The sequence below is a fragment of the Rhinatrema bivittatum genome, chromosome 6, assembly GCF_901001135.1.
Source record: "Rhinatrema bivittatum chromosome 6, aRhiBiv1.1, whole genome shotgun sequence".
In the NCBI taxonomy this organism is placed as follows: Eukaryota; Metazoa; Chordata; class Amphibia; order Gymnophiona; family Rhinatrematidae; genus Rhinatrema; species Rhinatrema bivittatum.
The window spans coordinates 84,898,279-85,142,071 of record NC_042620.1 but is presented as its reverse complement, the minus strand read 5'-3'; the positions used below and the strand labels follow the sequence as shown (position 1 = coordinate 85,142,071).

The following is a 243,793-nucleotide window of genomic DNA, read 5'->3' as shown; positions in this document are numbered from 1 at the left end:
ACTATCACAGAAGTGCGCTGAGTCACTGACAGCAGGAACAAATTTTGCGAGGGCTGCCGTGAAGGTTTCGCTCTGAAACTGAGTCGCTTCGCAAACTTCCAGTTCGTTTAACTGGCAGCGAGGCGGCCAACAAGCCGCGTAGGCGGCTCCGAACTTTTTAATTTCACGAATAAGAAGCATAAAATCGGGCAGAGCGGCCCTGGCCGCGTGCAGAGGAGCGCCTGGCACCTGCCGCCACGTCCCGGGTCCAGCCGGCAGCGGGAGGGGGCGGGGCCCTGGGCGATGTGCGCGCGCGCGCGCTGACCAGTGGTGGGACAGCGGCGCCCAGCTGGCCGTCCGCGTGCAGGCACAGCGCAGCAACCGGAGCGTGCACAAGCCCGAAGCTTTCCCCCCTCCCTTCCCCCATTCCCCTCCCCTGCAGCTTGCTCCCCTCCGGCGGGCAACCCTCTCCCTGCCTCGGGCGCCAAGCTGATGTTATCGCCATGACTCCGCGGCTCCTTCCTCTCTACTGGAGCAGCGCCTTGCTGCTGCTCTCCCGCGCTTCCTTCTCGGCAGGTACGGGCGCCGCCGCCGCCGCTAGGTTTGGGGGAGCGGGCTCCGGCCGGGGGGCTGGGCATTCCGCAGCTGGAAGAGCCCACGAGCGGCCCTCTTTGAATGCGGGTGAGGGCTGGGGGATCCTGCTCTGTGGATAGGGGGGGTCAGCGGTGGGGCGCTCACACGGTCTCCAGTCCCGGATTAAGTTCGCTCGGTGCCCTGCTGCTCTCCAGCCTTAAGCCTCTTAAGTGCGAGCTGCTAATAAAGAGGTTAGACGAGAAGCGTGGACGGGAAGGTGACATGCCTGCTCCCGGAGGATCTCCGGAGTTGGCAGTACTTCAGTTAGTTGGTTGTTTTTTTTTTCTCATACCGATACAGTACATGGAAGCCTCAACTTGCTTTAGACGCGAGGTGGATCACACCGAGTACTGAAAGCGGTTGCGGCACCAGTTGCTACATAATTTTCTTAGACAGGATTTAGGACATGAAACCTATAACCTGTTTGTTTAGGGTTTAGGCAGATTATTACAAACTGCTTTATAAAGATAGCGGTGGAGGAATCGTGCGATACAGCAAATCAGTTCAAAGCCTTCGTGATATTAAACTTTGTTGAGAAAAGTATTATTATAGACAGGGGAAGTTATTCGCCCGGATAGGCTCCGTCTCCTTTCTTGTATTTTGGTTTTCCTATCTTGCTGGTCAGTTTGGGATCCGGTGCGCTCCGGTCCTGTGTGGACGTGTTAAAGATGAGTGGGTTTCCTAGGCTGCCCCAGGGCATGGCCATTCTGAAGAGTCCCTTTCCTGGATGTTGTTACACTGTCAGATCTTAGGCTTGTCTTTCGCTTCCTGCTTTTCAGACCTGAACCACTGATAGATAAGAATGAATGTAATTTGTGGCCGGAATTATTAAAGTGTTGTGGTTGCTTTACAACCTTAGAGCTGCCAATGTCGGTTCTGTAGTCTGACATTATAGTTATGGGGATCCAGACATCGGCATCAGTCTTGTGCACTTTCAGGGAATCTCAGTAGTAGTGCAAAAGATGGATCGCAGAAGATGTCAAATATTTAACAAATGTAAAAATAAAAAAAGGATTGGGGAAGAAAAAAAGATGCTTGGCACTCTAAGCAGTTTCCTAGGAGGCAGGGATAAAGTAGTGTGGTTGCTAGAAAGGGTGAGAACGAGTTACTGTGTAGGATTTGGAAGTGCCGGTAGTACGTCTGTTTACTTTTATATATATCACAATTACTGTGTATGTTTTTATATAACCCACCCTGCACTTTGGCGGGAGCGGGCTATAAATAATTTTAAATAGACAAATAAGTGAAACAAGGATGTATAGTACAGAAATGCTAAAAAAAAAAAAAAATTCTGAGGGAAGACCTGGCCAACAGAAACATTTGATTTTTTTTGGGTCATGTATTTAGAGGTTCTGGTTTAATATATTAATTAAAGGATTGCATTACTGTATTTTCTTGAAACAGGCTTTGGGTGTCTTGGTAGTAAAGCATGAAATAAGTAGTAAATGATTATTTTTTCACATTTGTTATGTTTATGGGGAAAATGCTTTTAGTAGGGAAAGGCATGCTAGAGAGCGAGAGAGAGGGGAAATTAAAGCAAAGCCTAATCTCGGGCACCGCCATTAAAGTATGGTCATCAGGATATGGAGAGATGGGCAAAGTAAAGAGGAAAGCTCAGTGCTGAGAGAACTGGTGCACCAGAGTTGCCAACTTTCATCTTGATGACAAAACATGATGATAGTTATGGTGATGAAAAGTAGAAGGTGAGCAACCAAATGATCAGTGGGATGGTTGAAGTACTTATAATTTTAGTTATATAATTTTATATATAATTTTAGTTATATAATATAACTTTAATTTATATAACTATATATATTATATATATTTATATAACTATATTTATATTATATATTATATATTTATATTTATAACTATATTTATATTATATATATTTATATAACTATAATATAATTTTAGTTATATAATTTTAGTTATATAATTTTAGATATATTTATCTCTCTCTAATTGTTGCTCAGTTTAAACTCTGCACTGTCTTCCATTGCCCAGGTTTTATGCTCCCTGTTTAATGTAACTTTACTTTCTACCTTGATGTTAATTGGTTTCCCCTCAGTTACATTGTAAACCGGTACGATAAGACCTAGTCTTGAGCATCGGTATAGGAAAAGAAATTAAATAAATAAAATAAATAAATAGTTCAGAATCAGGTTAGCCTGATGTTTGCAATAAAGTGATATCTGTGCTAATCGGATGTGGCCATTCTCCAAGTTAAAGTTTTTTTTTTATATGTTTGCAACTGAGCTTCAGGTTTGGCGGGGGTTACATGTTAATCAAAAGATGTATATCTTTGATAGTTATGCTGTTGAAAGGAGTTGTCTTCCATGCTTACTGTTATTTAAAAGCAAAAATCCCCAGCTTTCTAGGGACAGCAATCATGAGGGCAAGAAACTGCAGAAATACAAGATTGTCATTCTTTGTGAGGCAACATGTAGTAGCCATTAACTTTGATAGGTCTTGCAAAATGTAGTGGCTATTAACTTTGATAAGTCTTGCTGCTACAATCGTACATTACAAAGTAAAAAAAAAAATGTCCTAAGCATTTTATTTTATGTTGTAAATATATTATCAGATTAACCATACTCAAAAATGGAAGAAATTTTATTGTAAAATATTTGAGGAATGAAAAAATGTTAATATAACTTTTCATAGATTTCCATTGCATTTTTAAAATAGTCTACAAAGCTGAAACACATTGTATATATACCACAGTTTTGTAGTTTATTTATTTCACACTAGCAGTGAGTATAGAACTGCAAAATTAGAGCAAGGTCTCAATCTGAAAAAAATAGTTTTGAGTACCTTTAAACTACCTGCTTGCTTCTCAGGCTCTAAATATGTGCTTTGGAGGAAGAAGAGGTAACATGTTCCTTCTAAGAAGTGTTCCAACACTTGAGAATCTACTTTGTTCTTGTTTTAACCTTGACTGGTACTAATTAACTTTACCTCTGTGCAATAATCCCGCATTGGAAATTTACGAGTTTCTTATACACAAAATTTTGATTTCTCCTGCATGGCTGTGAAGCTTATAGAAATCTTAAGCATAACAAGACATGCAAAAAAAAAATTTTTTTTTACTCTTTTAATCCTAGTGAATAGACATTTGAGCTTACATGAAAAGTCAATTTATTTACTTTTGACACATGCCTTGTCTCTTTTCAGTATAATAATAACAGTATTTGTTTTTACCATAGTGCATGAATGACACATCTATGGTCCCAAAGAATCAACTCAGTTAAATCATGAAAAGTAAAACTGTTTTGTGTCAGTACACCTAAACTGAAGTTACTAAACTGCGTTAATGCTAACAAAGGCATTATTAAGCTTTAAAACCTGTGTTACTGCTTGATGCAATTTGCAGCGGCACTACTGCACATTAATAGTTTTGCATTTTTTCTCAATACAGTTTTTGTATTACAATTTAAATGATTAAAATGCAAATTATGTTAATTAGGTCATTAAAATGTATTGTAGATCTCATTAATGGAAAAGTTTATGCTGATACTACCATAACACAAAACTTTATACCTCTAAGGGCCTTATTTTCCAATATCGCATTGGTAACGCATTAGGGGGCGTTACCAATGCAAATGAGGCTTCTTTTGTGCAGTGGGGAAACATCGTGTGCGGTGATGTTTTCGCCATTCGCGAAAACATTAGCACCGCACGCGATGTTTTCCCACTGCACGATGATTCTTTCAGTCTTTTATCGCGGTGCACGATAATTGGAGAGAGAGAGAGAGAGAGCGAGAGAGAGAGAGCGCCTTACTATAGTGCCTATGCCCTACATAGGTATTTTAACCCCTATAGGAGGGCCACCTACTAACTCGGGGTGGGGATTAGGTATGAGCGTCGGGGGTTGGGGGCCACTTTCGCATTCCACATGAGACCTACGGACAGAACAGTGGTCTCTAGTGCAGATTTGCTGGCTGTCGGAGTGAGGACGCTCACTCCAAGAAGTGGTTTGGGCAACGTTCTCTCTACCTAGCTTGATGGACACTCTACCTGGGCAACAACATGCTAGGTGGAGAGAATGTTGGCCAAATCTCCGCTTGGAGTGAGCGTCCTCACTCCGACGGCCAGCAAATCTGCACTAGAGACCACTGTTCAGTCCGTAGGTCTCATGTGGAATGCGAAAGTGGCCCCAACCCCCGATGCTCATACCCAATCCCCACCCCGAGTTAGTAGGTGGCCCTCCTATAGGGGTTAAAATACCTATGTAGGGCATAGGCACTATAGTAAGGTGCTCTCTCTCTCTCTCGCTCTCTCTCTCTGGTAATCCTTTTCAGGCCTGTAACGCGAGGTTGGAGTTGTAGTTAGCAGCCGCGCACGATACACAGGTTCCCGCTTTACATATGCTCCGCCCCTAAATACCAAATGGCGAATTTATCGCACGCGGTAAAGTGCTTGGAAAATGAGGCACTTTAACGTGTTTAAATGAGTGCACAATAACGTGTTTTTAACGTATATTATTTCAGCTTTTTAACAAGCTATTCACTAACAGACCTAAATGGCTTTTAGTTTTAAACTATTTCGAAAGACAGTGAAAGCAGCTTTATTTAGAGAAGCATTTCTGTAAATTATTTTTAACTATTTAAAGTTTGTCTATTGTGATTTGTCCATTTTATGTTTTTATTGTTTACTTTTGTAATCTGCCTAGCATGACAATTATTATAGGCAGAATTGAAGTATTTTAAATAAAAAAAAAAATACTGTAAGTAATTACAATGCCCAGCAGTAATCTGATTGAAAGTTATTTGATCTAGTGATCTGAGAAGTGGTTAAGTGAAGAAAATGTTCTTTACTTGTACTGTGTTAATGTCATTTTGCATCTAAGTCTCTGTGCTTGTTGTGTAGGTATATATGCTTTCAGTTCTTTATGGAACAGTTTCTAGTAAGTTCACAGGTAGTCTGGTACCAAAATTGTAATTACCAGAGCAAGATGGGAATTAAAATTTGATGGGAAGATGGAGCTACAGTTAGCAGAGAAGTCTTGTCTGAATGTGAAAATACACACACACATAAAAGCATAGTGATCTCATAATCCTTTTTTTCTTTAAAAAAGTAGATAAAATGGTGAATTTGTAATCATGGTGTTTCATGTTTAATAAAAGCTATGTGTGCTTCCATGCCTACACTTATGGTACGGTGACTAATTAAATCTATATAATAATAATGACACTAATCTTGATGGGAAAGAGGATTTGAGGATAATACTGCATGCCAGGATTATGGTTTGTTTTTTTTTTTTTTAATCTCCCAGGTCACTGGAAAAGTGGATTTCAAGAGGAGATATTACAAACAAAAAAAACAACAACATTGGCATTGTTTTGTATTGTAATTCATTTAATGCAAAAAATGTCTTATAATGATGAACATAGGTATATGTATTTGCTGATAAATTTCAAATATATATTTTGTAAAAGTTATTTCTTGCCTGTACATTATTATACTCCAAATTACATAAGCAGCATATATCATTTAATAAAATACATGGAAAAACATTCACTGACAATTTATTATTTTATTTATTTATAACTTTTATATACCGGCATTCGTAAAAACATCATGTCGGTTTACATTTAACTGAGAAAGGAAATTACAATGATAGGTGGAGGAAAGATGGATAGTTAAAAGGTAAGTTAACTTTACTGTGAAGCCAACGTGTGTCACAGTTAAAACGAGATCACATATAATAAACCATATTAGACAAGATTAGACAATATTAGACACAATTAGACAAAATTAATTATGTACAAGGGGAGGTAGTGTGAGGGATAGGGGGTAGGGGGTAAAGCGCAGGGGGAGGTGGAGGAGGAGGGGATGAGGGAAGCGATAGGCGGCAGGGGGGCAATAATAGGGAAAGGGGGATGAAGGGTAAGGTGGTGTAGGGTGGGAGGGGTGCTGTACATGGAATATGGCGATCATTATAAATAATTGTACAAAAAGGCAGAGAGAAAGGGTATAGTAAGGGGGAGGGGGTGGAACTGTACAAGGGAGTTGTGGGTGGCGGTGGGAATGGTGAGTTGGTAACTGTAAAGGAAGCTACTTATTGGATGGAGGGGTGGTGAGGGTGGGTAGGTGGAGGTGTGTGGGGGGGGGGGGGGGGGCAGGGGGAAACTGACAACTAACTGACAACTAACAAAGACAACTGACAACTAACAAAGACAACTTTACCATTAGTATCCTGATACACCAAATCAGTCCCTCCTGGTCTGGGGTCATATCCCTGAAAATAACTTTAAATTCATCAGTCTTAAACTCTGTTGTTTTTACCAAAGGCTTTCCTCAATAGCAGGGTCTTCAATCCTTTGCTGAGCGAAAGTAAAGCATCAGTCGTGCGGAGGTCCACTGGGAGCTTGTTGCACAACTGTGGGATCAAACAACTAAAGGCCCTTTGCCTAGTACTGTGCAACCAAACCTCCTTTAAAAAAGGCATTCAAGAATAGGATAGAAATCAGTATCTGTTGATCTCTAGCAACCCACATTCAGGTCGATCCAGTAAAGTCCGTGGGAGAGCGGACGAACGCCCGCTCTCCCAGCGCACGCACCGGCCCTTCGCCGGTGCGAGCGATCCAGTATTTAAATGAGGTGACGCGGTGCAAACGAGGAAAAGGAGGCGCTAGGGACACTAGCGCGTCCTTAGCGCCTCCTTTTTGTCAGGAGCGGCGGCTGTCAGCGGGTTTGACAGCCGACGCTCAATTTTGCCGGTGTCGGTTCTCGAGCCCGCTGACAGCCACGGGCTCGGAAACCGGACGCCGGCAAAATTGAGCGTCCGGTTTTCGGCCCGACAGCCGTGGGCCGAATTCAAAATTTTTTTTTTTTTTTTTTTACTTTTTTTTACTTTTGGGGACCTCCGACTTAATATCGCTATGATATTAAGTCGGAGGGTGCACAGAAAAGCAGTTTTTACTGCTTTTCTGTGCACTTCCCTGGCGCCGGAAGAAATTAGCGCCGACCTTTGGGCGGCGCTAATTTCTTAGAGTAAAATGTGCGGCTTGGCTGCACATTTTACTTACTGGATCGCTCGGGCATACCTAATAGGGCCATCAACATGCATTTGCATGTTGAGGGCGCTATTAGGTGCCGCGGGTGGGCCGTGTGTTTTCCTCCCCTTACTGAATAAGGGGTAAGGGAAAACACGCGTCCAGAGCAGGGTGACAGTGCACTCCGACGGAGCACACTTTACTGGATCGACCTGATTGTTAGTTACTTGTTTAGTGGAAAATGCAATCAGCTCCATGAGTTTCACAGACAGACAATATGAATTGGGTGAGAAAGCTATAAATAACATCTTTGTAGGGAATAAGATGCTGATAAAAATCTTGTTGTTGCAAATGAAGTCAGATCTTTAATTTGATCAAAACATGACAGCAAATATGTAGAACATAGATTTGTGGCATTAAGAACAAGATTTAAGGACTGGACAAGAGAAAAGAATGCACAGAGTCTGCAATGCAGTTTACTTTCACAGTATGGAAATAACAAAACTTTTGCCCATGGGCATAATTTCTTGTAACTTGAGGAGGGGATTAAAAAAAACAAAACATTGTGTGCAAAGAGGGCTGTCAGATATTTGTACCAAATTTAATAATCTGGCAAAATCCTCACTGAATTTTGCCTACAATTTTGCTTGTACCATTTGATGTGGAATTTTTCCTTTTTATGAAGATGAAGGAGATTAAATCTTTGGGCAACAGATGTGCCATGTTACAACTGTACAAGCAAACTGGTTTATGGTTTTATTTGCACCTTTTATTTTATTTTTTTTGCTTGCTTGCTTGATCCTTCAGGCTGCCCTAAAGTTGCAGTGCTAGCAAAATGACTCAATATATAAACTTGTCTGTTTTGTTTTAAGGTTTCCTTTCCTTTCTATTATTAGATTGTTTCTTATAGTATAACACTTTTGTTTAAAGAAAGGTAGCTGACTTTTATTATGGTTTCATGTCTGGTTTTTAACAAACTTTTTCTCCAAGTTCTTGCTTTAACTGTTTCTGTTGTAGTCCAAAGTATTCATGTGATGACTGCAGGGGATTTGAATGCGAATCAGATGATCAAACACGTTTAGCATGCATCCCTGGTTTTCTGCAGTAGCATTAGGGTAGATTCTGTGGCAAGAGTTGGGAAATTCTACTGCACATTTTCATACAGTTTAAATGACCAAATGGGCTAAATTGTCAAAAGCTTAGTCAGACTCTACATGCATAAAACAAGGAGTTATGGAAGTAAATTGTCTGAATGCACTTGAGTGGATTTTCAGTTGCGTAAAATTATGCACACAAGTTCATAATGGGGGCAACTGTCAAAGTTCCCAGGCAGCTTGTAGATTTATAGATAAGTTGCACCCACAGACCTAACTACAAGCTTGTTTTCAAAAGGAAATTTCTTGCAGAATTTCCCTTTGAAAATTTGTGGGCAGTGGGGAATACAGGACTTTTGTACCTGCTTTAAATCAATCTATTTATTTATTTATTTAACATTTTTATATACCGAAATTCATGTAGCAAAAGTTACATATCAATAACATTAAACAGGCAAGACAGAGTGCAATTACATCAAACAGGAGGATAAACTTGGATCAAGTAACTGGGGATTAAAGAACAAGAAGATACAATAAATAATGTAGTACTCGAAAGGACCTGGCTAAAAATCAAGTTAAATCAAGTTAAAGTTCACAGGATTTAAAAATTAAATCCTCCCCATGTACTTTTCTTTCCCAAACTCATTTTGCCACAACTAAAATTACACACAGGGGCAGATTTTTAAAGGGGTACGTGCATAAGATACGCGCATAACCCCTGAAAAGCTGCCCCTTCTACCCCCTGCACGCACCGAGCAAGCCCCAGGACGCGCGTAAGTCCCGGGGCTTTCCTGGGGGGGCGTGTTGCAGCCGGCGCGTCATCGGGGTCGTTCCAGGGGGCGTGGCCTCCGGACCAGCCCCTGGACCGGAACGGCGCGCCGGCAGCTGGCCCGCGCGCGCAAGTTACGCCTGCCTTGGGCGTATCTTTTAAAATCAGCGTATCTTTTAAAATCCGGCGTACTCTTGTTTGCGCGCGCGTACTTTTTTTAAAACCTGCCCCACACTGTCTTAGAGCATGCATACTTTTAGTCACATGTGTGGTGGGAGTGGGTGAATTTTCAAAACACTTTTTTGTATGTGTGTAAACACAAGTTAATCTGTTTAAAATCCTTTGAAAATTGCCCTCAATGAGGGTAGGTTCGGCGGGTTGGACGCGCATTTTCCGCCCCTTACTGAATAAGGGGTAAGGGAAAACGCGCATACAATGGCAGGTTAACAGTGCTCTCCGTCGGAGCGCACTGTACTGTATCGGCCTGATAGTTCTTCACCCTGAACTCCCCCCCAGTTCACCCAGACTTCCCACCCAACAATAGCAGATGAGTCTGATATCAAGTGCGCTAGTTAATTAACTGCTGTAATATTGTGCAAATAAGTTACCAAATGTACTCGTGCAAGTGACTTATAAAATAGCAATTTATGCATGTAACTCTTGGCTCCCTTCAGTAACGCTCCTAGATTGCCTCTTATTTGCATGTTTAAATGTGCGCCTGAAAGTGAAAGTACGGGCCTACATTTGATGTATCTAAAATATAGAAGCTACTTATGGGGCGGATTTTAAAAGGCGCGCGAATAGCCTACTTTTGTTTGCGCTCCAGGCGCAAACAAAAGTACGCTGGATTTTAGTAGATACGCGCGGAGCCGCGCGTATCTGCTAAAAACCTGGATCGGCACGCGCAAGGCTATGGATTTTGTATAGCCGGCGCGCGCCGAGCCGCGCAGCCTACCCCCATTCCCTCCGAGGCCGCTCCGAAATCGGAGCGGCCTCGGAGGGAACTTTCCTTTGCCCTCCCCTCACCTTCCCCTCCCTTCCCCTACCTAACCCACCCGCCCGGCCCTGTCTAAACCCCCTCTTACCTTTGTCGGGGGATTTACGCCTCCCGGAGGGAGGCGTAAATCCCCGCGCGCCAGCGGGCCTCCTGCGCGCCGGGCCGCGACCTGGGGGCGGGTACGGAGGGCGCGGCCACGCCCCCGGACCGCCCCGGGCCGTAGCCACGCCCCCGTACCCGCCCCCAAAACGCTGCCAACACGCCCCCGAAACGCCGCGACGACTGGGCCCGCCCCCGACACGCCCCCCTCGGAGAACCCCGGGGCTCTGCGCGCGCCGGGAGGCCTATGTAAAATAGGCTTCCCGGCGCGCAGGGCCCTGCTCGTGTAAATCCGCCCGGTTTTGGGCGGATTTACGCGAGCAGGGCTCTGAAAATCCGCCCCTATGTGTGTATATGCTAATTTTACGTGCATAACTGCTTGGAAAATTGACTCAAATGTGTATAAATTTGTCCACATAAAGAGATGTTCCATGGGAAAGAGGGGTGTGTTTTTAGGACGATATGAATATACGCATGTAATCTATACAGTTTTGAAACAGTTAAAGTTGTGCGGATACATTTAGCTGTGTAACAGTTCAATATTCAAACACAATTTATGTGTTTGAAAAGAGGATTGTTGCATGTGTGCTGAAAGATACATGCAAAGTTTGCAGCTAGGTACCCTATTTCAAATTTATCTCAGTATATATAAACATGATAAATTGTATTTCAAGCTTTAAATATCTTCCTTAAACAAAAATTATTTTTCCAACTTATATAAACCTAGATTTATTTGGTTCTTTTTCTATAATTGTATTCCTGTTTTTCTGTTTTAGGTTTTTATTTTTTATTTTTCATTCCTTTATTTCTTTCACTTACTGCCTTCTTTCTGTACATAGAAATAGAAGATGTCAATAGAAAAGGAGCATTTGGTTCACTCAGACTGCCCATTTGTACCTGCCTTCTATGCTGTCACAAGCCTTACTTGGTGGTCTTCTCCGTCCACCACAAAAGCCCCTTTTTTCCTATCCCATGCATGCTGGAATTCTGCTACTGTTTTGGGTTCCTATCAGCCCTGATAGAAGTTTGTTTCAGGTGGTCAGCACCATCTCAGTGAAAAATAATTTTCTCACTTGTGTTTGAGCTTCCCTCTCTTCAGCTTCATATGGTTTGGCTAATAGTGCAAGTCATGTACCATTTTGGTGCCTTTGAGTTGCCTTTGCCATATTAATGTCCTTTTGTAGATGTGCTCTCCAGAACTGAACACGGCTCTCAAGATGAGGTCTCTATGGAGACCTGTAGAGCAGAGCTTTCCAAACTTTTCATGTTGGTGACACACTTTTTAGACAAACATAATTCCGGGACACAGTAATTCAGTCTACTAGCAAACCAGAGGTTAAAGGTTAAACGAACAAAATGTATTTCGACAATTTATGTATGTTTCCTTAAATATATACATAATAAAATGTTTCACGACACAACCTATCTTGTGAAAATCTTTCATTTATATTAAAAATATATAATATTCCAAGATTAATGTTATTGTTATAATTTATGAGTAACAATAATAAAACAAAGTTATTGTGTTATTCAATTTACCTCTTTAATGAGATATATGAGCTTGATGGGATGAGCACAGCTTTTGAATATTTGGTGTTAATAAGAAAGTCCAAAGGGTCTTCTGCGTAATTTTAAAAAGCTGGCCAGTTTCACACTATAAAATTATTTGATAGCCTCATTCAACTAATTCTATATGGCTATGAGAGTGAAGACTGGAATTTATAGGAAGGGACAGAATGTCAATATAAATCCTGCACCTCCAGTTCTGTAACTCTGTGCATCCATTGAAATTCCCCCAAACAATGGAGCTTGAATGTTTCCCTTACAGCTCATCATACTAAAGATGTTTTCAAATTCTGGTGTCACCTCACAGTAACAGCAGCACAAACACCTTCCACTGCCAGGCACATTGTGAACGAAAATAAAACCTCGCAAAAAAAAAAAAAGACACTCAAAATCTATACTGCAATCCCATCATAACATAACAGTAATAACACCAAGGACTCAAACAACAATAACCCTACCTGTGAAAAAGCAAGGGTAAATATTATACTGGGTCCTAGAATACCAATACACCACCTACTGAGGAAACAAAACAAACCCGATTGCTATAGATCCCTATGCTAGTGAATTTCTCATCATGGTCACACACACAGAGCAGAGACAGACCCTCACCAAATACAGAATACAAAATAAAGGAGCACAAATTAGACAAAACCTGAAATGGAAACCCCAAGAAGCCAGACTCTGTGTATTAATAATGGAAAAACAGAACCACCATTCCTCATAAAACAAATAAAATCAAGAAACATAAAGCATCAGTTATAATAGTAAACCATACTAATAAAAGAATATTTTAAAACTACTGATAAATAGAATTTCTATTCATTAAAATCATATACATTTTTTACAATTTCCTAAACACCAATAAAATATTTCAAAAGCACATATATCAAATAACACCCAATAATTAAAACTAATAAGGAATTTAAAAAGCCCCTGCTGTCCATACGTGGGAGCTCTTGATTTCCAGTCACCCTGATATTGTCAAGGATTAGGAGGTTATCCTCTCTCTCTCACACATACTCACATTTCCATTCTCTCTCACACATATACTGTCACATACATACACATTCATGCTCTTATACCCACCATAACCTCTTGCTCTCACAGACACTGACACACTCTCAAGCTCTAAGACACTCTCTCTCCCTCCACACACACCCCCCACACAAACTCTTACTCCCCTGGATTTTCTCATACATACTCTGTCTGGCTCCCTCACATACACACAAACACACACACCCAGGCAAGCTCCCAGTCATTCTCACACACTGAAACTGACCCCCAGGCAGGCTTCCATTCAATTTCACACCACTCCCTCAGGCATGCACACATTCATTCTCACACACACAGACCCCAGGCAGGCACCAATTCATTCTCACACACACATACACCACACACAGGCTGGCACCTATTCTCACACATACAAACCCCAGGAAGACACCCATACATTCTCATACACAGACACACCCTCAGGCAGGCACACACTAAAGGCAAACCCCCTCTCTTTCTTTTGCCAGCAACCTCGGAGCCTCTCTCATTCCTCTGCTGCCACTGTCACTGCTGCCGCATGGCTATTGGGGAGGCGCTGATTGCTGCTATTGGCACTGAAGCCCATTCTGCTGCCTCCTCTGTGCAGGCCCCGTGGGTTTCCACTTCCTCCATGTTGATCTCCTACATTGTGAAATCAGCATAGAGAAAGTGCTACTCTTGCACATTACCAAAGGTTACATGTGCCAATCAGTAAAAAGTAATTTATTTCTTTTTTTTTACCTTTGCTGTCTGATCTTAGTTTTCTAATCGGTTGCTCACAGGCTTTTTTGTTCCACCTCCCCTTTCTTATTTTTTTGCCAATTTCTTTCATATTGTCTTTTTTTCTATTTCTTTTCTCTCCATCTATCTTCTTCCCTCAAACGTTCAGTCAGGTTCTCATTCTCACATGCTTTCTCTCTCTCACACACTCACAGGCTCTCTCTCATACAATCATTCATACAGTCTCTCTCTTGCACATGCTGTCTGACTCTCACACACCCAGGCTCTCTCTCACACCCACATGTTGTCTTGCTCAAGCACAGGCTCTCACTGTCACATGCTCTCTCTCATACAATCATTCATACACAGTCTCTCTCTTGCACATGCTGTCTGACTCTCACACACCCAGGCTCTCTCTCACTCCCACATGCTGTCTTGCTCAAGCACAGACTCTCACTGTCACATGCTGTCTCTCACACACACACACACACACACACACACACACACACAGGCTCTCTCACATGCTGTCTCTGCAAACATTCAGGTCCTCACTCCCACACACAATCTCTCAACTCACCTCATACACACACACACACACACAATCGCTCAACTCACCTCATTCACGCACACAATCTCTCAACTCAGCTCACAGACGCACACAATCGCTCAACTCAGCTCACAGATGCACACAATCTCTCAACACAGCTCACAGACGCACACAATCGCTCAACTCACCTCACACACGCACTCTACGGGCCCTCAGCCTCTCTCTTACCTCTGGGCCTCCTCTTCACGGGTCGCTGCAGGATGGGCTCTGCAGCGGCCCTGATCTTCTCAGGCCGATTCGCGGTGGGGACCCTGCATCCGGCCTCCTCCTCTTCTTACCCGCTGCAACAATGCTGCTGCTCCTCTTCTGCACGCGGCTGACGCTCCTCCCCCTTTCTGCCCGTGTGGCTCCGGCAACATTTTTCTTCCGGGGCTGCATGGGCAGGAAGGAGGCGGAGCACCTGCACGTTTAGACGTGCCCTTTTTCTTCGGGCCGTGGTGACGTGAACTCACCACGGCCATGCCGATCTTCCTGCTGTGTGTCCGCGGCACACAGCACAGCGATTCTTTACTGCTCAGCCGCCAGTGGGATGAGCTCCACCGGCGGCTGCATTGGCTCCTACTTGCCGGTGTGTCACGTGCACCGGGCTTGCGCGACACACCGGCACACCTCAGGCGACACACCAAAGTGTCATGACACACACTTTGGAAAGCTCTGCTGTAGAGAGTAATATTACGTCCCTCTTTCTATTAGTGATATCTCTATGTACACCCAAGTATACTACTCTCCTGTGAAACATTTTTTTTTCTTGCAGCGTGGTTCTATGGGACTGGTGAGTCAGATGTTGCTCTTCTTTATCAAACTTTGAGTAGGCAGAAGGCTGGAAATTACAAGCTGGTTAGTCTGGCTTTGGTCATGGAAAGATTAATAGACTCTTCTGAATGAAAGGATAATGAAGCATCTTGAATTCAGTGGGTTGCAGGATTTGATGAAGCATGGTTTTACCAGAGGAAGATTATGTCATATGAATCTGATTGATTTTTTTTCAGTCGACTGACCAGAAAACTAGTTTGGGGACAGGCACTAATGTAGTATAATTGGATTTCAGCAAACCTTTTGATACTGGTCTACACAGGAATCTCATAAATAAACTGAGCAGTCTAGGGGTTAGATCTAAATTGGTGGACTGGATTAGAAACTGATCGAGGGAAGTGAAGACAGAAGCAAGACCTAGTAAAGTGGCCAACACAAACAGTTCAATAATGAATGTTAGGGCTTCTAGAAAGATGGGCAATATGGGTAGTATGAAATGTTACATGTCCTAATGGAAATGCAGGCAACAACGCATGGGTCTATCTGGCAGGCTGTAATGGTAGAATAAATAGCAACTGATTCTGTCTGGCAGGCTACAAGTACAATAATAACTAGAAGTCTTAGGAGAAACAGAGGCACTGATGCTTGGCATGCTATGCATGAAATCTAAGGGCCTAGATGTTTAGATAACAACCATGCTTGTATTATTACAAAGCTTTGAATTTAGAAATGGGAAAGGAGCTGCTAGGTGTGAACTAAGCGAGGGATCTAGTATGTTCACCTGCCTGACATGGCAAAGGAGGAAGACAATAAAAGCTGTCCCGGATAAGGAGAGATATCTTACAAGTGGTCATACTCTATGGCTTGCAATGAAGATCTTAGCATTTAGTACAGGAATAACTGTGCAGATTGGATGGGACAGTTAATCTTTTTATGACATTATCTATTTTGCTACTATGTTAGCATTAGCTTTCTCATGTGCTTTGTGACACTCACTGGCTACTTTGACCTCATTTGAGATGATCCCAGGTCTCTTTCCTTTTTGGCGACTGCTAGTTCTTCACCTCCAAAAATAAAATATCTGGTTAATGGATTTCTTCATCCAAAATGAATTATTTGCATTTTTTTTTAATAAAGCAAATTGTCAATGTATAACAAAACACACAATAGCTGCACTTTCAGTTGATGTTCTTTAATGCAGAAAACAAAAGGAAGAAATATAATGTGTTTCCAGACATGCAGTATCCACTTACTGGGTAAAATGAAGTGCAGTCTAGTTAGGACCTAGCAATGGAAGCTCGGGAGAACTCCCTGCTGGCTAGCTCTTAAGAACAGCTGGGTGAATAGGGTGGGTTACCCTATAGCCCAGCGATGGCCAACTCCAGTCCTTGAGAGCCATAAACAGGCCAGTTTTTCAGGATATCCACAATGAATATCCATAAGGTAGATTTTAATTCACTGCCTCCATTGTATGCAAATATATCTCATGCATATTCACTGTGGATATCCTGTTCATGGCTCTCAAGGACTGGAGTTAGCCACCTCTGCTATAGTCAATGAGAGCCTGGCAGGCATAGCTCAGCATACAGTACCTGGGAAGGTAACAATACTACAACTTCCCCAATTCCCCACAGGTAAAATAGTTCTGACAGGACAAGCAGGATGATAGTCCTCACATATGGGTGACATCACAGGATGGAGCCCAATCACAGAACACTTTTGTCAAAGTTTCTAGAACTTTGACTGCACCTACTGGGCATGCCCAGCATGTCACTAAACCTGCAGCCAGCAGGGGTCCCCCTTCAGTTTTCTTTTTTCCGCGCAGCAGTAGCCACATGGGTTAAGGAGCTCTTAGAGATTCCTGACATGAATTTTCCTCACGGAAGTACTGCAAACTTTCATACCCCACAGGGGGTACGCAGGTAAGTTTTTTACCCGATTCCGGTCAATTCCCGTTGAGTTTGGCCCTCGCAGCCTACTGGCCATCGATCGCACCGCGGCTCAATTTTTCAAAGGCCATGGCGTCGGGGTTCTGTCGGTGCCCTGACTGTGCTCACACCATGTCCATAACAGACCCCCATAAAGTCTGTGTAATGTGCCTCGGGTGTGAGCATGATGTCCTGACTTGCACCAAATGTGCCTTAATGACACCAAAAGGTTGCAAAGCCAGAATGGAGAAAATGGAACTTCTCTTCCGTTCTCAAACTCAGTCGCCATCTATTGCTTCGACGTTGTCAGAACCAGTGCCATCCACTTCGCACCAGCATCGGGCACCGGCCAGTGACTGTCTGGCGTCGACAACCTCCTGGCCATCGACTACCTCTACTCCCCCTTAGGACTGAGGGGATCGTAGAGAGAAGCATCGACACCAAAACCCTTGGACCATCGATGAAGGAAAATCATCGACCTTGCCATCATCCGAGCCGCCATCGAAGAAAACCCCGTCCAGAAAAGGCATCGACCCTTTCTGAGACCGGGTCACTGAGGCAACCCTCACCTGGACGGGTATTGGGAGCCGTGACTCCGCCTTTAACAGTGGTCCCTCAGGCTACGCCTCTGCCTCCTTCTTCCCTTCTGGAGCCGGGGCTGGTTGCTCCACGTCTCTGTGAAGAGCTGGACCGGATGGTTAAGGAGGCCATTGACAAGGTGATGCAAAGGTTCCAGGTTCCTCCGATGCTGACCCCCGGCACCGATTGCGGATCAGATCACTGATCCCATTCCGCCAGCGCTAGCACTGCTGCTCTCGAGAATGGAAGCGCTTATAGCCGCTTTTCCACCGATGGACCCCGGGTCACCGATGGCTCTGGTGCCTTCTCCACTTGCTCTGTCATTGGGAGGAGAAACACCATTCCGTCTTCCTCCCTCGGGAGTCCTGCCAATGCCTCAACCATCGATGCCAGTGCGGCCATCGGTAACACGATCCATCCATCGATGCCTGTATCGGTGCCCTCGATACCTTTATCGGTGCCTCCAGTAGCTCCCTTGATACCTTCAGAGCCTAGACTGGGACTTTCTGGAATACCTTCGTCCCCGTCCCTCTCAGGTTCCTAGAGGGACAGGTGCTGATCTGAATGACACCTGGACCGACGATTCGTCTCCAGACACCAATGACTTACCATCACCACCCTATCCTACTGAAAGCAGGAAGCGTTCTCCTCCAGAGGACTTATCCTTCATCAATTTTGTGAAGGAAATATCTGAGTTGGTTCCCTTCCAATTACAGACTGAGCAAGATGATAGACATCAAATGATGGAGCTGTTACAATTTCTGGATGCTCCCAAAGAAATCACCTCCATCCCTGTCCATCAAGTACTTTTGGATCTTCTCAAGAAGAATTGGGAACACCCTGGTTCGGTAGCACCAGTCATCTGGAAAGCAGATACTACATACTTGGTCCAGTCAGCTCCAGGGTTCCAAAAACCTCAACTGGATCACCAATCTGTGGTAGTGGAATCTGCCCAAAAGAGGGCATGACTCTCAAAGCCCCATTCTTCCTTCCCTCCAGGCAAGGAGCAGAAATTCCTGGATGCCATTGGTCGGCGTGTCTTCCAGGGATCAATGCTTATCGCTTGGATTGCATCTTACCAGCTTTATATGACCCAGTACAACAGGGTCCTATTCAAGCAAATACAGGACTTTGCGGCGTCTCTCCCTCAGCAATTCCAGGAACAGCTGCAAGTCCTAGTTCACAAAGGTTTTGAAGCGGGGAAACTTGAAATAAGGTCCTCTTATGACATCTTCGACACCGCTTCCAGGGTTTCTGAAGCTGTTATTTCTGCAAGATGGGCCTGGCTTAAGTCTTCGGACTTGCGCCCCGAAGTCCAGGACAGATTGTCCGATCTGCCTTGCATCAGAGACAATCTGTTTGGTGAACAGATCCAGCAAACGGTGGCACAACTCAAGGAGCATCATGAGACCCTTCGCCAACTCTCTCTGATGCCTTCTGAATATTCGACCAAACAACCATTTAGGAAGGGCTCCAAAAAGTCATTCTATCATCTAAAGAAGTCCTATCCACCACCGTCTAGAGCTCGCTCTACGAGGCCTTTCCAAAAGGCCCAGTTCAGACAACCTCATAAGCAAAAACCACAAGCAGCTCCTCAGCTGGGCCCTGCTTCCGGTTTTTGACTCCTGCATAGAGAGCAGCAGCCAGTTTCCACTGCCGCATATACCAGTGGGAGGTCGATTGTGTCATTTCAACAACATATGGCTCACAATCACCTTAGACCAGTGGGTCCTAGCCATAATCTCTCAAGGGTATCACATGAACTTTCTCTCCGTCCCACCGGATTCCCCACCTTGGCTGACGTGGGGAACATCAGACCGTTCATTACTCCTGGATCAGGAAGTCTCCCTCCTCCTTCAATCCAGAGCAATCGAACCAGTGCCCTACTCCCAACAGGGCCTCGGGTTCTATTCCCGGTACTTTCTAATCCCTAAAAAGTCGGACGGCGTTTGTCCAATTCTGGACCTGCGTGCCCTTAACAAGTACCTCCAATGAGAAAAGTTCAAGATGGTAACCTTGGGTTCCCTCCTTCCTTTTCTGCAAAGAGAAGACTGGCTCTGCTCTCTAGATCTCCAGAACGCTTACACACATCGCAATAACTCCGTCTCATCGCAAATTTCTGCAATTCCTGGTAGGCCTACAGCACTATCAATACAGAGTGCTTCCATTCGGCCTGGCATCTGCTCCACGAGTCTTCACCAAGTGCCTCGTAGTAGTAGCAGCAGCAGCATTCCTCAGGACTCAAGGTGTCCACTTCTACCCCTATCTCAATGATTGGTTGATCAGGGCTCCCACTCAGCAAGCTGCTCTGTCGTCCCTCCGTCTTAATTTACACACTCTGATTTTGCTAGGATTTTTCGTCCACTACACGAAATCCTGGTTAGTCTCATCTCAAACTATCATTCATTGGGGTAGACTTGGACATCTTGCAAGCAAAGGCATTTCTGCCTCGACAATGAGCTCTCGCTCTCATTTCTCTTGCACACCAGCTACAGTCTCAACATCACTTAACTGCATGCCATTTCCTCATTCTGCTAGGACGCATGGCGTCCTTGGTACATGTTACCCCAATGGCCTGCTTGGCCATGAGAGTCATGCAGTGGACTCTAAGGTCACAATGGACTCAGTCCATTCAACCACTATCAACCATTGTCCACATTACCGACCCACTTCATCAGTCTCTAGCTTGGTGGAAAAATCAGATCAATCTCCTCCAAGGCCTGCCCTTCCAGGCCCCAAATCCTCAAATAACTCTTACCACCAATGCTTACAACCTTGGTTGGGGAGCACAAGTTGCCAATTTGCAAACCCAAGGAGCTTAGTCTCCAGAGGAAGCCAAACACCAAATAAATTTCCTGGAGCTACGAGCAATCAGATATGCTCTCAGGGTGTTTTGGGATTGCCTGTCCAACCAGGTCATCCTGATACAGACAGACAACCAGGTGGCCATGTGGTACATCAACAAGCAGGGAGGAACGGGCTCCTACCTACTGTGTCAGGAAGTGGCACAGATATGGGCGGAGGCCCTTTCCCAATCGATGTACCTCAGGGCCACCTACTTGCTGGGAGTGGACAATGTGTTGGCAGACAAGCTGAGTCGCACCTTTCAGCCGCACGAGTGGTCTCTCAACCCCACAGTAGCAAACTCAATATTACAACTTTGGGGTTATCCTCACGTAGACCTCTTTGCGTCACCTCACACTGCAAAGTAGAGATCTTTTGCTCTCTCTCTCACAGCCAACACTCACAAGCAAGAGACGCATTCTTCCTCTCATGGGCCACCGGTCTCCTATATGCATTCCCTCCACTTCCACTTCTCTTGAAGACTCTTGTGAAGTTACGTCAGGACAAGAGTACCATGTTCCTCATAGCTCCTCACTGGCCATGCCAAGTGTGGTTTCTGATTCTTCAGGACCTCTCCATTCGCAGGCACATTCCCCTGGGGAAGGACCCGCTTCTGATCACCCAGAACGACAGGTGCCTTCGACACCCCAAGCTTCAGGCCTTGTCCCTGACTGCCTAGATGTTGAAAGGCTAATTCTTATCAGAGTCAGGTCTAAAAATGTCTTCCATCAGGATGCATGTCAGTGCAGTAGCCGCCTTCCATAAAGTTGTTGGGGATGTACCCATTTCTGTACAACCCCTTGTGACACACTTTTTGAAGGGCTCGCTCCACCTCAAACCTCCACTGCGCCCTCCAGCCCCTTCTTGGGACCTCAACCTGGTTTTGGGTCGGCTCATGAAACCACCATTCGAGCCTCTTCAATCCAAACACAGGTTTCCCCAATCTCTGTGCCCAAGAGACTCAGATGTCTCTCAAGGCTCCTACCATGAAAAATCTCAAATGCCTGAAAACAATCCAGAGGTATATCCCAACCAGCTAGTGAGTAGACATGAAACCCTACCGACCTTGGTCAGTATCCCCAGGCTGGGTTAGCCCGATTCCACTGACTGAGTCTGAAAAAATAACAAAGGCAAAAGCTCCTCTACAGCTCCTAACTCTTAGTAAACCTAAAGTGATTGCTTCCTGAGCTCTTTGTGGAGAACTGCTAAATAGACTCTAAGGGGGATGGCCATTCCAGACCCCACAAAGGGAGAGACTGAATTTAAATGGTACCTCCCCCTCACACTAATCTGCACTCTTACTGACTAAACTAAAAGGTCACCCAGGTCTTACTGGTGAGACAACCGTAGGATCTGTCACACTACACATACTGAAGAAATATCAGCTTTTTAAAAACCTTCCAGGATGATATACCCACAAATGCTATCCTATTTGTCTCTCTGGTGTTGCAGTCCCGGGTCGGCCCCGGGAGCGCCGCCTACCTCGTCGGGCTTCCGGGCCCTGTCTGCCCTCCCCGGGCCTCCGGGGACTCTTGCCGCCGCTCTCCCGACGCGTGCACACCTCGCCTGGGCCTGCACCCTCTCCTGCCGCCACGCTCCCGCTCCGTCGGAGCAGCCGGCGTCTCGCCACGGCTGGCTCCGCCCCCTAGGCGCACGCGCGCGTCCCGGCTCCAAATTTAAAGGGCCAGCGCGGGAAAACCTGGTTCCTCCCTCGGGTGACGTCAGACGCTGCAGGGCTACTTAAGCCCTGCAGTTACTGTTCCCAGGGCCTTGCAACGAGGTTCCCAGGTTGTTCCTGTTCCAGTTGCGGAGTTCCTGTTTGTTCGTGTGATTCTCTGGTTCCTGACTCGGTTTGGCTGACGTTGATTCTCTGGTTCCTGACTCGGATTGGCTGACGGTGATTCCCTGGTTCCTGACTCGGTTTGGCTGACGTTGATTCTCTGGTTCCTGACTCGGTTTGGCTGACGTTGATTCTCTGGTTCCTGACTCGGATTGGCTGACGGTGACTCTCTTGCACTCGACCCTGGACTGGTGAGCGATGACCTGCTAGGATCCCTTCAAGACTCCATCTCCGAGGACTCTCCTAAGTCCCAGCGGCCGGGTCCCTACGGGCTCCTCCTGGGGGGACACCGGCTTCCAGGGTGAATCTCCTAAGTCCCAGCGGCCGGACTCTTACGAGCTCCTCTCGGGGGAGTACCGGCTTCCAGTGCGAAGACCTTCTACTACCAGGCCAGTCTCACCTTCTCTTCATTCCCCTCCTGAGCCCTTGGTCGCATAGGGCCCTCCGTGGTTCTTTCTCCGGCCATCCTCGAGTCTGCCTCTGCCGCCTCCCGGTCGGGACCACTGCTGCGAACCCTCACAGCAGCTCATCCATCGGTTCCAATCGGCCCAAGGGTCCACGAAGCCAACATCTGGGATCTGAGATGGACAAGAATTTGAAGGTCCATATTCAGCAGTGCAGTGAACAGGAATTTACTCAGGTAATTTTAGGAGAGAAATTTGGTGAGAAAGGCTGCCCCTGAATACATTCCTCTAAAGTTACTGGAGTAAAGATATCCTGGTAACTTTATGCTAGTGTTTTCTGAAATCAGACTTACCCAGCTAAGTTTAGCTAGGTGGTGCTCAAGATTGTTGCTAGCTGGCTAAGCTTAAGTCCTGCCCCCTGTAAAGTTATGGGAGTAGCCCATGGTTTGAGGGAAATATTCCAGAGGACAGAGGAGTCTGGACTTGCTTGCTGGGCAGACTGGATGGGCCATTTGGTCTTCTTCTGCCATCATTTCTATGTTTCTATGTTTCAGTCATTTTTCACAAGCTTTTCATTTACATAAAATGAAACAAGCAGAAAAGATCTTACCTCAGCAGTCTTTAAAGAAAAGTTACAGCAATCAAACAGGCAATTTTAGCATATTATATGCTTCCTTCTTCTCTCTGGGGCCTCCCTGTTCCCACCTGGCTTGGCTTTCTTATTCCCTTTCAGGGAAGTGCACTGGGATCAGGATTCCCTTCTGTGGTATGCCTTAAGGTAGATCATGCTAGACACTTGGAGCTGGTCCCCTAAGGAGTTCTGAGGGTCTTTTTTGTGTACTCCTTCACATATCCTCCCCCTCAGTTAACCTTCCTTGGTTGAATACTTGCTCATACTAGGGACACTTCTCTAGATAGGAAGTTGGCATTGGCATTCTCTTTCGCCTTTCCAGTTCTATGATGTATCTTACAGTTGAAGAGCTGGAGGACCAAGAACCACTCCATGACCCTTCCATTGGACTCCTTGTTTCATGGAATCCACTTGAGGGGTTGATGGTCTGTTACAAGTATAAATTGGTAGCCCATAGGTAATACTGGAAGGCCTCTAAGGTTTACTTGACACTAAAGCTTTTTTTTCAATTGTGGAATAATATTTCTCCCTTCACATTAGCTTCCAGCTTATGAAGGCCATTGGATGTTTTTCTATTGTACCAGGATTGCTCCTAATCCCATCCCCAAGGCATCTGTCTAGACTGTGTGAGGCCTGATGAACTCACAGTAAAAACTTTTTTAAATATATCCGAAGCAGAAAGCCTGTGAGGGAGTCAGTTGGACCGTTAGATGATCGAGGGGTTAAAGGGGCACTCAGAGAAGATAAGGCCATCGCGGAAAGATTAAATGATTTCTTTGCTTCGGTGTTTACTGAAGAGGATGTTGGGGAAGTACCCGTAATGGAGAAGGTTTTCATGGGTAATGATTCAGATGGACTGAATCAAATCACGGTGAACCTAGAAGATGTGATAGGCCTGATTGACAAACTGAAGAGTAGTAAATCACCTGGACCGGATGGTATACACCCCAGAGTACTGAAGGAACTAAAAAATGAAATTTCAGACCTATTAGTAAAAATTTGTAACTTATCATTAAAATCATCCATTGTACCTGAAGACTGGAGGATAGCAAATGTAACCCCAATATTTAAAAAGGGCTCCAGGGGCGATCCGGGAAACTATAGACCGGTTAGCCTGACTTCAGTGCCAGGAAAAATAGTGGAAAGTGTTCTAAACATCAAAATCACAGAACATATAGAAAGACATGGTTTAATGGAACAAAGTCAGCATGGCTTTACCCAGGGCAAGTCTTGCCTCACAAATCTGCTTCACTTTTTTGAAGGAGTTAATAAACATGTGGATAAAGGTGAACCGGTAGATATAGTATACTTGGATTTTCAGAAGGCGTTTGACAAAGTTCCTCATGAGAGGCTTCTAGGAAAAGTAAAAAGTCATGGGATAGGTGGCGATGTCCTTTCGTGGATTGCAAACTGGCTAAAAGATAGGAAACAGAGAGTAGGATTAAATGGGCAATTTTCTCAGTGGAAGGGAGTGGACAGTGGAGTGCCTCAGGGATCTGTATTGGGACCCTTACTGTTCAATATATTTATAAATGATCTGGAAAGAAATACGACGAGTGAGATAATCAAATTTGCAGATGACACAAAATTGTTCAGAGTAGTTAAATCACAAGCAGATTGTGATAAATTGCAGGAAGACCTTGTGAGACTGGAAAATTGGGCATCCAAATGGCAGATGAAATTTAATGTGGAAAAGTGCAAGGTGATGCATATAGGGAAAAATAACCCATGCTATAATTACACAATGTTGGGTTCCATATTAGGTGCTACAACCCAAGAAAGAGATCTAGGTGTCATAGTGGATAACACATTGAAATCGTGATAAGGGGAATGGAACAACTCCCCTATGAGGAAAGACTAAAGAGGTTAGGACTTTTCAGCTTGGAGAAGAGACGACTGAGGGGGGATATGATAGAGGTGTTTAAAATCATGAGAGGTCTAGAACGGGTAGATGTGAATCGGTTATTTACTCTTTCGGATAGTAGAAAGACTAGGGGGCACTCCATGAAGTTAGCATGGGGCACATTTAAAACTAATCGGAGAAAGTTCTTTTTTACTCAACGCACTATTAAACTCTGGAATTTGTTGCCAGAGAATGTGGTTCGTGCAGTTAGTATAGCTGTGTTTAAAAAAGGATTGGATAAGTTCTTGGAGGAGAAGTCCATTACCTGCTATTAAGTTCACTTAGAGAATAGCCACTGCCATTAACAATGGTTACATGGAATAGACTTAGTTTTTGGGTACTTGCCAGGTTCTTATGGCCTGGATTGGCCACTGTTGGAAACAGGATGCATTCTTGATATCATACATCCAGACTAAATGGGCTTCATGAAGGGCAGACAGCCCACTACCAATACAAGGCAGCTCTTTTTTTTTTTTTTTTTTTAATTTTTTATTTATGCTGATTTTGACAATCTTACATAGAAGAAAATAAACCAATAATTACAGATTTTCCATATTATTATATCAATTATGACTTAGGGCAGCTCTTTATTTATAATTTTTCATTTATAAATTTTCCAATACACTTCAAGAAGAACACTTGAATTGGCAAGCAGAAGTGAAAGATACAGACATTCAAATAGGAATAAACAATTTTGTTGCACGTCCTGTCTGCGCTTGGCCCACGTCCAGGCCTACTCACCTCACCAAGACTCCCACGGATCCTGGGTCGTCCTCCCCTGCTTCAGCAGTGAGCTCAGCCAGGCCTTGGCATCCCGCGGCGGCGGTCGCCGGGCTTTCCACCTCCACCCAGGCCCCATGGTGGGGCTCGGCATCCTCCATGGCGTTGAACCTGCCCCTAGGTGAGCGTGCGCGCGCGGACCACCCAGCTCCATAAAGGGCCAGGGGTGGATCCCAGCTCTGTGGCGCACTCTGATTGAACACTGCTTAAAAGGAAGTGCCTGCCTGCCTGCACTTCCTTGCCTTGGCATTGGGTCCTTACCTGGTGTCATGTGTTGTTCTACAGCTCCCTGTTCAGGTGTTCATTGGGACCCTTCTCCAGTCGACCGCTCCTTGGGACATACATTCTGTCCAGCGTCCGGTTCTGCGGTGGCTGGGATCCAGGTCCGGCAGGCACCTTGCTGGGGTCGATCATGCTGTGATTTCTAGTTTGCCTCTGCGTTTCCAGTGTCTGTTCCAGTCTCGTTCCAGCCTTGTTCCAGTCTCGTTCCAGCCTTGTTCCAGTCTCGTTCCAGTCCTGTTCCAGTGTCCACCTGTTCCAGCATCCTTCTGTTCCTTCGTCTCCCCAGGTAGTACCTTCGGACTGTCTTCTTGGTACTGACTTCTGCCTGTTCTGGATGGACCGCATGGACTGCCTCAGGTGTCCGGAAGCACCGCAGTATAAGCACCTGGATTTGACCTTTGCCTGTTTCATTGACCACGTCTGGTTGACTATCCTTGGACTGACCACTGGTATTGACCCCTGCTTTGACTGACTACGCTACCTTGGCTCTGGCCTTGATCCTTGCCATATATTCAGAGACTCTATTCTGGCCTTCTCTGGCACCCCAGACTTCTAGCCTGAACATCGACCGCACACCCTTGATTGTGGTGGGCACACCTCTGAACTTTCTCTCAAGGAGATCCTGTGAGGCCCACCTAAGACCAGGCAGCCTGGGTAACCAAGGGCTCAACCTGAGGGAACCCCGTGTTGCTATTGGTGAAACTCCAGCTAGCCTCTGTCTCCTCTTGTGCTCCGCCTCCTGGTGGCAGGCGCTCTCTGGGTCTGACCAGGGAGCCTACCAATCCTGCACTAGACCAAGGGTCCACCTCCCGGCACATCAGGTTGCCAAGGCCATGGAATCAGCGGAGTATCCCACCATACGGACCATCCCGGGTCTGTCCGCAACTATCCAAGAGCAACAACAAGCTCTAGAGACTCTAGCATCTTCAGTGGAAGAGCTCCACTGTCAATTACAGGATGCAGTAATGGCAAACCCCGTGGGCCAGCATTCTACCCTGCTATTGAGGGCATCACTGGCCCTGCCAGCTCCTCCTCGTTTCAATGGGGATCCACGCCTCTGCCGATGCTTCCTCAACCAGTGCTTCATGCAATTTTCCCTTCAGTCGTCATTGTTCCTGAAGGAATCCAAAAAGATCACTTTCATCCTCTCACACCTTGAGTGGAAGACCCTGGCATGGGCTTCTCCACTTTGGGAGTGCTCTGACCCTATCCTCACTCAACTGTCCCAGTTCGTCACCACCTTCAAGCGGACCTTTGAAGATCCTGGCCATCAGGTGGTTGTGGGCCATCACCTTCTCCATCTTCGTCAAGGCTCAAGATCCCTCTCTGAATTTATGGTGGAGTTCCGGACACTGGCCACAGAACAGGGATGGCAAGAAGACTGCCTCCGGGCACTCTCTCTAGAGGGCCTGGAGGCCCTCTAGAGAGAGTGCCCGGAGGCAGTCTCTCTAGAGGGCCCGCTCTCAAAGGCGAGCTCGCTGTCCGTGAGATTCCCATGTCTTTAGAGGACCGGATTTCCTGCACTGGGAAAATTGACTATTGCGTCTGGCAACGGCACCACGAAGTGAAAGCACCCTGGCCTCCTGCTCATTGCCCAGCATGTGCCCCAAGCTCTCAGTTGAAGGCTCTACCTGCACCACCTCCATCTATAGAACCAATGGAAGTCAACTGTGGGCGGTTGTCTCCCAAAGAGCGTCTTCTCGGTGCAAGAAGTAGGGCCTCTGCTTATACTACGGTGCTTCCGAACACCTGAGGCAGTCCATGCGGTCCATCCAGAAAACTTCAAAGCCTGAGCCCGGTGGGGGTCCCGAGCTTGGGCGCTACAGTCACTGGCCCCCAACTGTTACTTTCTGTTTCCCTCTCCATGGAATCCCGTTCCTTTGTCACCACTGCTCCTTTTGACACTGTAGCAAGTGGCAGCTTCATCATGGACGACATTGTGAACCTCCTGAAAATCCCCGTGCATCTCCTAGAGGTGCCTCTCCGTATCGCATCTATCCAAGGGGAACATCTCCCCGGACGCATCATGCATCGCACGGTGGCCTTCCGCCTCACCGTGGGAACCCTCCACGAGGAAGAAATATCCTTGTATGTCTTAAAACACTCCATGCACCCAGTCATACTAGGCCTTTCTTGGCTCCAAACACATGGACCCCAATTTGACTGGAAATCCCTCCAACTGGTTCAGTGGGGCCCGCAATGCCAGAAAAACTGCTTAAAACAAGTGTCCCCAGCAGTTACTGTCCTGAAGACCACAATCCTCGCCGGCCTACCGGCTCAGTACTCCCACTCCGAAGACGTCTTCTCTAAGCAAAAGGCAAACACATTGCTCCCACTCCGAAAGTTTAATTGTCCTATCGAACTTGCCTGGCACTACATCTCCCAAAGGTAGAACCTATCCACTCTCACTTCCTGAGATCCAGGCGATGCCCGAGTATATCAAAGAGAATCTCGAGAAAGAGTTCATCAGACCCTCTGACTCTCCGGCAGGAGCGGGCTGCTTCTTCATCAAGAAGAAAGATGGAGGACTACGTCCTTGTATCGATTATTGGGGGCTGAATGCCATCACCTGCAAGGATTGCTATCCGTTACCCCTCATCAGTGAATTGTTTGACTGCCTGCAAGGGGCCCAGATCTTCACGAAACATGATCTATGAGGGGCGTACAACCTCGTACGCATCCAGCCTGAGGACATATGGAAGACCGCATTCAACACCAGGGATGGCCACTATGAGTACATAGTGATGCCTTTCGGCCTCTGCAATGCCCCGGCGGTGTTTCAACGCCTGATGAATGAAATCATCTGAGATCTACTTTATTCATTCGTAGTTGTATACCTAGATGACATCTTGATCTTCTCAAAGGACCTGAAATCCCATCGCTGCCACGTCAGAACTGTTCTTCAACGCCTCAGAGAGAATCACCTGTGCTCAAAACTAGAGAAATGCATCTTTGAACAAAATCGTCTGCCCTTCCTGGGATATATCATTTCCGATCAAGGATTCACAATGGATTCTGAAAAGCTTCAAGGGATTCGCGACTGGCTCCAGCCAGTAGGCTTTCGTGCCTTACAAAGATTCCTAGGATTCACGAATTACTATAGGAGCTTTATCGCCAACTATTCCACGTTAGCTGCTCCACTCACTGCAATGACCAAGAAAGGAACCAATCTCCGGGTTTGGAGTCCCAAGGCTCAAGCTGCATTCCATGCATTAAAGGAAGCTTTTTATTCTGGTCCCTGCCTATGACATCCCGACACAAAACCGCCCATTTGTCGTTGAAGTCATCGCATCCGCCATTGGAGCCAGGGTGGTGTTGAGTCAGTACTCCTCCAAAGGTACATTGGTACTGTGCTCTTTCTATTCCCACAAATTTTCACCTGCGGAGCAAAATTACACAATTGGAGACCGTGAACTCCTAGCCATCAAACTAGCACTCCAGGAGTGGTGTCCATGGCTAGAAGGTGCACAACACAAATTTACCATATTCACAGATCACAAGAATCTGGAGCACCTAAAAGAGGCACAATTGTTAAATCCGAGACAAGCCTGATGGGCACTATTCTTCCAGTGTTTCAATTTTGAGCTGCGCTACCGGCCAGCATCAAAGAACCTCCGTGCAGATGCACTCTCGCGCTCCCTCGAACCAGAGGACACACTGGACACCCCAAGACACATCATTGATCCGGCCTGTGTGTCGCTTGCGGTTACCACTACAGTACCCGCTGGGCCCATGACTCAAAGCTAGCCAGACATCCTGGTCGAGCCAGAACCCTGGAAATGTTAAGACAGTTCTACTGGTGGCCCAGCATGGTAACAGATTCCGGTAATTATGTTGATTCATGTCCTGTATGTGCACAACAAAAGCCTCCTACGGGTCAGCCATGGAGACTTCTTCAACCTCTTCCAGTGCCCACCGAACCCTGGTCTAGTATATCGACCGATTTTATCACCGACCTGCCTCTATCTCAAGAAAACACCGTCATCTGGGTCGTCATATTTTTTTATTTGGTGCTTTTCTATACCGGCATTCATGATACAATCATATCATGTTGGTTTACATGGAACGGGGGTACAATAACCTTAGATATTAATAAAGCGAAGAGAAGCAGAAGTTACAATAAAACAGGGGTGCTGGAACTGGGGGAAGAGGAAGAACAAAGCATAAGTAACTCAACGGCAAGAAGAGCAATTATTTACATTGTGCTGAATGTACAGTAATGATTGCTATGTTGAATCAGTGAGTTTCTGGAAAGGCTTGTTTAAATAACCAAGTCTTAAGCCTATTTCTAAAAGTCACCAGGCAGGGTTCTTGTCTGAGTTCGGGGGACTAGCATTCCATATGGTTGGTCCCGCTGTAAAGAAAGCCCGTTCTCTGGATGCTAGATGGTGTGTGGATTTGGTTGAGGGGGCGTGCAGGGATCCTCTATAGGCTTCTCTGATAGATCTGGATGAAGCGTGTAGTCTGAGTGGGAATTGAAGGTTGAAAGGGGCTTGGTTGTGGATGGTTTTGTGGATGATGGTGAGGGACTTGTGTAGAATTCTGAAACGTATTGGTAGCCAGTGAAGATTTTTGAGAATGGGAGAGATGTGGTCTCTTCTGCAGGAGTTTGTCAGGATTCTGGCTGCCGCGTTTTGAAGCATCTGAAGAGGTTTGATGGAGGAGGTGGGGAGACCTAGCAAAATGGAGTTGCTTCCATAAACTGCAGGAGTACCTGCAGTTTATAGAAGCAGTCCTTGGTTGTGTGGTTGACGAATGTTTTTAAATTCAGACGGTTGTCGATTAATACTCCCAGGTCTCTTGCTTGGGTGACAAAGGTATTGGTGAGTGCCCTTTGAGGAGTATCACTGTCGTCTGGGGAAATGAGGAGGAATTCAGTCTTAGCTGAATTGAGTATCAGGTTTAGGTTAGAGAGGAGGAGGTTGATCTCTCGGAGACATTTTTCCCAGTGCTTGAGTGTTTTTGTTATGGATTCTGTAATGGGGATCAAGATTTGCACGTCGTCAGCATATAGGAAGTGTTTTAGTTTAAGGTTAGTTAGCAGCTGGCACAGGGGAAGGAGGTATATATTGAAGAGAGTGGGGGACAGGGAGGAACCCTGAGGAACTCCTAGTGATGAATTGAAGCGAGGGGACTCTTTATTGTTGATTCTGACTTTATAGCCTCTGTTACTGAGGAAAGATTTGAACCAAGTAAAGGCAGTTCCTATAATTCCGATGTCAGATAGTAGGTTGAGGAGGATGGAGTGGTTTACGGTGTCGAAAGCCGCCAAGAGATCAAGGAGAATTAGTAAAAAGGATTGTCCTTTGTCCAAACCCATGATGAGGTGATCAGTCAGAGAGATGAGTAGGGTTTCGGTGCTTAGTGCCTTACGGAACCCGTATTGGGTTGGGTGCTTCTCTAAGATGGGACATTATTCCTCTGCGGCATCTTCCATCAGCCCCTGAACTCACCAAATTGTTCCTGAGGTACATCTTCCGCCTACATGGCCTACCCCAGGAAATAGTTTTGGATCGAGGACCACAGTTTGCTGCGAAATACTGGCGATCCTTATGCCAGAAATTCAATAATACCCTGAGCCTCACATTGGCCTTCCATCTTCAGGCTAATGGCCAGGCAGAAAGAGCTAATCAGACTCTGAGGACCTTCCTAAGGTCTTATGTAAATGACTAACAGGACAATTGGGCCAACTTACTAACATGGGCCAAGTTGTCACACAACACGCATGTTGCTGCAGCCACTGATGACTCTCCATTTTCAGTGGTGTTTGGCCATCAACCACGACTACCCTTGCCAGTACCCCTCTCCGTGCCTTCACCAGCAGCTCAGTTCACAGCACAGACCATCCGCAACATGTGGAACCAAGTCAAGGAGATATGACCCAAGCTGCTGAATGTTCCAAAAGGATTGCTGACGCTCATCGGCGGTCTCCGGGCCTTCCACCTCCTGCCAGGCCCCACCCCTAGGCATGCGCGCGCAGACCACCCGGATCCTTAAAGGGCCAGGGGTGGATCCCAGCTCCGCGGCGCGCCCTGATTGAACGCTGCTTAAAAGGAAGTGCCTCCGGCTGCAGCCTCATCCCGGGGAGAAAAATCCACTGAGAGACCAGGTAAGGAGTATAACCTGCCTCTTTTGGAAGATCAACCATCATTGAGCCCGGGCGCGCCTGAAACTCCCTCACCTCCATTCCATACCAACCCCCAGGAACCTGCCCGGGATATCCTGCCAAAGGTTGGAGAAAAGCCGGACTCAGAGGAGGGACTTAAGGGATAGGTAGGGGTTAAAAAATTACCTATTGAAAGTGTAATAAATGTGAATGATCAAGTGAGGGAGGGAGATCCAGCAGCAGAGATCAGTATGATCTCAGAAGTCTGCTGGGAGGGGGGGATGAGCATTGGCTTCAAGTTGAAAAAATTAGTTAAACTAGATATAATCACTTTGGATGTTATATGGAATGCGATAGTAGCATTGGAAGGTTCTATTTCATTATTAACAAACGTGGTAAATAATTCACAGAAAATGGCACAGGATACTCAATCTGGGGTTAATAAATGTGAAGGTAAAATTAAAGAAGTATCAGATCAGTTGAAATCTGTACAAGAAATCCAAACTAATTTGATCTGTTCAGACAAATTGATGAGAAGGAAAGTGGAAAATATTGAAAATAAAATGCGTTACTTAAATTTGAGAATACTGAACGTTCCTTGTATAAAAGTAATATCTCCCAAAGAACAATTTAAGAAATACCTAATGGAAGTGTTACTAATATCTGCTGATAAAATACCTTTCAGTAGAAAATGTAATAAGACTCAATAATAGCCAAAAATCAGAAACAATCAAAATAATAAAAATTTGACTATGAAAATAGGACTCAGTATGTAATGGAGTCTAGCAACCATCATACATTGCCACAGTGTATTCTGTGGCTTGTATCGTCAAGCCACAGAATCAGACCAATCCAAACCTCAAATTTAGCATTGTGTATAACCAAAATCAGCTCTCCTTTTTGGACATCCTAATCACGAAGAATCAGTCGGGCATTAGTACAACATTGTCCAGGAAACCCACAGATCAGAATAATTACCTCCGTTTTGAGAGCCATCACCCCAGAAAATTTAAAGAAGGGTTACCTGTGGGCCAATTTTTTCGACTTCGTAGACTCTGTTCAGACATCAGTGAATTTCATGTACAAGCAGATCTATTACATAATAGATTTCTAGAAAGAGGTTATCCGTCCCATGTCATTCGCAGAGCACACAAAAGAGCAACTTTCTCAGATAGAACACAATTGCTACAATATAAACAGCGAAATGAGACTCCGAGTTTAATTTGTGTTCTTCAATACACAGAACTCACGTCATACATTAAACAAGCCATCATGAAGAATTGGCACGTACTCAGTCCTCATTCATTTTTTCGTGAACCACCTTTATTTGCATACATCCGTGGATCCAATTTCAAACAAAGAGTAGTTAAAGCTGCACCTCAAACTAGTTCTGAATTCACCACAAGGAGGACAAACGATTTGTGGCAAATGCTCATTTTGTGTTTCAGCTATCATAGGCACTCAATGGAAAGATCCTCAAACCGGTTATTTAATCACAAATAGACACGCAGTAAACTGCAATACGGACTATGTGATTTATGCGCTACATGCAACAAAATTTATGTAGGACGCACACGGCGCAAAATTCGCATCCGATTAATTGAGCACCGCAGCAGAATCAACAACAGAGACATTAAAGCCCCGGTGGTACAACACAGTATCACACACGCACACTCTTTTAATGATTACAAATGGATCATTTTGGAACACATTCCCCCTCATTGGAGAGGAGGAGACAGATCGTCGCAGTTAAATTTTAAGGAAAATCGTTGGATTTTTCGTTTATGTTCCACAGAACCACGGGGACTTAATGAAAAAGTAGAATGGTTCTCTTTAATCTAACTGCATTTGGTTGTCGGCGCATTTTGTATCATATCCTCCTTTCAGGATTTCCCCTTTTTTCAAATTCTCTTTCACTCATATATATGGCCGCAGTCATGACGTCAATGCCCTTTTTAGGCATGTCAATCAGCTCGAACCTTTGTTATCCGCTGTTTTCTAAAATGGCCGCCATTGCAACGTCATTGCCCGTTTAAGGTGTTTCAATTAGTGCAATGTAATCCCCAGAAACGTCATCAACCATATATGGTCATCACCATATTTGGGGCAGCCAACGTCATTTCCTGGCTTCCCTCACTTTGGTCGGAGGATTTACCTTTAAAACCGGCGTTTTTGCCCGCATTTCTCCTGTCATTCAGCGGCACATACCGCTGCGAGGCTGCACTCTTATCGTGCACGTAAGTACTTTTAATCTACACCTGGATCCACGTTGACACTATGCCGATATTTTCAAGAAAGTTGGGTATTTACTGTTAAAAACTTTTTGTTTCATAGCGATTTCATACAAGCGGTCCTGTAGCTTCTTAAAACGACCGCACCAACAGACTTTGTAAGTTTTTACTCCTCAGTCTGATAATGCACCCTTGTTATATTAGCCTCTCAGGCATTGTTAAGGACTTTTTTGTTTCCACACAGAACTATCACTTCAGTATATTATCACCTGGAGGATCCCTGAGGAAGGAGTCAAATTCTCTGAAACACTACAGTGTCGGAGCATCACTTCAGGACTGCATATACTATCAATGGTGGAACAAGATAAGTGCTTGCATAGTAGTTTTCACCTGGTGTCTTACAGCAACCTATGATTAGATAAACCCAGTGTTTCACGGGCTTGACGATACAAGCCACAGAATACACTGTGGCAATGTATGACGGTTGCTAGACTCCATTACATACTGAGTCCTATTTTCATAGTCAAATTTTTATTATTTTGATAAAATACCTTTAACATCCAAGGTGTACTATGCTCCGATACCTAAAAATACTACTGATTTAGCTATAAAGGGTTTAAATGTAAATATAGAAACAGATTTTACTGCTTTCCTAGAAGCATCAACTGACGAGCAAATTGATTATCGGGGAACTTTACTGGTATCCTTTATTAACCCAACTGACAGAGATTTAGTTTTAAGGTTGTTTTTACGCAACTGAAATAAATTATATTTTGGACAAAAGGTTTGGATTTATCCAGACATTATGAAAGAAACTCAAAGTCGTAGAAAACTATTTGTAGGAATGTGTCAGGAAGCAAGATCATTAGGTGCACAGATAAATATAAGGTATCCTTGTAAATGTGTTTTGCAGTATGAGAAAAATAGTTACATCTTTTATGAGCCATCCCAGTTGAGAGACTTTTTGGTTAAATGTAAAGGTGAAGCCAATGCTACCTAAACTCTTCAGGAGTTAGAAATAAGATAAAGGCTGTTTTTCCTCCTTATTTTTCTTTGTAATTAGTAATGCAAGGTAATATATATGCTCCATTAATACTTGGTACCCTTTTATCTTTCTTTATACTAATTAACAGGAATATGGGCTTATACTGAACCTCTGTTATCATATTGTGTTTATGGATCTTGTTTAAAAATACTTTGAATCTGCAAAAAGAAAAAATTAAGTTTTTCTGTAATATTAATTGAAAAATTGATAAATAAACAATTAAAAAAAAAAAAAGGAAGTGCCTGCCTGCACTTCCTTGCCTTGGTCGTTACCTGGTGTCGTGTCGTTTTATAGCTCCCTGTTCAGCTGTTCATTGGGACCCTTCTCCAGTCAACCGCTCCTTGGGACATCCATTCTGTCTGGCGTCTGGTTCCGCAGTGGCTGGGATCCGGGTTTGCCTCTGCGTTTCTAGTGTCTGTTCCAGTGTCGTTCCAGTCCTGTTCCAGTCCTGTTCCAGCCTTGTTCCAGTCTTGTTCCAGTCCTTTTCCAGCATCCTTCTGTTCCTGCATCCTCCTGTTCCTTCATCTCCCCAGGTGGTACCTTTGGACTTTCTTCTCGGTGCTGACCTCTGCCTGTTCTTGACTACGTTGATCGCCACCTGGATTTGACCTTTACCTGTTTCATTGACCACGTCTGGCTGACTATCCTAGGACTGACCACTGGTATTGACCCCTGCTTTGGATGACTATACTACCTTGGCTCTGGCCTTGATCCTTGCCATACATTCAGAGACTCTATTCTGGCCTTCTCTGGCACCCCGGACTTCTAGCCTGAACATCGACTGCACACCCTTGATCGTGGTGGGCACACCCCTGAACTTTCTCTTAAGGAGATCCTGCACGGCCCGGGTAACCAAGGGCTCAACCTGAGGGAACCCCATGTTGCTATTGGTGAAGCTCCAGCTAGCCTCTGTCTCCTCTTGTGCTCCGCCTCCTGGTGGCAGGCACTCTCTGGGTCTGACCAGGGAGCCTACAAATCCTGCACTAGGCCAAGGGTCCACCTCCCGGCGCAACAAATTTAAACCATAAAATATTCTGCATATTAAGTTCTCATTTGAGGGGATCCAAACACACTCAGAGGAATTTAAATCATCATAAAAGAAATAAGGATCTGAATACAGGAAGCTATTACATTATGATCGGAACTATCTGTAGACATATATGTACTAGAGATGTGCATTCGTTTTTGCCGAATTGGAAAATTGCAACGAAATTGTCCAATTCGGCATGTTTCAGGGAGCCCGAAAAAAATCAGGATTTTCCTGTTTTTTTCGCAAAAATTCGTTTTTCCGGTTAGTGCGCACTAACGGGAGTTAGTGCGCGCTAACTCCCCGTTAGTGCGTGCTAAGTCCTGTTAGCGCGCACTAACAAAAACTAACAAAAAGTAACAAAAACTAACAAAATCTAACGGTTTTTGTTAGTGCGCGCTAACTCCTGTTAGCGCGCACTAACGGGGAGTTAGCGCGCACTAACTGGGAGTTAGCGCGCACTAACTAAAAATCGATTTTTCGCGAAAAAAAAGTCCCGAACTGAAAAATAACTACATTTTCCATGGCGGCCGAAAAACGAAGAATGACACGAACACAAAAAACGATGCACATCTCTAATATGTACTCACTCAGAGACTAAAGGGGAGGAAGTAGAAACCGCTGGCACTTTCTGTTTCAAAAAATCAGTTAACTGTATAGGAGAGAAGAAAATGTATGTATTATTTTGATATTTGATTACACATTTACAGGGATATTTCAATAGAAATAAGGCACCCAAGAGTAATACTTGGTGCCTTAATTGGAGGAATTGTTTCCTTCTCAATTGAGTAGACCTTGCTAGGTCAGGAAAAGCGCCAACTTTCAAACCCAAAAACATCTCAGAATGGTGATGGAAGAACATAAGAACATAAGAAATTGCCATGCTGGGTCAGACCAAGGGTCCATCAAGCCCAGCATCCCATCTCCAACAGAGGCCAAATTAGGCCACAAGAACCTGGCAGTTACCCAAACACTAAGAAGATCCCATGCTACTGATGCAATTAATAGCAGTGGAAATATACTATATATCATTCCTTAGGACAGGACTCAATCTAGATGTTACAGGATTGGAACTAGGTTAATACATCAAACCTTACAATGAGCTTCTGAACTTAATAAATTTATCACATTTCTCAAAAAAGACGTCTCTCTTGAGAAAAATAAACGTGCTTGTTGCACGGAGGGGACATTTAATAAACTCAATTGAGATGATCTAAGCCCTCTAGAAGAGCATTCGACCAATGAGGAGTATCTCCATTGAGAAGTTTAAAGACAGTCATAATGATTTTGAATTTGATACATTCAGACACTGGTAACCAATTCATCCTACAGAGGATTGGTGAAATGTGTTCAGTTCGTTTTGTATGAGAAACAAGTCGAGCAGTGGCATTAAGTAAAAGTTGAATTGGCTGTAAAGTAGTCTTAGGTAAACCTACAAGAAGGGTATTGCAGTAGTCTATATGAGGAAATATTATTGACCGAACAACAGTAAGGAAATCATGATCATACAGTAAAGGTCTTAACCCAGCAATCAATCAAAGTTTAAAAAAGCTGACTTAATTATCGATCTAACCTGTGGTTTGAAAGAGAAAGTCTCATCCAATAGAACACCTAAGCTCTTAAGGGGCTTGGTGATGAGAAATGAAACATTGTCAATGACAATAGTTTCTTGACAGGTTTTTGAGTATGGAGAATGAATTAATAATATTTCTGTTTTTTGAGTATTTAAAGATAATTTATTTTGTTTTAACCAACGTTTAATGGAGACAATGCAGAGTTGCAATAAATCTGTGGTTTCCTGTCAGGACTTTTGCACTTTAAGGTAGAACTGTATATCATCGGCATAAAGTTTATAACCATCGGTGATGATGGCTAGAAGCTTTGTAATCGGAGCGAGATATACATTAAATAACATCGCCAACAGGGCAGAGCCTTGTGGAACCCCAGCTTTTAATGACTGGGGAACCGATGACTGTTGATTGAGCCTAAAAACTTGATGATGATCAGTAAGATAACTCTTAAACCAAGAGAGAACTACACCTGATATGCCGCATTCTTGCAATCGAAATAATAGCACTTCGTGGTCAATTGAATCAAAAGCAGATGAGATAGCCAAAGATACCAAAAGGAATTGTTGTCCCTGATCTAAATTACGTTTTAAAGAATCAGTCAATGAAATGAGAAGGAGCTCTGTACTCAATTCACGTTGAAAACCAAATTGATGTGGATTTAAAACTTCATTTTCTTCAAGGAAATCTGTGAATTGTTTTAAGACAGCACCTTCCATAATTTTCACAATCAAAAGAAGTGAAGAAATTGGTCTGTAATTTGCCGGGTTGTTAGCATCTAACTTCGGCTTTTTTAACACAGGTTTAACCACCGCAACTTTTTTTTTTTTTTTTTTAATTTTATTTTTCTAATTTTCAAAATTACAGCAAGTGTTAACTTACTACAGAAAATAAATGCAATATGTACATTCTCTGCAATAATTTTTACAGGAAATTTCTCTTACACCATTAATTTTACATATTGCATTAAACAACAAAAGAAATATATCAGTGGGGACAGAAATCACAGGAAGTATAAGAAAAAAACAACATATTTTTGCATGTAATCAGCCTAACGTAGTAGAAGATTACCATATAATTTAAGTCCTCGTCTGTGGCACTATTACGGAAGGAGATATAACCTTCCTAGCGTTGATAAATGATTTCAACTGCTCAGGGTATTGGAAAGCAAATATGTCTTTAGCAGACCTAACAACACATTTACATGGGTATTTTAAAACATAGGAAAAACCAAGTGCAATTACTTGCGGTCGCATTGCAAGAAACTCGCGTCTCCTGCTTTGAGTAATGGGAGCATAATCTGGGAACACTCGTATTGGGGTTCCCCTAAATTGAACCAAAATATTTTTAAAGTAACGTTTCATTATTTCATTTATATCTTTTTCCGCTATAAAAGATACCATTAAAGTAGCTGTTTCATAAAATTCCAAAGCAGAATCCTCCAGGAATCTAGTTAGATTCCCTTCATTCACATTGACATTTGATTGCAAAACTTCTTTATTTTTATTCGATTTTGGTAAATAATACAATTTATTTATCAGAGGAATTTCTCCCTCTTGAAATTTTAAATTCTCTGCGAAGTATTTTTTCAATGTGGTATATGGCAGTTCACCAACAATTTTCGGAAAGTTCAGAAATCTCAAGTTTAAATGTCTGGAATAGTTCTCCATAAATTCCAGCCTCCTTGAGACCATAGTGATATCCTTTATAATCTTCACATTACAATTCTGTGTTCTCTTTACATCAGCCTCCACTACTTGTAATTTTGGTTTTATTTCCTCAATCTGTTTTTCACATATCTCCACTTTATGTTCTATAATTTCCATATTATCCTGGTAGTTTCCGATCGAATTGACCAACGCCGCCATTATGTCCCAAATTGCTTCTAGTGTTATTTTATCTGGTTTAGGCGGCATCAAAAAACGGGGTTTCAAAAATGACTCACCCGCTTTTAATACCGGCGATATTCCGGCCAGTTGATTTCCCCTTTGTGTTGTCACAAACGCACTCCTCAAACTTTCTGCGTCCTCTGTGCGAATCGGAGTTGATACGGGGGGCTCCTCGATATCCTCCGCCCCTGATGTACCGGGGATCGCTGAAAGTTGTTTCGGCGTTTCAGCTGCCGACGCCCTCTGACCTCCCTGCGCTGCTTCCAACAGAACCACTTCCTGTGTCTGTGGTTCAGCGGCCTCCGGGCGGGGGGAGGGGGGAAGAGCAATTTCGGGCCTCCGAGGATCTGGGGGGCTGAGAGTCACCTCTCCTGGAAAGGCCATCGCTTCCTCGGTAGCACTTTCAGCGGAGATCGCTCCCCCACTTTCCTGGTCCTTCACAGTCGCGTAAGTTGTTATAAGACGCTGGGCAGCCATAAGCTCAGTATCCGAGGGAAAGATTCGGAGCTTGCCTTTCCGTTTAGCAGGCATTTTTGGCAGAAACAAGTTGCAAGTAATGGAGCTCAGCGTTAATACGTCTGCCTACGCCGCCATCTTGCCCCCTACCACCGCAACTTTTAAAGAATTAGGCATTACCCCAGTTGATAGAGAAGAATTCACTATATGAGAAATTGAGGTCTTAATGACTTCAAAAATGGCTCTAAACATAGTGGTGGCAATGCTTAAAAGAGGGCAAATGGTGCTATTTAGTTTAGAGACAATGGGCCTTATTTTCTAAACGTATCGCATGCGGTAACGGATGTTTTACACGCGAAATGTCCCTTTTCGCGTGTGATACCAAAATGGGGGCGGAGTCGGCCCTGGAAGAGGAGGAGTCGGGGTGTCACCGGGGCCGACTCCGCGAAGACGCCGCGGACGACGAAAAGGTAAGGCCCTTTTTGCGTCCGAGTTCGCTCCCAATAGCTACACCTCCTATGGTGGCGCTATTGGGTGTGAAACCGGCAGTGATGGTGCGATCGCTGCCGGCTAGCGCAGGCCCGCCCCCCCTTTCGGCCCCCCACCCCTCATTCCCTAAAGTATCGCAGGCCTGCAATACTTTAGAAAATGAGGCCCAATATTTGAAATCTCTAACAATGAGACTGTCTCAAAATTTGACCATATTGGCAAGGTCAAGGTGTCTTCTGAGAAGCAAGGTGTGACATTGTCAAATGACAAAGATAAATTTTTTAACTTCATAGTAGAATAATGAATGAAAGTGTCAAGAGATAATTGATTATGTACCACTGCTTTAGGTTTCTGTTCTTTTGTAAGATTGTGAACTAAGTGGAACAAAGCTTTAGGGCTATTTTCTAGCTCCTTTATCTTTTTTGAATAGTATTCTTTTTTAGCAGACAAGGTCTCAGTTTGATATTTTATCAATAAAGATCTATATATGGATACATTTTCTCGAAGGATATTTCATCCATTTGCGTTCTGATTTCCTTAATGATTGTTTGGTTGAAATTAGAGATGATGTTAACCAAGGTCTACATATTCTTTTTCTTGAAGGTAAAAAATATTTCAATGGAGCAAAATTGTCAAGAGAAGTAGTTAAATGTGATGACTAATTTTTAAAGTAACTATTGACATCGGTAGCTTGTGGTGGAACTGGAAATGGTGTAAATACTTCCTTAAATTTGGCTGCATCTGTTAACGGTCTTTTGGAAACACCACAGCGAGTACCAGGATCATTTGTCTTCAGAAAAACTGATCAAAGAATGATCAGAGCAGGGGACGTTAGAGATGGAAGGTGTCTCTGCTATCTGAATATTAGCACAATCATTTACATATATTAAGTCAAGTATATTGCCCAAACGATGAGTTGGAGTATGTATCAACTGCACCCAACCTAAGAAGCTTAAGTATCATTAAATACCTGTACTTGATTTTCTTCTAACAAGTGATTGAAGGGAAGATTAAAATCCCCTAATAGTATCATATTATTCAAATTAATTGGAGCAAGCAATAATTGTTCGAAGAACAAAGACAGATTCGAATGCAGTAATCTTGGAGGACAATAAACAAGACACATTAAAAAATTAGCAGAATGAACCAATAAGAGTTCCTGCGATAATGCCCAACTGAGATTTTGAAGTTTCAAGTTCAACAATTCTTTGAAAATAATGAGCAACCCCCCTCTCCATCCCTTAATGTGTGATTGAGAAAAACATGAATAACTAGTAGGACATAACTGGTTAAGAATAACACTATCAGAGTCTTGAAGCCAACTCACCACAATGCAAAAAATATCAGGTTTTTCAAAGACTATTAAGTCATATACAATTTGAAATTTCTTTCTGACAGATTGGGCATTTATCAAAAAGATTTTCAAATTTACAGACTTCAAAGCAGAAGCTGATGAAGTAGTTGGAATACTCACTAAGCAGGAAGATCTTGGAGCAGATTTAGTACGAATAGAGTTGGCAAGATTGCTGTAAATCCCTCTTCCATAAATAACAGGGATAGAATGAATAACAGCCTGAGAAACATCATTATCAAAAAATTGCAGCTCATCTACACTCATCGCACACGAAGGAGCGTACAAAGGAGCTCCTTTGTTGCACGACGCTCCAGCGCAATGCGCCTCCAGCATCCCCCGCTGGTATTTCACCCCCCCCGCGCAGGTGACATCATTGGGGGGTGTGGTTTCCGGCCCGATAAGATGGCAACGGGGCCGGAAACAGCGGGAACAGCAGGTTTAAAGATCCAAGCTCTCCTCTCTCATCTTTTAGGCTGAAAGATGGTAACAGTCCTGTTGGTCCGGAGAGAGGAGGCAGAGCTCCATGCAGGCTGTATGGTTGAGTTCCTCCAGTGTCCCCCGCTGGTATTTTACCCCCCTGCGCAGGTGACATCATCGGGGGGGGTTCCGGCCCAATAAGATGGCAACGGGGCCGGAAACAGCGGGAACGGCAGGTTTAAAGATCCAAGCTTTCCTCTCTCACCTTTTAGGCTGAAAGATGGTAACAGTCCTGTTGGTCCGGAGAGAGGAGGCAGAGCCCCAAGCGGGCTGTATAGTTGAGTTCCTCCGGCGTCCCCTGCCGGTATTTCACTCCCGGTTGATGGTACATTGGGGATTTTCCCTGAGTAGGGAGGTGTCCTTAATTCAGACCTCTGGGTAGAGCCCATGGGTGATTTTAACTATGTAAACTCTCCCAGTGGCTGCGTGGGAATCCTAATGGAGGTATCCCCAGATTTACTGCAAAAATCCTACCTTTAGACATATTCTCCATGCACGCCCAACCTGTCTTGGTTCCTTAGGAGGAAATCCGGATGGGATGTCCTGATTCTTCCTTTCTGTAATTTATTTGTACCTTTCATCCTTGATTGTTCTTTTTCTCATAGGGAAAGGTCAATGGGATTAGGCACGCTCTCCGCTCCAAAATCCCAGTGGGGAAGGGAGATCTAAAAACCTCCCCATTTAACTCAAAAGTCGAAAAAATTCTTTAAAGCTTAACTGAATATCTTCTCTGCCTTCAATATCTCTCACAGCAGGAACCATCACTGGTGCTTGCCCACGTAGGGTTTAGAGTAGGCTTACAAGTCTTTGTCCCATGGTGAGAGCCCTTTGCTCCGAAAGAGTATCAGGCTTACATATCTATCTCTCTGTAAATTATAAGAAGGAGCCTCAGGCTGGGAGTGAACTGGGAGGTGTCTCTTTTAACATAAACTCCTTTGGGTGAAGCTGGGAGGCCCCACCAGAATGAGGAAAAAATACATCTTTACACCTTGACTGCTGCCATAAACTGAACCCACAGTGTATTAACATAGCTGGGCTAATAGCAGAGAAGCATCCAATTCAGAGCCTCTAGGTGGGAGGGACTGAGGGGTATGGATGGCTTACAAAGTGTGTTCTGGGACAGTGACATCTGGTGGCCAAACCCAGTCGGGGTGCCACACATATGTGGTGATCTTCTCTCTATATGCTGGTATTCTGGAAGGAGGTGCAGGCAGAAATCTCTAAGGTCCTGGCGACTAAGATCCAGTTCACTGCCTCTGTCTGTTTGCTGGGGGAACCAAATGACCTACCTCTCAAAAAGGAACAGCAAAAGCTTAATGCGCATATGATTCATGCAGCTCGCTTCACTATAGCAACTGTGTGGAAATTGATTCCTTTGTTAATTCATTGGCATAAACAGCTCGAAAAAATTGCGTTAATTGAGCAACACACTTATGCACTACAGCACAAAACTTCACTATATGACAGAATATGGAGTCCATATTGGGCTGCCAATTTATCATGGGGAGAGTTCCTTTGGAAAAGGATTATCTGCTGCTCCTAGCTCTGACTTCTGTACCTAGGGGTACTGTGTAATGTTCATTTTTATCTTCATATGCAAAGTGTATTTATTGCACTTGTTACTGTGTTTGCTCTTTGAAAAAATAAAAAATAAAAATAAAAAAAATCGGGGGCTGAGAATTGTCCTCCCCTCTGTGGGTAAAAGAACCTATTTATCTTCACAGCGTGGCTACATTTACCCATACTACAAAGGAATAGAGGAGGGTGGCGCTAGCAGACCCTTTGTAGGGATTGCATTTGAAAACCCTATGCAATATTTATGGTGTGAACTTTGCACCAACTGCAAAAGAGGTGCAAAGCCTGCAGGTACTGAAGCACCCACTATGTCAATCAGCTGCTGGGAGTTTCCCTTTGAAATTGTGCTTGTGATTATGTGGGTACAATGTACCCACAGGCCCTCAAGTTCCCTATAGGGTTGAAAATTACCCCTTTAATTTCTTTACTTATCTGGTTTGCAAATAAATAAATAAATAAATAAATAAATGTTTCCAGTTTACTAAATCTGAATTTGAGAGCAATCTTTTTTTGTTTGAGTATTTGTACTGTTTGTGCCAGGCAAATGGGTGAGGCAGACAATTTCTAAGAATGGTGTCTCTTCCAACTGACACTGTCTGACATCTGGGGAGAGTCTTTCCAGCGAACTGTGACCCAGTAGAATAGTTAAGAACAAACAGTATTTCAGAGAAGACATAAGCACTTCCAGTATATAATAAGTTCCCATGGCAGTAAACCAAGCAATATTTTTATTCTATGCTTTTTAAAATGTATGGCCTGACTCACTAAGGTTTTTCTCTCATTCTGTGTCTGTGGGGAAAAAAGATTAGTAAGTCAGGTCCTTGGATAGGTTTAAAGCATGCCAGTGATCCTGATGCACATGACTGTTCAAATGAGAGCTGGTAATACAATATAACAGCAGATTAACTTAGTTGTAAAAGTTATAAATGGGTGGAAAATCCCTGGTGCCTAAAATTTGGCACTTGCCACCTGATGACATAGTCCAGGGCAGCCCCATGCCACCTGCTGCCACAACTCAGGGCAGCCTTCTGCTGCCAAGCTCCATTAAGTCTCCTACTCCCTCTCCTATGACCTCCTGGCACATCTGATCTCGCTCCCTTGCTGCTTGTCCTCTCCCCCCCCTCCTATGATTTGCATTGCCTTTCCTTCCTCTCTACTGTCTGTAAATGTTTTGTACTGTACCCAGCTCTGAAACGTAGGAAGGGCGGGTAATAAATGCTTTTAAATAAATAAATAAAATAATAAGAAGAGACTGCCAGGGGAAATGCTTCAAGGAAGGAAAAAGGGTAGGAAGAGAAGATGCACTTATGCATGGGGAGGAAGAAGAGAGGAAAGAAAAGCAAAAGAAGCAAGGGAAAAAAACAAAGAGAAAATTTCCCAAAATATAACCAAAACTAAAATGAAAGAACAAGTACATAAAAATAAAAGATATTTTCTTTGGTTCCTAATAATGCTGGCAGGTGCCCTAAGTTTTCTAGATATTTTTCCTGCCCTGTCAACCAACAGATAGTAAAGAAAATACAAAAGTCCCGGAATAGCAGGGTTTAATGGAGGATGAACTCATTTGCTATATGTGAGCGTTTTCCACAAAAAGAGGCTTATTAATGAGAAACTACAGGCTCTCAGGTCAAATAATTTTACTATTAAAGTGCCATGTGACTACATGAACTATTATTTGTTTATCTGTGCAAAAGAATATAATTACATAGTCAAATATGTTACTGTGTATATGTGTTGTATTATTGTGGCTGTTCAGTAATACAGTAGTATTTCAGTTAATGTCTTGTACTTAATAACCTTGTTGACATGGTGGACTTTAAATGTTATCTTAAGAGTTTAAAAAATATATACCTTAAGTTTTTGGGTGGGCAATGTAATATGTATAGCTAGCAAACACATATTCTTAGTTTCTCTTTGTCTTAAATGTTTAAATTAATCAGACCTATTGAATAAGTAATTGATTGTAATGTTGTGCTATATGCATGAATATATGTGAGATTATGGGGGGGGGGGGGATTCCATATGCATAAAAAGATAATGTGAGATTCGTGAGAGATTCCAAGCTTTGCACTCGTTAATGGCAAGATATATGTGTGTGTATATATATATGTACATGAGACAAATTCAACATGAGCATGAACAAGGACAGTGTATTCCGGAAGGCAGGGGGGGGGGGTTTGGGAGGTGGGAGGTGGGAGATGGATCGGTTGGGGGGGGGAAATAACAAAAGGTCTGAGCGCATGTAACAGCTATGTGTTCATGTTACTGTGCTCATTTTTCAATAATTAAAGAATACAGTACACGTAATGGGATAGGGATTAACGTCAATGGCCTTTATTGAGAGAATGTATTACAAACACACAAACTTGTGAAACCTGTTATTTTTTGTTTTTCTGTTATTCTACTCTTTTCCATTCTATTCACATGTTATAGATACATTGTTCATTGCACAGACTGCTTATTGTAAATATTATGTATGTGCACTAAGGATCAATAAAACGATATTAAAAAACCCCCCAAAAACTAATATAAATATAATGATTTCAGAGTTAATTTATTTTCACCCAATTACCTGAAGAATTGTTTTAGACTGAGTCTAAAAGAACATAAATAAATTAAACGGAATTAAACAGCCATACAGAAAAACAAACTGAAACACAAAAAACAATATTCTATGACACCCCAAAGGCTTCCTGAACAAGAGGCCTTAACTTGCTTTCAAAATAGTTTATAGTCCTCTATCTGTTGGACCTCAACTGGGAGACTATTCCAGAAAGTAGGGCCAACCCAAGAGAAATCCCGATTTCTAGTCTCTTGCAACACAACCAGCAAAGAGGCTCCTACCGACCTCAAAGTTCGGGCCGGGCAGTACCAAGATACCCGATCTTTCAAATAAGCTGACCCACTCTCAGACATAGCCCAAAAAATCAGGGAAAAAACCTTGAATTTAATCCTCTGTAAAATCAGGAGCCAATGGAGGGATTTCAGTGGGCTCCCTGTTAGTAAGTACACTGCCTCATTCAACACCAACTGTAAATCCCATAACACCCTGGTAACCCAATATAAAGGGCATTACAGTAATCTAGGGTGGAAAACACAAAAACTTGAATCACAATTCTAAAATCCCCTTTGTCTTAAGTAAATTTAAGATGATGCAGTTTAAGGAGTATGTGAATCATGGTTCCAGTTCCCTGAGATGTACTAATTTAAGAAGTTGAAGAGAGAGAAAATGAGTGTAAAGAGTGTGAACTAGATGAAAGCGTACAGAATTGCATTTGACAAAGTCCCTCATGAGAGACTCCCCAGGAAATTGGGAGTTCATGGGATAGGAGGCAGTGACCTATTATAGATTGGTAACTGGACAAAAGACAGGAAACAAAGGATAGGAATAAATGGCCAGTTTTCAAATGAAGAAAGGTCATTAGTGGAGTGCCCCAAGGGTCTGTACTGTGAACTGTGCTACTTAGCATATTCATAAATGATCTGGAAAAAGGAACAGCCAGTGAGGTGACAAACAGTCCAAATTATTCTTAATCACCTACAAGAGCCTTAGCTCTGCAGCTCCCCATTCTCTCTCCTTTCTTATCTCTCCCTACACCCTTCCTTGTGAACTAAACTCATCAGGCAAATCATTCTTATCTATGCCCTTTTCCTCTACCACTAATTCCTGACTCCATGCCTTCCAGCTGGCTGCATATATGCTTGAAATAGGCTTCCTAAGTTGTGTTATGCTTCCTCTCTTACTTTATTCAAATTCAGTCTGATAATCCACCTTTTTGAAGCTGCTTTTAAATCTTAACCCCTGATTATCCCACTTACAGCCTTATTGATTTGAATCACTTTCTTAATAAATGAAATTCCCCAAAATCTCTTTTGCCCAGTATATTGGTCTTGATTAGATTGTAAACTCTGTCGAGCAGGGACTACCTGATATGTGTTTTTGAACAACGTATGTCGAGTAATGCTATAGAAGTGATAACTATTAGTAGTAGTAGTGGTAGTAGTAGTAATAGTAGTAGTAGACTATTCATTGTGGATAGCCTGAAGTGTGTTATCTATTATCCATCGTCTCTCAGTGCTATATGAATAGTGGAGCTGGACCTTCTATGTATCCATTGCAAATATTTCAGATACTGTGAAATCCCATGATATTGTAACTCCATTAGACTTCAAAAGTACTTTTTGTATCCCAGATGAAGTGATATGGATAGCCCCTGGAGAAGGCATGTATCCTAAATTGGTGGATCACCCCTGCAACCAAACTGTGAAAGCCATTGAATAGGTTTAGTACATATCTAGCCCTCTTTTTGGAAAAACTAGCAAAAAGTACTTGGCATTGCTTGGGTAGTCTGGTCTACAATAGCCTGTGTGTGTGCATGCTTATGTATGTGGATGCCTCTGCCTGTGTGTGCATGTGTTTGGGGGAGTCTGTGTGTGTACGTGCCTGTGTGTGTGTTGGTACCTATGCATGTTAGTTTGTCTGCCTGTTTGTGCTTGTGTGTGTGTGTTTGGGGTGTCTTGTGTGTGTTGTCTCTTCCTGTGTATATCTGTGTGTGAGCTGCACATGTGTCTGAGTGTGTGTGAGCATATGTGTGTGCAAGCCTGTGAACATGTGCGAGGTTGTGAGAGCTTGTATGTGCTTGTGTGCACTTGTGGAAGCTTATGTGTGCCTATGTGTGGGAGTGTGAGAGTTAGGGCGTCAGAGACAGAGTATATTAGCTTTGCTCATAATGGCATTGCTAAACTTGTCTGGTCAATAACAGCCTGTGTGGGTCTGTGCCTGTAGCTGTGGGTGTGGGGTCTGTTCCTGTGTGTGGGTGGGGGTGCCTCTGCTTGTGTATGTGTGTGGGGGCATGTGCCTGTGTGTTTGGGTGCCTGTGTTTTTGTGTATTTGGTGAACCTGTGTGTGTGTGTGTGGGTGCCTTTGTGAGAGTATGTTTGCCTGTGTGTGTGTGTGTGCTTGTCTGACTGTGTGTATGTCTGTGTGTATATGTGCCTCTGCCTGTATATGTGTGAGGGGGCATGTGCCTGTGTGTATCTACCTGTTTGTGTGTGTCTGTGTGTGTTTGTCTGCCTGCCTGCATGTGTCTGTGTGCCTGTATGTATGTGTGTACCCATATGTGCATGTGTATATCTCTGCTTGTACATGTCTGTATGGATGCCTGTGCTTGTGTGTCTGTATGTGCCTGTGCATACGTGTCTGTGTGTGTGTGTACTTGTTCCTGTATATGTACCTATATGTGTGTGTTTATGTCCATGTAAGTGTGTTTTTGCCTGCCTATGTGCATGCATGTGTGCACACAACAGGGATTTGCAAACAAAGCTTATTGTCTTTGCACAGTGCACCTTCCATTGTTCTGTGTGCCATCTGGTGGACACAGATAGACACGACGATGTCATCGACAGATCGACCAACCAACTGATACAAGCCTTTTATATAGAGATATTTTGCCAATGAAAAAGATGAACTTGCTAAACATATCAACCTTTATAATTCGGAATGTATTTATCTAATACAGCAGAATGCCACTCCCAACTCCCATTGATGGGACCATTCTGTTTCAGCAGCCAGAGGGGAGGTTTTTTTTTTTTTCTCAAAAACTTTACTGAGAAAGCAGCAATAGTAATAATAGCACAAAATCACAGTCTAGTTCAAAATTTAGACACAAAAGAAGTCACACAAAATACAACAAGTAACCTCACATCTTATAAGAGGGAGAGCATAAGAAATAATCAAATGAACTTCTGGCAGGCACAAAGAATAATGATAAAATCTATAAGTAGTTACAGATGACCAATATGAAGTACAATATACAGATTTTAGTGACACTCATATTTAAACTTATTTCCATTGTTTCATATTCATTATCTCTCCCTTTTCGACTCATAAATACAAAATCAGCCGAGGTCCCCTCTCCCCCCTGCCAAGTTTATAAGCAATTGAGCAATTCATAGATTCAAATAAGGCATCCACTTTTGAGTGCAGAGGCTCCCATATTTTAGGGACATCACAACAGACTTCTCTAATTTGAAAAGTAATATATTCTATAGTGTAAAATTGCCATAAAAGTGGCCACCATTCAGATACTGAATGGAGGCCTCTCTCCAGGGTAGGCTATGTTACGACTAGATGCAACCAACATGTGAATAACCCGACTAATCCCTTTCCATTTTGCAAGAAAAGAAAGTATAGACAGCAGATGCAACAGAACAATCAGAGGGTCAAAAGGCAGTTCAGTACCTGAAAAATGATGAATCCATGAAGGGATTTTGGCCCAATATACTTTAATTCTAGGGTAGTCCCACCAAATGTGGAAAAATATTGCCTTTCCCCCACAAACTCTCCAGCATTTTTCCTGGTGTAGGATACCCATCTTCTTCAATCTATCAGGAATGTAATACCAGTGGTATTTATTATTTTATTAATTTATTAATTTATATATTTTTATATACCGACATTCGATCGAGATATCACATCGGTTTACAATTGACCAATAACCAATAAGGCAGAATCTGCTTATTTTTACATTGTAACATGTTTACATGGAATAAACATGGAAGAAGAGTTAAGGTGATACATTTAAGCATAGGATATTTATAACATAGGATATTTAATCATTTATAACATAGGATTATTACAAAGGATTATAATATAGGAATTATAATATAGGAAAATAGCATTCTAACATTATAAAAGGAATAAAAATAGGGAAACGATCTGCAAGGAGCATTATGGTACAATGTGATATTTTAGGAGGAGAGGGGAAGGATATCAATAATAATCTACAAAGGGGCATGAAATGGAACAAAGGAAGGGAGACAATTGTGGTTAGAAAATTAGCCAGAAGTCTGGGGGGGGAGGAGTGAGGGGGGGGGGAAGGCGGGAGGAGGCAAGTGGTGGGGGAGGGCCCGGGCAGAGGGCAGGGTTATGTGTCTGGCGGGAAGACTTTTATGAAGAGCCAGGCTTTGAGTTGTTTCTTGAAGATTTGCGTGGAAGGTTCATTTCTGAGGAGGGGTGGGAGGGAGTTCCATAAGGTGGGGCCGGCTACAGAAATGGCTCGCTTTCTGGTTGAGGAGAGGTGCGCTGCTTTGGAGTTGGGAACAGTGAGGAGACCGCTGTCAGAGGATCTGAGGGATCTTTGTGGACTGTAGGGTCGAATGGCGTCATTTAGCCAGTTCATCTCAATGTTATTTATTTTTTTGTGGATGAGGGTGAGGGTTTTATATTGGATTCTTTGGTTGATGGGAAGCCAGTGTAGTGCTTTGAGTGTGGGTGTGATGTGGTTGCATTTCTTTATATTCATGATGGATCTGGCGACAGCATTTTGCAGTACCTGCAGGGGTTTGATGGAGGATTCGGGGAGGCCCAGGAGTACTGAGTTACAGTAATCAAGCTTGGAGAATATTATTGTTTGTAGGACAGTTCTATAATCCTGGGTATGGAGAAGGGGTTTAAGCTTTTTGAGTGTTTGTAGTTTGAAGAAGCCGTCTTTCACTAAGTTCGAGATGTGGTTTTTTAGGGAGAGTTCATTGTCAATAGTCACTCCTAGATTTTTCATTTTTTCAGTAAATTGTGGTTCTCTATTTTTGATGGATTCGTTGTTGTGGAGGGTTGCAGGGTGATCGTTTGAAATATGTAGGATTTCGGTTTTGTCTTGGTTGAGGCAGAGGAATAATTGTGATAATAGAAGAGTAATTTTCATGCTGAGTTGGTTCCAAATGTTTAAAGCGTGTTTGATATTTTTATTTATCGGGCGTAATATTTGTATGTCGTCGGCGTATACAAAGTGGGTGATGTTTGCTTCAGAGAGGAATTTGCATAGTGGGAGAAGGTAAATGTTGAAAAGGGTGGAAGAGAGGGATGATCCTTGTGGGACACCATGCGTAAGTGGTATTTGGGATGATTCTGATGTATTTGTCTTTATGGTGAAGGATCTGCCAGTGAGGTATGATTCAAACCATTTGATTGTGGTGTCTCGTAGTCCGATTTCTTTGAGTCTGATCAGAAGTGTATTGTGGTTGATGGTATCGAAAGCGGCAGAGATGTTGAGGAGCATCAGGAGGTAGGCTTGGCCTCGGTCAAGTCCTCTGATGATGGTGTCAGTTAGGATGATGAGGAGGGTTTCCGTGCTGAAAATTTTTCTGAAGCAGTGCTGAGCAGGTCGCAGGATGTTATGCTTTTCTAGGTGATCTGTGAGTTGGTTGTTTACTGTTTTTTTGAGGATCTTGGCTAGGAATGGGAGGTTGGATACTGGTCTGTAGTTTGTTGGGTCGGATTTGTCGAGTTAAGGTTTTTTGAGGATGGGTTTGACAGAGCGTTTTTGAGTTTGTCGGGGAATATTCCTTGTTCAAGTGATAGGTTGATAATGTCAGTTATGGGTTTGGAAATGATCTTGCTGATGAGTTTTAAGGTTTTGATGGGGATGGGGTCTAGTGGGTGGGAGGCGGGTTTAGTTTTATTAATGATGTTTTCTATTTCTCTTGTTGCAACAGTGTCGAATTAAGTCCAAGCGAAGTTATTTGATGGTTGTTCGTTAGTGATTTGGCGTACTGGTGGAATCTTGGTTATGATATTGTTGACCTTGTTTCTGAAGAATTGCACTAGGCTTTCGCTGGTGATGGCAGGGGTGTTGGTGAAAGAGTCATTTTGGATTGGGTTGGTTAGATTTGAGACGTATGAGAAGAGGGTTCTAGGGTTGAACTGATATTCATGTATCTTTGTTGAGTAGAAGTTACGCTTTGCAGTGTTGAGTTCTGTGGTGTACATGTGGAGTAGAGTTCTGTATTTATTTATGAATTTATGAATTTATTTATTTTTGGTTTTTTATATACTGATCTTCTTGCATTGGATACAAATCAAACCGGTTTACAGTGAAACAATTAAACTTGCCTAAGAGCATTACATAGAACGAAGAACATAAAACAAATTAAAATTGCTTGAGAGCATTACATAGAACGAAGAACATATATAAAAACTTTTGGTAACATGGTATTAAAAGTAAACCTCTTATACAAGATGTCTTGCAAAAAAGCCATCAACGTTAAAAGCAATCAAGCAGTTGATTGCCTCGAGTGAATTTAGTCTAGAGTGCAGGGAGGAGGAAGTCAGAGGGCGGACGCAGGGATGGGGGATAAGAGGAACAGTGGGTCCAGAAATGGTGGAATATAGGGGAGGTCAGAATATAGGGGAGGTCAGAATATAGGGGAGGTCCAGAATTGGTGGAATATAGGGGAGGGTTTAAGGGTGGATTAATAACATATAGAACAAATCATGGTTGCCAAGGGAAGTAAACTGTGAGCCATCAAGGAAACGCTAGGCTGAATAGCCATGTTTTCAGTTTTTTCTTGAAGGAAAGCTGGCAGGGGTCTTGTCTGAGGTCTGGTGGGAGTGTGTTCCAGTGGGTAGGACCTGCAGTGGATAGAGCCCTATTCCTTAGCGAGGTTTTGGCTTGAGGGACAAAAAGGGTGCCTTGGTAAGCTTTTCTAATCGGTCTCGTGGATTTGTTGGTGCGCAGCTGATATGTAAGATCCATTGGGGCTAAGTTGTATAAGGATTTGTGCATGATGGTCAGAACTTTGTAGAGAATTCTGTATTTGATCGGAAGCCAGTGGAGGTTGTAGAGGGTGGGTGTGATGTGGTCTCTCTTATTAGAGTTAGTCAAGATCCTGGCCGCGGAGTTCTGTAACATCTGTAGAGGCTTAATGGTGGTAGCTGGTAGACCGAGTAGCAGAGAGTTACAGTAGTCAATTTTGGTAAGGATGATTGATTGTAGAACCAGGCGGAAATCTTGTGAGTGCAGAAGAGGTTTTAGCTTTTTCAGAACTTGTAATTTGAAGAAGCACTCTTTTGTCGTGTTGTTTACAAATCTTTTAAGGTTCAGCTGATTGTCAAGGAGCACACCTAGATCTCTTACGAAGGACGGGTTTTTGAGGTTGTCCAGGATAGCTGAAGGGAGGTTGAAGTCATTTTGTGGTTGACCAGTTATAGGTGAGGCTGCCTCTCTAGACATGGGGTTGTCTTCCTGGGAGATGATGAGGTATTCAGTCTTGTCTTTGTTGATGACTAAATTGAGTTTAGTGAGGAGAGAGCTGATTTCATGAAAGCAATTCTCCCAGAAGATTAAAGAATTTTGTAGGGACTTCTTAATCGGGATGAGAATTTGGACGTCATCCGCGTATACGAGATGTTTGATTTTCAGCTTAGAAAGGAGGAGGCAGAGAGGTAGCAGATAAATGTTGAAAAGGGTTGGGGAGGGAAGAACCTTGTGGGACTCCTAGGTTTGAACTGATTGGCTGTGATTCTTTGTTATTGATTTTGACCTTGAATGATCTGTTGCTGAGAAATGAACGGAACCAGTCGAGGGCAGTGCCTGAGATACCAATGTCAGCTAGTTGGTCGAGAAGGATTGAGTGGTTGACCATATCAAAAGCCGCAGAGAGGTCGAGGAGAATGAGTAGGTGAGGTTGTCTTTTTTTCTGAGCTCAAGAGTATGGAGTCCATGAGAGATATCAGAAGGGATTCTGTGTTTCGGGATTTACAAAATCCATATTGTGATGGAGCCAGAATCTTGTGTTCTTCCAGGTAGTCTGTGAGTTGTTTATTTACTATTTTTTCAATGATCTTCGCAATGAAGGGTAAGTTGTCTATGGGACGGAAGTTGGATGGTTCAGCTGTTGACATATTAGGTTTTTTTAGAAGAGGTTTCAGGATGGCTTGCTTGAGAGAGTCGGGAACTTGACCTTGGGTTAATGAACAGATGATTTCTGCGATGGGTTTCGCTATGGTATTTGGTATTGATATGAGAAGGTTTGATGGGATGGTGTCTAGCGGATGGGAAGAGGGTTTGAGTTTCTTTAGGATATTCATAACTTCGAGTGATGAGGTAGTCTTGAAGGATTCTAGCCTAGAGTTCTGATGTGATCTTGTGGTCTGCGAGATGGGGGTAAGTGGATTGGGGGTGGAGAACTGTTTGGTGAGATAATTTTTTTCTCGAAGAAGGAGGCAAGTTCTGTGGCTTTGGAGAGAGCTTGATCGTCTGGAATGGATGGAGGGGAGGGTTTGGTGAGGGTGGAGACGTACGAAAAAAGAGCTTTAGAGTCAAAGATGAAATGGTGAATTTTTTTAGCGAAGAAGTCTTTCTTTGTTTTGAAGATGGTGTTCCTGTATTTGTTGAGTGTGGATTTGTAGATTGCTTGAGTTGTGGTAGAGGGATTTCTGCGCCAGATATGTTCTTTGTTTCTGAGATCTGATTTGATGGCCTTCAGTTCAGGAGTGAACCAAGGTTTTCTGTTGTCCTGGGCCTTGTGAAGCACCTTGGTGGTTAGTGGGCAGGTTTGGTCTGCGACTTTGTTGGTGATAGCATGCTGAGACGTGACGGCTGAGTTCACATCGGAGAGGTCGAGCTGTGGCAGTTCCTTTTCAAGATGATTGATTATGACTTCAGAGGAGCAGGGTTTCCTGAAGTGAATTGTGGTTTTGGGGAATGGAGGGGGAAGTGTGTCTGCTGTCTTAAGGACCGTTGTGATGATTAGGTGGTCCGACCAGGGTATGGGTGTACAGGTTGGAGGGGATGAGAGAGAGATGCCTTCATTCACGAAGATCAGATCCCACGTATGGCCTGCTTTGTGAGTTGGATTGTCAATGATCTATTTGAAGCCCATGTGCTTAAGTGAGGATAGGATAGATTCGCAGTTAGTGGAGCGTTTGTTCGAGTCTACCTGCAAATTAAAGTCTCCCATTATCTTTCAGATATGGTGTTGGGTTTCTTTTCCATTGTTTTTCGGCTTGTCTTAGGGACTATTTTGGTTTTTTAGTTCGGGGGTGTACCAGGGGGATTTGTGCTTTGTAGAGGTTTTGATTTCTTTTCTTATGGTGAGGCATAATGATTTGGCAATATCAGCATTGATGGATATCCAGGAGTTCGTGGCGTAGTTGGCATTGATTTTGCTGAGGGTCTTTAGGGCTTCCGGAAGAAAATCGGTGAGGTCTTCACTGGAGCATGGTTTGGTGAATTCAATGACGTGCTTGTTTGGTTTTGTTGAGGGGAGTTGGAGTTGGAGCTTGGCTTGAATGAGGCTGTGGTTGGATCAAGGAATTGGGGTGGTTGCGGGTAGATCAATAGTGTGGATTTTGTTGGTGAAGATTAAGTCAAGAGTATGGCCGGATTTGTGGGTGGGGGAGTTGATGATTTGAGTGAATCCAAAGGCTGACATGGTGGAGCAATTTGTAACCATTCTCTTGAGTAGTGACACATATGGAGTTTCCTTTTTCGATTCTATGAAAAATGTTCTCCATGATTTCCCTCCCATTGAGCTTCTCCCAATTGAGTTTCACTTTTTGCAATGACTCATCTAAAAGTGAGGCAATTTGCTTAAAAGTTTTTTAATTAATCTTTTGTCCAAATTGTAATCCAGAGCCAGCAATGCAAAACTAGTGGGTTCCCTACTAAATAAATCCTTTAGCAAAGTATTAGTAAGCAACTCCTTTAATCTGCAAGTTTTGAAATACTGGGTAGCAGGCAGATTCATCACTCTTTTTTTCTTGCTGAATAGACAGAAACCAACCATCTTCAAACAATTGGCCCACCTTGACATAGAATTTTCCCATTTGGTATAGAAAAGCTTTCTTCCAAAGTGTCCTGAAAAATCTGGATTCCACCATAAAGTTGTCAGTGGGGACTTGGACAGATGAGAACCCTTATTCCAAGTACCTAAAATGGGCCCCATATAGGATGCTGAGACTAGTCAATCATATGCAACTTTGCAGATATCCCTAGCCCACTCCTTTTCTAAATGTATTCATTGTTTGTCCTCAGGACATCTGTACCAGTAAATATGACTCTTCAAATGTATCGCTTCCTGGTAAAACTTAAAATTAGGGAAACCCAGTCCCTCTAAATCCCTATGGTAAGAGAGCACTGGGCTTTTTACCTAACCATATAAATTTAGACAGCGATGAGTTCAACCCCCTCAAAAAAAGGATTTTGGAACCTAAGTAGGTAACACATCAAGAAGAAATAGGATCTGAGATATAAAATACCTGTTCTGTCTAGGGCCTAGATGCATTCAGCTGTGATGTTTTTTCATAGGAGTCGTCCCACTATTGTGGGACTGGGGGGGGGGGGTGGTCACTACGATAGTGGGGCTCCTTCGCAGAAAAAACATCGCCGCTCTATGGCTCGTTCTTTTGTCTCACAGCCAAACACTGTGGGACAAAAGAACATGGTGAGTGGCCCTTTAAAGCAATGGCAGCCTCAACCTCAAGGGACTGCCATCGCCTTAAAGGGCTGCTACCAAAAAAGAAAAGTCCCGCAGTTCAACCTTTTCTTGAGCTGTGGGACTTTTTTTTTTTGCTGGCACTTTGTGTGAGGTGGGTCCCTCCGGACCTCATTAGGGTCTCGGGGCTCCCGCCTCATATTTAATGTGTTTCAGAAAGGTGTTATTTTATCATAGCTGACCACTTTCAGTCAGTCACAATAAAATATTAATATTAAATTGCCTATTCATGACCTTCATTGCATGCACTTGCATTATTCATGCATGCAAATTGCATACAAAGAAGGTCATTGTAATAGAGGAGGGTGCCAGGGCGGGGACATGCAGATATCATTATTATCACGTATATCATGTGATATTACCATGATAGTGCTGTATTGCACAATATACAGTGTTTGACGCGATATATGCTGTTTAACGTGTGATAGAACACTACCCTAGCTTGATATATTTCCCAATAAATTTGGGTTTAAAGTCATGTTATAATCTAATCTCCTTCCAGAACTATGCAATCCTCTCTGAAAACTCAGTGAGCAGAGTGGACACAAAGCTCGTTTGATCCACATTAGGTTCATAGACTAAGCCCAATGTCATTTTCTGGTTCCAAGCTTGACTGTTCAGAGGCAGATTTTTAATTTGTTAATATTTTGATATTTATTTTCTTTATACAAAGTTATACATGGTTTTGTACTCTTTCAGTTATAATGTTATACTGTAAAGCACTATGCTGAATTAATGTTTGAATGTAAACCGAGGTGATGTTACTTACGTGCCCCGGTATATAAAAAAAAATCCGTAAATAAATAAATAAATAAAATTGTGTACTGCAGATGGAAGACTTCAGAATACTGGCTTGGCTGACATGCCTCAGCCCATTCTTTAGTGTGACGTTGCTCTATATTGTTAGGTGGGGTTGGACTGTTCCCTTGTGCTGGGGAGGAATAACTTATCAATACAACACTGTGAAGAGTATCTAAAGTTTTGTGAATCACCTACAGCTATGAAAGTTAAATTAGTGTGCCTTGTGTTGGATATTTCTTACTGTGTAACACTGTTACTGTTCTGATTGCTAAATGTGTTTACATTGACACTTGCACCTGGCACAGGGAAAATTAATGTACGTTCTGGTCTGAGCTAGAATGGCTCGGCTTGTTTTTGCTGTGTTATTCCCTTGAATCTGAATGAGTCACAGGACATCTTATAACTCAATTACATGGAAGGGCAAAGAGATTTTGTGGTAAGATAATAAGATATATTTTTAGAATTTATGCAGTCTTTCACCCAGATATGAACACAATATACATAGTAAATGAATGCATGTTTTATAAACTCACCTCCAAAATTGTATATTCAGTTACTAGTGGTATCAGAGTCACATGAATTCTATCAATGTGCTTCCTTTGTATGGATGTTGTAAATAAAACAAATATAAATTTACATTTAGGTAGCTAAGCCAATTGCATCAGGATTTTTAGCTTATCACTATGATATCTCCTTCATATTTGTGAATGAACTATTGAGTAATAAAGGGCTTGATTTCCAAAGTACTTTATGTGCATAATACCCTATTTTGAAAATCAACCTGCAAGAAACCCACCTTGCATGTTCTTTTACCCACAGCAGGAAGAGGTGTTCTGGGGGGCGGAGCTGAGGTGAGGAAAGGATTTATGCACATATTTTAAATTTTCAAAAGAATGCATGTAAATGTCCATGAACAAAGTAACACCTGCTTGGAAGCAGGTGTAAGTTGTGCACGTATATTGGAGACAACCTTTAAATTTTCAGAGCAGACTTAGGCACATAAATCCGCTTTGAAAATTCAGGTGAAAGTCCATGGGTAGATAATACCGGCAGACTTTAGCCTTATGCAAGCTGTTATAAAACCATCCTCTTTATATTCCATAGGCATGGCTTCACAAACTCTGGGTTGGGATCCCAAATTAAGTCACAAAACTTTCAGCCGGGGGTCACAGTGCCTCAAATGGCAGTGCTCTTCAGGCACCAGAAGCAGCAGCATTAATAGTGAAAGAAAGCGTGAGGCCTGCGAGCTAGTGTGCACTCACAGGCCCTGCTGTGGTCCTGCCCTCACATCAGTTTCTCTGGTAACAGGAAGCCAAGCATGAGGAGGGATTGGGGCTGCTGCAGGACTTGTGAGCTTGCACTGGCTTACAGGAACCATGTTGACTTTCATTACTAATGTTATAACTTGCATATCACAGACTGGGTAACATCAAGCTAGGTTGAGAGAACATTGTACAAATCTCATCGTTGGGTGAGTTTCCTCACTCTGAAGGACATCAAATCTTCACAAGAGTGTACCATTCTGTTCATACGTCTCACTCTGCATGTCAAAGTGGCCCCTAACCGCTACACTACTACCTAAACCTCACCTCGAGTTACTAGGTGGGCCTCCTATAGTAGCATAAATAGCTGCTAACTACTACAGGGCCATTATAGATAGTCAGTCTCTCTCTCTCTCTCTCTCTCTCTCTCTCTCTCTCTCTCTCTCTCTCTCTCACATGCAATGTACATTGTGATAAATAGGCTATTACCATAAAACACACCCCTCTTCTTATCACATACAATATTTTGATGAATCTAGCCTTAAGTGCAAAACAAACAAATGATGTATTTCACCTTAAAGCTCAGGTAGTGTGCACATCAAGCTAACAGCCCAGGACTGGAGGTAAAAGCGGAACATAACATTTTGCTTTTAGTATAGGCTGGCTTCCTGCCTGCTATCCAGGGCCCGTTTAAACCTTCCAAGCCCTGAGTTCTTAAACTCTGGTTAGGGCCTTTTCCCTTCATCCAGGATTCCCTGTGGGTTTTGATTTTTAGGAAGACCGGACGAGACAGGTGTGCCTGCTCCTTTAAGGTATTTTGAGGGAGTTTTCTATATATTCCTTCACAAAAATACATTCACAGATGTTAGTTATGTGCACAACATGTTTGTGTGCAAGTAAACTCATATGTTGTATGTGTGTTTTCATAAAATTACAAACATATGCATGTTATGTTTTTCCACACACACACACAAACGTCTGGTTCTTCTGAGTGGACTCATTCCTAGATGGTCACCTTCCCAGCATGTCTGCCTAATTTCACTACCAGGGACATGTCATGACTTGCGTCACTGGTGGTGAGGAATGAGCCTTTGCTATTTCCTATTCAGGGGGACAGGAGGAATAATGCACATTTGAGAAAGGCCTAGAGGGGTCTCCAGTCAGAGTTTAACAGAGGAGCTTCCTATCCCTGGGGGTAAGTACATTGTGGGAACTAGGAAGAGAGTGGGGTTGTGGGTAGATTGTGTTTGGGGTGGGAATGTTATGGGCTAATTGGTAAAAGCAATTATGTGTTGTGGACATTTCTTGAGGTCACTGATTCAGCTACATTGAAATAATTGCTTTTTATCGCTATTTGTCTGTTTGGATTGAAGACCTCATGGAGAAGGCCCAGGAGCTGAGAAAAAAGTAAGGGGGAGTGGCTGAACCAGTTATATGCCTGGCAGGAGGGGCATGGAGATAAGTTCATAACTTGACCATCAAAGAGATGTCAACAAGGTCTGTCTATTTCTTGCTTCCATCACTGGCCTCAATATTGCCCTCCCACTCTACATGACCCTATTTTTGCCTGTAGCTTCCAAAAGCCATTCATGCCCTGTAACTTTATCCTTGCCTATTCCCTGGACATGGTCATAAAGCACTAGCTGTAGTGCACTCATAGGTCTGGTGTAGTACTAGAAAGGGTGTTAGATCCTACCCCTAAAACTCTTACCAGGGAATGTCTGTTCCTTACATCTAACAAAGACCCATAGAATTGGGGCTGCATCCTGGCCCTTGATGACTTGTAATCAAGGACATACCCCAATATAAACTACTGAGACACTCAGCCTACCTCCGATTCCCTATCATTAGCTAGGCAGCATATTGTAAAACACAGCTGTACAACAGTTTCTATATCTTAGGGGACCTATCTATTGCCTTGCCACCTCCTACAGATCGGGTGTCCCACCACTAGGAACATTTACCATGGCCTCCATCTCTCCCAGAAATACAATATCCTTTAACTATTTGTATGATGTTGTACATAACATCCAGGCACATACCAATTGATGGCTTGATGCACAGTTTTTGCTCTGCTCACAGATAACACCAGCTCTTTGTCAGAGGAGGAAGAGAATAAAGAAGTGGAAGGGCTCCCGGTTCCTTCTGCTGATGCAGATGCTGTGTCCACTGTAGGGGATCAGCAACCACCAGCAGTGGGGCATGCAGCAGCACAGCAGATGCTCCTCCTCACCCCTCACAGGAAGCCCCCAAGCCTATAGCTGCAATAATCCTTCCCTCTTTCCCAGCCTTCTCTTTCTTTGGCCCTGGGACCTCAGGATGCAGACCTGATACAGCCCAAGCTATTGCTGGGCAAAATCAGTGAGCAAGTTTGTGGGTGCCTTCCCCCTGATTCTCTGCAGTGCCCCTTGGCAGCAAAGTCCACATCTGGTGCAGGAGCACCCACTTCTGTCCCAGAGGACAGAACTGTCAATGACATTTGGGTTGCTGTGGAGACAATGGGGAAGGAACTCTATGGCCTGCAGGTTAATTTTGGGAAGTCCTGGAGTAACTTTCCCATGCTCAAGAGGGCCACACAGCAGTTCTTGAACTGATGACAATGAGGCAATCACCACAACCACCAGCCTCCTAGGTCTCTCAGGACCGAGCCTCCTGCTGTTCCTGGGACTTTTGGGGGGATTTGTAAATAGTTTATGCCCTAGTTTGTACCACTTCTTTTCCAATTATGATTTATCATTGAAAATTGTTGTAAATATTTCTATAAAAGTTTAATATTTTTATTTATGTGTGTCTTTAATTTGATGCATGCTTTGATCCATTTCCACCCCAGCAGAGTCCCTTTCAGGACAGCGTATTGCAGTCACTCTCTCACCCACACACTGCCATGCATGTAACTAGTCATGCAGGTCTATGAAGTAATCTCTGTCCTCCTCTCATCTACCCTTACAACTGCCTTCATGTAACTTCTGTTTATTAGGGTGTGCAGAGTATCTCCCTTGAATAACCTTTCTGTAATGGACACTACACTTCAGTGTTTGTAGTCACAGTTTTTGTCTTAACTCATGGTATTAGACCCCCATCTCGGGTCACTAAGCCTTCATGGGGGGGGGGAGATGTCACAAGTCACTCAAATGACAGCACTCTTTAGGCTACTACAAATAATGAACCAAAGAGTGAAAGAATAAAAAGTATAACCCACAGAAAAGATCTCACTCAAAAAATATCTTATATCTTGGAACATAACTTCGTGATTAAAAAGTTATAAGTGACCTTCATATAGCACAGAACAGGCACGAAAACTTTCGAATTCCTGGTAAATAAATGTGCTGAAGTATAATCATCGGTCACTGTATGAATTCCCACTCTTATTATCGTGAACCAACAAAAATACATTTTTATATATATTTTTCTCTTTTGCAAGTAAAAACTTTAAGAAAATAGACTTATCTTGTATGTGCTGGATTTAAAGGCAGTAAATTTTGAGCACTGGTGCACATAGACCAACTCAGTAAGAAATTGCCATACTGGGTCAGACTAAGGGTCCATCAAGCCCAGCATCCTGTTTCCAACAGTGGCCAATTCAGGCTACAAGTACCTGGCAAATACCCAAAAACTAAGGGGTAGATTTTTTAAAAAAGCGCGTTCGCGTACTTTTGTTTGCACACCAGGCGCAAACAAAAGTACGCTGGATTTTATAAGATACGCGCGTAGCCGCGCGTATCTTATCTTCTAAAATCCTGGATCGGCGCGCGCAAGGCTGCCGATTTTGGGCAGCCGGCGCGCGCCGAGCCACACAGCCTGTCACCGTTCCCTCCGAGGCCGCTCCGAAATCGGAGCGGCCTCGGAGGGAGCTCTCTTTCGCCCTTCCCTCACCTTCCCCTCCCTTCCTCTACCTAACCCACCCCTCCCTTACCTTTGTCCGTAGATTTACGTCTGCGAGAAGCAGACGTAAATCTACGCGCGCCAGCGGACTGCTGGCGCACCGTGCTCTGACCCAGGGGCTGGTCCGAAGGCCTGGACCACGCCCCCGGGCCGGCACCACGCCCCCGGTCCTGCCCCCGAAACGCCGCGCCCCGCCTCCAAAACGCCGCGTTGTTCGGCCCCGCCCCGACACACCCCCTTCCAAAAACCCCGGGACCTACGCTCGTCCCGGGGTTCCGTGCGCGCCGGCGGCCTATGGAAAATAGGCGCGCCAGCGCGCAAGGCCCTGCTCGCGTAAATCCGGGCGGATTTACGCGAGCAGGGCTTTTAAAATCCGCCCGTAAGTATATCCCATGCTAGTAATAGCAGTGGCTATTTTCTAAGTCAACTTGATTAATAGCAGGTAATGGACTTCTTCTCCAAGAACTCATCCAAACTTTTTTTTAAACCCAGCTACACTAACAGCACTGTGAGCGTTCAGTGACTCATGAACTGGTGCTGATTTTAATTACTTATGCTGAAGCCAGTTGCAGATCTCTGTCAAGTTTAGAATCAGCAATAAGGGGTGTGCATGGGCTGGTGGAGATTGCCATAGCTCCTCTCTCCTTAGCCACTACTGAACCTACTAATAGAAATATGTTGCTCCTACCATCTCTTTTCACTAGTTGTTATACATCTTTGGCCTGGAGCCCAAAAAAAAAAAATGATGCCAGTGGCCCTGGAGAGGGGATATTTTAAGATAGATTGTTTGAGATGGAGAGGGATTGGATGTAGAGGGTGAAAGAAGGGGAATGAAATATTGACTGGAAATGTGAGTGGAGCTAGGAGGTTGAGTGAGGACTAACTGGGGGGATGTGTGAGAGAGGTTGGAGGAAAAAAGGAGATGAGAGGGAATGGTGAGGAGAGTGCGAGTGAGGATGGAAAGAGGAGGAGTGAGATAGTTGAGATGACAGAGGATAAGTTGTGGGTTATAAGAAGGACTTGGGGTTGAAAGTATCAGATGGAGATGTGAAAAGGATTGAAGGAGTTGAGAGAGTGAGATAAACTGGGGTGAGCTGTGGAGTGAGATAAACTGGGGTATAGTAGGGGATATAAACTGGAGAGACAGAGGTTGACAGAGCAGATTTGCTGGAGGGGAGGAGATTGAGATGAGGTTCTGTGGAGGAGATAGACCAACTAGAAAGGGGTAGGGATGAGAGGTGATCAGCTGGATTGTGGTCAGGTTGAGAGCGGAGTGATTATTGGGAAAGGATTGCATCTCTATAAGTTAGTTTTTGTTGTCCTGTGGGATCATGTGAATTTTGAAATACTACATGTTTGGGAAGACCTATCTTAGCTCTTCAAAGGGCCAAAGAAATGAGTGCAGCCTAATCACAAGCACAGGTATACTCTATAGAGGGAAAAATTATGTATGCTTTCCTATTACTAAACAAAACACAAAACTGAAAAATTGTGTGGTATAAATGGTAATCAAAAATAAAGAAAAAAACCACACAAATTCGGAAACTTTTTCAAATATTATTTAAAAAGTGGGAAGAACCTCATAAACAAATAACAGGTGCTATTTTTATATGCTGTCTGTGAACCAGAAACAGCATTCACTTATTTAAGGTGAAATCATATATTGATATATCACCAAAGTGAAATGCACCCTTGAAATGTAATCATTGGGTTCCACACTTTTTGTTTAAAAATGGCACGCTTATTTTATATGCCAAAATACAACCACTTAGTGCGCTTGAAAAATGAAACATTACGCTTATCTTTTATGCGCTCAATCATTTGGTGCATAGAACGTCTGGTTTAAAAAGCCGCTTATTTCATGTGCTCAGTTTTATATAACAAAATGTAACCACTTAATGCGCTCTAAAGAAACAAATAGCGTTCTTATCTTATAACGCCGTGATGCTTAATCCATTCTGGATGGGACACTTGTACATTTGTACATATTATGTGGTTAATATTTTAACACACGGCCCGACATGGCTCGTGTTTTGAAAACCTTCCTCAGGTGCCTCAGGCATATATTAATCAATTTCTAAAGAATGAGACAAAATATAAAGTTAGAATTACCTTACACATCCTAAATGAATACTTAAATTGTAAAGTTACCTACGTGTCTTAACTCCAGGTACTACACCTGCATTTCATCGTGGCCATGGCGTTTCCAAAAAGGATCCACCCTTTAAACATCCTCCATTTTGTAACCCTCCTTGAACTAACTCTCAACCAATAAGTGACAGACTTCTAAAAGAAACCAATTAAGTGTCGGGCCATGTGTTAAGAAATTAACTGCATAATATGTACAAGTGTCCCATCCAGAGTGGATTAAGCATCACGGCGTTATAAGATAAGAACACTTTTTTGATTCACTTTAGAGCGCATTAAATGGTTACATTTTGTTATATAAAACTGAGCGCATGAAAGAAGCAACTTTTTAAACCAGGCGTTCTATGCACCAAATGATTGAGCGCATAAAAGATAAGCGTACTGTTCCATTTTTCAAGCACACTAAGTGGTTGTATTTTGGCATATAAAATAAGCATGCCATTTTGAAACAAAAAGTGTGGAACCCAATGATTACATTTCAAGGGTGCATTTCACTTTGGTGATATATAAAAAATGATTTCACCTTAAATAAGTTTCTGGTTCACAGACAGCATATAAAAATAACACCTGTTATTTGTATATGAGGTTTTCCCCACTTTTTAAATAATATTTGAAAAAGTTTCCGAATTTGTGCGGTTTTTTCTTTATTTTTGATTCCTATTACTAAAAGCACAGCACAGGGAGACAAGGAGTACACATGAAGAGGCCCTTTCTATATAGCACAACTTACTGCAGAGAAAAGATGTCAGTAAGGATCCTCACAATAGAACTAGAAGCCTTTAGACCTTGGCTATCACTTGAAGCAGGGTCAGTACAGTAATTTACCTCAGCTGCTGCCCGTCCAAACAATAATTAAACAATGAATTTGTAGGATAGATGAAACTACAGAACTCAGTATAATCTGTTCTATTCTATTTATTTATTTATTCATTCATTTATTTATTTATTGATTTTATATACCGACATTCATTGGTGTACATCACATTGGTTCATATCAAAACATCTGGAATAGTATGACTAGGGGGTCATACTATTTTACATTAAAACATTGTAAATAAAAGAGGAGGCGGATTATTATTAATCATTGAAAAAATATTTAAAACTAAATTACTCTCAATCAAAACACCAATGAATCATGAAATTGCCCTTTTTGATACTAATCATTTTCAAATCTGCCTGGTATACTGCCCTCCCAGTCTCCTCGAGCTAAATATCTCCCCACTAATAGAATTTTTCACAACTCATCTAAATCCCTCTAAACCCACCATAATATTAGGTGACTTTAATCTACACATGGATGCCCTCCCCCTATCTAATACCTGCCAAACACAATTAGACATAATGACTGCACTAGGTTTTAAATTGATCACAGACAAACCAACACATAAAGCAGGCCATTCATTAGATCTAACCTTTATTAACAGTAGCCTCCTTGAAAACATAAAAACTGAATACACACAAATCCCATGGTCAGACCACTTCCTCAATAACTCCCGGATAAAGCACAAATGACCCATAAAAAAACAGAACATGGAACCAGCCGAATTCTCATACCGCCCCCCTTATAACACTGAAAATCTTAAAGACAAACTATCCAAAGAATTAACACATATCAACTACGTAGATAGCCACAACGCTACAACTGACTGGCTAAACAGAATAACTTCTTTAGCTAACAAACTAAGGGCCTCATTTTCCAAGCACTTTACCGCGTGCGATAAATTCGCAAATCGCGTTAACAGCTGTTAACGCGATTTGCGAATTAGTCATTTGGTATTCAGGGGGCGGAGTAGGGGCGGAGCATATGTAAAGCGGGAACCTGTGTATCGTGTGCGGCGAAACAGCCGCAGTGTTAGCGCGGCTGCTATCTACAACTCCAACCTCGCGTTATGGACTGCGTTACGGGCCTGAAAAGGATTACCGCCATCCACGATAGTCCCAGACAGCCTGTTTCAGGCTCCAGAGAGAGAGAGAGAGAGAGAGAGAGATAGTGCCTATGCCCTACATAGGTATTTTAACCCCTATGGGAGGGCCACCTACTAACTCGGGGTGGGGATTAGGTATGAGCGTCGGGGGTTGGGGGCCACTTTTGCATTCCACATGAGACCTACGGACAGAACAGTGGTCTCTAGTGCAGATTTGCTGGCTGTCGGAGTGAGGACGCTCACTCCAAGAGGAGATTTGGCCAACATTCTCTCCACCTAGCATGTTGTTGCCCAGGTAGAGTGTCCATCAAGCTAGGTAGAGAGAACGTTGCCCAAACCACTTCTTCTCTCTCTCGCTCTCTCTCTCTCTCTCTCTCTCTCTCTCTCTTTCTCTCCCCCCCCCCCCCCCCCCCCCCCGGAGCAGGCTGTCTGGGACTATCGTGCACCACGATAAAATTCTGAAAGAATCATCGTGCACTGGGAAACCATTGAGTGCGGCGCTAATGTTTTCGTGAATGGCGAAAACATCGCCGCACATGATGTTTCCCCACTGCACGAAAGAAGCCTCATTTGCATTGGTAACGCCCCCTAATGCGTTACCAATGCGATATTGGAAAATAAGGCTCTAAATCCTCTACAAATGGCCCGCATTAAAGAACCAAAGTCAAACAATCCATGGTACAGTGAACAAATCAAAGAAGTAAAACGGATACTTAGAAAAAAAGAAAAACAATGGAAAAACAACAAATCAACCGAGAATCTAAGTAAGTACAGAAAACAACTAGCATACAACAAAAAAACAATCTTAGACACCAAAAAAAATATTACAGCTCAAAAATAGAAAAATTTGCAAACAATGCCAGAACCCTATTTAATATAGTAAACAACTTAACATGCGACAACACTATCAATCATCTAACCCTACAAGAAAATCAATGCAATGATGTAGTCCAATTCTTTAAAGACAAAATTGAGAATCTAAGGAAAAAAATCCCCGTAACTACAAAACAAGAGATTAGGATGCCCACTAGAGACGTCAGTATCTGGTCTGAATTTGAGGAGGTATCACACCCTGAAGTAGAAAAAATGATTAGGCAATTAAACCCTGCTACCCACAAAAGCGACACCATACCCATTACAGAACTTAAAAAAATAGCCGACACAATAACCCCAACCTTAACTAAAATCATCAACCTCTCACTAGATGAAGGAGTAATGCCTGATACCTTGAAAGGAGCCATAATCAAGCCAATTATTAAGAAAAAGAACCTTGACCCCTTAAATCTTAGCAACTACAGACCAGTCTCTGACTTACCCCTAATAGCCAAACTAATCGAAAAATCAGTTCAAAAACAACTATCGAACCACCTTGAAAATAACATACTATATCCAGCACAACATGGATTCCGCAAACACTACAGTACAGAAACGTTGCTATTAGCTCTATCAGATAATATCTTAAGAGGATTCGATACAGGAACACACTACATTCCGGTTCTATTAGATCTCTCTGCAGCATTTGACACTGTAAATCACAAAATACTAATCAATAGACTGAAAAAAATAGGACTCACTAACAAAACACTAAAATGGTTCGAGTCATACTTAAACAATAGATGTTTTCAGGTACAAATCAAAAATGCACTTTCAGACAAAGTCAAACTGCTAACTGGTGTCCCACAGGGATCAGCCCTATCTGCAACACTCTTTAACATCTACCTCCTCCCAGTATGTCACTTACTAGCAGGACTGGGAATCATACATTACATTTACACAGATGATATACAATTACTGTTACCCATTCCAAACACCATTGAAGAAACAATGAAACTAGCCAATATGTACCTAGAAATAATCAAACAGCTCCTAAACCAGATGGAATTGGTAATAAACTTTGACAAAACTGAATTCTTACACCTTGAACGTAAAAACACTCACCACACACAACCAACATTCACAATCAGAAATATTCAAACCACCGAGTTAGCAACAAAAGTTAGGGATCTAGGAGTAATAACTGACCCTGAGCTAAAAATGAAACAACACATCTCACAGAAAATAAAAGAAGATTATGCAAAACTAATGATCCTAAGAAGACTAAAACCTCTATTAACGATTAACAATTTTTGCACAGTTCTACAAGCAATGATATTCGCTAGCACAGATTATTGTAACTCCCTGCTTTTAGGTCTACCTCAATCTACAATTCGGCCTCTGCAAAAAAAAGAGTGACCATATTACAGGAACACTTGCTGAACTCCACTGGCTTCCAATTGAACAAAGAATACAATATAAAGCACTTTGTATAATCCATAAACTAATCCATGATGATAAAGCCGACTGGCTTAACACAGCACTGCGCATGCACGTACCACAAAGAAACCTGAGATCTGCAAATAAAGCTCTACTAACTGTCCCCTCTGTCAAATCAGCACATCTCATGCAAGTAAAGGAAAGAGCACTGTCACTGGCTGGTCCTGTACTCTGCAGTCTGCAATACCATGCCACTCGAAATAAGACTACAGACAAATCTGAAATTATTCAAAACTAATCTGAAAACCTGGCTTTTTAAACAAGCATTTTATAAAGATAAAGAAAAGGAGAAAGATAGTTGAGCGATAAGGATGCACCAAGCTAGAAGTTTTTAGTAACCTACATAAGCATATTAATGTTAAAATCAAACTGCCTAATTTGTTCCTAACAATCAGGTTTAACTTACACACCTAGTTTATTATTTTAAATTGTTACCATACTATGATGGCACACGAGTAATTTGTAATCTATACCACCCATATTTCTCTTTATCGTGCCCTTCTGTAAACCGTTGTGATGGTATTTAATTTAACGACAGTATAGACAATTTTTTAAATAAATAAAATAAATAACTTATTTTCGTATTAACCATAGAGGGAGAACATCTAACAAGTATAACATTTAACAAGAATAACGATAGATGTTAAAGGAAGGTTATTGTAGTGGAGGGTCTCAATGATGGAGGCCGGATGTAAAATGTTTGCAAAAAGAGAGATTAAGGAGTAACTCTGCTGAGAGGGAAGTTCATGGTTTAGGTGTCAGCTATAAGGATATGGAGGGGGTGCAGGGGGGGGCGGGGGGAGGGGTGGGGTTTAGGTTGAGTGTTGGTAGGCTTTGAGGTGGGGGAGGGGTAGGGTTTAGGTTGAGTGTTGGTATGCTTTGAGGCGGGGGGGAGGGGCGGGGTTTAGGTTGTGTGTTGGTAGGCTTTGAGGAATAGCCATGTTTTCAGTTTCTTTTTGAATGAGTGGATGGAGGGTTCCAGTCTGAGTTGGGGGGGAAGTTTGTTCCAAAGGGTGGGGCCCGCTACAGAGAAACTGCGTTGTCTGGTGGAGGAGAGGCGTGCTAGTTTAGTGTGGGGTATTATGAGTAGGCCCGTGTTTTGAGATTGCAGGTTCTTGTGGCTGTGTTGTAGTTGGGGAGGGTCATTGGCCCACTTGATGTTTTGGTTGTTGATGGTTTTGTGAAGTATGGTGAGAATTTTGTATTGTGATCTGTGTGATATGGGGAGCCAGTGGAGTTCTTTTAGTATTGGGGTGATGTGTTCGGAACGGTTGATGTTTGTGAGAGATCTGGCTGCTGCATTTTGGAGCAGCTGGAGGGGTTTTAAGGTGGAGGCGGGCAGTCCGTGGAGGAGGGAGTTACAGTAATCCAACTTGGATAGAAGAGGGATTGAAGTACTGTGCAGTAATCATTGTGGAAAAGTAGTGGCTTGAGTTTTTTGAGGACTTGTAGTTTGTAGAAGCCCTCTTTGATTGTCATGCTGATGTGTTTTTTCATGTTGAGCTCGGAGTCCAGGGTGATGCCGAGATCTCTGACCTCATTGGTGAGGGGGTATCTGGTTGGCTGGAGGAGAAGTCTTTGTTGGTTTTGGTGGGGGGTTTGTTTGATATGTGTAGAATTTCAGTTTTCTTGTGGTTGAGGGTGAGGGATATCTGCGAGAGGAGGTTCTTTATTTGTGTGGCGAGGGTGTCCCAGAGTGCAATGGTGTTGGTTAAGCTTTCTTTGATGGGGAGCAAAATCTAGACGTCATCTGCGTAGATGTAGAAGACTAGGTTCATGCTGGAGAGGAATTTACAGAGCGGGAGCATGTATATATTGAACAGGGTTGATGAGAGGGATGATCCTTGTGGAACTCCGTGGGGGAGTGGGAGTTGTTCTGATTCGCAGTGTTGAGGTGAACTTTGTAGGATCTGTTGGATAGATATGAATGGAACCAATTGAGGGTGTTTTCACTTAGGCCGATCTCCACCAGTCGTGTCAAGAGTATGTCATGGGTGTCGAAGGCGGCGGAGATGTCCAGTAGGATGAGAAGGTAGGAGTGACTGGTGTCGATGCCTCTTAGTGCTGTGTCTGTGAGTGATAAGAGGAGAGTCTCGGTGCTTAGGGATTTTCTGAAGCCATGTTGGTTGGGGAAAAGGATGTTATGATTTTCTAGGTGCTCAGATAGTTGGAGATTCACGTGTTTCTCGATGATCTTGGATATGAAGGAGAGATTTGAGATAGGTCTGTAGTTGGATAGGTCGGATGGGTTGAGGTGTGGTTTTTTTAGGATGGGTTTAATTATGGCACATTTAAGTACTTCCGGGAAGATGCCTTGTTCAAGTGAGGTGTTTATTATGTCTGCGATGGGTTTGGCGATGATGTCAGGGATGAGTTTTGAGGGTCTTGACTGGGATTGTATTGATGGGGTGTGAGGCTGGGTTGATTTTCTGGTTGATCTTCTTTACTTCGGTTGATGCGATGGGCTCAAAGTTGGTCCAGATGGTTGGTGGTTCATTGGATGGGGTTGGTGGATCTTCGTTTATGTGGAGTTTGGGAGCTATGAGTTTGGTGATTTTCTCAGAGAAGAAACGGGCAAGTTCATCGCAGATCTTTGCGTTGCCGTCTGAGGATGGAGTAATGTGGTTGGGTTGAGTTAGTTTGGCGACGAAATCAAATAGTGCTCTGGGGTTGTGTTGATATTGATGAATTTTTTTCCCATAGAATTCATGCTTGGCTTTGTCGGTGTCAGTTCTGTAAACGTAGAGGAGTGTTCGGTATCTGTCGAGGTGATGAGGAGTGGGAGTTCTTCTCCAGGTTTTTTCAGCTTGACGAAGGAGTCTTTTGGTATTTTTTAGTTCAGGGGTGTACCGTGGAGTTTTGTGGGTGTTGCTGTTGGGGATAGTTTTGGATATGATGGGGCAGTGAGTTTTGGCGATTTCTGTGTTGATGTCCATCCAGGAGTTGATGGCGGTGTTAGGATCTTTGAGGTCTAGGGTGGCTAGGGCGCTGGGGAGGTATTCAGCAATTAAATCGCTGGAGCATGGTTTAGGGAAGTGGATGTATTTTTTGCCTTATATATAGTAATACACAGGACATATAAAAAATCAGAAGAGATAAGACTGTTGCAGAATTAAGGTTCTGTTCTTTATGGAGAAAAAACAAGATTTAAGGAATAAAAGCCAAGGCCAAAATACAAAAATCCAGGCTTCTGATAATGAGGTCATCATCAACTCATGCTTTGATTTCCTAACATCCAAGCTTTACCTTCTGGAGGTGGGATACCAGCATGCTCCATGTCATCAGGGATAAGCAGAGCTGGTCTAGGTTTTATTCCTAAATAGATAGATCTTGCTTCTTTTTCATTTATAGACCAACTCTGTACATTCCCAAGTAGAGAAATTACAAGTACACTATGGCATTACAGTGGCCATATGCCACTATACCAATATATGTGAAATATAACAATTGTATATTTGTTATCAATCAATGCCCTTGTGTAATTATTACTTGCGTAAATCCTGCCCCATTAAGTGTGCAAATATGTGCCATTTACATGTGCATGCAACTGTAAAACGCTTGCTCCCTGTGCTTATCTTCCTATTTGCACCATGTCTGCTTTAAAGTTCAACTTCCAGTCAATAGAGGTGGACACTCTTGTTCATGAGGTCATGAAGGTCCAGAATATCCTGTATGGGCTAGAGTTCAGGGCAGTGGGCTCATATAGGAAAGAGAGGACATGGGAGAAGATTTGACACAGGTTCAATGTGATCTCACACAATAACTGTAACGTTAAAGACATATCTCAAATGGTGAGACCTCTGATGGCTGGTGAAGCAGAAGCAGGCCAGGATGAGAGCTGAGGGGCCTGTAAGCCAGATCACCTTCTCTGCAGCAGAAAGGAAGGTACTCGGCACCATTTTGGAGGCAGCTGTGAGAGGTGTGAGAGACCTGAACATCTTGTGTAAGGTCATTAAGATGAGCAGGTTATACAAGGAAAGGTATATAAAGTGTTTGCATGTAATGACTATAATAATGTAAAGTACAATACATTTATATAAGTATCCTCTATCCAGTTAAGTTCTCGGGCTTGTGGGCACACAGGGAGGGCATGCATCACTCAAGGCTTCGTGATCTCTCGGCTTACCTGCAAAAAGGGGAAAGCAGAGTTTTTTTAATGGCCGTAATGCTTTTTTACTCACTAAGACTATTCCTGCTCACTAATCAGTCTCTCCAAAAAGACACTCTGCATATCTGTGTTGTTTTAGAAAATAAAATGTTTTACTGACTGATGGTTGGGAAATTGAACATCCAAACATGAACATTTCTCTATGGTGTTCCCACAGTATCTATATCCACAAAGAAACTACAGAAAAAACCATTTCATGTTACCTTCAGACCCACTACATCGGGCAGATCTTAAGGACAGGTACCACTTCCACCCTGTGCCCCCCCCCCACCCCAGTAGATTTCAGCTAGCTGAATTATTTACCTAAGTTATGTTCACTTTCATTATAGTCTTGGGCTGCTTGTAGTTGAATTTGACTCAGACTGTGGTGACCGTTTCCTGGCAGGATGCCCTATCTCTAGCACCTTCCTGTATACTAGTCCTCATCTTGTTGTAACCTTTTTCTCTCATTACTCTTCTATATTTCCCAGAAGTCCTTACCCAGAATCCTTCTTCTCAACGGTCCACTGAGCCTTTTTCTGTGGAGATACTGGATCTATGCTACCACTCAGTGATGACAGCCCACCCACTGGGGAGTGTTGCACCTCCATTGAATACTGATATTATGTTGACATCAGACAGGCTAGGTCTAGTGAAACCTCAGTCATACTGAGTGCACTCAGTCTAGCTAAATCCATAAATAGGATGTTAAGGGGTGGGATATATTCCAAGGTGCAGAAAATGGCCACATCCTTACAAATAGATATGTTATTTATTAGAAATAGGAAATGGTGCACGATTGATAGGACCAGAAGTTGAGAGCCACAACAATTTGTGAGTCCTCTCTGTCCATGCCTGTTTGTGCTTTACAAGTGCTTCAAGGGTAGATTTCACAACCATGTGAATATTTTCTATACAGTTATTGGAGTAGCAGGAGGTGATAGGCTGGGCCCATGGAGCTGTTATGTTAACTTGAACCATCTCCAGCTGAGAACATAACCTTTCTCATACTTTTTATTACCCCACTCCTCTTTACCTTACCTGCTATACCTTCATCTGACTGTACATTGACCTTATTTTTATCCTGATGATAATCTCTGTACTACTTATTTATTTCTCCCTTTTTGTTATTTGTAAACTTTCATATCCCTTGTTTAAATATGTAAACCGTTGTGATGGCATTACCGAATGACAGTATATAAAACTTGATAAATAAAAATAAATCAGAAAGGAAGGCGCAGTGAGTGTGAAGAGAGAAACTCATATAGCATGTATATGAAAGTATACATGCTATATGAGCATGTATACTTTCATATACATGAAATATGAGTTTCATGTATATGTATATGAACAGCCCTCCAGATGTTTACATTTTGTAGGGGAGGAGCCAGGCAAGGACTCACATGCTCCTGGACCCAGTGGCCGACAATGGGCAAGGTGGTATTGACAGGAGCTGCCCACAATGCCAGAAGAGAGTATTGAGGAGGAGGAGTGACCAGCTAAGCAGCACCCATTGCCTGTGCATTGCCACCCTGTCAAAGAGGAGGAGAATGAGATGGAAACCAGACCTTTGGAAGCATGCAGTTGGTGAAGGGGAGGGCAACTCAGCTGAGGAGGTCCTCATCTCAGAAAAAGAAGAGGAGGTGCAGTCCATTCCAGCTGAGAGGCACATGCTGGAACTAAATGCTGTTGTGGTGGAGGAGGTAGAAGGCCTCAGGAATGACAACTAGGGCCTAAGGAATGTCATCCAGGAGAAAATGTAGGGCATGTAGCAGAAGCTGGTTCTATCTCCTTGCATGCCAGCACCGCCCACACTGATGCTGCCTCCAGCAACACTGCCACACAATAGTGAGGCTTACCCCTCTCTGAGGGCACAGGTGGGATCCTCTCCCTCTGCTGTGGTGTAGATGGCTTTACCTAGTGTAATGGCTGAAGAGAAGCCCACCACTGCTTCTCAGCCATCTCCTCTGCAGCCTCACATTCTCTCCACGGAGTAACACAACCCTCCAGATACCTCCAGCAGCTATCACCCTGTGCCACTGCCCCCGAGTTTCCAGGCCCTTTAAGACCAGCTTCCACTGTGATAGAGCACTGCTGGGGAGAAGCACTAGATTGGGACAGAGAAAGGCAGCATAGCTTCTCCACAGAAAAAGAGGGTGGCCAAGGAAGCATTGATTTTTCACTATGTCAAGCATTCATGTAAATAAATGCACCTTTACCTTCTTAAATGTCTTTGTATCAGAATGTTCCTTTCCTGTACATCCTACTGTTGATTCTAGCAATGTATCTTCAGCAGTTTCTCCTGACTCAGGTCATGTGTATCCTCCATTCTCAGGCCCGGTGCGACCAGGTGTGCATACCATGCATTTGCATGGGGCGGCACACCTGGGGGGTGCCGGGCCATTTCTGATGTGCTCGTGGGGCTCCCCAACCATGTGAACAGAAAGAAAACAATGGCAGTGGGCATATTTATCTCATACCCGCAGAGATCCCCAGCCCTGCGGGTAGGAAGAAGATGGCAGCAGCAAGAATTTCAGATATGCTCACTGGGCTCCCAGTCCCAGTGAGCAGGAAGAAAACAGCAGTAGTGGCAGTGAAAATTTAGAACCTGCATTTGGCGCTCCCAGGCCCACAAGGAGAAAGACAGAGGCAGCGGCGGCACGGGTTTATGATGTACTCATGGGGGGGGGGGGGGGCCCAGGCCCTGCAGAAAGAAGATGACAGTGGCAGCAACTGAAATTATGATGTGTTGGCAGGGATTCCACACCCCACTGGCAGAAAGACAACCCTTGGGCCAGTGCTGGAGTATGACATGCCCACAGAGTTCCCACAACTTGCAGACAGAAAAAAGAAGAGACCTGGTGGGTGGAGTGTAAGGGAAGGGAAGAGAAAGTGGAGGTGTGAGTGAGAGGGAATGACATAAGTGAGAGAGGGGATGGAATGCAAAGGGGGTGAGTGAGAAGGAGGAGAGGGAAAATGGGGAGGTGGTAAGTGAGTGTGTGAGAAGGGAGAGAAGAAAAACAAAGGGAGCTGAGAAGGAAGGAAAAAGAAGGGGTGAGTGAAAGAAAGAGAAGCCAGAGGGATTGGGTGAGTGTGCATTTGTGTGTGAGAGCATGTGAGTATGTGAGCATGTGAGAACATAAGAAAATGCCATACTGGGTAGGACCAAGGGTCCATCAAGCCCAGCATTCTGTTTCCAACAGTGGCCAATCCAGGCCATAAGAACCTGGCAAGTACCCAAAAACTAAGTCTATTCCATGTTACCATTGCTAATGGCAGTGGCTATTCTCTAAGTGAACTTAATAGCAGGTAATGGGCTTGTCCTCCAAGAACTTATCCAATCCTTTTTTAAACACCGCTACACTATCTGCACTAACCACATCCTCTGGCAACAAATTCCAGAGTTTAATTGTGCGTTGAGTAAAAAATAACTTTCTCTGATTAGTTTTAAATGTGCCCCATGCTAACTTCATGGAGTGCCCCCTAGTCTTTCTACTATCCAAAAGAGTAAATAACCGATTCACATCTACCCGTTCTAGACCTCTCATAATTTTAAACATCTCTATCATATCCCCCCTCAGCTGTCTCTTTCTCCAAGCTGAAAAGTCCTAACCTCATTAGTCTTTCCTTATAGGGGAGCTGTTCCATTCCCCTTATCATTTTGGTAGCCCTTCTCTGTACCTTCTCCATCGCAATTATATCTTTTTTGAGATGCGGTGACCAGAGTCGTACACAGTATTCAAGGTGCGGTCTCACCATGGAGCGATACAGAGGCATTATGACATTTTCCGTTTTATTCACCATTCCCTTTCTAATAATTCCCAACATTCTGTTTGCTTTTTTGACTGCCGCAGCACACTGAACCGATGATTTCAATGTGTTATCCACTATGACGCCTAGATCTCTTTCTTGGGTTGTAGCACCTAATATGGAACCCAACATTGTGTAATTATAGCATGGGTTATTTTTCCCTATATGCATCACCTTGCACTTATCCACATTAAATTTCATGAGAATGAGCATGAGTGTGAGCATTTATGTGAGTGATCGTGTGTGTGTGCGAGAGTATGTGAGATGAACATGTATGTGGGAGAGAGCATGTGAGTGAGTGATTTTGTGTGTGTGAGAGCATGTGAGAGTTTGTGAGTATGTGTGGGTGAGAGAGAGAACATGTGAGAGTATGAGCAAGCTTGTGTGTGTGACAGCATATGACAGAGTGTGAGAGAATGAACATATACGTGCCAAAACATATGAGAGAGTGGACAGAGTTTGTCTGTAGCCCCCCTATTCCCCCACTATTCCAGTCCAATTTCAGAATGACTGGAAACCAAAAGTTCCCTGGTATGAAAAGCTGTAAATTTTTTTCTTATTAGTTTTAATTATTATTGATGTTATTTGATGTATCTGCTATGTTTACATATTTTATTGGTTTTTGAGAACTTTGAACATTTTTATATGGCCCACGCCATTTTTAAAGATGGCGCCGGCCATCCAGTGCTCCTACCATGTGACAGGGGCCGACCAATGGCACGGATACCCTGTCACATGGTAAGGGCAAAGGGCCATCGGCGCCATTTTTATTAGCGCAGCCGATGGCCCGAGAACGGGAGGTTGCTTCCGGGACTTCTGCTAGATCACCAGGTATTTGTAAAACGTTTTTGGGGGGGGGGGGGGGGTTCGGGAGGGTGGGAGAAGCTAAGGGGTCAATTTTAAAGGGTTGGGGTGGGTTTTTTTTTTTTATCGGCTTGGGCCTCACTAAAAAAATTAGCGATGTGAATTGGAATCGGAACCGATTCCGATTCACATCTCTACTGATCAGATTTTTTTTCTCCCTCCAGCTGAACCCGATTGTTAAAACGATCGGGCACACGATTCACATCCCTATGAGTATCCATAAGATTATTAGGGTCATTTTGAAAATGGATTCTTCACCAGACTCCCTTATGTGCCATTCACTCCCACCCCCCAGTATGACCTAATCTGACCTACTTACCCCTCCCCCCCCCACAGGATGGCCCAGTCTATCCCAGTTACCCCCAGTATAGTCCAATTTGTCCCAGGTACACTCACTCCCACTTCCTAGCCTGCTGCCTTTTCTACTCATTCGGAGAAACCAGCCCACCAAATACCATGAAAGTTTGAACTTGACTTGCAACTAAATGAGTAATGGTAAATTTACTTGCACAGTTTTGAAGACATTTGCATGTAAGTTGCTTTTAAAATAGTTCATTATTATCATGGGTGCAAATCACACCCCGATAGGCCCCTAACATGTCCACTTGTTTTTCGGCATACTTTTATTCAGGAAAGTGCATATATGCATATATGTAATCCATTTTTAAAATACGGTATTTTTTCATGCATAACCTTTTGAAAATTCACTCTATATCATTTTGAAAATACTTAGCTCCAAGCATACTTGATATCACCAGTTTGCCAATTCCTCTACCAGTTCACCCAATCCATCTCCAGTTCACCTATACCTTTTAGCACTTCACCCTGAACCACCCTCAGTTCACCCAGACCACCTTCTTAAAAATTGCAGACAACAGGAAATCCAATTTTACTTGCATTAGTCAACTAGCAGGTATAAAAGTGTTCATGCATTCACATATATTGTTTATAAAATAGTAATGAGGAAAGGAGCTATCTCCTTGCTAAGAAAAGCAGGTCTGATAGGAAAGAAATCAGTCCTATCGGTATGGTGCGATGAGTCACCAGCCTCCTTTTTTGGCTCTGGAGAAATAAGCTGCATGCTTTAAATTCATATGGAAAATTAAACTACGGTTCAATCATTTAAAAGTAAGCTCAAGTTCATTGCAATTTGGGACCCATATTTGCAGAGGCGTTCTCCAAGGGCCAGAAATGAAGTGATTAGGGACGGTGCTTCTGACCTGCCCTGATTGCAAGAGAGAAGTCGCCGCTTCTGGCAACGCCGGCGCCACCGTGCACGGACACCATCCGTGTGCCGGGGGGGGGGGGGGCCTTTAAAAAGCAGCGACCCTGTGGCAGGGAGAACGGGCCGTGCTTCTGACCTACCCCGATTGCGAGACCCTGGGAGGGAAGTCGCCGCTTCTGGCAACACCGGAGCCACCTTGCATGGACACCATTAGTGTGCCGGGGGGGCCTTTAAAAAGCGGCGACCCTGTGGCGTGCCGAAGCCGCACACCCCTTGTGTCAGCTTTTTCTGAGCCTAATATTGGAGGGAAAAGGGAAGATTGTAACTCCCCCCCCCCCCCCCAAATGTCTACGCCAATTAGAGGACCGAATGATCTTCACATCAATCATCCAAGTTCAATACTGCAGCTTAATCCGAGTAATGAACTGGAAACTTCCTTTCATTACTCAGGGCTAGTCTTCCCCCCTCCCGATCCACAGAGTCTTCAGAAGGTTAGATGGTGCCGAAGTTATGAACTCCCCCTTTACAACAGCAGGCGGTAATCCCTGTGTCTAATCAAGTGTATGCTTTAGAGGGATCTTTGGGAACTCTATTCGCTTTGCCTAATAAGAGACCTTTACTCCCTGTTCCCACTCTTGTCGCCCTGCTCCAGGAGATTCAAGAGGCTGGTTCAGATGAAGTGGGAAATATTGGTGATATTAAGGGATATTTGGAATACAGTGAATCATACTGAATTGAATTTGTCAAATGTAGTATCTCAACTATGTGAATTCTCGACAGGTGCATCTGTGATAAGCCATCTGAGGTGGATGATAGGTTTAATAATGAAGAAACACAATTGGAGTCCCAGAAAGGTGCGGTTGCCAATCTACAACAGTCAGTAGCTGCTGGTATTAAGGACAGTTTATTACTACATCATAAGACCGAGAGGTTGAAAAATCAGTTGAGAGCTAATAATTTTGCTTACTGAATTTTCCTTATCCTAGGTTAATCTCTGGTAATGAGTTCTTTAAGAGATATGAAATTGAAGTGCTTCAATTTGCATCAGATAAATCTTTTTTGCTTTCCAAATGTTATTATCTTCCTGATAAATGTAGAGTTCTGGACCCTGTAGAGGGGGCTAAGGATGTTTTGTCCCCCTCTCCAAGCTCAGATCTTACTTTATGTCTTCAGACATCTAACGAAGTTATTTCTTATTTATTTTAAGGCTTTTATATACCGATGTTCCTGTACTAGTACATATCTCGTCGGTTTACATAGAACCAAAGTTGGAAATTACATCAAACAAGAGGGTACAGATAACAGAGCTATACTGATTGTCTCTTTTACCTTGAGCAGTGATAGAGAGATTTTCTTTAAACAATATTTTAAGTATAAGAATTCACTGTTCTGTGACCAAAGAGTACAAATCTTTGCTGATGTCTCTAAGGAGATTCAGGTAAAGAGGAAATTATTTATACAGACGAACCCGAAACTCTTGTCAATAGAAGCCACTTTCTTCTTGAAGTTTTCTTGCAAATGTATAATAAATTATCAAGGAAATAAGTTTATTTTTGTAGATCCTATGCATTTAGAAACATTTAAGGCCCGATTTTAAAAGGCCCGCGAGTATAAAAAACAGGTGGATACATGCGCGGCCGGGCCTTGAGCGCGATATGCGCATGTTAGAATGGGCCTGGCCAAACGCGTAACCCCCATTATGTGCAGAAGTGCCAGGCCATGCAAAAGGGGCAGGCCAGGGGGGCGGCATGGTCTAGGTGGGGAGGGGTGGGGTGGGAGGTGGGCCAGGACAGTGCCATTAGCTGTTGTCCCGGGGAAGTGCGCCGGCCAGCGTGTATAGGTTACATCTGCTCTGGAGGAGGAGGAGTAAGTAACGAAACAAAATGTGAGTAGCTAGGAAGGGGTTAGGGTTGGGAAGGAGAGGGGAAAGATTAGGAAAGTTAGGGAGGAGTATAGGGAATTCCCCTTCAGTCTGCTTTGTAATTGGAGCGGACTGGGAGGGAACTGGGGAAGCCCTACTCACGTCACTGTGCATTGCCGTTTAAAATTTTCCCCCTCGCGTGTGGAGGAGGGCACCCGCCCATACATGCGCACGTGGACATTAAAATCTGGCGCGCATGGGAAATGTATTTTATAACATACATGCGCAGATGTGCGCATGTTATAAAATTGGCGCCTCCATGTATGCACACCAGGAACTGTGCGTACATGGACGTGTGTGCACGGCTTTGAAAATCTGGCCTTTATTGTAGATAAATCGACATGACACTCAATGGAGATTTTGTGAGCTTGAAGGGTTAATCAATCTAAATAGGCTGTGTTTTCCTTCATATATATAATGCACATATTTTGTATTAGTGGTCCCTAGTAATGTGGAATTTATCAAGTAAGATGTTTTGATTTACTATATTTGCTTGTTTTCTTGATATACCTAGTTTTTGTTTCATATTCTATATGATTTAAAAAGCTTGATTTTTTAATTCCCTGTGCGCAGGGAAAACGGGAAGTGCGTGCACATGGATGTGCGCACGCATATATTAAAATCAACGCCTTGATGAAGTATAAATTAAAAAAAAAGTGAGGTGATGAATTATCCTTGACTATTGTAGCTATCTTGAATTTTTTGGAGTCGTGTCTCACACCACGATTCAGATGTGGGGTTTCAATTCTATTATATTAATCTCCTGTACATATTGGTATCTATTTCACTTTGGGGAGGGGGGAGGGGTTGGGATTAGAGTAGGATGGTTGGGATAAAAATGAGTATCAGAAAAAGTTACTGTGTGTCATGATTGTATCGTGTCTGTGGCTTGATGTGCATCAGAAACCAATGTATGACAAGCTTATGTTTTATTTTATTTCTTCAATAAACAGTTTTAAACATAAAAGAGCAAACTACATGTGAACTTGCAAACCATGCCCCAACAGGCCCCAAATATGCCCACCTTGTTTGTGAGCACTTTTCCACATGAATGCGGCTGAACACGTGTACTCTACCTGTTTAGAAAATCTGATTCACTGCACATATACACATACAAGCCATTTTTACACATATAAACCATTTGTGAATTTACTTAATAGCCCATATGTGTGTGTAAGTTTACTTGCAGTGTGCAGAGGCGTTCCTGGGAGTGGAGGTGGTAAGAATTTGTATTTATGTGCACACCTTTGCATTTTCAAAAGAATGCACATAAATTTGCTTGAAAAGTTTTATGTAGTCATTATTAGTTATATTGTGTGTGGGTTGTTTTGGTGGGGTAATTTCCAAAGTGAGCTCACATGTATAAGTTTACTTTGAAAATTCGTGTAACTTATGTGTGTATTTCATTTAAAATTTATGTGTGTGATGTAGCAATGGATGCTGTCTCTTGGCCAGTGGATGGCGCTGTTCCTGCCTGCTTCTAAAATACAAGGGCTGTAGGTTAAAGTTGACTAGGCTGGGGTACTAGGGGTTTGTGGAGTCAGGACCTGACCTATTTCCTCATCTGCAGCTTCAGCTTAGTACTTAGATTAGATTATCACTGTAATTGCCTAACCCTTTTGAGAGGCCTAAAATAGGCTCTCTCTTGCAAAAGAGAAAAGAAAAGGCAATGTGACTATAAAACTGTAGTTTAATACAAGATATTATAATTTCATAATGCAAGTTTCCTGGGTTAAGAAACAATAACAAATATACAGCCAAAACACCACTTTGCTTAGCTCCCAACAATTTTCTCTTTTCCATCTTCAAACCAGTGCTTATAACAAATATTGTAACCTAGAGAGCCCTTCCTCCTACTCTCAATATTTCACCTCGATACCAAGAACCTGTATAAAGAAACCCTTAGGCTTGACTAACTGGTGAAAGTTTTGGTTGCCTGACCTTTAAGTCTCCGCTAGATACAGACACATTCTTATGAAAGGTTTCTGGCTTAACCTACAGGGTTTAATAATTTTCACAGTTTTAACTGCCCAGAGTCACCCACAGTTTAAACTGGCTTGACAACAAGTACAAATATCTGAAGCTTTTATTAGTTCAACTGCTAGTGGTGTTTAAACACTCTTAAACACTAAGGGGTAGATTTTAAGATGCGCGCGCACATGGACACCCGCTTTTATAACATGCGCACGCGTGTTATAAAATCGGGGGTCGGCATACGAAGGGGGGGGTGCACATTAGTGCAACTTGCATGTGCCAACACCTGCGGCCTTCCCCTCTTCCCTCCCAGGCCGCTCCAATTTAGGACCGGTCTGGGAGGGAACTTCCCCACCCCCTTAATCTATCCTTTCTGCCCCCCCCGCAATTTTTTTCTTCCCTCTTGCGCCTGCCGGCACCCTGCTGGCATGCAATACCCTGGCACAGCAGCAAATGGCTGCTGTGCCAGGGGCCTCTGGCCCTGCCTCGCCCCCCTCCCCATCCCCGATACTCGAAGCCTCGGGACTTGCACACGTGGCCAGGCCTTTCAAAATAGGCCCGGCACGCGCGTAAGGCCATCTCCACGCATAGGTCTTTTAAAATCCAGGCCTAACTGTTCCTCCCCTGTCAACTCATTTAAGACCTTCAGAGGAGATTTATCTATTAACACGAGCATCTAAGCATTGATTAACCTAGTTATTCTACCATTCTAATTAGGGACTGACATTTCTCAGCAATTAAAGTTTGCAGGGAATTCATTGCTACAGACCCAACATTGAAGCAGTTTGCCAGCCCAGTTTCTAAACTATTCTAAACAAGGAATCACTTTTCTAGCAGTTTACAATTTATAGGTGTTAGGGAATTCCCTCATTTAGAGTACCTGGCCACCAAGTATAGGAACTTGCTGAGTCATTCTCACTAAACCTACTCTTGCTCATGCTCTCTCAGAGACTGGGTACTAGGGAATCTGGGAATTATAGTCCCCTTTGGCAACCATTTTAGCTTTTCTTTATATTGACAGGAGCAACATCCTAGCCAGCAGTGTATCATTTGCCCAGGGACTATCACAAATACTCCTGATCCATCACAGTGAGCTGTTACAAAATTGTCCCCAAATTGCAGGCATTTTTGCTTGATTCTTTCATCACGTTTGGAGAAAAGACCCGTGGACTTTAAACAGAAGATTTTACTTGAATTTTTCTGTGCATTATCCACCTTCCTGAGGTTGCAGAAAGATACATTCTGATGCAAAAACCACATTACTTCAAAATTGAGCAAGTACACTGACCAGTTTTAATCCATTTTTTGTCCTATATTTTTCTTAAAAGTTAAGTGTGACCTTGGATGTCTATAAGTTTTGCACTCTAAATCTTTTTTTTTTTTTTTAATTGTTTTAATTATTATTGTTCTTTAGGTCTGAAGTGTGTATGTCTCCTGTGTGCGAACACAAATTTTACCTGCCAAACAGAGGGAGCCTGCTTGACTTCAGTCATGCTAACAAATGGCAAGGAAGAGGTGATAAAGTTATGCATCTCTGTCGCAGAGTTAAATGCGCAAGTCTTCTGCAGAAGCTCAAACAATGTAACTAAAGCAGAATGTTGTTTCTCAGATTTCTGCAACAATATAACACTACAGCTGCCTGCAGGTAAGAGGATCTTGTTTCCTGCTTTTAGTTCATTTTTATTTCTCTGAGACTCGTAGTTTTGGGAGGAAAAACGTGGACTATAATATAGTTGCTGAATGATTTCAAAGAGATATTTTGTTATATACTAATCAGCATAAGGTTAAAGCGCAGATGAATTCATTATCTTGTCGAGTGCCTGAGATATACTTAAGAGTCACAATGTTATTGTGATAATGATAATTATTGGAAAAAAAATGCAAAAGTGTTGGCATCTGATGGTCAGCAGGAGAAACCCTGTTTCTGCAGAGGCTGTGATAGGGCAATCATAGGCACATCAGCCACTATGCCTACCCCTACCATGCCCCAACTGCTTTATAGAGTAAGTCTGCAAAGGAGGAACGACCAAGGACTGCTATGGTTGATCGTTTGGTATCCTTTCTGTACTTTGTTTAATTTAAGCGCAGACTGGCTGAATTGAACGCTGTCAGTGCACTTTCCTACTGGTCTCTCTCTCTCTCTCTCAAACCATTTCCACCCCCCCCCCCCCCTCCTTGCATTGGTCCTCTATCTACAGCAGGAGTTGGAGTAGAGCAGTCTCCCTCCTTCTGGCTGCAGCTTCTAATGTTCTGTTCTAGCTGTCGATCCTTGAACAGCAGAGACCTAGTAATCTATGAGGTTAAAGGCACAGGAGTCGGGCACTGCCTCTCCCAAGCCGCTGATGACCGAGCTTTCCCTTCCACCTGACTATCCCACCTGCCACTGCATCCTGTGTCCGACGCAGCCCGACCCAGCCCTGATGATTTATAGGGGACTCGGTGGAGAGGCGGACGATTCCCCCCGCTACCCTCCCCCCCTTTCAGGAAAATTGTGAAACGTTTTCCCCTTCTCACATGAAAATGCCACAGAGAGGGACGTGATAAAATTGGATCCGTGCTTATTCTAAAAGAGTTTCTTACATTTGGTGGCTACTGAAAATAGGGCCTCCAGTTTCTGTTTGTTGTCAGTAGATGTAGAGAGAAATTGTAGAAAAGCGTTTAAAGTATTTCTGGTCCATCAGCTGATTCTAGCTTCCCCTTGCGTTTGTAAAGAAAAGGTGGATGGGGGCTGGAAACGGATAAATATTATCTTCCTACAAATCAACTGTTTTCAGACTTTCAAGGCCTGATCTTCCAAAGGATTTATGCTACAGAAACCCAAGTTTCTGTGTGTAATTCACCATTGGAAAATTAGTACGGGGTTTGTGCTTGTAAAAGTACAGGCAAATCACTATTTCACACACAATGTTTATTCTCATCCTGGGAGTGGAGTTGGCAGGGAATGGACTTACACATATGGTTTTGATTTTTGAAAGTGTGTGTGTAAATGTATGCGTGCAAGTAAGTAAGTCTATCTGCAGAAAGTTACACCTGCTGGGCTTTGCACACACCCATTTATGCGCATAAATTAAGTTTGAAAATTCGGGCTAAAGGCTGCGAGTAAAATGTATTTGTATACTTTAGCAGTACGCGGGCTGTTGAAAATTATCCTTCCTAGGTTTGGTACCAACTGTTCCCATGTCTTAAAATCTAGCCAGTTCTGGTTTTCTAACATTGCATCTATTAGGGGGTGTGCAAGTAAAAAGAAATGGTCATTTCGTGTCATTTGAGGGCAAAATTCTGCGTCGTTTTGATTTTTTCCCAATGTTTTGGATTTCTTGTTTGGGTTTTGGAAATAGTGCACACAGTTTTTTTGCAAATAATGTGCACTGTTTCTAAATAGTGCATAGTATTTTGAATAAGGCACACTATTTCCAAATGGTGTGCACTAAAAATGATAGAAGGAAAAACACAAAATCTTGGGTTTTTTTCTATTGCTTCTTTTGGAAAATGACTTGAAATGACATTGACATTGTCTGTCGTTTCAAGTGAGTGCAAATTGCTAGCATCTATTGGCTTATAGACGAGTTAATAAAAGTAATGGGGACAAATCCAGGGCTGACTTGGCCTGTCCCTTATGATATATCTATCTTTATATATATATATATATCCAGTTGGTAACCCTATTCCATAGAACACTCCAGTTTTTTTTATTCATATCAGAAAGGTGATAGACATACAGACAAATTGACTCCACAGTATTCTAAGGCAATTTTCCCCATAGGAACCTGTATGGAAAATTTTCCATAATGTTGCACCATTGTCTCGTTTCCTTTAACGGCGAAAGATGGAGAGCAGTTGGAGAGAGAGATATTTTAAATACATAGGGAGGGAAACTTTCAAAGGCATTTCCTCAGTAAAACAGTGTTTAACTTGCAGAGAAAATCCTTTTACAGAATTGCCCACCCAATGTGCGAATAAATGTATACACGTATGTCCTGTTCATGCATAAGTTTACCTGGACTGAGCGATGGATGGAGTTGGGGAGGGATTTGGACTCACACGCATACTTCTGGGTTTTCAAAAGTATGTGCAAAAAATTTCCTGAAAACTTTCTGCAGGTGTTAATTATGGGGCGGATTTTCAGAGCCCTGCTCGCGTAAATCCGCCCAAAACCGGGCGGATTTACGCGAGCAGGGCCCTGCGCGCCAGGAAGCCTATTTTACATAGGCCTCCCGGCGCGCGCAGAGCCCCGGGACTTGCGTAAGTCCCGGGGTTCTCGGAGGGGGGCGTGTCGGGGGCGTGTCGGGGGCGGGTTCGGTCGTCGCGGCGTTTCGGGGGCGTGTCGGCAGCGTTTTGGGGGCGGGTACGGGGGCGTGGCTACGGCCCGGGGGCGTGGCCGCGCCCTCCGTACCCGCCCCCAGGTCGCGGCCCGGCGCGCAGGAGGCCCGCTGGCGCGCGGGGATTTACGCCTCCCTCTGGGAGGCGTAAATCCCCCGACAAAGGTAAGGGGGGGGGTTTAGACAGGGCCGGGCGGGGGGGTTAGGTAGGGGAAGGGAGGGTAAGGTGAGGGGGGGGCAAAGGAAAGTTCCCTCCGAGGCCGCTCCGATTTCGGAGCGGCCTTGGAGGGAACGGGGGGAGGCAGCGCGGCTCGGCGCGCGCAGGCTATACAAAATCGATAGCCTTGCGCGCGCCGATCCAGGATTTTAGTGGATACGCGCGGCTCCGCGCGTATCTACTAAAATCCAGCGTACTTTTGCTTGAGTCTGATGCGCAAGCAAAAGTAGGCTGATCGCGCTTCTTTTAAAATCTACCCCTAAGTGCGGGTACATTTGGAAGGAAAATTTTCAAAATGGACTTATGAGCTGAAATCTGCTTTGAAAAATGGTATAACCTTTGTGCATATTTTCCACCTAATTTAGGATGTGTGTTTGAAAATTGCATCCCATATGTTTGTTAGGGGTGTGCAGTCATTTGAAACAAAATAGGAAATACCAATGATATTTCCTATTTCATTTCATTTCGTGGGTTTGAAAAAAAAAAATGTTAGAAAAAACTCAAAATGTTATGTTTTATTTCCTATCATTTTTTTGGTGGCAGGGCCAAAAAAGCAGCCTCAAAATGATGTTGGCCAGCCTTTTACCCCTATCATGTGACAGGGGCTGCCCAATGGCACTATTAGCCCCTGTCATAAGATAGGGACAAAGGGCTGCCTGCACCATTTTGAATAATGGCTGCAGCCAGGCTGGGAGCTGGAGGTTGCTCCCAGGATGCTCCAAGGCCCCTGCTAGATCACCAGGGAAAGTTTGGTGAATCCTGGGGGGATTCAGAAGGGTGAGCTAGGTTGGGCAAAGGTGGTCACTGAATATTTTAATAAACGGGGTTGGAGGGGGGTTCTATTTTTTTTTTTTTTTTAAACAAAATGAAAAAAAAAAAAAAAAGATCCTGGGTAGACCTGAAATGGCCCACCCCCAAAATGATATTAAAAATGGCATGAAAGTTTTTTTTGGCTACCATCCCTAATATTTGTTTTGTTTATTATACTTGATATACTGGCTTTAAAGAAAAATCTTAGTGATTTACAGTTCTAAAAAAACATACACAGTTTCATAATTCAATAAATAAGTACATCAACAATAAACAGCAGCAGCAAGAACAACAACAAATTTTCTCCATATACAGAACCTCCAAAACACTCATACCCCCATGCAAATACATATCATTGATCTAAATGTAAAAATATCTAATAAAAAGACAGAACTTTATTCCAGTATGACAGGATCTTCACATACCTCCTTATTTAATCAACTTACAGGTGATCCCAAAAGTACTGTGATTGATTATCAGCTATAAACCTGAGAAAATAACCAGGACTTATTTCCTAAATGTAAGGTAATTTATGTCAGACCAAATATCCAACAGTAAGGCATTCCATAGAAAGGGTGCCTTGTAACTAAATGTTGATTGGCGTGTAGGTTCAGACTGATTTCTGTTGGTGATGCAATCCTCTGGAATTATTTCTGTGATGAAGTGCTCTTTGAGGTTTGTATACACAAATGTAAAAATATCAGCTTGTAAAATTATTATCTTTATATTGCCTTTTAGAGGTCCACAGAGGTAAAAATTTAGTTTTGTTTTTGGGGTTTCTTTTTTCTATGAATTTCATTTCATTTAATGTTTATTTTGTTTCTTTAGTTAAAAAAAAAAATGAAATAAACATAACCCCCCCTCCAAAATGAAACGAAAAAAGAAATGGGACTTCTGAGGTCTCCCATCCCCACCACCCAACCCTCCCAACAGGAAAAATGATGGGGCTTGGATCCTCCTTGGCCTCCACTTACCAAATTTGGGGGTGGGGATCCTCAGACAAGGCCTAGGCACAGGCCGAAGCTTTTGGCCTTGTGTGTAGGCCTAGGCAATGATAGGTCTCCATAACCTCAGCGTAGGCTCTACATAAGGTCCAGGCTTGGAAACCTTGTCCCAATGCTTTAATCTATGCTGGAGGCTGGAGCCTATGCTGGATGATGAGGCCTTGGCCTAGGCCTGACAACAAGGCCCAGCCAAGAGGCTGGGTCCTGACACCTGGAACTTGGCACAGGCCTGACACATGGCCTAGCTTGGAGGCCGGGTCCTTATGCCCTAGGCCTTGGCTAAGGTCAGGTCCTGGGCCCAGTCTGAAGGCCAGGTCACAATGGATTTGGGCCTGGGACTTAAACTAGGCTGAGGCCCAGGTGTTGGGATCCGGCCTCTGGGCCAGACCTTAACCTCATGCCTGGGTCTAGGTTGAGGCCCAGGCATCAGCAACTGGCCTCTGAACCAGACCCCGTGTCAGGCCTTGGCCTGTTTGCGGCGTCTGATCCCTGATGGAGATTGGAAATTGGCGTAGGGACATTTTTTGAGCCTGGACCTTTGCTTGCATCTCCGCCAAGTACCCCTTATTGAGCCCGCCGAGAGCCCAGCATTGCGCTCAGGTGTAGGACGTGGCCCCTGCGTTGGGTCGTGGCATGTACTTAGGAAAGGCTCTGGACTCACGCCTAGGTGCCAGCATCGTGCTTGGGCATATACCCCCTGCTTTGGGTCTTGGCCTATTCCCTAGGTGAGGCCTTGGCCTTTGGCCTAGACTTAGGCCCAACAGATTAAATTTTTTTTCAATTTTCAAAATGAAACGAGATTCCAATGGAATTTCAGCAGAATTTAAATTGTTTTATTTTGAAAATGACCTGAAATGAAATAGGAAATATCATTGTCATTTCCTATTTTGTTTCTCTCGAATGCACATCCCTATTGATTTCTGGACGTTTATGATGCTCAAATATACTGTTAGAGATTTCCTTCAATTATATTCACAGGTGAGTTAATGCACCCATGTTTGTGACTTAGAAACAATTCTGTTACAAAGTAATTTGTCCACTTTGGTGAATAAAAATAACTTATCCTAGTTACAAACATATGACTCATAGTATCTGCTTGAAATCAAGAAGTACTTTATCACCTTTATTAGAGCATGCACTGCCCTCATTGAAGCCTATGCTGTAAACTTTCATGTGCATGCTAAAAATAGTGTTCTATGCAATAATGCCTTAACTTGCACGTTAAATTGGTCTAGAAAGATATTGGCATAAGCCTGCTAAAATTAGCATGTCTGCATATTGAAATGAGTCACCAAAGGAGATGCAGAAGAATTGAAAGATCCAAAGTTAGAGATTGTGCATAGAAAAACAAATTTTTCTTTTATTTAAATCGGCAACTCCATTGCTCAAGTGTCAAGCATAGTGGTTCTCTTTAGGGTCCCCCGACACGGACCCCGTGTTTCGCCCGAAGGCTGCGTTGGGAGGGACAAGTTAAATATTTTGAAACTTGGATTGCAATATGTAAATAAGGCTTAAACATGAGCAAAGTAAATAGCATGGTATGCCCTTCCCACATATTATTTAGCAAGTGCCTGCTTATGATCTGAAAGTTAACATTTTCCTTGATCAAGTGTTAACTTGTTAATGTGCACACTATTGAGAGAACTTGACTAACTGCAGAGAACCTGAAAAATGAAAGGCCATTTTCAGGAGATGATACTGTAAAACTGTACCTATGGGACCTACAATATAAATATATTTGACCACACTCTTCTTTGATTTTTTTTTTTTTTAATCTGTCAGCTCTGAGTAGCTAAATGTAACTCCTTACTGCTACTTGTCTGTCATATTTAACCACTCAAAAAATGGGAGGCCCCAGCAGTCATGCAGTAATACAGGAGACAGATTTCATAGATGTCACTCCTTCCAGGACCTTGGGACATAGTACTCCATTTTTGTTAACCATACTGGGAAAGAGATTTGTATGGTAAGAGGCACTACCTAGATTTCCCTGATTTATATAGCGGTTTCTGATTTCATTCATGTCATTAATCATGCCGTGTGCTGAACAATGGACACACCTGTGGACACATGAATGAGTACTTTCACTCATGCCTTCAGTTTGCAGTTTATTAAAATTTATGGATCGCCAAATGTATAAAACTCTAGACGATTTACAATAGAAAAACATACATAATCATTTAGACATACCATACACTACAAATAAAAATAAAAAAAAATTCACTTAAGCCCGAATTTTAAAAGCCCTGCGCATGTAAAATTCGGAGGTTGCATATGTGACTGGGCCATGTGCGTACCACGTGCATTTTCGAAAGGGCCTGGCCACGTGCATAATTCCCCATTATGTGCAGAAGTGCCAGGCCAGAAGAAAGGGGTGGGCCGGAGGGTGGGGTCTGGGTGGAGAAGGGCAGGGAGGGGGGGGCGGGCTGGGACAGCACCATTAGACACTGTCCCGGGGAAGCACACGCCAGCAACTCATTAGAGCAGGTAAATAAAGAAAACAAAAAAAAAAGGGTTAGCTAGGGTAGATTTAGGGGTCGGAGTGGAGAGAGGAAAAAGAGGAAGGTTAGGTAGGGATTAGGGAAGTTCCTTCCCAGTCCGCTCCTTAATTGGAGGGAAATGGGAAAAAGCTCAATTGCATCGTAATGCGTAATTGAAAAAAATCTCCCCCCCCCCCCGCTTGCAGAGGAGGCCACTCGCTCGAACATGTGCGCGCGGACATTAAAATTCAGCGCGCATGTGCGTGCAGGAATTGTATTTTATAACATGCACATGCCAACGCGCACATGCTATAAAATAGCTGTGTCCGTGTCTTAAAATCAACCCTTAATAAATAACTACTCTTCATACCAGCTAGAATTTTAACAACTAGAACACATTAGTCTTTTTTACAGAGCTAGAAGAATTGTGGCAATTGTACTAAGGAAAAAGAAATGCGGTCCCTTTAAATAGTTCTGAGATACCACCTGAGTAGTGGTAGTAACAACATGAAAACACAGTCATTGCATACTCCTGGTCATTGCCTTACTGATAGTGCATGGCAGCCAGTAGCACAGCAACCCCCTCCCTCCCCCCATCACCCAATGACCTTCCTGCATGTGGTCCTCTGGGACTGGTTCTTCTTTCAACTTTGGTAGGTCTGTGTAAGAAGGACAAGGTTAGCATGCATTGTCAGTGTGTGCTGCGAGAGAGAGAGTCTTTTATCTAGAAGTGTAGTCTACTTTACACTTGCTCGACTCATTCTACCAATGAGTATTTCTTTTGGAGAGATACATTTTGAAGGCCATTTACGTAGGTAAATAGCAATTTACTTGCATAAAATGGGTTGACTTAAAATTGTCCTCCTCTGAGGGACTAAAATTAAGTGTCGACTTCCACAGCATATATACTTTTAGCCACTGGAAAAAGATGTTTTCCTATGCGCATGCCTAGGAGAGGAAAACAGCATGCATGTGATTTTCAAATGCTTGTGTGGTATTTTGCCCATGCTCAGATGCCTATACAAATAAGAGTCATATGGATATTTTTAGCACAAATATTTTGCACTTATTAATTTTCAAAGAGAAAAACCACAGGTAGTTTCTCTTTGAAAACTTGCATAAAGCTTACCTGTTATAAGCACCTGCATAGTTTGAAACAACATAGTCTATTTGAAAATTGCCCGCTTGTTTCTTTTCAAATTGACCCTGATTTCAAGTTCTTGTCCAGAGGCTGGAGTAGGCTACCCTGCTTCTGGTCCAGAAGGCTGCAGTAGAAGAGACAAGGGTCATTCATTATTGATGGAGACACCTCAGGCATACAAGCGCTAAGAGGACCGACTATGACTAGGTGAAAAGACCCACCTCATGAGTATTGTCCTGTTCATGTCAAATAGTGTAGTACATTCACTATGTGGTTTTTTTTTTTTTCCTTATGGTGTATATCTCTAGATTGCAGTGTAAACATCAGTTTCGTATCTCCAAACTCGAGGGTCTAAATAAAAAAAAACAAACCTGATATTGTAAGTTGAACATGGTGAAACTCATTAGCAGGTTGATAATGTGCAAAGTTGCAAAAATCCACTTGCTCACTCATCTGACGAGTAGATTTTTGTGGGAAGACAGAGAGCTCAGATTGGGCCCAGGGGCATTGTGATCTTGTTCGTAGTCTGAATTTGGGAGGTGGTGGTGTTTTTGGCAGAAATCAAGGGTCTTGGAAGAGAAGAGGCAATGTCATGGGCACCACTTAGGGCTTGAGAGCTAGCATCAGGGCTGTGAGGAGGAAAATGGAGACAGCAGCAGTGGTGGGTGAGAGAGGGAAAGAGGAATAAAATGAGAGGGATGAGGGGACAGAGTGAGGAGGAGGAGAAGAATGATAGAAGGGAAAGAAGAGAGAAAAAGGAGGATAGTTGGGAGAGAAAGAGCAGAGACAAAAATGTATACCAGGGTGTGGTGTGGTGGGCACTCTCCAGGGAAGAAATGCACTCAACTTATATTATTGCTGCCCCCTATCAAAGAAATTATTTTTTTGGGGAGTGGCAAGAGTATATGGTGAGTGCATTCTATCTCTAGCAAGAAATTCCAGGAGACATTTTCAAAACCCCTGAGCATTAAAACCTGAGATACCTGAGAAAGTGTGTAATAGTCTAGTAAAGTTCCAAAGGAAACAGAAGTAAAATTAACAGAAGAAAATAGCTGTGCTTATTCCATTCAGAGTATGTGTGGAAACCAGCTGTGGTGGGAAGGATTTGTGATAAACCAAGGTTCTATAATGTAGATTACACCTGATGGAGAGCAACACTGTAAGAAGACAGAATAGTCATTAAAGATGGTGAGCAATAAGAGAAAGCAAATCTTTCAGACCAGATGGTATGCAATCCAGGATTCTGAAAGAACTAAACAATACAATTTCTGATCTATTATTAGTAATTTGTAACCTATCATTAAAATTGGCCATTATACCGGAAGACTGAAAGGCCAATGTCACCCGAATATTTAAAAGGGCTCCAGGGCTGATCCAGGAAACTATAGACCAGTGAGCCTGATTTCAGTGCCAGGAAAAATCATGGAAACTATCTAAAGAATAAAATCATAGAACATATAGACAGACACTGCCAGCATGGATTTACCCAAGGGAAGTCTTGCCTTACAAATCTGCTATATTTTTTTAAAAGGTTAATGAACATGGATAAAGGTGAGCTGATAGATGTAGTGTATTTGGATTTTCAGAAGCCATTTGACAGTCCCCCATGAGAGGCTTCTAAGAAAATTAAAAAGTCATGCGTTAGGAGGCAATTCACTTTGGGGTAGATTTTATAAATTTACGCGCGCGCGTACTTTTGTTCGTGCACCAGGCGCGAACAAAAGTACGCTGGATTTTATAAGATACGCGCGTAGCTGTGTGTATCTTATAAAATCCGGGGTCGGCGCACGCAAGGGGGTGCACATTTGTGCAACCTGCGCGCGCCGAGCCCAGCGCGTGCTGCCTGTTCCCTCCGAGGCCGCTCTGAAATCGGAGCGGCCTCGGAGGGAACTTTCCTTCCACCTCCCCTCACCTTCCCCTCCCTTCCCCTACCTAACCCACCCCCCCGGCCCTATCTAACCCCCCCCCTACCTTTGTTGGGAGATTTACGCCTGCCGAAAGCAGGGCCCGCCCCGAACCGCCCCCTGACCCCCTGACCCCCGGACACACCCCCTCCTGCCCCTTTTATGAAGCCCCGGGACTTACGCGCGTCCCGGGGCTATGTGCGTGCCAGCGGCCTATGCAAAATAGGTGCGCCGGTGCGCGAGTGCCCTGCGCCGTAAATCCGGCTGGATTTACGTGCGCAGGGCTTTTAAAATCCGGCCCTTTGTGGATTAAAAACTGGTTAAAAGCTGGAGAGGCTGTAACCCTGTCAAATTATCAGTGTTCAAAGGAGTTAGTGAGGATGCAGTTACACCAAGCTGCTGATCAAAGGAACCAGTAAGGCTGTGGCCCAATTTCCAGAAAACATTTGAATTCCTTAGAATTTTGAGAAGTTTCTATATTTGCAGTTGTTTCCAATCTTTTTGGGTTTGGAGTCAGTGTCTCCTTTCCGGTGAGATGTCCTAGGAATTCAAGTTAAGACTGTCTGTCTGAACTAGCATTTTTCTTTGTTTATTTTTAATCCTAACGCTGTTAGTATCTTTTCCCAGTTGACTGTCATGTTCTTTGGGTTTGACCCCATAGACTAACATGTCATCCATTTAGGCCACTACACCATAGAGTCTTTCAAGACGTTTAGCCTTCTTATGCTGGAAGAAGAAGCATTCCCAGTTTGGCACTCCCCCGTCTAATGGGATCTGCCAAAATCCACTGGCTACATCAAATTTAGAGAATATAGCTCCTCCATCCAGCTTGGATATTCTCATCTAGAATGTGAAGGATTAATTTTTCCCTTTTGTCATTTGTATTGTGTTTTATCAGATCCACACTTAGGTTGCCAAATCTAGATTTTCAGGACAGGTTGATCCAGTTGTGGTTTTACTCCACTGCTTGCAGGTAGTCTTGCTCTTCTTAGGGAATGCAATAGGGAAATCAGAATAAGTCCCAGTATGCAATGGGATAATACCAGGACTGGATCAACCTGTCCTGAAAATCTGGAGCCAGTTGGCACCCCTAATCCACACACATAGGCAGACACTGCCATTTCATTTGGTCACTGGAACCATAGGTGCATACCACTCAGTTCAGTTACCTTTTCAGTCATGCCAGCCATATTCATATGTTTCAGCACTGTCCTGTTTGTCAGTAATGGCAATATCAGAATACAAGAGGGGGCTGTTATGCTGTAAGGTTCTGCTCTTTATTTTAAGATAATTTTGACTGGCTCCTCCATTAAGAGTAGCATCTCACAAAAGATACTTATGGCCATGACTTAGAGGTCGATTTTAAAAGCATTGCTCATGCAAACATGCCTACATACACGTATATGTGGGGCTTCATGCATCAACACACATTTTTAAAAGCTTCAAATTACACGCATATGTACCCCATGCGCATATGAGAAATAAGGGTGTTGGGGTGGAAGGGGGCATGGATATTCCAGAGTGGGGCCAACACTTGTAACGCATGTCACTCCATATTTTAAAACAAAACCTGCAGTGTGCTTAGGCTAGATATCTGTGTAACTTTACTTCTACTCCTGATGAGGAGCAAGTCTGTAGAGCTTGAGTTTTACAGCTTCTAGGACAGGATGAGTGGTCCAGGTCAGTTGGACGGTGTACAGGATGAAGAATCAGAGGGGTCTGAAAGATCTTGATATTAACTGGACAAACTGACTTTTAGAAACCTGAAAGGTTTTAATGATGCACCAATCGTTAAACCTTTCGGGTTGGAAAGAAATCAGTAGAACCAGGGGTCACGAAATGAAACTCCAGGGAATATGACTGAGAACCAGCGTCAGGATTTATTTTTTCATGGAGATGGTGGTAGATGCCTGGAATCCTCTTCCGGAAGAGGTGGTGAAGACAAAAACTGAAAGATTTCAAAGGGGCATGGGATAAACACTTTGGATCCCTAAAGGCTAGAGGATGGAAATGAAGAAAAGAGTGCATGGGGGGTAACTTGCTGGTGTAGTGGTTACTACCCTTAAGCAATAAGCCTTCATACTGTTGATGCAGCTCCAACATTGCTCTCTGCTTCAACATCGGGGGGAAAAGGAGAATTGGATTCACACAGCAACCAATGAGGGCCCTGACCTTTACGGTCTGTGGAACAAATAAGCATGAGGGTAACTTGCTGATGTGGCTGTTACTACCCTTAGGGGCGGATTTTAAAAGAAGCGCGATCAGCCTACTTTTGCTTGCGCATCAGACTCAAGCAAAAGTACGCTGGATTTTAGTGGATACGCGCGGAGCCGCGCGTATCCACTAAAATCCTGGATCGGCGCGCGCAAGGCTATCGATTTTGTATAGCCTGCGCGCGCCGAGCCGCGCTGCCTCCCCCCGTTCCCTCCAAGGCCGCTCCGAAATCGGAGCGGCCTTGGAGGGAACTTTCCTTTGCCCTCCCCTCACCTTCCCCTCCCTTCCCCTACCTAACCCACCCGCCCGGCCCTGTCTACACCCCCCCCTTACCTTTGTCGGGGGATTTACGCCTCCCGGAGGGAGACGTAAATCCCCGCGCGCCAGCGGGCCTGCTGCGCGCCGGGCCGCGACCTGGGGGCGGGTATGGAGGGCGCGGCCACGCCCCCGGGCCGTAGCCACGCCCCGTACCCGCCCCCAAAACGCTGCCGACACGCCCCCGCAACGCCGCGACGACCGGGCCCGCCCCCCGACACGCCCCCCTCCGAGAACCCCGGGACTTACGCGAGTCCCGGGGCTCTGCGCGCGCCGGGAGGCCTATGTAAAATAGGCTTCCCGGCGCGCAGGGCCCTGCTCGCCTAAATCCGCCCGGTTTTGGGCGGATTTAGGCGAGCAGGGCTCTGAAAATCTACCCCTTAACCAATAAGCCTGATACTTTTGATGCAACTGCAAAACTGCTCTCTGTTTCAACAGCAGGGGGTAAAGGGGAATTAGATTCAGACAGCAGCCAACAATTGCCCTGACTTTTACAGTCTGGGAAACTGATAAGCATGAGGGTAAACTGCACGGAGGAGCAGATTTCTATCATAAGCATGCTGGGAAAACTGGATGAATCATTTGGTCCTTTCCTGCTATCATTTCTATGTTTCTATAGTGGACTAAACTGGAAAAGTTGGAATGTGCCTTGTGTGAGCATGTTTTAAAATTCACTTACATATGCGCATAAAAGCCCACAAAGTCCTATGGAAGTTTTGCGCACTAGCTTTGCTTGATTAACCTCTTAAAATTAGGAGCATACTTATGTGCAGTTTGTGTATTTTAAAACACAAGCATGCAAGAGTGCGCATGATTTAAAATTCCAGTGCATGTTCAATCATGCGCCAAGATGCTTGTGTTTGGACTCCTATGTGTTCGTTTTAAAATTACTGACTCTCAGGTAGTTTTTAAATGCATTGCTCATGCAAAAATGGCTCCATACATGCGTATGTGGGCCTCGTGTGAGCAACACAAATTTTAAGAAGCTGGGAAGTGCAGGGCATGGGTATTCCGGGGTGGGGCCAAGACTTATTTATTTATTTATTTATAACTTTTCTATACCGAAGTTCAAATAACAGAGTTAATTATCACTCCAGTTTACATTGCAACCATAAAAACAGTGACAAAGTTGTCTTACATAGAACAGGGGGGGAGAAAAACTTGGATACAGCTTAAGCATGGGGAGTAACGTGTCAAAACTGGTAAGAATTTACCAAAATTCAGGAGGTAAGACTTACGTGCATACCTCCTGAATTTTGCAAGGCTGAACATGTCTACGTGCGCCATATTACCTGCCTAACTTTATTACTGTTCCTGATAAGGTACAAGTCTGCAGATTTTGGGCCAGAGGAATCATAAACGCTGGGGGGGGGGGGAGAGAGACTCTGAGAGACAATCTGTCACTCTTTATATCTCCCACTGTAAGAGGGGCACTTTCAACTCAGGGTGGTTTTTGGGGGGACGGTGTTACATTGGTCTGCCTAGGGTGCAAGGGTCTGTAGATCCTTTTAACACTGCTCCCCAAAAAACCCACCTTTTGTTGAAAGTGCCCCTCTTACAGTGGGAGATATATAGTGTCAGATTGTCTCTCTAACAGAGTCTGTCTTTCATAAGAACATAAGAAATTGCCAAACTAGATCAGATCAAGGGTCCATCAAGCCCAGCATCCTGTTTCCAACAGGGTCCAATCCAGGCCACAAGAACCTGGCAATTACCCAAACACTAAGAAGATCCCATGCTACTGATGCCAGTAATAGTACCCTGTTTCCCCGAAAATAAGACAGTGTCTTATATTAATTTTTGGTACCAAAGATGCACTAGGCCTTATTTTCAGGGGATGTCTAATACCGTTGAGCTGCTGGCTGCCCCTGCGTCAGCCATGCCTCACCAGTGTGCTGTCAGACAGAGGTAGGAGTGTGCAGCATTCATGGTAGTCAGCTTGGGCTGACTCTGCTGCTTTTGAACCTCTGCACACTGCTTGGAAGGGGTCCCCCGACTGGTACTGCCACCATCCCCAGATGTCAGTAATCTTGCTGCCACTGTCACTGCTGCCACTTGGCTATTGGGGAGGCGCCGATTGCTGCTACTGACACTGAAGCCCATTCTGCTGCCTCCTCTGTGCAGGCCCCGTGGGCTTCCACTTTCTACATGCTCATCTCGTACATTGTGAGATCCGCATAGAGAAAGTGCTATTCTTGCACATTCCCAAAGATCACATGTGCCAATCACTAAAAAGTAATTTTTATTTTTTTTTACCTTTGCTGGCTGATGTTAGTTTTCTAATCGGTTGGTCACAGGCTTTTTTTTTTTCCACCTTCCCTTTCTTATTTTTTTGCCAATTCCTTTTATATTGTCCTTTTTTCTTCCGTATTTCTTTTCTCTCCGTCTTCTTCCCTCAAACACAGTCAGGTTCTCATTCTCACATGCATTTCTCTCACACACACACAGTCTCTCACTGGCACATGGTGTCTGACGCTCACACACACAGGCTCTCTCTCACTCCCACATGCTGTCTTGCTCAAGCATAGGCTCTCACCGTCACATGCTGTCTCTCTCACACACACAGAGGCTCTCACATGCTGCCTCTGCAAACATTCAGATCCTCACTCTCACACACAATCTCTCAACTCATCTCATACACGCACGCACCCTCTACAGACCCTCAGCCTCTCTCTCACCTCTGGGCCTCCTCTTCGCGGGTCGCCGCAGGATCGGCTCTGCAGCGGCCCTGAACTTCTCGGGCCTCTTCCTCGGCCCTGCTACCGGGCCTCTTCCTCTTCTTGGGCCGCTGCGACTTGGGATTTGCAGCAGCCCGCAGCGGCTCCTCTTCTTCACGCGCTGATGCTCTTTCTGCTTCCTGCCCATGCGGCTCCGGCAACGTTTACTTCCGGGCCGCACAGGCAGGAAGGAGGAAGAGCATCAGTGCGTTTGAACGCGATCTTTTTCTTCGGGCAAGGAGGCTCAGCGGCCGCATGAGCCTCCTTGCGCCCGGGCGCATCGGCTCCCCTCCGGATACCACTGCTCGCATCTGCCCCTAATACTTTGCAAACTTTATTTTAAAAAAATAAATAAATAAATAAAAAATGACGTCACAGGATTGACCGGCCCACCGGGGGAAGCCCGATCCCCCGATAGGTCAATCCGCCCCTGTTTACAAGGGATGTCTTACTTTCGGGGGAGGTCTTATATTTAAGAATTCGGCTAAATCCCTACTAGGTCTTATTTTTGGGGGATGTCTTATTTTCGGGGAAACACGGTAGTGGTTATTTCTTAAGTCAAATTGATTAATAACATAATGGATTTCTTCTCCAAGAACTTATCCGAACCTTTTTTAAACCCAGCTACACTAACTGCACTGACCACATCCTCTGGCAACAAATTCCAGGGCTTAATTGTGCATTGAGTGAAAAAGAATTTTCTCCGATTAGTTTTAAATGTGCTACTTGCTAACTTCATGGAGTGCCCCCTAGTTCTTCTATTATCCGAAAGAGTAAATAACCAATTCACATTTACCCATTCTAGACTTCTCATGATTTTAAAGAACTCTCTCTCTCCCCCGCCTCCCATGATCACATATACATATAGTAGGGATATTTTAAATGATACGTGTGTACCTGCATGAACGATATAAAATTAAGCATATTTTTGCTCGTGTGAGCAACATGCACATTTATTGGCACATGTGCTTTCCTTTTAAAATATACCTGTCTATGAATAAGTCACATTGCCATCCTTATTCTTTTACTCACGAGATTTTCACCTATGGAAGTCACAACCATTAATTGAAAAGAATATTCCTTGGGTTCATAAGGTGGTTGAGGTGAGTGCGTGCTATGAACTGACCTCCTGTGGTTAACACACACACACTAGGCTCATCAGAGTCAATGTAACAGGCTTCAAGGGAAGTTTCTTATGTAGGTGTGTGTTACAGAATCTAATTTAAATTTCACTGGAATACCTGCAATTTGTAGAGCCTTGTATCATGCTGGCTCCTGATCTGATGCCAACTTTTTCATAGTCTGTATTCTGTTGACCATTTCTTGTGCATTACAAAATCTAGAAACCAAGGTTCCCCACTTTCCCATGTGGCTGCTTTTTGAACTTGCTTGGGGTGATACACTGCTGCAACGTGAACTATTTTCTGGCACACATTTTCTGCCTAAGACTGGGCATGCATCGTATGCAGGTGATCTCCACCATACTGTTCACATTTTCTCAATTTGACCTTGCTTCCAGTTCTGAGGCTTATTTTTGCCATGTAACACCTCTATGTTCTGTGTGTTTGGAGGCTTGTTCTGTGCTTTCACCAATTTAGAGTGCATCTCTGTGGCATTTTCAGCTTCGGTGACATACCTTTGTCCTGAATTCTAGTATGTCTTGGATCTGGACAACTTTAGTGTTTCCAAAGTCATAGTGCTCAGCCACTTCATACAGCTGTCTAATGAAAATTTCCTTTGCTTCGCTCTCATACTGAGATGGTGGAATGTTGCTCTCATGAATGACTTTGTGCCAGGGGATGAATTTCTCTTCATATTTCTCCAGGACCTTCTCATACCTGTTCCAGTCTCTCCAGCTACCTTGCGCAATGTTGTCAGAGAGACACGATGAGGAGGGCTGACAGTGACAATCACTGTCCCTTGCACAGCCATGTTCATCCACAACTGGAGCTGCAGAGACTTGGACTTGAGTCCTGCCTGCTAAGTGATGTCATCAGGGCCAGCCATAAGACCAATGCCAACTAAGGAGTAAAGAGAAGAACTACAGCCAGGCCAAGAAAAATCCAATGAGGGGGTTTGGCAGTGAGAGCTGCTTACCCCTGTGCAGCTATTTCAATTGATCGCTGAAACCACTGGGCCCTGGACCTGAGCCCTGCCCCCTGAGTGATGTCATCAGCGCTGATGATATGACTAATGCTGGCCAGAGAGCAGAGAGGAGACCTACAGTCAGGCCCAGGGAGACCCAAAGAGGGGGTTTGGCAGCGAGAGCCATGTTAGCCATTTCCACCCACCACTGGAGCTATGGAGACCCAGACCTGAGCCAGCAGTCTTGAGTGATATCACTGCTGGACAGGGGTGGCAGGTCACCTCTGAAAGAGTAATCCATAGGGCGTTGTCCCTTCATGAGCCACTTGGAACCCACTGATTCTGATAGGAGTTTAATCTGTGGGATATTGTTATTCCCTGCTGTGGTACTATAGATGTTAGTGTTTTGGTTTGTGAAGGGGTGTGAGAGTAGGATATTGGAGAAGATGTTTTGTAATTGAATTATTGAGAAAGTAGGGGAAAAAATATATATATATATATATTTTTTTTTTCTATTGAATTTTTATTATAAGGGTGGCCAAATCTGATTCTCAAGAGCCACAAACAAGGTTGGTTTTCAAGATATCCACAATGTATAGGCATGAGACATATTTGCATACAGTGGAGGCAGTGCATGCAAATCTTTCGCATGTCTATTCATTGTGGTTATCCTGAAAATCAGACCTGTTTATGGCTCTTGAGGATTGACGATGGCCATCCCAATATGCTCTATTTTGTTTGATGTGGAAATTATTTATTTAATAGAGAAGTAGTATTATTCAAGTTTATTGTAATCCACCTTGAGACCAACTTTGGAAAAAAGCAGAATATCTGCTACGTCATACAGCTATTGTTCCTCTAGTGAGAACAGAGACAGGATAGGTCTGTATTAGGGACTTTTCTTACTATTATTACATTTATTTAGCAGTTCTTATATTCAGCTACTTCCACATTATGTTGCATTGATGTATTGTACTGCTGAGAGAGAATTAACCTGCTCTGACTTAGCATTTGGGAAAAGAGGCAATATATAAGTATAAATAGAAATAGAAAAATAGACAAGAATGACTTGAAGATGTGCTCAGCTTTGGACCCCATAGTGTACTGTAAATGATTGTGCATTCCTGTGTTACCTCATCCTCCATGTGCAGCTTGGTTGACATTCTACACTAGGAAAACCTCTGGCACCAGTCAGGCCAGGATGCCTATAGGAGGATCAGGTTTTGCCATCTTGAGATACTGAGGGGCACACTGCAGGCTAGAAACTGACTCTGAGGCTGTCAGATTCACCTGAGGCTCAAACTTCTGACACCATGTCATGTTTTAGGTGGTTAAGTGCTGGTAATTTAAGTTTAACTAAGCCCCATCTCAGAGAGACTTGACCACAGTCTGAACAGCAACAGTGAACTTATTTATTATTTCCCAGAATGCTCTCTGGTGCCCCATGACCTTTACTAACAACTTTATTATCAAAAAAGTGAATTTTAAAAGCTTGATGTGCGCCGAAATTAGGGGATGTGTGAATATGTTGGGCTGGTGCGCGCTGAGGAATTTTTAAATGCCCCCCAGAGACGCGTGTGCCTGCCGCTGCGTGCACAAATGAAAAGTTAAAAAAAAAACAAAAGGGTCTGGGCATGGTCTGGGCGGGGCATAGGCTTCCTGGATTTGAAGCTGAAAATTGTGCGTAGATGCTTATGCACACTGGTGCGCGCCGGGATCCCCTGCTGCAGAACTTTACTTCTGCTATAGATGACGTGAAACTTATGAAACAAAAAAATCTAGATAGATCAGCGGGGTTTTAAAGGGGAAGGAAGGAAATTAAACTAGGGAGGTTTGGAAGTCCTATCCCTTAACTGAGCAAAGTGGGAATGAACTGGGAAAACTGGCTATGGTGTCAGCGCGCGCATCTTTTAAAATCCCCCCACTTACATGGTAGGAAGGGCATTTGTGTGCACAGGTGCGCATCCACTTAAAATTGCGTGCACATGTGCGTCCGGTCGGGCTATTTTATAACTTGTGCGCCCATGTGCCGCTATGAAAGTTACTGTCCCTGGCTTTAACTAAATATTACAAATACTGAACTATTGAACATTAATTTCCACATCACAAAGTGTTTGTTCTGGTCTTTTTGGTTAGAGTATATTCATTGGTTTGATTGCATAGAGTGAACATTTTTGTCTGTGAAGCGTAGAGACGAGTTGTGAAGGTAGTTGCAGTTGTCTATTGCTTTTCTATGTATAGATGTTTGTACACAGCTATGGTGGCCCCCAACATAACTTGCTTATATGTATCTGCTTTTGAAGTTCATTTACTTTACAATTCAAGCTTTTGGCCTTTTATAATATTTATGTTGACAATTTCTTTTTAATCTGGCAAGGAATTGATATTCAATTTCATATGTTTTTGGACTGGTTAAATTCCTGTAATCTGAACCTACAGTTTTCTTCCTAGATTCACTCCTCTCAGATATCATTTTTTGATATTTTGATTTTGATTCATCATGGCAACTCTGTACCTCAATTTTTAAAAAACCGACAGATAAAAATACTCTATAGTGATATAATAGTTGTCATTCACGTTTTTTACAGTATAATATCCTGGTCAGTAAATTTTTCTACTTGAGGTGGCTTTCTTCCTCTCCTTCTGAATTTTTGGCTCAGGCCTGACAGATCTCCTATAATTTTCAACAATGCGGATGTCAGTACCATGTTATTAAAAAGGCTTTTAAAAAAAATTATTTGTTTATTGATTTTCATTTATTACAAACAAGCAAAAATAACATAAGATAAACAGTCCTGATATTTCACAATTAATTCTTACAAGTAATATATTAATTCCATAACATTCATTATCATTACTGCATTTACTTTATATTCTCAATGGTAATTAGATAATTACAAAAAAGGAAAAAACATGAGGCATGAAAACTAAGGGGAGATTACAAAGTAATTTCAAAAACAGAAAAAGGCTTAACATAGCACTAACTGCACTATTTTTATTTAACTAGAAGCTGGGGACCAAGTGATGAGTTTTCTTTGATCTACAAAATTTTTCAGATGTTCAGGCACAAAGAAAATAAAGATATCCTGTTGTTTTTTAATTAAGCATTTACAAGGAAATTGCAATACAAACGGGAAACCCAAAGAAATCATATCCTGTCGAAGGGCTAAAAACCCTTTTCTCCTAGATTGCGTGATTAAAGCAAGATCTGGAAAAATCGTAATTGGTTTATCATGGAAAGTAATAGGGTTCTTAGAGAAATATTTTTTCATGACCTTATTTTGGTCCAGAAAATTTACAAAAGTAACCAGTAAAGTGCCCCAATCAATTACTTGAATGTCAGAGTTTTCTAGGAAATTTGTAAGATCTCCTTGAAAAGGTAATTCAGATGTATTTAGGTTTAAATTTCTCTTAGGTAAGAAATAACAGAAATTAATATTGTGTAAATCAACTTCAGCAAATCCCAATATTTCCTTTAGAAATCTTTGAAGAGTTTCCATTGGTACTTCCCCAGCAGCTCTAGGGAAGTACCAATGGAAACATAAATTTAAACGTTTAGAGTTGTTCTCAAAGGACTCAATACACCTAGACAATTCTCTGTCTTTTATCACGGCCACATGAAATTCCAAATTTCTTTTCTCTGTCTCTTCAAGGGTTTTAATTCTCTCCTAAGAATTTTTTATAGATTTTTGTATAGGTAGAATATCTTGTTGATTTCTGCTACTAATACAGTCTATCTTTTTCTCCAGGCCTTTAATATTGATTGCCAATACTGCCATTAGGTCCCACAGCAGTTCTAGAGTAACCACGGCAGGTTGAGTTAAAGTAGCCGGGGACTCACCGCCGACAGCCTGTTCTTCTCCCCAGCTCGCGGAATTCATCAGGGCCAGACCTCTCTGCTCCTCCACTGGTCTCTGATCAGTTGTCTCTGCTGCTACTAGTTCTTCCACGCCGACTGCTTGAATTGGCGTCTCTGGACTGGAAGTAATAGCCTCTGCGGTAGCACTTTCCGGGCACTCATCACTCTCTGCGCCGGTGGAAGTCCAAGATTTGGACTCATTGAAGCCTCCTCTGTGGAATTGGGCTGTCCTCCCAAGCGGCTTGATTCATCAGGATCCTTGGTTCCTGGGGGTTTTAGTGCAGGGGAGGACATGTAGCGAATAATTTCTTGCTGTATTGGTGAAGGCAATGCTAGGGAAGGGTAAACCCTCACCTTTTCCTTACGCTTTGGGGGCATTACTCGAGTAAACAGTTAAAAAAACAAACAAACAAGCAAAGAGAGCTCCATCCACAACCTCAGTCTATGCCACCATTAAAAAGGCTTTTAAACGTGCTCTAGATGTCACCAGTGATCTTTTATTCTATAGGAACTGTTCTTTGGAGCAGAATGCTATCACTTGTGTTTATCCATATTCTACTTTCTGTGCTATCATCCATTGGTACTAGCTGTGTCTAAGTCTTTACCTGTGATTCAGAAAGACCTGTGTTTTGTATTTCATTGTGGGTGCAACCTATTTGATATCCTGGATATGCTCCTTGCAACCATTGTAAGGCTTGTATCCTATCCATATCGGTTTCCTATTTTGTACATCCAGCCTCTCATTTTCTTTTCCTTTATGTTTTACACCAGATTGTTCTTCAAAGAAGGCTGTCTATGTAATTCTTTGCCCTTGCCCTCTGCTCTAAGTGAGCAAAACTTCATGTATAGTTAAAATTGGTATTTTCGAGGATCGTTCATGTCTACATTTGGAATGTGAAAATGCCTCATTAGTTGAGCACTGGACAATGGCGCAACATGCTATCACTGATTTGCATGTTTTATTATTTAACACTGTATCCCATCTTCAAGTGGGGGTGATTTCTCATGATTTCTTCTCCAACATGAGCAAAGACGGATTCATAAAATAAATACTGTGCATCCTCTTAATTTAAATCAAGCCATTGATTGGTCTGTTTTTCAAAGATGACAATATCTTTTATTAGCACGGTACATGTTGGTGTTTCTGGTCTTTGTTTATGCTGATACTTCTTGCAATTGCTATTGTTCGATTCACAGGACCTGGCAATGTGACCCCTTCAGTGAGATTTGTCAGATCATATAACCTGCTCTGTCTTGTCCTGATGTCCTTGATCCACTCCCGATGTCCACCATCAGTCTTGATGTCTGTCTTCCAGTTCCTGATGTCCATGATCCAGTCCTGACGTCTGTCCTCCGTTCCTGATATCTGTGATCCAGTCCAGTTGTGGTTCCTTGTTGCTACCTTTCCTGGCGTGCCATGTCGTGGTCCACGACCAGCCCCACGGGCGGGCTGAGTAGGGTGCCTCGTGGTACATTGCCTCCCTCATTTCTGCAGCACAAGCCTCCGGGAGACTTCCGCTTGAGTCCTTGTCCCTGGACTAAGGAGTTCCTTGTGCTTGCTCCATCCTTGCCAAAGACTCTGCCAGTCTGTTCCAGCTTGGTCCGCAACCAGCCACTGGCGGCTGTGTAGGGCGCGCCCCAGTGGAGGCCTCTACAGTTTCTGAGACATGTTCCTTTCATCACATCTCGTCTAGAGGCTGCCTCGAGTCCAGCATGGTCCGCGACCAGTCCCGCGGATGGGCTGTGTAGGGTGCGCTACGTTGCAGACTCAGTCCAGTACTTTGAGTCTTCTGAATACCCCGAACCTTGCTTGAGTCTTCTGAATACCTTGAACCTTGCTTGACTCTTCTGATTACCTTGAAACTTCATCCAAGTACCTTGTTCCTGAGTCTTCATCTGAACTTCCATGTTCCGGTCTTCGCTGCCCTGGCCTCCATCCGGCCTACGGCTTATTGCCGTTACCCAGTGGCAGGTCCAAAAGGGCTTGGAATGGTCGGAGGACTGTTCATAAGACCACCATTGTGTTGTTGGTCTTCCCGAAGCGTGCAGGTCCGGTGGAGGGTCAGTACCTTTGGTCATCATCTGTCTTCAGTCCAGCCTTGCTCCTGTCCAGCCCATGCTTGGGCATGCCTTGCCTGCCTCGGCACCTCTTTGGAGTTCCTCTGGGGTCGAGCCATGGTCCAAGAACACGCAAACCCCTGGAAAGTGGAATTGCTCTCCTAGTGCTTCCTAACACCTATGTTCTGTATTTGGGGCTGGGAAGGAATTTTTTTTTTTTTTGCCTTGCTAAAGAATTGTCTATAGATGCAGTGTTTTTCCTTCTTATGGATTACTATGTTGAGGTAGCTGTTAGGCACTTAGAAGACAGGACTTCCAATGTAACCAGGAAAATGAAAAAAAAATTGTGTTGGAGTCTCTTTAAATCTCCCAATGAATCTACTGTCGGGTGGAAAGCTGTCTCTCTTTAAGAGTCATCCAACACGCTCCTGTGAAACTTTAAGCATAGTTGGTACCGAACTTTATATGTTCCCCAAATTACTATTTTGGGGCTCTGCTGATTTCATATGTAGTTTGTTTTCCCCTGAAGAAGGAAGAAATTAGATCTTCCGAAACCTTGCAATGTCGGGCATTTCAAGTATAAGGCAGTGGAACCTTTTTAAACAGCATCCGTAACACTTTTAGAAGCAACTTTATAGATAAGTGCTTTTTTGAGTTTTGCACAAAGGGAAGATTATATTGCATATAGGTTTTTGAATGCGTGTTACACAAATTCAGAATGACGGATAATTAAAACCTATGCACTTTAAAAGGGCAGCACTTCGAGCCCTGATGATATATATATATATATATATATATTTTTTTTTTTTTGCGGTATTAGAGTATTTTTTTGCGGTATTAGAGGTATGGCAGGCAAGAAGAAAGGTAAAAACAATAAGAGCCCTGGTGTAGTATATGAGGGTCATGGCAGGTGCTGTTGGCAGGCACAGTGCCAACAAAGCCTTCAAGGTGTTCTTAATCATCTTGCCACTCACATGAGAATTCTGGAAACCCAAGCAAAGGGAGATTACATTTTAGAAATTCCAGCATTTCCATTAACTGTGGTGCCAACCTGGAGTGATGAGGGTTCACAATGTCTCCTGTAATTGAAAAGACACTTTCACTGGGAACTCTGGTTGGTGGGGAAGATAGATACCTCTGTGCCACTTTGGCTAAGTCTGCCAGATTGAGGACTTAAGTGACTGACTAATATGCAATCACATCTATGTCAGGGTCTTCTATGGGCTTAGTTAGATAGTGTGTCACAGATCTTTGTGCAGAGCTCTCCTTTGCTTGGGGGAGAGGGGGGGCTGAGATCCTTTCCAGCCAGCTGCTTTTGCTCTAGCCTGTACAAGGAAAGATGATTCTTTGTGGGCAGTGTGGCTATGGCATACTGTGGATGGAGAGGATGTGCTAGTTGTCTGGGTGCTGCTGCTACTTGCACTACTCTCTGACATGGCCATTGTTCCCTCTTGTGCTACACCCCTACTCTGCCCATGCCTCTGGTGCTCTTCCTGACATACCAACTGTTCCAACATCTGCTTCATATATGTCAGACACTGACTCCAGGGCAACATTCCCTTTCACCTGGGGATCAAGCAGAGTAGCAAGCTTGTATATGTTGTTTTCTGTCAGAGGTATCAGTCTCTCCTGTTCTTGATGCTGCAAGCAGTCCACAAACTGCAACACCTCTGCTTGCTTTATTTATTTATTTATTTATTTAGTAACTTTTATATACCAACGAACGTTGGGAACATCTCGTCGGTTTACATATAACAGAACTGAGCAACAGGCTTTACAATTTTTGCGTAATTAGATAATTAAATAAGGAACATTCAGAGCATACAAATAACCGATTAGATTATATAAGTAAAATTATAAAAGTGTGATACATGAAAGAGGTTATCTAAACGGGGGTGGGGGGGGGTGGGGAGGGGAGATTCTGATATATAGGGTGGGGAGGGGGAGATTCTGATATATAGGAGGGTATCCACAATTAAAGGAGGTATATATACACGTGATTGGGAACAAATTTTTTATATATAAGTTTTTTATATACAATATGTAGTCCTGATAAATTCACTTTATGGGGGGTGAGGGGGAAGAGGTAGTTTAGAGTAGAGGGAGGGGGTGAAAAGGAGGTGGAAAATAGGTGGGGGGAGAGGGAGGGGAGAGGTTAGGAGTTGTAGGGGGGGGGGGTTAGAGTGGTTGTGTGAATATAAGGGGTAGAAGTAATTGAGGAGCTAGGATTGGAGACCCAGGTCTGCGGGGGGGGGGGGGGGGGGTGAGAGTGTATGTGTGTATATTAGGTATAAGAGTGTTTGAAGAACCAGGTCTTCAGGTTTTGCCTGAATATTTTTGGGCAAGTTTCTTGGCGGATGGAGGTAGGTAGCTTGTTCCAAAGAAGCGGGCCTGCTAGGGATAGGGCTCTTTCGTTTGTGGTGCGGAGTTTAGTAAGCTTAGGTGAGGGGGTGTGTAATTGTTTTCTGGTGGGTCTATTGCTGTTGTGAAATGAGAAGTTTTCTTTGTACCAGTGCATGTTCTGGTTGTGAAGAGATTTGTGTATTAGGGTGAGGGCTTTGAAGGCAATTCTAGATGCTACGGGTAACCAATGTAAATGTTTGAGAACCGGAGTTATGTGATCATTTTTGTGGGTGTTGGTGAGTATTCGGGCGGCTGCATTCTGGAGGAGTTGTAATGGCTGTATGGTGTTTTTAGGCAAGCCTAATAACAGGGAGTTGCAGTAATCTATTTTCGTTAATATGAGGGCTTGTAATATGGTGCGGAAGTCATTGAGATGTAGGAGAGGTTTAAGTCTTTTTAGGGTGTGCAGTTTGTAGAAGCAGTCTTTGAGGGTATTATGATGAATTTCTTGCAGTTGAGGTGACAGTCAATGGATACGCCGAGGCTCCGAACATGGGTGGGAAAGGTGAGGTTAGTAGTAGGAACATTGTTGTGTGTGATAGTGGGGGTCATAAAAATGGTGGGGGTGATATTAGGGGGTGATATGTGGATGAGTTCCGTTTTAGTAGCGTTGAGGGCGAGGAAGTTGTTGGATAAGAGGCTGCTTATTTCAGAGAGGGCGGATTTCCAAATTTCCATAGCTTTGTGTATTGAGTCTTTAATAGGAATAAGTATCTGCACATCATCGGCATATATGAAGTGCGGAAGGTCAAGTTTAGCAAGGAGATGGCAGAGAGGGAGGAGATATATATTGAAAAGAGTAGAGGATAGAGATGAGCCTTGGGGTACTCCTTGAGCGAGGTTGTGTGGTTTGGAGGTGGAGTTACCCATTTGCACGCTAAACTGTCTATCAGCTAGGTATGAGTGGAACCATTGTAGGGCCAGGCCTGAGATGCCAATGCTGCTTAGACGTTCTAGTAGGATTTGATGTTTAATGGTGTCGAATGCAGCGGAGATGTCTAGGAGAATAAGGATGTATGAGAGACCTTTGTCAAGACCTTTTAAGATTTGGTCGGAGAGTGAAATGAGTAAGGTCTCTGTGCTATGGTGTTTGCGAAAGCCAAACTGTGAGGGGGAAAGGATGTTGTTTTCATCCAAGTAGTCTGATAGCTGTTTGTTTATGGCTTTCTCAAGGACTTTAGTGATTAGGGGCAGGTTGGAGATAGGTCGGAAATTGGTGAGATCAGAGGGGTCGAGGGAGGGCTTTTTCAGTATGGGTTTAACAATGGCATGTTTAAGGTTTTTTGGAATAGTGCCAAGTTCAATGGACTTGTTTATGATGTTTGATATGGGTTTAGCGATGATCCCGGGGATGGAGAGGAGATGTTTTGTAGGAATGGTGTCTGTAGGGTGTGTAGAGGGTCTGATTTTTTTTAGGATGGATTCGATTTCTAGGGATGAGGTGGTGTCAAATGATGAGAGATTAGAAGTAGATTGGGGTTGTGTTGTATCATTGTATGTTTGCTTGAGGGGGAAACGCGCCATGATGTTGCTGATTTTATTATGGAAGAATAAGGCAAGTTCTTCACATTTTGTCTGGTTGTCTATGTCTGGTATGGATGGTGTGCAAGGTTTAGTTAAGTTGTTAACTAGTTGGAATAGGGCTCTAGGGTTGAATTGTAGGTGGTGTATGCGTTGTGAGTGGAAGTCTCTTTTGGTTTTATCGATAGCAACTCGGTAGGAGTGCATGTAGGATTTGAATTTATTTAGTTGGGTGGTGGAGGGGTCTTTGAGCCATGCTCTTTCGAGCTTTTTTAGATTTGATTTCATGTTTTTTAGTTCTGGCGTATACCAGGGTTGTTTGTGTCTTTGGGACATGTCAATTGTGCGTTCCTGTATGGGGCAGATCTTGTTGGCTATCGTGTTGGTGATGTGGTTCCATGATGTGAGTGCCGAGTCAACATCTGTTAAGTCAAGCGAATTGATATCGTCAGACATGGCTGCTATTAATTCTTCTTGTTTGCAGTTGCGTCTAAAGTGAATGACTTTTTTACCTTGGGAGGGAAGATGTGTTTTAATTACAGAGCATGTTGTGTCGATGCGATAGTGGTCGGACCAGGGGATGGGTGTGCATGAGGGTGTGTTGGTATGGATTTGTGAGTTGGTGAAGAGGAGATCGAGGGTGTGGCCTGCTTTGTGAGTGGGATGGGTGATGGTTTGTGTGAAACCAAGTGCATCTAATGCAGTTAGTAGGGAGTCACAGGCGGGTGAGGTGGGGATGTTATCGACGTGGAGATTGAAGTCTCCAAGGATGATAGCAGGAACTTGTATGTTAATGTTTTTGGATATGTGTTCGATCAGTGGGGAGGGGTTAGTCTCGAGGAGACCTGGTGGGGCATACACTAGGCAAATTTGGAGGTTGTGAGAGTGAAAAAAGCTGATTTCTAGTCTAGGGAGTGCAGGAATAGGCTTTCTGGTTAGTTTGAAACTCTTTTTGGCTGCTAGGAGGAGGCCGCCTCCTCGTTTCTTAAGCCGTGGTATGGAGAATATGTCATATTTTTGGAGAGGGAGTTGGTTCAGTAGTGTTGTGTCTGTATCTTTTAGCCATGTTTCTGTGATGGCTAGGATGTCGGGGTTGTCGTCCAGTAGAATGTCATTGATGAGGTGGGCTTTTTTGATGATAGATTGCGCATTGATTAGGAGTATGGTGAAGGTGGTGAGGCCTAGTATTTGGGTGAGTGGTGTGGCCATGATGGGGATGAGGTTTCTATGGTGTGTTTCTTGTGTTTTGGTGTGAGGGGGTCTTGGTGGGAGGGGGTAGTGTTTGATGGATGTAATAGGGTAGGTGTGCATGGTAGGTGGTGTGTTGAGTGTGATGGGGTGGTTGGACAATTATAGAGAGGTTGGAGTGTGCAATGGGTGGGGAAAAGGAGGAGGAGTGGAGAGGAGCAGAGAGGAGTGGAGTAGTAGAGAGGGGGTAGAGAGGGGGCGTCTAGAAGGATAAGTGAACTTGTTGTCACTGGGTAGGCCTCAGGGTTCACATTGGTTCTCTAAGGCAGCGGTCGTAGTGTAGATTGATGTATGCCTCCAGGTATCCAAATGGGTCAGGCCGCTGATTGCGGTGGAGGTGGTGAGCATCAATTGTCTGGCTGTATGGAAGTGGAGTGGTCAAGCGCTAGTGTGGGTAAGCATTAGTAGTGCTTACCAGCGTCCTGATGACATTATTGCAGTTGGGGGAACTTAGGGGAAGGTGCTAGGTTGGTCTCAGTGATGGTTGTCGCCGTTCCGGTGGTTGCGATGCAAAGGAGTCTTGTAGTAGTCTTGTATTGTTGTGGTAGTTGTGGCAGAGTAGTGAAGGGTTCAGGCGTCACTTCTGATGTGCTACTGGTAACCCTCTATCTTTTCCATCAGACAATTAACAACTGGGATCACATCAGCCAAAGTGGCACCTCTAGAACTCATGTCCTCTGTGGCAATCTTGAAGGACTTCAGGATATCTACCAGCTGCCCAATCATGATGCCCCAGGGAGCAAGTCACACCTATCCCTATTTCCTGAGAAAGAATATGTGTTATGACCGTCGTCCGCAGCTGACCCAACTTACGCCATGTCAATCCTGGCTCTCCACTCCTGGTGAACTCACGGCTGTGGCCAGCCGCTGCCGCCATGTTCCTCCTGGCTCCCTGTGCTACATGTGGTGGCTGGGACATCGCCAGCCTACGCTGCGACTCTGGGCCTTCCTAGGCGCGCGCACATGCCATCTGTCCTCCCTTTAAAGGCCCAATAACGGGAACTCTAGGATTGTCCCCGGCTGATGACATCACAAGCCTGAGATATTTAAGCACCTCCTTTGGCCTACGCTAACCAACTTGGTAACGAGTTCCCTGAGCTTCTCTGGTGCTTGTACCTGTTCTCCGGACCTGCGGTTCCTGCCTTGGATCTCTGCTCTCCGACTGTGGACTCTGGCTCTGGGTACCCGCTCCTCGGGGGCCTGCTCTGCGCTTCCCTTCCTGGGACTCTGTCTCTGCACTGCCCCGCTCCTCGGATAGCCTCAGCGCTACTTCACCAGAAACCCTGTCTCTACGCTTCCCTGCTCCTCGGGGTAGCCTCAGCGTTACTACATCAGAGATCCTGTCTCTACACTTCCCTGCTCCTCGAGGTAGCCTCAGCGTTACCACACCAGAGATCCTGCCTCTATGCTTCCCCACTCCTCGGGGTAGCCTCAACATTACTACACCAGAGATCCGATCTCCTTGCTTCCCTGCTCCTCAGGCCTGCTCTGTGGGTCTCTGCATTGGAGGTCCTTCCTCTGGTATATCCTATCTCCTGACCTGCTCAGCACTGCAATACCTTGGAACTGTCTCTCTCAGACCCCGCTCCTCGGGGCACCCTGCAGTATTGCTTCAGTGCAGGAGCCTGTGATCACGTGGCTGTGATGCAGACAACTTGTCTTCTCATCCTCTCTCTTGGGCCACAGCCGTGGTCCAGACGCCTGTGTTTCCATTCTACCTCGCCTCCCGACGATGGGGCCCTGTGGAGCTCAACATCTCAGGGAGTGTCAACTCCCACCTCGGGCCAAGGATCCACGAAACCTACAAAACCTAACAATATGAATGGGTGTCTGCTGCTCCATTAACCTCTGCAGCATTAGGTATGTTGAATTCAAACAGGTGCCCATATTTATAATGAGGTGCTTGAGAGATATTCTGATTTCCTCTTGCTTCTCTTGGAGAAGCTGCCCTGCTTTTCACTTCTGTGGAAGTGCCCCACAATTTTCCTGCACTTATCTAAAAGCTCTGCTAAGAATTCATTATGATAGCTCTTAGACCCCAGTCCTAGGGCATCCTTCACAACCAGATGCAGAGTGTGTTCAAAACATCAGATTCCTTCTAAGCCCCCATCTTGTACTGCCTTTGAAATATTAGTGCCATTATCTGTCACAGATAAACCAGCATTAGTTCTCCTGTCTAGCTGCTAACCCTCTAGCATCTGTCTTATGGCTGATAGAATGTTTACAAAGGTATGGGACTCATTCGACTGAGTGTGTAGCAATGCCCACTTGAACCATATTCCTCCAATCTTGCTAGAGCTCCTTCCTGCCCCTGCTTCTATCAGATCCCACCAGTGTGCAGTAAGAGAAAGATAGGAGGGCATAGCATTCATGGAGGTCCAGATGTCTGTGGTGAAATGCATGGTACTCTCCTCTGCCTTAGCCAGCAGCGTCTGGATGTAACTACAGCACTTTATATACAGGCTGGAGATGACCACCCTACTTAAGGTGGTCCTGGAGAGGACTTTATAATGTGGGAATGCCAGCTTTGTATAACATAGAAAGCCCTCATTCCTCTACTAGCTTCAGGGGCTGGCTATCAAGGGCAATCATTTCAGCAATACTCCTTATTATAACTTTGACTGCTAATTGTCTCCTGCCCTGGGACATTGCTATTGAAACCCACTCCATTTCTTCCATCGTAGGTTGTCACTTCTGACTCTTGGCAGGGGGCTGCTTGCTTATCACCTGACTGCTGGAAGGGGCTGAGGGCATGGTATCACCTTGGGGAACACTTTTCCTCTTTTCTGCCACTTTCCCCTGACTTAAAAGATTTAAATTAGAATTTAAAGAGTTTTTACTCCATCGTGCTTATAATATGTAATAGCCTGAAGTATGTGTAATTCAGTTATCAGAGAAAAGAATGTGAGAACATGGTTATTAGAAAAATGAGAATAATGTGAGTAGAGTAATTGCTATGAGTTCTCGTTAATGTCAACTGACGAATAAATAACTTGATCTAGGGACATAGATACCAGTATTTGGTAGTACTTTTCTCCAGTTTCTGTGAAACAAAATTTTTTGTCTGAAGTGTATGTTTATTATTGTTTTTACTATGCATGTATTTTTGTTCATTGCCTAGGCCTACTTTGTGTTAGGCGATCAATAAATTTTATGAAATGAAAATGAAATGAAAAGAAAATGACTGGAAGAATCCCCGAGCTACCACTACCACTTCCACCCTCCCCAGATGCCAGTACTAAGGTGTGCTGTGTCTGTAGGTGATAATGCATGCTTGTGTTAGTTAAGTGCCCTATTTGTTTTCAACAACTTATGTCCATTGTACAATGCTTGCACTTTGCAAATCATGGGTCATCCCTTATTTGGAAATATCTCCAGATCACGGATTTCCTCCATGATCCCTTCTCTACATTTTTAGCAGAGGATGCTGGTGCTATGTTCGGCAGTCCTTGGGCTAACCCAAAGAACTGCCACCCTCATCTGCGATTCCGGTCAGGCCCACACAGCAAAACATCACTGAACCATATTGTAGCAGGATGCTGCCAACTCCAAAGCGCCACACCTCTCCCTAGGTGTGCGCGCATGTCACTTCTCTGCCCTTAAATGGACCATGGTGGGAATGTCCCTGTGGCTCCTAGAGATGACATCATCAATGCTGCCCTATAAAAGGGCAGCTCCCTAGAAGCAACCTGCCTTAGCAATAGATTCAGCTACTCTTAGTAGTGTGTGTTGTTCACCCTCTAATTCCAGCCTTGATCCTGTGTGTTCCAGCCTTCATTTCAGCTTGTTCCAGTCTTCATCTCAGTTTTTTCCAGTCTTCGTCTCAGCCTATCCCATCCTCGTCCACCTTACCTTTCTGTCCCAGCCCTATCCATCTCTCTTCTTCTTCCTCCTCAAATGGACACCATGCTTGACCTTCAACTGGATCCTGGATATACATGTTTGCCACCTGCCCTTGACCTCTGCCTGGACCTCAGATATACCTGTTTGCCACCTTCCCTCAACCTCTGTCTGGACTCTGGATACATTTGACCACCACCTGCCCTTGACCCTCACCTGGACCCTCAACATGTCTGCTTTCTGCTGTCCTATGACCTTTGCCTCATCTTGGACTACCTCTTCAGCCATCAGCAGAGACCCTCGCCTAAGTCCTGCCAGCCCCAGCACCCAAAAGCTCAACCTGAGGGGAATGTGGTCTGGTAAAGGTGAAGCTCCTGACCTGTCTCTGCTGCATCTGGATCCACCTGATGATGGTGAGAACTTACAGGCCTCCTCTCTGCAGGTAGAGCCAATCTTGCCTCAGCCCAAGGGTCCACGAACACAACAGCTATCACTGTAGCTGAGGCAGAGGGTGGACTCTGAGGAACAATGCCAGGGGCATCAGGTCGTTCTCTATCTGTGCTTCTGCTCTTCAGCCCTATCCTCATTTTGTCCTGTCTCCCCATCAAAGAACTGGATGATGATGCTAACCCACTACTATATACGCCTCCAAAATTTTCTGCTTCCAGTATACTTTCAATATCTTCTGATTCAGATAAGCAAGTAAAGACTCTTCATCTGAATCAGTGGAGGAAAATATGGCTTTTCCCTCTTGTTGAAAACAGAAAATTGGAGAGAAATATACCCACTGTCATCTGTATTCTGCAGTGACACGTCGTCATATCCATATGCCAGTTTTTTTTGGCATAGAACTGGCTCCTGCTGCCCTAATAGTCCAGAAGAAATCCCTCTTCAGTTTTGGTGCAGGACTACTTTTTGGGTTCTTTCTGGAACTACCAGTGCCAACCTGCCCACTTTTGGACACATTTACATTTACTTCATCTGCTCTGCCTTTCCCTATCCCTGACATGATTGTTTTTATGTCACTCAGGATGTGAAGATTGCAAAAAAGATTTAATATTTTTCAGTGATATTGTAATACCCACTGCCCACACTGTGCCTGCTGCCAGGCAAACAGTGAGTCACTCTGACTTCTCAGTCTGCACTATTCCTCTGACACAGACTGGCTTCACAATAGAGCCTGTTATGCTTTACTCTCTGCCCTCCTTTTACTGCTCACTTATGCCCAGTACAGCCTAGTGTCCTCTGCCTATACTGTGCCCACTGCCAGGCAAACAGAGAATACATGACTAATCTCAAGTGTACATAAAGTTTTAATCACCAGAAAGGAAAAACAGAACAGCATCTGTAAGCAAAGCAACACAAATCTGCAATGAGACACAGATATTGTGATGCAGCACTGCCTCATTACTTTGCTGTCCTCTCTTGTGTGACGGGCTGTTGATGTGCTGGCATAGTGAGACTATATAATATGCCACAGCAAAAAACTTTACCAAGAACTCAAAGAGAGAGCTCAGAGCTTTGCTTTCACACAGACAATGTCTTGAGAAGCATTGCAGAGCAACTCTCTGACATCCTCAGTCTTCAAGGATCAGTGTCACTGTACCCAGTACACAGCAATAGGCCAGACTTGCAAAATGCTTCACTGTGAAACATCTCCTCTCATTTCCATGACAACACGTCCATCCTCCCCTTCTCTACTGACTGCCTGTCCTATACTGTATCAATTTCTAATTGTATGCATGCACTTGTTGCTTTCCTATTATTTCTATGAGTCCATTGACTATAACGGCTGATAGAAATTATTTTAATGAATGAAATTAATAGGATTTGTTTAATTTGTGGGGCCCCTTCAATTTATTTTGGGGCCCCCATGACAGAAACAAATTGATACCTATTGGTTTTGTTTTTCTATTTATTTTTAAATGAATATACATCTCTATTGGAGAGAGGCATGGGCTAAACACAGGAGATCCCTAGTGCCTATAGGATAGAGATGAAGGAAAGGAGTAACCCATATTAATTTGGATAATCTGCATGGAGGGCCAGTTGCTTTCCTAAGGAATAAAAAACTATACAAAATAAAGATAAAATAAATATTGCTGGGCAGACTGGATGGACCACTTTGGTCTTTTTCTGCCATCATTTACTGTATTACTGTGTGTTAGAACCAAATAAGAGATGAGGTGTAAGGAGAAACTTTTATTTTTTCTTTTGTTTAAATTTTATTGTGGGGACATAACACCTCAGTATAACCAAGAAAGAAGTATAATGGAAGAACTAGGCTGGGATTCAAGCAAGAAACAACAATATATTCAAACTCCAAAAGTGTAGTGTCAGGGACATGGCAGTTAGGCGTAGTGGAAGCAAGACCGTCAAAGTGGGTACAGGGGCATGGCAGCTTGGCAGAAAAGCAGAAGACCCCCCAAGATGGTACATGTGGGGCATGGCAGTTAGACTGAGTGGCAGCAAGACTTCCAAGGTGTATTATAAGGTATATAGTAGCATCAAGACCCCTGATGTGTACAGTTTGGGGTATGGCAGTAAGGCTGAGTGATAGCAAGATCCCAAGTGTATCATCAGGAATAGGACAGCTTCACCTTGATTGGCCCTACTTGCCCTCTTCTACCTCAGCTCTATCCTGGCTACTACATCACTCAGGAATTTCTTGGTTGCCATACTTACTAGTTTCACTGCAACACTTTTCAATGGGCTATAGACTTGAATGGGAATGGGAAACATGAACAAATGAAACTAAATGTTTATTTAATTTATGGGCAACCTTCACTCATTTGGGGGGGGGGGGGGGTCTATGAATGAAATGGAAATGCTCTCATTTGTTGCATTTTCCTCATTCATTTCAAATGAATGCACATTCCTACTATGTATATTTACATATATTCCCAAATTTATTTAGACCTATATATAATAATATAAATATAGAAATCAGTTTTAGTGTGTGTATATATATTTGTTAGTTACATACACACATATATAGAGATTTAGATTCATATACATTCATATATATATCTATATATATATATATGTGTGTGTGTGTGTAATCTTTAATACATTGTGCAAGCTTTAATTGATAATTGCTTTTATTTAGTTTGTATAAACTGTTAATATGCAATTGTTTTACATTGATGTATGATTTATATATGTACAATTGTGATCTGCCAAAAGTTTTGAATCAGCGGAAATCAAATATTGTAAATAAATAAATAAATTGCCTTGTACACTACTGTTTAGCTTAGTATATTATTAGATAGATACCACTTATATAATAAATCACCATTCCTGTTTATGATTTACTTAAATAAATGCACAAAAAAAGGAGATAAGCTTTTCAACATGTGGACATAGTGCTTGTCCCCAAGTGTGATACTGTTTTGGTGCATTATGTATATGTGGCGTGAGATGTGTGTGTGTGTGAGAGAGAGAGAAACTTGTACCATTTAAAATGATAGGCAAGTTTCAGATCAGCTTTAAAGTTCCCATCTTATTCTCCTTTCCTTAGCTTGCTTATTGTTTTTGTGATCTAAATTTATTTGCAGAAATTCTAAAAATATACCTGAAGAACTATATATATGTGTGTGTGTGTGTGTGTGTGTGTGTGTATCTATGCACATACATACACATACATATAGTTTTTCAGATGTCTTAGGCATGGATTTTCTAAGGTCTGCGACCTTAGAAAATCCAGCGATAACGGGGGGCGAGCCTGCGAAAGCTGGCAGTGATCGCACCTCTGCGATCGCTGCCGGCTTTCGCACCCAATAGCGCTATCGTAAAAAGTGGTGCTATTGGGTGCGAAATTGGCGGTGAAAAGGGCCCTTACCTTTCGCCGTCAGTGACATCTTCACGGCGTCCGCCTCTGTGCCGTCCTAACTCCTCCCCTTCTGGTGCGCCGCCCAGAACCCACCCGCTGCCCAGAACCCACCCCGATCTAGGTATTGCACGCGAAAAGGACCCCCTTATTTTGGTAGTTGCTTGCTTAGTAAATTGTTAAAAAGTTTAATGAGTACTATCAAAATAAGTAGAAGGCTATGATGATATGTACCTTCTCCAAACAAGAGAATTTTAGAGTTAAAGATTCTAGTTGTCCTATACTCATCCTGTTGTGCTTGTTTATTAAAGCACTGCCCAAAATCTGGCTTGTGATGAAAAGGACTGATTCCAGACAATGGATAAGCTTCCCTGCACAGATTTGTCTAATATTCCTTGGACTTGATCTACAACAACCCTGCCATTCCAGCAGAGGATGCTGCAGATCAAAGACAAAACAGAAACTACCAATTATTGCACTAAGTAAGAGGATTGGCATTGTAAATATGTACTTAGATATTTACCACTGGCTGAAGTAAAACTTCCAGACAGAGAATATTTTGATTGATGTACATTTATGAAATTTTGGCCTATATAGGATGCCAAGAACCTTAGAAAAATTCTCTTTTCTGTCATCTGTAAAATATCCTTTTACTGTATAAAAGAATATAAATAGTCTTTAGAAAATTTATATCAATTTTAATTAATAAATAGAATTTCACCTTCAAGTTACTTCCATTATTCTGTGAACAGGTAATTGCCTATAACATAGTGATGAAAATCCATTTTTTAATAAGAAAGTTGACCACTTTTCTTACCTTGTCTTAAGGCCGTGGAAATTGATAGTAATTGGGTTCTTGTACTGTTTATGTACTTATCCAAATAAATTTTCTCTATTTACAAATAATGTTGTGTGGTTTAGAGTAGGGATGTGAATCGGGTGCCCGATCGTTCACGCTTTCGGGATCGTCTGGCCACAGGAAAAAATCGTTTTCCCGCATTTCCCCATTTTTTTTTTCAGTGAAAAATCAGTTTTTTGTTAGTGCGCACTAACATGAGTTAGGCCGCACTAACCCGAAAAACAATTTTTACGAGAAATCGGGGGTAAATTGATTGTTTCTTTCTTTTAACCGATTTCTAACGAATTTAGAAATATCGTACGATATTTCAATTTGTTAGAAAAATGATTCGCATCCCTAGTTTAGAGATTGTATCAGGTAGCATTAAGTACAGTATATATTGTGTACTTGTATTTACAAGATTACTTCTTGGAACTTGCAAATTGAGTCAAGCATGCCAAAGAAAATCTATGCAGGGCAGAAAAAAGGTTTATGCCTCTCAATTATTTGAAATATGAAACTAGTCTTAATAAAAGAAAATTTACTGTAATTAAAAGAAAGGAGACCTAGGAACCAACCAAAAGAGGAATTTAGGTAAACATCTTTGAATTGTTTTCATCTTAATCCAAATAAATGTAGCACAACATACAAAGGAGTGAATTTTCAAAGGAGTTAACAAGCGTAAAAGTAGCAATTTTTAAAAGCCAATTTACACACACAAAAGCCTTGTTTTACATGCGTAAATACTTTTGAAAATTGCCTTCACTAAATCCGCTTTCCTCCAGGACCACTAAGGCTACTAGAACTTGTACTACCTCAAAATTTCTGAAAACAGTCTTGGTGACCTCCACAGCCAGTGGGATTTTCAGGATATCCACAATGAACAAATTTGAAACAAATTTCCATACATTGAAGACCAAATATCTGCAAATCTATCTCATTCATATTCATGACAGATATCCTAAAACCAGAGTGGCTGTGGTTAAGGGTGTCAATAGAACAGATCTGCTGTATGTTTTGGCTGTAAAGAAAAGAAACCCAACGTGACAGCAACATCTTTCTAAACATCCTTTAGGAGTATATCTCTCTACCACACTACGGTATGGTATGTATGCATCCTACCTTGATTCTTGTCACATCATGAAATTTCATGTACAATATTTTCAGATAATTTCCTTTTTGTTCCAGTAAAATGTATCATAACCTGCAAAGAATCCTTTATTTTTTTGCATTTCTTTTTTTTTAAGCTAGTGGCGGCTTTAGAATTTTATTTTCTACTCCTTTGGGTTTTTTTCTCAGTTTATACTTGTAGCTCCATGCACTCATTGATCTCCAGGTGAGTGGCACCTCACAATCAAGCTGATACAGTACAGTTAGCCAGCATTTGGACACGAGTTTTGGACGTGCTAGCTTTACCCCTTATTCAGTAAGGGGTAATAGCGCGTTCAGTAAGGGGTAGTAGTGCATCCAAAATGCACGTCCAACCCCCCTGAACCTAATAGCGCCTGCAACATGCAAATGCATGTTGATGGCCCTATTAGGTATTCCCGCGCGATTCAGTAAGTAAAATGTGCAGCCAAGCCGCACATTTTACTTTAAGAAATTAGCTAATTTCTCCGGGCACCGGGAAAGTGCACAGAAAAGCAGTAAGAGCTGCTTTTCTGTGCACCCTCTGACTTAATATCATGGCGATATTAAGTTGGAGGTCCCAAAAGTTTAAAAAAGTAAAAAAAAAAAAAAAAAAAGAAATTAAATTGGGCCCGCAGCTAGAGGGTCGAAACCGGATGCTCAATTTTGCCGGCGTCCGGTTTTCGAACCAGTGGCTGTCAGCGGGCTCGAGAACCGACGCCGGCAAAATTGAGCGTCGGCTATCAAACCCGCTGACAGCCACCGCTTCTGTCAAAAAAGAGGTGCTAGGGACGCGGTAGTGTCCCTAGCGCCTCTTTTTACCGCCGGGCCTAATTAAAATAAATTAAAATACTGTATCGCGCGCACAGGAGAGTGGCCTGTGCACACGCCAGGAGAGCGGGCCACGATTTTACTGTATCGGCCCGTATATTCCTGAATGTTAGCCAATAGACTGACCCTATTGTTTGCTATTCAGCTTTTTTTTTTTTTTAATAGTTTTCAGTTGTCAGTTCTTATTGACATTTATTCATTTTGTTCAAGTCGTATAATGTAAGCCCAGACCGCTCACATCAGCCTTAGCAGGGGTAACAGTCATAGGGCCAGATTTTCAAAGGGGTACACGTGTAAGATACGTGCGTACCCCCCGAAAACCTGCCCGAAGTTCCCCCTGCATGCGCGCCAAACCTATGTTGAGTTGGCTCGGCGGCATGCGCAAGCCCCGGGACGAGCATAAGACTTTCCTGGGGGGGGGGGGGGGGGGGCTTGTCGGGGGCATGTCGTGATGGCACGCCATTTGGGGGGGGGGGCTGCGGGCGTGGTTCCAGCCCGGGGGTGTTTCGGAGGCATGGTCAAGCCCTCCGAAACGGCTCCCGGGCCTGGGAATCGCGCACCGGCGGCCAGCCTGGCTCGGGCAGGCGTAACCTGTCTAACAAAGGTGGGGGGGGGGATTTAGGTAGGGCTGAGGGGGTGGGTTAGGTAGGGGAAGGGAGGGGAAGGTGCGGGGGTGGAAGGAAAGTTCCCGCCGAGGCCGCTCCGATTTTGGCTCGGCGTACGCAGGCTGCCGATTTTGCACAACCTTGCATGCGCCGATCCTGGATTTTAGCCGCGCTTATCTATTAAAATCCCGCGTACTCTTGTTTGCGCCTGGTGCGCGAACAAAAGTATGCGTGTGCGCAAATTTCTAAAATCTACCCCATATTTTTCAATTTTTCCCTTCTATCCCTCCTTGGCATATGCAGCAGAGGTCTTCTCTTTCAATGTTCTGACCTCTATGTAGTGTCCATCGAGCTTTTCTATTACTTTTCTGCAATAACAAATAAATACAAATGAAATTCATTTTTATTCTGTTATTCATAAAAATGAAACAGACATTTATCTCCTCTCTTCTGCTTTCCCTTTGCCCTTTCCTTTCTCTTTTTCCTTCTCTACCCCTCATCTCACTATCTTTAATTTTGAAATCCCCATATACTGGAGCCTGACATGTTTCCTCCCCTGTTCATGTATTTTGCCAATATTCCCATGTAATATTTTTATATACGTACAATTTAGAGGTGAAGGTCTTTTGGTTTTAATGGCAGTGAGCTGGCACTTTGGAAAAGAACTGGATTTCATTATTCAGGTAAAAGTGAATTTTAAAAGCTAGGTGCCTGCCAAAATTGGAAGCTGGGTGTGCATGTAAGACATGCACATGTCCACCCGATTTTAAAAGCCTTCCACATGTGCGCATAAGTCCCAATGCACGAATAACTCACTTCATAGAAGAAAGGAGTGAGGTGTGGGCATTCTAGAGCGGGGCCAAGAGATATGCACGCAAATATCATAAGAACATAAGAAATTGCCATACTGGGTCAGATCAAGGGTCCATCAAGCCCAGCATTCTGTTTCCAACAGTGGCCAATCCAAGTCACAAGTACCTGGCAAGTACCCAAACATTAGATAAATCACAAGCTACTATTGCTTATTAATTACTGTAATAGTTTATGGATTTTTCTTCTAGGAACTTATCCAAACCTTTTTTAAACCTAGTTACACTAACTGCTGTAACCCCAATTCCAGAGCTTAACTATGCACTGAGGGGTAGATTTTTAAAAACTGCGCGATCGCTTACTTTTGTTTGCGCGGCAGGCGCAAACAAAAGTACGCTGGATTTTATAAGATACGTGCATAGCTGCGCGTATCCTCTAAAATCCTGGATCAGCGCGCGCAAGGCTGCCGATTTTGGGCAGCCAGTGCGCGCCGAGCCGCGCAGCCTGCCTCCATTATTTCGGAGCGGCCTCGGAGGGAACTCTTTTGCCCTCCCCTCCCCTTCCCCTCCCTTCCTCTACCTAACCCACCCCCCCGGCCCTATCTAAACCCCCCCTACCTTTATCCATGGATTTACGCGCGTATCTACTAAAATCCAGCGTACTTTTGTTTGCGCCTGGAGCGCAAACAAAAGTAGGCCTATTCGCGCTCCTTTTAAAATCCGCCCCTTTGTGGATTAATCTTGAAGGTACCCAACAGCGGACGGTGTTTCGCTGCAACTGTGCAGCTTCTTCAGGGGTTAGTAAACTGGGACAGAAACCGCTAACTGTAGATAGAACTTAATAAGTTTTGTCCCAGTTTATATGAAAGTTCGTTGTGAGACCTTGAGTACAAAATAAGGAGTGTCTTGTTCTAAAGGTTCACTAACTCCTGAAGAAGCTGCACAGTTGCAGCGAAACACCGTCCACTGTCGGGTACCTTCAAGATTAATCCACAAACTGTGTGTACTCAGTCTTTATGGACAATATATGAACTTTTCTGATGGGACATATATATACTATATTGTTAATATTGAAGTTTTGTGAAAAAATATATATTATTGTTATATAGATAAATATACTATATTTTCACTGTTGAAATTTTGTGAAATAAGTATATATTATTGTTTTGTAACTCTATAAATATTTAACAAGAGATATATATATAAATACTATATTGTTACTATTTAAGTTTTGTGAAAGAAATATATATTATTGTTTTGGAGCCTCTATAAATATTTGACAAGAGTGGTGCCTTTTGCTGTTTTATTTCATTTTATAAAATTGCCATGTCTCTGTGTATATGTATGCCTGTGCGTCTGTTTGAAAGTTACCATCCCTTTTAACTATATAATACCATTCTAGAAATGCTCTTTGTGCTGATTAAATTAATCCAGATAGATTTCTATATAATTTTAATTGCTATTTTCATGAAGATTACAACCTAGGATGGATGGGAAGACTGAATGGGCCATACGGTCATTTTCTCCCGGCATGCTTCTGTGTTTCTATGTAAGTGTATTGTGCTGTAAGACAAGAAGAATTCTTGTAACATAGGCCAAGTAAGGAAAATGATGGCTTTTGTCCTTGCTGAATTGAAAGCAAGTGATCACCTCTGCTTTTGGTACCAACTGGAAATCAGAGCAGCTGTAATTTTGCAACCATCATGGCATGAAACTAAGTGAAAAATCTTAACAACCGTCCTTTGGGGTTTTTTTGATTTTGTAGTGTCACCACCTCATTTGATCACTCTTTAGTGGACCCTGGGATACTTCAGTAGGTGGATAGATCTATTAAAAAAAAATTGTCTATTCATGAGTATTGCATCCACTTTTGGTTTTATTTCTATATCTTCTTTCATTTTTGTTTTAATATATTTTATTCCTTATGACAGTAACTTTCAAACTGGCACACAGGTGCATATATGTGCCGAGATATGCGGTCATTTTATAACATATGTGTGCATATGCACACATGTGATAAAATAGCCTGGCCATGCGCACATGCATGCCAAATTTTAAGTGGACAAATGCATAGGCACATAAATCCTGCTTCTATTGAATGTCAGGGAATTTTAAAAGGGGCGTGCATCCATGCCTTTGCCAGTTTAACCAGTTCATCCACTAGTTTGCCCAGTTGTAAAGGGGTGCCCAAAAATAAAATTAAAGTTAACTGAGTCATGATGCCATGTACCATTGAGAGAAAGGGATAAACATGTTGCCACAGCCAGACTCAGAGAGAAAACGGGAGAGAGGAGCAGAAAATGCTGCAGGGCCTGGAAGATGTGCCTAGCGATAGCCAGGGGAGAATTGTACCGAAATCTTGTAGAGTGCTGAAGCAGAGAAAGAGAGAGATCATAACAGGGAGCAAGGTGTTGGAACTGCCTCAAAAGAAAGGGGCTGTGACCAAGGTCACGCCATGGAGTAGCGTCAGTGGAAAGGGGAGAGCCTCGCACTGGAGAAGCTGAACAGCAGAAGAGCTGGGTGCTGTTTGTGTGTGCAGGAATGATGACAGACCCGGTATAAAAAATAAATAAATAAAAGTGAGCTGCGATCGTGACAGACGCCAAGGAAGCGTTGGGCTTTCACAGCTGCCGGGTGGTCCTGCATCTGACTGCGCTGTTACCGCTGATGCGAACTTCAGTCTCCAGGCCCAAGTTAGTGAATTGCCCCAGAGGGAGTCGGGAGTAGGCTGCACTGGACAGGCTGAGCCGCTGATATGGCCGGCATCCTTCTGCCAGCCAATAGTGAGTGCCCTGAAGCCCGCCGTGGGTTTTGCAAGAAGTAAAAGAAAAAAAACCCCACAATCAGTGTTGGAGGCCTGGGAAGGCCCCAACGCAACTAAGCCGGCTAGGCTGCAGTCCCACTGACATCATTGGTCAGATGGTCAGGTTAGGGGACCCTGGCCACCTGACCAATCCCATCCATTGACCCCTGAAGTGGATATTAAAAGAGAAATTTGCCCTGTTGAAGCAAAGATCTATTTAGTACTTAAACCCCCAACAAATCCCAAAGACCTAAAAATATACCAGTGATAACCACTAAAGAGGACATGTGAAAATATTAATGAAGCTGAGAAAATGTGTAATTTGAGAGATTGAATGTTGTCTTGAATAAGAGAAAAAGAAAGAACTTTCAAAAATAAAAAAACAACAGTACTGGATAGAAATAATTTAGGAAAAGTTACGGAGTCTCAGAAAAATATTTTGGAGACAGACTTAAGGAGCAACAATCGAAAAATTAGCATGATGGTAGTGTCCAACCATGCCTAGAACCAATGGTTAGCCCTAAAGCTACCTAAGGAAACTAGGACCACCATGATGACCAGAGCGTGGATCAAAGCCGTATCCTAGGAAACATGACAACGGCTTCCCTGACAACCAGTGATTAGGCAGAGGTCGCATCTCTTTAGAAGGTTAAAGCACAGGGAAAGATTAGAAGATCGCAAAAAGCCACATAAAAAGTAAGATTATCAAAAATCAAGAAAAAGCATTAATAGAAATCCAATTGAGAAATATAAGTTTTAAACTTAATTTTATAGACCAAATAAAGACTGATAGGGACTATTCTCACTAATGACATCAGGGAAAGCAATGATCTCCCTGCAGGTAAAGATTGGCATCAGTTTAGAATTATTGGAAAAGCCTGGTGAGATTGCATGCATCTCTGTATCTCGTCATTAAGGCCTAGAAAGTTGCAAAAACACAATTCCATTAACAAGGGCAGTGGGGAAATAAGAGAATGAGTGAATATATGTTTGAAATATAATTTTTAGTATAAGTTCCAGTCAAGGTAAGAAAATAAAATTTGAGACAGTTAATAAGTGGCTGACCCACAGAATCTATTGTCAGCTGAGATAGGCTGTTGTATGTATGAAGGCAAAGACTCTGCAAAAGAATATCCTAAGACGGAGAAGAAACATTGTTTCCCAGTAGTCCTATAAAATGTACTACAAAGTTAAGGCAGCTTGCTAAACAGTTAAGATTACTTATAAGTTAAATAGAGTAGCCCAAATAAAATACTCTTAGCAAGACTGAACTCATATGACAAGTAATTATAAAGGGTGAATAAATAAACCTTTGTATGAAGAAGCACTCAGTAGTGTGGAACCGAGAATATATAATAGATCATTCTTTAAATTGAATACTCACCAGAGACAGTAGAATATGGTATGCTTGTGGAGTGAGTATAAGAAACTATGAATAGTGACTTACCTTTGTCCATAGATAAGGGAATTATAATTATCATTTATTTTCTATTTAGCTAGTACCAGTAAACAACTAGACGTCGTAGAGATACTCAGGAAGATGGGATGGTGACAGGGAGGTCTCTTTTTTTGTGTTAGTTATAGTTTTAGTGTAATAGCAGAAAGAAGAAGACAAGAATCAACCTAAGAAGAAGAATGAAGGAACTTCAAACAGCTAAGTGCATGCACACATCATCACTGTACAGAAAAGAGAAAAACACGACAGAGCAAAGAAAAGGAACAGAATAAAGACAAATAGATATAAAAGAGACAGTAAAGGACATAATAGAAAAAGACTGAAGGAAAAGAAAAGAAAATAGAGTAAAGAAAGAAACACATGTGATATACTTACCAACCTGATACTCCAAAGGTCTTGCTTACTTGAAAAATATAAAGAAAGCACAAAGACTCAATTTCTTATATAGTATAAGGGTTTAGTAGTATTTAAGGAAGAATTGAAAGTTTAATGAAAAAGATAAATAGAAAAATATTGCACTTATCTGGTGTTTCCTCAAAGTAGTTGTTAGAGAACTGGTCATAGAATTAAAAAAAAGAAAAGTATTAGAAATTGTTCTAGTATGGTATAAGTATAGTAAAAGCAATATACATTTGACAGAGTATCTAGTATTGTAAATCTCTTTGCTGTTATTCATTCTCTTATCCTTTCTTTATTCCCTGCCTACCACTGGGAAACTTGATTGGGTGGGCTACAGGCCCCATTTCATTTAACACCTAATTAGAGAGGGAATTTCTGGCAGTGATCCATTGTGAATAATATGGTCAATGCAACATCACCTGGATATTCATAGTGGTTGTGGTAGTTAACTAGGCAGTGGGTTCAACATCTTTCAAGCACAAATATCTCCAATGGAATTAAACAAATATCTGAATAAAAATTGAGGATTTTTAAAATATTTTTTTAAACTGCCAACAGAATTATGTAAAACAATATAGGTGGATTTTAAAAGCCCTACACCAGCCAAAGTCGGTAGATATGCAAGTATCTCGGGCCAGTGCGCATCTCGCAGATTTTAAGAGGCGTCCGAGGACGCGTGTATTTCGTGGTATGTGTACAAATTGGAAGTCAAAATGGGGCAAGGCTTCGATGGGTCATGATCGTTCCATACTTCTGGTATGTGTGGCGTGTAAGTTTTAAAATAAAAAAAATCAGGGTTAATCATTGGGGTTTGAAAGGTCAGTGCTAATAGGAAAGGGAAGTTATCTAGCTGGGGGATGGGGGGGTGGGGGGGCGGTATTTAGGAAATCCTATCCTTTACAGAGGTTACCTGGGAATGAACTGGGGAAACGGGTATTTGCATCGGTGCGCATGCCTAGCAAAATCCTCCCACTTTTGCAGTAGAGGTGGCATTTGGGCACACATGCGCGTGTCCACATAAAATTGCATGCACATGTATGCGCGTACAGCCAATTTTATAAAATGTGCACATATATGTGCGTACATTATAAAATGTCAGTGTCCATTTGTGCGAGCCGGCATATGCACCTATATGTACGCCCATGCAGCTGTTCAAAAGTTACCATCATATTGTGTTAGTACTTTTGCTTTAAGAAGGATGCAAACCAAAGACAAAGTTCAGAACCATGACATAGGTAACAAGGGCTTCTACAAGCCTTCAAGAAGTATACAGCTGTTTTTGTTGCTTAGTAAATTTTTGGTTCTGATGTTGCTGAGAAAAGCAGAACCACAGTTCGAAGTATGCAGTGTGATGGGACTTTAAACTAGGATTGCCCCAGTTTACCGGTGATGACCTGGAGCCTTCTGGTAACTCACAGATAACTCACACAGTACTGATATTTTGTTTTAATGTACCCTACTGCACAATTGAGACATAAAAACAAGCTATTTTTTTCTGTCAGAGGCTATGTCCTCTGACAGAAAATATTTCTGTTATTCCTGTTGAAAGGAAACCCATATTGAACATTACGAACATTCTGTTCAGGAACTGGAAATGTATTTATTTATCAGACAAATCAAATTTAGAGGGCAGAGTATGTTCAATATAAAAACCAGGTCTAATGTCACTGTATAATACTTATTTACTGCTTTATTGTTTTGCTATACATACCATAAAGAACTTATCCTTAGGGTATAGCAATTTTTTTTGCAGCTTTTCTAATATTGTTGTGCCATTTTATAAGACGTTTTTCAACATTTACACTGTATCTTGCAATTAAATTTGTATTATGCTTTTCCTTTCTTTCTTTTTTAAGCTGCAGTATCTCCAAGCACATTACACTGGAGACCTGTGGAACTGACTGTAGCAGTCACTGTACCAGTTTGTCTGCTGTCGATGGCTTTAACACTAGCCATATGTGCTTGGCATGGGCGTCGGTGTCCTTACAGAATGTCAACGCGGCAAAGTATTGAAGAACCTCTTTGTGATGGCAACTTAATGAATGCTGGAAAAACACTTAAAGATCTCATATGTGACATGTCTACATCTGGATCTGGATCTGGTACGTATATAATTACAAAAAATAATGTTTTCAACATTCTAATTTTCCGTAAAACTTTATGGTACTTTATCTTGCTAGAAGTTGAGTTCTTGTATCATACAAGTTTTAGAGTAGTTGAAAATTTTTATGGAGAAATTTATTAATCATTTGGTGTTATTTATATTGTGCTTTTTACTAAAGTTACAATTAGAAAACAAAAATGACAGTAAATCAGTTGTGACAGAGAGCTTGATTCCACAAATTCTTTTTGGCCTCTGGAGAGTGAATAGCAGAAAATATTTCAGTTTTGCCTAATAAATGTTGCAAAAGGAGATATTCATAGGATATTTGGCAGAAAAGAAAATATTTGTCACTGAGAAAAAAGATATTTGGATCACATTGGAGGAGTCACTATAGATGTTGTATTAATGTCGCCTTGGTCACAGATATGTCTACAAATTCTCATTCACCTAAAGATAGTCTGTTTACCCTAGCAGTCAATAGATTGGAATATATTCACTCATACTTGAAGTGTAGTGCCCATTGTGTAGTGCCCATTGTGTCCTATGGGCATGATTTTATCACTTTTTATACTTCTTTTAACTTTGGAGAAAAATAGGAAATCTGATTGTAGCAAACACTCTTCTTTTACCCTATCAGACAATAACGTAACATTTTTTAAACAACTGTCCGCTGTTTTTTTTTTATTATCTCTATTAGATTTGAAAAGAAACAATAACTATACTTGACTCCAGTAAAGTAAGAAACTAAAAATGAATTTTAAAAGTATGATGCACACATTAATTAGGGGATGCACGAATATGTCGGGCTTGCTTGTGCTGGGCAGATTTTAAAAGCCGCAGAGATATGCGCGTATCTCCTGGAGCATCATCCATAGCAGAAGTAAATTTACATGGTAGGGGAACCCGGCGAACGCCTGTGTGCATAAGTATTTACATGCTAATTTCAAGTTAAAATCCAGGAATGCCAATGCCCCGCCTAGCCCATGCCCATGCCCATGACCTGCCCCTTTTTTTGAACTTTTCATTTGTGTGTGTAGCAACAAGTACACGTGTATCCGGGTGGCTTTTAAAATTCACACTGTGTGTGCCGGTGTGAATCTTCTTGTTTTGGCGTGCATTGGTCTTTTAAAATTCACCTTTTGGTGCATGTTTTCTGGCTAACTTATGTAGACTAACTTATGTTACAAACATTACTCCTATAAGTGTACTTGCAGTCAATCTAATACTGAACTAGAGTGCTTTGACAGAATAGATTCCAGCCTTCCATTAGAAGTGCCTACAGAAAAGGCTAAAACTTACTTTGAAGGCTGGGCTGATTTTAGACTAAAGAGAATAAGGTCAACCAATACTAGCTATGTTATTGTAAATTAATGTGGCTGCTGTAATAATATTCCTTTAAAGTAACATTCTCATGAAATCTTCCACAGTGGGCTAGTCCTAGGAGCTTGTGATATTATGGTCCTTGCTTTAAGGTGAATTTTAAAAGCCCGGCATGCACATCAATTAAAAGATTCGTGCAGACGTCGGGCTTACACGCGCCAACCATATTTAAAACTTGACCACATATGTGCAAAAATACCATAGCACGAACATCTCAGTTTCCAAAAAAGTACAGAGTGTGGGTGTAGTCTGTGTGGGGTGTGGGTATTTTGGGACCTGGCCAAGAGATGTGCGCGTAAATACTTATATGCTCCGGCGTGTGCCAAAGTCCCCTGCTGTGTAACTTTACTTCTGCTATGGATGATGTATAAGTTAAAAAATAAAAGGATCATGTCATTTCTGAGGGGTTTAAAGGCTTTTGGTAACTGGGGGGAATGTGGGCTAGCAAACCAGGGGGAGTGGAGGACCTAGTTGTTAACTTCGTGAACTGGTAAACTGGGACTGGCATGGGCGCGCCTCTTTTAAAATCCCCCGGCTTACGCAGTAGAAGCAGGATTTGTGTGCCCATTTGTGCACCCACTTAAAATTTTGCACACATGTTCATGCAGCCCAGCTATTTTATAACCTGCGTGCATATACACATTTAAGTTATAAAATAGACATGTCCCTGGGCACAGACCAATGCACACATGCAAATGTGCACCTGCACGCTGGTTTGAATGTTACCATCACAATGTCTGTATGGCAATGATTATACATTGGGCCGGATTTTCAAAGGGTTATGCGCGCTGGGCCTATTTTAAAAAGGCCCGGCGATGCACGTAAAGCCCCGGGACGCATGTAAGTCCCGGGACTTTACAAAAGGGGCGGTCCGGGGGTGGTGAGGGGGCGTGGCGTGGTCAGAGGCCTCCGCACGGCTGCTGGGCCGGGGATCGCACGCAACTTACTTCAGCCCTAGAGCTGAAGTAAGATTTAAAACAAGAAAAAGAAGTCATCAAAGGTAGGGGGGGGAAGGGAAGGGAAGGTGGGGTGGTACATGTGTGCGCGCCGGGTAGTGCACGCACATGTACACCCTCCGCTCCTTTTTAAAATCTACCCCATAGTTTTCAGTGGTTAGCCGTGACTGGGTTCAACCATGCCTGATGGATGGGAGAGCTGAATCTAAATCCCTCATACTGCAGCACACCTTATTACAATGATCTGCTTCTAATTTAAAAAGTACATATTTGAATGCACTGTTAAATCCAAAGTACTCTGCTTTTCTGTAGGTTTACCCTTACTTGTCCAGAGAACAATTGCAAGGACAATTATTATACAGGAAGTGGTAGGAAAAGGTCGATTTGGTGAAGTATGGCGTGGAAAATGGTGTGGCGAAGATGTGGCTGTGAAAATATTTTCCTCAAGAGATGAAAGGTCTTGGTTTCGTGAAGCTGAAATTTATCAGACAGTTATGCTGAGACATGAAAACATCCTTGGTTTTATTGCTGCTGACAACAAAGGTACTATATTTTCAAGCATCAAAAATTATTTTAGTACTAAGAAGATCAGTATCTTTGAATAAGAGTAGGAAACATAGGGCACTTTTTTAAGCAAAATTAAAATTGTAATCACTAAATCACTATTATTGTGTGATAAATACAATTACATGACCATCATAAAATGTCAGTATGGAAAGATGATTCATGATAACTATGAAGAATAGTTCGGTAAAACTGATGTGCAAATTAGGAAAACATTTACTGATATATAGTAGGGATGTGAATCGTTTTTTGACGATTTAAAAAAATCGTCCGATACAATAGAAATTTTCATGATTTATCGTGAAAAATCGTTACTGGGGGGAGTATGACATAGTGAGGGCAAAAGTAGCGCCGGCACCATTTTGAATATTGGCAATACGGCCCGAGTGCAGGAGGTCGCTCTTGGACCCCCGCTGGACTTTTGGCAAGTCTTGTGGGGGTCAGGAGGCCCCCCAAGCTGGCCAAAAGTCCCCGGGGGTCCAGCGGGGGTCCGGGAGCGATCTCCTGCACTCGTGACGTCGGGTGACAGGAACCAAAATGGCACCAGCGCTACCTTTGCCCTGTCATATGGTAAGGGCAAAGGGCCACCGGCGCCATTTCTATTAACGCAGCCGTGGCCCGAGAGTGGGAGATCGCGCCGGGACCCCCCCCTGGACCCTAGGTAATTTAAAACATTTTGGGGGGTTCGGGAGGGTGGGGGATTTGTTTTAAAGGGTCGGGGTGGGTTTTAGGGTTGTTTTGGTGTGCCGGTTTTCCTGCCCTCCCCCGATTTGCGATTTTTTTTGACGATAAATCGGGGGAATTGCTATTGTATCGCGGCTCTAACGATTTTTGACGATTTAAAATATATCTGACGATTGTTTTAAATCGTCAAAAAAATGATTCACATCCCTAATAAACAGACCCTTACCAAATACAGAATAGAGCAACTATAAAGTAGAAATACAAACATGCAGACAAAAACTAAACTGGAAGCCACAAGAAGCCAGACACTCTATGCAGCGCAACAATGAAAAAACAGAACCATCACTATTCCTCAAACATCAAACAATAAAATCAAGAAATAAAATAAATACATAATCACATTACTAAAAACATACTAATAACATTATGTTTAAAAAAGCTGATGAATAAAATTTCAAATAATTAAATCTCATATACAAATTTTTTTAAATGTCCCAAACAACAATAAAATATTTCAAAACAGCAAACATATCAATAACACCTGAAAAATAAAACTGAAAAGATTTTAAAAATTCATGCTCTCCATACCTGGGAACTTTTGATTTCCAGCTACCCTGAGATTGTCGTGGATTAGTGGGAGTGGGATAGACAAAATTTCTCCTCTTTCTTATAGACCAACGAAACTGGAGGGTAGGCTGTCTAGGAAAGCCGTTAGGAAAACAGAATGGATTAGATGCCCAAGGTAGTCCAAAAAAATGAGCTTTATTTGAATGGAGACGTGAACTTTTAAATATGCCCGACTCAGGCCGAGTTTCGCCCCACTCAGGGGCTGCCTCAAGGGCTGTATATAATTCGTCTTTAATGTGTATGAGTGTACTCTCATAACATTAATTCAGAAGTTCACCGATGGTCTGGTGGTAATGCATAAAATTTTTATGGAGGCAGCGATCGTGTCGCTGCTTTTCGAGTGGGGACGACACTTGATCGCTGCCTCCATAAAACCTTTTTTGCATTACCACCAGACCTTCGGTGAACTTCTGAATTAATGTTATGAGCGTACACTCATGCACAATAAGGACGAATTATATACACAGCCCCTGAGTGGGGCGAAACTCGGCCTGAGTCGGGCACATTTAAAAGTTCACGTCTCCATTCAAATAAAGCTCATTTTTTGGACTACCTTGGGCATCTAATCCAATCTGTTTTCCTCTTTCTTATATACACACACAAGCTCATACACACATACTCTCCATCTTAGACAAACTCTTATCGCGTCCAGCTCTTCATTGGTTGGGATCTGCCAGCAACCCCTCATCTTCATTTTATCCGTTGGCAAGTTGGAATCCGCCTGAAGCCCCTATTCTCTTTCTCACACACCCACATACAACCCAGGCAGCTCCCACTCTCTCTCTCTCTCTCTCATACACACTCTCACTCAATTACACACACACACACAAACACACAGGCTCCCATTCTCTCTCACACACAGACCCCAGAAAAACTCCTATTTACACCCACACACTCCATGCAGGCTCCCGTTCACATTCACCCAAATCCCAGGCAGGCTCCCATTCTCACACACAGACACACACCCTGCCCATCCCAGGGTGCATCTTGAGATGAGAATACAGGAAGTGCTAGCACCACCAGTGTTGAATATCGCAAGACCAACACATGAGGAAGAGCTGCCAGACAGGCTTACTCTTCTGCTGTGGCCTCCTGCCTATTCCGCTGCTGATAGGTTTGGGTCCACTGGTAGCAGCACGGGCCTCTCCCTGCTTCTGACGCTGCTCTACCGCGTGTGCCACCCTATGCAATTGCATGGTTTGCACACCCAGTGGCGCCAGGCCTGCAGCTAATGCACTCTACATCTTAGAGCAGTGTAGATCTGAAATGCCTCATTATATACCTATCTTCACTCTATTTGCCTGTATTTGGCCTGTTGCACACCCTGTGCTCCAATTTTAAAAGCAAATATTTTTAATTGCCAGCTTGCCAAACTAGCTGTTTGCTTCAGCTCTTTTCTGTTCTCAAAATAAATGAATCAATCACTCTGCACAGTTCTTCAGTTCAGAACTTAAACATTCTGTTTCATTCTAATTAAGTAGTTTTTTAAAATTCTCTACTGTGGCAGAATATAGACAGTAGTTTGCACCATCTTTCCACCCACCCACCTGCATCCCTGTAATTAATTATACTGAACATGACCAACAATGTGAACATTCAGAGGTCAATATTCTGTAAGACAGTGCGTAACAAGGTATTTGGCTAAAGTTAGCTGGATAACTTGGCCTAGATATTCAGTGGAATAAATGTCCCACTGAATATAGTCACCTAAAGTTATCCTGCTACATTTAGCCAGATATCTTAAAAACCTAACCAGCTATGTTTGAATAGAACTGGCTAGGTTTTAATGTTATGCAGCTGTGTGTGACCTCATAATACCTCTTAACCAGCCTTATTCAAAAGATCTCTAGTTAAGTCGCATCAAAAAGAAAGCAAAAAAACAAAACAATGGGCCTTTAGGCCTGTTCCCTCAGCCCCAACAAATAAATGGAGCTGTATCATCCGACCCTCTTTCACCTCTCTAACACTCCAATTAAAATAAATACAGCAGTGGAAGCTAAGGCTTTGAAGCCAACCCCCCCCCCCTTCTTTCCCTGTTTTTGTCACAAAACAATCAATCCACTCTTTCCCCCCTCCCTCCTCATCCACCCACCCACAACCTCTATCTAATTCCCAAGAGCCCCTTGGACCTCACAGGAACTTCCTCCCCTGAATCTCCAAACCTCCGCTACCGGTAGTTGTTCTAACCTCCTCCCGTTACTTCTGAATTTCTCTGATAATTCTGGAAGTATAGGATAATGTTATATCTGGCAACCAAGATCTTGGCCCAGCTGCTATTCCATAACAGAGGTATCCTGGCCCATTCATTTCACCACACTTATCCTCTCGTACAATTGTAAATAGAATACAGGCAAAATTTGGAGAAAAAGGGCTACAGCTTTATTATCAACATAATAATACTTAGGCAACAAAATCTTCAATAACATCCCATCATTCTCACCGAAGTCTGACCTGGCATTCTATCCACCACACCCTAGTATGATAGCTGACCCCCCAGGCCTACTGACCTGTAGGCATAGTACAACTCATCATCGCGCACAGGAGCACTTCATCAAGGAATGGACAGTTCCAACATCTCTACAAAGATCCAAAGCTCAGGTACATCCACCACAGGCATGTACCAATCAAGAATCTATACACTAATGTATACTTTGTTTAAGTGTTGGATACGAGTTTGTACTTAATTATTGACCTAACACTTTTCTGTATTTATATTGTGACACACAATAAAAATTTTGAATTTAAAAAAAAAAAAAGAATCTATATGTGACCCCAAAAAGATGCAGACCGTGATCCTCCTGGGAATATATCTTCCATGGCCTCTTGCAAGGTGTTATTAAACAAGACCAATCAGAAAAAAACCAGGGCAAGGATCCCATGACCAAGAATACAATATATGAACAACATCCTGAGAACACAGCTAAAAGTCAACCTGCCTGTTCACTTTCCTAAAACTTTGCTCCCATATAGCCTTCTCCCACATTTAGGCCATGGAATGATATCAGACTAGCAGAGTATTGTAAGAGGAAACAATGACAAAAGCATTGCAAAGTTCTTCCAGTAGTATCAATCATCTAAATGACCATTTGCTCAAGTTGTTGCCATCCAAGAACATACTCAAGACCTCTGTGTGAACCGGGAATCTGCCTTAGAGGACATCATGGGCAACAGCTGGTCTAAATGCATGCCTTACTGTCTGAACCATCTCAGCATGACTCCCAGATGGTCAAGCTCTAATTTAGGGCCATAAAATTGCTCATGAGTCCACTTGTGCACCCAGGTCACAAAATGAATGCCCAATAATCCATACCATCTTCAGGTCATGTGAAATATCTGTAAGGAAAAACCCACAATGTTAGTTTTACTCTCAGTTATCTGCCAATATATGAAGCAAAGTCCCCTGACTGCCACTGCCCAATGTGCTGAATGACCAAATTAGACAGGCCAGCCTCGGCCGCACTTGTTGCAGCACCAATCCAAAATGAGTGAGTGCCAAATTGACAAGTATCCAAACCAAGCACACATATTTCCTTACCCAGTAATCTGATACTTTGTCAAAGGGGAAACATTCTCCTGAACTGAAAACTGCACATCCCCCTGCTGGCCAGAGACTCACAAAGACCTGAACTTTACAAACCAGGCAAGTCACTAAATTGACAACTGTTCTCAACACCAACCAAGAGCTGACCCTGGACTGATCCGTTTTTGAACAATGAATCTGCAGACGAACTCGCTCACTCTCTACCATTACATGCTCCTGTAACAATCCAGACTGACCAGCCCCACAAAGAGAGGGATGGACAAACACACTTATCCTATATGCCCCAAAGAAGGCCAAAACAAAAGTGGCCAGAAACAGGCATGTCTCAAATTCTGAAAAACACACATCTGCTACTACCTGCTGTATCTCTAACAATAAATTATGTATAATCAGGTGTATAATTAGGAACCACTTCTTCCTCTTTTGCCTATTCTGTAAGCAAGCACCGTTCAAGAAACCTACTTATAGGAAAACTTTACCCATGCACCCAGGAGAAAAAGGAAAAACAGGAAGTGTGGGATGACACTGCTGACTTGGATAAACCTGCTCACAGATAGGATTCAATGTGCGGCACCAACAACTCATCTGCCACTGGATCTCAATCCTAACCCTGAAATGAAAGTAATTCCATGGATGGTGCTAGAGATGAGTACAATAAGCTCCATGCTTCCAAGTCCCAAAATGCCAGAAGTAATTGGGAATAGGAACTCTGCCTCCAGTGCTATCCTCTGGAATAGGGTCAACTAAGAATGAGATAAAGCATCAACAATAGAATTATTGATACCTGGGACGTGCTTAGCTCAAGCAATCAAGTTTAATTGCAAACAAAACAGCATAAACTCCTGCAAAAAATCCAAGACCAGTATGCACCTAGTAGATTGCCTATTAATGACCTCAACCATGCCCAAGTTGTCACACCAGAAAATTATCTTCTTATTTGGGAGCTTCTCGACCCAAACAACCAGAAACAGCAGAACAGATAACAGTTTCAAAAAGGTAATATTCTTTGTGATCCCCACTGCACCCCAAGCTGCAGGCCAAGCAGATGCACACCATGACCCCAAGCAATATGAATCAAAACCAATGCCCCTTGCTACATTTGTAAAAAGCAAACAGAGCAAAAACCTTTCACAAAATGACCTTCCAAATAGGGCAGATTTGAATCGAGCAGTATTTACCAGGTTCCTTCTTAGGAATCATTGCGCCAAGGGGGATAAAAGCATCCTATCAAAAGGAGGGACAGCAAAATGACCCCCCCCCAATCCATTCTAGTACCAACTCATCTAACAACTTACTCACCACCATATCATGAACTCAGGACACCAATTGTGAACAAGGAACCATTGCTCCCTCCCATGGGCCCAAATAAGGAATAAAAAAAACCCTCAGACAACCCTGGAACAAAACAATGGAATCATCCTTCCTGGGATACTTGTCCAACCAAAGCTGCATAGCTGAGGTATTGACCAGTGTAGGAGCTCTAGAACCCCCCCCCCCCCCCCCCCCTATTATTTAGCAGCTTCTGGCTGCCCAGAAATAGACTTTTTGATAGGTTGATTTGATGCGCACTAGGACCAGACGTTTAAAATTACAGTCTAGGAAAATGGAGGCAGACTGATCGAAATGCCAGCATATGTCTGGCCCATCTATGGGCGATTTGACTGGAACAGCAAACACAGTGGCTTCTCGAAAGGAGTGACCTATCCCCACTGCAGACAATTGACTGACCCCAAGAGATTTGATAGTCATCTGCTTTAAACACAAATCCAATCCTGGATGCTTTATGACATGAAAATATTCTCTTCCACCTTCCACAGTAGTTCCTGTCTTAATTGAGCTAGGCTCATATGTCATTATCCATATTAGCAGCCAGAATTGTATCAGTGTAGGCCAACAAAGTCCCATACTAAGAAGGATCCTAATGACCTGTAACACTGCCAGATGAAGGAAGCACCTCATCCAATTAAGACTGTCATGCCATCTTCTCCTTCATACCCTGAACCTCCTATTTTCTTATCTTTTTTCTTCCCAGATTTCTTCATGCCCTGGCATCCCTCCAGCAAGAAAATATCAAAACATTGGCATTTTTTTTATCTTGCTCCTGTATGGACCTGTACACTCCCTTTCATAGCTCAGATATGGCCACTAAAACTGGTGGGCCCCTCTCACCACTAGGAGGGTGCTGAGCTTCCACTGAACTGAGACTGGTAAATAAAGAAGATGAGGAACTGGAAGTGTGGACTCGAGGAACCTGAGGTGTTCCCACATCTACGCCTTCACTTATGCCACATACACTCACTGGATCCACTATATGATTTCCTGTCAACTTATCCCCAGGCACCCCTCCCCCTCCTGTACATCTACTATGGAAGCCTCAGATCACTGCCCCCCTCCTCCACCCTGAGTGATTTGACAGGCATGCTAGGAACTCCATCCGGTTCTTTGGAAGGTCCAGACGCCCTAAGAATTTCAGATGCTGAAGCCCACAAACCATTAATGGGTGATTCCACCGTTTCTCCTCTCTGAATGCTCCTAATCAATCCACACCAAGACCGCCAGAAGTGCTTGCTGAACCTGCTTAGAAGAAAAAACACAACTGTCCCCAGAAGCAGCTACAAACACCTGCCCCCAAAGGCCACTAGGAGGATCTCCAGAATGGAACTGGTTCAAGCACTGCAGCCCATCCCTGAAGCCAAGACATAAAGCCTGCCAGTGATCCTGGCTTCCAATCCATGCCGGGTCCTTGCTGGTTGAAGACTGGGCCTGCTGAAGAGGTGTGAGGTACCCAGTTCTTGGACCACCTAAACCACATGGACCTGAGCTAGATGAGCTAATTTTGTAAAAGTCTGTACCCAAAGCACCAGGCCCAAATTGTATCCCAGTGCTCTTCCTACCAACTCCAATAAAGATGGAACTAAGATCACAGGAGAGGGGCCAATGCTTCTCGCATCCATTATCAGTAAAGCCTGCCCAACAGCCAAAGCCCCAACACCCTCAGGGGTCCATGCTCAAGAAATGAGCACCTACATTGTCCCTGGTGGCTGAATCCCTGGCCAGTGCTGCCACATGAAGCAGGCAAGGCCTCGCCCTGAAAACAACGTCATCACTGGCAGTCAGTGGGGCTCAAGATGCACGCAATGGGCCTCCACAAGGTCACACATCCCCACCATGCCCCAACCTTCCTGCTACTGCCGGGGCCTCCACTGTCAAGGTGGAGGGAGATATTACACTGCTGCATCCAGGAGAGACAGCTTTGACTGGTACAGGAGGATCTCATGATGGGAGTAGAGCAGGTAGACCAGGCTGCCAGCTGTGGGACACTGGCTGACTATGGGATGGGGGAGAAAAACATCCATGCTTTCCTCTCCAGCCCAGTAACAAGCCTGCAGCAGAACAATCCTCAGGAGCAACCCTAGGAGTGGCAAAAGAAGTGGAGAGGATCTGTCTTCCCTCCATTATTCTTGCCCATCCATTCTCTTTGTCCCCTGCTCCTCTGAACCAACCAGCATGGTTCAAAGGTACACATAGATCAAATATGACAACTGTCCCCTAACTTGATTCCCTTTCCCCTTCCCCTTTACAAACTGTCCTCTCTCCTCCTTCTCCCAGTTCCAATGGATTTACACAAGGAGTGGGTGTGGCTATGTATGTGTGTGTGTGTGTGTGTGCAGGGGGGGGGGGGAGGGAGAAGGGGGGCTCAGTGAGAGCCCATGGTGGGAAGATCCCAGAACCCATGTTATCTCTGGCAGCCCAGGAATCAACCTGGCTGCCCTTCCATAATGTTATTAAACAAATCAAAGTGTTACTGTCTAGGAAACCTGCCTCTCCCACAGGTGCTTCTTATAACCTTGGTCAAATTAGTTCACCTTCCATAGCCTCAGATTGGAAGTCCTCTTGGGCAGGAATTGTAACTTGTCTTGAGCTCAAATTTGGAAAAGGTGAAAAATTAAATCTAAATCTGAATGCAAGCTGTATTATATTACATCTAACAGGAAATATAATCATAAGATTCAAAGAAGAATTGCAATGGCTAAAAACACTTTTCCAACTACGAACATTTTAACAAATTAAAAACTTAGTAAGAACTAAGAATGAGAGTATCATGTGCTATATAAGTTCCATTATATTGTATGGATCTGAATACTGGATGATATCACCCACTATGGAAAATCATATCAAGTCAGCAGAAATTGTTTTTTTTTTTAATGAAAAATGTTGAAATACTATTGATAGAACATATTTATTTACTTATTTATTTCTCATTTCTTATATACCCCTCAACAGATTCCTGATCTGGCCAGAGCGGTTTACAAGATACAAACTGTATATACCAATTTTAAAATAAATAAAACAAATTAAAACAATTAAAATACATAATACCCAAAATGAAACAAAACATTTTAACCCCCAATATTTACAATATTACAAATGAGGATGTTCTTCATAGGGGAAGAACTTAAAGAACAGTGCTTAATACCATCATGAAAAGGAATTGCAGTTTTTAGAATACATTTTTAAAAAAACTTTATGGGTCCGATATTCAAAATTAAGCATTTATTTAAGTTAACCAGATAACACTAATCTGGTTAACTTAAATGGGACATTCAGCAGCATAGCTATATTACTGGATATCCATGTATAAACCTTTACTTAGCCGGATATGTTTGAAAGTTACCATCCCTAAGCACATAAATCCCTGTTTTATACTTGTCAATTGTGCATTGGAAATCATCATTGGGGTTGTATCGGTGTAAGTACGGGCGAAACTTGAGTTCACATGAACTTTTACCCAACTTGCAAGAGGTGTTCCAAGGGGAGGAGTCATAGAAACATAGAAATGACTGCAGAAAAGGACCAAATGATCCACCCAGTCTACCCAGCAAGCTTATGCTTATGCCAGTTTCTGCTGCACTGTGCAGGTTACCCTTATGCTTATCAGTTTCCCAGACCATAAAAGTCAGGACCCTCGGATGTTATTTGAATCCAATTTCCCTTAACCCTTGCCGTAGAAGCAGAGAGCAGTGATGGAGCTGCATCAAAAGTATCAGGTTTAGTGATTAAGGGTAGTAAAAGTCGCATCAGCAAGTTACCCCCATGTTTATTTGTTCCCCAAACCGTAAAAGTCTGGGCTCTCGTTGGTTGCTCTCTGAATCCTATTCCCCTTTTCCCATTGCTATTGAAGCAGAGAGCAATGATGGAATTGCATTAACAGTATCAAGGCTTATTGTTAAGGGTAGCAACTGCCACACCAGCAAGTTACCCCCAGTTACCCCCATGCTCTCTTTTCTTTATTTTCATCATTTAGGGATCCACAGTATTTATACCATGCCCCTTTGAATTCCTTCACTGTTTTCATCTTTACCACCTCCTCTGGAAGGGCATTCCAGGCATTTACCACCCTCTCCATGAAGAAATATTTCCTAACATTGGATCTGAGTCATCCTCCCTGAAGTTTCATTTCATGACTCCTAGTTCTATTGATTTCTTTTCAACAGAAAATGTTTGACGATTGTGCATCATTAAAACCTTTCAAATATCTGAAGGTCTGTATCATATCTCCCCTGCGCCTCCTCTCTTCTAAGGTATATATATATATATTCAGATCCTTCAGCCTCTCCTTATAAGTCTTCCAGTGCTGCCCCCTCACCATTTTGGTCGCTCTTCTTTGGACCGCCTCTATCCTGCAAATATCCTTTTTGAGATACAGGCACCAGTACTGAACGTAGTACTCCGGGTGAGGCCTCACCAAGGACCTGTACATGGGCATTATCACCTCTTTTTTTCTTACTGGTTCTATGCAGCCCAGCATTCTCTGGCTTTAGCTATTGCCTTGTCACATTCTTTCGTTACCTTCAGATCATCAGACACTATCACACCTCTCCTAGTTCGTGCGCATTAGTCTTTCACTGCCCATCACATGCAACTCTTTTGGATTGCTGCACCCCAGATGCATGACTCTGTACTTCCTGGCATTGAATCCCAGCTGCCAAATCTTTTACCACTCATCAAGCTTTCTTAAATCACTTTTCATTCTCTCTACTCTTCAGGTGTGTTCACTCTGTTGCAGATCTTAGTATTATTTGCAAATAGACAAACTTTATCTTCTGTCCCTTCTGCCATGTTGCTCACAAAGATATTGAGCAGAACCGGTCCCAAAACTGATCCCTGTGGCACTCCATTTAACATTGTTCTTTCTTCAGAATAGGTTCCATTTACCATTACATGATGTCTCCTATCAGTCAACCAGTTTGCAATCCATGCTTCTACATTGGCACCCACTCCCAAGCTTCTCAATTTGTTCACAAGTCTCCTATGTGGGACCGTATCAAAAGCTTTATTAAAATTCAAGTAAATCACATTGAGCTTTTTTTCCTGATCCAATTCTCTAGTCATCCAATCAAGAAAATCAATCAGATTTGTCTGACAGGAACTTCCCCTGGTGAATCCATGCTGCCTCAGGTTGAGCAACCCACCAGATTGTAGATAGTTCACTATCCTCCAATCTTGTGGCACCACTCCCATTTCCAGGGATCTATTGAACAGGTCCTTCAGCGGACCTGCCAGTACATCTCTGAGCTCCCTTAGTAAGCTGGGATGTACCTCAACTAGCCCCATGGCCTTGTCCATTTTCAGTTTTCCTAGCTCTTCCCATACATTCTCTTCTGTAAATGGAGTTTTGTCAACTCTACCCCCATGCACAGTCTTGTCAACTATTGAAGGTCCTTCTCTAGGGTCTTCTTTAGTAAACACTGAACTGAAGTATTTATTTAATATTTCTGCCATTTCATTGTCTCTCTCCAAATATTGATTTTTGTCACCTTTCAATTTCATTATACCACTTTGGACCTTTCTCCTTTCTCTGATATATCTGAAAAATGTTTTGTCACCTTGCTTTACCTCTTTGGCAATCCTTTCTTCTCCCTGACTTTTTGCTTTCTTAATTTCTTCCTTCATCTCCCTCAGTTTCACCAGATATTCCTGTGTTCCTGTTTTTGGGATCCTTTACATTTCTTGAATACTGTTTTTTTTTTTACTTTATTTTATCAGCCATGTCCTTTGAGAACCAGATCGGTTTCTTATTTCTCTTACTTTTATTTACTTTTCTAACATATAGATTTGTTGCCTTTGTAATTGCTCCTTTTAGCTGGGACCACTGTTGTTCCACCTCTCTCATTTTCTCCCAGTCTTCTAGCCCATTTTGATAAAAGTCCATATTTTTGAAATTGAAAACTCAGGTCTTTGTGTGACCTCTCTTTCTCACAGGACAAGCAGGATGGTTGTCCTCACAAATGGGTGACATCGAGGATGGAGCCCACCACGGAAAACTTCTGTCAAAGTTTAAACAGAACTTTGACTGGCCCCTACTGGGCATGCCCAGCAAGGCACTGACCCTGCAGCCAGCAGGGGTCTCCCTTCAGTCTTCTTTTTTCCGCGCAGCAGTTGCCACGCGGTGAAAGGAGCTCTCTAACCACGTTCCTGACAGGAATTTGGAAGTTAATTTCCTAAGAAAATTTGCCCCTCAGGGGTCTCCCTTCGACAAATTTTTAGTCATCTTACGGAACCCGGTAAGTTTTTTGCCTTTTTCCATCGACTACCGTCGAATTTGGCCCTTGAGGCCTGTTGGCACTTACCGATCCCCAGCCTAAATTTTGGCTTCAGGCCATGGCAACGGGGTTCCGCCGTTGTCCGGATTGTACCCGGACTATGTCCATCACAGACCCCCACAGGGTTTGTGTGATGTGTTTGGGTAGTGAGCATGATGTCCTGACTTGCACCAAATGTGCCTTAATGACACCCAAGGGTCGCAAAGCCAGGATGGAGAAGATGGGGCTCCTCTTCCATGCACCCACCCCAACGCCATCGATAGCATCGACGTCATCGGAACCGGCACCGTCGAAGTTGTACCATCATCGTCAACCCTCCGGTGACCGTCCGCCATCGATCGCTTCTCGGCCATCGACTCCCGTCCCTTCCCCGGATGGGCGAGGGGATCGGAAGGAAAAGCACCGCTATCGACGGCACAAATCTCGGCCTGTCGAGGATCCACAGCCATCGACCTCTGCTCAAGCCGAGCCACCGACAAAGAAGCCGCGAACAGACCGGACACCCTCCACGTCTCGTTCGCAGGCATCGAGGAAACCCTCACCCTCCCGGGGTGCGGGGGCCGTGATCCCACCGGTTACGGTGGTCCCTCCGGCCCTGCCTCAGCCTCCCTCTCCCGTCGAGCCGGGTATGGTTACCCCTGGTCTCCGGGCAGAACTGGACCGGCTGGTCCAGGAGGCCATCGAGAAAGCGATGAAGAAATTGCAACCTCCATCGGCACCGTCTCCGGCACCGGTTCCAGTGCCGCCCCCGGCACCGACACCGGCACCGGCTTCGCCACCGAGGAGGGAACCGACCACCGAGCCGTTGATACAAGCGCTAGCACCGCTACTGAGCCGCATGGAGGCGCTCATGACGGCCCTTCCATCGGTGATTCCAGTGCCATCGACAACACCACCGTCTCCGACTGGATTTTCATCGGCAGGAGAAACACCGTTCCGGATTCCCCCTTCCGGGGTAGTTCCATCGGTGCCTTCTGGTATATCTCCACCGATATATCCTTCGGTTCCATCCATTCCACGCCAGGCACCGATTCCATCGACAGCACCGAAGCCATCGATGCCATTTCTGGTTCCACCTACGGCACCGATTCCACCTCGGTTTCCATCGATGCCTTTAGAGCCTCAGCCAGGTCCATCAGGGTTACAAACCCCACTTGATCCCTACGATACCTGGGGTGATGATGATGATACATCTTCTGACACGGATTTGCCTTCGCCTCCATCTCCTACAGAGAGTAGAAAAAGATCTCCTCCTGAGGATCTATCTTTCATTAACTTTGTGAAAGAGATGTCAGAAGTTGTACCTTTTCAACTACAATCTGAAGCTGATGACAGACACCAGATGATGGAACTCCTTCAATTTCTGGATGCTCCAAAAATCATCGCTTCCATCCCTATACACCAGGTGTTTTTGGATCTGCTCAAGAAAAACTGGGAATCTCCTTCATCAGTGTCCCCAGTTAACAAAAAAGCTGACTCCACCTACCTTGTACAGTCAGCACCAGGTTTCCAAAAACCTCAACTGGATCATCGCTCTGTTGTGGTTGAGTCCGCGCAGAAGAAGGCCAAGCGTCTTAAGCCACACTCTTCTACCCCACCTACCAGGGACAACAAGTTCCTAGATAGTGTTGGACGGAAAGTCTATCATGGAGCTATGTTGATTTCACGCATAGCTTCATATCAACTTTATATGACTCAGTACAACAGAGCCATCCTTAAGCAGATGCAAGACTATGCTGACACGTTACCAGACCAATACCAACCGCAGCTTCAAGCCCTTCTTCACAAGGGATTTGAGGCAGGGAAGCACGAGATTAGGACTGCCTACGACATATTCGATGCTTCCACAAAAATTTCAGCTACAGCCATCTCAGCCAGACGTTGGGCTTGGTTAAAATCATCCAACCTTCGCCCAGAGGTTCAGGATCGTCTTGCTGATTTACCCTGCTTAGGCGATAATTTGTTTGGAGAGCAAATTCAGCAGATTGTGGCGGAGTTGAAAGACCACCATGAGACGTTGAAACAACTCTCATCTGTCCCACCTGAGCTGACCTCCAAGCAACCGCAAAAGAAAGACTCTAAGAAGTCATTCTTTCGACCACGCCGTTATTACCCTCCATCGGCCAGGCCTCGTCCAGCTCGATCCTCTACTAGGCCTCAGCCGCGTCAGCCTAGGAAACAAAGGCCTACTGTAGCCCCTCCTCCTGGGCCTGCGGCTGGCCTTTGACTCCCCTGTAGGGAACACATGCCAAACCCCTCTTCCGGACATCCCTGTAGGAGGTCGACTGTACCATTTTCTACAACCTTGGTTGCAGATCACCTCAGATCAGTGGGTGCTAACAATTATCGCACAGGGTTACCACCTCAACTTCATAACTCTTCCGGCAGACTCCCCGCCTCTTCAAGCGTGGAGTCTATCCACCCATTTGGCTCAATTACAACAGGAAGTATCCCTTCTTCTGCAATCAAATGCTATAGAACCCGTTCCTCCCTCTCAACGAGGCAAGGGATTCTATTCCAGATACTTCCTAATACCAAAGAAATCAGGGGGACTACGTCCCATTTTGGACCTTCGAGCCCTCAACAAATACCTTCAAAAAGAGAAGTTCAAAATGGTAACCCTAGGCGCGCTGCTCCCTCTGCTACAAAGAGGGGATTGGCTGTGCTCTCTCGACCTCAAGGACGCTTATACCCACATTGCGATCACACAATCCCATCGCAAATATCTGCGGTTTCTAGTAGGCCACGACCATTATCAATACCGTGTCCTCCCTTTCGGTCTAGCTTCTGCCCCACGAGTCTTTACCAAATGTCTCGTAGTGGTAGCAGCATTCCTCAGGAAGGAAGGTGTCCACGTCTGCCCATACCTGGACGATTGGCTAATCAGGGCCTCCACCCAACAGATAGCTCAATCCTCCCTAAAATTGACAATTCAAACACTCCTTTCCTTAGGGTTTCTCGTCAATTACGAGAAATCTTGCTTAGTCCCGTCTCAAACCTTATCCTTCATTGGGGCAGACTTGGACACCTTACAGGCAAAGGCTTACCTTCCTCTTCAGAGGGTCCACACCCTAATGTCCCTGGCTCGCCAGCTCCAGTCTCAGAACACTGCCACAGCTCGCCAGTTCCTCATTCTCCTAGGGCACATGGCATCCTCGGTTCAAGTCACTCCCATGACCCGACTAGCCATGAGAGTAACACAATGGACTCTACGACACCAATGGATTCAAGCTTTTCAGCCTCTGTCCTCCATAGTCACAGTCACACAAGCGCTGCGCCTATCCTTAACCTGGTGGACAACTCAGGTCAACCTCCTTCAGGGCTTACCCTTTCTTCCACCGGATCCGCAAGTAATCCTAACCACCGACGCTTCTCACATCGGTTGGGGAGCCCATGTGGACGACTTTCAAACCCAAGGGTTATGGTCCAAAGAGGAAGCCGAACACCAGATCAATTTCCTGGAACTTCGAGCAATCCGCTATGCGCTCCGAACTTTCAAAGATCATCTATTCCATCAGATAATCTTAATCCAGACGGACAACCAAGTGGCCATGTGGTACATAAACAAGCAGGGAGGCACAGACTCCTTCCTTCTGTGTCAGGAAGCTGCGCAGATCTGGGCGGAAGCCCTCTCCCACTCCATGTACCTCAGGGCCACTTACCTGCCTGGAGTAGACAATGTATTGGCAGACCAGCTGAGCCGTGTCTTCCAACCGCACGAGTGGTCACTCGATCCTCTGGTAGCGACCTCTCTGTTTCACAAGTGGGGTTCTCCCCGCATAGACCTCTTTGCGTCCCCTCAGAACCACAAAGTGGACGATTACTGCTCTCTCATTTGGAGCCAGCACTCTCGGCCGAGGGATGCATTCTCCCTCAAGTGGACAACCGGTCTGCTCTATGCATTCCCTCCCTCTTGTGTCAAAGACTCTCGTGAAGCTACGCCAGGACGGGGGAACCATGATCCTGATAGCACCTTACTGGCCATGCCAAGTATGGTTTCCAATACTCCAGGATCTCTCCATCCGCAGGCACATTCCTCTGGGAAAGGACCCGCATCTGCTCACTCAAAACGACGGATGCCTCCTCCATCCCAACCTCCAAGCCTTGTCCCTGACGGCATGGATGTTGAAAGGTTAGTCCTTCAGCCTTTCAACCTTTCAGATTCCGTTTCTCGGGTCCTGATAGCTTCACGAAAGCCTTCCACAAGAAAGTCTTACTCATACAAATGGAAAAGGTACACATCATGGTGCACTTCTCAGTCCCTTGATCCCCTTTCCTGTCCAATCTCCAAATTCTTGGACTATTTATGGCATCTCTCTGAATCAGGTCTTAAAACCTCTTCTATCAGAATGCATGTCAGTGCGGTAGCCGCCTTCCATAAAGGTGTACAGGGTGTCCCTATTTCAGTACAACCCCTAGTAACACGTTTTCTTAAAGGCTTGCTCCATCTGAAGCCACCCTTACGTCCTCCGGCCCCATCTTGGGACCTTAACCTGGTTCTTGGTCGTCTAATGAAACCTCCTTTCGAACCTCTGCACTCCTGTGAGTTAAAGTATCTCACATGGAAAGTGTTATTCCTTTTGGCTATCACTTCAGCTCGCAGGGTTAGTGAATTGCAGGCCCTAGTTACCTATCCGCCTTACACTAAGCTCCTGCAGGACCGGGCGGTACTCCGCACTCACCCTAAATTTTTACCTAAGGTAGTTTCTGAGTTTCATATTAATCAATCCATCATACTACCTATCTTTTTTCCCAGGCCCCACTCCAACTCCGGGGAACAGACTCTGCATACCCTAGACTGCAAACGAGCTCTAGCTTTTTATCTAGACCGTACAGTTGCTCACAGGAAGAGCACTCAATTATTTGTCTTTTTTCATCCTAACAAGTTAGGACATCCTGTGGGTAAGCAGGCTCTTTCCTCCTGGTTGGCGGACTGCATTTCTTTTTGCTATCAGCAAGCTGGCATTCCCTTTCAAGACCGTGTGAAAGCACACTCTGTGAGGGCCATGGCGACGTCAGTGGCACACCTTCGATCGGTGCCGCTTCCTGACATCTGCAGGGCTGCAACCTGGAGTTCTCTCCATACCTTTGCAGCCCACTATTGTTTGGACAAAGCTGGAAGACAGGACTCCATCTTCGGCCAATCTGTCTTGCGTAACCTTTTTCCAACGTGATGTACCAACACCCTTCCACCTTCCCAGTAGGGTGCGGATGCCCTTTCCCAAATTCCACCCCAGTTGTTGTGCCTGTTGCACGTCATTGGGTGCATTTGGTGCAAGTCGGGACATCCTCAGCTCGGTACTCACCCATTTGTGAGGACAACCATCCTGCTTGTCCTGTGAGAAAGCAAATGTTGCTTACCTGATGTAACAGGTGTTCTCACAGGACAGCAGGATGTTAGTCCTCACGAAACCCGCCCGCCTCCCCGCGGTGTTGGGTTCTTTTTATTTTTACTTTCTAGGCACTGCCTGTAGCTTTGAAAATCAGACTGAAGGGAGACCCCTGCTGGCTGCAGGGTCAGTGCCTTGCTGGGCATGCCCAGTAGGGGCCAGTCAAAGTTCTGTTTAAACTTTGACAGAAGTTTTCCGTGGTGGGCTCCATCCTCGATGTCACCCATTTGTGAGGACTAACATCCTGCTGTCCTGTGAGAACACCTGTTACATCAGGTAAGCAACATTTGCTATATCCTATTTGCGACACCAAACCATACCATTTTATGATCACTGGTGCTCAGATGGGCACCCACCCAGACATTAGAGACATTATCCCTGTTAGTGAGCACTAGGTCAAGTATAACTCTCTCCCTCGTGGGTTCTATTACCATTTGTTTGAATAGAGCCCCTTGAATGACATCCACCATCACTCTACTTCTGGTAGATTCTGCATAAGGGACTCTCCAGTCTACATCCGGCAGATTAAAATTTCCAACAATCATCACTTCTTCCTTCTTTCCCACCTTTTGGATGTCTTTGACCAGAACTCTGTCTAGTTCTTCCATTTAAGTCGGCGGCCTGTAAAAATGGATGCACCATCTTTTTTTTTTTTTTTTAAGAAGGCCCATAATGCTTCTTCTCTACCCCACATTTCTTGCAATTCAATTGCTTGGGTATTGTTTTTGAAATAAAGAGCTACTCCTCCCGCTTTTCTGTCCTCTCTGTCCTTCCTTAACAAGTTATAGCTCGGAATGTCCATATCCCAATCATGAGTCTCGGTGAACCAGGTCTCTGTAACAGCAAATATGTCCAAGTCTGCCTCCACCATTAAGACCTGCAGGTCTGGGATTTTATTGCCCACATTATAAGCATTTGTGGTCATAGCTATCCCACTTGTCTCCCTAGGATTGCTGCTCTTCTTAGTCATCTTTTCTGCTATTTTGAGCTTATTGACTTTGTTGTTTTCTTCCTCTATTGCTTGGGTGTGACATGGCAATTTCATTGGCCACCTCCTGCCACTCCCTTCTAGTTTAAATGCCTCATAGTATATGCTCTGAATTTCTCATTTAGCATCCTCTTTCCGTCCAAGGACAAATGTAGACCATCCTTACAGTATAACCTTTTACTATTCCATACATGGTGCCAGCCACCAATGTATCCAAAACCACGTGATTTATGCATGCTTTGAGCCAGACATTGAAGGCAGAGAAAAGATTTATGCACATACTTTCAATTTCTAAAGTGTGCATATAAGTGTACATGCAGAACATTTATACCTACTTTAAGCAGGGTTTACGTTTCTGGACATATGGCCATGCATATACTGGCCCAAATGCTGGAGTAATAAACTCTATGCCCATATGGGGCATAGAGTTTATTACTCCAGCGTTTGGGCAAAGAGCTCATGATATCTCAGCGCTTTTTGATCACTCAAGCTAAAAGATAAGTGCTTTGGACAGCTGTTATTAATATATTTTTAAAAAAATGAAAAAAATTTCAAAAATTTAAAAAAAAAAAAGATATTTTTAATGTGAGAGCATACAACCATGACCAATGATTGAAAAGTCCAAAAGAAACCACAATACATAAACAAAACTTGGTATATGTGGTAGACTCAATCGTGAGAGTAATTGTAAATCAAACTCTCCAAATTGTTATATGAGGTCTGGTTGTAGATAGAAGTTATAATTTTTGATCCCAATACATTTTACCAGTGTTGCGATTTTTGATGTCATGCATATACTGGGACAACCCACAAATTTTAAACTAAAGTGTGAGTCCTGCGCAAGCTGTTTACTTTTTACTTACAGACTTTCCATAAATTTGCAAAGCAAAATTATGTGCAGCGTTTCACTTTGAAAGTTTTCAGAAAGTAGACGTGCAAACTTCCTCACTCAAGGTTACACCTGTTTCTGGTATGGCGTAATTTGCACATGTGGCTTTGAATGAACAATTTTTAAAATCAGAAGTATGCATAAAATCGAGTTATGTACATACATTTTGAATGCAAAGACCTGCAAGTGTTCTAACAAGCCATTTCTGCACATAAAAGCATGTTTTATACTAGTAAATAGCTTTGAAAATTTAGCCCTCAAAACAATTGATTCTATATTAGAAAAATGAGTCATATGAAATATGATAGGTGATTCCTAACTGGAAAATTTCATTACACATGCAAGTAACTTATATTTTATCCTAGAATGCAGAAAATTGTATTTATGAGGATGGGGTTGTTTTTGCTACTTTAATGGAGCATGTTACAATATCCAATCTTTTTTCTTGCTCTAGATAATGGAACTTGGACTCAACTGTGGCTTGTTTCTGAATACCATGAGCAGGGTTCCTTGTTTGATTTCTTAAGTCGAAACTCAATTACTATCAACGGCATGATGAAGCTGGCACTTTCAGTAGTTAGTGGACTAGCACATCTTCATATGGAGATAGTTGGCACACAAGGTGATACTTTTTGAGTTCTAAAGTTAATTAATATTTTTATGCAGTTATAGATTATTTTTTAAACAATAGTACAAGCTATTTTCTTTAAAGTATCAATTTGCCTCTTTCTTTATTGCTATCAACTTTGGTTTATTCATGGAGATCAATTCTGTTTTTTTTTTCTTTATTTTTTTTCTGATGTTTTCTCATTTTTATAGACTAGAGGGTAGATACTGCTGATTGTAGCCAAATTGCCTATTTTTTAAATTGTCTTTTTGCATACACACCTCAGCTATTCATGTTGTATTCATGTTTAAATATGTTTGTGAGAAATGATATGTTGGGAAACCTGGTCGCGGACAGCCGCGACCGGGTCCCCCTTCTCTTACCCGCAGACGCCGGAGCTTCCCGCTGGCTTCCCCATGCTGGCTCGATCCGCATCGGGGCCTTCTCGTGGCATTCTCTCCTGGAGGGAGATGCCTCCGACATCTTCCGGGGACTCCGCCCCTTAGGCACACGTGTGCGCAGAAAGCCATAATTTAAAGGGGCTGCAGTGGGAAACCTCTGCCCGGCCCCAAACCTGATGTCATCGGAAGAGGCCTATATAAGGCCACTTCAAACCTTCCTGCTTTGCCTTGGCAACAGGCTGACTCTCTGAGTAGCTAGTTGCTGTTCCTGATCCTGTTCCAGCATTCCTGTGTTCCTGACTCCGCTCCTGTGTTCCGGTCTTCGCTCCTGTCTTCGCTTGCTTCTTCGGTTTTGACTTCGGCCTGGTTCCTGGATTCCTCTGTCTGCTGCCCGCTCTGACCCTTGGCGTGTTCTCTGTCCTCGGCTTGTCTGCTGCCTGCCTCGACTTCCAGCCTGGTTCCTCATGCTGCACCTTCGCTGCCCGACTCGACTCCTGGATAGTCTCTGCTTTTTCAGTTTTTGCCAGCCTCGACTCGGACCACCCACCGGTCTTCCTTCTCCAGGAGACTTTCGCCTAAGCCCTGCCGGCCCTGGCACCCAAGGGCTCAACCTGGGGGGAACGAGGGCTGGTATAGGTGAAGCTCCTGTCAGGTCTCCTGGTTCAATTCCACCTCTCGGCTTCGAGTGCCACTACAAGTTCCTTCAGTGAGCTTTCCAACTCTCGAGCCGGCCTAAGGGTCCACGTCCACAACATGATATACATGTGGGTTAGTGGGATGGCCTAAGCTGGAAAAGATTTCTAAAACTTAAAACACAAGAATCATCACAGGAACTAAGTAGAAACCAGAAGGAAACCAGAATGAAAAATGGAGAATGTAATCTTTTTATTTGCTATAATGGCCAACTGAATTATCTTAAAATAATAAAAGAATAACTCTACAGTTAAAGCACATTATTGAAAAGGTGCAGGAGTTCCTCATAACAAACCTCTTTATAAAAATAAACCCTTTTATAAATAATATGGGCAGCCAAGCCAATTCCACATACAATGTGTACCCAAGCATTTGCCATACACCAACAAAATGCACCACCCCCAGGCCACCCAACTTGCAGGCATTCAGTGGCACCCACTGTCTTTCCCATGAGGCCCCCATCACAGCCTAACAAGAAGCCTCACACACCCAGTCGCACCGTAACCACAGGATTCCTTGGAGCCAATTGTCCTGACTCCTGTTCAAATGGTCAGCCCCACTCAGCCCACAACCTGCTCAGATCTTATACCACAGGCATGAAACAGTAGAACTGATTGCATGCGCCCCCCCCACCCCCAAAAAAAAGATGCAGCTTAAGATTCCACAAGCAGGAAATCTTCCAAAGCCTCTTAAAAATTGTTATTTAAAAGATCTTGGCTAACATCTGATAACTTAAAAGACAGGAAACAGAGAGTAGGATTAAATGGTCAATTTTCTCAGTGGAAAAGGGTAAACAGTGGAGTGCCTCAAGGATCTGTACTTGGACCGGTGCTTTTCAATATATTTATAAATGATCTAGAAAAGAATACGACGAGTGAGGTTATCAAATTTGCGGATGACACAAAATTATTCCGAGTAGTTAAATCACAAGTGGATTGTGATACATTACAGGAGGACCTTGAAAGACTGGAAGATTGGGCATCCAAATGGCAGATGAAATTTAATGTGGACAAGTGCAAGGTGTTGCATATAGGGAAAAATAACCCTTGCTGTAGTTACACGATGTTAGGTTCCATATTAGGAGCTATCACCCAGGAAAAAGATCTAGGCATCATAGTGGATAATACTTTAAAATTGTCGGCTCAGTGTGCTGCAGCAGTCAAAAAAAGCAAACAATGTTAGGAATTATTAGGAAAGGAATGGTTAATAAAACGGACAATGTCATAATGCCTCTATATCGCTCCATGGTGAAACCGCACCTTGAATACTATGTACAATGCTGGTCGCTGCATCTCAAAAAAGATATCGTTGCGATGGAGAAGGTACAGAGAAGGGCAACCAAAATGATAAAGGGGATGGAACAGCTCCCCTGTGAGAAAAGGCTGAAGAGGTTAGGGCTGTTCAGCTTGGAGAAGAGACGGCTGAGGGGGGATATGATAGAGGTCTTTAAGATCATGAGAGGTCTTGAACGAGTAGATGTGAATCGGTTATTTACACTTTCGAATAATAGAAGGACTAGGGGGCATTCCATGAAGTTAGCAAGTAGTACATTTAAGACTAATTGGAGAAAATTTTTTTTCACTCAACGCACAATAAAGCTCTGGAATTTGTTGCCAGAGGATGTGGTTAGTGCAGTTAGTGTAGCTGGGTTCAAAAAAGGTTTGGATAAGTTCTTGGAGGAGAAGTCCATTAACAGCTATTAATCAAATTTATTTAGCAAATAGCCACTGCTATTAATTGCATCAGTAGCATGGGATCTTCTTCGTGTTTGGGTACTTGCCAGGTTCTTGTGGCCTGGTTTGGCCTCTGTTGGAAACAGGATGCTTGATGGACCCTTGATGGACCCTTGGTCTGACCCAGCATGGCAATTTCTTATGTTCTTAAGTGCACTCCAGTCACTTTGAACAGTCCTTTACAAACATCCCAAGACCAAGGACACCTTATGTGCCCATCCCACTGTAAGCACAGGCAGGATCAAATTTGCTGGTTCAATTTTTAGCTCTCCCCTGACCCCACATAACCTGATCTGCTAATGCAGGCCTTGAAATAATGTCTGACCAGTAGATCCTTGTATCTGGTAACCATAACATCACTTTAGATATATTCTTACAAACTGCTTGATTAACTGAAAACATGTCCATTTTCCCAAATGCAACAGCAGGATGTCCATCCAGGCCCAACTCCTCATCAACTCATTGAGGAATGGCATAAACTGGTCCCAGCTTATCCCTCATCTCCAAACCAATGCACCTTCATGCTGTGAAGCACCAGGCTCAAGTGCGGTCTATAAGGATGATGCTGAGCACACCTTTGAACCCAAACCACATACAAGTGGCCAATGATCCTGTCAGTCCTACTCCCATATCAAAGGCCTACAAAACAAAGAAACATTAAGCAGTATCCCACTTGCTAAGTTAAAATTGCTCCTTCAATCTAACATAAATTTAGAAAGCGCCAGTCTTCCAGCAACCTATCCAATGAATAACCCTCCAGCAAAACAGACACTGCCGCAGAAGTAGCTGCACCAAAATGACAGATTTCCAACCCCAAAATCCCCAATGTCCTGCACAACACCACAACAAATTGATATTTCACAAGAGGACTCCCATTCTCATGCAACAGAAATTGTGCACTCCCACTAGGGCACCTCCCGAGATATGCCCGCACATTAGCGATACATCACCAGATCCACCACAGCCTTCAAAACTAACCAAGCTCCACAAGCAACTTGATCATTTTTTGGAACAGTGAATCTGCAAGCAAACCATTTTCCTATTCACTATCACATGGTCAAACAGAAAACCCATAGGGACTTGACACTTGTTGCCCTATCATCTAATTCCCTGACTCTAGGGGTACCAAAAAAGGCCAACATGAATGCAACACGAAACAAACAAGTTTCATATGCCGAAAAACAGATGGATGGCAAAAACATTCCAAATGCGCAACAGTATCTCATGACTTTATCCTACACATCTCTGGGCCATCCCACCAACAAATGTTTAATCAAAAAACGAGCGGATGGAGTCTCCAACCATGCGCTTTCATAAAGAAGGAAAATCCAGAGATGTGACTAGACATAGTTGCTCTAGAAAAATCCACTGCCTTCACATACTCCATCGGTAAGTCATCGGAGACAGGACCTCATGACTACCCCTTAGAAAATAAAAATTTTACAATCTTCCCACACTGTCATACGCAGCCCAAGCTGAAGGTGCTAATGAAATTCACAGCAGAGACCAAGCTTTGGGACACTGAATCTCCATAGGGAATTTGGTACCACTGCTCTGTCTTGATTCACATCGGGTGCCAGAATTCATAATTGTGTCCATGTGCAATGAGAGAGAGAATCCGTGATTCCATTATGAACCCCCAGAACGTGACATGCACAAAAAGTCACATTAAGCTGCAAACAACGCAAAACAAATTCTCGAAGGAAGTCCACCACTAGGAAGCACTTAGCAGATTGCCTGTTGATAACTTGTACTTGTCCCAAATTGTCATACCAAAAAGATATCTTCCTATTCCTTAACCTGTCACTCCAAATTGCCAAAGGCATAACTATAGGAAATATCTCCAAAAAAGTGATATTCCGAGTCGTACCTATACGTATCCACAACTCTGCTTTCTGCAGATTATTCCAGCCTTCTTGGAAGCCTGATGCATTCTCTGAATATTGACTTGTGTTTTTCCCTTTTTGGCCCTGTAAAATTTCATATTGCTGAGCAACACTCAAGCCCCCTCCCTGCTTTCACTCACCTTCCCTTACCACTAAATATGTTTGTCCCAAGCATATTTAATAAGTTCTGTCATGGCTTTTGTTGCTACTATCTCTGCAGGTAAATGACTAAGCTGGTTGCTACTACCTCTGCTGTTTATCAGTTTTGTAACAAATAAGAAATGTTATTATATGCGATGTTTCATTTTCTCAACAGGTAAACCTGCTATTGCTCACAGAGATTTGAAAACCAAAAATATTTTAGTGAAAAAAAATGAAACATGCGCCATTGCAGACTTAGGTCTTGCTGTGAAACATGATTCAGTACTGAACACTATTGACATACCTCAGAATCCAAGAGTGGGAACAAAAAGGTAAGTTTAAAAGTATTTTATTTTAATATTTGAATAAAAATTAGATGGTGAATCAGTTTTTATTTAGAGTTGGGTTGAGGGATAACCTGGATAACCATGATTCAGATAAGGGTATGAAGCTCACCTTCTGACATGACTAATATAACAAAGATTTTTTGAAATGTGAATGATGCTTTTCCCCAACATAGTTTCTGATGTTATGCCTCTTTCTAAGCCCATTACTTCTCTTTGCAACCCCATCCATATCCCTTTACTGCTCAAATGCCAGGGAGGATAATTTTTAAACAACTACGCGTGGCAGCATATTCGCTTGCATATGACAGTGCGTAGTTTTACATAGTATTTTATAACCCAGCGTATCGTGTACGTGCAGATTATAAAATACATATATTTGTACCCCACAGCATACATGTGTATTTATGCTTATGCATGAATAATGCATACCACTGTAGAGGAGCACTTTCAGTCGGGGTGGGTTTCAGAAGGTGCGGAGTGGTGGGTTAGGGGGGTGGTGTCACAGAAACTTTCTGAGGTAAAGAATGTTTCCGTAACACACAATTAATAAATATAAATCTTTAGTAATATCAATTTTACTATGAATACCTTAGAATGTTTTTATAACTCCCCCCAACCCCCCCCCCCCACCTTCCAAAATCCACCCCGATTCAAAGTTCCCCTCTACAGTGGTACATATATAGAGAGTGTCAGACTGACCCTATACAGAAACGTGCTCTCTCTTTCTCTCTCTCTTTCTCTCTGACTCTCTCCCTCCCTCAAAAATAGGTGCAGTTAAAACGTATTTAATTAACTGTGGAGGTATATTCAATATCTATTGAATATAGCTGGCTATCATAAAGTTAGCTGCTAAGTTTAGGCCAGCTCTTTGGCTCGATCAGACTTATCTGGCTAACTCTCAACTTCTCCCAATTATGCTCCTGGAACATCCCTAACTTAGAGCTGGATTTACTAATGCCGCAAGGCATAGCGAATCCCGCGGTAACGGGGGGCGGGGGTGGTCCTGCGATAGCCGGCAGCCATCGCACCTCCGCAGTGCGATCGCTGCTGGCGTCGCGCCAAATAACTACACCATAAAAGGTGTAGTTATTCGGCGCGAAACTGACAACGATAAAGGTGCTTACCTTTCGCTGTCGGTGCAGTCTTCGTGGCGTCAGCCCCGGTGCTGCCCCCGACTCCTCCTCTTCTGGGGCTGACGCCACCCCGACTCCACCCCCATCTTGGTATCGCACGCGATAAGGGACTTTTCGGGTGCGAAACATCCCTTATTGCATGCAGTTCGCTTGGTAAATGACCCCCTAAGCCAGCTAAAGTTTAGCTGGTTATCTTAATAACAGTCTAGAATTTACCAAATACGTGCCCAAATATTTATTTAGCCGGCTAAATGCTTTTGAATATGGATCTCTTGATTGTTATAATAATAAACTTGTAAAAAACTTTTAAAACTATTTACAATAAAAAGGGAAAGGGAAGGGAAAAGCTAATGACTAAACTATTTACATTAAAAAAAAAAAAAAAAAAAAAGGCCCAAGAACCTTGGGATGCCAAGTGCTGAAAAGCCTGCAGGAGCTGGTGGCAGTGGTGGTGGCCTCATTGCCATCAACTCAAGCGCAGCTGTGAAGCTCTCTTGAGCCTGGGCTAGTCACTCCACCACCTCGACTACCCTCCTAAGTTCAGCTCTGACCCCACTTAACTCCTCCACCATCATCAGCACATCCAAGTCAATGGCTGCCTAAGATTCTGCTTCCTAGCATGCAGCGGGTGCTCCATTCACTGAGGCAGCTACTGCAGTTAAGGGGAACTGTGCTGAATCAGATGGATGGTGTCAAAGTCATCACCTCCATTGGCAAGCAATGGCTGGCTAGCCTCAGGACCAAGGTCCTTGGGCAGAAATGGGTGGAGGACCTACTGAGAAGGGAAGAAGGATTGGTGGGGGCCACTGATCTGGGGCCTCCCTTGTTTAGGGGAGGGAGTGTCTGTAGTGGCATTGCGGGGTCCACTGCTGCTGCTGCTGGTGGTGGTGGTGGCTGCTGCTGCCCAGTAGTGGCAATAACTGCTTCCTCTGCTGGAGAAGCCAAGAGCTCGCCTGCCTTTTCCTCCTCTTTTGAACTGGTGTTTTCACTCAAGAGAGCAAAAAGTGTGTGTTATAATCCATCAGCTCATATGCTCCAGGGAGTGATATGCATCATCAGTTAAGGAGAATTTCATTCGTGGGAGAGGCCAAGACAATGGTGAGTGCTCCCAGCGGTGGGACACCGATGTCATATAAAGTGTGGCAAGGCCATCAATACATTTCCAGAGATACGGAAGCTTCAATGAAGCTGTCTCTGAATAAGTGATGGTTGTGTTTGGAGCTAGGAGGTAGGGTCAATGTCTGGGTGGTTTGTGTTAGGATATGCCCTACATAGTAAGACATCAAGGGCCAAGTTGCTGCCACTAGTTTATGTATGTTTGTTGAATAGGAGGTATTGAGCTGGCCTGGTAAGAGTAAAAGGAATTAAAATCTAATTCGTTCTTGTGTTCAGTAATAGGCCTGTGAGTATATAAGACATATTGTTTCAAGAAAGTGCTGCCCATGATCCAGTGAATGGGCAAACATGAAGTAAGTGTGAATGAAGTTTTTGGTAGGGGTGTGCATTCGTTTGCAACGAAATAGGCATCGGCCGTCCATTGCTCCTACCATGTGACAGAGGCTAATCAATGGCACTGATAGCCCCTGTCACATGGTAACGGCAAAGTGCCATCGGCGCCATTTTGATTACTGGCAGCCGACAGCCCGAGAGTGGGAGATCGCTCCCGGGACCCCCGCTGGACCACCAGGGACTTTCAGAAAGTCTTGGGGGGTTGGGAGGGCTGGGGGGTTGTAGTTAATTAAATTTGAAGGGTTGGGGTGGGGTTTTTTTCCCCCCGAAATTGGACGAAAAAAGTGGATTCGGGGAGTGGACTGAAATGGCCTGCCCTGGACCCGAAAACAAAACCCCATTGAAAAAATAAATGTATGCACACCCCTAGTTTTCGGAAGCAGTAGGCAGAGACAAGGTCTTGTACAGTGGCAGAGCAATAGTAGGACCAGTGATGTAAGCTGGAAATCTAAAAACCTTTTTGACATCTTCTGATGGTTATGTTATTAACATACCTTCATGTCCCTCCTGCCAGGCAGGCAGCTGATCCAGCCACTCCCCTTCCTTTCTTCACAGCTCTCAAGTCTTTTTCTTGAGGTCCTCAATCTCTACAGAGATATAGGATTACAAAGATTTTAGTTCATTATTGCCCCACAAATTGCCCACTACCACCCCCACCCCAACCCTTTCCTTGTCCTTCTGCTCCACCAATCAAGAACACGTGGGTTTAGTTCCAAGAGGTGTGGTTTTTTTTTATGACATCACCTGTGTTATGTTGTGCATGGAACCAAATACAGCCAGTATTCTCCGCCTCCAGCTATTGGATGGACAGCTATGGACAAGCCTCTAACCCATTTTTTTCATTGAAGAGAATTTTTATGACTATTTCATGGTTGTGATATAGCCATTAAACTAGTTTTGAGTCAAATTTATCTTAATGGGCCAAGCTCCTGTGGATTGTTCTCTGTAGTGATGCGAGCCAGAACAGCAAAGCAGCTCACTACCCATCTGATGAGGCTTGTTTTTCTCTGGGAGAGCACTACATGTATAGTTTGAGCAGGCCCTTTTCAAAAAAGGGAACTTCTGCTTATTCTTTGAGCTGAAATGCTTGTGGAGGCCAAGCTCCAGCAATTAATAAGCCTTGCAGTGAAGCGTGCTGTTGACAATTTGAAAGCTCACCACTTCTTCTCAGAATTCAAAGCGAGCCCTCTAACTTAGGCCTGGATTTTCCATTCTCACAGAGAATGGTGAATCCAGTGGTAACGGGGGGCGGGGGCAAAGGACGGGGAGCGAAGGGGGGGCGGGCCTGCGAAAGCCGGCAGTGATCACACCACTGTGGTGTTAACGCTGCCGGCTTTCGCACCCAATAGCACCACCGTGAAAGGTGGCACTATTGGGCGCGCTACTGGTGACGATAATGTAACTTACCTTATCCCCGCCAGCGAAGATACCACCACGTCTGCTTCCTCGCCGCCACGACTCCCCCATCCCTGCCCGACTCCACCCCCGGCAAGCTATCGCATGCGAAAGGCTTAAAAAATGACCCCCTTAGTCTTCCATCCTGATTCCCATCCCTTGAATGTGGCAATAGGTTGAGCAATAAAACACAGTTGACAAGAGAAGGTAACATTCTCTTGTATTATTCAAACTGCCTTTAACCTTTTTCAAGGCAGGAAAAGAACCAGAGCTTTCAGCTGGCTAAGGTAAGTTATATAGGCTATGATTTAAAAAAAAAAAAAAAGGGAGAAGATACTTTCAGTTTGTATTGGAAATTAGGGGTGTGAATCGTGTGATCGATCGTCTTAACGATCGATTTTGGCTGGGGGGGAGGGAAATCTTATCGTCGTGTTTTTTGTTTTTTTTTAAATCGTTAAAAATCGTAAATCGGGGGAGGGCGGGAAAACCGGCACACCAAAAAAACCCTAAACCCCACCCCGAACCTTTAAAACAAATCCCCACCCTCCCGAACCCCCCCAAAATGTTTTAAATTACCTGGGGTCCAGTGGGGGGGGGGGGGGTCCCGGCACAATCTCCAGCTCTCTGGCCACGACTGCGTTAAGAGAAATGGCGCCGATGGCCCTTTGCCCTTATCATGTGACAGGGCAAAGGTAGCGCCGGCGCCATTTTGGTTCCTGGCGCCCGACGTCACGCATGCAGGAGATCGCCCCTGGACCCCCGCTGGACCCCCAAGGACTTTTGGCCAGCTTGGGGGGGGGGCCTCCTGACCTCCACAAGACTTGCCAAAATTCCAGCTGGGGTCCGGGAGCGACCTCCTGCACGCGAGCCGTATTGCCAATCTTCAAAATGGCGCCAGCGCTACCTTTGCCCTCACTATGTCATACGGGCGGTCGCCCCAAGCTGGCCAAAAGTCCCTGGGGGTCCAGCGGGGGTCCGGGGCGATCTCCTGCACGCGTGACATCGGGAGCCAGGAACTAAAATGGCGCCGGCGCTACCTTTGCCCTGTCACATGATAAGGGCAAAGGGCCACCGGCACCATTTCTCTTAACGCAGCCGTGGCCAGAGAGAGGGTGATCAAGCCGGGACCCCCCCACTGGACCCCAGGTAATTTAAAACATTTTGGGGGGGGTTCGGGAGGGTGGGGGATTTGTTTTAAAGGTTCGGGGTGGGTTTTAGGGTTTTTTTGGTGTGCCGGTTTTCCCGCGCCCTATTTAATGATACAATACAAATGCCCCTGACGATAAATCGGGGGCATTTGTATTGTATCGTGCACTCCAACGATTTTGGACGATTTTAAAATTATCTGACGATAATTTTAATCGTTCAAAAACGATTCACATCCCTATTGGAAATGGTTTTCTAAGACAAGGACATTTTCTGAGGATTGCCATGTGCCAGTTCATGTGTCTGAGCACTGTGCTCTCTGTGACCAATAAAAGGCAGCAGTATCTGACAGCACATAGTGCTCAGCTTGCAAACGCGAGCAAGCTTACAGTCTGGGGTCTTACTAGCTTGAACCTAGTGCATAAATATATTTTAGGAAGCAGCGCAAGCTCGTCTTGCGCTGCGTAGTTTAACATGGGAGTAAGGGGCAGGGAGCTTAGGCAGACAGGGGTTAGCCAGAAAAGGGGGGGGGGGAGGGGGAATAGCAGCTGAGGCAAATAGCAACAATTTTCGAATTGGTGCATTGCTATTGGTTGCTAGGGTAGCTAGACAGAGGGAAAGCGGGAAAAATGCTGGCAGTTGAGCAGCAACCACGAAGCGAGCAACTGAATTTTTTGCTTCGCTGCGGCTGTTGATCAACTCCAGGGTTAGGCACATCGGAGCGTGGGGGATTTGCCGGAATGAGTAGCAGAAGGGGCAGAGCAGGGAGGCCTGCGGACGCGGTGAGGCTGCTTGGCCCAACCCCTTTGGGGGTTCGCGGTGAGTTCCTTCGCGGCCGGGGGAAGGCTTTCCCTTCGGGCGGTCCTGTGGGAGGCGTTTCGTTTCGGGAGGCTCGTCTCGGCCTTGCTGCGGATGAGGGAGCTTCTGGTCAGGCTTCCCCGCGGCGCGACCCTTCCCCCCTCAGTTCCCCCTTGATGGTGTCTGAATCGGGGGAGAGCGGCGCCGAGCCGGACACGGAGCCCGCGGGGCTTGCGGGGCCGGGTCGCTTTCCCCCCCTCCGGGAGGCGCTTTATGTTCCCCCGTCGCCGCCAGCCCCGGCTCGCGCGCGTTTTCCGTGTTACGGGGCCTGGGGGCCGGCGGTTAGAGAGAGCGGCGTATTGGTGCCCCCACGGGGGGCCGGACTTACCGGGGTTGAAGTCGCGCAGGGGGCGGAGGCGGAGGCTGCTCGCCCTGCCAAGGGCGCTAAGAGCGGGAGGCCTAGGGCGCGCAGCAGCGCGGCACGGCGTGTTTGCAGCCCGAGGGAGGAGCCAGTAAGGAGCGCGCGCGCGGGCAGAGGTAGGAGCCCGGAGACGCGGCGCGCCGAGGGTAGGGTCAGAGGGCGAGCAGGTGCCAGTTCGGGCGCCGGCAAAAGGGGGGCTCGTACAGGAGCCAGCCGGGGGAGGAGCGGGCAGGCAGCTCCTAACGGGGCTCCCTTAGTGAAGGGACAGCAGCTCCCACAGCTGATTCCTTCGCAGGCTGGGCGACATATTAGTGCAGGCGGAGAGGGCAGGGGGCCCAGTTCGCTTGGGGGCCTGCCTTGCGGGGAGACAGCGGGGGAGGAGGCGTATATCCCCATCTCCGTGGTGGCGGATATCATAAGGCAATGCCTAGGCAGACATGCTGAATTAGGGCCAGAGCATGTCATTGAGCCAAGTTGGGCAGGTGCGGGGTCAGGAGGGTGGCAAGCAGGAGGAAGTTTCAGGGCTGGGGTTTGGTCAGGTCAGGCAGGTGCCAAAGAGCTATTTCCAGAGCTGAGGAGGGAGAGAGGCAGTGCATTGCCCTATGGAGAGAGACCTCCCGGGTCCAGGGAGCCAGGGAACTTTGGGGATTGGAGGGCTTTTGGGTCTTTTTCAGGTGCGGCGGAGGACGAGGCGGCGGGACCTTCGAAGAATGAATCATGGAGAGAGCGGGAAGTGGAGGCGAGAAGGGAGATTGGCAGGAGAGGATCAGCGGAGCAGCGGACAAGGGCAGAGCAGGAGCCGTGTGAGGGAGCCAGAGATAGTGGAGAGGCGGGAACGTCCGGAGGGACGAGAGGTAAGCATGGAAATATGGTTGAGGGGAGTTGCCCGAGTTCATTTAGAAAAAAGAAAAGGGTCCGGAGCCCTAGTTATTCTAGTACTTCGTCATCGGATACTAGTTTGAGTAGTGAGCATAGGGCAAAGAGAGCGGTGCTGGGAGACGGTCCGGGCCAGGATATGGGACATCCAGCCCTCGCTTCGTTAACGGAACTGTGGGAGGAAGTTCCCAAGCGCCTGGTTAAACGGATACGTAAAAGAAGATTCGTGGATATTTTTAAATTGTTAGAAGGGCGACGGGGGGGGCGCAGGGACAAGAAAAAAGCTAAGAAAAAGGGAAAGGGGGTCAAAAAAGGCCCAAAAATATCTAAGAACATAGTGAATTGGGTTCGGGGTTTCCTGCGATTGGCGAGCGTGGTGAGCCATTTTGATTGCGCGCAATACGGGGCTTTGCTGTCTTACGCGGACAGCATATTAGGAGCGTTCAGGGATTACGAAGGTTGGGCTTGGCTCAACTATGATGAAAAATTCAGAGATAAGATGGCGGGCAATAAGTTCATGTCCTGGGGCACGCAGGACATACACCTGTGGCTAACACAGATGACGAACAAAGGGGTAGGAAGTGCAAAAACCGGGGTAGTCAGTGGTGCGGGGGGCACGGGGGGTGTCGGGGCTGCGGTAGCAGGGGCAAAAGGGCAGTCCTTTCGGAGCCCCGGGGGGCCTCGACGGAGCGACGGGGGGAGTCAAGCAGCGGGCAGTGTCGCGGATGTGTGTTGGCGGTTCAACAAACTCACTTGTTTGTTCCCGGACTGCAAGTTTCGGCACGCCTGCTCCACATGTGGTGGAGCTCACCCCGCGACAAAATGCGGGCAGGGACAAAAGCCGGCCCTTGGCAAGGGTGTTAAACAGTGACGTTCTTCTTCGGAAAGCGGACTCACCAATCGCAGTGGGGGTCTTGCGGGAGTATTTACGGCATTACCCCAACGAAGGGGCAAAATCATTGCTTGAAAACGGTTTTAGGGAAGGTTTTAAAATTCCGTATGTGGGCCCGGGTTTTGGGGGGAGGGCTAGGAATGCTAGATCGGCTTACCGATTAGCAGAGGTGGCGAGGGATAAGTTGCGGGAGGAACTACAGCTGGGTAGGATTGTAGGGCCGTTTGGGGAGCAACCTTTTAGGAGGATGCATTTGTCACCGTTGGCAGTCATTCCAAAGAAGGTGTTGGGTAAGTTCAGGTTGATACTGAATTTATCACATCCAAAAGGAGCGGCCGTGAATGATTTTATCCCTAGGAAGGACTGCTCGGTGAAGTATGCGTCTTTCGAGGAGGCCATTGATATGGTGCGCCATGCGGGAGTAGGAGCTCTCATGGCTAAGGCGGATGTAGAGGCGGCGTTTCGATTGCTTCCGATTCATCCTTCGTGTTTTCCGTTGTTGGGATTTTATTTTGAGAGCGGTTACTTTGTGGATCGTTGTCTGCCAATGGGTTGTGCAGTATCCTGCGCGTTTTTCGAGGCGTTTAGCACGTTTGTGCACTGGGTTACGGCACAGCATAATCAGTGTGACAGATTATTGCATTATTTGGATGATTTCTTGTTTGTTGGGTCTGGAGTAACGGACGAATGTCAGCGGCAGTTGACGGGTTTCTTAGAGGTGACCAAGGAGCTGGGGGTACCAATAGCGCATCACAAGACGGAGGGGCCGGTGACGAAAATCATTTTTCTTGGCATAGAATTGGATTCGGTAGACATGGTATCGCGGTTACCCGCGGACAAGGTTCTTAAGTTGCATGAGTTAGTTCGATCGGTGCGAGGAGCAACAAAGGTGACTTTACGCCAGTTGCAGTCCTTGATTGGTTCTTTGAATTTTGCCTGCAGGGTTATTCCCATGGGAAGAGCGTTCATTCGCCGACTGTCACATAGAACGGTGGGGGTCAAAGCGGGGCATCATTTCATTAGAGTCACCAGAGACGTTAAGGAAGAATTGGAGGTATGGGAGAGATTTCTGGACGGATTTAATGGGGTGCGAGTAATGCAGGAGGACGAAATTTCGAATGCTGAATTGGAATTATTTTCCGACGCGGCAGGGTCTTGCGGATTTGGAATATATTTCCAAGGGAAGTGGTGTGCGGAAGCGTGGCCCACGGCGTGGGTGCAGGAAGGGGTAGTAAAAAATATCACATTCCTAGAACTTTTTCCCATAGTGGTAGCTTTAACGATTTGGGGTAAGGAGCTGCAGAACCGGAGGTTGGTGTGGTGGTGTGATAACTTGGGCGTGGTTCAGGTGGTGAATAAGTTAGCAGCTAAATGTTTAAGGGTATCGGGATTGTTGCGGGAGATGGTATTTTTATGCCTGTATTGGAACGTGACGATTAGAGCGCGGCATGTACCAGGGAACGTGAACTTGATTGCGGATGCTCTTTCTCGTTTCAAGTGGGATGTCTTCAGGGCGGAGGCTCCTCAAGCTTCGTTACGGGGAGAGACTTGTCCGGATCATCTGTGGCAGCTCATCAAGACGACTCCTGGGATTTGATTCGGCGATCATTGGCATCGTCCACGTGGAATTCTTATATGTCTGGGAGAGGAGTAGTTGCTAGGTTTCTGGGAGGAAGAGGGTGGAAAGGTGGGGCAGTGAGTGATACAGAGATCGGGCAGTTCATTTTGTGGGCCAAGAGTGCGGGGTACACCTTGGGGTCCGTACGGTGTCAGTTGGCGGGTTTTGCGTTTTTTCAAAAAGTGGTAGGTGAAAAGGATCCAACGGCTAGTTTCGTAGTGAGGCGTATGTTGAAAGGGTGGGGGAGAGGGTTTCAGCGACGCAGAGATCGGCGGAAGCCGATTCGTTATCAGGATTTGGTTGCGGTGGTCGAGTATTTAGGGGAGGTTTGTCACTCTACATATGAGATTTTATTATTCCGCGTGGCATTTTCGTTCGCCTTTTTCGGAGCGTTAAGGGTTAGCGAGCTGGCGGCGCGGTCAAAATCGGGACAGAAGGGGCAGGGTTTAGGGGTTCACGACGTGTGGGTGTCTGACGAAATGGTTCGCATACGGATACGTCATTCGAAAACTGATCAATGGGGGAGGGGAGCTTGGCTTTCGTTAAGTAAAGCGCCAGACACGATTGTGTGCCCCGTGGTGGCCGCCCGGGCGTTCCAACAGGTCAGACCGGGTTGGAAAGGGCAGTATTTAAGGCATGCTAACGGGGAGGTCCTAACTATTTTTCAGTTTGCTCGAGTGTTGTACAAAGTGGTGGAAGGTTTAGGGTGGGATACGAAGCGGTATACGACGCATTCGTTCAGAATAGGTGCGGCAACGACGGCGGCGGAGTTAGGTTGGTCGGATAGCAGCATCCAGAGGTTGGGACGATGGAAATCTGAGGCTTTTCGGTCGTACGTGCGTAAATAAAGTGGGTGGAAGTGTCGCATTATGTAGGCGATTAATGCAGGGTTTTGTATTTCAGAAGCGGAAAGGGGGGAGAGCGTCTGTGAATGTGCCTGGATCGTGGGCCACTCGTTCGTGCATCGGGCGAAACGAAGAGCGGCAAAGCGACCTTACGGAGAGAACCTGAATCTGAATAAAGATCTTTGGAGGGTGCATTGGTTTGGAAAAGGGGGAATGGGATGGGAGGACTTGTTGCCATTTCTGCAGGAGAAAGCCAAAACCCTGGGTCCTCCAAGGATATTAATTATACACTTAGGGGGTAACGACGTAGGCAAATTGACCTGTCGTAAGCTGATTAGCATCATGCGAAAAGATTTGGCTCGAATCATGAGTCGCTGGCCTGAGACGCGGGTGGGCTGGTCAGAGATCATCATTCGTCTTAAACACAGGGCTGAGAGGGTGTGGCGGATTGGCGTTAAAAAAGTGAACAGGCAAATTGGGAAGTGGGTGGTGCAGCAGGGAGGGTTTTGGATCCGACACGAGTGGTCTTGGGGTATGTTGGGGGGATTCTTTTTGGGGGATGGGGTCCACCTGTCGGAGGTAGGCATGGATTTATACAACAATGCCTTGGAGGAAGGACTTGAGCAGCAAGTTCGATAGGAAGGCCGCAGTGGGGGTGGGGAACAAAGACAAGTAAATTTGACTTTGTTGTGGCGGAAAAACCCGAGCCATCAGGATGTTTATTGTGGGTATGAAGGGGGAGGAGGGGGGGGGGACAAGGGGGGGAGGGAAAAATGCCCGTGTAGTTCGGGGCCGCTACACGGGAAGGCCTAAAGGGCAAGAGGGGGCCGATGCTCAGGCCGTACGCTTACCCTCGCTGGAGACGAGGCGGGGTAAGCATGGGTGGGGGAGGGGGGACCTAAGTCTTACCATTACGGCAAGGTGGTAAGCGAAGAAGAAAGGGGGGGGGGGGTGTCGGGGGAGGACGGGGTAGGATTTTATTTGATTGTATTAATTATTAGAGGCTCGGGTTATTATTATGTTATTGGTTAATAAACTGCGGCCTACAAAATTTTATGCCAATAAGTTGTCAGTGTGGTTTGTATAGGGGAAACGGAGGAGGGGGAGAAGCGAAGTGCCGTCTTGCTTCCTCATGTTATAGGAAGCAGCGCAAGCTCGTCTTGCGCTGCGTAGTTTAACATGGGAGTAAGGGGCAGGGAGCTTAGGCAGACAGGGGTTAGCCAGAAAAGGGGGGGGGGGGGGGGGGAATAGCAGCTGAGGCAAATAGCAACAATTTTCGAATTGGTGCATTGCTATTGGTTGCTAGGGTAGCTAGACAGAGGGAAAGCGGGAAAAATGCTGGCAGTTGAGCAGCAACCACGAAGCGAGCAACTGAATTTTTTGCTTCCCTCCCTCCCACCCGGACTTAAAGAAATCTGTGAACGGTTTGTTCTGTTGATTGTCGCAGTTTGGCGGAAAAACCCGAGCCATCAGGATGTTTATTGTGGGTATGAAGGGGGAGGAGGGGGGGGGGACAAGGGGGGGAGGGAAAAATGCCCGTGTAGTTCGGGGCCGCTACACGGGAAGGCCTAAAGGGCAAGAGGGGGCCGATGCTCAGGCCGTACGCTTACCCTCGCTGGAGACGAGGCGGGGTAAGCATGGGTGGGGGAGGGGGGACCTAAGTCTTACCATTACGGCAAGGTGGTAAGTGAAGAAGAAAGGGGGGGGGGGGGTGTCGGGGGGAGGACGGGGTAGGATTTTATTTGATTGTATTAATTATTAGAGGCTCGGGTTATTATTATGTTATTGGTTAATAAACTGCGGCCTACAAAATTTTATGCCAATAAGTTGTCAGTGTGGTTTGTATAGGGGAAACGGAGGAGGGGGAGAAGCGAAGTGCCGTCTTGCTTCCTCATGTTATAAACTCAGCGAGTTTCCCAGAGAGAGCAGCTAACGGTTTCTTCCGTTGTGTCTGGAATGCTGCCATCTTGAGAGCTCTCAAGCAGTTACAGGCTCGGCACAGCCACATATGATTAAAAACAAGGACTCTGCTGTTTAACTCTCCAAGTTCTGGGACAAAGTGATTAATGCCCACAGTCTTGCCTCTGGGGTTTTTTCTCCCCCATATCCTTAAGATTCCTAAACAAAGCCTTTCAGCCTTTAAAGAAATAAAAAGATTAATTCTGAGCAATAGAAGGTCTCAATAATCCGTTTGTTTCACTAAGTTGAAATTTAGGAATGAAAAATTATGCCAGCTGAGATTCAGTTCTGAGAGGGACACAGAAGGCATCTATAGCCATTCCACTCTATGCAGAACTGGAAATTAAACTACTTTCAGAATCATCTATCCTTGTGGAAGGAGGCGCTGTACATGAGAAATTATGTTTCACTTTTTTTTTCCATAAACTGTCTTTGCAAATGGCATTTGCACTAGCAGGGTGGAAAGAGCTCTATTAAGCAGAAATCTGCAGCTTTTTGATGGAAGACAGACTGCACAGCTTGAATCCACAGATGCCTAGCATTTTGTCAAGATTTGAAAATAAATAAATAAATACATTTGTTAGTTCTTCAAGATCACTAGCGCAGTAGGAGCTAGAAGACTCAGATGTTAGGCTGCTGGTTCTTGCTTCGAATTGTATCTCTGCAAATGCCTTGCAAAGAGGGAAAATTAGGTGAGATACTTCAGAGACTAGTTTTGAGTTAAGATGAATCAAAACCACAGAGACTTCCTGAGGATAGGTTAAATATTAGATTTTACAGAGAGTGCCAGAAAACCTAGAACAATTGTTTTTACAAAAAGTGGATTCACATTATCAGAAACCAGTAGGTCTTAGATATGCTCTGGAACTGCTTTCCCCAACACATTCATGTTTTTCTTTTCCATGTATATATATCATCAGCAAAGACAACTGCTATACTGGCAATACTAAACAAATTAATAAAGCCATTAATTATGTCCTGCTTTATTTCAAAAGCAAGAGCAAGATTGTTAATCATTATACTTTGAAATTCAAAAAGATATTAAATAAAAAATAAAAAAAAGGGATTGGCCCTTATAGACCAGTTCTGGTTTTCATATGTATCTGAATTTGCTAGACCTATCAGAGCAATAAATTAAAATAGACTATAATACTGAATACTGAATTTCCATTTAAAAATATGGGCTCAGCAATCTGATTTCACACTGCTTTTAAATTCAGAATTGCATTTTCATGTTTTGTCTTTGTTGGCGTCACAAAGAAAATTGTTTAATGTTAGTGACCTGATGCTCAAAAGCATTTACATGTTTAATGCTGAGCTTTATGCCTGTAAAAGCACTTTATCCATGGAAGTGGGCTTTTGAAAATTGCTATAACATATGCCTTTGATTTGTCAGTAGGTTTTTGCCCGTATTAGGAGAAGTCCATAAACTGTTATTAATCAATAGGGAATAGCCACTGCTTGTTGCCAGCAATAGTAGCATGGGATCTATTTAATGTTTGGGTACTTGCCAGCAACTTCTGACTTGGATTGGCCACTGTTGAAACAGGATGCTGGGCTTGTTGGACTCTTGGTTTGACCCAGTATGGCATATCTTATGTTCTTATGTAAATTACTATGATAACATGCAATTTTGAATGCGTAATTAAAAAAAAAAATCACATGAAAATAATGGTAAGGTTTTTGTTGGTGTAGAAACTCCCTGAATGTTGCAGAGGAGAATATCACTAGAGTTTCTAGATTGGATATTAAGACAACAGATGCCCATTTTAAAAGATTTTGCCAGAAGCGTTTCGCTCAAGGTTGAGCAAAGTGATAGAGTGCAGGGTATTTACATCAGTTAGAGTCAAGGGTCATAAAGCTATCATTATTCTATTTTCAACCAATGATTAGTTGAGGAACAGTAAGTATATTTTGAAGCTATGCAACTATGCAACAGCTATCAACCTAATAATTGAAGGTTGACCGACGTGCCACAAATGCGCAGTAGAGACCAGCTCTTCCGCGCATGTGCGGGCGAGCACATCGGTCTCAGCCAACGTCAGAAAAAAAAAACATGGAGGTGTCGGGTGGCGGCGGCAGCGGGTGGCGGCAGCGGGCGGCGGCGGCAGCGAGCGGCGGCCAGTAGGGAGGGAGGAGAGAGAGAGAGAGAGGGAGGGACGGACTGAGTGAGGGAGGGAGGGAGGGAGTGGGAGGGAGAGTGGGAGGGAGTGACTGAGTGAGAGGGAGGGACTGAGTGGGAGGGACTGAGTGAGGGGGGAGGGAGGGACTGAGTGAAGGGGAGGGAGGGACTGAGTGAGAGGGAGGGAGGGATTGAGTGAGGGGGAGGACTGAGTGAGTGGGAGGGAGGGACTGAGTGAGAGGGAGGGAGGAGTGGGTGAGTGTGTGGGAGGGAGGTAGGGGGTGGGGAAGAGTGAGGGGAGAGGGAGAATGAGGGAGAGGTGAGAGACAGGGATGTGAGTAAGTGGAAGGGTAAGAAGTTGTGGAGCAGAGAAAAAGGGAGTGGAGGAGGGCTGAGGGGGAGGGGATGGGATTGAGAGAGGGTGGGGAGTGACTGAGGGAAGGGGAGAGAGGTGGGAGTGACTGAGGGGAGGGAGGTGAGAGTGAGGGGAAGGAGGCAGTGGGAAACAGAGGGTGAGTAAGACTGAGTGGAGGAAAGGGGAGGAGTGAACGAGGGGAAGGGGGAGAGAGGGAGAAAAAGTGTAGAAGGATGCTGTGTTAGAAAATGGACTGAAAAAAAAATGTAATGTAGCCCGTTTTAACGGGCTTAACGGCTTGTAGCATACATAAATAAACAAGAGGGTTCCTAGAGCCAAAGAGTTTCAGAGGAAATGGAGCTATTATTTGCATGGTAGGAGAAATATCTGCTACAGCTTTGAGCATGGTCAAGAGAATGGAAAAGGAGATTTTTTTTGAGCCAAAATAGGCCATTGAACATGCAAGCAGAAAGTACAAAAATGGAGTGAACCATAGATGTTTCTAACAGCAACCCACCAGAATGCAAAGGCAAGAAAGCTCTTCAGCCAATGAAAAAACTATGAATGTGCTGATACAGGAATGATCAAGGGAAATATTTCTTTGTTTTCTTCCACCTTGGCCCTTAATAGGCCATGTAATAAAGAAGCTCTGATAGGAGTGGGTATATGAGGTCCTAGTGGCTTCACACTGGCCGTGATGACCATGGTATTCTGATCTAAGCAGGCTGATAGTGGATCCACCATTGCATTTTCAAGGCATAGGGTTCTCCTTCACCAGGAATCAGTAGTAATGGGAAACCCATCTTCATTCTCACTTATGGCATAGCTATTTGGCAGGTGAGATTAGCTAAGAAGGGATACAAACCATCAGTTATTAGAACAAGGTTAAGTTTGAAAGGGAATTCCACAAAGAGTTTATGTGAGGATATGGCAAGTTTTTGCAATATATTGTAGATAGATTAACTGTTTGCCATGGTGTTGCAAATAGGCAATATTCTGACATTCTTACAGAAGAATCTCAACAAGATTTTGGCCTTGAATTCTTTAATGGTACAGGTTGCGCAATTTTTTGCATTAAGAGGAAAGCAATCAAGGAGGTGTCACACTTTTCGACAAGGAGTTAAATGCCTTAATCCTACATTGTGGTCTATGATACTGTTATAGAATTTGAATTTGGTAGTAAGTGCATTAGCAAGCTCTTCTTATGAGACATTAGAATAAGCAACTCAGAAGGATTTGACATTTTTATTGTTAATTGTTATTGTTAATTACCTCAGCAAGATGCATTTTGGAGTTGCAGCCTGTGCCTTCCAAGGCTCCCTTTTTAAGGTTTAATAAGGAATCTGTAATGCTGAGACCTATTACATAAGGTAGCTTTAGCTTTCCATTTAAACCAGCACATAATAATATATTATATATATATATCAACCAGATTTACTAAAAGTATATCTTCACGATGAAGACTATGCTCTTGTCAAATGGGTCCTGATGCCTTCCGGCAATTGCAGCCCCTGTAGTAAATATGCAAACACTATGGCTTCCTTAATTCATCCTGAGATGGTTGAGGCGGTCTCCCCCTTATATGCGCCACTTAATAATACAATCTATCAATTAGTAAATTCACTTGTCATCTTTAAATATTCTGTTACACATTTCCTGACATCTAAGAACTTTAAAGATTGTAGGCCCCTTCAATCCTTCTCATCAAAAGATGCATTGTTTTATGTCTGTAATATTGTACTCAGCAACTATCTTGTTATGGAGACTGTGGAATATAAAACATACTAAACAAATAAGTATATATATATATATGTATATGGGTAAAGCGGCAACTTGGACAACTCTAGGTCCATTTGCCAAGCAATATAGGTTGGATGTTCTTGTGAGATAAGATGGTAATTCTGGGACAACTGTCATAAGAGTGAGTTTGCAATCTACCCACCCGATGTAATGGGGCTTTGATACATCCCACATGTACTTGACTGGTGGAGCAGAAGGACAAGGAAGGAGAAATTAAGACTTACTTGATAATATCCTTCATTTTACTTCTGCTACACCAGTCAAGAAGCCCACTTTGGGATGTGCAAATTGGGCTACCTCTATGAGAGTGAGATATGATTGACTACATTTTATAAATTGTAAAAAGAAAAGAAAAAGATTAATAAAAGGGGAAAATGGTTTGAGGAGAATTTTCATTCCTCCAAGGATTTTTAAGACTAGATTTCTTAGTTAAAATGCTCCTCATAGTGTAAGTTGATGATTTATCTCAAAGTATAGATATTACATTTTTGTGTTTTTTGTTGAAACTAGGTCAAAATTTTAGATTTCATTTACTACATATTTGTGTTTGCTAGTTGCTATAATTTAAATTTAAGCTTTGACGGTAGTCCAGTATATGTATCTGGTTCCATGCATGACATAAATACAGGTGATGTCATAAAAAAACCCCCAAAAAACCTCTGCCTCCAATTGCTGGATGAGGAGACTAAACTCACATGTTCTTGACTGGTGTAGCTGAAGTAAAGAAAAGGAAATTATCAGGTAAGTCTTAGTTTCTCCTTCTTGTTCCTCATTGTCCCATATCATCTCCTACTCCATTCCAAGCCTCTATTGCCCCCTACCCCACCCCAACCTCCTTCTACCCCCTACCATCTCTACCCTACCTACCTAACCCACTATTGCCCCCTACCCCTATCCCTATCCCCAATCCCCTATTGCCCCCTACTACCCCCCTTCTCCCACCTCAACCCTCTTTAGCCCCCATTGCCTTCCTGCCACCCCATACCCCATCTTTATATTTCCCACTGTGTACTTACCCCTCTGGAGTATGAAGTAAGCCTATTCAGTTGAGCATGCAGGTTCTTCCAGGTCATTCTGAGGTGACGATTGTGGTAGCAGACTCCCCTTATCAGGAAAGGATTCCCCTCATTGTTAACCACCAGGTACAGTCCAGGTGGCAAATTTGGGCTGCCAAACTGGGCTGGCCCTCTTGGAATGAGCACACCCCAGAAGAACCAGAATTTCATATGCATGTGGAAAATCATACATGTGTACATTTGCAATTTTGCAAATGTGTATGTTTATGAGTTCACTTATGTGTGATCATGTGAACAAAAAGTTCATGGACATGTGCATGTTTTGCATAAAAGATACTCATATTTTATGTAATCAAAAGCCATTCTTTAGTTACCAGTCTGCCCAGAGAAGCACTAGGTAGAATAGGTAAGTGGATGGGGGGAGGACCCATTCAAATTCAGTCCCTTTCTTTGAGGGGCCTGGGAACGGCCATCTTCCTGGGAGGTTTTATAACAGCTCTCTTCTGAGAGTCTGGAGGCAGTCATGTATAATCTTTGGAGAGTTAGGAGGTAGTGGGAACTTACCTTTATTGCCTTTTCAGGCTCAGTCAGTGGGAACAGGCTAACCCAGCCTGGGATTCCTGACCAGGTTCAGGAGGGTAATCCTGCCAGTCTACTCTCTTTTACTCCTCTGGGTTGTTTTCAGGATTTAGAGTTTTCATAGTAGGTGCCTCACTGGACACCTGGGCCTTTCTTGGATTCAGGGCATGGGGAATCTTGTGGTTCAGGATGCCCAGGGATAGGGAAGACTTCCCGCAGAGGTTGTGACTCATTGTGAGGAGTAACACTGGTGTTCTATTTGGTTAAGGGAAAAGGACATTAAAATGAGATATCATGAGGAAGATGTTTGCTGCCCTTTCCTACCTGCAGTGGAGCAGGGTAAGAGAACCTGTTTCCAGGGATCCCTCCCATAAGGTTTCCAGAGCAAGAGCCAGAGACTGAGATAAAACCACAGAGAGATACTGCTAACCATGAGTACAAGAGCTGTAAAGAGATTAGACAACACCAATCTGGGGAGCTCCTGGGCAGAAACAAAATTACTCTCTGTGCAAGGACAGGATTTTTGGCAACCATGGATGGGGTTTTTCCTGTCCATCTTAAAGGTTGCCCTGCCCTTTGGGACTTCCATCTCACCTAATCCAAGAGGGTGGTAGGATCCCTTGCCCTTTGAAAGATACCTGTGCAGATAGAGGCAAAGTTGTAATTGAGAATAGAAAAGACTGGGGCTGGAACCATATTTGTTGTAGGTAAGCTAATAGAATAGAAGAGAACAGATGAATTACACGTTAGGGATGTGAATCGTGTGCCCGATCGTCTTAATGATCGGGTTCGGCTGGAGGGAGAAAAAAATCTGATCGGTGGAGATGTGAATCGGAATCGGTTCCGATTCACATCGATAATTTTTTTTTAGTGAGGCCCGACCCTTTAAAATTGACCCCTTACCTTCCCCCACCCTCCCGAACCCCCCAAAACTTTTTACGAGTACCTGGTGGTCCAGTGGCAGCCAAAATGGCGCCGATGGCCCGAGAGCGGGAGATCGGTCCCCGCGCCCCCACTGGACCACCAGGTACTCGTAAAAAGTTTTGGGGGGTTTGGGAGGGTGGGGAAAGGTAAGGGATTAGTTTTAAAGGGTCGGGGTGGGTTTAGGGGTTGTTTTGGTGTGCCGGTTTTCCTGCCCTCCCCCCAAATAACTCCCGTTAGTGGACACTAACGGGAGTAATGATTTTTCACGATAAATCTGGAAAATTTTTATTGTATCGCGCACTCTAACGATTTTTGATGATTTAAAAAATATCGGACGATTTTTTTAAATCGTCAAAAAACGATTCACAGCCCTAGTACACATTACTCTCAATCTAAAAATATTCATGTAACACACAGGCCGATACAGTACCGTGCGCTCCGGTAGAGCGCACTGTTAGCCCGGGTTTGGCCGTGCGTTTTCAACGTGCTAGCTTTACCCCTTATCCAGTAAGGGGTAATAGCGCGTCTAAAATGCTAGGGACGCGCTGGCAAATGCAAATGCATATTGCTGGCCCTATTAGTGATTCCCGCACGATCCAGAAAGCAAAATGTGCAGCGAAGCCGCACATTTTACTTTCAAAAATTAACGCCTGCCCAAAGACTGGTGTTAATTTCTGCCAGCGCCAGGGAAGTGTACAGAAAAGCAGAAAAAAATGATTTTCTGTACACCTTCTGACTTAATATCATAGCAATATTAAGTTGGAGGCCCCAAAATTTTAAAAAAGTTAAAAATTAAAAAAAACATTTTTAAATCGGCCCGCGGTCCACGGGTCAGAAGATGGATGCTCAATTATGCCAGCATCTGTTTTCTGAACCCGTGGCTGTCAGCGGGTTTGAGAACAGACGCCGGCAAAATTGAGCGTCGGCTGTCAAACTCACTGACAGCTGCCGCTGCTGTGAAAAAAGAGGCGCTAGGGACGCGCTAGTGTCCCTAGCGCCTCTTTTTACCTTGGGCCCTCATTTGCATACTAAATTGCGCACACAGAAGAGTGGCCTGTGTGCACGTCGGGAGACCGGGCGCTCCAAGGGGAGCGCCCGCTCTCCTGCGGGTTTTACTGTATCGGCCTGACAATTAGCGATATCACAAAAAAATTCACAAATTGTGAAAAGACATACATATTTTATTATGGTGACTTCCTTTCATAGGAAATTGTAATATTATCCAAACACATTCTAATTACAATGTTTTAATACACATAATATAATATATAACCTTCTCATCACAACCTAATATCACTCATACCATGTTTTACAGTATGATTGATATTGTGTTGGGTTTTATATATGTGTGGGGTTGTTTTAAACTTGTGGATAACATAGGTGATTGAGATTATTGTTGAGATTATACTGTGATGAGAACATTGTATATTATATTATCTGTATTAAAACATTGTAATTAGAATGTGATTGGATAACATTGTAATTTAAATATGTTTGGATAATATAACAATTTCCTATGAAAGGAAGTCACCATAATAACATTTGCATGTGTTTTCATAATTTTTGAATTTTTTGTGATATCTGAATGTATAACTCTAGCAGCCGCCACTTTCTTCACGTGGCCGTGGTCCCTACCTTCTGTCACTTTACTCTCCTTAGACACGTAAGCATTCACTTTATACACATGAACAACACAGAGAACTGTCGTTGATATAATAAGGCCGCAGCTTTTATTTAACACATCAAGAAAAATTTCCCTGGGTACCCGAGCCAGTATGATGTTTCCACCGCTGCCCGCCATAAGGACCAAACAAGGCAGTCTTACTCCCTGGACCTCCCACCTTGTCCGCCAACAAGGGGGCACTCATCGACGCATTCCGCGCCCCCACCTTTTACACCGCCCAAGGCGCTGATTGGCTACCATGCCATTGGCACCACTTGCAGTATGCCCAACTGGCCCGGGTAACCTCCAAAACACGCAGCTTATTCATGAAGTGTCCCCCACTTCATGAATAAGCTGCGGCCTGTGCCTTTTCTTGTCTTACTATGCCCAGATGTAATCTCGTAGAACAATGGCATCCCGTAGAGCATTGTTAAGTATGCCTCCATCCTCCAAGTCTATCCCCCTGGCAACCCTCGAACCCTCGGGCACCGTAGTAGGGGCAATAACTGTTCTTGACACATGCCAGGCTTTCACAACCATGTGACGCCCCACTTTGGCGGTGCCAGTCATAAGTGTGGTCCGTGGGGTTGCAGGTCCTTACCTCCCAGATGTATCCTTATTATTATTATCACCTGTGTAGGAGTTCCTTACCCCCCAGAAATATCCTTATTATTGTTATTACCTGTGTAGCAACCCTCAAGCCTCTTGGGCGCCGTAGCCATGGTAATAACTGTTTTCAATGACCAATCTAAACACTTAATGTACGGTGCATCTGCAAGATATAATTAAGCCTTTTGTTAGCTATGGTCACTTTATCTAGAGCAAAACCCTGGTATCCAACCATACCAATTACATACAAACCATGTCTCCTCATAACTAGCCCATTGGGTCCATATAATAAGGCCATGCACGCTTTGCATCATGGCGGGAACTTCTTGGGCGGCCCCATCAGATGATGTCACTAACTTCGGGTACTTAGCCTCGCTGACTCACTATCAGCGGTATGAGATAGCCAGGATTACGGTACCACTAATTCTGACCGCTTCTAAGCCACCCGCTTGGAAGACTCCTCCAGCCTTACGGGGTACTTCGCTGATTCTGGAAAGCTCTGGGTACCCACTCCTCGCGGCCCTTCTGCTTCTACCAGCCCTGTGGGGTTTGCCTCGCTTTAACCACTTGGTTATCCTGCTCCACGGTCCTCGGATTCCTCTCCTCGGCTCGCCTTCTACAGTGGAAGTTTTCGCCTCGGCTACAGCTACCAACTCTGTGGGCACCTCCACTCTTCAGACTCTCTGTCTCTGCTTCACCCTACCCGATTTTCGTGTTACCCTGCTCTGCGGACCACTGCTGGATCTGTCTACATTCGTCTTGTGGGAGTCGGGTTCTTGAGTTACCCCACTCTGCGGACCACTACCGGAAAGCATTCAACGTCTGTAGTCCGAGTCTTGTAGAGGTATCACCTGTCTACCGGCTTGCCCGCTCCTCGGGTAGGCCATTGCTGTACAATAAAGCTTATCTTCTCCTGTGACCACTTACTACTGAGTCTAGCCAATCGTTGAGGTTCCCCTTGGGGCCCCTCCCCATGGGAGTAGGACAAAAGGTCCACAACTATGTCTCAAACACAACAGATTGCTAAGTCCGTGGACTCGTCTCAGCTCATAGCCCTGCGGCTATTCCTGGCCTGTCCCATCGGAACGCCGAGTAACAAAAGTCTTTTTAAAATCTGGCTGCCGCTTTTAGTCCATTGCATGCTCAGCTAAATACCTTGCAGCTCCAATTAAAGAACTCGTATCTCCAGTAGTGACTGTTAAAACTATTGTGCCTTTTTCTGCGCCTACCCGCTTCTCGGGGGGAGCACGGTTGTGCAGAGGTTTTATTAACCAATGTAGTAGGCATTTCTCTTTGCCACCTAACTACTTCCCCACAGAGATCTCCAAAATCACTTATATCCTATCACTACTTGATGGAAGAGCCCTGGCATGGGCTTCACCACTATAGGCACGCAGTGATCCGATTTTGAACGATTTGGTTGGCTTCTTGGCTCTCTTCAAATCTATATTTGATGACCCTGTTCGTCAAACCATTGCTGGATCTACCCTGTTATATCTCCAGCAAGGTACCAAACCATTACCAAATTATGTGATTGAATTTAAGACTTTGGCCTCCGAACTGCACTGGGACTTAGGATGTCTACATGCTATCTTCTTGGAAGGCCTTACTCTCGATTGAAGGATGAATTGGTGGCTCGTGATTTGTCTGATACCCTTGAGTCTCTCATAGCAATGGTTGGAAGAATTGACTGTCGCATTCGAGACCGGATTCGGGGGCAAAGAGTTCTTGTAAGCACATCCAGGGAAGTAACCATCCTAAACCCATGCATACTGCACCCAGCCTACCTTGTCCTTCAGAAGAAGAGGAGCCTATGCAATTAGGTCATAGCAACTTAACTTTGAAGGAGCGACATTTTTGCAAGTGCATGGGGTTATGCATGTACTGTGGCCATCCGGCCACGCCGTCCAAACTTGTACCATCTGTTCGGGAAACATGCAGACCAATGATCCGCAGGAGGACTCTTCCTAAGTCTAACTACGCCCACTCCCCCATTATCTTTGCCCATCTCACTGATCTGTGGAAGCCTGTAATTTCCAACCCTTGTCTTCGTGGACTCCGGGGCCGGAGGAAATTTCATCTTAAATGATTAGTGGAACATATACGTATTCCTATTATGCCCATGGCCATGCTATTACCATCATCTTCTATACACGGAGAACCCTTTCCTGGGGAGGTCTCGTTGACCAAAAAGCCTATGGGCCTATACACTGGGGTGCTTCATTCCAAGACCCTCTCTTTACTCATATTGGAAAAGGCCTTGCACCCTGTGGTGCTCGGATTGCCCTGGCTACCAGACCATATGCCGCAGTTTAACTGGGCCACATTGGAACTATCACTATGGGGATCTGGCTGTCATGGTAGATGCCTTTCAGAAGTCGTTCCAGTACACTGTATGCCTACTATACCATCTTATCGTGACTACCTCCTCAATACGCCTTTTAGGATGTATTCTCGATACAAGCAGCAGATGTACTTCCTTTTCAACTGTGCTATCAACTTGAAACCTAATTCAGAGCCTCCCCAGGGAAGAGTTTATCCTCTCTCAGCAGCAGAGACTAAGACTATGTCCGCCTAAATACCAGAGAACCTTCAAAATGGATTCATCAGACCCTCCAACTCCCCGGCTGGTGCAAGGTGTTTGTTTGTCTTTTTGTAGGGAAAAGGACAGTACCCTTCAGGCCTGCATCAATTACAGGGGTCTGAACAAGATTACTATCACAGACCAGTATCCCTTGCCTTTAATATCAGAATTATTTGACAGTCTCCAGGGAGCCAAGATATTCTCTAAATTGGATCTTGATGCCTATCTGCTCCGGCATGAGTGGAAAACAGCCTTAACACCCGCGATGGGCCCTTCGACTATCTCGTTATGCCTTTCGGATTAAGCAATGCAGTAGCAGTGTTTCAATATATTATGCATGAGGTCCTGCGGGACCTGCTCTATCAGTGTGTAATGGTGTACCTTGATGACATCCTGATCTTTTCACAAATTTACATACACACCAGGAAGATTAAAAAGGTTCTGAGATGCCTGTGCATGGGTTCCCTGGCCGCGCGCCATCTGGTGCCCGCCCAAGCAGCGGATTCCCCTCTTTCCCCTCCAATCCAACTGTGATGCAGCGGCCGCTGTACTTGCTGCGCTGTTTTTTTTTTTTTTTTGTGTGTGTGCTACCACCCTGAGGCCACCCGGCTCACCTCACTAATAGTGCCAAGGCTGCGACACCCCTGAGCCATCCTCATTAGCCAACCAGTCCCATTCCCGTTAGAAGGAGCACCTCGCACGTCCCGCCTCAAATTCCTCCATCTGGGGCATGTCGTCCCCTGTGGTTCCATCCCCTCACCTGTCCAACTCCCAGTTTGAGCCCACCATAAGAACATGCCCCCACTGGGTCAGACCAAGGATCCCTCAAGCCCAGCATCCTGCCCTCAACAGTGACGCATCCAGGCCACAAGAACCTGACAAGTGCCCACAACCAAGTCCATTCCCTGTCACTGCTGCCAGCGATAACTGTGGCCATCCTCGAGTCAACTTAATTAATAGCAGTTCACAGAATTCTGCCAGTAATTATCCAATCCCCTTTTTTTATAAACTCCAGCTACCCTCACTGCCTTAACACATCGCCTGGCGACCAATTCCGGCGTTTAACTGTGCGTTGGAGGACCCTGTCTGCTTGGGAGCATCTCTCCCAGCCTGCTTCTACCTCCTCTTCCTGGGACCGATTCCCCCCTAATGGGTCCCTCGCCCCCCCCCTCCTCGACTCCGGCGCTCCCCGCATGCGTTTAGCCCACTCGGGGGACCCCCTATGCCCCTATGCTGTCCCGCAGCGCATATAAACCCATACACCTGTAAAAACTTTCCCCTTTTTTTTTTTATACGTGGGAAATGTACCAGCGTCCTAGGCGGGGGTGCCCACCGAGGCTCTGGTTCTCCTCCCAAGGAGCCCCTCCAACAGTTTGCCTTAACCTTTTTCGCCTGGGACTGCCCACCGCCCCACCTGAAAATATGCCTCATTTTATAAGTATGCTGGAAGCATTTAAGCTACCGCATATATATATACTCATATACCCTTTATATATTTCCAAAAGCATACATCTCCTAACACCCCAGTAAATTGTTTAATGTCTCAGCCCAGTAATCCATGTGGCTGGGTACATAATGCGCTACCTGGAAAGCATACTGTGAAAGCGATCCCCTCTAGCCCCGAACAGCTCAACCCCTGCTGCCTGGAGCCTTCCCTCCACTGGCCTCGATCCACATTCTCCCCCTCTCTCTAAACTACCCGCGCGCACGAGGAGCGGCGTGGGAGTTGAATACTAGTCTCCCTGCTTCCAAGCCACGCTGTGCCCTGCAAGCTCCTCCGTTCCCCCTCCTTCTCCCGCAAGGCAGCCCTTCCCTACCATGTGTACCCGGGGTGGAGGACCCATAGGCCGTCCCGCAGTACCGACCATGCACCCTGCACGCCCCCCCAGCACTTCCTGCCATGTGTGACCAGGCGGAGGACCCTTGCTCTTCTGCAGGGCCGACAAACCCATTGCTCCCACTGTGGGAGATCCTAGCGCCACCCATCCCCTCCTGCTGCTTGTCTCGGGTCCTTCAAAAAGATGCCCTGTCTGTGCATCGGGACCCAGTCCCGTGATCCCTCCCTTGCGATCCTTCCTTTTCCTACCGCGTTGCTGCCGGCCTGTGTATGTCATGATGGCCGGGGATAAATTTCTGGGCACGCGCTGGGGCGAAAACAGGGTCCTGGCCTCCGTCGTGGCCCTTTAAAGGGCCGAGGACGTCATCGGCCCGAGTTGCCTATGCTCCGCCTGTGTGCCGGTGCCGGGGGCGTGGCCTAGCCCCACGCCATCGTGCTCTCGCGCGCACAGGGGTCGAGGGATGGCCTGTTCGCGCACCGGTGCTGCTGCGTCGGCGTGCATCTCTCCTCCCCCCTTTGATGGGACGCCATCCTCGGTGGGGGAGGGGGCGGTGCGTCAGTTAAGGGTGAGCTCTGGCCATTCGGCGCAGGCCCATCTATATCTGCTTTATTGTATACTTTAAAGTGCTGTAAAGCGGAATATAAAAAGAAATCCTGAATAAATCTCTAATTGTGTTGCGTGACCATATTTATTGTGCCACTGCAATTATTTTATACAGTAAATTTAAATTTGGACACTAACCCAGTGTGTCCAGCATCTTTATTTGGCCACACAAAGAAGAGAGATTCCCCCTGTCCCAGAGGTAGCCAAAAGGATGTCAGCAACCTCTGCACTGGGACCCAAAAGGAAACCTTCCCCTCTCAAGCCAAAGGCTCCACTCTCTGGGGAAAAGGGCACAGAAAGGAGGTAGTCAGGGTTCTTGCCCCAAAGAACTTACAAATGAGTTTATGGTCCCACCCATGCAGGACAGGCACACCGGGGTAGGGTTATATTTATAATCTGTGCAACTGTATGCATGCAGATTATAAAATACGATCATACTTTTGTGTGCTATCATATATGTTTGTACATGAGGCCATGTGCAGTTCCTTGACTGTTATCCTCTGTTATTGTAAGTTCTCTGGGGATAAGAAAATGCCTAATGTACCTGAGCATAATCATGAAAGATGGAATATAAATTTAAAAAAAAAAAGTTCCTGAGACATCTCTCATTAGGGACTTTATCAAATGCCTTCAGAAAATCCAGATACACTATGTCAAGCAGCTTGCCCATATCTACATGTTTATTTACACCTTCAAAAAAATCTCATAGATTGATAAAGCATGGCTTCTCTGTGCCAAATTCATGCTGGCTGTTTCTCATTAAGCCATGTCTACCAGAATACCCAGTCATTTTGATTTTTGTAATAGCTTCTACCATTTTGCCTGACTCCGATGTCAGGCTCACTGGTCTGGTCTTTCCTGGATCACCCCTGGAGCCCTTCTTAAAAACTGGCATTACATTGGCTACCTTCCAGTCATTAGGTACTGTTGCAAATTTATAGGGTCATTTATCAAAGTGCGTTAAGGGCTTAATGCATGCGATCGCGCACCATAACGTATGGTGCGATGCAAATCTGAAAAAGAGGAGGAGTTAGGGGTGGGTTTACCATTTTGTGAAGTCCTATTGCATGACTTTAATGCTGTGTATTAGGTTGTGTTAAGGCATTTTGTGATGTGTTCTTGAAGGCTTGTTTTATGAGAGAGAGAGCGAGAGAGAGAGACTAGCCATAATGCCCTCACCCTAGTTAGGTATTTATATCTCTATGGGAGGCCCACCTAGTAATTTGACGTGAGGTTTAGGTATTAGTGTAGGGGGTTAGGGGCCACTTTGACATTCAATGTGAGACGTACAAACAGAACAGTGCTCTCTTGTGAACATTTGATGACCCTCGGAGTGAGGATGGATAACATCAAGCTAGGTTGAGAGAACATTGCACAAATCTCATCTTTGGGTGAGTTTCCTCACTCCGAGGGTCATCAAATGTTCACAAGAGAGCACTGTTCTGTTTGTTCATCTCACATTGAATGTCAAAGTGGCCCCTAACCCCCTACACTAATACCTAAACCTCACGTCAAGTTACCAGGTAGGCCTCCCATAGAGATATAAATACCTAACTAGGGTGAGGGCATTATGGCTAGGCGCGCTCTCTCTCTCTCTCTCTCTCTCTCTCCCCCCCCCCCCCCCCCCAGGGGCCCTGTTAGTAAACATGGTCCCCCCAGTAGTTGTATGTAGGAAATACCACATTCTGGCACTTATCTCAAAGTGCAAAAATGTTTTTGCAATTTGTAGTAACTTAGCTCTTCGCATAGGTATTAGACAATAAACTGCCTATTACCATAAAACACACCCCTTTTTCTATCACATACAGTATTTAGTGTATTTTGATAAATTCAGACCTTAATGACATGTTAGAGATTATCAGTAGCAAGTATGCAATTTCCTATGTGAGTTTTTTTCCAAAGTTTTGGATGGATACCTTGTGATTTGCTGCTATTTAGCTTTTAATTTTGCTGTAATACTTCTTCCAGTTTCACAGTGTTTTGCTGCAGTTCCTCTGAATCTTCTTCTGTTAAAGGGATGAGAGGGGAATGTTTCCTTGGGCTAACCAGCTCATTTGCTTTGTGTCATAGTTGGAGGATTATTAACACATTTTTCATGGAGAGTATTTGCTAAAAGGGCTGGAATCACTGTAATGCAACTCTTTTAATGTATGCTTTGCATTCTATCAGGTTTTATAACATACTCTAAAACTATCAGGTTATGTATGAGAGAGAGAGAGACTCTTTATAAGAGTATCATATTAATCACTATTTGCACCATTGTAGGAGGGTCACCTAGTAACTGGTGGTGGTCTAGGGTTTTGGGGCAGTTATACATGTTCAGTCAGACGTATGAACAGCACAGTACACATCAGTGAAGATCTGATGTGATTTGGAATGAGGAAAGATACCCAAAGATGAGATCTCTACAATGTATTCTCTCTCCCTCTCAATAAATAGTGTGAATCCTGTTTTGGGTATATTGCACAACTTAATGCCAGGAAAAAAGGTGTAGTTATGCAATGTTAAACACCCCTCATTTTCATAAACCCTGCCCAAACTCCTTCCCTTTTGCTACATTATTGAAAGTGCATATGCATCTCAGAATGCCCGCAATAATGCCATAACGCATTTTGATGAATGACCCTGTAAGACAGCTAATTATCTAGTAACTAATGCATGATTTAAAATGTAGGTAACAAGAAATATTATTAACAAGTACAATAAGAACTTTTTAGCATGAATATTTAAACAAATAATACAGATGACAGCAAATATTTTCTACATGGTACTGCATAATGTTCAGAGATCAAATCCAGGGTCATGGCAAAAGGGAGTGGAGAAGGGCCATGGGATACAATTCTTCTTACTAAAATTATTCTCCTCCTTTATAATTAACCATTCCATCTTCAGAATCCATTCAGTCTAGTTTCAATGTGCTATTTTGTCATTTTGTGAAGACATTTTTTCCATGAAAATAAGCCTTTCTATCAGCATGTTTGCTTTTAACTGGAATGGCTTATCTGCTGAATGTACAAAAGGATTTCTGAATGCCAATAAAGTTTGCTTGTATTATAAGGGTGCTTCGGTACATTTCAGCAGATATGCAATTTCTCAGTAGTAACTATTTGAATTCGAAAGATGGAAAATAAAATGCTAATACCTTTGATAACACTATTTTAATTTAATAATCTCCTTATTTTGCATCCTTACAATGTGTTTGTTGATTTTTTTAAAGGTACATGGCTCCTGAGATACTTGATGATACTATAAACACACATATCTTTGAGTCATTCAAACGTGCAGATATCTATTCCCTTGGCTTAGTGTATTGGGAGATAGCAAGAAGATGCTCAGTTGGAGGTAATTGTTAATTTCTTAAAGATTTTATAAATTGATTAGTAGGTCTGTTACCTATTATTTTAAGTACTGCTAACCTCTTAAAGAGTTTGGTCTAGTGAGAAATGGCATCATCTCTGTCAGGTATGCCTAGGTTCAATTCCTATCTCTCATTCTTGCTTTCTGACCTATGGTAATCGGCTGGAGCACTGTTCCCAGCCTCTGCAGTAGATAGCGCCAGGATACTGTATACTGCAAATTTGGTTTATATATAGAAGGGTATAAGCTTGAAGATATGGAAATGAATTGTGTCTGAACATGATGGTTCTCTGGACTCCATCTTTAATGAACATAGACAATGAGAGATACTACTAGCTCTAGATATGATACCTTTAAATAGAATTGTAAATTTTCTGGAAATTCTGAAGGCTTTAAATAAACTAATTTTTCAGAAAAAGCCCCCCATGAATTTGAAGGAAAACTAAAATCTCTGCAGCAGTTAGTTTGTTATCAAAACTAACCCATATTCGGAAAGGGTGGTGAATACATGAAATAGCCTTCCAGTGGAAATGGGTGTAGGGCAAATAGATGGGCCTAATGGTCTGCCTAATGGTCTTTATCTACCATCAAATGTATTATATATAATTTAATTTACAAAGAAAATATTACCGTATTTTTCGCACTATAAGACGCACCTGACCATAGGACGCACCTAGGATTTAGAGGAGGAAATTAAGAAAAAAAAAATTCTGTCCCCATGATGGGCTCTGTACGGAGCTCCCCCCTGGTGGCCGTCCGTGGGATTTTTTTTTGTTTTGTTTTTTTATAGTAAGGCAGAGAACATCCACACAGGTACTCACACTCACTGGTTTTCTGTCCCTCACATACATACATAGGCTCTTTCACATTCACTAGCTCTCTTCACTTATACACATACCCACAGACAATCACACACTCAGACTCTCCCTCATACACATCTCTCTCACACCAGTTATTTTAAACTTTCATGACTGCTCCAGAGTTCAATAATAAATAGTCAGGGCTATATTACATTGATTAGGAGAGCAATTGCTCCTAATATTTCAACAGGTAGTCACTTAATCAGCACAGGCAGTAATTATATTTGCTGGTCTGTGTCATGTGTCCTCCATCCTAGGCAGTATACCACCCCCATGACCCTCCAATACATCCAAACCACAACGAGTGAAGTTCTTACTTTGGACTGCAAGTGAGAGCCTCCGACGGCAGAGCCCGAGCTCCCTGCCGGTTCCGGGTGCATCTCACTGCAAGATCGGCGTGGCGCAGGTCAGTCATCACCTGTTTAAACCGCGTGGGCTACGGAGTCCCCTCCAGTTCAAACAGATCCCTGCCGGTCTGCTGTTCCCGCGGTGCAGCTTGCTGCGAGGGTCGCCGCGGCGCAGGTCAGTCATCACCTGTTTGAACCGCGTGGGCTACGGAGGCCCCTCCAATTCAAACAGATCCCTGCCGGTCTGCTGTTCCCGCGGTGCAGCTTGCTGCGAGGGTCGCCGCGGCGCAGGTCAAATGCCAGCCGTCTGAACTGGAAGGGCCTCCGTAGCCCATGCAGGTCAAACAGGTGATGTCTGACCTGCGCCGTGGCGACCCTCGCAGCAAGCTGCACCGCGGGAACAGCAGACCGGCAGGGAGCTCAAGTTCCGCCGGCAGAATACACACGCCTACACCACCATGCTGATTGGGCGGAGTTGGGAGGAGGCGGGGGACGGCGCGCGAGAGGGAGAGCTGCTACATTCGCTCCATAAGACGCACCCACATTTTCTCCCCATTTTTGGGGGAAAAAAAGTGCGTCTTATGGAGCGAAAAATACGGTATTTATCAAATAAATAAGTATAATATTTTCTTCTTTCAATGAGAATTATAATATTGGCAACTATGATGTCTCATTCACCTCCACCACAAATGCGTCATCAAATACAATTAGAACTGGACACAATGGGATTGATTTTAAAATGTCCACGCGTGCGTCCATGCACACAAGATTCCCGGCGCATGTACATGGATGTGCCAATTTTAGAACATGTGCGTGTTGCTGCTCGCATGTTTTAAAATATGATATCCGTGTGCACGTGCGCGCCCGATTTTATTAAGGAGTGAACTGGGATAGAACTTCCCTACCCCCCTACCTAACCTTCCTCCCTTTTTCCCTCTCTACCCCGACCCCTAACCCTTACCTAGCTACCCCAATTTTTTTGTTTTAAAACTTACTGCTCCTTGGGAGTAGAAGTAAACTCCGTGCACCGGCCAGCTGCCGGCATGCACTTCCCCGGGACAGCATCTAATGGTGCTGTCCCGGCCTGCCCCTCTCCACCCTATCCAGGCCACACCCATGGCCTGCCACTTTTAGCTGGCTTGGCACCTCTGTGTGTATTGGGGCGTTATGCGTGTGGCTGGGCTTTTTCAAAAATGCGCGCAGCGAGCAGCCACACACATAACCCTTGAATGTTAAACATGCGAGCCTTTTAAAATCTACTTGATTATTTGGATAAACAGGCTGCAGCTTTATTAAATATGAACAACATATCTTTTAATCTTTCCTGGCACCTAAACCATGATAAAAGAACTCTACCACCATCAAGATATCTGCCATGAAGCAAGAAAGCCATCTTCCCCTAGATTGTTGCTGTGTTTCCAAGCAACTGTGTCCTTCTGTCTGTTGCTGCTGCCCTCAGAACTCTCATCTCGGCTTCCAGGGTACCTAGACACAATAACCATACCAAATGGGTATCTCTGTGGTGTCACTCTAGCCACTTCTTGTTACTATCTGGCCCAGTCATGTGAAAAAGGGTGATTCCTTTCACCTTGGGTGGAGAGCTAACAACAGTTATCCTTAGTTCTTTGCTATCAACCAAATCTAATTCTGAATTCTTGGTTTGTGTACCCTGCCACCTAGGCTCTGACGTTCAAAGACAATCTTGATAGGTATGAAAGAATCTCCAACATATATGCTAATATTTTACTACTGCCTCAGATCAGATAAATTCTCACCTAAGGGAAGAAGGGTGGGTAATCTGATCAGGAATGTTAATAATGGCACTAACTTGGGCTTCTTTCCATACTCCTTCCTCACTTATCTGTATTTGGCAGAACTTACCAACCATAGCCAGATTTTAAACAGTGAGACAAATTCCCAGGGGTGAAGGGTGAAACTGAAAGTGTGGGTAATGCAGAGAGCAAGGTGCTACATTAGATGTATCTCTCATGCACTGTGGCCCAGGTCCTTATTATAATGACAAAGATATCTACTATCAGTGTTGTAACTGAAGCTGCATGCTATTTAGGTAAATATTTTTGCCTGTTGATAAATAGAAAAGAAATATAAAATGTTGAAATGTAAATCATCATTATTATCTTAAATGGCAAGGAAAGTTATATCCTGTGAGCTCAGAAATAAACCTGGTACAGTGATGCAGATTACACAATTGGTATTTGCAGAGGGAAAAAATTAATTTACGTTCATAAATTTGCTTTGGGTATACTTCAATTCATTTCATTAGCTTCAATCCCCCCAAAAAATGTATTCATTAATTCATTTCATTTGTTTTTTGTTTTATAGTGGTCAGTGGGGCCTTTCCCATTGACATCATCATAAAAGAAAAATGGGCCTGGGTCCTTCCACCAAAGCCTGCACCTGGGCCTGGGCCTAAGCCTAGGCACACCATGTGGTCCTGGTCCAAGGCCAAGTCCAGTCACCAAGGCCTAGGCTTGGGTCTGACATTAGGACCCAGCCAAGTCCAGCTCTCGATGCCAAGGCCGGGCCTGGGCCTAGTCCTAGGCCTGAGGCAGGTCCCAGTTGCTGAGGCACAGGCCTAGGCTTGAGGCCTAGGATCGAGTTTGCATTTGCTGAGGCTACATTCCATCAAGGTCCACTGGAGCATGATGCCAGGGACTGGCCAAGGCCAGTCACAGGTCTCGGCCTAGGCCTTGACCTGATGCTGGGGCCTGGTCTATGGCTGGGTCCTTTTTGCCAAGGCTTAGGTCAGATGCCAAGGCTGGGGTCAGATGCTAGGGCTTGGCTTGGCTGAGGTCGCTAAGGCTTGAGCCTTCACCTAGGCCTAGCCTAATGCTGGGGCCTGGCCTGAGGCCATGTCCCTGTCACCAAAGCCTTTGCTGGGTCAGACCCTTGGTCTGACCCAGCATGGCAATTTCTTATGGACAATTCCCTTCAAACCCCTTAACCCTACTCTTTGTTGAATGTGTGAAGGAGAAATGCAGTAATCTCACTCCTTTCCTCATGGAACTTACTTCATCACTCAGGTATGCCAAATTAAAGGCTTTGCATACTAATCCCACTTGTTTTGTGTGTGATGTTTTTCTTAAGTGTCTTTCCACTTGTTGCAACTAGTCATATGTTTATAAATGCTTGCGTGTGCAACTTGCATGCTTTGTAGAGTTTGAATTTACAGTATACCAGAATGGTTTGTGGTAATTGAACAAATGGGAATACTGCTATTGATCAAGTTTCTGAGGGGATTTTTGAAATGGAGCACTTGCCTACATTCTGCAGTCTTTACCTACCTCATGTAGTAAAACAGTGGGGATTTTTTTAGACTGCATTCTCCAAAAATATGGACTCAACATTTCAAGTTTTTTAACCTATCTCAGATATGTCCGTCTTCCATCTTGCTAAATTTGGTACCTTTCATCCCTTCTTTGAAGAGTTATTTTGTCCCCAGATCAATAGATGAATGGATAGACCACGTATAATTGCTTTCTAAAATCCTATTGATTGAAATACATAAAAACTAGGGAGAGACATGCTGTGTAATGTAATTAACAGACCACAGTGAGACCAACAGCAATTTAACAACAGCAGCAATCTATTTCATGGTATATTATCATCATTTATGCAAGTTTTATAATTGTAGACAAAACTAGTTAGCTTGTGTTCCGGCATGATATAAGTTAAACTTGCCAGTGTTGTTTTGGAAGTACTAGTATTAGCTTAAGTGCTGATGCGCCGGGAGGTGGACCCTTGGCCTAGTGCAGGATTGGTAGGCTCCCTGGTCGGACCCAGAGAGCGCCTGCCACCAGGAGGCAGAGCACAAGAGGAGACAGAGGCTAGCTGGAGCTTCACCAATAGCAACCCGGGGTTCCCTCAGGTTGAGCCCTTGGTTACCCGGGTCGCTTGGTCTTAGGTGGGCCTCACAGGATCTCCTTGAGAGAAAGTTCAGAGGTGTGCCCACCACGATCAAGGGTGTGCGGTCGATGTTCAGGCTAGATGTCCGGGGTGCCAGAGAAGGCCAGAAAAGAGTCTCTGAATGTATGGCAAGGATCAAGACCAGAGTCAAGCTGGCGTAGTCAGCCAAAGCAGGGGTCAATACCAGTGGTCAGTCTGTGGGTAGTCAGCCAAAGCAGGGGTCAGGTTCCAGGCAGCAGTCATACGTGGCCAGTGGTCTGGCAGAGGTCAGTTCCATGCAGCGTGCAGACATGGTCAGTGATCAGGCAGAGTTCAGTTCCAGGCAGTGTGCAGATGTGGTCAAGGAAACAGGCAAAGGTCAAATCCAGGCGGCGATCAACATAGTCAAGAACAGGCAGAGGTCAGTACCGAGAAGACAGTCCAAAGGTACTTCCTGGGGATACGAAGGAACAGAAGGACGCAGGAACAGGTGGACGCTGGAACAGGACTGGAACGAGACTGGAACAGGACTGGAACAGACATTGGAAACACAGAGGCAAACCTGGATCCCAGCCACCACGGAACTGGACGCCAGACAGAACGGATGTCCCAAGGAGCGGGTCGACTGGAGAAGGGTCCCAATGAACAGCTGAACAGGGAGCTGTAAAACGACACGACACCAGGTAAGGACTCAATGCCAAGGCAAGGAAGTGTAGGCAGGCACTTCCTTTTAAGCAGCGTTCAATCAGGGCGCGCCGCGGAGCTGGGATCCGCCCCTGGCCCTTTAAGGGGCTGGGCGGTCCGCGCATACGTGCCTAGGTGTGGGGCCAATGCCACAGAGGACTCTGAGCCCCGCCGTGAGGCCCGGCTGGAGGTGGAAGGCCCGGCAACCGCCGCCGCGGGACGCCGAGGCCTAGCTGTGCTCACTGCAGAAGCAGGGGAGGACCACTCAGGACCCGTGGAAGTCTTGGTGAGGTGAGCAGGCCCGGACGCGGGCCGAGCGCGGACGGGACACGCAACAAGTGCTACCATGTGTAATTAGAATATGTGCCTGAAAACTCCACAATTTTTTTAGTTTGAATTTTTACAGTGACCCTCGTTCTTTAAAATACTAACTATGTTCACAAATTGAAACAAGGTTTTCTACCGCTGGTGGTTTGTAATATTAGACACGTTTCAATGCAGATATACAGTAAGTATCACATACAATCTCAGACAATTTTCATAATTAACACTAAGATTTTTTTTTAAATGACATTATGGTAAATTGATAGATTTGGTGGATAACCATTTTTGTTAAGATGATTAAACCACTGCAAGTGATTAATAGCTTGTAACCACTGAAAATCTAGGTTTGTTATCTTAAAAATATGACATCTGTGGTTATATTTCATTGTGAGCTTGAGTGAAAAATTCTTATTTGGCATGAACTCTGCATATATGAAGGTTTTAGTGGCTTGGGAAAAAATAAATCTGGACTTTGGACTTTAGATTCAGACTTTTCTTGTGCATCATATAGACAGCACGGACTAAAAGATTTCAATGTATTGGGAATTATGTCATATATATCCTATTTTTCTGTTTCATGTTGTAAAGGAATTGTTGATGAATATCAGTTGCCTTACTATGATATGGTGCCTTCTGATCCTTCATTGGAGGACATGAGGAGAGTGGTTTGCGAGCAGAAATTACGACCTAACATCCCCAACCAGTGGCAGAGTTGTGAGGTAATATTTATAATTTTGTACAGAAGGTTAACAAAGATATTTTTGCATTTGCTTTTTATGTTTTGGGTTTTTGTTTTTGCAAGCCATGTTTTGAATTCTGATTTCAGTTATTTTCATTTTCTTAAACTAGCACTTCAAAAGTCAGCTGACTTGAAGTTGTTTTCTATGGGTATATAGCACGCTGGCATGGGGGGAGTCTGTGAGAGCTCTCTAGACTCTCCAATTTATTGCAGTCAGCACCATGGACCAATAAATTGACTACAGAAAACTAGTTTTTTGCCTACAGAATTTCTGCTCTAGTGCATGACAGGCACCATAAGAGCCTTCCCTATTCAGGCAAGACTTTTATAGCTGTGGGAGGAGGAGGGGGGGGGGGGGGGGGGGGGTTGGAGGGGAAGTTGGTTTGTACTCCATGAGCTGCTTCTTGATTGGGTTTAAGAATCAAATATATAGTGGGATACTTGTCTAGATCAGACTTAGATGGCTGTTATACATCTCTCTCTTTCTCTGTCCCTCTATATATGTATGTGTATGTGTAAATGCTGCATATGTATATGCATATAGATATAGACATGTGTATATGTAATCACACACTGTGAAGGCTCACCGCCCGTGCAGATCTGGGTGCCGCTCCGTTGCCTCCAGCTCAGGCCCCTCGCGAGTCCTGGATATCCCTGGAGTCCCTCAGTCACACAGGACTCCCTTGGTTCAGGTCTCCGCTGGCCCTGGTTTTGCGGGGCTTCTGGGTTCTCTTGGAATGGAGTGGGGTTGAAGCAGTCCCCCAACCCCCAAAGATAACACAGAGAGAGAGAGGTTCCTCAAAGCAATTTTATAAAGCAGAATAGCTGAATCTGTTACATTGGCTCCGTCCCCTCAGGAGCTGAACAAATGACCCTGCCCCCACTCTCCAGCAGTCTAACCCCTTAACACATGTGCTGGAGCAAAGGTACTGTTTGAGCCCCCCCGGCTCTCCAGTTCACCAGCAAACCCCTTAACACATGAGCAGAGGTACTGTTTGAGCCCCCCGACTCTCCAGTTCACCAGCAAACACCCCTGCCCTAACTTCCCTTAGGGTACAGGTTATCCGTTTCCCTTTTCTGGCTAGGCTGTACCCATGAGACAGCTGGAGGATTCCTCACCCCCGGAACCTACCTCCATTTCCTTCCCCCATGTTGCTTCCTGGCACTGGCTTTTTCTGGCCACTGCCGCTACCTAGGCACGCCCCCTTCCTCTAGCTCCCTAGGCTCACCTGTGTGACTCATTATTCCAAGTCTGCCACCTGCTCTCCTCCAGGCTCTCCCTACAGGTCAGGTGGTGGTTCAAGGAACCTGGGACATGTAGTTTCTCGCTCTCCCTGCTCCCCCTGCTGGCTGGCTCACAGGTGCATGCCTGGCAGTGGCCCCCCCCCCTACCCCTCCCCTTTCTCCCAAGCCTCTGCGCAGGGAGTGTACCTCTTTGGTCAGCTGCGTCACATCTTTGTGATTTTGTTCAGGCCTTCTTCTGTGTTCCCTGCGGGATGCAGGGCACGGTTATCTGACTGTTTCGGTGGGAGAGTGGGCTGGTGCCCCTCTCCCGGGCATTTTTTCTGTACGGTCTGAAATAGGCCCCTGCTGGCTGGCTCACAGGTGCATGCCTGGCAGTGGCCCCCCCCCCTACCCCTCCCCTTTCTCCCAAGCCTCTGCGCAGGGAGTGTACCTCTTTGGTCAGCTGCGTCACATCTTTGTGATTTTGTTCAGGCCTTCTTCTGTGTTCCCTGCGGGATGCAGGGCACGGTTATCTGACTGTTTCGGTGGGAGAGTGGGCTGGTGCCCCTCTCCCGGGCATTTTTTCTGTACGGTCTGAAATAGGCCCCTGCTGGCTGGCTCACAGGTGCATGCCTGGCAGTGGCCCCCCCCCCTACCCCTCCCCTTTCTCCCAAGCCTCTGCGCAGGGAGTGTACCTCTTTGGTCAGCTGCGTCACATCTTTGTGATTTTGTTCAGGCCTTCTTCTGTGTTCCCTGCGGGATGCAGGGCACGGTTATCTGACTGTTTCGGTGGGAGAGTGGGCTGGTGCCCCTCTCCCGGGCATTTTTTCTGTACGGTCTGAAATAGGCCCCTGCTGGCTGGCTCACAGGTGCATGCCTGGCAGTGGCCCCCCCCCCTACCCCTCCCCTTTCTCCCAAGCCTCTGCGCATGGTACATCTTTAGCCAGCTGTGTCACATCTTTGTGATTTTGTTCAGGCCTTTCTTCTGTGTTCCCTGCGGGATGCAGGGCACAGTTATTTGACTATTTCGGTGGGAGAGTGGGCTGGTGCCCCTCTCCCGGGCATTTTTCTGTACGGTCTGAAATAGGCCCCTGCTGGCTGGCTCTAGTATTACCAGCCGCCTTATGGTATCTTATCCATTCCTGCCCCCCGGCAGCGCTGCACTACATCACAACACACACACACACACACACACACACACATATATATATATATATATATATATATATATATATATATATATATATACAGCCACTTATTTAAATTATATTCTCCACCCAAAAAATAGAATAGTTAAAACAATTTTATACAAAGTTATAATGCTTTTATTAATTCTTTAAAAATACATTGCATGTTCTTCAATACCACCCACCACCAACATGCAAAACTCACTCACACCAATCATACTTCACTTGACAATATGCAGATTGCACCACATTCATACCTAAAATCACTACAATAAGAATTTGAACAAACTTCCTTCAACCTAAACTTTAAACAATAATTCTTTGGATAAATTTATTGTTACACCCAACCAAGGCCTAAATTTCACCTAATGAGAAGCTTCATCAGGGGTATATTACACATATAATAAACAGTGTTGCTCTACACATTGTCAGACAACCCTACAGTAATGATTGTCCTTTCATAAAAATTATATGTGTCTCCTTCTTCCACTTCATTCTGGTGCACAAATTCCGTTTTTTACTTTAAGCTTGTTCTTCATGTAACAATCCTATTTGCTTCTTGTTTATAATCCCAATGATAGCTGCTTTAAGTAGCCATGCATTGGAGAATGTTGCAAAATCACGCCATCAAATTCCAGTCAGTTGCTTCCAACAAGGATGTTTATTGATTATAACGTGGATTATCCCAGGACAAGCAGGATGCTAGTCCTCACATATGGGTGACATCACTGACGGAGCCCTATCGGAGGAAAACTTCTGTCAAAGTTTCTAGAAACCTTTGACTGGCAGCCTGAGGCTACTGAGCATGCCCAGCATGCCATGATATTCTCTGCCACAGGGGTCTCACTTCAGTCTTTGTTTTTCCGCGCTGCCATTAGCATTGCGGTGACAGGAGCCCTGTGAGATTTCTCGCAACTTTGACTAAAAAAGTCACTTTAAATTCTCATTTTTTTCCCACATGGAGTCTCACTTCACCTTTGTCACTGGACGGTGACAAAACTTTACCGATTTCTCGTTTTCTCACTGATTCAAATTTTCACAGAATGTTTTCATCAACAGCTGTCGATACAAACATAGCCTCCGGTTTCAAAAAATGCCCTTCCTGCAACCGGACCATGTCAATAACAGATCCACATCTTGAATGTGTGATCTGCTTAGGAGAAAAACATGAAGTATCTTCGTGCCAACAATGCCAGGAGATGACCCCAAAGGGTCGGAAGCTCCGACAGGAAAAAATGGCTTATCTTTTCCATCTCCAGTTGGAACTATCACCGTCTACTTCGATGAAGTCCTCTCCCGCGGGAGTCACTAAGAAACTCCTGCTTAAAAAACGACACCTTGAAGGATCCGGGGACGCTTTATCACCGACCCCGTCCACATCATCGACCAGGTCAGTCTCGGAACCAAAGCCCAAACACAAGCATCAACATCGTTGACCCGCGGCGTCCCCATCGTTTCCGCCACCGGCAGAACAGTCTGCAAAGTGGCATAAATCCACCGATGCTCCGCTAACCTCGGTGTCTACTATGCCATCGACTATGTCAATGACGCCGATGCCTGCATCGACTACTCCGGACCTAACTGTCCTCATCAAACAGAACTTGTGCTTTACAGGCACAAGTTCCGGCGACATTGACGATGCCGGCGGTCGTGCCGATGCCGGCGATTCCGCCAATGCCGGCGACCGCGCCGATGCTGGTAATCGAGCCGAAATCCTCATTAATATCGATGCCACAAACCACCTCGATGCTGATGCTGTCTTCAACGTCATCGGTGCCATTCTCATCCCTATCGGTACCTTTCTCGATGACAGAACTTCCATCGATGCCAAGCTCTTCGGTGCCACCGACAGCTTCAATTTCTACTCCTGCATTGATGTTTTCATTTCTATCTGCATCGATATCGCCTGTTCCATCAATGTCACAATTGATGTCTGTGTACACTATGGCACCCACCATGCCTCTGCTTAAGAAACCACCGGTATCGAGACCAAAGTCATCGACTCAGCTAAAACCCTCGATGACTCAACGTCTACCATCACTTCCCAAGCTTACAATGTGAGAAGAAGCGGCACCTCATGGTATCCTTACCAAGAGATACCATGACTTACTATCCTCCTTGCCATCTAACCCAGTAGAAGAGCAGGTAGAGGACCTTTCACCTGATGAACCATTACCGGGGCCCTCTGGTGTACCTCCTCCTCATAGGACTACACCTCCCCATCATCAACCAACTCATTATGATACTTGGTCTAACACTGAGTCTGATTCCTCATCAGAGGACTTTGTCTGATCCGTCCCCACCTCATGCTACAAAACAATCACCTCCAGAGGATTTTTCATTTTCAAATTTTGTTCAAGAAATGGCAGATTCCATCCCTTTCCAGCTGCAAGCTGAACAGGACAGTAGGCAACAAACTTTGGAAATGCTCCAATTTGTAGATCCCCCTAAGCACACACTGGCCATTCCTGTTCATGAAATCCTTTTACAACTGCAACAACGCCTTTGGGAGCATCCCTGCACATAAACGGGTAAAGTCAACTTATCTTGTACAATCCACTTCAGGTTATCAGAAAACACAACTCTCCCACCACTCAGTGGTGGTAGAATCGGCGCAGAAGAAATTCAGAAGAACTAGAGCCCATTCATCAACACCTCCAGGAAAAGATAACAGATTTCTGGATCAAATGGGCCGCAAGGTATTTCAAGGAGCAATGCTGAATTCTAAAATCTCAGCATACCATTTATACATGACTCAATACCAGAGGAACCTCTGGAAACAAATGGAAGAGTTTGTACTGTCACTGCCCGCACAATACCAGGAAGCTGCGCAGGCTATTATAAACAAGGGGTTAGATGCTGGAAAACATGAGGTACGAGCCGCCTATGATAGTTATGACACGGCTTCACGAGTTGCTGCATCAGTGCTCGAAGATGGGCCTGGCTCAAGGCCTCAGACCTAAGGCCAGAGGTACAGGATAAGCTAGTCGATCTTCCTTGCCTTGGAGATAATTTATTTGGCTCCAAGGTACAAGAGGCAGTTTCACAGTTGCGAGAACACACAGAAACTTTACGACAGTTATCCTCCCTTCCACATGATTCTTCCACGCATCCTAGCCGCAGGTCCCTAAGTAGAGACACCAGACGGCCTGTCTACAGACAATGCAGATATTATCCCCCTGCTTCTAGACCGAGGTCTACAAGATTCCAGCAAAGGCCACAACAAAGGCAACAGAAAGCTACTAGGCCCCAACCACCTCCTCAAACTGGGCCTGCTACTGGATTTTGAGAAACATCCAGGGAACAAAGCCTTTACTCAAACCCTTAGTCAGCACTGCCAGTAGCAGGCACTGCCCAGCTTTTACACCAATTGGACATCAATAACATCGGACCAATGGGTCCTATCAATAATAGACCAAGGGTATAAACTCAATTTCATTTCAATTCCCCACGATTTTCCTCCGAGTCATTCTCATCTCAGCGGAAATCGCAAACTTCATCTACAAATAGAATTATCCACCCTTCTGAGAGCCAGGGCTGTAGAACTTATACCCAGGTCTCAGAAAGGAAGAGGATTCTATTCCCACTATTTCCTCATTCCAAAGAAAACAGGGGGCCTACATCCCATCCTAGACCTCAGAAATCTCAACAAATTTCTAAAAAAAGAAAAGTTCAGGATGGTTTCTCTGGGCACCATGCTTCCACTTCTTCAAACAGTAGATTGGCTTTGTTCTCTGGACCTTCAAGACGCTTATGCTCACATTCCAATATTTCTCCCTCACCGCAAGTATCTGCGCTTCATGGTAGGTCATCAACATTACCAGTACAAAGTACTGCCATTCGGACTTGCTGCTGCTCCAAGAGTCTTCACAAAATGCCTAGCAGTCATAGCAGCACACTTGCACAAACAAAAGTGTCCATGTCTTTCCATATCTAGACGACTGGCTCATCAGAAGTCACTCTCAAGAAGGAGCTCTCGTCTCTCTCAATCGAACAATTTCGCTCCTTCACTCTATGGGTTTTCTCATCAATTATCAGAAATCCATCTCATTCCATCTCACCTACTTCAATTCATAGGTGCAGACTTGAACACTCTCCTATCAAGAGCCTTTCTACCCGAAGATCAAGCAGAAACAATATCCCTAATGGCAAACTCACTTCGCTCAAGGAAACAAGCAACAGCTCATCAGTTTCTAACATTATTAGGCCACATGGCCTCCACTGTTCACGTCACTCCCATGGCAAGGCTTGCCATGAGAGTAACCCAATGGACACTAAAATCACAATGGATACAAGCCATTCAACCACTACACTCTTCAATACAAATAACCCACCAGCTACGTTCATCTCTACTTTGGTGGGTGAACAGGGACAATTTGCACAAAGGCCTATCTTTTCAACAACCAGTCCCACAGATAACATTAACTACAGATGCATCCACCTTGGGTTGGGGAGCTCACATAGACAATCTCCACACCCAAGGGACTTGGACAAAGCTCGAAGCAACATTTCAAATCAATTTCCTAGAGCTTCGAGCTATACGTTATGCGCTACATGCATTCAAAGACTGCCTCTCACACAAGACTGTTCTCATCCAAACGGACAACACAGTAGCCATGTGCTACATCAACAAACACGGAGGTACGGGCTCGTATCTCCTTTGTCAAGAAGCTGCACAGATTTGGGGCTGGGCCCTGACCCACTCAATGTTCCTCCGGGCCACTTATCTGGCAGGCATACACAATGTAGTGGCAGATCGACTCAGTCGTCAATTCCAACCACACGAATGGTCCCTAGATCCCTCAGTAGCGACCAGGATATTTCAACATTGGGGATAACCAATGATAGACCTTTTGCGTCACATCTGAATCACAAAGTGGGCGAATACTGTTCTTTACAAAAACAGAAGAACCAGCCAGCCAAGGACGCTTTTGCTTGCCCCTGGAACTCAGGCCTACTATACGCGTATCTCCGATACCGCTCATAACCAAAACTCTTGTGAAGCTACAAGAGGACAAGGGGACCATGATACTCATAGCCCTGTATTGGCCTCGACAAGTATGGTTTCCAATACTCCTCGATCTCTCAGTCAGGGATCCCATTCGCCTGGACATAGCTCCCACTCTCATAACTCAGGATCAGGGTCGGCTATGCCATCCGAACCTCCAATCCCTATCCCTGACAGCATGGATGTTGAAAGCTTGATTTTACAACCACTCAACCTTTCAACCAATGTATCCCAAGTCCTTATAGCTTCACGTAAACCTTCCACACGAAAGAATTATTCTTCCAAATGGAAAAGATTTACTTTGTGGTGCAGACAAAACAATATTGATCCTTTCACCTGCCCCACAACTTCTCTATTAGACTACTTATACCACCTTTCAGACTCTGGTCTCCAGACTTCAGCTGTAAGAGTACATTTAAGTGCAATCTCTGCTTACCATGAGAAAATAGGAGATGCACCAGTTTCCACACAACCTCTTGTCAGTAGGTTTATGAGAGGTTTGACTCACCTTAAACCACCAATTCGGCCACCAGTCACAGAATGGGACCTGAATTTAGTAATTTTTTTTTTTTTTTTTTAATTTATTCTTTATTAATTTTTCAAATAATTACAAGCATTTCCATCCTTGCACAGAAAAACAGAAATAAAGTTAAACATAATTATAAATCATTTCTAATATAAAGAAATATGTCTCCATTATTAGTCCACAAGTCTATTTTAATGAGGGGGGCGGACAACAAAGAAATAAAAGGAAGCTTTACTTAAGAAATCAATCAAAGAAAATGCCAATAGCTTGCACTATTTCAATCTCTCTATTTATGCTAAGATATTGGGCTAACTAATGGAGATGATACTCTCAATAGCCGATTCTGGGAGTCTATCCACGCCTTTAGATGTTCAGGAGTCAGGAATATATAGGTATTGTTGTTAAATTTAACCACGCATCTACATGGATACCTAAGCTGGTATGTGGCTCCTAGCACCCTCACCTCTTGCCTTAGTGCTAGGAATCCCTTCCTTCTCTCCTGCGTGGCTTTAGCAAGATCTGGAAAGATCTGTACACATTGGCCCAGAAAATTAGTTCCCATGTTTAAGAAATAATTCCTCATAATGAGGCCCATATCTTTTTCATATATTAAAGAAATAAGTAAGGTGGCCCTTTCCACAATTTCCACTCCTGATGATTCTAAGTAGTCTGTCAAGTTCTCCAGATCCACAGGGTTTTGATTTCCATTACTCCTTGATCTTTTAAAAGGCAAGAAGTACACCTTGTTAAATGGTGGAATATCTTCTGATGATATATGAAGAATTTCAGTCAGATATTTATGTAATGTCACCCTTGGTAACTCACCCATTACCTTGGGGAAGTTCAATAGTCTCAAATTTAACCGCCTTATGCGATTTTCCAAGAGTTCTGTTCTTTTACTCAAGGCAGTACAATCTTGAATTGTAGCTGTTTGTACTTTCTGGATAGCCTTCAACTGGGTTTCTATTTGCTGTATCTTCTCCCCTTGTTCAGACAGTCTTAAATTATGGTCTTGGGTCACCATCTCAAGACGTGTAGCAATTTGAGTAACTTGAACCATTGTCCCATGAGTTACTAAATTTTGCTGAGCCATGAGCTCCCAGAGTACGTCCAAAGTAACTACAGGCGGTTTAACCGGGGTTGCAAACTCCTGGTGTTTCCCAGCAATTGATATAAACTCTGAAGCATTTTTATTAGAAGAAATTTCCAACCTTGGAGTTGCAATACCTTCCGGTACTGATGTTTCACTTCTCGAATCTTCACCCGCCACTGCTCCCTCCAAGGGTCCCGTTGAGGTCTGTAGTCTCACGGGGTCCAACGCAGTCTCTGGCGGGAGTGTCGAGGAAATTGCCTGTGGTGATCTTAGCATCGGTGGGCTCAGCGTTGTATCCCCAGGCGAAACGGCTGCTTCCCTGTCGTTTTCGCCAGCGGGGAATGGCTCCTCCCGATTCAGATTAAACTGGGCACACTCGGCAAGAGTCTTTTGTCCCGGAGGGAGAGAGGGTGTTGAGGGGAAAACCCTCATTCTCCCTTTCCTTTTCGGCGGCATGAGATCAAAAAAATAAGTATTTGTTCGCAAGAAACAAGAAAAGAAACCGGGAGCTCCGAGACGTGCTACCTGCAAGCGGCCATCTTAACTCCGCCTCCCCTACCTGCAAGCGGCCATCTTAACTCCGCCTCCCCCTGAATTTAGTATTAACAAGACTCATGCGTTCTCCTTTCGAACCCATAGATTCCTGTGCTCTTAAATTTCTCACATGGAAGACTATCTTCCTCATAGCCATTACATCAGCTAGAAGGGTTAGTGAGTTACAAGCTCTTGTAACATACGCACCCTACACAAAATTCCTACATGATAGGGTGGTTCTCCACACACATCCAAAATTCCTTCCCAAAGTAGTTACGGAATTCCACTTGAACCAATCCATAGTTTTACCCACATTCTTTCCAAGGCCTCATTCTCACCAAGGAGAACGGGCCTTACATACCTTGGACTGTAAACGTGCTCTATCCTTTTATTTAAACCGCACTGCAGCCCAAAGGAAATCCAATCAGCTTTTTGTTTCTTATGATGCAAACAAACCAGGGAAAGCAGTGGGTAAACATACTCTATCCAATTGGCTAGCAGATTGCATACAGTTTTGCTATGAAAAAGCAGGCCTTCCTCTCCAAGGGCGAGTAAAAGCACACTCAGTAAGAGCAATGTCAACTTCAGTAGCACACTATCGTTCCATGCCAATCATTGACATATGTAAAGCAGCAACATGGAGTTCTCTTCACACCTTTGCAGCTCATTACTGTTTAGATAAAGAAGGACGACAAGATTCAGCCTACGGACAATCTGTCTTAAAGAACTTGTTTCCAGTTTAAACCCAACTCCTTCTGCACCAACCTGCTGTGATCTTCGGCTGACTCATTTCAACAACAATACTTCACTGTTGCCTCAATACTAAATGACTCAGCCTCTAGCTTGCTAATCACCCATATGTGAGGACTAGCATCCTGCTTGTCCTGAGATAAAGTAAAATTGCTTGCCTTGTAATAGGTGTTATCCCAGGACAGCAGGATGTAGTCCTCACGAAACCCACCCGCCACCCCGCGGAGTTGGGTCTCAGATTTTTTCTTATTTTATTTTTGCTAAAGCTTATTGCTACGTACGAGACTGGAGTAAGACCCCTGTGGCAGAGAATATCATGGGATGCTGGGCATGCTCAGTAGCCTCAGGCTGCCAGTCAAAGGTTTCTAGAAACTTTGACAGAAGTTTTCCCGCGATAGGGCTCCGTCAGTGACGTCACCCATATGTGAAGACTACATCCTGCTGTCCTGGGATAACACCTATTACAAGGTAAGCAATTTTGCTTTACCTGTATAAAACATAATCAATGCCTCCTTATTATTCATTGTTAAAGTTCTTGAACAATGTTATTGTAAAACTGTAACCCCCTACTTTTATTCAGACCACATTCCAGTTTCATAATCAAGTTAAAAAACTTCAGCACTCACAAAGAACCCAATGCATGGTGTAATCATCCCCACATCTCCACATTCGTGGCAACAACTATACTCAGTATAATCTTCCCTCCTCCAAAAAACATCGGGGACTTTAACCTCACAAGCTTGAATTCAAAAAACATTATTGACCTACCACTCTGTGTCTAATACACGATTCCCTATTATGGGGTCGATTTTAAAAGGCGCACGCGTGCATCCATGTGCATGCAGTTCCTGGCTTGCATACATGGACGCTCCGACTTTATAACAAGCACGCATCAGTGCGCGCATGTTATAAAATACATTTCCTATGCGAATATGCGCCCAGGATTTTAATGTCCGCAAGCACATGTACAGGCAGGTGGCCTCCGCGCTGGGAGGGATTTTTTCAGCAACACGAAAGGGCTTCTTCCCAGTTCCTTCATAGTCCGCTCCAATTAAGGAGCGGACTGGGAGGGAACTTCCCTACCCCCTACCTAACCTTCCTCCTTTTTCCCCTCTCCACTCTGACCCCTAAATCTACTCTAGCTATCCCTTTTTTTTTGTTTTTTTAATTTACTTTGTGCCCCGAGTTGAAGTAAGTTGCGAGCGCTGGCCAGCTGTCAGTGCACTAGTCATCAGGACAGCGAAAAATTGCATGTATATTGGTAGATACGCGTGTGGCTGGGCCATTTTAAAAATATGCTCGGCCCGGCCACACGTGTATCTACCGATTTTTTTTTTTTTTTTTTTTTTTTACACGCGCAGGGTTTTGAAAATCTACCCATGTGTGCCTAAGGAGAGAACTCAAAAGGTGGCATATTACTGCCAGTTCCAGGCTGCAACCAATCAACTTAGTTCAGAAAAAAGCTTCCCACTCTTCCCTAGGGGCCAGTATATGCAAAGTTTATATATATAGCGTTGTTCCTGATGACGGAGGCTCAGGGACATATTACCACTCCTTTTAAACTGCATTTGTTGGATAATAAAAAATCTAGCTCATCCTCTATATGTTCCTTATTTAACCAATGCTCAAAAGCCTCAACCTTTTTGGTTCTAATACAGCTTTTGTGCTGTATAATCTGTGTTTTTATAGTTATTTTAATCCTATGTATAACTTACTACATGGACAGATAATGGCACAAATGACCTGTGTAGAATTACATTTGAAATGCCCTCCGAGTTGATGAAGAATTGGCAAATCAGAATGATGAAAAGATTTAATCTGCAAAACATTCCTGCAGACTATATAATTGCCACATGGTTATTGGCCCCGTGTTAATGAATCCTCCCTTCAATTGGTGTACCATTTTTCACTAGCGAATCTCTTAAATTTTTGATCCTCCTTTTTGCAAAAATAGGGCTCTCCTTAAACACATCATAAACAGATAACATGTGCCAATGACTTATAATAATGTCCTGGACCTCCCTTGAATGGGTTGAATAAGGTAACACACAGACCATTAGTAGAGGGTTAAAAAAGAAACTCCCTATTTGCGAAAAGTGCTCTCTTATAGGCTCGCTTAATAGCCCATCTAGGATAACCCCACTGACTGAACTGGGTACATATGTGAGTCGCTTGTTGTTTAAAATCTCCCACTGTAGTACATAGGAGCCTTAATCTTAGAAACTGCTCCACGGGAATCTTGTTCTTTAATTTCCTAGGATGATAGCTAGCAAAAGAGAGTAAAGTATTTCTGTCAGTTTCCTTATTAAAAATAGAAGTACATAGACATTGCACGTCTTTAAAAATAACTGTATCCAAATATGAAATGTTTGTAGAACTGCTATGAAATATGAATTGCAGATTCTTATTTCTAGTATTTAACCAACTCTCAAATTGTGTCAGCTCAGCTTCTGATGACATCCGTACAAAAAAGATGTCATTAATAGATCTTAACGATCTCAATCAATGAACCATAAAGACCTCCCAATAATTTAAACAAGACGCATATGTTAACTATGATTGACCTTCATAATAGGCATCATCGTACAGTGCTCTGACTTTACTGTGCCTTATATTTAATCATTGGTCAATAGTGACAATAGTCTCACTTTTTCTTATTTTTTTCAAATTTGCTCTTTTTTCTCAAAATTAACAAAATCCCAATGTGATTAAAAGTTCCAACTTAACTTAGAAATTTGACACAGAAACTTATCTTAGAAATTTGACTGGAAAAATGTTTACTGTACCGCCATGTGAAATGCTAGATGAACACGCCAACAACGCTGATTACGCCCTTGAAAAAGAACGAATACCGTTCGAAACATGGACCCATGTCGGGCTCTTCTGGCATCGTAAATATTCATGGAAACTAACGGCGTCTAATTTCTATGCTAAGTTGGGACTTTTAATCACGTTGGGATTTTGTTAGAGTATTTTGAGAAAAAGAGCAAATTTGAAAAAAATAAAAAAAAAGTGAGACTCTTGTCACTATTGACCAATGATTTAAATATAAGGCAGAGTAATAAAGTCAGAGCACTGTACGCTGATGCCTATTATGAAGGTCAATCATAGTTAATATAAGCATCTGGTTTAATTATTGGGAGGTCTTTATGGTTTATTGATTGAGATTGTTGATAAGTACCATAATCCTATAAACTACATGAAAAGGAAAGGCACACGTGGTAATTGATTGATCAATAGATCTTACCCATAGTTTGATGTGACCCAGAAGTTCAAGAAATAAACAAATTGTTCTTCAAATGTGGCTACAAAGACGCATGCCACTGAAGGGGCCATGGTGACCCCAATAACTATGCCCTTAATCTGATCAAAAATATCATGTTGGAATTAAAAAAGTTTTTTGTCAATGCTATGTGGGCTAATTCAGTAATAAATGTTTGTTGCCTTTCTGATAATGATGTAGTTCCTAAAGTTTCTTGGATGCTAAGACACACTGCCTGTGGTATGTTTGTATACAATGAAGCAATGTCTGCATTCCCAAGTATCCATAAGAAATGCCATACTGGATCAGACCAAGGGTCCATCAACCCCAGTATCCTGTTTCCAACAGTGGCCAATCAAAGTCACAAATATCTGGCAAGTACCCAAACATTAGATAAATCACAAGCTACTATTGCTTATTAATTACCGTAATAGCAGTTTATGGATTTAATCTCTAGGAACTATCCGTGTGTCATACGGGCCCGTATGACATAGTGAGGGCAAAGGTAGCGCCGGCGCCATTTTGAATATTGGCAATACGGCCCGCGTGCAGGAGGTCACACCCGGACCCCCGCTGGACTTTTGGCAAGTCTTGTGGGGGTCAGGAGGCCCCCCCAAGCTGGCCAAAAGTCCCTGGGGGTCCAGCGGGGGTCCGGGAGCGATCTCCTGCATGTGTGACGTTGGGAGCCAGGAACCAAAATGGCGCCGGCGCTACCTTTGCCCTGTCACATGATAAGGGCAAAGGGCCACCGGTGCCATTTCTCTTAACGCAGCCGTGTCCAGAGAGCGGGAGATCACGCTGGGACCCCGCCCACTGGACCCCAGGTAATTTAAAACATTTTGGGGGGGTTCGGGAGGGTGGGGGATTTGTTTTAAAGGGTCGGGGTGGGTTTTAGGGTTGTTTTGGCGTGCCACCAAATATTGACCACAGAAATTGCCAGCTAATCACAGCAAATCAAGTGAGAGATCTTGGAGTTCAAATTGATGAAAATTTAACGATGAAATCTCACATCAGCAAACTAATCAAATCCGGTTTCTACAAGTTGCGAATCCTGAGCAAACTGAAACCTCTACTAATCACTACAGATTTCAGAACGGTATTACAATCTCTAGTATTTTCAAGCCTTGACTACTGTAATTCTCTACTGCTGGGTCTCCCGACTAATCACTTAAAACCTCTGCACCTACTGTAAAATGCTTCGGCTAGACTATTATCTGGAACAAGGAAATACGACCACATCACCCCTACTCTGATCGCTCTGCATTGGCTCCCTGTGCAAAGAATAATAATTTACAAAATACTTACAATAATATTCAATTTCATTAATCAGAACAAGAATCTAATGGGAATAATATTTAAACCACATATTTTCCCATGAATGCTCAGATCGCAAAACAAAGGCCTTCTAGAAATCCTGAATATAAGAAACTCTCCTTTAACAGAAACAAGAGAGAGAGTGATATCAGCCGCCAGCCCAAAACTATGGAATTCCATGCCAGAGGACCTATGAACATTAACATACATTAAAAAATTAAAGAGCGAGTTGAAAATCTAGCTATTCAAAAATGCCTACTGTTTAACATAGACCTCCACAGAAATCTCCAATTCGCCATGAGCCAGCTATCCAAAATATGTGCTAAACAATTCCCCTCATAATTCTAACCCCCCCTTTAACCCTCTTATGCTACCCTATATTGTATCTGTCTTGATGAGCACCCTTTGACAAGCTCCCTTGCCTCTAAATTCTTACCTAGTTTACTACCTGTAAGTATATATACCTCCCACAGTATTTCATCATTTATTTATGAGTGTCAAACCTGTACACCGTTACGAACTAGTGAGTCTCACATGGAATGACGGTATATAAAACACGTATAAAACACTTAACTAAATAAATAAAATGCATGATTTTTTACTCACTGGTGAGAGATTGTATATGTGCACCTGGTGCAAAGAGCTCCTGGCTCTCAGAGAATGAATCCAATCTCTGGAGGCTAGGGTGGCAGACCTGGAGGAGCTGAGGCAGACAGTGAGGTAAATTGATGAGACCTTCAGAGACATAATAGCCAAGTCCAAAATCTAGTCTGGCAGCCCCGGTGCTGCCTTGGATGAGAAAGGTCTCTTGGTTGGAGAGTATGACCCTGGTATAGCAGGAAGTGATCCTGTAGCAAGGACCTGCTCTCCAGGTGATGCATTGACCTCTTACTGAGGACAAGTCTCCCAGGGCTACTGCCCAGGAGGGAAGATTTAGGTCGGCCATCACAGTTGGTGACTTGATTATTAGAAATGTAGATAGCTGGGTGGCTGTTGGATGTGAGGACCGTCTGTTATCCTGCCTGCCTGGTGTGAAGGTGGCAGACCTCAAGCATCACCTATATAGGATTATAGACAGGGCTGGGGAAGAGCCGTCTCATGTTACATGTGGGCACCAACAACATAGAAAAATGTGGGAGAGAGGTTCTGGAAGACAAATTTAGGATTTTAGGTAGAAAGCTGAAATCCAGAACCTCCAGGGTGGCATTCTCTGAAATGCTTCCTCTTCCATGTGCAGGTCCCCAAAGGCAGGCAGAGCTCCGGAGTCTCAATGCATGGATGAGACAATGGTGCAGGGAAGAGGGATTCAGTTTTGTAAGGAACTGGACAATTTTTTGGAGAAGGGGGAGACTTTTCTGAAAGGACGGGCTCCACCTTAACCAGAGTGGAACCAGGCTGCTGGCACTAACTTTTAAAAAGGAGATAGAGCACCTTTTGAACTAGAACAAGAGTGAAACCCGGCATCCACTCAGCAGTGCATGGTTCAGAGGAATGTATCTTTGAAGGATACTAATAAAATAGGAGAATTATGGCATCCCAACAGAGAGGTTCCAATAAAAGCAAAAGTAGTCCATGTGCCTATAAGTAAAGAATCACCTGAGCTAAAGAATTTCAAAGTATCCTATCAACTGAAAAGCAGGTTGTTAATACAAATAAAAATTGCACTTTGAAATGTCTGTATGCCAATGCCAGAAGTCTAAGAAGTAAGATGGGAGAGTTAGAGTGTATAGCAGTAAATGATGAGATAGACATAATTGTCATCTCAGAGACCTGATAGAAGGAGGATAACCATTGGGAAAGTGCAGAGTACAAATTATATCACAACTTGGTAGGGGTGTGGCACTTTATGTCTGGGAGTCCAACAGGATAAAGATCATAAAGAGTCTAAATGCTCAGTAGAATCTATATAGGTAGAATTCCCATGTGTGTTGGGTAAGAGCAGTGGTGATAGGAGTATACTACTGTCCACCTGGCCAAAATGATCATACAGATGAAATGCTAAGAGAAATCAGGGAAACTAACCAATTTGGCAGTGCAGTAATAATGTGAGATTTAAATTATCCCAATATTGACTGGGTAAATGTAAGGACATGCTACAGACATAAAATTCCTGGATGGAATAAACAACTGCTTCATGGAGCAATTGGTTCAGGAACCAATGAGAGGGGGAGCTATTTTACATTTAATTCTTAGTGGAATGCAGGATTTAGTGAGAGAGATAATGGTGGTGGGGGTCACTTGATAATAGTGATCATAACATGATCAAATTTGAGCTAATGACTGGAAGAGGGACAATATGTAAATCTACAGCTCTAACACTAAATTTTCAAAAGGGAAACTGATAAAATGAGGAAAATTCTTAGAAAAAATTGAAAGGTGCAGCTGCAAAGGTTAAAAGTGGACATTGTTTACAAATACAACCTTAGAAGTGCAGTGCAGATGTAATCCACGCATTAAGAAAATGGAAGGAAGGCAAAATGATTACTCACATGGTTAAAATGTGAGGTGAAAGAGGACATTTTAACCAAAAATACTCCTTCAAAAATTGGAAGAAGGATCCATCTGAAGAAAATAGGAAAATGTATAAGCATTGTCAATTTAAGTGAAAAACATAGATAAGGCAGGCTAAGAGAGAATTTGAAATGAAGTTGGCTGTAGAGGCAAAAACTCACAATAAAAACATTTTAAAATATATCCAAAGCAAAAAACCTGTGAGGGAGTTGGTTGAACTGTTAGATGACCAAGGGGTTAAAGTGGATCTTAGAGAAGATAAGGCCATTGCAGAAAGACTAAATGAATTATTTAATTCTGTGTTTACTAATGAGGATGTTGGGGAGATACCAGTTCCAGAGATGGTTTTCAAGGATGATGAGTCAGATGAACTGAAGCAAATCCCTGTGAACCTAGAAGATGTAGTAGGCCAGATAGACAAACTAAAGAGTAGCAAATTACCTGGACTGGAAGGTATGTACCCCAGGGTTCTGAAGGAACTAAAAAAATGAAATTTCAGATCTATTAGTTAAAATGTATAACCTATCATTGAAATCATCCATTGTATCTGGAGGGTGGCCAACATAACCCCAATATTTAAAAGGGCTCCGGGGCAATCCAGGAAACTATAGACCAGTGAGCCTGACTTCAGTGCTGGGAAAAATAGTGGAAACTATTCTAAAGATACAACATACAAAACTTTCTCAATCCCCAGACCAAAAAAAGAAGGGGGAGGACTCATGTTAATCATCAAAAAAAGCCTACAGATAAAACTAATCACATCAAAAATATGTTGTCCCTTTGAAATTGTACTATTCGACTAGTCAAAATTACAAATCTGTCTAGTATACTGCCCCCCTGGCTCACTAGAATGAAACTGCTCTCCTGTTATAGAATTCATGATCTCCAATTTAACACTCAATAAACCAATCATCATCCTGGGGGATTTCAACTTACACATCGACACCCACCCCCTCTCAGTCACATGCAAAGCAATCACTGATGCTCTAGCAACAATGGGATTACAACAAATCATCAAGGGACCAACTCACAAAGCAGGACATACCCTAGATCTAGTATTTATCAACACTGATACCTGGCTGTCACACCAAACAAAAATAACTGAAATCCCCTGGTCAGACCACTCTATCATCCAATGGACTCTGACCTTCAACATGAAGCCTATCAGAGATGAAAACAACATAAGAACCATCGCTTACCGCCCTCCCTTTGATATCAAAACACTGCAACAAAACCTACAAGAAGAACTCACAAACATCGACTTAACAAACTCAGAAACAGCCACAACCTCATGGCTCAACATTACCAAAGGCACCTATTCTAATGATTATAAACCAATTAAGGCGTGCAGACAAATGACAAATATGTAAAACAAAAATATTTATGTAAAGGCAGGAGCCGCATCTGCAAGCCTGACGACATGTCTAACCTGACCCGGTCAGACTGTCCGGTCTGTTCTTCATCTGCGGCTCTTGCCCGGCCGTGAGGCCTGTTGGTGATTTTAAATAGCACTTAAGCCTTGAAAATAAATTGTTCCTGAAATGATAAATGTAAACAATGTCCAATGTCCCGAGAGTATAGTAACCAAATTCCCGACAGCGGCCGGTGTTTCGCTGCCTGTCTGGCAGCTTCATCAGGGGTGACAACTTCCTTCAAAACGGACTTCCAGTCTCAATGATGTATTCGCAAAACAGACGCGGGGCAAGAGCTGCAGATGAGCAGACACTACAGTGTACAAATCAACTCATCTTGTTAGAATTTGCATCAATTTACATACCTCTGAATGTGTCTATTACAACATCTTCCCCCAATCCCATAAAGAGCCCAATCTCATAAAGAGCCTCTCTCTCTCTCTTTCTCACACCGGACTCCTGCACCTAAGAAAGAGCTTTATCAAAGTGATGCATGTATGTTAAGCACACCCTTCTTGGCATATTTAAAATGCATGTATGTGGCCATTTTTGCACACACAAGGCTTTTAAAATCTACCTTTTTGTGAATAATAAATGTGTTGTGAGCTAATAAATTGCTATACAGATGATATATTATAGCAGAACTGGACTGCTCTAACAAATACTGCAAATGACTTTCTTTGAGTTTGGTTTATGAGAATGGTTCACTATGTAATATTGATTCTGCATTGCTTTTCAGTAACTTTCATGCAACTTTCATCCTTTGATTTCATTCTTTTATCCCAGGACAAGCAGAATGCTAGTCCTCACATATGGGTGATGTCACTGATGGAGCCCTATTGTGGGAAAACTTTCTGTCAAAGTTTCTAGAAACTTTTGACTGGCCCTGAGAGGCCACTGAGCATGCCCAGCATGCCATGATATTCTCTGCCACAGGGGTCTCTCTTCAGTCTTCATTTTTCCGCACTGCTGTAAGCATCACGGATTAGGAGCCTTTGTGAGTTCCCTCACAAATTTGTGCAACTAAAAAGTCATATTTTTTCTCAGAATATTCTCCCATACGGGATCTCTCTCGGTTTTCCACCAGCTGGTGAGTAAAATCTGTGTCTCATTTACTCTCTGAGTAAAACTGATTTTTTCTCTTAACTTTTCACTTTCGTCATCGACGGCTGTTGATACAAAATGGCTACGGGGTTTAAAAAATGTCCCGTTTGTAACCGTACGATGTCAATTACGGACCCACACTTCGAGTGTGTGATGTGTTTGGGGGAGAAACACGATATCAATTCCTGTCCTAAGTGTGCAGAGATGACGGTGAAAGGGAGAAAGGCCCGCCAGGAAAAGATGGAGCATCTATTCCATCTGCAACTTATGCCATCTCCTTCGACTTCGACGAAATCGTCTCCGGCCGGAGTCTCCAAGCGTGTACTTTTCAAAAAACGCCGATGGAAGGATCAGGGGACCATCTGTCACCGACGTCGTCGATAGCATCGGTAAAATCGGTCGGCGAACACCAATCAACCATCGTCATTGACACCGACATCCTTCGGCATCGGAATCACCTCTCTCCCCAGGGGAATTGAGCGCAAAGCGGCCACGGACTCAGTAAACACCCGTTCCGTCAACACCTGGGCCTGTTCAACAAGAGACGCCGATTGCTGAACCTCCACAGGGCTCTGTGGAGGATATACCAGCACAGCCTCCGCCACCGCTTACAACTGCTCTGCCCTCACCAGTTGTAACGCCGGAATTGTCTGATATTATCAGATAAGCGGTTCTTTAGGCACTTCAGGAGCAACAGTTTACTCCGGCGCCTTCGCCGGTGCCTTCAGCACCGATGCCGGTGATCACACCGATGATGGTGACATCACCGATGCCGGTGCCTACACCGAAACCAGTGCACGCATCGAAGGCAATCCCTGCATCGACACTGATTTCGCACCAATACCAACAGTTCCATCGATGCCGATACCGTCAACATTTTTGAAACCTCCACTGGGACACCCATCGATGCCAACACCGATGTCAACCCCTATGCTGTCGATGCCAATGACGCCAAAGGACCCAGAATGACCGGAAATGGCACTTTTCCAACTTCTCATGAAGAAATTGGAGAAAGTAGTCGATTTTATTTATTTATTTTATTTATTTAACATTTCTTATATACCGATGACCGTTCACATATAAAATATATTTGCTTTTCCACCAAAACCGACAGAGGACACTTCTGCGGAAATACCCTCTGATGATCCGCAACCAGGACCTTTGGGGCTCCATCATCCACCAAGATCCTCCCCATTATCTCCATATCGGGGTGATCCAAATGACACTTGGGATGATACCCACACAGATACATCATCTGAAGATTATATGTCGGAACCCTCACCTCCAGATCAAAGAAAAAAGTCTCCACCAGAGCATTTATCCTTTACCAGCTTCATTCAGGATATGGCAGATACCATACCCTTCACATTGGTATCACATTGCGGAAGAGGATACCAGACAGCAGACATTGGAGGTACTCCAATTTGTGGACCCTCCAAAGCAGGTATTGGTCATACCTATTCATCAGGTCCTTCTAGATCTACAACATAGACTCTGGGAGCACCCATGCTCTGTACCTGCTGTGAATAAACGAATGGACACTACGTATCTAGTACAGTCTGTTCCTGGATATCAAAAATCCCAGCTTCCTCATCACTCAGTAGTGGTGGAATCTGCTCAAAAGAAATCAAAGAGAATACGTCCACTTTCTTCAAACCCCTCCAGGGAAAGATCATAGATTTTTAGACTCCCTGGCTAAGAATGTATATCAAGGAGCTATCCTGAATACCAGAATTTACTCCTACCAACTCTACATGACTCAGTATCAGAAGAATCTGTGGAAACAGATGCAAGACTTCACTACATCTTTACCACAGCAATATCAGGAAGCAGCCCAGGTGATCATCCACAAAGGACTTGAAGCTGGGAAACATGAAGTCAGAGCTGATTATGATAGCTTCAAAACAGCTTCCAGGACAGCAGCTTCTGGGATTTCTGCAAGGCGTTGGGCATGGCTTAAGGCCTCTGACCTTAGACCTGAAGTCCAAGAAAAACTGGTCGATTTGCCATGTGTTGGAGACAACCTATTCGGTTCAAAGGTCCAAGACATTGTAGCACAACTGAAAGAGCATTCAGAAACCCTGCACCAACTGTCCCTAGTTCCATAGGAACCTGCTACACAACCATCTCGTCGTCCAACACGACGTGAACCCAGGCATCCATTCTACCGACTGAGACATTACTAACCTCCAGCATCGAGGAGTAGGTCTACTAGGCCGCAACAACGTTCTCAGTCCAGGCAAGCAAGGACTGCTCAGCCTCAGCCCCCGCCTCAGACTGGACCAACTGTGGGGTTTTGAGGCCACAACCAGGGAACAAATCCATCTCCTCAACCCTCGAGCAGATCCACGAGTAGGAGGCTGAATATCCTACTTTTACAACTATTGGACAAGTATAACAACAGACCAATGGGTACTTTCCATAGTCTCTCGAGGTTACAAACTCAATTTCCTCTCAATTCCAACAGATTCTCCTCCGAGACCTCTCTCTCTCAGCGACAATCACATAATTCAGTTGCAAGTAGAATTATCCACCCTTCTGAAAGCCAGGGCTGAAGAGCCGGTACCCCGGACTCAGCAGGGCACAGGATTCTACTCCCGTTATTTCCTCATTCCAAAGAAAACCGGAGGCCTACGTCCCATCCTAGACCTCAGAAATCTCAACAAATTTCTGAAAAAGGAAAAGTTCAGGATGGTTTCTCTAGGCACCATGCTTCCACTTCTTCAAACAGGAGATTGGCTTTGTTCTCTGGATCTTAAAGATGCTTACGCTCACATTCCAATATTCCCTCCTCATCACAAGTATCTGCGCTTCATGGTGGGTCATCAACATTTCCAGTACAGAGTACTACCATTCAGACGTGCCTCTGCTCCCAGAGTATTCACCAAATGTCTGGCAGTACTAGCAGCACACTTGCACAAGGAAAGTGTCCATGTCTTTCACTACTTAGACGACTGGCTCATCAGAAGTCAATCTCAACAAGGAGCTCTGGCTTCTCTCAGTCAAACAATTATTCTACTTTACTCCATGGGCTTTCTCGTCAATTATCAAAAGTCCCATCTTACTCCATGTCACCTGCTTCAATTCATAGGAGCAGAATTGAACACCATCCTCTCAAAGGCCTTTCTACCAGAGGATCGAGCAGAAACACTTTCCCTACTGGCAAACTCGATTCACTCACAGAAACAAGCAACAGCTCATCAGTTTCTAACCTTACTAGGCCACATGGCCTCCACAGTTCATGTCACTCCTATGGCACAGCTCGTCATGAGGGTAACCCAATGGACTTTAAGATCACAATGGATCCAAGCCATTCAACCACTGAATTCTCCAATTCAAGTAACCCACCAATTACGTCCTTCTCTACTTTGGTGGGTGAACAAGGACAATTTGCGGAAGGGCCTACCCTTCCAACAACCAGTCCCACAGATAACTTTAACTACAGATGTATCCACCTTGGGTTGGGGAGCCCACATAAACAATCTCCAAACCCAAGGTACTTGGACAATGCTCGAAGCAACATTTCAAATCAATTTCCTGGAACTTCAAGCTATACGTTATGCACTGCATACATTCAAAGACTGCCTTTCACACAAGACTGTTCTCATCCAAACGGACAACACAGTTGCTATGTGGGACATCAACAAACAGGGAGGTACGGGCTCGTATCTCCTTTGTCAAGAAGCTGCACAGATTTGGGGCTGGGCCCTGAACCACTCAATATTCCTCCAGGCCACGTATCTGGCAGGAATTCACAATGTAGTGGCGGATCGCCTCAGTTGTCAGTTCCAACCACACAAGTGGTCCCTGGATCCCTCAGTAGTGACCAGGATCTTTCAACGTTGGGGGCAACCAACAATAGACCTCTTTGCATCTCACCTGAATCACAAAGTGGACAAATTTTGTTCTCTACACAAACAAAAGAACCAGCCAGCCAAGGACGCTTTTGCTCACCCTTGGAACTCAGGCCTTCTATATGCGTATCCTCCAATACCACTCATAACCAAAACTCTATTGAAGCTACAACAGGATAGGGGAACCATGATTCTCATAGCCCCTTATTGGCCTCGACAAGTATGGTTTCCCACACTTCTAGAACTCTCAATCAGGGATCCAATTCGTCTGGGAGTAGCTCCCAATCTCATAACTCAAGATCAGGGTCGGTTGCGCCATCCCAACCTTCAATCCCTATCCCTGACAGCATGGATGTTGAAAGCTTGATCTTACAACCACTCAATCTTTCATCCAATGTATCTCAAGTGCTTATAGCTTCATGTAAACCTTAAACACGGAAGAATTATTCTTCAAAATGGAAAAGGTTTACTTTATGGTGCAGGCAAAAGAGTATTGATCCTTTCTCCTGCCCCACAACTTCCCTACTAGACTACTTATGTCATCTCTCAGACTCTGATCTACAGACTTCATCTGTTAGAGTACATTTAAGTGCCATTTCAGCTTACCATAACAAGATGGGAGATGCACCAATATCCATACAACCTCTTGTCAGAAGATTTATGAGAGGTTTAACTCAACTTAAACCACGAATTCGGCCACCAGTCACAGAATGGGACCTGAATCTGGTCTTAACAAGACTCATGCGTTCTCCATTCGAACCCATGAATTCCTGTGATTTTAAATTTCTCACATGGAAGACTATCTTCCTCATATTTTATTTATTTATTTATTTATTTATTTATTTATTTAAAGTCTCTTCTATACCGATAGCCGTTCGCATATCGCATCGGTTTACAAAAAACAAGAAGTTTTGGGCGGAGCCCTTACATATAACCGATAGAAATACAATTAACAAGTAGAGTAGATAATACTGAAAGGCAACGCAAAATTAATAAATCAATAAATAGATAGATAAAGAACTATGAACATGAGTCACAATGTACAATAATCAGTGGTCATAAATCATAAGGCATAAATCGTTGGTCATAAGGCATTCCTAGTCATAGAGCATTCTTAATCGTAGCCATTACATCAGCTAGAAGGGTTAGTGAGTTGCAAGCACTTGTCACGTACTCACCTACACAAAGTTCTTACATGACAGAGTGGTTCTCCGTACAGATCCAAAATTCCTTCTCAAAGTAGTTTATTTATTTATTTAGATGCTTTTGAACTATACCGACATTCATAGGACATATCATGCCGGTTTACAATCAACAATGAAGCACTGAGCGAGAAAATTACAAATAACAGGGAGGGGGAGAGGGGGCAGGAATGAAAAGAGGAGAAGATGGGGGCCAGGTGATAGCAAGCACGCAATTAGCGGGAAGGATAAAATTAGTCATCAGTAAAGGGAGAGAGAAAACATAGGAACTGTGTTAACAACTGAGATATGATACATATTTACAAAATCAACATTTCCATGGGGTGCAAGAGGAGGTTAGCAGTTGGAGGGGTGGGGGGGAGGGGCGCAAGGGGAGGCAAAATATGGGTTTAGGTCTGATTGGAGTCAGGGTAGGCTTGCAAGAAGAGCCAGGTTTTGATGCCTTTTTTGAAGTTAGGTAAAGAGGGCTCAAGTCGAAGTTACGGAATTCCACTTAAACCAATCCATACTTTTGCCCACAGTCTTTCCAAGGCCTCATTCCCACGAAGGGGAATGGGCCTTACATACCTTGGACTGTAAACGTGCACTAGCTTTTTACTTAGACTGCACTGCAGTCCACAGAAAATCCACTCAGCTCTTTGTATCTTATGATCCAAACAAACCGGGTAAAGCAGTGGGTAAACATACTCTATCCAACTGGTTAGCAGATTGCATACAGTTTTGCTATGAAAAAGCAGGCCTTCCTCTCCAAGGGTGAGTAAAGGCACACTCAGTAAGAGCAATGTCAACCTCAGTAGCACACTATCATTCAGTGCCAATTCTTGACATTTGTAGAGCAGCAACATGGAGTTCTCTTCACACCTTTGCAGCTCATTACTGTCTGGACAAGCAAGGACGACAAGATTCAGCCTACGGACAATCTGTCTTAAAGAACTTATTTCCAGTATAATCCCAACTCCTTCAACATCCAACCTGCTGTGATCTTCGGCTGATTCATTTCATCAACAATACTTCAGTGTTGCTTCACTACAAAATGATTCAGCCTCTAGCTTGCTATTCACCCATATGTGAGGACTAGCATCCTGCTTGTCCTGGGATAAAGCAAAATTGCTTACCTTGTAATAGGTGTTATCCCAGGACAGCAGGATGTAGTCCTCACGAAACCCACCCGCCACCCCACGGAGTTGGGTCTGATACATTTTATTATTTTATTTTTTGCTAAAGCTTATTGCTACATAGGAGACTGAAGAGAGACCAGTGTGGCAGAGAATATCATGGCATGCTGGGCATGCTCAGTGGCCTCTCAGGGCCAGTCAAAAGTTTCTAGAAACTTTGACAGAAAGTTTTCCCGCAATAGGGCTCCGTCAGTGACGTCACCCATATGTGAGGACTACATCCTGCTGTCCTGGGATAACACCTATTACAAGGTAAGCAATTTTGCTTTATTTCTTACTGCTGATTTATTCTTGATTTTGTTGTTCTCATTCTGAACACTTTGTTTCTTATTCTTAAGGCTCTTCGAGTGATGGGAAGAATAATGCGTGAGTGTTGGTATGCAAACGGCACAGCTCGATTGACTGCTCTTCGCATTAAAAAGACTATTTCTCAGCTATGTATAGCAGAAGATTTGAAAGCCTGAATGCGGACTCTTGGTGGTGGGAATTAAGTTAGGGAAAATGAACCAGTTTTGATGAATGTATATATTTTTTTGCTAATGTTTGCTCTACCTCACAGATATATGTTAGTGCCCAGACCAAAAGCACTGAATGAAGAAAGAGCTTTTAAGTGTCATAAATAGGGGCAGCTTCTGAATATGGATAGTGTATATGGTAATTCACCAACAGGCCTTTGTTTTCTCATCAAAGAATATATTTGATTTTTAAATATTATAAAATACTCTAACGAAAGAAGATATATAACAATTTTAAAAGTTTTTTACTATATGAAACTTTTACACTATGGAAACAAACATGTATTCCAGATGGATTTTTGTTAACAGAATTTTGTAATACCAACAAATGAAAAATAATCCTGGCAAATTTGTTTGTTTTATAGGAAGTTTGCTATAGCAGAATTTAATTTCTGTAACAAATTATGTATAAGAATTACTCTAGGGGACACGATTAGCATTTTTTATAACCATATACAAATTATTTAAAAAGGGATTTTTATATATTTATCTGTGAATATATATACACACACGTGCATATATTCCTCTAATTTGTATCAATTTATATATGGATATAGACACATGCATATATGTGCTTGTGAATATGTATGTACATACCGGTACTATATATATCGATATCTATCTGTATATATAGATATATACAGTATATGTGCATATATATGTGTGTGCATGAGTACGTATGTATATATGTAAATATATATATATATATATATATATATATATATATTCACACACACATACATACGCACATGCATGTGTGTTTGTGTGTGTATGTGTGTAATGGAGAGAAAGACTATAGTTCATATTTTCTGAATTATGGCTGGAGAAGGGTCAAACAATGCAAATTCCTGGCTCTAATTTGGGGATTTTTCTTCAGGTAAAGTTTATTGGATCATGGACTGTGCTTGCAAAAATCCTATTTTCTAAATCTGTGGAAAAATGACCAATTCCCCACGTGTATCAGGGACTTTACCATTCCACCCAATCAGAGATAGTGATCTAAAAATCCCTGGCCATTGGGATAACCACCAAATTAGTGCTGGGGATTTGGATTGCAATTTTGTTTTAGCTCATCTCATGTTAGGATGATAAAAGATATAGCTTATTAAGGGGGCAATTTTCAAAGCCATATATGCTGCTAAAAAAATTGTTCATCCTCAATGTGGCTAAACGTCTGCACATTATTCTGTCATGAATGTGATTTTAGTTGCTTTGAGATGAGGCGTTCACAGGAGAGGAAAAATATACACACAGATGATGTTTTCACATCTATGCACATACTTGTCAAGCAAAATGCTACACACACTAGAGCAGGTGCAAGTGTTTATGTATATTTTGTACCCTTGGCAATTTTCAGAATGAATGTCCTCACATACTTTCCCTTTGAAAATAAAGCGAGGATGGATCACAGGTTAAAAATATTTGTGGATTTTGCACTGATGTTGACAGTTTGAAACCCCTCCCCACATAATACCATTTCTCCTAAATTTTGCCCAGCACTTTCTTAAAAAGAAATGAGCCTAAGTTGTGCTATTTCATGCTCTTACTCTATTCCTGCCATGATAACATAACGAAGGTCAGAGAGCAAGCAAGCACAAATAACTGAGAAAAGTGTTATTCCTTTGGTGAAAGTCAGGAGGAGGCCTGGAGCAACACTGGAAAATATTTCTTCAGTGAATGGGTGGTGGATGCATGGAACAGCCTCTCAGTGGAGGTGGTGGATGCAAAAACAGTAACAGAATTTGAGGGCCTGGGATAAGCATATGAGATCCCTATATGCAAAAGAGGCAAAAGGACAGCTAGAGAGCATCCAGCCTATGGTATTGCACTAGGAAGTAAAGTACACAGACTAGATGGGCCTTACGATCCTTATCTGCCATTATATTCTGTGTTTCTGTGATGCTTCCAGTTATGCTCATGTGAGGAGACTCCATGAAGATGTATAAGTGGTAGGATGAGGTTGAAGGTTGTGTATAAGAAAGTTTGCCCTTCCACAACAGATCCCGCATTTTTTAATTGTGAAAAGAGCAGGCTCCAAATCTGTGTGGTCAGGATGCCCCATGCAGCCAAGGATTTAAATTGTGTTTATTGAACAGTGTTCACAGAAACCAAAGTATTTAAATATGGGTATATTTAATTTTAATTTTGAATGTATCTCTGTATTTGTGCATAGAGCTTCTCTAACTGAGCCATTTGAATTCTGCTTTATATGGAAGACTGATATATATTTTTATGTCATTGCTGTCATTGTTATTTGTTTTTTCATGTAATGTTGGGTTTTAGTTCAGTGACTATTGTAAATGTAAATTGCTTTAAATGTAAGTCCATAAGTATAATGCCATTATGATGAGGGAATAGCACAACATATGTGTGGAACACTATTTAAGTTTTATATTTTCTTGCAACTGGATATTGACTATTGCTAATGCATTTTATTTCTGTACAATATTTCAAGTTTTATTGTTTCTATTGAATATATATTGCTATATATTAATATATGCTATATATGTACATTTCACTTGGCTTTTGTTATGTAAATTGTGATCTAATATATTGATATTTCAATGGAAAAGTACTGTAACATCCACTCTGTCTACCTGTACCAGTATTTGTGGCTTACAATAAGTTCTACCCTCTTGATATGCATCTCATCTCTATTAGAACGAGATGCATGAATATTTCTAATTTATAGAGCAGGGTATGACAGCATGAAAGGAAATGTGAAAATTTAATGTGAATCAGAATATAATAGATGCTTTAAAAATCACTAACATAATGTTAAGGTTCTCTGTTAAACATTGGAATATCTGGATATTTTATGCAAGAGACATCACTGACTAGTCCCAAATCATGACATTAAAGCCATGGTAACAGCTCAGTTATTTCTGCCTTAAAAGAGGTGTTGCAGTGCAAGAATTTTCAGGATCACACAGGTATTGTCTTCAGATGTGACTACAAGGCTGATGGAAGGAAGCTATAAATGCTTAATTCCATCAGACTTTTAGACACATCTGAAGACAATACCTGTGTGGTCTTGAAGGCCATGTGCAACATCTGTTTTGCTGGTCTAATAAAAGGTACCACAAACTACAACTGTGCCTTAAAAGAGATGTCATTAGAAGTGTTTACTTTGTATAAACTGTAACTCCCCAAACTTTTAACTTGCAATTTCTTCAAAATTCCCTAGGCAAAATTCATTCAGGTTTTCTGGGACCACGTGATTTTAATGGTGTCAAAAAAATGACACTATAGAGTCTGGAGTCTGATTCGTCCATGCTTTATTCTTTAAGATGTCATTGCCTGCTTTTATTTAGTAGCTATCGGTGTCTGTGAAATAATTTGTGGTGTATGTATCCTAAAATGATTACTCCTAAAGTACTAATTTAAAAGAGGATATTGTAGCATATAAATGATGCAGACTACTTGTGGTATATATATTTGAAGAACTGTGCAATACACAATGGATAGAATTTTCTTTTATTGCTGAATTTCCTGGGCTGGACCCATGGTTCAGTGACAGCACACAGCACCTGGATTCAATTAATGGGTCAGGTCTTCTGTTTCTGGTCTGGCTAGGGTTGGGGGTACTGTGAGGTCAGTGTTCATGGCCTCTGGTGAGAGAGAACCTCAGCCATTGCTTAGGGGTGATAACTATTGGTCAGACTCAGTATGCACATGTATCAAATTCAGAGGGAGGCGTGATCTCTGGCCTCTGGTCAAGGACTGTCCCTCCAGTGGCTGGGCTGGGTGAAGTTATAAAATAGGGCCAAAACCCCCAGGTAGTTGTAAGTGAAGGCTAACGGAGCCATAGTCTAATAGAGCTTGGTTCCAGTTGAGCTTGAAGCCTAAAGAGCAGGAGGAAACTACCAGTCCCCAAAAAACTAACTGGGTCATTTATCAAAACGGGATGGGTCATTATTGCGTTCATTAGTGCCATATCGCATGAGATAATGTCCTAACGCATGCGACAATGACCGCATCGAGCTGATAAAATTTAAATGAGGGAAAGGGGAGGGTTTGTGCAGGGTTTCAAAAATTTTGGGCCCAGTACTGCTGCAGGCGATAATGTTTAACATATTATCGCTGGCATTTGCACTGGAAATAACTACACCTTTTGCAGTGGCGCTCTGGGGGCGGGGCGATAGTGTGTGGCATGGCCGCAACCACGGTGGGCAAAAATGCATCGCTGCGATGCGGCCGGCTGCACACTATCGCCCCCCTGCCCTTTTTTTTCATGACTCATCACTGTATAATTATAGCGGAATGATGAATCCCAGAGTTAAATAGAAAAGGAAAAAATACTGAATTTTTATGCAGTGATTAACTCTTTGAGTCTAGAACCTAAGGGGCAGATTTTAACACATACACGCGGGCGTACATTTGTGTGCGCCGGGTTGCGCGCACAAATGTATGCCCGATTTTATAACATGCGCACTCAACCGCGCGCATGTTATAAAATCAGGGGTTGGCGCACGCAAGGGGGTGCACACCGAGCCCTCGGGGAGCCCTGCTGGCTTTCCCCGTTCTCTCCCCCTCCCCCTCTTCACCTTCCCTTCCCTTCCCCTCCCTGTCCCGCCCCCCAGCCCTAAAGAAAGCCCCCCCCGTACCTTTGTTTTGGAAGTTACCCCTGCCAGAGGCAGGCATAACTTGCACGCCGGCCAAGTGCCAGTGCGCAATCCCCCTGTGCCGGAGTCCTCGGCCATGCCTCCCGGACCACCCCCGGACTGCCCAGTCATGCCCCAGGCCGCCCCGCCATGCCCCTGGACCGTCTGCCCCACCCCATCCCACCCCCGCTCCGCCCCCTGCCCACCCATTCAGAAAAGCCCCAGGACATATGCACGCCCCGGGGCTTTATGTGTGCCGCCGGGCCTTTTGAAAATAGGCCCGGCGCACATAACCCCCTTATGCGCGTAAATCTTTGAAAATCTGCCCCTAAATGTAATATCAATATTTTATTGAAATAAGCTACCTGTCAATGGAAAATAATGCCAATGCACTCTCCTGATCATTGTGTCCAAAATGTTAGGCCATACTATACTATACAAGTAACACAAAAGAGAAAAATACTATCATTAAAATGTATTTTATGATATATAAACTTGTATAATGTGATTACGTTGCATTTTCAATTACACTAACCTGGACAAACAGTTCATATCAAAATGTTAGGAATAATTTGTGAAATGTTTTTATATATATATGCCTATTAATTATTAAACATTCTATTTTTACATTGTATTCTCTTCTTAAACATAGGCAAATCAATTGAAGCATATTATAGACAGAATGGAAAATGTAATTCTTGAAAATATAGCCATTAATGAGTTTCAAGCATGTCTGAAAGTTGTATGAAATAAGTTGCTTGCTGATAATTTTTTTTCTTTTTTTTTTTTTAATTTATAATTTATTATAATTTCTTAGATACATTCAAATGAAATAAGAAAAGGAAAATATACGTTACAGCAAAAATCAAAATTAACTACAACCTCAAGGAAACATTATTCTGTAACATCACATACAGACCCCATAATCAGTGGGAGAGCCTATTCTATTATATAACATAACAAGGTAATTATGAAAATCATAAATCAAGAGAGACTTTTTCTATTTCCTGCCAAACATCATTCTCCAACTGGGGCAGTAACCCTCTTAACCACCTTTATCTTGAAGAAAAACTTCTAAATGCCCTGGGTCAGTGAAAACAAACTTATTTTTTTGAAAAGAAATCATACATTTACATGGATATTTAAGATAGAAGGTGGCCCCTAAGGCCAATACCCTCTGTTTCATAATCAAAAATTGTTTCCTTCTGTGTTGAGTAGCTCTCGACACGTCTGGAAACATTTGCATAGTTTGTCCACAAAACGCAAAACTTTTATTCAAAAAGTACTTCTGGAGAACCAGATTTTTCTGGCTCTCCAGTGCAAACACCACAACCAGTGTTGATCTTACCTGGATATTGTCCACTGAAGCCTCTAAAAAGGATGTTAAATTAGGGCTTTCAGACTGGAGAATATCCATATCCCCATCATTTTTTGCCAAAGTTTTTTTTATATTAGATACGTAATACAAATTAGAAATTATTATATCTTCAGTAATACCCAAAATTTCTTTTGAGTATTTTTTAAATAATTCATAGGCCGACAATAATCTGGTAATAGGAAAATTCAATATTCGAAGGTTTTTTTTTCTCAGAACATTATCTATATTCTCTAACTGCTTATATATCATTAAAGTGTCCTTTATGAAGGCTGATCCTGACGCTTGTATAGAGGTAACTTGTGTGGCATTTGCCACATTAGTCGCCTCTAGATCTTTTAGTCTTTTTTCATGATCCTCCAGGGCTGTCTTAGTATCCGCGCAAAAATGGCGGCTTGATTCATGGATTGGACTAATCTCCTATCCATCAGATCGATACTCTAAGGCCGCGGTAGAAACAGTGCGGCAGTGTCAGGTGCACCCTTGTTCCCCGCACGCACAGTTCTCTTCACCTACCGCTCTATACTCTCTTCTAATTGCATGCAAATGCATGCCGCGGCTGCGAAGCCTTAGGCAAGCGTTAGGCCCGCGCAACCCATTTTACTGTATAGAGCACCTATACAGTATCCTGGGTTCGCGGGCCTAACGCTTCACGGCTGCGCTGGTATCTGTCATTTCAAATGTCATTTCAAATGACATTTGAAATGACAGGTACCAGGAAGTGGACAGTTATGTTCCCCGATGCTCGGCAAACTATCCCCCAGCCCCCGCTCACCTGCCCTGGCCCCGTCCGGTCTCCGGTGCAGCCCCAGTCCTGTCTCCTCCTCCCGAAGCAAAAAAAAAACCAAAACTGCTCAAGGCGGCCGGGTGGGCGTGCATTCATCCAGGCAGAGGGAGCCGGCGGCGAAAGCGGCCTCCGGCTCCCTCTGCCGGCAGTGAATGAATGCCCGTGCGATTTCGGCGCTCAAGGGGTTAATAAAATTTTGATGCTGGTACCGGTGTGGGCAGCAATGTTTTACACATTATCACTGGCAGTAGTGCTGGAATTAGCTACACCTTTTCTATTGGCACTATGGGGCGATAGTGGGCAGCGCGGCCGCAACCACCATCCAGTGCTCCTACCATGTGACAGGGGCCGGCCAATGGCACGGATACCCTGTCACATGGTAAGGGCAAAGGGGCATCGGTGCCATTTTTTTTTAGAACAGCTGATGCCTGGGAACAGGAAATCTTTCCCCGAGGCCCCCCTGGATCTCTCCCCGAGGCCCCCCTGGACCACCAGGTAATTTTAAAAGGTTTTGGGGGGGTCGATTTAAAGGGTCGGGTGGGTTGGGTTTTTTTAGTGGCGCAGGCCTCCCTAAAAAAAAAATTAGCGATGTGAATTGGAATCTGAAACGATTCAAATTCACATATCTTAACGATCAGATTTTCCCCCCCCCCCCCCCAGCCGAATCTGATCGTTAAGACAATCTGGCACACGATTCACATCTCTACCTAATATATATCAGCATGATTTTTTTCACGGGTCTAATTTCTAGCTTACAAGACTTGGGCCAGGCTCCACTTTAACTTTGTAGTGGATCCAGATATAGATTAGAGCCCAAGTGTAAAATTTTCACCAGCTCATATGAACATAAGAACATAAGAAATTGCCATGCTGGGACAGACCAAGGATCCATCAAGCCCAGCATCCTGTTTCCAACAGAGGCCAAAAACCAGGCCACAAGAACCTGGCAATTACCCAAACACTAAGAAGAACCCATGCTACTGATGCAATTAATAGCAGTGGCTATTCCCTAACTATAATTGATTAATAGCCATTAATGGACTTCTCCTCCAAGAACTTATCCAAACCTTTTTTGAACCCAGCTACACTAACTGCACTAACTACCTTCTCTGGCAACAAATTCCAGAGCTTTATTGTGCGTTGAGTGAAAAAGAATTTTCTCCGATTAGTCTTAAATGTGTTACTTGCTAACTTCATGGAATGCCCCCTAGTCCTTCTATTATTCGAAAGTGTAAATAACCGAGTCACATCTACTCGTTCAAGACCTCTCATGATCTTAAAGACCTCTATCATATCCCTCCTCAGCCGTCTCTTCTCCAAGCTGAACAGCCCTAAACTCTTCAGCCTTTCCTCATAGGGGAGCTGTTACATCCCCTTTATCAAAGGAGTCAATTTGCTTTGCGCTACTCTGAATCTTTTGGATATTTGATGAACCTTTCACCCAGGGAAGAAGGATTTCTCACATTTTGTGAAGGCCCATGCCACTATATCTCACATAGATTATGTTTTGGTTAGTGAGAATCTTTTTTATCAAATACTGAAAGCTACGATTGGTCCTTTGGTCATATCTATGGAATGAATCCAGGATCATCAGAATCAGAGTAATAATGCCCTATTGTAGCACATGCCAATGTGGTTAACTAATGATATTGCATTTCGATCCTTCTTAGCGACTAAATGGTGGGAGTATGAGATAAATAATGCCCAGCATCGTGAGATATCTGTGCTGTACTGGGAAACAGTGAAAGCTGTAATGTGAGGGGAAATGATTAGTTATATTGCATCCAAGCAAATCTAAATTGTTCTATTATAGCTCTTACTAAACATCTGAATCATTGTAAACATCGTTTCAATGAGACAGGACAAGCAAAATGGCGAGAAGAATTTTTCTCTGTTCAGAAATTGCTTAATGATTCCCTTCACCGATGGGCCATAAATTTGCTATTTTTGTTGAAACATACTGGGGCAGATTTTCAAAGCCTATGCGTGTAAATACAGGCGGATCTACGTGCGTAGGGGGGGTTACGCGCGCCAGGCCTATTTTCAAAAGGCCCGGCAGCGCATGTAAAGCCCTGGGACGCACGCGTGTCCTGGGGCTCGAAAAAAGGGGTCGGGCATGGGTGGGGTGAGGTGGTCCAGGGGCAGGGCGTGGCCAGAGCCTCCAGGCACAGCAGCCATTTGCTGCTGTTGCAAGAATCGCGGGCCGGCCATTGGCCGGTGCGCGCAACCAATGCCTGCCCAGAGGCAGGCTCAACTTATAAAATAAAGGTAGGGGGGGGATTTAGGTAGGGCTGGGGGGCGGGTTAGAAAGCGGAAGGGAGGGGAATGTGGGGGGGGTGAAGCAAAGTTCCCTCTGAGGCCGCTCCGATTTTGGAGCGGCCTCGTAGGGAATGGGGAAAGCCATCGGGGCTCCCCTAGGGCTTGACGTGAGCAAGGTGCACTAGTATGCACCCCCTTGTGCGCGCCGAACCTGGATTTTATAACATGCGCAAGGCTGCGCGTGCATGTTATAAAATCGGGCGTAGATTTGTGGGCGCCAGGTTGCGCGCACAAATCTATGCCCGCGCGTAGCTATTAAAATCTGGCCCAAACTGTATGGATATAGCAACAAATCAGGCAAGTTATTTACAAATTTAGTCCAGGCACGGAGGGATTCGGTGTATGTTAAAGGTATAAGGAGTGAACTGAGAGGGTTGTACTCTGATAAAAAGGGGATAATGTATGCTTTTAGAGCATACACTACTACGGAATAGTCTACCTAAGGAAGTAAGATGTATCCAAGAAGAGACCTTCTTTAAAAAAGTCCTAAAATCTTTTCTCTTTAGGAAAGCGTTCCCAGTCCCAAATGATAATGGAACACCCCCAACTTGTCCCTCCTCTGATGGTACTACATAGCAGATTACTGCCCTCACCTCTGGCTACGATCTCAGTAATGTACCCACTAATTAATTATTTGTCTCTCTCCCATCCTGAAGAATCATGTTATTCCCCTTCTTTGAATGATTGATGCATCATCTTGTTCTATCCGTTCACTTGACTCTCTATGTTCTTATTATACCTCGCTCTGAATGTAGGAAAGGTGGGTAATAAATGTTTTTAAATAAATAAAATAAAATGTGATATTAAAAGTATTCAATCTATTAGATAACAAGGCTTCAGAACTATTTATTTTATAATAAAATATGCTTTATTTCATAAGTGTAATATTGGAAATTCCTATAAATGTAATTATTTGTTTAAATGTGCTTTGAATGTATACTTTTTATAAATAGTATTGCTTTGTGAAGTGGTAATTGTGATAAGTTAAATACTCTTTGCAATGGTTTCAGTTGACCATAGAAATGTATTTTAAATAAAAAAGAAAAAAATATATGTGATATAGGTAGCCCATAATGTTGTCTCCCACTGTTTCTCTGTTTAATGTAATCAATACATATAACATTTCTTTCTTCTATGGTTCAGCAAAAATAGTCCCTCAAAGAAGCACTTTAACTTAAGTGACTCAAAAATCAGTCAAGTGAAAATGTTTCCCAGCAAGTGTAAAATGGCAAAATCTACACTTTTCAAAGAAGAGAATACTTTATGAATAAAATTATACCAAAAGAAATCTGTTCCTTCAGCAGCAGCACTCCAATACCCTGCTGAGAGTTGTTTGCTTTCAATACAACTCTTGGATAGGTTCAGTGGGAGACTAAAAAGACCAATTATCCAAGGGTTTAGGAATCTACTTTTGGGATTTAGGAGGCTAAACTGACCCCTTTGAAAAATGACCAGGGCTGAGTGCCAAAATTTAGATGTTTTGTTCACTAGGAGCCTAAATTTAGGCCCCTAAAAAGAATGGCTGGCTATAAATAGTAACTTAGGCCTATATTTATCATTTTGCAAGAGAGAGAGACAGAGAGAGAGAGAGAAAGACTGAGACTTTTTAAAAGGCTTGCATATTAGTCAACTATTTATACCACTACAGGAGGGTCAACTAGTAACTCGAGGTGAGGTTTTGGTGGTGGTCTAGGGTTTGGGGGCCAGTTTTTCATGTACAGTCAGAGGTACAACCAGCACAATATACATCAGTAAACATTTGATGTGATTTGGAATGAGGAAAGGTACACAAAGATGAGATTTCTACAATGTACTCTCGCCCTAGCTTGAGGCTGGGATTTGTGATATTTATTGCAAATCCAGGACCAGGCTTTAGACTGAGTGAACTGGTGTACAAACTGGTAAAACTGGTCATGGTGTGGAGCATGCCTATTTTAAAATTCTCCCCCTTGAGGTGCTATCAAGCAAGGACGAGAGCACATTGTAGAAATCTCATCTTTGTGTACCTTTCCTCTCGCCCCACCCCGCCCCTCCTGCCCAGACCACACCCCCTGGCCCACTCCTTTGAAGAGGCCCAGCATTAGTGCCCATACGCACATGGCTACACCCCTTTGAAAATTCGCACGGTGCAAGCAAGACCCAGCCAATCGCGTAAATCCCTGGTTTTAAGCCCGCAGGCCTTTTAAAATCCAGCCTTTACTTTTTTCCCCATTTGTTCACCCTGATGCTATTGCATACCTGTTTTGTTTCTTTATAAACATGGTTAGATATGATTATGTATGTTTTTTAGCCTTTTTCTCACACACACACATCTATATCTATAGATATAGATAGATAGATAGATATAGATATGTTTGTATATATCTATATCTATAGATATAGATGTGTGTGTATATGTATATAGATAGATATAACTTTTTCGCATTATTTACATAGCTATTTGTATGCTGGGTTGTTTCACTGTTATCTGCACTCCATGTTTAACTTTTTTAACATTTTCTTACACATCTGTAAACATTTCTAAAAATTTAAAATTAAAAAATTCTTTCTGAATTGTTAACTTAAGGTTCTCTTGCACTTTAAAGTCACCTTTCTGATATTAAGGCACTCAAATATAAGAAATTTCAAAGTGACCAGTTGGACTATTCTAAAGGTTTCATATACTCTTGGATGAAACCTTCTCGCCTTGTGCATAATAAGGTGACCTTTGATTCTTCATCTTCTGATGACTCTTCAAGTGAAGAAATATGGTCAACTGACCATCCCAGCATTTTACCACCGGTAGACAACATCTCTTAGTACCGATGTCTACCTCTCTTTCCTTTCTTTTTCTTTCTATGTCTCCCTTTGGGGCCTTCAAATTAAATTGAAATTGAAATCTAAATTCAGTTTACATCTACAATTGACGTTCAGTTATAGCCTCCGTTTTACCGGTCTGACAAGACATTTACTCTTTTTCCCATTTGTTTACCCCTGATGTTATTGCATACCTGTTTTATTTCTTTATATATGCGGTTATATATGATTATATATGTTTTTTAGCCTTTTCCTCACATTAGTACTATATATATATATCTATATATATATATATATCTATATATCTATATATATATAGATATATAGATATATATATATATATATATATATATATATATATATATATATATATATATATATATATATAGATATATATATATATATATTGGGCATTATTAGAAAGGGAATGGTGAATAAAACGGAAAATGTCATAATGCCTCTGTATCACTCCATGGTGAGACTGCATCTTGAATACTGTGTACAATTCTGGTCACCGCATCTCAAAAAAGATATAATTGCGATGGAGAAGGGACAAAGAAGGGCTACCAAAATGATAAGGGGAATGGAACAGCTCACCTATGAGGAAAGACTAAAGAGGTTAGGACTTTTCAGCTTGGAGAAGAGACGGCTGAGGGGGGATATGAAAGAGGTGTTTAAAATCATGAGCGGTCTAGAACGGGTAGATGTGAATCAGTTATTTACGCTTTCGGATAATAGAAAGACTAGGGGGCACTCCATGAAGTTAGCATGTGGCACATTTAAAACTAATCGGAGAAAGTTCTTTTTTACTCAACACACAATTAAACTCTGGAATTTGTTGCCAGAGGATGTGGTTAGTACAGTTAGTATAGCTGTGTTTAAAAAAGGATTGGATAAGTTGGAGGAGAAGTCCATTACCTGCTATTAATTAAGTTGACTTAGAAATTAGCCACTGCTATTACTAGCAACGGTAACATGGAATAGACTTAGTTTTTGGGTACTTGCCAGGTTCTTATGGCCTGGATTGGCCACTGTTGGAAACAGGATGCTGGGCTTGATGGACCCTTGGTCTGACCCAGTATGGCATGTTCTTATATATATAATTTTTTCACATTATTTACATAGCTAATTGTATGCTGGATCATTTCGCGGTTATCTGCACTCCATGTTTAACTGTTTTTTTAAAATTTTCTTATACATCTTTAAATGTATCTCCACTGGTTGCTATGTCATTTAAAAATTTCTAAAAATGTAAAATGTAAAAATTCTTTCTGAATTGTTAACTTAAGGTTCTCCTGCACTTTAAAGTCACCTTTCTTTTGGGGCTTTGCCTGTATCTTTCATCTACTTTTGTATTTTGTTTATTCACAGATACTTTGTTTCACTGTCTTTGAAGATCCGTGTGGTCTCATTCTTGTCCCTCTTGATGCAGCCACTGTGAAACAGGGCCTGTGTTGGAGGACTGACAGTGCTATTATTATCTTTGAATTGACTTCTTTAACCCTTTCAGGACCAGACTGTCTGATGCCTGAATTGGTAAAAATAAATGTATTTGATATATCAAGATATATTTTATGATTATTTAATGCATCAGTTTCAGAGTTAAGTTCATTGAACTAGTATCCATGCACATGCACAACTGAAGGTTCCATACATCATGAGGGAACTCCAGTGCCCTTTTGGTTTTATAAGAAACAGTGCACATGCACAGCGTTCTCCCATCTTGTCATTCTCAGTAGAGAGCTTCGTTACATTCCCAATTTATGGGTACAGAAATCAAGGTAAGCCACAATTTAAAGATTTAATAGCTAATATAAATCAACTTTAGATGAGGGGTTTTGTTTTCTCTAAATCATTCAAAAAGTATGTTAGATTCATTTTTTGAAGTTGTATTTAATTTTTATAGATGTCTGGCTTGGTCTAATTGAGCAGAGGAGTTTTCCAATACAGACAGAGTGGCATTGATCTATGTCTGAATGTAGCTATAAAAGTTTTTTTTTTATAAATAAGGCTTTCCAGAAAGTGATAATAAACAGAGATACAATATTTCTTTCATCTAGCATTGATATTTCTGTTTATTTGTAGAGCCTGAGAGCTTTATGAAGAGATATGTCTCAGAATTCACAAATATAAAAAAACAGAACATTTGATTCAGTTAGAGTGGGATTACCTCTATGTTTAATTTCAGTGGCGATAATCCCTAAGCAAGTACGTTTTTGAATTTTTGAAACAGTAAAAGGAATCCACAATAGTCTCATTGGCTTTATTTGTTTATTTTTGTTTAAGTAGAACTTGTGAAGACTCAATCTGTGAAATTTGAGAAGTCAACTGATGGATCAGTACATATGTAAATGCCACTGACCAAATCTCTGACTTCTTTTGAAAGATTTGCATTGTTTCCTGGAAAGTGCCTTTGAAAAAACTGTCTACAAATTTTTGGTGTTGGTGAACCCCCCCACCTCACCTCCCTGAAGAAGCGGAATATCAGGGTCAAAAATTAGAACCAGTTTATGGTTTACAATTGGTATGAACTAATGGTGTGAGGATTGAATAACGATCATTGAACGGAATAATATTCTTTCACCTATAGTTTCAAGGTGCAACACTGTATTGTTCAATACTTGGATAACAGCATTCTTAATCAGTATGTGGATGAATATGGTCTGGGTATGATTGAGGTATGGTAGTTTATTGATGTTAGTATTGGTTTGATTTTTATCATTATTTAATACATATGGGTAAAAAGTGATTTGGAGTATGTTCCAGGGTGTATTTATATCATCAATATCAATAAATATGTTTTTGTAAATTTATATCTTAAATTTTGAGAAACTGTAATAAAAGTATTGTTAAATGATATTATTGTTTTCCCTTTCCCGTTTTTAGTGTTGTATCACGTGAACTCATCAGTGTTTTGATTTGGAGGGACAGTGTTGAATGTTCAGAACACTGATCTATTAAACTGTCTTGTGTGAAAGGGATCATTGAGTGAGTGAGTTTAAATAAAAGAGATTTGTGAATCCCAGAGTAAAGGAAAGAAAGAGAGTTAAAAATGATAAACCAGAACAGGAACATAGAAACATAGAAGTGATGGCAGAAGAAGACCAAACGGCCCATCCAGTCTGCCCAGCAAGCTTTCACACCTATTTGTTTTCATAATCTGTTACTCTGACCACTGAGGTCAGGGCCCTTATTGGTAACTTTATGGTTCCAATTCCCTTCCACACCCACCATCGCTGCAGACAGCAGTGCTGGAGCTACATCTAAGTGAAGTATCTAGCTAATTGGTTTGGGGTAGTAACCGCCGTAATAAGCAAGCTACTCCCGTTTGTTTACCCTGCATGTGCAATTCAGCCATTGTTGGTTGTCTGAATAAAAATCCTCTTTACTTAATTCCCTCTGTTGCTGAAGCAGTGAGCTGCGCTGGATACTTATTCCAAGTCAAGTATTATGCTTAATTGATTCGGGGTAGTAGCCACCGTAACAAGCAAGCTACACCCATGCTTATTTGTTTACCCAGACAATGTAATTCATTCCTTGTTGGTTGATGCTGATATAAATCATAATTTCTTCATTCTCTCTGCCGTTGAAGCAGAGAGCTATGTTGGATGTGCATTGCAAGTGAAGTATCAAGCTTAATTGATTCAGGGGTAGTAAGCGCCATAACAAGCCAGCTACTCCTATGCTTATCTGTTTACCCAGTACTTCATACGAACATCATAGATAGTAGCTGAGAAAAGTTGAATAGAACGAATGTGATACCTCATATAACACTTGAGCCTCTCAATATTTATCAGAGGGTGCTCGCTTCAAATATGCACAACGTTAACCAAAGTGTTGAAAAGTTGGTTTAACGCAAATGACCTTTTTATAATCATTGGTATCTACATTCACAATCTTATATTTTTTGATTTTTTTACTTTTTTCATTTTTGTGCATTCTATATTAATTATTTATAGAGACAAATCACTTATCATTATGCGTAGCGTGAAGTGGTGACAGCTTTTCCCAAACACCAGCGTAGAACCGACACGATCCGTGTTTCGTGGACTTCTTCAGGGGTACGATATTGTTGCGGTGTATTTTTGAAGTCTGTCCCGTAACATAACGCTATAGCATGATCACAGCTTTAGGTAGAACCCCTTTTACACACGAACGACTTCCGCACAGTACTTCAAGCCATGATTCTGTCCAAGCTTGACTACTGTAACTCCATCCTACTAGGCCTACCAAAAAATACTATACAACCGTTACAAATGCTGCAAAATGCTGCCGCCCGCATTCTTACTAACACTCACCGTCATGATCACATTACTCCTGTTCTCCAGTCCCTACACTTGCTCCCAGTAACCTTTAGGATAATATATAAATCCCTCACTCTCATCCACAAAGCCATCCACAACCAAAACATGCAGTGGTTCCCCGAACATCTCTCTTTTCGTAAACCTACCAGGCCAACAAGAACACAACACCAGGCGAAACTCCAGACACCCTCTCCCAAACTTACTAAATATGTCGCCACCAGAGAGCGCACATTCATCATAGCGGGAACTACCCACTGGAACAAAATGCCCTCTCACCTATGCCAGGAACCATGCCATAAGAAATTCAAACAGAATCTTAAAACCTGGCTCTTCAAACTAGCTTACCCTGACCCCGACTGATTCAACCCTTCTGAATGTATGGTCTGCCCACCCCACCCCCCCTGAATACGTAACCTTTTGTCCACACATCCTGCCCCTCTCTCACTCCCTGTCCCTTCCTGCCTCCCCAGGAACGCTCCCTCACAGTTCCCACTCTTTCACCGGTGCACTTCCTTCGCCGTACATCCTAGGCCTTGCTCTAACTCTTCCCATTCTAGATATCTCCCCATTGCTAATTTGCGAACTTTACGCAAATACTGTCTCCATTTGTTGATCTGCGAATACTAACTAATTAGTTACCTCTCCCTCCCATTCTATTTTAAAAAGTTCCAGTTAGCTCAATCCCTGTTAGACATGAAATTTACAGTAAAACCTCGCTGCTATGTTATGTTGAATATGAAATTTATTGTATAGCCTGTTGCTATGTTTATGTTACACTGTTGAACTTGAAATCTATTGCAAAGCCTGTTGCTATGTTATGTTACACTGTGAACCGAGGTGATGTTGCTAACGTGCCGCGGTATATAAAGAACCGTTAAATAAATTAAATAAATTTGAGTACGTGAAAATTACTGAACAGACACCGAGGAAGGAAAGGTACTCTCAAAACATTGAAGAAAAATCTTTTAAAGAAAATCAAATGGAGGGAAATAAAAAAACACTTTAAAAGAAAAATAAAAGTGGTCCCTTTTAGGGTCTGACAAGGCATAATTTACAGTACTTCAGTTTAAACAGGAAAATAGCTGTTTGATCTAACTTTGGAACTATCTAAATCTGACAAGGCCAGCCAAGTTTCAAAACATAATACTTCAGCCAGCTGCATATTAGGAAATGCTGCAATTAGAGTACAGAGAACATTTGAAAGCAGCACAAGAGGAAAGTTTTTGCAGAATTGCTGCTGATAATTCTTAGCAATGTTGGAAACCAAGAAAGTAGTTCCTTTGATATTATGAAGCAGATTTATATAGAGAGACAATAAGATGGTAACTTTTAAACAGGCATGTGGGAGCACATGTATGCACATATGCTGGATCGCCCCAAAGGGCGTGGATATTTTATAATATATGTGTGAAAATGTACACATGGCAATGTCGGGACAAAGAAAAAGAGATAACATTTAAATTAACATGATTTATGGCAACTGAAATGTGAGAGACCAAATATATGGTGGATCTTTTGAAAAGGCTGTGACATGCAATTAGGGGGTGATAAATTTATAATGTTTTAATAATGGTGTATCTTTGGGTGTAGAATGAGCTATACACATTTGTTTATGTCTGTGAGATATCGTCTATTGTTTTATGTATGGTGAACTGAAGCACATGATAATAGTCTTTTAAAATAATATTTATAAAAAAAATTTGTAAAAAGGATTTTTGATATTGAAATGAAATGCATGTGTCAAGAACAGATGATACCCTAAATGGGCATGTGAGCTTGAGCTCCAGCAAATTTACTTGGTAATCTTCCTTTTTTGATTGTTTCCTTCACTTCTACCTCACTGGTCATGGGTAAGAGGAAAGGAGTTTTTAGGACTTTTCCATCAGCAGGGATATCCCAAAAGATCATCATACTGGAGTTCTCACCTGTCCTGCCTGTGCCGAATCTGGAGATCGACTTGGCTGGTTTTGGGGCTACTGGCCTGATGACAGCTGAAGCTTCACTCAGCCCCATAGATTGGTCAATGCTGAGGCTCCCTGGTGCAGTTGCCTGGGCAGTGGCTGAGTCACTGGAATACAACTGGAGTCCCAGTGCTGCTGCCGCATCATAAGATTCTCAGCATCCCCAGGAGCCTGAAAGAAGGACTGGAGGAGCGGCGATTGAAGTCTTGGTGCTGGGTGAGGTCTCTACATTTTCAGGGTCACTGGTGCTGGCCTGCAGGAGGTTCAAGAGGTCATATCATCTCTTCAGGTTAGACTGATGTTGATTAAGCCTGCTTTTGTGATGCTAGACTTTGGTTGGCTTTGGCGACCATTGAACAGACTGTTTCTTCCTTGGTTACTATTACTCTGGACATGCATTCTAAATTCCAAAATCAAAATCAGCATTTATCATCTTGTGAAACCAGTGTTTCCAATTTTTAGGCTTCTGTCTCCCAAATTAAAGATCTGAAAGTTAAGCAAGTT

At 43.6% G+C, this 243,793-nt stretch overlaps 1 protein-coding gene across 1 annotated transcript; it reads left to right on the top strand.

Moving 5' to 3' along the window:
• The first annotated feature begins 229 nt into the window (after window positions 1–229).
• On the top strand, window positions 230–225,781 carry ACVR1C (activin A receptor type 1C). Its single transcript, XM_029605529.1, has 9 exons — window positions 230–555; window positions 85,617–85,847; window positions 132,892–133,137; window positions 135,788–136,018; window positions 156,217–156,384; window positions 161,399–161,555; window positions 191,473–191,597; window positions 198,322–198,452; window positions 224,967–225,781. The coding sequence occupies exons 1-9, from the start codon at window positions 483–485 to the stop codon at window positions 225,090–225,092; spliced, it is 1,488 nt and encodes a 495-aa protein (XP_029461389.1). The 5' UTR covers window positions 230–482; the 3' UTR covers window positions 225,093–225,781.
• The last annotated feature ends 18,012 nt before the right edge of the window (window positions 225,782–243,793 follow it).

Coding starts and splice junctions, on each gene's coding strand:
- ACVR1C (XM_029605529.1), top strand. CDS start 483: ATGACTCCGCGGCTCCTTCCTCTCTACTGGAGCAGCGCCTTGCTGCTG. Junction 133,138..135,787: donor TACATCTGGATCTGGATCTG/GTACGTATATAA, acceptor GCTTTTCTGTAG/GTTTACCCTTACTTGTCCAG. Junction 136,019..156,216: donor TATTGCTGCTGACAACAAAG/GTACTATATTTT, acceptor TTCTTGCTCTAG/ATAATGGAACTTGGACTCAA.